Source organism: Ambystoma mexicanum, chromosome 5q, assembly GCF_040938575.1.
Source record: "Ambystoma mexicanum isolate Mex_15411 chromosome 5q, UKY_AmexF1_1, whole genome shotgun sequence".
Lineage (NCBI taxonomy): Eukaryota > Metazoa > Chordata > Amphibia > Caudata > Ambystomatidae > Ambystoma > Ambystoma mexicanum.
In genome coordinates this window covers 378833358-379121715 of record NC_090933.1, presented here as the reverse complement: position 1 = coordinate 379121715, position 288358 = coordinate 378833358, and positions in this window count along the sequence as shown.

Genomic DNA, 288358 nt, shown 5'->3' with positions numbered 1-288358 from the left:
GTGTTCTGGGAGAGTACAGGTTAGTCATTGTGTGTAGGAGAGAGGTACCAGCTGAGTGTAGAGTGGTAGGGAGGGTGTAAAAGGTGAGTAAACGAGATAGCGAGAGAGGGGGAATAGTTAGGGGATTAGAGAGGGTGTGAGACAGTGTAAGTGATGGAGAGTTTGGGGCTGGAGGGTGGTGAGATAGTGAGAGTTGGTAGCATGAATGATAGTGCAGAGGGCAGACCAAAGAAGGAGGAGGAAGGCATGGTGAAGAGGCAGGCGGAGGGAGTGTGATAGGCCCAGAAGGTAAATGAGGAGACAGGGTCATTGAAGGAGAGAGGTGAGAGAATAGGGGGGCATGAAGTGAGTGGGCGGGGGAAGAGAGGAGAGTAGATAGGAGGAGGAAGGAGGGATAGACATGAGAGGAGAAACAGAGGGGTACACAGTGAGAGAAAGGGAGACGATATAGATAACAAAAGGAGGAGAGATGATAGAGACAGAGGGGGAGATAGAGACTTGGTGACAGAGAGAGCTAGAGAGAGGGAGAGAGAGCTTGAGGAGGAGAGACAAGTGGATTCACTCGGGTGAAAGCAATCTGTTGCCGAAGGGGAAGAGGATGGTTAACACATTTCCTGGGGGAGCTGGATGGAGAGAGCCGTGGCCTTTAGGTTTCTCTTCAAGACTAGAAGAGTCCTAGACAGTAGAGGTTACCATGCTTTAGAGTGTGCCAGGGACCATCTGGTGGTTAGGTTGGAGGGAGCTCATGTTGAGGCCGAGAAAGTCTCAGTGAGACACTTAGTTTCGAATGTTCCCGCCGTCCCAAACCTTTCGTTTAAAATTAGAATAAAGCACCTCAGAACAAAACATCACACAACACCTCTGCCATAAGAATGCAGCTGCGTCCCACGACAAAGATTCAGTCGAGCTGGACACATAATGAGTTTCCTGCACTCACATACTCTCTCGACTACCTCTCAGCACCCATCCACATGCCCGCTCGACATGGGTAACAAGGACTTGACCACCCCTACTTACCTTTGCATTGGTTCAAATGCACACACACATTCTAAACTCCTCTAACACATTTCCCTCTAACAAATTTCCCATACCTTGGAATTTGGTCCCGAGGACGTTCACCTATAGTGCTTTGAGGCCATACCAGTGGGAAAAGACGCTGTACAAATGACAAGTTACATTACATTACCTTTAATTTATCATCTTTCTCTCTGGTTTTCTGAAGCCATCTGTGACACTGTACATGTCATCAACTTAATTATAAAGATTTTGAATGACTCTTTGCCTTTCACAACTGCAAACTCCAAAGACGTTGATACTTAAAGAACGGAATGTGTTAGCATGTGCTTTGTAGTCCAACAATTATCTATTCTCTCTCTCAATCCAGCTAGTTCCTACTTAGCCTGGGCTCTCCAAGTATTACATTGATTCAAGTCTTTCTGTGTGAGCACATTAATTAGTAGGTCCAACATCCATCATATTCTTATCTTATTTCTCACTCACTGAATCCCGGATGTTGCCTGGACATTTTCCCAGCATTTTAATGATTTAACATGTTCTTAGCAAATTAATGGAACATTGGCCCCAACATGCTGCATTTTTACCCTCTTTGCAATCTTATCCTCTGACTTGCAGTGAGTGTGCACAGCGTTAACACATACCAACTACATCTCCCTGCATGCTTCAGTCTCACTATGATTCAGTTTCACTTGTCTGGACTAGTATTTCAGGGTTTGATAAGGGCCAACAGCTCTCAACGAACATTAGCATTTGTCTTTCACACCATTATTTCTATTCTCATCTCAGGATTTACATTTTCTTCATAAAGGATCTCCTTTCACCCACTACTTTTTTCTTTGCTGGATACGTATCGTTCATCCTTGGCTGTTAGTTGTGCTTCTTCTGCTCACAGATCCCACCTCACTTCTTTCTCATGCTGCCATGTTTTGTTTCCCGACCAGTGGGTTCTGTGGTCTTTTCTGTGTACTTCTCTGTCTTGACTCAGCATCTTCCTCTCTTCCCTGTGAGAGTTTCTGCGTCAGTGTCTCATGTAAGATATTCAGCCCTGTCTGCGGACTCTACCTGCCATCAGGGTCAGTAGCACTGCTCTGACTTTGGTTCTCTTGTATGGCGGCACACTCGCCTTTGACCTACTCTTTCTGTGTCATTCCAGTGCAATATGGCTGCCGTCTGCCTGAAAGACTAATCCTGATGTGTGCCTGTTCCACTCATCTGTGCTGCCATGCTTTGGTATTCTGGTTTAGAGATCCAGCTCTGCTGGATGTTCCCAGTTTTGCATGCCAAATACAACCACTGCAGTACCTCGCCTCCTCAGGACCTACCTCATCACAGTAACACTCGCATTCTACGTCCACCTGTTCCACCCCTTCACTCCGTAGCTCACCCCTTGCGAATGGTGGTGGCTCTGCAGACTTAATCACCTAGGGTTTGACATCAGCAATAGACTTGATATGTATCGACCATAACTTTGTGGGTGAGGGCAGTTGGTCATGTAGCTTAGGAACATGTACTGCTTAGGAGGCTGAAGTACTGCAGTGCTAATCAGAGCATTTGCTGGAAAAGGCCATTCGACTAAGAACTATCCTTGACCCCTCAGACTTTTGTTTTCAGCAGAATTACTATATTTCATACAACACTAAAACATATCTAACTCTTACAGGATAAAGACAATGTAACTGATGTCAGGCAACTCTAATTTATAAATCTTTATGCGCACTAATCGCATATGAGATCAAGGCACTCACCCGAGGAGACTTGCTGCACTGCTGCTGATCTTATCATCATGAGAGCTCTGTAAACAAATGGTAATTTAAGGAACTATAGCGACTTAGCCTGGTTATGGTCAATTTTCTAAACACGTTTCTTTAACTGAGTGACCAGTTTTCTGAGCATTCCAATGAAATCCATATCCCAGCTTTGGACTCTTTAGATACCCCAAAATCTTACCCAACAGATTATTGCTTGTGTGATACGAAAGGCCGCTGGGTCACAACCAATCATACATCAAATAAAATTAAATTGTCTTAAATCTCAGAATAAGCTTTCATAGCAATAGCTCAAAATACATATATGGGTTATAGGTCAAAGGTTCGAATCCAAAGGGCCGAAATGCAATAGGGTCGAATCAAAAGGACCGAAAACCAAATGGTTGAATTTTTTTTTTTGGGCCCTCCCCTCCAACTCTGGTTTTTGGTGTAAAAAACCCTTTTTTAGTTGAAGGCGTATAACCAGTTTCATTAATTTGAATCAACACAAAAATGGTGTATAGTCTCTATCCCTTTCTTTTAACTGATTTTCTACTTTAAAAAAATGAGTTAATAATTGAGTTGAAATATTCCATTATATGCATTACATATTAGTACACCCAGCTACTCGAATCTGGACGGTTTCACGTTTAGTTTGCATACTGGATATATTTCAAATACACTGGACACTGTTTCAATATCACCCAGACAGGTGGCAGAATCTTTCACGATTGCAGCAATAGGATCGGCCTATACAAAGACCACATCTCTCGGGAAGCAGTCTTTGAAAATTGTATCCTTGCTTCAGGCTTCCTACATTTATGGCCCCAAACTGATGGTAATAATCAGAGGAGTCAGTGTGCATCCCTGTTTTGGGCCTCATTCTACTTCCAATTATGCAGAGATTGACCTAGCCACTGGCTCTAATCCTAAAGTATAAAGTCTTGAGTATGTCAGAAACATGCACATGAACCCTTTGCACAAAAATAGTAGCCAGGAAACTGTCAGAAAACAAGGTCAAATGCCTTTTCTACACCCACATCTATTACTACTAGTCTCTCACAAATGCTGTCTATGGTGCTATAACCTAGCAAATGTGTTTTGTAGTATCTCTCCCAAAGAGCACATTTTAAATGAGACACCATATGTGCACTCGAAGGCGGACCTGGGTAAGATGTTTTTATTTCACCAGTAGCACGTTTCAACTCCACTTAAGTCATTATCTCTCAGAAGATTGCTTTGAAAAACAGGGTCAGTCACTTTGAGGGCAACGTTTGATGGTAAGTCTTGACTAAAGCTAGCTCAAAGAGTTTCCATGAGGAGGTCTTTTGGGCACAGGGGGCAGGAACTGGGTGGGAATGGCCTAGGGATTAACATGGCCAAGGGCAGTCAGTGGGTGGTGTGAAGGCATCATGAAGTAGACACAGACAACTGAATAGAGTTTTGGGATACAAACTTTTATTAAACTAAAAAGGAGGGTTGGAAAAAGGCCTAACTTGCCCTATGCTAAATCAAGATTTCCCTACCTAAATAAAACTAGGGATAGTCTGTGTCAGGAAGTCAAAAGCACATGTCTGTGTCCAAAACCTATACTTGCCCTCACATCTAATTATATACTATGTTTATAGATGTCAGCATCAAAGCTCAGAGCTTCTACCAGATCTTGGTTGGAAAAGGGGTTTCCCTTCCCCAAGGTTAAAACAGTTCACTTTACAAAAGAGGGGTTCCCTTCCCCAAGCTTTTAGGTCTTCCAATGTTCCAAAATAACACAATTCCATGGGATATTCAATATTCATAAATAACACAATTCCTTGGGATATTTCCCAGCTCTTGGGGTTCGGTTACCTTTCACAAATGTATAAAGTTCAATTCCTCAATTTCAGTTCATTCTGGTTTTTCTTTATTCAATCACAACAATCACAATGTGGCTTTTCCTTGGATGGGTGTATTCGGTCTAGGCGTAGATTTCGGACCACACTCTCCACCCATTACGGGTCAAGCAAACGACACACCTTACTTGGATCTGTTTCATAGGTATCTTGATACAGTTTCAGCTTCCTAATGATGCTTGATGTAATATCCTTTCAAGTGCCCTTAAAGCATTATTTTCACTTGTTTGGTATTCATTCACTTGTTTAGTAGCTTTCACTTTCAAGAACAACACAGGCTTCCCAGTACACTCTCCTGCTAGGAAGCTCAGTTACTGTTATTGTTTTTTTTCACAATCCATCATAAGCATACCAGTGCACTCGTCTGCTAGGAAACTTATTCTCTGTTACAAGTTTCTTGATCAAAGTTTATGGCACCCTTTGTACAGGTTTCTCTTGCATACAGGCTTTGTTACTTTTATAATTCTTTTGCACAATTGTTCTTTAATTTTTGCAACGCTTGCTTAATTAACTCTGGACAATGCTTACTTATTTGACTCTTGGAATTGCTTGCTTTAATGGCTTCTCATTGTGTTAATTACTTTTTTTATATTGGTTTCCTTATATTTAATTCAGATATTCAAAATTAAATGTCTTTTGCATTAAACCGCCTATCCACTATGTCCGGGGCCTGATATTCACTCAGGCAGACTTACCGGCCTTCTCACGGTCTGTCTTCCACATTCTGCGTCTTTCCGGAGAACTGTCTCTGCTCGAGCTCTGCTTGCGTTGGCTCCTTCATGCATACAGCGTCTTCCATAGCTTCCTCACTTCCCTGCTGCTTACTTCAGAGCTCTGGTAAACTGCAATCAGTGGCCCTTCACCTGTGAGCATTCAGGAGTCTCTCCAACACTCATGCTGTGCCGCACTGCTTCCTCAGCTCCGCCTCAGACTGCCAATGAGCCTCTCTTGCTCGCTGCACCGGATCACATTCTCTATACCTCTGAGCATCTTGGGAAGGTGCCTTCTCGCTGCCATGATTTCTGCCCTGGAACTCTTCTTCGCACTCTTCTCTGTGATTCTTTCTATGACTCTCCTCAAGCCTCTCAGCCGAGACTGTTTTAATCTTCCTGGCTCCATGATAATTAGTTCAACAACTAGACCACTCATGTTTCTTCTTCCAGCCTGTCTTCTAGGTTAATGGTGGCCTCCTCCTAAGTGGTGTTCATGTCAGTAAGAGTCCAAAAAGAGGCATGTATGGCTCTGATGTGTCTCTTCCTCGTCCAAGTGCCTAGCTGGTGTTTACTGGGGGATGATTTATGTAAATGTTCGGGATGGGACTTGCAATAACCTGCAAAGGCCTGGGGGATATTGGATTAATTAGATATGGAAAATATGGGATACTGTGTCTCACCCAAGGGTGCCTCATCCCCACTCCCCAAGTCTCCTCAACCCAGGTGATCCTCCCTCGCATATGCACCCCGAGGGTCAGGATCCAATAGCGGCGTCTTTCCCTAAGAACGTGGGAGGAGGATATATTGGGGGAAGAAGTGAGGATGCCCTCACATTCAATCCTGAAAGTGGGCAAATAACTAAACAACACCGGCAAGCTGTGTGTCCCTCCTCATCTGCCATTTCTTCCTAGTTGAAGTGTAATGCAATAGTGTTGGCTTGCAGGTGGTGCTACAGTGCCAACTAATTTCCCAAACTAAAAAAAAAGAAAAAGAGACTGGTAACCCAACCCTCCGCTCAAACAAATATCAAAAAGCAGATTGGTAAACAAAGGTGGGGAATGATGGCCAACTGCTGCGGACACGGCAGGGATAAACTCCAGGACTCTTTATGCAAACAAAGTTACTTCAGATGGAAATATAAATGACGAAACTGAAATAGTTATCCTCTTTGCTCTTGGGTACTGTGGATGAATCCCTCAAAGCACTGAGGTGTCTTTCTGCTTCTACAATTGAAGCAATACTTAGTGTGGGTGCACCCATAAATAATATGCACAATGCAGGATTAAAATATGCATGAGTTCATAAATTCAAAAACCTAATGATAGCTCGAAGGAATATTACTTCTATCGGGTGACAAGCTATTGAAGGCCACATAGATTGTAATAACATTGAGATTGTCGACAAAATGTGTCATTATTTCAGATGGAAAGTACATGCTTCACTCATTACATTTTCCTCCTAACATTAGAAGTTAGGAGGCAAAAGATTGAACAAAAGGAAAGAGAAATAACCCACTTCTCCCCACAGGCGGCTGTACATTTACAGTTTCCCTAAGGAGACTATGAGTGTCGTGAATGCAGACACTTTTATGAAAACGGACTTTGTTGTCTGGACCCAATTTGCCGATTGATCCATTTCCGCTTAATGTACATGGCCATTTTATATTAGGTAAATGCTCTGAGCACAGCCGATCCATGTACAAATGCCTTCAAAAAGCTCAATATAATGGAAGAATTCATCAAAATTCATAAGCGATCAAAGGCCGCTGTGAAATGAGGCTGGATATATATGGTAACCGTGGGCTCATAATAGTTCTTCCATGTGATCTTCTTTAGGGACTCGTGATAGGAGGCTATTTGTAATAAATACCTATCATGCATATTCTTTGCATTCTCAACAGTAATGGAGCTAGTATCTGTGCCACAGTTGCTCCGTCCTACACTGACTCCCTTAAATGATTGCCAATACATGCAATACAATAACAATCTTACTATGGCCCTCATTACGACCCAGGCGTTGGACCATGGTGCTAATAGCACCATGGTCCATGCCGGTAACTTACAGACGCCGCCATGGCGGAATGGGGAATAACCGCCCCATTCCGAGGTTGGCGGGCGGTAATTCCCCATGCCGCCATGGTCCTTCCCCATTCCCATTTTTGCCCCATAGGGCTCAATGGGAATGGGGAAGGCGCTAAGTACTAAGGACCAAGGTCCCTTTGCGGGTTGATTTTTTAACGCCTGTTAAAAGCAGGTGTTAAAGTGCCACCCGCAAAGGGACCTCATAATCAGGCGTTAAGGGTTTAACCACCGCCGCCACCTTTTACGGTGCAGTTAACCTCTTAACGCCTGGGTTGTAATGAGGGCCTATGTCTTTTGCTGCAACCAATGGGAAGAATGTGTTCGATAGAAGTTGAACGTTAAACTGATTGTCATTAGACAGAGTTGTAGTGTCTGGGGTTGTGCACCACTGTGCAGTGTGAGGGTTGAAACCATTGCTGCAAATTGCACGGCACTTTCATGGATCTATGGGACAGAGGAACTACAGATACAGTCGAATTACAATGAAGCAATGGTGCCAGAGAGTCAAAATCAGTTGCTGGATGGGCGCTAAGGAGCTGGATGAACAAGTACATCAAGGTCTGCTAGTGAGCAGAAAAACCCACTGGCAACATGGTGAGTGGATTTGACCTAAAGTGCAAAGCACTGACGTGTGGTGGGGAATCAGCCGACCTGTTTCATTGGATGGTGCATTGTGGATGGGACTGAAGGAGATAACAGCAAGGAGCATCAAGAAATACTGTAGGGCTCGTGTAGGAGAGAGTGGGTAGAAAGGGCACAGTAAACAAAATGTCCTCTAGGCTCCAGATACTTGCTGAGAGAATGAGTAGTATTAAGAGGAAAGCCAGGCTAAACATGATTACGGGTGACATGAAGAATTCTGTGGCTGGTTTTAGAAAACAAACTGAGATCCAACGATGGTCATACAGAAAAAAATGTGATTTTAAAGTTACCATCAGGGGGATACCATGGTCACATATGTTGCCAAGCTAGGCACCTTATCCCAACACAGCTTGAGTACAGGTGCATTAGAAAGGGACTAAATTTCATTAAGCCCCATATGATGTATGATATGATATGGTATTTGTAACGCGCCTATACACAAGTGTTTCAAGGCGCATAGCAACAGAAACCATAACACAAAGTTGGAGAAAAAGGTAGATGATAAACCACCAAGGTTGATAAAAGATAAAGCTTGTTCAGTCTATATTTTCTCAAACAAATCCTGCAATTGGGAGTGGAATTATGTAAAAGACTTTACCCTCTTGTATATATAACGTCTTTCACCAAATAGTGGACTTCTAGCAGGTAGCAGAACAGTCTCAGTTGGGGACTATGTTTAAGGTGGTCCCATAAGCACTGCAACGCTAGTAAAAGTCCTCCGGCAAGCTGTGCGTATTGGTAAGCGGAGCAGTCTGGGCAGTCTGGGATGCTTCTGGGCTGTTTATGGCTGTCTTTGGCTCTGGCGGTTACATGTGTTCATAAACCTGGGAATCACAATTTACATAGCAATGGGTACTGGGCATTAACCGGTGGCGGCTGGTGAGTTTGAAAGCTGGTGGGGCGTAAATTTCCCAGGGCGAATATAGTAGCGAGCACGCACAGCGTGCGAGCCCACCCGCCCAAAAGGGGGGGACAATGGCCTACAAAATGTGCAATTTACTGTCCAAAAAACTCACCGAAATATGAAAAAAGCATTCGGTTTTACATATTAATGGTGTTACACTATTCTTACATGTGCAAGTGTGGTGGTGTATTTTACAGCAGCTTGTATTGAGAATAGCTGGTACTATGGTGTATGCATAACGAAATTCATTATATATTCAGTAATGATGGAAACATATGTTTGTCATGCTGTTACTGGCATTCACATGCGTTCATCCTCTTAATAAGGTGGGATTTTAGGCATTTTCTGAAAGGGGGAAACTAAGCTAAAATATTACTTTAGATTTTAATCACTTAATGCGACATTTGTCCTACCTCTAATGGCTGTCTGCCTTGCTGAGTTGCCATTGCTCCCCCCCTTTTCTTTTCTGAACGCTCGTCCTCCTGCTGCCTCTGCAGTCCGCTAAACCCCCTGCTGACCCATCACCCTGGTCCCCAGCCGTCTAGCATCCCTCTTTTTCCTCACTCCCCACTTAGCACAACACACTCAGAGGCAGAGCCATTTACTGTGGCTGCAATTGCCAACCCTTGATCCGTTATCGTTACACTAGACCACAAGTCCTGCCAAATCCACCCAAGCATATAAACCATAACATCATCCCCTCCATCTTACTTCATCGTAACACAGCCAACCCTTGGTATTCCGAACACTTCCCATAACGTCTCCCATCTTGGCACTGAGCAAATCCACAAGCAGTCATCTGCACCTTCCTCGCTGTCGCTCCACCCCAGCGCACGCCCTAGATTTTATTTGTATTTATTTTTTTATTTATTTTTCATGTTTTTAGTTATTTCTGAGAGTGTGTATGTCCAAACCCCCTGCCCCCCCCGGACCCATGCTACACCACTTGCTCAGAGACTAGCAGAGCCCCACCATCCTACAACTGCCCCCAGTTTGTTTCAGCAAAGTGACTAAAAGACAGACCAAGAAGTTCAGAAGTTTAAGGTGGAGGCAATGGCAGAAATACAAAGTGACATGCATGGCAGGGGCAAATGGGGTAACCTCTGCTTCATTGGTATTACAGAGGATGTCAAAGTGAGCACCTGCCTGGATTCCCTCCTGCTGCGCTGGCCATTCATTCACTTTTTCCTAGAACACTGGCTCTTCTGATCCTACTCCTCTGACAGTAGTAGTCTCTCAAGGTTCGGTCCTCAGCCTACTACTCTTCACGCTCTACTCCTCCTCCCTCCACAAACATACACTCTCCTTCAGTTTCTCCTACTAACTCTTTGAGGGCATTAAGCCAATCCTCTTCTCATTCTTCACTGCTTCTTCACTGCCACCATCAACCTCTCCCACTGGGTTGCATGGTGCCTCTCCACCATCCGTTACTGGATGGCCTTTCACTTTCTAATGCTCAGTTCCTTAAAAAGCAAAGCGATCTCTTTCCAGCTCCTAAGACCTCTGTCCTTTCCTCCTCCCCTATTTATTTACCGCTGATCACTTTACATATTCCCACAAAGCATGCAAACCTGGGGTGCACTCCTATAGAGCTTTAAATCTCCAGCACTTAATCACCTGCACCACACAGCCATTGCTGCCCGGCTCCCTCGACTTCCTGCTAGCCTTGTCCTGGTAGCCTATGATCAGTCTCGGGAAGATCGATCCCGTGTGTCCCGGCCCGGGACATACACAACTTTGGGGCCATGTGTGACACAAGGCCCCAAGTTGCCTACATGGTTCCTACAGTCAGCACTGAAAGACGTGTAGGCCCTGGCCTGCATGTCTTTCAGTGCTGACTGTAGGGGCCGTGTTACTGTAACATGGCCCCTACAGTCAGCACTGAAAGAGGTAGGATGTGATCCAGGACAATACTAGATAACTGATACCCTGTAGATTGACATTGTTTGTAGTAACATATGGTAGACGGTATTGAATACTGCTGATAAACCGAGCTGCATCAGCGCTCCAACTCCAACCCATCAGCAATCTTACAATGATCCTCGATCACATTAGTCAAAAAACTGCTTCAATACACATACAACGGTGCAAAACAGCTTTGTTCGCATGAATCTTTCCCTTAAGTTCAGCGTTCTGTTGCATCTGTGCGGCTACTGTATGCTCGAGCAATTTAGCTTGATACGGAAATCGTAAAATGGTCTACAAATTCACTGAAACATAAGGCACCAGAAAGGTTTTGTTCACTAATGGCACCACAATTGCACGTTTTAAACAATCAGGAACAATGCCTGCCTTTAGGTATATATTAATAAACTGACGCAGATTTGTACTGATCACTGCATTTTGGCAGGGCATGGGTCCTCAGAGGATCTGAAAGAGAGGCTCTCATTAATCAGTTCTTCCACTTGTCGGGCAGTCAATGTACATTCAGTTAAATACTCTAAAATATGGCTTGTCTTTCAACTAGAGAATTCAACATTAAGCGATTCACGTCACGTGCCCCCATATATATTCACTAGGCCCTGGCCTGCACGTCTTTCAGTGCTGACTGTAGGGGCCACCGTGTTACTGTAACATGGCCCCTACAGTCAGCACTGAAAGACGTGTAGGCCCTGGCCTGCACGCCTTTCAGTGCTGACTGTAGGGGACGCCGTGTTACTGTAACACGGCCCCTACAGTCAGCACTGAAAGACGTGTAGGCCCTGGCCTGCACATCTTTCAGTGCTGACTGTAGGGGCCGTGTTACACACACGCGGCCGCCCAAAACAGTGGGTAGGGTAAGGGTTGGTACTAAGTTAACTTACCGCAGCAGGCAAGGCAGGGCCCAGGCTGTGTCTCTGATCGGACAGCTCTATCGTCTGAGCAGGGGTCGGGTCTGGTCCGGTCATCTTGTGGCACTCGCTCGTCGGCCAGAGAAAGAGAAGTGTGAAGGTGGCGCAGGCACACGTACACACCCTGCGCCACCTTCATAGATACAGTAATGTCATTGGCTGTTTGCCAGCCAATGCAAGGGTTGTCATTGGCTGGAAAACAGCTAATGACATTACTGTAGCTAGGGGAGGGAAGGATTCTTCACTGCGCTGTTTGCGCACATTTTATGCTGGCGGGGCCACCCCTCAAGCGCCCCGCCAGCCTACTAATGAAAGGGCCTTACATAGAGTGCGTGGAGCTACGAGCTCCACACACTCTACTATTGGAAAAATGAGTGTAAAACGGGACGCGCCCCGCTGTGGCAGCCGGCCCGACGCCCATAGGAGTCATGGGCGTCGGGCCGGCTGCCACAGTATTGTTGCCACAGCGCCCCCGCGCTGTTGGGAAATGCAGAAGATTCAGAAGAGATTCTTCTGAATCTTGCTGATTTTTTCCTGCTTTTTTCTTCTTGTCTACTTTTTGGGGGGGCGGCGCCCTGCCGCCCTATAATAGCAGCCGCCACTGGCATTAACTTTGGCGCTTGGTGGAATTGGCTCCCTCTGTGACCCTTCTATGAGTCCATTACTTTGGTGTGGGCTTTCACTGTGGTCCTCAATACCCCTCAATATCCACTCAGATTCCTCTGACCTTCCAAAGTTACAGTGAGTTCTACGTTGATTGCTCGATGATTGCACACTGATGCAGGGGTAACATTGTTCTCCTTTTGCAAGCTCCACATTTCTCTTCTGATCGCGTCTCGATTTGCAACCTGCCATTTTTGGCTTTTAATGTGGAGAAGCAGCTCCTGATTTAATTTAACACAAGGCACCTTTGGCTTGACTTGCATACAATTTGGATTAAGTTAGTAATAATGGCCGCATTAAGGTGGCATTGTGAACTAACATTGTGAAACATTTGTTTTAAGGCTTCTGAGTGAGAGAGAGAGTGACAAGTTAGAGGGTGAAGGAGGAGACAGATTAAAGCACCCCATCAAGCTGACAGGAGTGTCTCCCACCTATCAGAGCTCTATTTTGGGCACGTTGAATAGTTTACAGTCTAGCTTATTGGCAATTCCATTTATTGGGTATATTAGTGACACCAGACTTGCAAGGGAACTCGTTCCCTTGTTCTATGTCATACCCTATGTCCTTTTCGTGTAACTATATAATTGTTAAAAGCAAGTTATTGCACACAGTTGCCTTTGGCTTTCTTAAATGGATGGCATTTGTTTCCACATTTCCCCCGGTTTAGTGTTTATTGATGCTTTTGTTGATGTCTTTCTTAGACCTCACTGAATCCTACTTAATTCATTTTTTTTTCAGGACCATGAACATAACGACGACGACAGAAAGATATCTAGCCAGCTTGCAAAATTAAGGTGGGGACCATAAAAAACCTCCAGATTGCAATTCAATCAAATTATTTCTTGAAAAGGTGGTATTAGCAGTTGAGGATAAAATGTTCAAAGAGGAGAACTGCTTGCGTCATGATCTCTCAACACTGAGGAATGGGCACCCATTCAGCCATATAATCCCATGCCTGAAGCAAGAATGCTGAATTAGTAAAAGTCAACAAGAAGATTAATCATTTGGCTAAATACAGGAACTTAACTCTCAGAGGAAAAAAATATCAAACATATCAGGAATTCATCAATGATCGATTTGATTGATCGCCCCCCCTGCTAAAGACGCCAACACCATTATCAGTAGTCCGATACATTGGCCAGAACATCCCTGAAGCAAGGGAACCAAGTGTGGGAAGAAGCTTTTACATGTGCTCTGTTTTGCACTGAAACCTATTAAATTTGTGGTGCATAAAGAATTAGTTAAACTAATTTTAAAGCTAAAAATCAACAAAATATATTTGTAAACAGGGGGACTTAAGTTTTTTGAAAAAATGTAAGCCCTAAAGATTGAACACCTCCAAAAGTCCACCTGCAATGAGCAAGACCAATACCAGGGAGTCCACGCATTTATATCTAGACAGTGAGCACATTTTGAAAGAAATTGTATCCACATCTAATCAAAGTTTATATTTATCAAAGCCTCTGGTTACACCCAACATGATTGGCATACAGTCTTACAAACGTTTTATGACAAGATATCTATCTATATGAAGATTAGGACAGAGAATGTATAACCTTTAGTAATGTTTATGAGACTTTTTGTCCTCTAAAATAACAACCATAACTTCAATATAAAACAAGTGAGTAGGCACGTAGGTAAACATTGTAATAGCTGATAACATTGCTACAGAAATCACTCCTATTAATCTATCTATCTAACTATATATTTGTGGTTTATATAGCCCCACTCACCTGAAGGCCTCAGAGCCCTGACAAGACAGACAAGACACTGATACAAGCATGGGTCGATGCTGTTGAGCCTAGATCGTCTTAGGCTTTACCTTTATCAAAGAGACAGGGCATTAGCCTCTTTTTAAAGAGGGATAACAATGGTACTGCCCCCAGCCAGATGGGCAGTGTATTCCACATCACAGGGGCCCAGACGCTGATACCTCCAAACCTTTTTAGATTGAACCGTGGGCAAGCCAGGATTCCATTTTGATTAGATCACAAGATTCATCTTATGGGAGCCTTCTGAACACTTGAACAGATATACAAAGGGGCATTGCCAGACAGGCCTTTGTATACAATGGAGTTCACCTTATGCTGTACTCTTTGCTCCACCGGGAGCCAATGTAGCTTCCGGCGAGCCTCTGACACATATACTTGCTTCTCGAGCCCACATACTGCACACACCGCTCCTTTCTGCGCAGGTTGTAGTTTCTTTATGTTGGCCTGTGACATGACGACCAGCAAACTGTTGCAGTAGTCGAGCTTTGTGTTTACTTTGACAGAGGCTACTACAGCCCTATTCTACTGCGACAGGCAAGGTCTTATCTGCTACAGCAGTTTGTTCACGGATGAACATGATGTTTTCAAATGTGCTAGATCTTTGTTTGATGTTAGTTGTGAGTCTAGATAGACTCCCAGCATTGGATGTGCTGGGAAACAGGAATGATATTACCTGCAATTCGAAATTGACTGTATTTTGGATCCATTTACTTTAACCTTGGACCAGTTCCAATAATCAGCTTCTCGTTATTTAGATCTAATAAGCTTTACGATATCCATGAATGAATTGCTGAGAAGATTTGGTTGCCTCTTTCCACATCTGTGGAATAAACCCCTGAGAGTTCAATAGGAATTTGTCTATCGTCTGCATAGTTGGTGAACTGCACACCAGGACTATCCAGTAGGTGACATAGGGACCTGATGTTAAAATTGAACAACAGGGGGGAGAGACATGATCCCTGTGGCACACCGCATGTCAAGAGTGTAGGAGTGGATTGATTGTCATTTTTAATTACTCTTGCTTGTCTTGGCCTGAGGAAGGATTTAAATCACTTTGTGGCAGTATCTGAGCATTTCCCTATTGTGACCAGACAGTCGACCAGCAGTTCATGATCCACCAGTTAAAATGGAACTGATAGGTCAAGCAGGAGAAGCAGTACAGTTTGACCGTTGTCAACAACGTTTACAATGTTTTATTTTAGGTACAGCAGCACCATTTCCATCCTATGTTTGGAAGGAAACCCTGACTGGACAAGACCCAGTATTTTGTGTTGCTAAACATATTCACAGTACTAAAGATAAGCAATTTTGCCAAGGGTTATCAGCAACAATGGCACATAGGTTATTGGTCAGAAATTGGAGACTACAGTTCGATCCAGATTATACTTTTTTTTTAAATGAGGAGAAATCCAAGCTTCCAACAGGCATGTAGGAACCTGGGCTTCAGAGAAGGATATGTAATAATGTATTGCACCCACTGTATCAGTGGTAGGAGGCAGTCTTTGAACATTGAGGCGGGAAAGATGTCACCTTTACAGGAGGCTGGTGTTAAGGCTTGCACAATGTTTTGAACCTTTAGCTCTGATAATTCCTTTTAAAAAAAGGATGGTATGGACTCAGATGATTCTTCTATGGCAGACAGTGGTTGGAGTTCAGTAGCTTGCTCCCCAGGAAGTGAGACACGTTTGGCAATAGCATTTTGGTGCCAGGTCACTTTCCGAGAGAACTACATTTGGATGTTTTGACACCGGTCAATATTCAGAATGAAACTGGCTTTTGTGGTTTTTCCCTCCAATTCATGCAGGCTGGAGAAAAGCTCACATGAGCTAGATTTAGCAGTGGTAATTTGGTAATTAAAGGTTATTTGCTTGGCTGTTAGTATAGCCACTTAATATTTTTGGATGACTGTTTTATATGCTGTAAGTGTGGAGGCACAGGAATTCTTTCTCCAGCTCTGTTCGGCTGTGTGTTTGTCTTGCCTCAGATCAATTATCTCAGTATTGAACCAGTAGTTATGATTTGATTCCTTTATAGGCTAGATAGTACGAAGAGGGGCCATGGTATCAAAGGCACTATTATTGATTGTTCTAAATTGTTTAGTGAGGTTTAGGAGATGAGTTACTCTTCCCCCAGTGGAGTAAAACCAATGTCATCCTTTTCAAAGCCAATTTCCTATCCTGAGAATGGCTTCATACTCACTGAGACTGATGACCAAGGTGGGAATAAGACATTCTCACAGACAGCATCACTTGATGTTCCTTTGCTGACTAACGTGCCAACACCGGGCTGACACACAGATTTGGAATGCCACCCGAAGCTGACCCATTAGTACGTGCCCTGATCAATGTAGCAGCTAATCCTCAGAAGGAAGATGCACAAGTGTGTATCTGAACATCTACTAATTGGATTACCTTTAATAACAATGTTTGTTCTGTCAATCCTCCTGCTATGTTAGTGGTGAGGCAGGTCTTCTGGATAGGCCCTTTTCAAAAGCAGTGTGGTTGTAGTGATGTTGCCTTGACTTTTAGATCAACTGTCACTGCTGGACATATGAGTTGCTATGCAATGAATACTCAAGGTGTGTGTAGACTCACTACAATTAAAGTCTGGGCATTAGGGATGTTTTATTTAAAAAGGACAACTGAGTGTTCAGTACTTTCATCAACATGAGCAAGTCCAGTAAATATCTTAGTTTAAACTATGTATTACAGAAACATAATGTACATATCATACAACATATAATAAAGATCACTTTTCCTTAGAAACAAGTATATATCAAAGGGGAGGTCCTGTAAAACACCATCGTCTATTATTGATGGAGTAAAGAATCCCTTAAAGTATTTTACACACTGAATACCCTGTGTCTATCAATTTTGAAGGATACCTTTCTGTTCTATCACCCTGACTATTTGCACACACCATAAAGTACATTAAAATATTAACACAGTATTCTGTCCCACCACACTAGCTCCAATGCATTACTTCTTATGGTCCTTTCTCAGAGAAAGCATATCATTATACATAACACCAGTACATGTCAAATCTCTTGCAAATTATGTATTGTTCTATTTTGACACAATTCCACCTTGTAGTAGATGGGTCCTTCAGGGAGACACATGAAAAATGAATATTTTAGCATTGATGTCTATGCGACAGCATTTTCAATAGGTGCTAGTTGCATGCAAGCTGATACCTCTTACTTGCCAATAATAGTCCTGTAAGCAATCATTTGGAAAAGGCAATTAACAAACATTGATATGTAATTTAAGTACCTGGTAATTTGATTTTAATAAAAACAAATTTTTCTTTTAAAAGATCCAATAATTTGAGACAATCACTGGTACACATCTACCATTCGATGAAGAAGACAATCAGTACACTTTGAGGGCTACCACCAATCAAGGGACATTTCAAATGTGGGAATTGTTCAGCATTGCATTTGCATTTGAAAACCATCTGAAAAGCATTGGCCTAAATGGCATGAACTGGAATTTTGAAACAAAACTACAATTGGAGGAGTAAGAACGTCATCTACGATATACAAAATATATAGGAAATATTAGAGAAATCAGACAAAGGGCCTCATTACGACCCAGGCGCTAATGGGTTAACCGTGCCGTAAAAGGCTGTGGCGCCGTTAACCTATTAGCGCCTAATTACGAGGTCCCTCTGCGGGACCCGACCTTAACAGCTGGTGTAGACCTGCCGTTAGAGTAGGGACCCGCAAAGGGACCTTGGTGCTAATTACGGTGCCGCAATTTGCGGCACCGTATTTAGCGCCTTCCCCATTCCCATTGAGCCCTATGGGGCAAAAATGGGAATGGGGAAGGGCCATGGAGGAAGGGGGAATTACCGCCCTGCCAACCTTGGAATGGGGTGGTAATTCCCCCTTTCTCCATGGCGGAGTCGGTAACTTACCGGCATGGACCATGGTGCTAATGGCACCATGGTCTTCCGCCAGGGTCGTAATGAGGCGCAAAGTGTGTGTGAGCACAAGTCATGCATACATAATCAAGTTTTGTATAACCCCCTAGATTAACACTTTATAGCAATTAACCATGATGCAAACGAACTATCATGGTTTGTTTACAAATTGTCAACCCATGGGGCGGTGACATAGACCATATCCTTAGAAACATAGAACAAAGATGGATTAGGCAATTAAATACAGTGGAGTCAGCCCTAGTTCTAAATAAATTATGTGAGGAGTACAGATTTTTACAATATTTTGAAATATATCTGGCGTATCATTGAGATGGGAAGTTTCCTGTGTGTATGATTGAGGTAGAATCCATCCAAGATGGCACTCTCAAAAAATCAAGTCATGCCATGAGAAGTTAATGTTCTAGTGTTGCATGTTTTTCATTTAGTAAGCAGCCTGTTGTGCACACATTAGAGTTCGACGGCACTGCTTCGTTGTTGTCGATATTCTGATGCATTCTTATGTGAGAAACGACATTGTGATGTCTATTTTGACAGCATAGAAATGCTTTTGAACACGAATGGGCCGTCATGAGAGATTCATGGTTTGTTATATAATAGGTGAGAATTACGGATTAATACAGAAGAAAGTTGTTTAAACGGTCAATTAAACTGAATTTGTTTATTTTATATTTTGTAAGAGGAACTCATCTGGGAGAAGCTCTACATGATGTTATTTAACCAAAGCTTGCAAATGTATTTAATGCAAATAGGTTAGTACTTGTATTCGATTTTGGCTTGGGATGGTTACACATTATGGAGTTTGGATGTACGCAAACTCGCACACATCCGCAAAGAGGGAAGACATTTATTGTACACATTTCAAGTATGCTGAACTGATGAAGGCTATTTTATCAAAAAGGGAAATATTTCGGTGTACCCCTAAAAGGTCAAAATGCACAGTGTCAACGACTATCTTTGTAGAGATCTGATGATATTAGATCATTAAGAAGAGACATTAACCCTCATCGTGGAGCACTTACCTATCTGATGTTAGCAGAGACAAAATAAGTGTTATTCAATTCTACATTTACTATCTGTCTTTAAAACTTTTTAAAGATTTCGTAGGGCGTCCTTCTGTTGATACAGACTTGTTGATGAATGGCATTCAATTACTAACTCTCAGATATACAATTTTACAAGCACTTACTAATTTTTCGGATCATTTTTAAGTGGGAAATAATAGATTACATATAATATTAGTGTAATTTAATGTACTGTTTTTATAAACATTAATTTTGTTATTTTTTTTAGGTTTGATCTGCTACCATCCTCGGTGACATTACATAGTACAGAGTGATACATGTAATATGAAATGTGTACTAATGCCCTACCGCTTTTATCATGTTCTCAGTTTATCTTTTCCATGGCAAACATGTGTAGGCAAAACCAAAATCCCAAAAGCATTTAGTGGTTTTGCAAAAAATATAGATGGACAAGGACTTATTCAGACCTTTCCCACTGACCCATCTCTATTGCTGGACAGGTTCGTATCTAAAGACATGTCACTGTGACCTTTGACAATCACATGCTGCATCATCTCTGGGTGATCACTGTGAAGTTCTCCCTTTTACCATTAAAAAGGCATATTTTCCAGATGAAATTGAATACAAAATATAAAACGAGAGCTGTTCAAGAATTCCATTGCAGATCTTTGGACTCTGAATAAAGCAGCTACCTAATTTGGAGCTGTTTTTCTTTTCCATCGGTGGACATTGATGATTATTTTCCATAAATGTTTGGGCATTGCAGCCAGGAACAGTCCCCATGAGGGCAGGGCATTCTGTAGGAGGGCACACCGTGAGCAGGTAGGGTAGAGTTAAAGTACTTTGGGCAGGCCCAGATTCCATGTTACAGGTTTAGTGTTTGCAGGGCATGAATGAAGCTCATTCACCGCAGGTAAGGTCATTGTGCCCAGGTAACAGTCAGAGTAAAACATGATGCAAGCTATGCTCTTCAGGTACTGCAACAGTTTCAATGAAGATCCGTTATGAAAAACTAGAACTGTTCTGATACAGTGGAACAGTTCCTGTTGGATGTGTGCAGTGAGTGTTCAAGTGCATAAAATAAGCTAGGCTGAGATTGATAAGGGCCCTTTAGCCCTCCTTCTGCAGTCTGGGTCTTCTTTCCAGCTTAACCTGCTACCTTTCCCAGATTTCTCCTTTAACCGACTGCCCAGACTTAGATGGACATTTTGGTTAAGTGGCTTAAACCAACAAATCCCGAATTAGACCCAGTCCCGGGATGGCTGCTCCTACAGTATCCAGCCCTATATGTCTCGTGTATCTCATTTGATCAATCCATTTTTTCTACCTTCATTAGTGCCTTGTATTCTCAATTATCTCACCATTACTGAAGAACCCATGCTTAGAACCTTCTATCCATACCAATTATTTACGCATCACCATGTTATCCATCATTGCTAAAATCATGGAAAAAGTGATGGTGGTTCATCTTCATTTTTTTTTAACGAATTTCACCTTCTTCCCCCTATACAATCTGGCTTCTGAAGAGGTCAGAGGACAGAAACAGACTTGGTGGGTTTTTGGGATGATGTGTCCTGGTGTGGCAGAGGCAAAGCAATATTGTTTGTTATGCTTGATCTGTCCGCTATATTTGATATTGTCGACCACAGCGCTTACTTGATAAATTGGGAGCTGGGGTCCTCACCACTCCCAATACTTTGGAATGGTGCCAGTCCTTTCTTTCAGGTAAATCTCAGGTAGTCCACTTGGAGGCTTTTTCTACTTCTAAAACGTGCATCTCATGTAGGTCCCTCACGGTTTCCTTTAATTCGAAGAACATTTTAATTTATATTTGACTCTGCTGTTTAACATAATGAGCATCTTTCAGGTCCCTATGCAATCTTTTGCCAGTGATTCCCACGTTAACTTGGAAGGGTCTGGGGTTGAGAACGAGTTTATCTCGCTGTTGTCCTGCCTTGACATTATTGAATCTTTCACTACATGCCAACCTTTGCTATTTAATATTGGCAAGACAGAAAATATTCTTTTGGTACTTAAGGCAGGAAATGCTTGCAGGAAATATCAACTCCCACCCTTTCTGGCCATCGGTTGCCCTTATGAACCATTGTAAAAAATATGGCCTTTAGGTAAATTCCTACATGACCCTGGAACCCCAAATGATTGATGTCATCAGCACTTGCTTCTTCAAACTGAGGGTGTTGACTAAAAGTATTGCTGTGTACGCTGCTTAACATCTAGCCCTAGTCATTGGCATTGCAGATAATGCCCACTTTGACTTTGCTAATTCTCTTTAGGCATGTACTTCATTGACAGACTTCAGCATAATCAGGATGTAGCCATTTCACTGGTCTGTAGCATTCGGAAAACTGTCCATATCTCAGAAGCCAGATGTTCTCGCCATTGGTTAAAGTTGAAGGACAGAAGTCAATTTAATTTAAACTGCCCAGCTTTCAAATGTCTGCACAACCTATTCCCTGTTAATGTAAACAACAAATTGCAACAGTACTTGCCTAACAGATGCTTCAGAAGTTCTTCTCAGCTGTTGGCTGCACTCCCACGTTTCAAATTGTCCCCCGGAGCTGGCTGGAGAATTTCTGTTCTGGATGCTTCTGCCTGGAATGTCCTGTATTGAGCTACAAAATCTCAGCTTTTTGGCCATTTTTATAAGCCGCTTTAAAATGCCTATTTTCGAGGAGCAGTAGAGTGACCGGCAGCTTGAGGTCCACAATCAATCAATCACTCAATCAATGTACAATATTCATAAGCCAGGGGGACAAGATGTTCAAATGTGTTCAGAAGAAAGGACTCAGAGTTTAAGCAGATTAGTTTGCAAGTCAGATACAGCGAGACCTTATACTGTTGTAATCTCTTTAAAGTGAGGTACAGTCTCCCTGTCTTTTTCCAAACAATGGATGTCATTGAATTCGAGTATTCAGTACTTTCCTGTGAGCCTTTGTTTGCACATTAACTCTCTGATCATATCATAACAACTCTTCTCAGTCCCCTGCTTACCGTTTGAAAATGACGTTTCATATACAGTGGGCCTCATTAGGAGGCTGGCGGTAGTCGTGCCTGTAATAGAGGCACGACTGTCGCCTGTATTTTATTTTTTTCTGCGCCCAGGAATGGGCAATAACCGGTCATTACAGCATTGCCGGACCCGGTATTTGCCCATTCCTGGGCGCCAGAAAATATTCTTCCCCATTCCCATTGAGCCCCATAGGGCTCAATGGGAATGGGGAAGCCGGAATGGGAATGGGGGTGCCGGATGCACCGGCACCGTTATAAACGGTGCCGGTGCATCCGACATGCTGTGCTCACGGGTGCCGCTCTGCCCACCAGATCAGACCTGGCAGGCAGAAAGGCACCTGCGAGCACAACTCGTAGTTTGCTGGTCCGGGAACTACGTTACCGGCAAGCTTACCGGTACCGTAGTTTCCGGACCGGCAAACATATAATGAGGCCCAGTGCCTCTTACATCAGAAATGTATAGTAGACACATTGTGCCATTGTTGTGAGTGTGTGCAGTATGTAGTGTAGTAGTCATTTATATTGCACATTTTCCCATTTGTATGGCATCACCATTTCTATGGCATCAAAGGACTTTGTGGTAGGAGCGTCCTCAGGGCAGACGTCTAGGTATTGGGAAAGTTTTCAGAATAGGCTTAAGATGCGTGTGTGCATTTGTCCAAGATTAGGATTAAGAAGGGCTGGCTAGGCTCCAGTAAGCAACCCGAGAGGTCAGGTATGCCAATGGGTGCGGAGGGAGGTCACGACAGAGCGCTAGTGCAAGAGAATCGATAAGCCCCTGGACCAAAATTTAGCGTAGGTTCACAGGTGTTGAGGCAAGTCTGGAGTTTCAGTGTAAAATGGTTATGTGACCAGCTAGACCAAATTTACCATAGTCGTAGGTGCACTCTAAAGTGTGTGGATGGGTAGCCATGCCTGCAGCAAATGTCCACCGAAGTGATGTGTTTCTACATACCTCGAGCTTAGATGGAGCTTATCTTTGACATCGCTGTGTCATCTGATCTTCTCTGGGGAAGAAAAGTCAGCTATCTTCGTAGAGTACTCTAGGCTCTATGGACAGGCTACCCTCAAGTAAATCAAGTGCAATAGACTGGCTGTCCTAGAACATCTTTTCGGTGGGACAGAGAGGCTACCATAGAAACTAGGATAATTGGATTCTCTAAGCATAATATACTGGTTACCTTTATAGTCTTACTACGTAGCTTCAAGTTCTACAAACTCTAACCAAAGGAGTCTACAAAGTGCAATATCAAGGATAGCTGCATATAGCCACTGTGTGTTACAATGGCTAACCTAACCATTTATAAGTGCAGTGGAGCTTTACCAACCTATATCTTTGAGCATCACGGGCAGGCTAAGCATTATAAGACGTAAATGCTCTAAGCGTAAAACATGTGTAGACCTGCATGTGCCTTTGTCTAGTTGCAAAGCCAGGCTACCCGCATATCTAGGTATGGCGTACAAACATAAAGCTAAGAATAACTCCTAAACCCTTAGAAATAAAGATAAAATGACAACTGCTAGTGAGCAGTTAATACTGTGGACCAAGTTGAGCTTCTTGACCTAATTTCTGGCGATATTATTACTGCTAAGTCTGTGCCAGAAGTCAGGAAAATTACTGCTTATTTTCTGGCAGGCAACAAGTCCAATGAACCAGTTTTGGTGGAAAGTGCGGGAGAGGGAGCAGGAATTCAAAATATTACACAAGGTATGGAGATAGACAACAACTAGCTCTTAAACCTGTGTTATTCTTTACAATTTGAAATTGCTGCACATGTTACACTTACTACACATGCCAACCACAATCCTTGCCCTGCCATTGATACTGTCCTAGCAGGCTAATATGTCCCTGTACTTATTTGTGAACCTGACCGTGAGACTAGAGCGAGATTAAGTACTACTCCTAATTCGTAGGTGGACTCATCAGAGATTGAGGAGTCAATTAAGAGTGGTGAGTGCTCACTTAAACTCTCAACCGCTGTGTCTATCATACAGTTTGCAATGAAAATATTATTGAAACCGATTGGTAAAATAAATGAGGAAATCGGCTCACATTGTGCTACTCTTCAGTGGATCTAATAACAGCTTTTGACGTAACTTGGCCAAGAGCATGCCATGACTTGCCCAGAACGTAGAGGAGAGATTGATGGTGCTCCCACTGTTATAAGAATAGAACTTAAAGAGGTGGAAACTGGCACCAGAACCACGATTTGTGAACTGATTGAGAGATCTGACAGCACCCGTGCATCTGAAATCTTCCATAGCAGGAAGAAGAGACGTCATTAAAAGTCTGGAACATACAAATCTCTAAAAATCCCTCTGTGGGAAATATAATTATTGTGAGCACCGAGACAAATAAAGATGAACCTGTAAACTCTTCAAGCAGGGAGAAGAAGAGGAATGCTGAGAAATCTGGCACACTAAATAGCTGGCTACTAAAAAATCAAAAAGAGGGGAAAAATGATGATAGGGTTGTTGTTGATGACTCCAAATCTAATGATAAAGATTTTGAAACCAGTTGTGACTCTGTGCAGGGCAGATGCTCGACTCCGGATCAAATCATAATGCAGCAAACGAAAGTCAGACAGGCTACGGATACAATCGGTAACCCAGACAGTAACTTTGACAAATCATGGATAAGCACGGACCCAACATTTCCGGTAATACAAAGTTTGTATTCTGATCATAGGGACTAGCTGAATAATCATTCTGTTTTACTCAATCTATCACAAAAGATTTTACCATTGAGGTTGCTTGGTCCAAATGATCTGGTTTTTGTGGAGATAATCGAAGGAACCAGCATGAACACTACAAAAATGCATTGTAGATCGGAGGACATAGCTCATCTGATACAAATGCCATTTCCTTATTTTCTCAAACTAGGTTCTGATTTGAGTAGTGACCGAATGGCTACTAACAAACTGAAACCAGGTGCTAGGGCTGACAACACCAAGAAGTCAGTGATGAATAACCAGGGCAACCTGAAGGTAATAGCCAGTGCAATCGATGATAGACAAGGATGGAATTAGACAGATTCCTCACAACGATATCATAGAGTAATGATTGAATTGATTTAATGTCATGGAACACCTATGGATTCTGACACTCGCTGGATCCTACTGGCTCCCCTGACTTTTTGAGAACATATACTGTTTTTATGCTGCATTAGAGCTGGCTGGTATCTGACTTAATAGTGGAGGAATACGTTGACAGAGAGGGGGACAGTGGGCTGCCCATTCAGGGGTCTGATCAAAGGGGTAAAACATGGTCTGGCTGCTTGCCGTGTTAATATGCCTGGCCACGAGAAACATGTTCTAGCTGTGGAAATATGACCTAGACTACAGGGACATCAAAACAGTTTATTACTGAATGTTTATGATCCACCAGATGGTCATTTTACATATGGAATCTTCAGTAGGTTTGCTGAAGTGATTATGAACTGATATATATCCGATCAATGTATACAGTATAGATACAAGTGTACTAGAAGCAAATGAGTAGGTTAGTACTAAGAGCAGCCACCAGCAGACCAGAGTAAATGATCTGTCAGGGGCTGGTCTAATTTCCTGACAGTTTTGGACTTCTTTATGTTGAATGGCTGCACCGTATGTGTACTTTCTGGGGGATTCACCTGGCATTGTGGCCAAAAAAGATTACTTTTGATTACACCTACTGCTCATGTGATTTGATTGCACGTGTTAGAAAGCTAGTGATAGAGCACAATCACCATAGTGACCATTAAGTCTTAGTTCTGCATACCTTGATGGGTAGTATACGTGACGTCTCCATATCTAATTCTGGGGGAATTGTTAATCACAGTGGTAACTTAATTAGCCGCAATGCACATAATTTAGAGCATCTATGGATGGTGAATTGAATGTAGAACATGCATAATGACATACTATGATGGCCGACGATATGGAAGATTGGTTTGCAAGGGTAACTAAAATCTTTGCACTAGTAAAATCTTCATGCACCTTTAAGTTTGGCCAGGTAGATCAAAAAAAGCCCTTTGATAAGGAAATACGAACGAGAAAACGTAGTCTGAGACAGGACATCAGGGCAATTTGCAGAGATTTTGGATGTTCTTTTGAATGTTTGCTAAGGATTAAACAAGCCAAAAATAAATACTCTTATTCTTATTGGTTAAAAAGATACAGATATTCTATATAAAATGTGTATTGGCAGAACATGATACTGGTGCTTGCAAGTTGTAAAACTAAAAGCCTGCGTGAAGTGTTGGGTGCTCGTAGAGGTAATCATATATATCATTTAATCAACCGGATTTAAGCAGGTACATGGGTGACCCATATAACGAAAACCTTTTATGTGGAACAAGAAATGGCAATTAAAAGTAGACGTATGCGGCAGAGGCCTTTTGAGTTGGCATTTGACAAAGAAGCAGTTGAAGTGCTAATAAAAAGGCTCAAACGCTCAAGAGCTCAGGCCTGCTCGTCTTGCTGAACTAAAGCACGAACCCGGAGTAATGGTCTTATATTTTGGGGATCCATTTGAAAAGATCTGCCATTCAGGGTTGACTCATTTCTCTTGGAGGTGTTCAAATGTTATCCCGGTCTTTAAGAAAGGATGCAGGAATACGCCTTCACACTATCACCCCCTATCGATGCCGGATGTGTCCAGCAAGATATTTGTGACCCTTTTAGTGGGTACATATCCAGCATTTGTTGGACACTTTCCAGACAGTATTTAGAAGTGGTTCGGCCACGACACACAATATGCTGATGCTCAATACAGTGATCCATGGAACATCTAGGAAAGGAGCTTGCATGCTTTATATGTCGACAAAGAATATCTTCATTTGACACAGAGAATCGCGCTAAGCTGTTGCAGAACTTGAAGAACTTGGGCATTATAGCTGGAGGTGAACCCTCCAACTTTCCACCCAACTCATAGTTCGGTAGATTGGTAAAGCAGTGGTATACGGTAATACGGCTGCATTTAACCTGCACTGCCCAACTCGTAATGATGCTCTTATTATTTTATTTTATGAAAGACTAAAAGCATGCCACAATGACACTTTTTCCGCACCACACAAGGTGCTTTATCACATAAAGTGCACTAGTGCAGTAAACAACGTTAAGTGGACCAAACCTGTTTAAAAAATGTAGTCATTCATTACTATCAAGCTTTTAGTAAACATCCACTGTTACTAAGGTGTGTCTCCCAGCAGACATCTTTGAGGGTCTTTTCATAGAGGGAAGCACTATGTTCACTTGTTGTATTACGACTGTTATGGTATTAAAATGCTATTGCTTTTTGTTAAAGATAAAGGAATCATTTCTGAATTAAGTCCATTATATATCACTGATAGAAAAGTGCTTGCACGATGCTTCTAGTCTTCCTTGACGGTGGGTGAGAATCAAGACGAAATAAGTAGACATTTTATAAAAAATGTAAACTCTGCAATTCATATCTCCCCTATCTTTACACAAGTGTGAATTTGATACTCATCAACCACCATGTGTAATCACAATAATTAGCATAAAGTGCATAAAAATGGTATAATGCTATATCAATATTTCACAAAGTCTTTTTATCACAAGCATATACAAAATTGAAAAATCTAGTCTTATAAGTAGCACAATCATGTTTGACACACTACAAACTTCATCAGTCTACCAAAAATCATGGGTTAATTTGTCAGCATAGTTCGATACTGCTAGTGCACATTTTCAAAGAGAAACGTCAATCCTCATTGCAACGCATGTGACTTTGTTAACTTATTAAGAAATGGCAATAAAATACTTTAATAAAAAAAATGAAAAGGTAGATACAGAGAAAAAACTACAAAAGTAGAGAACAATGCAACATATGTCTAACACCAACTAGCCTTACGAATCAGAATAGAATCCCTTTCATATGCATACATCAAAATATTATTCCATATGGGAGGATGTGCAGGGGAATATTCCATTGCTAGATTGTTAATGATTGCATATAGATTGCAAGGGAGTAGAAGTCATTAGGTGCCCAGAAAAGTATATAGCTACTGTGGTATCAAAATCTCAAGATACAATTTATTTATTTCTGTCTTAGTTTGAGCTCTCGATTACCTCCTCTTGGTGAACTCACAACACTGTAAATACCAAAACACCTACAACTAGATGAACTGCAAACATATGCCTCTTGAACGTTTTTCTCTATTGGGTGATACAAATCTGCATTTTCTATGGCTTGTATATGATATAATATGATCGTTTATTTATATAGCCCTGATACACAATGTGTTTCAAAGCGCTTCAAGGCAAGGGAGGGAACAAGGGAAAATACAATGACATTCTTACAGGCCATGAACAGCAAGGATGTGAAATTAACTATCGTACTCGGCCTGACAACATTTCAAGAGCTAAGACATAGATAAGGAAGGGAGGGGGAGAGTGGGAAGTAAATGGAAACAGACAGGCGACTACTGTACTAGGCCTGACAACATTTCTGGTAGAGCTGGAGAAAAACAAAAGGTGAGGGAGAGGGGCGCAGAAAGGGAGGGGAAGAACAAAACAAGCGACTATTGTACTAGGCCTGATGACATTTCAGATAGTGCTGGGGTAGGGAACAAGTAAGGATAGTGGGGAGGAGGCAGACAAGGTTGCTATCATACTATGTCCAGGGACAATTCTGATAGAGTAAGTGCATAGAAGAAAGTAAGGGGAGGAGGGGAGACGATAGTAAAAGGGAGAAGGGGAGAGGAGTAGAGAACAGAGAGTAGGCAGTCAAAAAGAGCAGAGGAGCAAGAGGGGAGAGCAAATACAATTGCAGAAGTCAGTATTAACACAATGTTGCAAGTCAGGATACATATGTTGGAGAATGTGGATCGTGAGCTTACATCTGGTACTGCCCACCTACCACTTCTTACATTCTCATGATAGAAAATGCATCACAAAGTCTGTATCACAGGAGATGTTAATGGAATACCCTAAAATGGGATGAAGATAAGTACTGTAATTGTAAGCATATTTACTAGCCTTACATTTATTGCACTTAACAAATCCTTCGTTGAGATTTCTAAGCCACATATTTGCCATCCCTTGTGAATTCATTGCTTCGTATATTTGAAAAAAGCTAGAAACTACACTATCCTTCATGGATGAGGATTTTCTATAGGTGATACTAGGTCTATTGTGGAGTAGGGGTGCCATATTTTTGGCAGCTGTTAAAACATGCCAATGGTTTTGAATAATCATTTGGCATTATATGTTAAAACTTACTCCGCATCTGGTCCTTCATGTTCAATTGGCGGATATGTCTCTTAGTGGTCAAGAGGTTCACACGATTAAATGATCATCCTTTTATGTATGCTTGATCAATCACGTTTTTGGAGTATCCATGTTTTCTAAATTTACCAGCTGCTATTCTGCTTGTTTTAATGAATGTTTCAATTTTAGAGCAATTTCTATGGATACAAATAAACTTCCCAAATGGGATACTCCATTTTAAGTTGATGGGGTGGCTGCTATTAGTAGTACAGAATTAGAGTTGGTGGCTTTTCTATGCAATTCTGCAAACATTCTCCGGTGTGATTCTACTGTCAAGAAACACAATGTTGTCCCTACTGTGTGACTCTCTGAACTGAAAATTCAAAGCATTTTTAATGTATGATATGCACAAACGTCTTCCAATTCTCGTCATCACCATTCCATATGATGAACACGTCATCAATAAATCTAAGCCATAAAACCACTTTATCAGTGTAATAGTTAGTCTCACTCAACCAGGCAATCTTTTCCCCCCACCAACCCATGGTTAGATTAGCATATTGAGGGGCAACGTTGGTTCCCATGGCTGTTCCTCTGATTTGTTTATAACAGATCCCATCAAACAAAACACGCATTGTTGGTTAGACAGAAAGTGATCATTTTTGTGTGTGTGAGGTAATTCAATGACCTCATGCTCAGAACATATCTGCCAGCTTCTAGGTGATTCTGATTTTGTATTGAGGTATACAGATAAACACGTCCATGATAGCTAGTATAAACCATTCCACCCATTGGATATTATCAATTTCTTAGGGGAAATCTTTGGTATCTTGTAAATAAGAAGAAAATACTGTAACAAAGGGCAACGATTCTTCATCTATATGCTTTGCCATATTTTCCAAAAAATAGCAATTTAAGGTCGCTATAGGGTGACTAGGAAGTTTACATGGATTCTTATGGATCTTGGGGTGAAAGTAGATGGGTGGCTTAACAGAAGATTCAAGGAGTAGAAATTTTACATCCTCTTAATCAAGGAGCCAAATGATGAGCCATTTAGTCAGCAATTCTTGTAGTTTGGATGCCATGCAGTCAGAGGAGTCACCAAATAGAATAGAATAACTACTAGTGTCTTTAAGTTGACATCTGGCTTCATTACGGTAGTCCCATGCAATCAGAACTACACAATTGGAACCCTTATCCATGGGTTTGATCACTATCTCAGAAATTTGTTTCATATCTTGTCAAACTTGCCAGTATTTAGATAAATTGTTCATAGTTTTCTGGGCATTCTTTGACCTGGGTTTCTTGATGTCTAGCATGACAAGACCCTGCAATGCTTCTAAGCAACCCCCGGTTTGTATAACAGGATTGAATCTTGACTTACATTTGAGTTTGCTCTTCAGCATCCAACTGGGGATAATATCCAAATCAGATATATCTAAGTCATGTCATCGGCTCTCAATGTCTCAGATGATCTCAGGAGACAATGATGCCATGTCAGCCAAAGTAGGAAGATGATAACTAGATTTGTTTTCCCTTTCTGAGAGGAAGTGTAAGAGTGTTCTTCTTAGGGTTCATCGGAAAAAACCTCACTAATTTAATTGTACACAGATAGTTGTCAAAGTCAATGTGAGTTTGTACTTCATCATATTTTTGTGTCAGACAAAATCTCACGCCCTGCTGTAAAATCTTTACTTTTAGATCTGTAAATTGATTATCAGATCAATTCACCACCTGCATGGGATTTGTTTCTGTTATTTCCTCCCATAGCATGTCCGTCTGTCCTGTTGGGGAGTTTCCAGTGTTTGACCATCTTTTTTGGCCACGTTTGCCTCTTCTGGTTTTGTTCCTGTATTGCTTGGATTGCCTCTTCAGCCTCTTCCTCTACTTTTTTTTTTTGTTGGCTATTCCATCTTGACAAACAGTCTCATTTCTTGTACAAAAATCTGTTTTATGTGAATTGGCCAAGTTTTTTTGTCTAATTCTATTTCATCAAATTTCGTTTTTTCTATTTTTAAATTTGGCCGCAGATATATGCTAGGGAGACCCCCACAGCCCCGACCTCCCCCTTTCTTTATTATCATGATTACCAGACCCCCACATATATTTGTGGCCAGATTTGTCTAAAGTTTTTGCTGCAATGTTTTCTCCCTATCCCAAAATGAAGATTCATTGTAGGATCCTCTGTCTCAATGTTTGAAATGTGGGATTTAAAGGTGGAAGCAGCATTACTATTACTAGGGCCACTCTCTTCATGATCAAATCTCTAAGTATTATGTGTACACATAATACTATGTATGTACGAATGTACTAAGGTCACAATAACATATTGTGTTGAAGGTTTTCTTCCCACAAAGATGAACAGGTTCATTGGCCTGTTAAAAACAACTTTTTACTTTTTAAAATAATGTATAGTGGGACAGGGCTTGCTTTGGCCATTCAACATCCTCCATTCTTGAACATGTGTCAAAGTGGTTTCATACGGTTGTGGTTTGAAACCAATATTTAAGACAATCTTCCAGTTTTGATGGTTGCATGTCACTCACCATGAGCTCTCTTTCAGCCTCCTCTTCCTGAATAAAATGGGCTTTCAGAATTTTACATCTTGCATGTTTGGATACATTGACCTACAATTTTCTAGTGAACTTTTTTCTTATCACAACCTATGGGACTCAGTTTCCAGTTGTTTCCAATTTGTGGATGTATTTCTGGCCATTACATGGTTAGTCCAAGCCTTGAAAACAAGATGGGTGGTATATGAAGCCATTCTCTTTGCTGCATATCTCAAACGGTATCTATCACCTTGCTTTATCCCCATATTTTTTTTTTTATTATTTGTATTTGATTAGTAAAACCTTTACAAAAACATATGAAATACAAGTATATAAAAAAGTGCATCTACACAAAATTATCCACATATACAATATACAAATAAAACATTACATCATTTTCTTTAAAACATCACAATAAAAAACAGCATTATAGAATTTTAACATTCATGATTCATCGTATTCTGAATTCCTCATAATTATTCATAAATTGCAAGATCTTTTTCTATAAACCGCAAGAGGTGACGTAGTGCAAAAATTAATGGGTTATGGGGCCCGTTCATGAGTCTATCCCATAAAAATACAGAGCAGCCTACATACTCAGGGTTAACAAATTTCATGAGAAATGTGGCGCGGGGTAATTTGAACTGAGGACATTCAAGCACCAAGTGTTTTAAGGTTTCATATGACTTGTTGAATGCATGGTCTGTGGCATGCCAGCCCAATATCTACACCGTTCTTTGGTTCGGAATTGATTCAGTTTAAAGCGGATGTAATATGCTCTTGAAGACATACAGGGAAAAATAGATATGTATTGACAACATGGCAGTCTCGTGTGCGTGAACTTAGTATATTCCGTGAAAGTAGTATACTATTTCAGTTGTTCAAGTATGTGAATCCAGTCCTGTTCAAACCATTTTTTTTAACAAAAGCGGGTCCGAAACCAAGATCATATTCGTTTACAGATAAGCTGTTCAATACTACTTGCATTCGTTTTTGATACACATTGAGAGAATCAACTGTTTTTGCTTCAATCAGCCCTTGCAGATCTTTGTATAAACAATTGCTGGAAGGGTTCAAAATTCTTGCATAATCACTTAGTGAACGCCATAGCACCCTGCATGAGAGTAATATGAGTCCGTACTCATGCCAGATTATGCAATTAGGTATCGATAGTGCTAAGTGCATAACTTGTTTGAGTAAGCACCCCTAAAGGGAGTCAAGATATATACTTAAATCGAACAGGCATAAATCAAGAATATAAATGAAGACTGCCTGGACTTTCATTATTAAAAAGTTGCGTAATGGGATTAATGAGTAGCAACAGTATTTTAAGAAGATTCATTTCAATTGACTCGCTAAAGGGTGTGCTTTCTGGTTCAGCCTTTCTTTCCACAGAGTGACAGACGAGTTACTACTCAAGTGATACCCTAGATAGCATATCTCAGATAGTTGCTACAACACAAGCTCACCGATTTTCCATTTTAATGTTTTCAATGTCCTTCCTGCATGAAAAACCAAAATACTTGTTTTACCTAAATTCTGAGTTAGATTCAAATCATAGGCGAAATTCTTTTTATATACATGAAGTTTAGCTTGCAACCCTGCTGGTGTGGCGTCCATGATGATTAAGTCATCGGCAAATGCAAGCCAGTGCAATCTAAGATTGCCTATTCTTATCGGGTATATTACCATCTCACTCCATAACTTCTCCAGATCACATAAGTATAAGTTAAAGAGAGTCGCTGCAAGGTTACAGCCTTGTTTCAGTCTGATAGATGTTTTAATGGACTCAGTGGTTGCTCCCTCACTAGTGATTCTGACCTTATGTGCGGTATATGAGTATAGCCTCATTATCCAAAAAAACTGGTCCAGATGGTATGCCCGCATGTAACAATTTACGCCAAAGCAGTTCTCTCACCACAGAATCGAACGCAGAAGACATGTCTTTACCTGCAATATATACAGGGTATGCTCCTTTCTTTTTGGTGTTAGCAAGTATATGCGACATCAAGGTTGTGTTCAATGTAGTCCCCATGTCCTTCCTAAATCCAATCTGTGCTTTGGAGTGGATAATAAATGTGTCAAGGTCATGTAGGACTAAGCTCGAAAATATCTTAGCACTAGTGTCGATTAAGGATATCGGTCGATAATTCTGAGGTAATTTTGATTTCCTTTTTTGTATATTGGAATAATTATATATGTTCCCCATTGTTCAGGGCTATTCCCTACCCTCAGTATAACAGATAATTTGATCTTAAGAATGGAAGCCCATACGGGGGGATCTGCTTTGTATACACATGGAGGTATCCCATCTGGACCTGGGGCTTTGGAGTGGGAATGTTTTTTTATTGCCCAAATAATATCATGCTCGGTTCAGCTAAAACCGTCCCATTTCAAAGTTGATTCCAAAAGAATTTCAATACCCACAAAGTGCAGAGGATGCAAATATTTCTCAGATTTATATTTGACCCATGTCTGTGCGGGTATGGTGTTTGCCTTAATTACTGACTGTGGTGAATGGGGGTTCCGTATTATAGACCAGATAGCCTTCGAGTCATGTTTACATAGTTTTCTGATAATTTCACAGTTGAGATTATTTTGTTTGGTGATCCACAGGAAAGTTAATTTGTTCTGATATATTTGCAGCATACTTTTTTTAGATACAAGTACTGCTGCAGATCACTTGTTAATTTTTTAATATTTCGGAGTTCTTTATTTTTTTTGCATTTTAGGATATGAATTTCAGCATCATATTGCAGAGATGGTGACATAAATTTAACTGCAGGTTTCTCCCATATAGATTGTATAGCATGTGCAACAATGTCACTTATATTTTTTCCGTTTAGGTAAAAGAAGGAGTGGAAGTTAAGTATATCTGATAACTTATCGGATTCACTCCGCATTTTATCTGATATTTTCTGACATAAAATGGGGTTCCACCTGATTGAGATGTTAGGACAATCACTTTCAGTTAATGGGAGTATATTGGTTACATTATGATAGACGTGGGAATTTCTATATGAAAATGGATTGGAGCATGATCACTGGATGTAATCGAGTGAATCACTACTGGTTTCACTAAATGCGTCAATGTATTGGAGATAGCAAAGAAGTCGATCATCATGACCGAATTACCTCGACTCCACATGTGATTCTGAGTTATTTCTGAAACGTTTACAAATGATATCTCCTAGCTATCAAAATATGAAATCCACTTGCAGACACCTTCTAATAGATTGGTCATAATTTGTTTTACTCTTACTAGGTAGGCACATCGAATTAAAATCCCCGCAATAATGATTCTACACGTTGGCCTTAGAATAACAATACTCATAGGTCTAAATCATCAAACATGTCCTCCAATTATATTTTTAATGGGTTCCAATATAATGTTAACACAATTATAGGGTCTTCTAATTTTTCATAGATCTCTATTTCAACTGCTAGCACGTTTGGTGATGAATACATAATCCCAGATTTGCATTTAATTCTATTACTAATCGCAATTGCAAGTCTGGCCATCGGGCGGCCATTTTACCCTTGATTGCGTGGCTGCAATATGTATTGAAGCCTTCAAGCAGGATTCCATGTATACTCATGGTTTCTTGCAATAAAATGATATCTAAGTTAAATTTGTTAACAGAAGAAACCACCCAGCAATGGAGCGACATATGGCCATAAGAGTTCCATGAAACCATATCAAGGCCAGGTTTCCTTACTTGCTAAATCCAATTATTGACATTTTTAAAGTTAGAAATTGAATGTAGCAATGGTTCCACCCAGGCCAAATCATGCTTGCCTGCTGCCATTGCAAGCAACTGTGATGTACATTTTTGCTCTACCGATGTTCCATCTAGTGCTCCATGTGAGGCAGGCTCCTCCATCCTCATAGCAGGCTTTTGCAAAAAACTCATCAGCTACCACTTCTCAGTTGAATGTGTATAAGCAAAAGCCCATCTCCTTTAAGTCAGATCTAAATCCTCAGATATATTTGGGACATTCGCACTCGACACATAACATAACATTCAATAATTATTCAAACGTGCAAGGGAGATCATATCGAAGTCCCCGCTCGCAAGGATATGTGGTGAAGGAATTCATGCGATTACATCCATAAAGTATCTGAGATTGATCCGTTCGCCACATAAGTCGTCAGGGTTACCCTCTAATCCAATGATGTTATACTCTTGAGTTGTTCCCCCTGTTTCCTTACTTTTAGCTTCAGACTGCGCCTTATGCGTCTAGTTTGAAAGATGTAGAAGGGATGTTGGAAAACCAAAGTTGGCAGTTACATCTTCGATTCTTCTCTTAGCTCTCGATGACGATCCCTGCTCAAGGAGTACTGGGGCATATTCACTTGGTTTCACCATGACATCAGAGGAGACGGTAGAGTGAGGATGTGAATCCGTTGCCACCCCATCATACAATTTGCACAGTTTCTCCCCAATTAAGTTCAATTCTTTTGCAAGTGTTTGTGGTGATAGTAGACCACACTCAACCGCTGAATTCAAAGAATGTATTATATTTGTGTAACTAGGAGGATTCGTCAAAGATCTACTTACGTGATTTTTGGGAGTAGGCCCATGTGGAGCTCTACTTAAATTAGCATCCCATAAAGATTGATCAATAGAGGATGCAATGGATGTACTTGGATGCTTAGCCACCATACCTCTGTTATTCACAGGGACTGTTGAAGCCCTTTTCTCCCTTGGGATGGAATCAGTTCATTCCACACAGGGAAGAGCTCTGGATTTTCCTGGGCCACTAATAATAACATAGTCATTTTTAGTGAGTGGATGTGTCCTTTTAGATGATCCGTGTGCAAGGCTACAGACTTCAGCGTAAGAAGCGCTTGCACTTGCACTCAGATTTTCAGAGGCAACGTGCACCCTAGAATCATTACAAAGCGCATCCTCATTGGTGGATGTCAAGTTCTCTCCCGCATTAATCTGTTTTGTGTTATACTTGACTCTTGTACTAGGGAAATAGTTTGTCATATTCCTCTGTAGTTTTTGACTCTCGTTAGTGGGGATTGGAGCCGTTCAGCTTGACCTCCTGGATGCAGAACCTTACCCTTAGTGGCTACAGTACTCCCTCCATTAGGAGGTGGAGTGTGTTTAACACGTTTTCCTTTATTTGCAACATTAAAGGAGACTTTCCTGTCTTTTTGGGAAGATTGATTAGGTAGAAGGAGGACACGACTCTCCTCTGATAATTGCTCAACATCAATTACATCATCATCCTGCAGAGGTGAGTCGGACTTCTTCCCCTCAAGGTCAGTGTTTTCCTCTTTTAGCACGGGGATGGGTTTGGTGGGGTTCTTTCCTGAATTAGTATTTTCTTCCTACATTTTGCTGTGCGTTTAATTGCTCTAAGGTGAGTTTTTTAGGCGCCGCAATAGAAATGTAGATTTCTCTTTTCAAGTCAGATCACTGGCGTCTTCTTGTTCAGACTGTTCAATGATTTTAACAAGAACAGAACGAATAACAAGGGTTGCTTCCTCCTGAGCTGTACAAATAGGTGAACAAGTTAGTTGTTGTGCTATTAAATTAAGCTTGATTTCCCTAATATCCTTTTTAATAAGATCAATATCCTTCAACAAACTTTCAGGGGTAAAATCGAATAGTTGATCTAATGATTGTGTTATCTCCACTTTCTCAGATTGTATCTCATTAGCTGGTGTTAAATTGTGATATTGTGTCTGCTTGTCAGCTAAAGTTGTTCTTTCATTTGGGTTTCTTAAATGATTGCCCATACAAGAATGGGGACAGTGTGGTGGATGATTAAAGTCTCTTGTCATAATGAAACCTTCAAGATGATTAAGTTTTTGCAATATGTCATTAGATGCCACTTTTAACTCCCGTATTTCCAAGTGCGTAAATTCATGTCCTTTATCTAATAAATCAAGGATCCTGATAATAACGTGAAATGTGTAAGGGCTCGATGGATTAGAAGGTTGGAGTGGATCAATAGACAAGGCCTCTTGCTGCCCTTCGTATTCAAAGTTATTATTTAAAGCGTTCATCCTTAAGAAATCCCCATCCAGAGTTTTTGCAGTGATCCACCCTTCACTGTGAGTGTTATTTAAATATGTTGAGGATTTCAGGTCAAATACCTTGGGTGGAAATTCCAATGTCTGCAGAGTCTGAGCAGATCGTTGCAAAGTAGATTGGTCAAAATGAAATTTACGATTGACCAAGAGAGTCAGTACTCTAATAGAATCACTGATGCGCTTGTTCAATTAAAAAATTGCTATCGGCCCGACACCAGATGTTTCATTCGCAGTACCACTTCCCGAAGTAGGTGAGGTCATTGAGTTAGGAACATCGGTGGATGCAGCGTCCGTCACGCAAGATTTACCATAAGCCCCAACCTTTTCGGAAGAACACTCTTCTAAGTTCAGGAAGTTTGCTGTTGAAATACATTTCGGAATATTAATGTTATTCAGTTTAGTTTTTTTACCATTGTGAAAGCGATCCTCCTGTATCGTACTAAGCGAAGCACAGTTACCAGGAGGTGTACATTCAATTGTATTATGTTGAGTATTCTCGTGTTTACTTTAGAATGTAATTGGCCCTCTGTGGGCTCCGAATACACAGTAATACCTGAGCATATAAAAGCATCAACATTCAATATGTCAGACGTCGGCAGCTCCATTAGGCCACCGCTACGTAAGCCGGAAGCCATTAGTGCCGTGAACGGGATAATGATGGGTGATTGCAAATTTTTTTAAAAAAATAAATAAAAATAAAAATATAAAAAGGTCGCATATTCTGACAATAAAGATCACTACAAGTACCAATAATTTAAGGAAGAGCTCACCACTCACCTATCACCCGAAAAGCCCAACAGCCTGGTCACTTGCAATGTCACTTACGATGCACGCTCGATGCGCATACACACCGTATTTGAGGCTTGTTTGCAGGTTGGGTTGGGGGAGTGTCAGTGGAAGTAGCCAGAGGAGTGGCAACAGCGCAATCTCGTGTGAGCTGCAACAACAGAAAGTTGAAACAGGAAGTGATTTTACTTAATCTTCCTTGATGGAGAAGAGTAACAATATCACAAACAATCACAAACATAAATGTGCCCGAGCACAGTCCAGGTTAATTACTTTTTTAAATGGGACACAAGCTTCATCCACGTTGCGGGAAGCACGGTTTCTTCTTGGCGACTCAGCAGTGTCGCATATCCAGAAGTAGGTAGGCAAAACGTAGATTGCAGGAAGGCAGAGGCAAACGGCACAGCCGCCCAACAGCCTGGTGACTTGCAATGTGACTTATGATGAGCACGCGATGCGCGTACACACCGTATTTGAGGCTTGTTTCCGGGTTGGGTTGGGGGTGTGTCAGTGGGAGTAGCCAGAGGAGTGGCAACCGCACAATCTCGTGAAAGTTTTTGAAATGGGGCACAAGCTTTATACACGTTGCGGGAAGCACAGCTTCTTCTTGGCGACTCAGCAGTGTCGCGTGTCCAGAAGTAGGTAGGCAAAAGGTAGAATGCAGGAAGGCAAAGGCAAACGGCACGGCAGCCCAACAGCCTTGTCACTTGCAATGTCACTTACGATGCCCCATTATTGAATGAAAGCCACAATCAAAAGTTAATAAGACTCTAGATGCACAGGAGAGAAATTGACGCAGGTTCTTCCAGAACTTGTGTTCAAAGAGACTAAACCCGTGCACTTCTTCATCTCTCCTGCTGTCTTATGCCCTCTTTGCAAAGTGGAAATGAAAATGCACAGTGAAATTAATACATCAACAACATGATATATAAATAGAGATGCCTCATCTCCAAAAAGTGTTTGCTCTTGATCTTTATGTATAAAGTAGTTTGTCAATCTCAGAGGTAGAAGCATTGCTTAGCACTTAAAATGTAGAAGCTGATTCTGCTGGCAGGGAAACAAAAGCTTGTATTAAATGCAGGGAACGCTGACATTTCGAAAATGTTTTCTTTCGAAACATGTTTTATATTTGTGATCAGTATTATAGGTGACCAATTTATTTTAGGCTTTGAATTAGCAGTCAATATTGACTTTGATATGTTTTTTCAGACCTTTTCGTGGGGGGTGGTAAATAGATCACTCTCTTCCACAAAGGTATCAGCAAACAACATTTACAACTTCATAAATAATGCTACTGTGATTAACCAAACCAAATAGAAAGGAATGTGATGATGTAGAGCATCAAAGGTTACTTATTCAAAGCCAATCGACAAGTTAGAGCACGCAAACAAAGAATACTACAATTCCTTTCAGTTAGAATGTACAAACACTAGAAAGCCTCTCTTCACTTCTTATCTGCAGGTCTCAACCTGAAGCAATTTCAAGACTCCTCTCAATTGCCTGCCCGTCTCCTGCTTCGGGTCCTGGCTTGTCCTTGGTCCTCAGGTATTCTCATGAGGGCTGTCTTCAGACATCGTTAGAGTAGGACCTAATGTTGACCTGGGCACCAATGTAAAAGTGGTCCACAGTCACAAATGATAATGTGTTCCTTTTGGGGCACACTGTTTTAGTAGTATCCAAGAGGGAGTTTATGGTAAAAACGTGTTGAAAATGTACTATTTTAAACAATATTTGTTCAGTAACAATGGTAAAAACTGCTGGTTGCACAGTGAAGTAACTCATCAAAGTGCTCCACCTTAGCAAAACTACTGGCCCACTTTCACCGAAAAAGTGCCCAACTTTAGCATATGAGGCCTGCATATTGCCATTTCCCTATTTCCCTATGGGCCAGTTCGAGCCTATCTTCAAACAGTGTTAAGTCTGGAGGAGCATCCAAGGAAGTATCAGGGAGAGCCAAGGAAATGGGGCCAGGCTCACAATCCTCGGTGACCCACAAAGGGTTCTTTACATTTATTTGGAGAGTCAGAGACTTCCCTCTTAGGTTCCCCTCTATCCTGTATTTAGTCTCCCCAACACTTCACCACAGTCTCATCCTACCTCCCAAAGTAAAACTAACCCCTTCAGTTCAGGGTATTTCCCCTAGCTCCATATTCCTCTGTTGCCCTTCCTGTGATATCTGTCTCCCTGTTCTTCTTTTTCTTTTCCAATCCCTGTTGAGGTTACTCAACCTCTGATCTTCTCCTAACCTCTCCTTATCTACTGCTATCACCTAGTGGGGAAAGTATGGATTGTGTTAAGATTATCTTATCAGAACCTCCGGATTAGTGGAGGGTCTCTTATCAATTGATTTCCAGACATTGCCACCCAATAGATCAATTGAAAGCAGGGCCTAAATCCTCGAATATATCTAGTATAGTGAATTCCACGAAGAGAGATGTGTACAGAAAGATGGTTTAGCTGAGAGGAATCTGATTTATTTTGATTGAAATAGTCACAAGTCTCTCTTGTTCATTGTTGCATGTGGGTGCAGATGATAATAGTGATCAGTTGGTATTGGCCAATGGAGAAGCATTGTTAGTTGCCCAGAGTCTGATGAGCGAGAGTGACGGTAGTGAAGAGGATATGAGTAGTGAAGTAGGGTTAGAAGTAATGCAGTATAAATATTTGGCCAATCACGGCACCAGGGAAGGGATTCTGCTGGATGATATTGATGTTGGAAGGAGGGCCAGGCAGGAGAAAAGGGAGGTCTGTGCTGATTTGAATTGGGCAGTTGCTTTGAATGCTAATATAAGCGATGGTTGTAATGGTGTTAGTTCGATCACCAAAGAAAATAAGTGGGAGATTCTTTCATTAAATATTGCTGGTGTGGGGCCCAGATTGGTTTGCCTTCCTCTCGCTGTTTGACATTAGCTTACTTCAGAAAACTGAGCGCGATTAATTCCATCGTTACCAGGTTATTAGATATTGTTTACCCCTCTTACTCCTGCTGTTAGGGGCTGGGCTAAGGATGGAGTGGTGGCATGGATTAAATTGGATATTGGATATTGCTGTGGATTTTATTTTCCATTTTGGGACTTCTTGAAATATTCAGGTTTTAAAATGTAAATCTAACCAGGGCCGTTGCTATCACTAGGCAAGGTTAGGCGCTTGCATATATGTGCAAAATGTTAGAGCAGCAAAATGCTGCTTTAACCTCCACACACTATGTTTAATTGTATACTGTCTTGCCTTGCCTGTGATAGCACCAGCCCTGTCCCTGTACACTGTCTGCAGGCTAGCGCAGCAGCAGCAGAGACCAGGCAGCAATGTGAAGGTTGGGGTCAGGTCAGGTCAGCCCTGGGTCACAAGTGGCATCCTGGGCATGGGAGCGCTGAGCGCCTGGCATCTGCGCTTTATGAAGGGAGCACTGCCGCACGTGCCCCCTCCTTGACCAACCGTCATGATATTGTCAGTGAATGCTGTGCAGTGCAGCCTCAGCGCTCACCCTGAGCCTGTTAATACGTTCTCTTATCATTATTATTTAATTGGTTCAAGTCCAAATCCCGAGACTTGGTGGCCTGCGCACCCTGCACTAGTTGCAGGCCTCCTGATGCATCCTTTTGCTGTGCGGACGGTGCACCAGCTGCCAGGCCAGTTGCCCCCCCATTCCTGGCACTGACGGCTGGTGCACCGTCCGCACAGCAAAAGGATGCATCAGGCGGCCTGCAACTAGTTCCAGTGAGATTGGACCGAGCCCTTAGCTGAGAGAGTAACCGACTCAGCTCTTCCGACATAGGTGAGTTGCCATGCCGCAGCCGACACCCTGGGGCATGCCCCCCAACTCTGTCTCTTATCTTAATTATTTGTTATGCCCGGTGAGTGAACAGGAATGGGGGGCACTGGATCCCCTGAATCAGGAAGGATGGTGTCTATCTGAGAGCTCCTTCTCATCTTCTTCAGAACAATTGGTCACATCTCAAGGTAAAAAGCACTTAATCACGATATGCCATCTTTCATCCGATCATCCTAGTGTTTTATTAGTTTATAGAGGGTCCCCAACCAGCCTGCTACCCAAAGCATGTTACACCGACGATTCATGGTATGTACTGGAACATGGTGTTGATGGGTGTAAAGTAATGTGCTCAGGATCACGCAGTGTGGGTGAGTGATGTAGCCGAGATTATAAGTCAGGACTCCTCATTCCTCGACCAAAAGTCCTCTGTGAATTTGAACAACGCAACACAGAGCACTAGAACTGTTCCCCCCCTACTTTGCACAAATAATAGCAGTGGACCTAGGGTGAATTTTCAAATGTATGGGGGGCTCGTTTGTGTTATATGTGTGCTTATGCCTTTCAAGAGATAACTGAGAATGCTGGAATACCTTTATGCAATGCATGACTAAGAAAAAGACAAAAGTCGTTACTTTTTGGGGGAGAGTGTGTGAATAAATGAAATGTTTTCAAAGTTACTCATGCTGATAATAATTTTGCAGCGTTGTAAATAAATGATGCTTGTTACTTTTGACCACCTCAACGGGTTTGTGCAATTGCAAGTGAAAACGATACATGGCTGCATTGCTCAACTATCGGGTTCCATGTCTTAAAATTGTGGCAAAAATGGCCGTGAATACAAAATATTGCGGCAAAAATGCTGTGGTTTTGCTGCCATAATCATGTAAAAGATGCGGGTGACACCCTCGAAACCCCTGGACCCATTGTACCATTTAAGGGGAGTGGAGGACACCCCCACAACCCCTGCTCCCCTTAAATGGTATAATGGGGTACACCTTTACTGGGTCAAACCACAGCATTTTTGCTGCGATTATTTTTACCGCAACATTTTTGCTGCAATTATATTACCTGATACCCTACTAGTGTGTGGCTGGCTGGCAGTGGCCACAACCTTCAGCTTCTCTAGTGTTTTCTTGACACGCTCCAATGAGGAGAGTATTTTCGGAGATTACTATGCCCTTTCATAATAGTTGTTTCAAAAAATAATTATTCTGTGTTTATACGGCTTTGGCACAAAACCAAGTCTGCATTTAAAAAACAAAAGGACAGCAATTGCAACAGCGATGAACATATTTTTACCACTTGGAAATGTTACTGAGAAAGTTTGCTTGGTGGCTTCACTGCCATAAAGCATGGGTAGAGAGTAAAAACACACGGTGGCACCTGTGGAACATGAAGAATTGGGTTGGGGTGGTAGGAGCATAGGGAGCTGGAGCAGGGCAAGACTGTGCTGCTGTGCTGTAGGAACTAGATGGACTTCTTGATCTTTTTTTTACTTTTCGGAGGTGGCCTGGGTGTGCCCTAAAGTGGACAGGCATATTGTCTGTGTCTGCTATGCTATGTTTCTGCATTATGGTTGTGTGGGGGGTGGTCTGTTGGTTAGGGTCTTTGCTTCAAGCTTGATTTTGTGCAGTGAACAGCATCAGTTCACGAATGTCAGCCCTGTACTTTGTGGCTGTTCTGGTCGTCCCATTTGGTGCAGTGTATTCAGTGGTGCAGTGAAGTGTGTTGTCGGTTGTGGTGGGAAACTGCACTAGAAAGGTGCAATGCAAATATAAAGGAACACATACCACAGTGTGTTTTAGAAAATATCACAGTGTGAATAGCACTGCAGGGTGCAAATGTCAATGTGCTTTAAAGAGGAGCACGTATTGCTGAAAGTCCTCCACTTCCCACAACTAATGCGGACCGTTGGTTGAGAACGGTTAGGATCTGAAGTGGAATGGGGGGCACCTATCTTACAGTTTGCCTAAGGTGGAAAAATTCCTTCCACCAGCCCTGAATCTAACTTGGGGGTATATAGGTATATTTTTAATGGTTATAACAAATCAACGGGAAACAATGCCTGTACATACATTGGAGATGCTTCATAGTTTGTACAAACAAATTGAGGGTTATTACGACTTGTTACAAGTGTCTACTCTGTGTATTATCATAGGGGGGATTTTAATGCTAGAGTGGGGTTAGGTATGGTGGAAGATTGATCTACATGGACATGAGGTGGCAGCATGGAATATTTCAAGGGTGTCAAGCAACTCTGAGTTCCAAAATAAGCAAAGGGTCCCCTTAAGATGTGTTTCAAACATAAGTTATGTTGTATCAGTGGCAGAACTCTAGCTGATAATCCAGCTAAGGGCATCTTCTGCAGAACCCCAATAGCATGCATTGACAATTTTTTCAGTTGGTTCTGTGACTGGTGGAGAGTGATCAATATGGGGCTGGTCGATCGTGCTCCACTCTCTCTACTTGTAAGACTGATGCAGGTGTTAGCTAGGAAGCGGCATTCTGGTGAGCAGAATATTGGGTCTGCTCTATCGAAGAAGAATTTAGTAGTCCTCTGACAATTAGGTTTTTCTTTCTAAATTCATCGTGAGAAAAGCTTATGATCAGTTGATGTGCCAATCAGATAGTACTGAGGAAAAGTTTATTGTAGAAGCTTTTAATTAATTGAATGCCACCATTAACAATGTTCAAACTTCTGGATCTAGCAATAAGGGAAGGCCCTTGTCTAGGGGATGATATTCCAAGGATTATAGAATTGCTAAAAAGGAATTAATAGTGGCTTATAGAAATTGACATTATGTCAGAGTTTCTCTTTCTGCGGCACGTGTGAAGTATAAAAGAGTCATTATCCAAGCGAGACATGCTTAGGAGAAGGAGAGATGGTTGGAATTATAGGGTAATTTCAATGACTCCAACCATTTTTGGTTTATGATAACCACGGTCTTAAGGATCATTCCTCAGATCAATCAAGTATAGGGAATAATAATATTTCTACTGATGAATGGTTGAGACATTTTTAGTAAGATATATGGTCAAACAGGGGCAACCTGGGAAGGCTTTTGTTGTGATTTACCTAGCCTGGAGACATTTGGTGTGGAATTCTCATTACCAAAGGTCATTGAGGTGAATAATCAACTGGGTACTCTCAAATTCACAAGACCTGCTGGATCTGTAAAAAACTAATGTGACACTCTGTACCCCATATCTGAAATATGATCAGGGCTATTCTGGTGTCACACAAATTACCTGATACATGGAATCTAAGCTCTATTATTCCCCTATATAAGAAAGGATCCAGAGATATGCCTAGTTGTTATCACCCTGCATCTCTAAGGGATGTTTATATGAAGATCTTGGGCAAATTAATCCATACCCAATTACTTGACTGGGTAAAAGAAGCCAATATTCTCTGAGCCACCCAGTTGGGTTTTTCGACCTGGTGTGGGGACAGACCAGCAATGTCTCAATCTATTTCTCCAGATTGATGAATACTATATGGTTAAACAAGGGAACATATGTTTGTAATTCATGTACCTCTCTACAGTGTTTGAAAGGTGGACAGATTGTTATTATGGGTTCACATGTTGAAGGTAGGTATTGACCCTGATCTTCGTAGTATTTTTAGCCAATTATACACTCGTACCAATGACTTTGTTGGATGATGCTGCCAGGGTGAATGCACAAACAATTTTCCCATTAAGCAAGGGGTAAGACAAGGTTGTGTGATATCTCCTTCACATTTGAATGTGTACTTAAATGGCTTAGATGTAGCCCTGCTGGAAGCCATTGTGGATGTGCCTCATTTTAAACAATGTATTCCATGGTTAGCATGTGCTGATGATGTGGTCCGTATAGGGAAAACAGAAGTTGGTTTGCAAACATTGCTGTGGACTTTGTAGAGTTTATGACTGCTAAGGATATTATCATCAACAAGAGTAAATCACAGGTTATGGTATATAGGAGAAAGAATTGAATTGAAAAAAAGCTCCATCCTTCATCGTGAAGTCCGAAGCTCTGAAATTCGTAATACATTGTGTCTATTTAGGTATTACATTTGCAGATAATAATATATGGCACTCTCAAATAGATTCTGTGGCAGGTGGGAAGAAACAATCTAATTCAGATATCGTATGGATTTTTAAAGTCTACTGTGGTCAGGCAGCTTCCCCAGCCATCAAAGTATATGACGCCAAATCTCTGAGAATTGGCCGATATGGGGCTGGAGTTTGGGTATCAGTAATCCTAACCCTCTTTCAGTAATAGAAAGTACATTTTTATAATGTCTTCTAGGAGTCGCCCTAACTACTGCAGAAGAACTGATATATTGGGAAATTAATATGACTCCTATTCAATATTGCAGTATTATCCTGCACACTTATTTATTTATTCATTTATTCATTTATATTGCGCCGGTAACTTGCAAATCTCGGGGCGCAGATACAAGGAAACGGAAGACAAAACGTAAATATGACGGGACAATTCTATGTGAAGGGACTAGGTATCAGAGGTACCTAGGAGCGTAGAATCAGTTAAAGAGGTAGGTTTTCACTAGTTTATGAAAACCCAGGTAATTTGGTTCTGTCCTTATGTTAGAAGGTAAATTATTCCAGATATTTGCGGTGATGACTGGAAAGGATTTACTCAAACCCAGCTAGTGTTTGTGTGGAACTGCTGCAATCTTATTTCGATCCATTGATCTTAGAATGCGGCTGTGAGCATAAGTGTGAATTTTGGATTTCAGGTAGCCACGGGCTTTCTCATGGATGCATCTATGAGCTATTGTGAGAGCCTTAAAGTGGGTTTGATTTTCCACTTTGAGCAAGTGTAGCTCCTTTCTAGAATTACTGATGGGGTCGGATTTTGATTTGCATTTGATAATCCTGACCGCGTTGTTTTGAATGTTCTCAGAGAGGTATGGTCTAATTGATTTGAGAAGTCTTAAATAGTAATTACATGTTTTCTTTTTTAATGTAATGTGTCTGAGCTTCGGCTCCTAGGGATGCTTCCATCATCATACCTAGGGTTTTCATCTTCTCAAGTACTTTGATGTTTGTATCTTCAATCTCAAAATGGGTGTAGTCTGGAGGTAGAGAATTTCTGGCTTGAGTGGATCCAAAGACCATCAGCTCAGTTTTCTTGCCATTCAGGCACATCCAATTGGACTCCATCCATTGCTCAATGGTATTGTATATTCTAAGTAAATTGTCGTTGTTTTTTTTGTGGTCCCCGCAAAGTTCTACCACTAGCTGCATATCGTCCACGTAGTTAGTGAAAAATACCTGTACATGGTCTAGTACGCTGCATAGAAATCTGATGTAAAGATTACATTGTAGTGGTGACATGCTGGCTCCCTGAGGAATCCTGCAAAATATCTCTCTTTCCATGGAGAATTTGTCTGCCCAGTGGACTCGAGAAGTCCTGTTCTTTAAGAAGAGCATTTTCCAAGTCTTTGCTGCTGGTGAGCAGTTAGCCGTTTTACCTAGTGCTTATTCAAGCAGATTGTAATCTAACAGATCAAATGCCGCACTTAGATCCAACAGGATAAGGAGGCCTGCCTTTCCCTTGTCCATGATGCTAAGCATCTTTGTCTGGAGATCCAGCATGGCTGATTCGGTGCTGTGTGCTGGTCTGAACCCTGACTGTTGTGGATGTAGTGAGTCTGAGGCATCAGTATGTGCCTGTAATTGTGCTGTAGCTATCTTGTCCATGATCTTCAATAGAAAGTTGCAGTTCGTGATTGGTCTAAGGTTGCTTGGGTCTCTAGGATCTAGACCTGTTTTTTTTATCACGGGGGTTACAGTGACCTTTTCTATTGCTTGTGAGACTAATTGGTCCCTAAAGGAGGTGTTAACAATTTTATTGTTCAATTTATGGTTCAAGATTTGGGCCAGCGATAGAACACAATTGAATAAATAAATTCTAATTGATATGTTATTATTTATTTATTTATTTATTACTATTTGTATTCAGTTCTAAATCAACAACAAAATGCTCAGTTATTGAAAATGTCATAACATGTCACACTTTACAATATCTATTTCAATTTCGATTCCAATTAAAATTTCAATGGATCAATTATTGTCTGAACATTCCACTACTAGAATTCCTAAAACTAATAAAACCCTGATCAAGCTCTTATAACAATCTTTCCAGTATAATGAAAGTCTAATTGCCCCCACTTTAAATCTATTTCACATTACAGATTCCACATTTCATCACCACAATTTCAGCAACTCCTTTCACTACTTTGCACAAAAATCTTAAAAGTGTGGAAAATCCTATGTTAAAACTCCTGCAAATAAAATAATAAAAACCATATCAAATCCATGTAAAAACCCTATCAAAACCATATTACAATCCCCCACTTTGTTCGGTATTCGACCTTCCCATATAACTGTACTTCTTTCTTTCGCTTATCAGTTTTAAAACTTTATTTGTTTTCCCACCCAATGCCATACCTAATAAAGTGCAATGTGCAAAGTCTCCAGTTCCAAATTTAGACAATAGGTCCAGAAAGTCTCTGACTTGATTGTGTCATAATTATGTACAGATGTGTCAAAAGTGCTCTATATACCGGTCCCAAAATCCAGTATTCAATGAGCATGTGTTTCGCTGATTCTGGATGGTTGTGAAGTTGACACAGTCGACAGAATCTCTTATTCCACGGTATACCCAGCCTCGTCCCTTGAAGTGTAAGTAAAGAGAGTTGGTTCGTCTGCAGTCTTAACATAAAATGTGTTACTTCAGAGCAAATACCACTGAGCTTTCAGATATCAATTAGATACCCATGCCACTGCATTATAGTTATATAGGTTTGATAAATCCAAATGATTTTCATTCAAGTTCCAGTTATTTGCCTTCTTATGCATTGAATCTTTAATTGCCACAACATTAGTACAAAATAGGTGCCAGGGGGCACAGTTTATGGAACTGATAAAGGCCAAGTTTAGTTCTTAAAAAATGTTCCATTGAAAAGACTCTTCAGACCCATAATTACAACCCACTTCCTTCAAAACTGGGCACTGTGGTGCCGTTCTGGACTTAATATACAAATCCCCCTCTTCTTAATCAACTGTGCACTCAAGGATACTATCCCCAGATTCCGACGCAGAAATTCCATTGGGTTTGACTGGGGTAAACTAAAGGCATTTTGCCAAAAAGAAACTCCAACTGATTCAACCATCCGACATCTCATTGTCATTGTATCCAATCCATATAATACCATTAGACAGAACAACATGACAAAGCGCATTATTTTTCATGGATAAACTGCGTCAAGAGTTCTTAGAGGCTCTTGGATTAAATCACTTTTTCTCCAATTCAATGGTGATCAATGAAGGAGCTGTTTCACTATATAAGCAGGCTGTGAAAAATGCTAAAGTGTGCTGTTTTTTACTTTCAGAAGAGAGCAAGTCTCCTCTAAGATCTTATCTGCACCATGTGTTACATGCATCATATGGTTCTAATTATCTGTGATTTGTATCTAATAGCCTTGCCAGAAAATGAATTATCCTTGTGTTTTTCCATCAGTTACCATTATTTATTTTTTTTAAAAAACCTTTATTTAATTCTGGCTCAGCATTTGGCAAATAAGAAAATAAAAACATACGTGTTATCTCACACATTCAAAAGAGATGCATTCTTATCGACTAGCTCGAAGACTATAGAGTTTTGTCGTGTCGCACACAGTTCAACATGTATTGTGTCTGACTAATTCCCCTCCTCATCTGAGCTGACCATCGGGACGTGAAGGTATGTTCGGAGTGGGGCCCATATGTCCTTGGGTCTAGATCTGGCTTGCATGCCTTGCACATACATCTCCTCCGTTTCCTGCATGAGGACCAAGCTTCTGAGCCATGCCTAGACCGTGGGAGGCGATCTAGACTTCAGGAGTTTTGGCCACTGCACTGCTACAGCAAACAGTCTGCGGACCTTAACTGATGTCTTTTTGATGTCTCCTAGCAAGTATTTTAGCGGGATTGCTGCGATTTGGATATCCAAGATGTCGCTCAACTACTCAGCCACCTCTTCCCAAAACTGCCGGATCGGTGGACAAAAACAGTAAATGTGTATCGCGTTTGCCTCTATTGTTCCACATTTAGGACAGGGTGCCTGTTTGGAGGGGTCAAATTTAGGCATCTTCTTCAGAGTAATATGCAGCTGGTTTAGGATTTTGAACTGAATGAGACGGAAATTGGCACTCAGGGAAATGTTTTTCGTGTATCTACAGTAATGTGTCCATTGCTGCTCACTAATTTCCAAACTGAGATCTCTCTCCCATTTGGATCGCATCTCGCCTGTACCTTCTTGTATATTTGGGAGACACTACTCTTGATTCCATCCGATGTTAGTATGTCTGCTAGTAACTGTTTTTTTTTTAAATTTATTTTTATTTTCAAGAAAACCAAACAAAATAACACACATTACAACTGTTTAGGACGTACATAATCAGCATCAAACCATCACATTATACAGAATAATTCTCCGTCCTCCCCTCTCCCTCCTCACAAACTAGAGCCAGCTCACTCATGTCATCTATGGGAGCATTATCAGGTATCGCAGTGCTTGTGCGCTCATCAGAGTCCTCTGATTCGCTATTGTCTTGGTGAGGGTTTGCCATAGAGGTCACCAATTGCTGCCAGGCCAACAAGGGCCCTACTTCCTCCTCTCCCCCCCTAGTAACCGCTTCAAACCAAACTACGGATTCCGCCTCCACCCATCTGAGGAGGTCCATCCACTATAGCTCCACCTTGGGTCTGTGGGCCGCCTTCCAACCCATTGCGATCCTGCGCTTGGCCAGGATGTAGGCTGAGTCCTTCATTTTGCTTATGTGCTTTAAATCCCGTGGCCTGGGAAAAATCCTGAGCATGCATGGCCAAGCTGATCCCACGTCCAGCTCCACTCCCCCACCAGCCAATTTAGTTTTAATCTTGTCCCAAAATCTGTGCACCTCCGGGCAAGTCCAGAACATGTGTGGCAGCCCCGCTTCCACCTCCCCACACCTGGGGCATTTCTGCGTAGCTGAGCCTCCAAACCTTGCAATTTTCCTGGGAGTCAAATAAACCCTGTGGGTGACATACAATTGGAGTTGTTGGAGTCTCGAATTCCAGGATACCATTTTATGGTACCTTTGAGCTCTGTGCCATTGCCCATCTGTCATGGGTCCTCCTACTTCCTCCTCCCAGTCCTGCCTCAATTGAAGCAGCTCCTTCATTACCTTTGCTCTTAGAAGCTCGTATATTCTAGATATCTCGTGCCCGCCCTCTGAAACATCATACATCATTTCCAGGGAGGCATCAGGGTCATCCGCTAGCACTGTCTCCGGCCATCTCTTCCTTACCCGTTTCATGAGCCTAGCGTAGGTTATATACTGACCTCTATGAACCCCTGTCTCTTCTTGCAACCTCTGAAATTCCAATGCCTCTCCTTCCTGCCATATGTCCCCAAGGGTGGCCAGGCCCACCGGTTCCCAATATCTACTGACCGCTTCGAACAGTTGTGAGTCGTTCCAGCATAGTGCCACTAGCGGGGCCTGCTGAGAGAACGGCTCTATGTCACCCATCATTCTCCACATTCTGCGCCAAACCTCCCAGCCCAGCCTCAACAGCCGCCCTCTTCCCACCGTTTGTTCTTTTGTTACCACACCACTTCATTCAAAAAGTATGGGGCCGAGTCTTCCCGCAGAAGCCTGGCTTCCGCTGAGTTTCGGTCGACAGCCACCTGGCCACATACAGCAGCTGCCCCGCCAGATAGTAAAGCTCAAAGTTTGGCAGGCCTATGCCCCCCATGTCACATGGGTTCTGGAGTTTCCACAGGACCACTCTGTTCCTGGAGTTACCCCATAGGAAGCCCCTGCACACGGTATGAAGTCTCACAAATAGGCTCCTGGGAATCAAAAACGGGACATCAAAGAAGTGCAGGATTCTGGGCAGGACCACCATCTTAAGCAAGGCCGCTCTCCCCATCATGGTCAGGGGCAATCTGGACCAAAACACCATGCTGTTCTTGACCCCCTCTATTGCTTTCTCTGTATTATGTTGGTGCTCCGCCCCGATCCTGTGGTAAATATATACTCCCAAATACCTAAATGTCTCAGTCTGCCATGGTATCGGCAGGCTAGGCAGCCTCTGTAATGGGACATTCCTGTATCTACCCAAGGGGAACAGACTAGACTTCCTAGGGTTCACCGATATGCCCGAGAGGGTGGCATATCGGTCCATCACCTCGAGCAAATACTGCAAGTTCTCCTCCGGATAGCGCAGATAAAGGAGCATGTCATCTGCGTACAGCGATACCAGGTGTCTACCACTTACTGTACTAATCCCCAACTCCCAGTATTGTTGCCTCAGACATATTGCCAGCGGCTCTAATGCCAGAATGTATAGCATGGGCGACCAGGGGCATCCCTGTCTGGTCCCCCTGCTGAGTTGCCAAGTATCTGAGATTATGGATCCTGTTTTAACTCTCGCCACCGGGGTGCTGTATAACAACTGAACCCACCTGATATACCCACGTCCTATTCCGTATCCCCTCAGGGCTGCTTTCAACCACGGCCATCGCACCGAGTCAAAGGCTTTGACCGCGTCTAGCGACACGATGGCCAGCTCACCCGTATCTTCCTCAGTGTGGTCAATGATGTGGTGTAGCCTCCTATGGTTATCTGTGATGTTCCTGCCGGGGACATATCCCGTCTGGTCTGGGTGTATCAGCTTACCGATCACCCTCTTCAGCCTATTGGCCAGCACTGCCGTAAGTATTTTGCTGTCCTGATTCAGCATGGACAAGGGTCTGTAAGACCCACACTCCGCGGCCGGCTTGCCTGGTTTTAGGAGTGGGATGATCATCGCCTCGCGAAGGGACAATGGCAGTTCCCCCTGCTCATAGGCCTCGTTGAACATAGCAAGCAGTGGCTGAAGCAGCTCCTGTTTGTATGTCTTGTAAAACTCGCTAGGCAACCCGTCCGTCCCGGGTGCCTTACACGTGGGCAAATGTTGGATCACCACCTCCAGCTCTTCCGAGGTGATAGGGGCGTCCAATTCTGCGCGTTCTAGGTCATCCAGGGTGGGCAGCTCTATGTCCTCTAACGTGTCCAGTATGTCTTGGCTCCTATCCTCCCCTGCGTCCTCATATAAGTGTCTGTAAAACTTGAGGAACTCCTCGTTCACCCCCTCCTGGGTATTACAGATGCGACCTTCCTCATCCCTTATCTCACTGATCACTATGCGGGGGGTCTCACTCTTATACAGCCAGTCCAGAAATCTGCCCAGTTTATCGCACCCTGCATGTAGCCTCGCCATGTATTTCTTGTAATTTAGTCTACATAGCCTATCCCAGAGTCCACTGCAGGTTAACTGTAGGTCTTTTATCTTATCGCTATTCTTCCGGGCGGTATCCTCATGTCGCGTGAGGCCCTCCAGCTCCCTTTCCGTTTCCTGAAGTTCCCTTTCAATGCCCCCCTGGAGCTCTTCAGATTTCGAAATGGCTACTCCACGCACCACCACCTTGAATGCCTCCCATACTGTTCAAACTGAGCGCACACTGCCATGTTTATATCAAAATATTCCTCAATGTACTTCCTCAAATCTTCTCGGAACCCCTCATCTTGTAATGCCTCAGTCCTAAGTCTCCATGTTGGGATCCGCACTCTGGGGGGTTGGTGTCGGCACTCTACCACCAACGGCGAGTGGTCAGTTAGTACCCAGGCCTTGTATTCCGCTCCCACCATTTCTCCCGCTATCTCAGCCACTACGAGCACATAATCTAGCTTCGTGTGCAGGTCATGTGGTGCTGCATAGTGCGAGTATTGCCTATCCATTGGATGCAACCTTCTCCACACGTCTTCTAGGCCTAGATCTTTTAACAATGTCCCCAGTGCTTTGGTCGCCAGCGCCGGCTTCCCCGCTTTGTCGACTGACCTATCCATTTTGGGATTCAGGGTGCATTAAAGTCCCCTCCCCACACCACCGCACCCCCAACCAGGGGGCTAATTTTGCTGTAAAGGGATCTAAAATAAGCCGCTGTATCATGGTTGGGGCGTACAGATTTATGATATGCACTTCCCTGTTCTTCAGGAGTCCTGTCACCGCCACCATTCTGCCCTCTGAGTCTACCGTTGAGCTAAGCACCTGGAGCGGCACGTGCAGCGCCACCCAAGTGATAACCCCTCTAGCGTACTCAGAATACGTAGCCCCCACAACATGTCCCCTCCATTTTCGCCTGACAACCTCCAACTTCTCCCTTGTGAGATAACAGTGACCTAACTAAGTATATTACTATTGGGTACAAGGGATGCCTCCCAGGAGCTCCCATTCGTCTATTTTAGGATTGGTGCGTCCAGCGGGTCCAGCCAGTTGATACTATAACACACACCCCACAAGCTTAATACAACTCTATAATCAAGTCCCAATGTCTTGGCCATGTCACCCTAGGTGCCACAGCTGTCCGCTACTTATCTCCTGCAGCTCCCATCTGGACATCCGGTTCTTGAGGTCGCCCCTGCATGTCCAGCTAGTCCATTGCCTCGGTCGGCGTCTCGAAAAAAAGGGATCTGTTCTTATAAAACACTTTCAACTTGGCTGGGTAGAGCAACATGTAGCGATGGCCTGCGTCCTTCAGCCTCCTTTTCACCGATCCGAAGTTCATCCTACTACACTGTACAAGCAGTGTATAGTCCGGGTAAGCCGTGATTTTTGCGGAACCCTTTTCAATCGTTCCTCCCATCTGGAAAAATTCGAGGATCTTCTCCCGATCCCGATAGTTCAGGATCTTTGCGATCAGCGGCCGCAGGGGGGCTCCAGGGGGCGGTCTCCTTGTCAAGGCCCTGTGCGCCCTTTCAACCGCGAACCCCTGGATCAGCACCCCACCTGTTATCTCCTGTAAAAGCATGGATTCCACGTATTCTGTGGGGTTTGACCCTTCCATACCTTCCCGGCAGGCCCACTATACGGATGTTTTTGCGTCTGGCGCGCCCTTCTGCTTGCTCAGCTCTGTCCTCCAGATTGCCCACCCGTTGCACGAGGGCATGAAGCTCCTTTCCATGTGCGGCGCACGCCTCCGTGTTCGGGGCCATCTCCTTCTCCAAGGCCCCAGTGCGCTCCGCAATCGTCGCACGTCCTGTCTCAGCAGGTTCACCTCCTCCTGGACCGCTCCGATCTTGAGGTCCAGGCCCTCCTGCAGCTCTTTCATTGCCTGGCCCAACTTAGTCTCCCAGGCCACCTTTAAGTCTGCAATCGCTGCCAGCACCTCCTGGATCGTGCCCGGTGTTTCCGCCGCTGCCATGGGGGTCTCCGTGCTCTTGCCCCCTCCGCTTCTGGGGGCGACCTAGCGTAGGTCTCCATCGTGGACTGTCGGATACTGCGACTAACCACTTTAGAGGACATCCTGCTATGTTAGCTGGGCGAGGGCCTGCCGTGCCTCCCTCCACACAAAGGTCCGGACCACTCTGAGCAGGCCAAGCATGTACTTGTAGGTACTTGTCTCTTCCCTCGCGCCCAAAGTGGGCCGTCTCCTCCCATGTGCTCGTACCCTCCTGGTGTCATGGCCCGGTCTCTGTCGTGTACCTTACGTGGCCAGTGCTCAAGTGCGCTCACCTATTCGCCGCACTCCCTTTGTTCCCCCTCTTCTGCGATCACAAGGCCATCCGGCCCACAATGCCCAGGCCCAGAGGGGCCGCTCTAAGTGCAGGGGATCAGCAATTGTCTCGCATCGGCCCCAACCACTGGCCTGCGCCGATGTTTCATCTAACACTATGGGATTTCTCCCATCATCCCGTGTATACAGAGTTGTCCGCTGCGCTGTGGAAAACTGCAGCCACCACCGCCCGCTCGTTCGCGTCGGCCCCAGGATCCGTGGCCACCTAATTGGTGCGCTGCCACAATGAATCCTCCTGGGTTCCGCCGGCGTTCGATCCGATTACGCCGCGGGACCAGCGTCGGTTATCAATGCTCGATGAGTCTCAGCAGTGCACAGTCCGTAGGTTGCACCAGCTCTGGGTGCGTGTGCCCACAGATGTGTGCCGCCTCAGTGAAGCAACAGCGCATTCCGGTCAAGTGCCGCGGTCTGCTTCTAATCGCTGGTCTTGGAGTTCGATGCGGGGGCTTTACAGGACCTACATCTCGTGACCCCTGTTATGCTCTTTGTCTCTGCCACCATCTTGTTCAACTCACCGATCCGGGGCCCACGGCCCGCAGACGAGTATAACTCAGTGTCCTCACCCTCCACTTGCATCAAAGTTTCAGCGAGTGTAGCCATCATCTTCACACGCATGGACATAATTTTTTCAGTGCCGGCCGGTTCCCGTGCACGCACTTCTCCTCCAGGATCATTGTAGGATCAGCGGAGCTCCACGAGAGCACGTCCCTTTACATGGCCGTCCAAGCCACGCCCCCCCCATGTCTACTAGTAACTTATGTACCTGAGGCTCTTCTGGTAATGATGGCCAGATCGCTCTGCAGGCTGCCTTTAGGCGATGGTACTGTAGTGTTGGCATCAAGCCTGTGCCTAATCTGTCCTGTAGCTCGCCTATAGTTATGAAGCGTCCCTTGGGAAAAAGGTCACCCAGCCTGGCACCGCGTTGTGGATCCCAGCTGTTCTCCAGGGTATGATCCAGGGTTGGTTCGAGGTCTGGGTAGGCCCACAGTGGAGCATGTGGCCAGTAGAGTGTGTTGCATTGTACTCTCTTCAGGATCTGCATCCACGCTCGGACTGTGGACGTCACTGGATCTGCCCCCATTCTATCTTTTTTGACCTTGGTGAACAGCATCCCTTTCAGGTCACTCGGGGCCAATGCAAATTCGTCAGCATGTATATGTGCGTACTGCTCTGTGTCTCGGGACCAGTATCTGGCAAACTGGGCTTGGGCTGCATAATAGTACAAGTATTCCAGCGCGGCCAGGCCATCTGTATCGTAGTGTTCGCACATCTTGGCCCAGGTGATCCTGGGTGTTTTTCCTCCCCACACGAAATGTGTGCTGCGTCTTTGTAGAGCCTCAAAAAACCTGCGACCCGGCCAGATGGGGATGCCTCTGAAGAGATATAACAATTTGGGGGCAATTACCATTTTTAGTACGGATATTGGGCCATACATGGATAGTGGTAATTTCGTCCTGAGTTTGAGCTTAGCTTCGAGTTGTGCTAGGAATAGGGCATAGTTGTTGGAATACAGCGTGTTGTTGTCCGTTGCCATAATAATCCCCAGGTACCTTGCAGTAGTGGGTGAACATCGAAACTGGGCAGTTTAATCTAACTGCGAGGCTGCGTTGGGTAGGGGTATAATTTCATAAACGCTGTGATGTCCTGCATTATTGGGGAGAGATGTATGTCCGGGTCTCTGATGTACAACATGGTGTCATCAACATAGAGTGAGATGAATTGGGGGTCTGCCCATGATGCGTATTCACCTCCATGCGTGTTTAGTCCATAGGAATGCTGCCATTCCTTCTATGGTAAGCGCTAATATCAACAGGGAGAGTGGGCACCCCTGCCTTGTGCCTCTGTGTAGTTCAAAGCTATCAGAGATGGTCGCATTCATCCTAACTCTGGCTGTGGGGCTACTATACAGCATCTGTATGCTTCTGAAAAATCCCAGGCCGAATCCCATCTTTTGGAGGATGGCATACATGAACCGCCAGGAGATGGAATCAAACGTCTTTTCAGCGTCCAGCATTACAGCGATAGTTTTCTTCGCAGGGTCGATTTGGGATGAGATTACAAAAAATCTGCGGAGGTTGAGGGCTGTGGAGCGGGATGGTATAAAGCCGGATTGATCTGGGTGGATCAGTTTATTCATGTATGGATTCAGCTTATTGGCGATGGCTGTCGCTATAATTTTCGCACCTACATTGATGAGAGAAAGCGGCCTGTATGCGGAGGGGTCATGAGGCGGTTTGTGTGGCTTCAGTAGGACAGTTATTATGGCCTCATGTAGAGATGGTGGCAGGGTTCCTTTCTCTGGGGATTCCTCCCATACCTGCAAGAGTCGCGGGGCCAGCTCAGTGACAAATGTTTTATATAGGTCTGTAGTGATGCCGTCTGTTCCCGGTGCTTTGCCCCTCTTTAAGTCTTTAATTGCTTGAATAATGTCCTCTACCGTCAGCGGGGTATCAAGTATCATCCTGTCTTCGCCTGTGAGCCTTGGGAGCATGTATGAATCCAAATGCTGCTGCAGCTCTTCGGGTGTCCCCTGGTCCTTATATTTATATAACCCGGAGTAATATCGCAGGAACACTTCATTCATCCCTGTCTGAGTCGTTTGAGTTGTTCCCTGTGCATCTATAAAACTTCCTGGTCTGCCAGCATGTTGAATGTCTCAGTGGCTTCTTGTAGGTGGGCAAGGGCAGCCCGATCAGGCAATCTGGCATATGCCTCCTCCATCCCTTTTATATAGGCTTCAATCCAATTTAGCTTCGATCGAATCTCTTGTAGTGCACCATGTATCTTGGCAATCAGGTGCCCCCTCATCCACACCTTGAAAGTTTCCCAAATGGTGGTAAACGACGAAACAGAGCCTTCATTGCATTCAAAGAAGTTGGTTAGCTCTAGGCGGAGCGACTCCACCAGCGCCTCATCACTGAGTTGCGGTGGCATCCTCCATATTCGAGGGTTGCGAGGTATGGAGCCTAGTAGGATGTCCAGTATGGCCGGGGAATGATCTGAAAGGGTGCTTGGCAATATGGTACACTCACTAGTCTCCTGTAAACATTCCGTGGAGCATAAGCAGTTATCTATCCGGGAGCTCGACCCATGGACGTATGAATGAAAAATGAATTCCTTCCGGCCTGGGTGTAGTTCCCTCCACACGTCTGCAAGCGGTATTAGTCGCATGGCATGTTTAATGGTTGAAGCTGCCTTCGTCTCTCTTCTACCACTTGTGGTGGTTCTGTCCATCTCGGGGTCTAGGATGGTGTTGAAGTCCCTGCCCCAAATCACTCTCACCCCCTCTGCGGGTAGTATCATCAAGAGTAGTTGATGGTAAAACTCTGGGGTATCGACGTTGGGGCCATATGTGTTGAGAAGTATTATTTCTTGTCCTTGTAACGTGACCCCAAATTATTATGTATCTGCCTTCTGGCTCACATTTGATGTTGGTGATAGTGAAGCCTATTCTCCGGTGTATAATAATCACCACCCCTCTAGATTGTGAGGAATAGTCAGTGGTTATTACTTGTTGTCCCCAATTGCGGCTTAGGGATGTTGCTATCCTTTCCGTTGCATGGGTCTCTTGCGGAAGCAGGATGTCGATATGGTGTCTCATAGCATACGCTATGACTTTTCTGGCATTAATTGGATTAGACAGACCGCGTATGTTCCAGGATAACAACCTTGTACTGGTCATCCTATCTTGCATTGCCATCCTTCTCACTCTGTGAAATGTGTGCACCGTCCACGACATTCGAATGTGAGTTTCTTAGGACTCGCCTTGCCAGTTTTTATATTTAACAGAACATCGTCTAACTTGTCCCCCCAACATGGAGGTGCTTCCCCGTCCCTCCCCTTCCCCCACCCTCACCAAACCCCCAATCGGGCAGTGTATCCCACAATACTGCAACCATGGGGGCGGCGTGTGTCGTCGCCGGGACCGGCGCCGCAGCCTGTAGGAGTGTCATCTCTCCCTCTGTGTGACTTCTAATTGCATGATGTGTGTGAAAAGTACTCCAGGGAGTTGGTTCTGCAACTTGTCGGAAGGTGTTCAGCTGTTTTTGGCTGTGTTGGGGGCTTTCGTTTCCACATATTTTAAGGCTTCTTCTGGCATCTCGAAAAAGTAGGATTTGCCCGCAAGTTGGATGGGAAGTTTAGCCGGATACATCATTGCATAGGTTATTCCCTTTTCTCTCAATGCCTTCTTCACACCATCAAAGGTGCGTCTGGCTGATTGTACTGCGGTCGAGAAGTCAGGGTATAAATGCACCGGTTTAGAATCGTAAATCAACGGGGCTTTTTCCCGCGCCAATTTTAGGATCTGGTCCCGGTCTCTGTAGTTTAGCAGGTGTGCTATAATGGTTCTGGGTGGGGCTCCCGGTTTCGGGAGAGGGGACTGTATCCTGTGGGCCCTTTCTAGCAGGAATTGACTTGAGAACTGGCTTTCCAGGAACAGTGTGCGGAGTAGCTCCTCCAGAAAGTGTTCCAAAGGCATGTTGAGTCTCGTTTCAGCTATCCCGACCACACGTATATTATTACGGCGTGACCGTGATTCTAGGTCTTCGCATTTTTCCCGCAGGGCCTTGATGTCTTTGTGGATGCTTGCTATGTCTTGGTTGTGTGAAGCAGTCACATCCTCTAGGGTACTGACTCTCCCTTCTGCCTCCGAGACTCTGGCGTTAACCTGTCGTATATCCGACCGTATTGAGGCTATATTCTCCCCAATATCATCCAGTTTGTTGTTGATCACTGCAAATCCCTTCTCCATTGCAGCCCTGTAGGAGGCCATGCTTAGTTCGGGTGATTCGTCGGAGGGTTCTCCTGGGGTGAAGACTGAGTTGGTTCCGGCAAAAGGGTAGACGTGAAGGTATCCATTGGGCCTCTTTTTTTGTTTTTGGATCCTCTGCCCATCCTGGGGGTTCTCTGTATGAGTTGTTCGTAGTGTCTTTGGAGCCAGTAAATGTTGCGCTGTCTGCCCACTGTCTCGGTGCTGGCCCAGTCAACCGTAGCTGCCTGATATGTGTACTACACCTTAGTATCAGTTCTGGGCAAAGGGTCACTGGTTTCTGTCCATATTGAAGCTTCTAATGCCCATACAATCTCCCACTTACAGTGCTTCTGTGCAGTGCTTCTGTGCAACAAGGTGGACAGCAGGTATGTGGCCCTCAACTCGGGAGCGGGTTGTGGGAGTACGGTGTATCCGATTCAATATCTCCTAAATGCCTGGTGTGACAGCAATAGTGTCCCCCTTACACTCAGCAGCAGCCCGGGGCTCAGATCTATTGTTGTCCATGTAATGGCCTAGCAGGGCAAGCTATAATCTATTGTTGTGGCAGCAGCTTGCTCGGAAGCGGATCGCGTGTCTCCGGGAACACGCCTCAGCCCGTATCCTCTAGGAGAGGTCTGTGCTTCGCACCGAAGGTCTGCGATCCGACCAGCCGAGCTAGCTGTAGGTATGTGTCCTGGTGACTGACAGATTTCTCAGGGGTTATTTCCCCACAGAGCCCCACGCTGGCGCGTACCTGTTGAGGGGGGTCGGCGTGTCCTGTTATAAGCCTATAACTGTATGGCCGCTCGTCGCACGGCCTTCTGAAAAGCCCCGAAGCGCTAGCATTGCCGGGGAGCGAGCTTGTACGGGCGCCCTCTCCGTCTCACGCGCCATGTCTGTCCAGCACCCGCTTCAACCTGGTTAGAGGCCCGTCCACCTCAGGAATGGATTTGGTTCTGCACTGCCAACCTCCGTGCCGGTGTCCCGCTCCGAACCACACCAGGGAAGTCGATCTGTTTGTTCCGGATGGTGCTGCCTCCCCGTATTACGGCCCCGATGATGCATGGAGCTGCACAGGCCCCACACGCTTCTATGCCGGCTGCCATCCGTGCCGAGTCGATTTTCAGCAGTATGGGGCCGTATCGACCTCCGCAGATCGGACAGATTATTCCCTCAGTACTCCGCACTGTGGAACCGGAGAGAACATCACACTTTGGGGAGATTAGCTGCAGGATTACACTTGAAGGATTTTGTAGGTTGCGGAGCTTGCTGACGAGGCAGCCATTTCCTACGGCGTGCCACAGCGCCTTGTTACCATTATTTCATTAAACTCAAAGGCTTAATAAGGATCAGTCCTCTGTTTGTAGTTGTGATAATGTGTCTATTGAGTCGAATATGCACCTAATATTGTTTTGTTCATGGTATGTTTCACATTAATTCTGTTACTTAAATCTTGTAATTTTAGATGATGTGGTGAAGAATATTTCTGTTTTCTTCAAGGGCAGAATGTCAGCAATTGTGAGGCATTGGGCTGTTTCTTGACACATGCTATGCACATTGAAATTCCTTCTACCACATCCTCCTGATCTCCATCAACAACCATCCCGCAATCTTAATTCCTTCTTCCACTTCTGGCTGATCTCCACCAACCTCCTTTAACATTCCTCCACCCACCTGCTCCTGATGTTGAACAACCTCCTCCTCAATTACTTCTTGTGCCTCCTTTCCCCCTCTTCTCTACAACCTTGTTTCCAAACATCCCTTTTTTCCACTCTCTTCCTACTTTCCGGTCTTCTCTCTCCTTCCAATCTTTTTCTTCTCACCAACTGTCACAAAATCCTCACCAGCAGCTCCTTCTCCAAATACCTGCCCTGTTGTAATTAGAGTCTCGGTTTAAACAGATCTGTCACCCCCCTCCAAGGGCATGAATCTCTTTGATGGTGAATTAAGTGGAACTGGAATTTGCTGTGGTCAGTAAGTTCACCTATGCTCACTGATGGGTTGGAGAGGCAGACTGAGTCTTTAAGTGACTGGTCCACCATGTTGGAATCATATACAGTATTGCCAGGGCCTGCGTGGGTATGCAGGAACTGAGGTGTGCTGCTTGCCTGATGCTGGTATTTACAAATGCTGGTAAGCATGGGGGATATTCTTTAATTTCTTCCATTTCCACTATGCTTGCTTCACTTGAAAATTCACTCTGCAGACTTTGCAGGAGATGTCTCTGAATTCCAGAGTCTGCACAATCCCAGAAGCAATGTTGTGCAAGAAAAATAACTCCTGATTTCACAAAGTACTCAACATTTCCCTGCGACCTCTTGGGCCCCATTCCTTAATGTACCACTGTCCATATGATGGTGTTTCATAAACGGGAAGGGATATTACTACTAGGGTCACTGGCCTGCTGAAAAGGGATGGGTAGTTGAACATGTTTGATATATTGCTTTTGACAAAACTCTGTATGTTACAAAATGGTAGAAATTAGGAAAATGATGATAATACAATGATTTAATAATATAAATTTACCCTAAAGAGAGAGAAAGGAGGTGTAGTGTAAGAAAGGATTGAACGACAGAACATTACAGACATTGCTTTTGTTATTTTTCCTGGGACTGGCCCTTAGCCTGTGGAGGGTAGGAAGTGGTGATGACCAGGAGATTCTCCTCCCGACCTCATCATCCGCTGCTTCGGGAAGGTGATTGGCCACCTTAGCCACCACACTAGAAGTGCCCATAACTAGGCACAGACATTTACCACAGTGGGTAAGAATCACATTATTTTATAGTACGTTTCCAGCAATCCTCACCTTCTTCCTGTTATGTAAGGATCACAAACCCACAGGATGCCCACTAGGACCGCTCATTTGTTCTTAAGTAGGGTCATTCACATTGAACTCAGCAGGTTACCATCAAACATTTTGATATGTAGGATGGCCTCAATAGTTTAGCAGATATTTTATGGGGAAACAAATCTTAGCTTGGATGAAACTTCCTTAAATTATTATATTGAACACTCCAAAGGTTTGACTGTCTTTTTGAGTTTGCCCAAATGCCACTTCGAGTGATTAATTTCATTTTTACACATTAAGACTTCTTGTTTATGTAATTGTTTTATTACCGGGTTAGAGGGGTGGCAATGGGGAAGTCATTCTCCCTATGCATTTTAACCTCTTTATGAGGGTATTTGGGGCAGCATATTGCTTGAAATATTCTCAAAATCAATAGAGTAATAGCATCATAATGTAATTGCACATTATTGATTTTTGTTTTGTAATTCTGAAGAGAACGGAAAACAAGCTGCATGGGTTTTGAATTGCCTGATTTACAATGACAGAACTTTGACAACAATTCAGTAAGGAATTGTCAGGGGCTTGACCCTGTCAGGGGGACAGAGACCACTCCCATTCTGTGTTGAAAGCCTACCTGGAAAAATGGCAGAGCCAGTCCTACCCCATGTGGTGAGGGAATTGTGGGGCACCCATTCTCTATACCCATCTTGAACATGAATAATGGTACCACTTTCAATCGCCCAATGCCATGCAGCCTCCTTTCTAGACTCAGTTTTTTATGTTTCCTTTCAGCGCTACATGGACCACAATACATTCTAGGTGGAGAGAGAGAACGAGAGAGAAAGAGAGAGAGAGAGAGAGAGAGAGAGAGAGGGAGGAAAAGGAGAGGAGGTCAACAGCGATCGCAGGAGGCAAGAAGATAGGTTGGGAGGACCAAGATTGGAGAGAGATTAGAAGCTGGAGATGGGGAGACAAGGGATCAGGGAGAGGAGTGGGAGAGAGCGAGTGCACAGGAGAGTAACTGAGAAACGAAAAAAAAACAGCCCCATTCCTTTTGTGAAAACCATAGTTGGAATAGGATAAGAGTATGATACCCCCTTGGAAGCCCTAGTGGGAGTTTGGTAGAAAAGGCCTTGGTTTTTCGGCACTCCCACGGCTGGGAGAGTAGCCAAATTGTAGGGGTTGATGATCTTTAGTGTATCATTTACTCTTGGCTGGAGGCTAAGGGGCCAACTTTCACACTCCATGGCCATGCCTCTTAGGGTTTTGGAGTAACCATCTCCATCATGGCCACCACCCATTACCATTCCAAAATGTCCACAGGTGTTTAACACAGCGTTCAGTCATGTATAAATGGCAGAACCCTAGCTGATAATCCAGCTAAGGGCATCTTCTGCAGAACTCCAAAAGCATCCGTTGACTATTTTTTCAGTTGGTTCTGTGACTGTTGGAGAGTGATCAATATGGGGCTGCAGGGGTGTTGCTAGGTCTGGAAAAGGTCAGGGGCTAAGCTAATGTCGGGACTGGTGGGACGCAGGGCTAACTAGCTTTTTGGTTATAGCCCCTGAACTTCTATCGGGGGCTACAACCAAAAGACCCATGGCTATAGCTCCCTCAGCACCCCCCCCTAGCAACACCTATGTGGTGCTTGTCGATCGTGCTCCACTATCTCTGCTTTTAAGACTGATGCAGGTGTTAGCTTGAAAGCGGCATTCTAGTGAGCAGATAATCAGGTCTGCTCTATGAAAGAAGTATTTAGTGGTCCTCTGACAATGAGGTTTTTCTTTCTAAATTCATTGTGAAAAAAGCTTATGGTCACCTATTGTGCAATCAGATAGTACTGAAGAAAAGGTTATTGTAGAAGCTTTTAATAATATTAAATGCCATGATTAACAATGTTCAAACCTCTGGATCTAGCAATGGCGGGGGCCCTTGTCTAGGGGATGGTATTCCAAGGATTATAGAATTGCTAAGAAGTAATTAATAGTGTTTTACAGAAATAGTCATTGCATCAGAGTTTCTCTTTTTGCAGCACGTGGGAAGTATAAAAGAGTCATTATCCAAACGAGACGGAGAAGGACAGATGGTGGGAGTTATAGGGTAATTCCAATGACTCCAACCATTTTTGGTGTATGATAACCAAGGGCTTAATGATGATTCCTCATGTCAATCATGTAGAGGGAATAATAATATTTCTACTGATAAATGGTTGAGACATTTTAGTAAGATATATGGTCAAACAGGGGCAACATAGGAAGACATTTGTTGTGATTTACTTAGCCTGGAGACATTTGGTGTGGAATTCTCATTACCAAAGGTCATTGAGGTGAATAATCAACTGGGTACTCTCAAATTCACAAGACCTGCTGGATCTGTAAAAAACTAATGTGACACTCTGTACCCCATATCTGAAATATGATCAGGGCTATTCTGGTGTCACACAAATTACCTGATACGTGTAATCTAAGCTCTATTATTCCCCAATTTAAGAAAGGATCCAGAGATATGCCTAGTTTTTATCAACCTGTATCTCTAAGGGATGTTTATATGAAGATCTTGGGGAAATGAATCCATTAAAACAAACTTGACTGGGTGGAAGAAGCCAATATTCACCCAGCCAGCAAGTTGAGTTGTTAGACCTGGTGTGAGGACAGACAAGCAAAGTCTCAACCTATCTCTCCGGATTGATAAATAATATAGGGTTAAAAAAGGGGACATATTTTTGTCATTCATGTAACTACAGTGTTTGAAAGGTGGACAGATTGTTATTATGGGTTCACATGTTGAAGGTAGGTATTGACCCTAATCTTTGTAGTATTTTTCGCCAATTATACTCTCGTACAAATGACTTTGTTGGATGTGGCTGCCATGATGAATGCACAATCAATGTTCCCATTAAGCAAGGGGTAAGGCAAGGTTGTGTGATATTTCCTTTACATTTTAATTTGTACTTAAATGTCTTGGACGTAGCCCTGCTAATTTTGGATGTACCTCATTTTTAACAATGTATTTCATGTTTACCATGTGCTGATGATGTAGAGTTTATGACTGCTAAGAATATGATCATCAACAAGAGTAAATCACAGTTTATGGTATATAGGAGAAAGAATTGAAAAAAAGCTCCATCCTTCATCGTGAAGTCAGAAGCTCTGAAATCCGTAAAACATTTTGGCTATTCAGGTATTAAATTTGCAGATAATAATATGTGGCCCACTCAAATAGATTCTGTTGCAGGTAGGAAGAAACAATGTAATTCAGATAAAGTACAGATTTTTAAAGCCTACTGTGATATGATATGATAGGTTATTTATAACATGCTTAAAACCCAGAGGTTTCTAAACGCGGACCTGGGGATTGATTCAGTGGTGCTCCGTGTCGTTTTGCATCCAAGGCGAGCATGTTGCCCCTCAGCTATCCTCCTGACAGTGGTCAGTTTCCCTAGCAATCAAAGTATATGATGCCAATTCTCTAGGTATTGGTCGATATGGGGCATCAGTAATCTTGACAATTTTCAGGAACAGAAAATACATTTTTAAAATGTCTTCTAGGATTCGCCCTGTCTACTGCAGAAGAACAGATATATTGGGAAATGAATATGACTCCTATTTAGAGATATTGCAGTATTATCCTGCACACGTATGGTTCAAGATTAGGGCCAGCGATAGAACCCTATTGAATAAGCAAATTCTAATTGATATGCTATTATTTTTTATTTATTTATTATTATTTGTATTCAGTTCTAAATCAACTTTAACAAAATGCTCAGTTATTAAACATTTCATAAAATGTCACACTGTACAATATCTATTTCAATTTCAATTCCAATTAATATTTCAATGAATCGATTATTGTATTAACATTCGACTACTAGACTACCTAAAACTAGTAAAACCCTGATAAAGCTCTTACAACAATCCTTCCAGTAAAATGAAAGTCAAATTTCCCCCACTTTAAATCTATTTCACATCACAGATTCCATATTTCATCACCACAATTTCAGCAACTCCTTTCCACTACTTTGCACTACAATCTTAAAAGTGTGGAAAAGCCTATGTTAAAACTCATGCAAATAAAATAATAAATACCATATCAAAAACATATTACAACCCCCCACTTTGTTTGGTATTCAACCTTCCCATATAACTATACTTCTTTCTCTTGCTTATCAGTGTTAAAACTTTAATTGTTTTTCCACCCACTGCCCTACCCAATACAGTGCAATGTGCAAAGTCTCCAGTTCCAAATTGAGACAGTAGGTCCAGAAATTCTCTCACTTGATCGTGGCATAATTATGTACAAATGTGTCAAAAGTGCTCTATAAACCGGTCCCAAAATCCGGTATTCAATGAGCACGTGTTTCGCTGATTCCGGATGGTTGCGAAGTTGAGACAGTCGACAGAATCTCTTATTTCACGGCATAACTAGCCTCGTCCCTTGAAGTCTAAGTAAAGAGTGTTGGTTTGTCTGCAGTCTTAACATAAAATGTGTTACTTCAGAATTCGGGCACTGCAGCAAATACCACTGAGTTTTCAGATATCGATGAGATACCCATGCCACTGCATTATAGTTATGTAGGTTTGATAAATCCAAATGATTTTCATTCAAGTTCCAGTTATTTGCCTTCGTATGCATTGAATATTTAATTGCCACAACAGTAGTACGAAATAGATGCCGGGGGCACAAGAGAGAGAAAGGAGGTGTAGTGTAAGAAAGGATTGAAGGACAGAACATTACAGACATTGCTTTTGTTATTTTTCCTGTGACTGTCCTCTAGCCTGTGGAGGGTAGGAAGTGGTGATGGCCAGGAGATCCTCCCCCACACCTCCTCCCGACCTCATCATCCGCTGCTTCGGGAAGGTGATTGGCCACCTTAGCCACCACAATCAGGCACAGACATTTACTGCAGTGGGTAAGAATGACATTATTTTATAGTACATTCCCATCAATCCTCACCCTCTTCCTGTTACACAAGGCTCACAAATCCACAGGATGCCCACTAGGGCCGCTCATTTGTTCTTAAGTAGGGTCCTTCACATTACAAACCCCACGTTTTCTGGAACACGCTTTAGCACTTGAACTCAGCAGGTTACCATCAAACACTTATGATATGCAGGATGGCCTCAAATAAACAAATGGGGAAACAAATCTTAGCCTAGAAGAAACTTCCTTAAATGCTTATATTGAACACTCCAAAGGTTTTACTGCAGTAAGAATTTTAAAAAGTCCTGCAGACTTTTTGATCGAGCCCACATGCCACTTCGATAGATTGATTTTATTTGTACAAATTACCACTTTATGTTTATGTAATTGTTTTATAACCAGGTTAGCGGGTAGCAACGGGGAAGACATTCTCCCCTAAACATCTTAACCTCTTTATGCTGGTATTTGGGGCAGCATATTCCTTGGAATATTTTCAAAATCATTGGAGTAATAGCATCATAATGTATTTGCACATTATTGATTTTTGTTTTGTAATCCTGAAAAGAACAGAAAACAAGCTGCATAGGTTTTGAATTGACTGATTTACAATGACATAACTTTAACAACATTCATGAGCAATTTCAGTAAGGAATTGTCAGGGGCTTTACCCTGTCATGGGGTGACAGGGTCCGCTCCCATCGTGGGCTTGACAGCCTACCAGGGCAAATGGCAGAGCCAGTCCTACCCCGGTTGTGTGGTGAAGGAATTGTGGGCCACCCGTTCTCTGTACCCATCATGAACATGAATAATGGTGCCACTTTCAATCACCCAATGCCATGCAGCCTCCTTTCTGGCCTGAGTTTTTTATGTTTCCTTTCAGAGCTACCTGGACCACAATACATTGCTAGAGAGAGAGAGAGGGGTATTGGGGTAAGGAGATGAGGTAAAAAGAATTCGCAGGAGGCAAAAAGATAGGTTGGGAGGAGGGAAACCTGGCTTGGAACCCCTCTCATGTGGCCAGAAAAAGGAAAACGCTTTCTGATCCCGACCCTGGGGGCGATGTTAGCCGGCAGGTTCACATAGGAAAGGCAACAGGTCAGGAGGAATGGGAGACCCCCTTAGGTAACTTTCCCCAGAGACCCCAATCTCCTAATTTATTTTGATTTATTTCATAATATGCATACAGCCAAAGGCTTTGCATATACAACATCAAAAGACTTCATACATACATAAAAACATTTCAATTAACATAATATTTCATTTAGAAATTAATCTATGGTAGGCTAAAACAAATAAGCCCATACTTCATAATAACTCTAATATATTAGCACAATTCCTATGAAATGTTCCCATAAAATATATAAAATTCAGGTAATTTCCTTCCATAACAATTTGCCACAACACTGAGACATCAGTACAATCATATGATATTATATGGCATTTATAACGCGCATATACACAAGTGTTTCAAGGCGAGACAAGACAAGGGAGGGGGGACAGAGGGAAGACAGAGACAACGATCTTACTAGGCCAGGTGACATTGAGATTGTGCAAGTGCAGGGGAAGGGGGAAGGGGAGCAGTGGGGGGGAGTGTGAGGGGGCAGTGCAGTACATGGGATCGACAGTAAAAATAAATAGAATAAATAAAAGCAATAAGTAAAAAGTGCAACCAGCTGGCGGCAAGTGCATGGGTAAGTGCAGACATCAGGTGTCAAGTGCTGCTAGGGGACTGTAAGGATACAGAAAACAGCCCCCAACTGAGGGGATTGCCAGGGAGGCAGTGCAGGTATGCAACTGGTCGGGGAGGGGACAAGGGCCCGAGATCAAAGGGTAGCCAGGTGACCAGTGCAGTTTCGGTTTTAGCCAGGAGTTTTGCAGGAGATAGGAGGAGGGAAAGCAGAAGCAAAGAGGAAGCTTTTGAGGACCTTCCGGAATGGGAGATGGTTCTCCTCAAGTTTCAGGGAGGCAGGGAGGCTGTTCCAGAGGGAGGCCCCAGCCGAAGACAGAGATCTACCACCAACTCGTTGCTTGGAGAAGCGACTGACCCTGAGGAGGTTGGAGGCGGATGAGCGAAAAGCTCGAGAAGGAAAATATTTAGGAAGAGAGAGTTGAAAGTACTGAGGCCCCAGAAGGCCTTGTGGACAATGCAGAGGGTTTTGAAGTTAATCCTAACAGCCACTGGGAGCCAGTGCAGAGATTTCAGTCCTGGAGAGATACGATCCCTGGGCTTCAGGCCAAGGACAAGTCTTGCAGTCCTTTTCTGGATGAGTTGCAGAGGGTGGAGAGTAAAAGATTTAGAATGAGGCTGTTGCAGTAGTCCAGCCTAGAGAGAACCAGATCTTTGGAGACAATGAGCTTTTGGGGGAAGGAGAGGAAAGGAAGAATACCTCTGAGAAGGTGCCGCTGGTAGTGTGACTTCTTAGAGACGTCAGAGATGTGAGGAGAGAATGAAAGTGTGGAGTTGAAGATGACCCTGAGGTTTTTAGCCTCACAGGTGGGAGCAGGAAGAAGGCCAAGGGAGGCCCGGCCAGAGAGTGACAGGAAAAGAGGGAGCATGTGTGCCGATGAGGGGAATCTCAGTCTTACTGGACTTCAGGCAGAGATCAGTGGTGGCACACTACTCCTGGATAGCGCACAGACAGTCAAAGATGAGAAAAGGAGAAGAGGTGGAGGAAGGGAGCCTGAAAATGAGCTGAGTGCAGAGGTGTTGCTAGGGGGGGGGCTTTGGGGACTATAGCCCCTGGTCTTTTGGTTGTATCCCCGGATAGAATCTCAGGAGCTACAACCAAAAGGGTTGCTAGTCCCCAGTCCTGACAGTTCCACATCAGCGTAGCCCCGGGTCTTTTCCAGACCTAGCAACACCCCTGGCTGAGTGTCATCCACATAGCATTAAAAGTTGGGGCAGAGAGCGGCAATGCGGTGGGGCAGAAGTGCCAGGTATTGGTTGAACAGCCAGGGAGAGAGGTTTGACCCCTGTGGAACACCACAGGTAGAGATAGAGCTAGAGAAGAGGAAGGGCCCAAGTTGGACCTGGGAGGGTCGATCAGAGAGGAAAGAGGTCAGTTATCAGGGCCTGATCAGTGATACCCAGGTTATCACTGAGACAGTTGAGCAGGATGGCATGGTTGACAATGTCAAAGGCAGAAGAGAGATCAAGTAAGATGAGGACACAGGGGTTATTGGAATCACAGTTGGAGAGCTGGTCTTCACGGATGTTCAGGAGAGCATTTCCCATGCTTTTGGCAGCTCTGAAGCCAGACTGATGGTTATGGAGGCAACCAACAGATTCAGTGTGAATATTAAGCTGGGAGATGGCCAGCTTTTCCAGGAGTTTGCCCAGGAAAGGAGTGATGGAGACTGGGTGGTTGTTAGAGGGGCAGGTGGGGTAAGATGAGGGTTTCTTAAGAAGAGGGTGCACAAGCAGTGATTCAGGGGGGAAGGGAAGATTCCAGTGGTGAAGGAGTGGTTGCAGAAGTCAGCCAAAGCAGGCAATCCACTTGGTTCTTATAAGATTCCAAGAAACTGGCTCTGATCACAATAAGACTCTTGCATTTAGTCAGGATATGCTCAAGCGATTCGATGAGATCAGCGCGTGGAATACCTCTTTTCATGCCCTCAATTTCTAGCACTACACAATGGTTGAATTTAAGTAATAGGTTCTGTCGTATAGTACCTCTCTCCGGAAAGGCTTCAATGTATTGGAGGCTTCTGTGATTAATGAACGCACCGGTGGTATTGCAGGGATGGCTATCACCGATGTCATAATGAGGCCCAATGTCATCGACTCAACACTGAAAAGTAGGATTTAAAGGCAGAAGGCAACCATAGCCAATAACCGGCGTCCTTGCTCATAACATCAGATGTTACGGAGGAAAGTGTGCCTACTTTTGTGTTACCATCAGGGAGGTGGCAACCACACTGCGGCTTTGTATTCCTATGTACTTGAGACATACTTGGATCAATGTTTCATACAACTTTCTGTGTGGTTTGTACTGTCAAGATTTCAGTCACATTAGTCCCAAAAGTCCCAGCATTGCCTTTTTCATTTACATAGGCTTCCTTACTCGGTCTAACTCTTTCTGGTGAAATATTCACAATAGAGCATATGCAACTGAGGCGATACATTTCTGTCTCGTATTTCAAGATATACTCGAGAATTGCTTCTCAATTAAACCAACTATTAGAAATGCTCATTGGGAAATTATCTATTTGGTCCACTATTTTAATGTCAGCACTAAATATTACTCTCAAGATAGCTACAGAGTGGAAAATATTTAAGATAGCAGCCCTGTTTAGTGGACAATGATACTCGTTCGTAGAGAGAGGTTTAATTTGGAGAGCTTTCACAGAGTCACCCTGCCGATTAGTAGGTCCATCCTTCGATGGGCCAGGGCGAGAAGAGATCCACAAATCTGTACGTTTTGTTTGGCCCGGATGGACAGTTCCTGCATTGGGAATTATCATTGGCGCAGGGATAGATTTTTGGGGCTGTCCTGGACCACTGCCAAAGGATATCGCTGCACTCGATGTCAGTCCTATGGGAGGTATTGATGACGGGGGTACTATTAGTAGCTCAGGCCCGTCTCCAGCCTCCAGATCAATTGTCTTCTTTAGTTGGCCTTTGGACTTTGTCCTAGCACCACAGCCATCAGACATTAGAGGTTGGATGTTATTTCCAGGCACAAGTGCTGCATCTATACTATATGGATTTTGTGTATTTTTGCACGTTTTGCATACATAAATGCATGAGAAACGACTTTGCTTTTAGTTTTTTAGGGCCACCTTTTGGATGTACCGGTGCTTTTAATAAAATGATGTTTATGATATCAGAGTCAGAAACCATATTATTGACGTTTATGCCCTTGTGAGCAAAATGTGTGCTAGTTACACTCCCCACTAGATCAGTATTGCAACCTTGGTCTCCTAGTGTTTATTGATTCCACTTAAGAATTGTATGTATGAGGACAGTTTGACTATCGAGTTTCTTTTCAAGTTTTTCACAAGTAGAAACTAGAGACATTCAAACGCTAAAAACATCTCTTTTGATGTCATACTTGAGGTGCTGTCCTCAACTGGACCTGACACAGACAAGCCATTATTGGCTAAAGCTTTTTCATTATCACCGATATCACCAGTATCAACCATATCACTTGTATTTCCATCAAGATTTAAACAGGAATTAATTGGTTTATCACTGACCATTCTTGTCAAAATGTCTGTGGATCTATAGACAAAATGCCTGATGTTGAGGAGATCTTGCATAAATCACCTAAATATTCCACCACATCCATTTCAATGGACAAGTCCATGTTTACACACAGGTCAATTGAGCTAGTTGTAACATCATCTATTGTTTTGTGCATCATTGCTTTTATCAAACCTTGATCAGCCAACATTTCATTATGTTTACTTTCACCCACAGAGACTGACATAGTGATGTCGACTGTACCTTCGGTTATTCTATCAGAGTCAATTTCATGTGACCCACACTTTTCAACATATTTCAACTTATTCTTAGATTCTAACTCGCATAATGGCAATCTAGAATCAGGTGTTAGTTCAATCAGATCTAAATCAGGGTGGACATTGAATTCAGCTTGAACAGCTGTTTCAGTTGAAGCAATCAGCTCGCTTAAACATTTTGCGCCAACACATCCCACAGACAGGTTCAACTCTGTGACTATTTCTTGTATGGCTATCGCTTCATCTATTTTACTTAGTACATGTTTTTTTTGGGGGGGAGTGGTTATTTTTTTATTATTTGTCATTGATGTGGCTCCAGTGATTACTTTAGGTGTGCACCGGAGGCGACAAGGCCGCACAGGTTTATGTGACTCCTTCCCACCCCATATGGCAATTATTGATTTATGCCTCCATTATCGTCAGTTACAGGCTCCGCATCAGCAGAGTGATCCCCATCCTGCCGTAACATATTTAAATCAAAAACCTCTCGGTTCACAACACCTATAGCGCTGTAGCAGGGTACAAGGTGCAAACGTCACCTAAACTACGCAGTCTGCGTGGTTCACCCACACTGCCGGCCGCTTCCTGCAAAGGTGGATCTAAAGAGGCAGGCCATTTGATTCAGACACTCGATCATGCAGCCACTCCAAAAGAATTGATTTCGGCTTGGGACCTTTGCAATAGTTAACAGTGGCGTGCTTTAGATTATACAAGTATGGAAATGCTTGTTTATGCAACGACAAGAACACGGCCGCAAACACAAACAAATACCTTAATGACCATGAAGTGCCTGAGGACGGTGGTACAAGTAGAGCAGGGAGAGGTTCCTCATACAAAGAGGGGGGCTGTTTCCGTGGCAAAAGGGCGAGGCAGCTATATCTCTATGAATAGCACTGCGGCCACTTCCTGCATAAAAGGCTCTAAGGAGGCAGGCGATTGGATTCAGACACTGGATCACGCGTCCACTCAAAATGATTGACAAATACCTTAATGGCCACCAAGTGCCAGAGACCGGCGGTACAAGTAGAGCAGGGAAAGGTTCCACGTAGAAGGAGAAGGGCTGTTTCCATGGCGTTAGTGCAGGGCAAAGATTGCAGGAGCCACTGCCACTACCAACCTGCCACTGCAAACTGCACTTCTACGCACTTCATAAAAGCGTGTGCGCAAATGTGTGCCCATCGCCACTATTAAGGTGTATGTTCCGGTAGTGAGGGTCAGGGGGCAGGGCTTAGTCACAAGTGTGCGATTCTTCAATAAAACAACCTGTGGAATTAAGAAAAAACAGAATAAGAACCTAAAAGCTAAAAGAAACGCCCACACAAGCCTTTCCTGGTAGTTTTTCAGAGTTCAATTGTGCAATTGTAGAAGTTGATATTGAACGGACCTGAGGCGTTTCAAACATGTTGAGCGCAGACTCCTCTGCAAATCCTGCAAACTGCACTCCTACGCACTTCCCAAATGCGCATACGCAAATGCACGCACACCTCCCCTTTTAAGGTGAATGTTCCGGTAGTGGGGGTCCGGTGGTGGTGCTTAGCCACAAGTGTGCAATTCTTCAATAAAACAACCATGCAACTATGTCCCAATGTGCACCATTCCTCTACAACGGCAGAGTAGGCAGGGTAGGGCCTGAGAGGTAAGACCCACCCAAAATCTGTAAATGCCCACTCAGCAGCGCTGTGTGGGTATTTACAGATATTTTTGTCAGTGCAGTGGGCCCAACTGCATTAGCATCAGGCCCCATTTGCTACACAATCCTGGCTGCGCCTTTGTACAACGGCACTGTTGTTGTGGCCCCTCTCCACATTAACAATGTTTTTCTCAGTGCTGAATGTCCGTGCACAAAGATTGCTTGTGTTTCTCACAGAGTCCCCATTCCCGTTTCCTTACACCGCCTTCACATACACCGCCATACAATCTCCTAATAGCTTATTGTAAAAGAGAAGCTGTTGAAATTAATGATTTTTGTGTTAGTGACTTCACATCCCGGAAATTCCCAGAATACTGGGATGAAGAAGAAGGCTGCAGGGGCACAAGGTTGCAGAATGCAGCCCATTATGGTTAATGACCCACACCTGAGGATGGCTGAGAGGCAAAAAAGGCCCCCTGAATTAAAGGCCAATAGACCAAGGTGGAAGAAGACGAGGGAGGTGAGGCAGAAGCAGCAGGAGAGCAGTAGTAGTAGTAGTTGTGGAGGAGTTTTGGAATCCCCACGAAGCAGCAGAGGAAGAAATCGTGGAAGAGCTTGGACACCAGGGCAGGAGTAGCAAGAGAAATTGATGCCGGTCCTGAGTGGGTTGTATGGGCTCAAGATTTCATTTGCAGAGTTCGCGCAGCAGAAAGCATACCTTTCTGTGACTTTCCCCATGGTGAAGCGTTTGGTGGTGGCAGGCGAGCACGGGATCGCTGGGGTAACCATGAGGGCCCTGCAAGTAGCAGACGCGAGATGCAGGAAGCCGCGTAGGAGAGGTTGCTGGATCGTGCAGGAGAACTGAAGCTGACGAGCTGGGAGCAGTGAGGTATATGGACGTGCATGTCAAATGCGGTGAGTTCACTATCATAGTGTGACCCCAGAGCGCTCTGTGATTACCCAGTGCTCGAATCCAGAGTCGCTTTTGAATACTGAACTGATGTAAGAAAAGTTACTGTTTATGATGCATACCAAACTGATATAAAACAAGGCAGAGGGCATAAAGATACTTTAAATAACTCCCCCGAAGGAGTTGATTGTGATATAGTGTTTAATTATAACATCCAATCACAAGAAGGTGCAGTATGTCGAAAAGGGAACACAAAACATGATTGCCAAAGCCGAAAGGGGTGCATATTAAGGCAATTCAGAAACAACCAGGGTTGCCTTAGCCAAAAGAAAATTACTGAGCCTAACAGTGCATGTGAAGAATATTTCTGAGGTGTAGAGAATGACTTAAACCCACATTGCCAAAGCCAACGAAGTGTGAAGAAGGGTAAGAGTTATTATTAGCATTTGGTTAATAATACAAAGGTGGATCAACATTGACAGGAGTGCTGGCCTTCTGATCAAAGAGGTATAGGAGGAAGGAAGCATTGCCTGGCTTGCGTGTGGCAAACAGTCAGGTGTAATAAATAGCACCAATGTGATTCTTGTATCCCCTGAATAAATCATAAATCTAATTATGTGAAGCAGAAGACATTGTTAAACACCTTCGATGTTGACCCTTACCACAGAAGTACTTAGAGGTAGTAGTTGGACATAGCAAGGGAGTATACCAGGTCCTAGAGCTTGATGCCAATTGGCTCTGTTTCAGCAGGAGAGTATACCCACACAGAGAACTGCAGTAGTTTATCTTGGCTGGCAGGAAAGCATATCAGACAAAGAGCATTTATAACCATTTGTTCTGTTCTGGCAGGAATATATTGGAGCAAAGTGTTGTAGAAGTGGTAAACCTGACATGAGAGTAAACCAGGATGAAACTCAAAGAACTGTGGTGGGGTAAAGCTTATGAATAAGTAGTACCAAATAATCCTCACAAAGACATCTATTTTCAAGCTAATGAAGTTCTGAAATGTTCATTGTTGATGACAAGAAGCTGTCTCAAGACCTTGACTACAAGTGGAAACAGGAAAGCTTTGTTACACAATTGTGAACCATCCTTGGAATCCAAGTTGGAACTTTGTGTTGTCAAGCTGGACTAGAAAAAGAACTGAAGTGGAACATGTTGTTATGATACAGGAATTCTTTATCCTTTTTGAACATTCAAAGAGAAGCCCACTTGAATCTGGGGGAGGGTCATGAACCCAGGTTATCAGAAGAATCAGCTATTGTGGTGTGACTTATACTGATATATTTGTTGTTGTTAAACCACCATATATTTCCGTAATGATTTATTTTGTATATATGTGTAAGGGACAGAAACCTTTTTGTTACCGTGTTTTCCTTTAGTTTTTTTTTTTAGGCAGAGCAATCCTCGTCAGGGTAGTGAGGCGTTGATCCAACCTTTTGAGTTAGAAAAATTGCCTCTTTAGAAAAACCTTCACAAAGTTGTCCACCTCACATTTATGACCCCTCACAATTGGGAAAGTACTCACATAACAGCAGATAATTAAGCATCACAATTATTAATTGATGCTCAGTTTTCTACAATACTGTGCCATACTGAGTGGCCTGTGCTAGATGGCATCAGGAAAAATCAAACATATTGGCCCTCATTACGACCCTGGCGGAAATCGAAAAACGATGGCGGAAATGCAATACCGCCATCGAATACCGCTCGGTGCGATTATGACCCGTCACCGTAAAGTACGATGCCATCAGCGACACCATAGTGAACGTCAACGCAAACTGCACCAAGTACGCGCACGCGCGCCATGCCAAACCATAATTACCACCATGGCGCAACGGTACGCGAATGCTGACCCTAGCGGACATTCACTTAACGCCATCAAGCATGGCGGAAAGTACCATTCCGCCATGGTGAGAATTACGGCATCGTGAACCAACCGTAAATGGCCCTACTGAGTGCCTGTACACCACTCCCTGCCCACATTGCACAACACCTCGTAGGTGCAATGAAGTTACACAATGCAACCAGTGAAATGTACAAGTCACCCATGCATGCCAACGAACAAATGAATGTAGGGGCTCCAAGTGCCTTGTGAGTGGCCATTCATATTTGGCATGGCACCATTGCCGTACTGATGCAGCACAGGCACGTGAAGGTTCAAGTACAGCAATATGAACTGAAACATGAGACAAAACAACAACAGGCCCCCATCGCTTGACACCAGTGTAAGGCAACATTCAAAGCAGTATCCTGAGGGAGACTGCACCAGCCCTGTACCCTTGCCAGTAAACAAACCAACCATCAGCATAAGCATGTACCACACAAGTTGGCAGAGTGACTGAGCAGCCAGGCTCATCTCAAGAGGGGCCAATGGGAGCTGCAGGGCACAGATGGCACGAATACAGAAGCTATTCCAATGGACATGACCTCAGTCTCCCTCCAAGAAACGCACGCAAACACAGGCACCTGTGACCAGCCATTTTCTGATAATCACATCATTCCACCAATCCACCTGGCTGACCGGCATCTGTTACACAAAAGCTAATCCCCCGCCCCTGAGCATGACATCATTAAAACAGTCATAATGGCAGGCCCCATCCCTGACCTTACTGGGCTTCGTAGGCAAACGCGGCCAGTACAGTACCACGCAACTATACTCAGAAGCCGGAACCCAATGCAGATCTCCTCACAATACACCGCTCCACAAATAGGAATATGCTACATTACTTGCAAAGAATAACGCTACACGGTTTAAATCATAATCAAATTTTAATGCACATCAAATTCACCAAGCCCATACAGCTATTAGGTCATAAACTCCAAAATATTTTTCATTACTGTGGGCTGCATCCGCAATAAATGACCAGCTTCTTCTTGTGTGACGCCCTGTTCCTTCATGGTACACAGGGGCTACATTCACGTTCAAAAAGGCAACATGGAAGCGCCGAGAACCGCAGGGCCGTCCCATTAGGTAGGCACTAGTCCAGCTGAAAGGCTGATATGTAGCTCCTAGCCACTAGTACTGCGTAAGGGCATGTGGCCCATTGGCGATCGTCCCATAAGATCGTAATGGTGCTCCACTGATTAACTCGAAGCAGCAGGTGTCGGGAGTAAAAGCCATCTGCAGGAGTGGCATACAGATGGCAGCGGCAAAAGGGGAGGAGATACCTGTCACCCAAATGAAATGAAAAAGAATAGCATGGGCATCAGAACTTCATTTGTATTACTCACTTCAATGATCACACTAAATCCACAGCCATATGCATGCTAGCCCACTCAAAAGGATTATTTCCACCCAAAAATCACTTGCGAATCATAACTATATAAATCGAGGTGAAAACACTATTACAAACGAGTGTTTGTGTGCATGCGTCTGTTAAGACAGAATCCATTAGATGGGATTCGTAACGTGCATAGACACAAGTGTTTGAAGGCGCGTCGAGACAGGGAGGGTTCAACAAGGGCAGATAGACGATGGTCCCACTATGGCAGCTCTGCATCACATAGCGCAGGGGAAGGGGATAGATCCCGAAAAGCCATGTACATGGCAAACTCTCAATTAAATCATCTGTCCATGCATCCATACATCATTCCCTCATCCCGGTATGAAAACGCCTGATTATTTACTCACATCACATTTGAAACTTCCATTGAGTCTGTGCGTAATGCAGTCTGCAAAATCCACTGTGCTCCAGCCCGGAATTCTAGTGTTGTGAAGTAACATGTATTTGGGAACGTCCTGCCTTATCGTCCACTACGCTATTGCGCATCCCATACTATTCATATCAATCATTGCATTCTCGCCATGGCCCCTGTCCCAAGGACATTAAACAATAGAACGTTATATTTGCAGTCAGACCTGTGGGCGTCTCCTCGCCGCTAGCTGGAAACCGAAAGCGCTGTCCTTCGAATTCCTCATTTGCAACATCACGTCGATAAGGCATCTGTGACCGCTTGAAATCACAAATTCATCCATGTAGTGCGGCAGTGTGTGAAAATGGCAACTGGCTTCACTCACAAATGGGACGCCCCGCCCGTCGGTGAACCTCGGTACAGTGCTGCATGAGGGTCCAGCGTTAATCGAGTACTACATTCCACTGACCCTTCACAAATTTGTTCGCGACTGCAAAGATAGTATGTGAAACAATGGGACCATAGCAGAATGAACATATAAACCAATATTTCACTGCCATCGGGATTAAATACATGATTGTAATAGCAAGATGCCATGCGTCACATTGCAGCGTTGTGTGCGGGACGTGCTCGCCCAAAGGGGATTGCAGCTGGCACAGGTGGAATGAATCACCACAGGTGGAGGCTATACAGCCTGAAAACACATAAATTGCACACCCAACCCCCTCCCACAACCACACCCACTACAAAATGCTACCGGCAGGACTAGCGATGTTGGCCCTGGGGGACCTGATAGCACTGCAAGTACTACAACTTCAAGAAGAAGACGAACACCAACTACTACAACAACCGGCCGCACAGAGGAGACGCAGGAGGAGGAGGAGGGCAAGGCAGGGCCAGCAAGGCCCACCAGCACAGCCACTACCACCACGCAGGCAGCCCGCAATCCCACGCCTCCGAGCTCATCCGTTCAACCTCACTGCTGAGCAGATCCACACCCTCTACCGTTTGGACCGGGACACCATAACCGCCATTGTGGACATGACACACGCTGACCTTGTCAGCATGATAGATAGCCCAACCGCCATCCCACCCCTACTGAAGGTGGTGTCTGTACTCCACTATCTGGCCACAGGCACCTACCAGCACACAGTCGGACAGTTGCATGGCATTTCACAGCCACTGTTGTCACGGACACTATCGCAAGTGCTCGATGCCCTCCTGAAGCACGCAGACGACTACATCTCTTTACCACGCTCGGAGCAGGAGATTACAAACACAAAAGTTGGATTCCATGCACTGGCCGGCATACCGGGTTGCATTGGTGCCATCGACTGCACCCATGTGGAATTGGTTGTCCCACATGCCATGGAGGCCCAGTACCGCAACCGGAAACAATATCATTCTCTTAATGTACAGATGGTGTGTGACTCCAACAGGATCTTTACACATTGTTGTGCCCGATTTCCTGGATCAACCCATGATTCTATGGTCTTGAGGAACTCTACAATACCACGCTACATGGAGCGACAGGCAGCGAACAGATCCTGGCTACTCGGTGAGTCTCATTTCATGCATGATAATGTGGGGTATGTGATGCGGCAATGACCTGGCAGGAAGGGGGGGGGGATGCGTACGTAGCAATGTCATTCCACAAACATCCTTTATTGTCCACATACAGGTGATGCCGGGTATCCACTGAAGAGATGGCTCCTTACACCACTCCGGAACCCACAGAACCAGCATGAGGAGGACTACAACCATGCCCACTCACGTACCCGTGTAGTCATTGAACAGGCATTCGGCCTACTGAAGGGTCGTTTCCGCTGCCTCAGCAGGTCTGGCAGGGCACTCCTGTACCGCCATGAGAAGGTTGCAAAGATGGTCATGGCATGTGTCATGCTACACAACATGTGCGTACATAGAAATGTGCCCATGCCCCCTGACGCAGAACTGCAAGCACCTGAAGATGGTCATGATGAGGGTGGGGATGTGGCAGCACCTCAAGGAGTCCGCGAGGCACAGGAGGCCCGTGAAATTCGTCAGAATATCATAGATTCATGCTTCTAGCACTCACGCCTGGTGGCTGATACATGGACACGGGACTTGTGGCACTGTGTGTGTCTGGAACATGCACAATGTGGACTGTACGCCAATAATGGCCTCGTACACAAAGATCAATGTCCACACATCTCATTGGGTGATTATGTAATGTTTATAGCATATGTGAAATTATGTTACACACCCCATCGACCCGCTACCCAAGAAAGCCCAACACCCCCCCTCCACCCTCCTACCTCCCCCCCGAACACCAGTGTCCAAAGATGCTCATTGTCAGTGGGCAGACGCTATTGCAAGCCCCCTCTCCGGGTATCAGGGGCACCCCTGCCTGTGGAGCGCAGGTTCCTCCCAGATCTACGTTGGGGGCTGCCCTGGACGGAACTTGCAACGGATGATGTCTCTGCCTGCTCACGTCCATGCATGTCCCTAAGGGTTTGTGAGAGCTCAGTGAGCACACGGCGCACAGCGGCAAGTTCACCACATACGTCTTTGGACGTCGCATGCAGTTCCCCCCTCAGGCTCTCGGTGCTTCTCTCCATTTGTACCCTTAGTGTCTCTGTACTTCTCTCCATTTGTACCCTTAGTGTCTCTGTACTTCTCTCCATTTGTGCCCTAAGTGTCTCAGTAGATGTTTCTATGACTGCCTTAGAACCCCCACATTCATCAGCATGCTCCTTGAGGAGCGTGGCCAGTTGCTGCTGTTGCACGATCACCTGGTCGAGGGACTGTTGCCTCTGCTGGGCCATGGCCATTTGCGGTGGTGTCACAGAGGGGCTGATCACCTCATGTTGCCTTGCCACAGGGCTTGTGGGGGATGGCCAGTCGTCGTCTTGTGGGTGCCCCTGCGTGGTATCCTCATGGTGTACGGGATGAAACAAACAGGGGGATTGAGACAGGTCATGGATGGGTCCTACATCGACAGCACCGTTTTCTGTGTCGGAGCATGCTGCCATTAATGCAGTGTCACCTATGGTGCTGCTGCCACCAGAAGCAGTGCCTTCTGTGGCATCCATTGGGGGGACCTGTGGTGCTGCTGTTGTGGGCATGCTGGCTGCTGGGGTGCCTGTTGAAGTCCCCTCCTGTGTGCTGCCACTTGATTTGTGCTGCTGCCGTGTCTTGATCCGTGCAGCTGAGGTGGAGGGTCTTTGGCCGTTGGTCTTGGCCCTCTTTGCAGGTGTGCTGGTAGGGGTGTCCTGGAGCTCGTCGTTTGAATCGGACCCTGTGGTGGAGTAAAGGAGGGCGAGCGTTATTTATGGGTCTGTGGAAATTGGAATGGCAATGTATCACATGCATTGGGGTGGTACCTGAGGGTGATTTGGGTCAGGGCCTTGGAGGTGGTTTCATTTTTGTGTGGATTGAGGATGCAGTTGTTTTGCAGCCTGCAGTTAGGGTGTGCATGCTGCACGTGTAGAGGGTGTTTTTAGGATTTTTAATTATTTATGTATTTAATGTGAGTTTTAAAGTGCGCTATCAGGCCAATGTATGTGGACGTTCTCCTGGACATGTGTTTCTGTTGCACTATGTGGACACATGGTACTTCACATGATTGGACATTGTGGATTTAGCATTGTTTTATTTGGCCCACCTACCTGATTCTTCGGATGTCTGCACTCCTTTCTCCATCCCTCCGACTCCCTCTATACTCTCCATTCCAATGGTGGAGGCACAGATTTCTTCCCAGGGGGTCAACTTGATGGGTGATTCCGATCCTCCCCCAGTAGCTGTGGCAATGTTACGATTGGCAGATAGTATGCTCCGTACGCGTATCCGCAAGTCGTCCCATCGCTTTCTGCATTGCTGTGGGTTGCGGGGTGCGGTCCCCACCGCACTTACCCGCTGTGCCACCAGGGCCCATATGGCCTTCTTGTTCGCAAGTGCCGTCCTGGTCATTTGCGTCGAGAAGACGACGGCAGCATTCTCCTGGAGGGTCTCTGTGAGCACGGTGAGTTCCTCATGGGAGAAGTGGACCTGCCGCTTGCGGTCGCACGCTTTTTTAGCAACTTTTCCCATTTTGATTGTTTTAACTAGGGTGGCTAACGGGTTGGGATGTGTCTCAGGGTCGGATTTTTAATGGTTGTGTTGGGATTCTGATTTTATAGGTGTACGGCGTGCTGTTTCCCGTTCCGGCCCCATGTTTTTACTTCCGTTTCCGTATATTTACGGTCACCGTATTTTGCGATTACCGCTCATTACGGTGACCGCTATGATGGGTGGCGGAATTGCACCTAGGGCGCCGTACGATGGCGGTTTGGGGCGTTTTGGGGACATTTCCGCCATGGCGGACTTTGCACTTCCGCCATGGCGTAATGCTCGTGCCCGATGGGTCGGAATTAGCCGCACTTTCCTCCATCGTGCAATGGCGGAAACGCTATTTACGCTATGGCGGTCAGGTCAGTTACTTTCCGCCAGGGTCGTAATGAGGGCCATTGTGTTTTCTGAATAATACCATTTTCCTTTCACTTTGTTTTACTCTGCTTTTAGTACTTTTAGCAAATTGTGTGAGATTTTTGATTCACATCTTCAAGAAGATGATGAAAGAACTGTTTTGCAGTTTGGAATAACTGATTTCCTTATTACATGAGATTGAGATCACATACTGAACCTATGCATTCATACTGGCCAACTCTCCTTATTTGAAGGCAGACTCCTAAAGTTTCCAAATGTTATTTGATAGTTTTTTTGTGTACTTTTTCTTCCTAAAATAACAGTATGTGTGCAGTACTTTGCAGAACATTTTTTCTTTTATACCTGTATAGAGAGTCCCAACACACTCTTTTGGTCTTGGCACCACGGGATCAGGATAAGAAGGCTGAAGCACATCAAGACACTCAAGCTGGTTTTCAAGAGACATCAGTTTATTCTTCAGCGGACCAGGGCACAGGATACAGCATACTGAAGAACAATCTGCAACTCCCACCTTCCTTGGTCTCTCAGCCCCTTATATACAATCTCAGAAAGTGATGTAATGCAATGATCAATGTACAACCCCTTTTCCTGTCTGTGATTAGTTGGTCTACCTGCCACTCAGAACTAGTTTGAACATGTCTCACCTGACTCATTCTACACCAGTGGACTCTTCATGAACTTCTATGAAAAAAGTTATCCACTGACCTCATCACAACTACCAGAAATCCACCATTTTAGAAATTGCCTGACGATGCCTGGCTTATCACAAAATGGTGGATCAACCTATTCTTAATTAGAACTTGGTACTTGCTCTGATTTGAATCTCGATTTTTAGTAACTTATGATAAGCATGTGCTAGCTAACATACTTTCTATTGCCCAAGACATTATGACCCCAAACAATATACATCACCCTAAAAATGTGTTTTCTTGCCCTTTTAAGCCCTATAATTCTGATTTTTGCACACTCTGGACTGATGATCATCCCGATAAGCTATCTATATCTGGTTTGAGGGGGGTGGGGTCTATCTCCTACGTATTCAGTTTGAGGGGGACAGGGGGCTCATCCCTGTACATACCGTTACAACATTTTCGATGAGAGAATGAAAATAATAAGTTAACTGTATCTGGCTCTTGCAGAAACAGGATATCAAATCATGGGAAATGGTACATCGCATGAAATCCATGATTACACATGTCCATGGGGATAATGGGCGGCTAAAGCACAAAGGATTCTTTACTTTTTCCTCAATGTTTATAAGCAATTTTGATATGAAATACAGAATTGGTGTGTTTGTATATGTCCTACGCCCTCACTTATGACATATGGGGTAAACAAAGAGCAGTTGGTGCTGTGTGCACAATATTGACTAGAGACAGCAGAGGACTTTAATGACATGCTGTTGATAAACAAAACATTCATCCTGCTTGTTAGTGTCAGCAGAATGGCCTTTCAGAGAAGATGAGACTTGTCTAGTAAGCTATAACCAAAACATCTAGCGAAAGTAAATGTCTGGGGATTGACATCTCTGTGTATGAACTAGGACCGATTATTATATCAGGTGGTGTAATGGGCATTGATTTCCTGAAGAAGACCATTGTCTGTGAGGTGCTGGAATTTCATGTGAACAAACATTATGCGCAGGACACCTGGACATTCTGGACACACATGGACAATGGCCTAAAACATTCCTCACATGGTGTCATCATGGACAGTGAGGGGCTATGTTGCTCAGGACTCTGTCATAGTGACCAGACATACATCTGAGCAAAATAGCTTGTGTCGATCATATGTTTAGTATGTTCATATGCATATTTGGCTGTTGGATGGCAACAACAAATTCTGGCCAGATGTACTTTAAAAATACATTTGCTGAAAGACAGTGGCCCTGTAAGAAAGGTGCTGCCTTTTGTCATTAACTAAATTGAGGCTGTGACTAAGATCTAAGCCTGGATTACTGTACTCTACCTTCCCACTGCTATCCCTTTGACCTAGGCGTGAATACTACAGCAACGAATTTGAACTGCAAAGATTGCATTCTCCTTGCATGTCTTGCCAGATAAATAAGATATAATAAACACAACATCTTGAGTCTTCAGTCAGTGCTTAATCAGTCACCAAACAGTACATCCATTGGCCATTAAACACCCCCACCTCCACCCTCTGGAAAGAAACCCTCTTCCCTCTTTGATTGTGCAAAGTAGGCCGCCTGATGTCTTTGAACAGCAGCATCTCACGGATATTTTACAGCTAAATAATGACAGTATATGTATATTGAAAAACCATAGTAGGCAATAAAAAATAGTGATATTTCTGAAAATCACTTTAAAATATCCAGGTTACTCCTTAGGATCTCCATTCTCATGGGGGAAGTGATACAAGAACAGTGGCCAGACACACTTCATCCAGATTTGTTCCACTCACAAGGACGACCCTTCTCAACAAGTCCATTTATATGGCACAATTTTCCAAATAAAAGTAATTACATTCATTATGTAGTATGTTTGTGTGGAATGCACTGGGGTTCATATTCACGGGGGGGGCATAATGTAAGAAATATGCGTATAAAGCCTTGCCAAGTATTTTACACCTGTTGGTTACATCACATCCCGCTGTCATTCATCAGTATGTGGGAGAGGAGGGGCAGAATGCAACTTGCATTTCAGCTGCCTTCTTTCCTCTCTGCCATACACATGCTCCAGCATTTATGTCGGCATGGATTTTCATGCCGGTGCAAATGCTGACGATCCCTAAGGGGTCCGCCTGCTTTATGCACCAGCATAAAACAGGGGGACCATATAGGGATACATTGTACACTCTGCCTGCCATGCTCGGCAGGCAGCATGTACAATTACAATTAAATGCTGCTCGACATGCTTACATGTCAGATAGAGTTTATATGTAATTGTGAGCACTGCTTACAATGCACGCATAGTATGTAATGTTCACAATGAAAATAAAATGCATGTCGGGCAGTGTTTCATTGTAATTGTGAGCACTGCTTGACATTAAATATGGCAAATGGAGCTCACAATTAAAAGTAAATGCTGCCTGCCATGCCAGGCAGTGTTTACTCACCTTGCACAGCGGAGTTCAAAAGTGCAGGGCAAAAGGCAGCATACACACATGTACACCGATTTTTGTCCTGCACTTTTGCACTCCACTGTGCAAATGACTAAATTTGGCAGTGGGGCGCCGCCTATGTGAAGGTCAAAACTGTAGCTGCTCTCCACCGCTAAATTATTAATTTGATTCAAATGAGCTCCATTATGCTCACAGTCATATGCAAAAATACCTGGTAGGATGAAAAACTGTGGCCTTGGTGTGTATTATGATACCTTTGCACATGGGAGATTTGCAAATGTGCAATGGGATTAGCACCAGCGCCAATACACTGCAAGTGTTTTTGGACAGGCCCTAATGTGATGTGTATGCTCATTTGGAAAGGTACTGTAATACCACCCAGGGTACCTCTGCTGTGACTGGACCATTGTACATTCATGGAGGGTAATTCATAGATTCAAGCACAGAAGTGGTACATGCGGCTGGCGCACAGAAGGAGCATGCGCCAGCTTGCGCCAGCCGTGTGCGCCAAAACCCATTTTGATGCACCGCGTATTCATGGATTTAAACATCCCTGACCAGCCGTGGTGCAGCATGGCACAGCAACCCTGCAGCAGCACCAGTTACACCCCGAACCCCACCCCGTGTGCCAAAAACATCTGCATAAATCCCCTATATGGCGCAGAGGCCAGTGTACCAGCATACAGCCCCCCCACAATGAAATCGCGCTAAAAACGCCGCTCAGCCCTCACGCGACAACCCAATTGCGTGTAAAACTCTCTGCGCACCACTCGGAATACGTGTACCCCGCTGTGCCAGGCCTATCATGTGTAAACTACCCACGCACCCCTTGGAATACGCATACCCCGCTCGCGCCTGGCCAATCGCGTGTAAAACTCCCCGCAAACCCCTCGGAATACAAGTACCACACTCACGCCAGCCAAATCACGTGGAAAACTACCCACGCACCATTCGGAATACGTGTACCCCGTTCGCGCCTGGCCAATTGCATGTAAAACTCCCCGCGCACCCCTCGGAATATGTGTACCCCGCTTGCGCCAGGCAAATAGCGTGTAAAACTCTGTGCGCACCGCTCGGAATACACGTACCCCGCTCGCGCCTGGAAAATAGCATGGGAAAAGTCCCCCCTGTGGTGTGTGCTGGCTGTGGGGCATGGCCAGGGGTTGTAGGGGTGTCCCCTGTGGTGTGGGCTGTCTGTAGGGCACATCCAGGGGTGATGGGCTGCCTGCATGGGGTGGGTGGATGGGCTGCCTGCGGGGCATGTGCAGGGGTGATGGGCTGCCTGCGAGGCATGGGGAGGGTTGATGGGCTGCCTGCGGGGCATGTCAAGGGGTGATGGGCTGCCTGTGGGGCATAGGGAGGGGTGCAGGGTGGACCCCTGTGGTGTGGTCTGGCTGCAGTGGATGCATGTGGCTCCTCACCACACTGCTGCGTGAATGTGGGGGTACGCGAGTGAGAATTACACGCGATTCCGCTGGTGCGAGCGGGGTACATGTATTCCGGGGTATGCGAGTGAGAATAACACTCGATTTCACTGGCGCGAGCGGTGTACGTGTATTCTGGGGTACGCAAGTGAGAAGAACACGCGATTTTGCTGGCGTGAACGGGGTACGTGTATTGCGGGGTACGTGAGTGACAATAACACGCGATTTCACTGGTGCGACCGGGGTACTTGTATTCTGGGGTACACAAGTGAGAATAACACGCGAATGCACATGCTCCGCAGGAAGCCCGCATGGCACCATGCACTTGTTAGCCCCAACTCATGTCCCCCCCACCAGTGATGGGCACCTGCCAGCAGGCCCCGACACATGTCCTTCCACCCCACCCCCATTGGAGGCAACCTGCCAGCAGGCCCCGACACATGTCCCTCCACCCCACCCCTATTGATGGCAACCTGCCAGCAGGCCACGACACATTGCCCTCCACCCCACCCCCATTGATGGCAACTTGCCAGCAGGCCCCGACTCATGTCCCCACCACCAGTGACGGGGACCTGCCAGCAGGCCCCGACTCATGTCCCCCCCACCAGTGACGGGCACCTGCCAGCAGGCTCCGACTCATGACCGCCCCACCAGTGATGGGCACCTGCCAGCAGGCCCTGACACATGTCCCTCCACCCCACCCCCATTGACGGAAACCTGCCAGCAGGCCCTGACACATGTCCCTCCTTTCCACCCACATTGACGGCAACCTGCCAGCAGGCCCTGACTCATGTCCCCCCCACCAGTGATGGGCACCTGCCGGGAGGCCCCGACACATGTCCCTTCACCCCACCCCCATTGACGGCAACCTGTCAGTAGGCCCTGACACATGTCCCTCCATCCCACCCCCATTGACGGCAACCTGCCAGCAGGCCCCGACACATGTCCCTTCACCCCACCCCCGTTGATGGCAACCTGTCAGCAGGCCCCGACTCATGTCCCCCCCACCAGTGATGGGCACCTGCCTGCAGGCCCCGACACATGTCCCTCCACCCCACCCCCATTGATGGCACCCTGCCAGGAGGCCCCAACTCATGTCCCCCACCAGTAATGGGCACCTGCCAGCAGGCCCCGGCACATGTCCCTCCACCCTACCCCCATTCACGGCAACCTGCCAGAAGGCCTCGACTCATGTCCCCCCCACCAGTGATGGGCACCTGCCAGCAGGCCCTTACACCTGTTCCTCCACCCCACCCCCATTCACAGCAACCTGCCAGCAGGCCTGACACATGTCCCTCCACCCCACCCCCATTGACGGCAACCTGCCAGCAGGCCCAGACACATGTCCCTCCACCCCACCACCATTGACAGCAACCTGCCAGCAGGCCCCGACTCATGTCCCCCCAAACACCACATCATAACTATACAGACCCATGGCCCTAATGCCAACCCAAATCCCACCATCTAGCCCCCCACTTCAAACACCCAACGATCCACCGCACCCACTCCCTAGTAAATTACACATGCCATGAGAGTCTGAAAAGAACCAGCATGCCCATCAACAAATGTCCTACAGAGCCACACAGTGGCAACTCATGACTTAGCCAATGCTCATGGAGACATGCACAATAATCATAGTAGACCACACCAATAATGAAGAATAATGAAATGTATTAAAAAGAAAACCAAATGACAAAATGAAAACCACACATGCAAATGAAGAAATAATGATTGTAATATGAAAAAGAAAGTTAAATCCAAGGAAAACATTAAAATACAAAACATGAACAAATAAATGTGGGCCATGCCCAAAGTCCATAGAAAAAAAGTCCTAAGTTGAAAAGCATAAAAAAACATTACTCCATGTGAACATCAAAAAAGAAAGTATGTACATTGCCGGAAATATTGAAAACAAAAGTCTGAAGGGTCCATTATCCCAAAACAAAAGGAAACCTACCAAAAACCCTATCCAAAATACAACTGTATACAAAAAGTGGAGCAAAGTCTGTTCACTCCAAATCATTATAAAAACCAAATGAAACCTAAACCTAAATAACTATAAACAACGGCGGCGGGCTAGTCCGACGGGTCACTTATTGATGTCCCGGGCCAGGGCATCATTGAACTCCATGTCGATCCGGAGGCGGGCTTGTTCCCTGGCCTCGAGGTCTTGCAGGGATGCAGCCATGACCTCCTCCAACTCCCTGCAAGTTGCCTCGAGGCACGCAGCCCACCTCAAAGCCCGATGCCTGGAGTTCTCCACCCTGACCACTGTGAGCCATGCCCTCCCTGCCTGCCGCCACTCCGCATCTATTTTCTGGCCCAACCGCTGCCACATGGAAGACACTCCCAATCCTGGGTCCTCCTGCCCGCCAGCCGATGCCTGCCTCCGGGATGTTGATGGCCCGAACCATGATGCTCCCACACTCAGCCTGCTGCTGCCTCCAATGCCACTGCCTCTGGTACCACAACGGCCTCCAGGCTGATGGAATCCTCTGGTGCTGCCCTGCACGTGCCTTGCTTGATGATTCCTGCACGTCCTCCATCTGCTGGGGTCCAGTGGGTGGGCTGTCCACCCCTGCTGGAGCTCTGACTTCCAACTGTGGCAGGGATGCATCCTCCACTAGCCTGCCCGCTGGCTCAGGGGCAGCTCCATAGGGGGCACAGGTGACACTTGGGCGGGAAAATGGCATGGAGAGCGATTGATGCATAGGGGGTTCAGTTGAGGAGGGGGGTGCAGGAAGATCCAGCTCACAGAGTAACCAAGTGCCGACGACCTGTCCTAGTAGTGCTAAGCAGACAAACAGGTATTTGAAATGACGTGCATTGTCCTCATGAGAACCCTGCACGTCATCCTGAATACCATGCTAGGACAGGCTCAATCCGGTCACGGATTGGCACGTACGCAAGGAGAGGAAGGCCAGTTGTTGTATGCGCATCCCTCCCTGAAAACGGGTCTGGACGAAGGCATCCCTGCTGGTGCCAGATGATGCAGACACAGGATTGGGGACATGATTACACACAGACACCTCCACGGCGGCCTGTGCTGCCTCCTGTTCCTGCCCCAGGACTGCATCACTAGCACCAGTGGAATCCCCCTTCCAGGCCCCGTGCGTGGGGTTTCCACGGCCTCCTCCTCAACCAAACCCCCCACCAACCTGTATGACTCCATGCCATGATCCTCCATAGGCTCCTGTGGGAGCTCAGCTGCCCCTTCTGCTGCTGAGGAGTCCACCTCCAACCTCCGCCTCTTGGACCTTCCCTTGGCAGCTGCGACCATGGACGCAGCACCAGACTCCTCACTCCCGGAAGATATCAGTACCTGGGAGGGGAGCTGGGCCGTGTCTCTCCAGCTGGCGGGATCCCTGCCGCTGTGCTCCACAGCACCATCTCTGCCCTCTTCACCAGTCGACGCTGCAGACAGGGAGAGATACAACACAGGCATCAGGGCACTGTACAATGGTCTGATAAACACATGACAGTTGAACATGAGTGGCAGTGTCAAACTTCACAGATGGCATCACACTCCCCAACATTCATATCATTTGAACCTACACACATGCACAAATAAACTGGTATCGTGCAACAGGCATCAGCATCCATACACACGTAACTACATGAACAACCAAAGGTTGGCATTACATCACAAGCAACATGGGGAGTGCCGATCACATGCACACACACCACCAGACAGACATGCATCTGTTTCACCTCCAACACCTATCACAGTGCAATCATCAGCAACTAAGTCACATCTGCCAATCAGGTACCCACATGTCAGGGTCACATGCATCCATGGCGTATCACAGTCACACACATGTCAAACACCCAAACGCACATGTACGCCGTGCACGTACATGAAGGTGGAACCAGCATCCATGTGTCACACCCCAACCATAACATAGTACTTACATAGAAATGCTAACATGTTTGCATCTCCACATGCAGCTGTGCGTCATGCTTTGGAACACATATACCATTGATGTGCATCACACATGACTGTACTCACATGCAGCATGGTCAAGTCCCTGCACATACACATCCATACATGGGCCATTTCAGACATATGTCCAAGCTGCACACTCCTGGCACACCTCAACATGCACTGCGTCCAATGAGTATGCATGGACACTTAACGGTTGACACCAGACGGGTCTGCCTCTCGAGGTGCTGGATGTGAAGTGCTGGGTGAATGCGTTCCAGGACCCTTATCTGGTTGGTGGTAAGGCAGACCGGCACAGCACTGCATCCGCTGCGCCCAAGAGGCGTTGGACTTTCCTGAGGGTCCTGGACCTGAAATCCTCCCAGCGCTTATGGACGTGTTGCAGGTTGTGGGTTGCTACCCCCTCCACATTGATGGCATCCACGATGTCCATCCAGATCCTCTTCTGGCCATCCTTGTCGGCATGTGGTCGCCTGAAGAGGGCATTATAATGCACCAGGACTTGCCCCACCAGGATGCCAACTTCTCCTTCAGTGAAGCTGGCAGCCCTCTGCCTCTCTCCTTGGGGGTTGCCACTGGTCCCAGATGGAGTTTGGCCCGACATGGCAACCCCCGAGGCAGGTGTGGGTGGGCAACTGGTGCTGGGCTGTGGAGCGATGGAACTGCAGTCGGGAGGCTTCTGTTCCAGCAGGGGGTGTCATAGCAACTGGACCCCTGCAGATGGCTGATGTGCAGGCAGCAAATAGCAGGGCACGTGGCCAGCAGGCAGTAGCAGCAGATGGCTCGTCGGAGGCGGCTCAGGGCTCGGGGGGGCAGACAAATAGCCTTCTGGGCAGGAGTGTGATCTTCCGTGTGTTGTCGCGTGGCCAGCTTGATGCAGAGTGATTTGGCACATGAAAAAACAGCATGTCATTGTGTAATTCGAAGAAACGGCCTTAGGGCGTAAGTGCGTAAGTGACGTGATGCACGCAGGCATTTCCCTCGGTACAGGTGCACAGTAAATCTGCATGTGCAAAAACAGCACATCTGCATGTGAATGCGTGTAATTCGAGGAAAGGGCCTAAGCGCGTAAGTGACGTGACACACGCAGTGTTTCCCTCGGCATGGGTTAAAGGTGAGCGCGGCCAAGCAGTTCGCTGTATGTGCTTTTCATGGAGACTGACGCGTGTATTGCAACTTCTTGTTGTTTCACGTGCCATCACTTCACAACGGATCGAGGACGTACCTCTTCTTTTGGCGGGGGTCTTGCCTACGCATGTTTTTCTTTCCCACGCTAGTTAGACGATGAGTCGCGCATGCTATTTTTCCCACTACGGTTCCCCTGTGTATCGCTTACCCATTTTCAAGGTTATGGTAGCCTGTGTGTCCCACGCGTATATGTTTTCTGTGTCCCTGGGTGCCACTGCGTACTGCGGGAGGTTAATTCCTCACACGTGGGCTACTGGGGTTGAGTGCACGGTGTTACTGCATTTTTGGGGTGCCTGAGCATTGCGTGACCCGTCATTTTCTCACCGGGGTCACATACAGCCTTGCAGGTGCACAGGGGTGATGTTTACATCTAGTACCCCACCTCCTTCACCCCAATTGCCCAGAACAATTGTCGTGTACACCTCCCATTGACACTACTACATCTGTGCCATGGTTGGGAGGCCACGAAAGGTGAGGAGCACCTCATTTGGGCATCCTCCATGTGGTGGGTGTGGCTAGGGACGTGGCCAGGGTGACCAGGGAGTAAGGGAAGTCCAGGGTGCCATGGATGGCTGCAGAGGGGGAAGAGGCAGAGTTGTGCCACTTCAGCAGGATGTTCTGCCACGTGTTGGTGCAGTCATGTCACCACCCCATGCGGCTCTGAGAGATGCAGCTCTTGCATCTGACACTGGTGCCCATGTGGCCCGGCAGTCAGTTTCATCTACTACCACTGGCCCAACGGTAGTGGTAGCTGCAGGTGCAGCGGTTGCGACCACCACCCAGGCTCAGGATCGGCCAGCGCATGTTGCGTTGGCATCTGAGGATTCCCAGGCAGATTTCCAGGTGGTCAGGAGGCACAAGCAAAGTGCACGCAGGTCTGCTCTGACCGAGGCACATGTCCATGGGGCAGTGTTGTCATCTGCTGCCCCGAGCAGCGGGTGTTGACAACTGCATGGGCAGATGCAGCCAACACAACCCGGGCTGTGATTCTGCCAGCCAGGACAGTCTCAGTCAAAGACCTTGGCACGGCTGCTGTTGCTGCGCTGGGTCCAGTCAAGAGCACCCAGCAGCCACTGACACAAGTCAGGGCCTCCGTCCTAGATCCACCTGCCACTCCCTTGGTCCAGTCCACCAGCACCACTGCCCCTACTGATCAGGGCGGCATTTGCTAGTCAGGGTCCGGACCACCACCCAAGAGGAGGAAGGTTGCTCCTGCACAAGAGTCTGGGACCCCAGACACGGCTCTGGCCTCCAGCACGTCGAGGAAGAAGCCTTTCAGCAAGCAGGAACTGGACTTCCTTGTGGGCTGCATGTCGGAACACGAACATGATATGCTAGTGGGCCCAAATTGTCACACTATGGCTGCCCAGCATTGGGACCACTGGAAGCATGTTGTGGAGGGTGTTAGTGCATTCGGACATGAGGTGCGCACAGCTCAGGAGTGCAAAAAGCATTGGGTTGACCTCCAACGATGTGCTAAGCTAAAGTGTGCCTCCAATTATGCCACGACTCGGGTGACTGGCAGTGGGCCAGCACCTGAGGAGGAAGAACTCACTCCGCATGAGGTGATCGCTGCAGAGTTCATCCCGGCACAATTGGTTGAAGGAGTGGGAGATATGCTGGATTTTGATGGCCTGTCCGGTGAGTGTTGTTGCATGTTTGTCCAGCCCATGTGTGGTTTGCTTGTGTGATGTATTGTACTTGACTGCCACTACATGCTATGTATACATGGTTCTCATGTGCGAGTCATACAATGCTTCACTAATGCGTGCCTGCTTGCTGCATGCTGGACATGTAGAGCAGACGGGGGCTGTCCTCAACACCATACATGCACCCTATTCACATGCTAGTCACCCAGCTGCCCCTCCAGTCCATGTTCCAGCTCACTGACCCTTCTGTATGTAGCCTGGGGTGTCTTTCCACTCAGCACTCAAACTATGTCATCGCATGACTGATGTGCATGTGTGTTCAGCCTGCATGCAGGTACTCCAAGCGGGCATACTCCCTTGCCCCTCCACCCCCTGCACCTCAATTTCACCATGGCACTGGTGGGTAACATGTTGGACTACTGCAATGGCCTGTTCCACGCTCCTGTGTACATGCACACTTCCCCCTGCCAACCTGTCAGATACATACTGTGGGGTACATCCTGCGAGGATAGCTTAACTGCAACGTGCGCGCCTTGGAAGCAAGACGACACAAAGCAACACAGGTTCGATCCCCGGGTCCGCGCTTAGAAACCTCTGGGTGTTTAAGTGCGTTATAAATACGCAACTAAGACAACAACAAAAACTATTACGCAACCAAAAAAAAAGAACAATTCCTGTAACAGCGCCTCAATGTCCGCGGGCTGTGTGAGCGCTTTAAAAATGCAAAATAAAATAAAAAATCCTTTGTCCTTGAGGCAGGGTGTCTCACTCGGACTGTACAGATGGCAGATGCTCCCCGGGGATATGAGTGCCCATTCATGCTCCATGTACATTCCATGCATGCCCCTATGTGTCCTTGGCAGAATGATCATTGTAGTATGTGTCCAGGATGACATAAATATCATGGCATTTGCTCATCCATTCCATGCTCACTCTGGCTCAGTTCTGCATCACGCACATGTTTAGGGTGTCATAGTCTGTGTGGGGCACAGGCCTCCCCCTGTTGCAGGCCCCCTGACTCTGTTCAACTGGTGTAGTGCCTTCTGCACAAATGGGTGTACTACTGATGGTTCATAATGGGTCCTGCTTACTGTCCCATTCTCATCTGCTGTGGTGTCAGTTGACTCAGATGATGCAATTGACACTACTCAACACTGTCTGCCAATACAAAGTTCTCTGGTCAACCATTCATTGCCATGCAATGCCTCCCTGCATTTGTAACCATGCAACCCATTGCATGCACATTGCACATGATGGCTGAACTTGCCCTTACACTTGCCCTTACACTGCCTTCATGTTTATTGATTGACATGATAATTTACTTGTTGATGTAGATGGTCGGTAACATACACATGTTCTGCACTACACCCACCCACTTCTGAGCCATGTTACAGCGTTCTACATGCCTACTCTCTGCTGTAATCTCAAAGTGACCTGGCATGTATGTTCAGATTGTCATCCCGTCACTGTCATGAAAGGCACGAACACAGGTGCATCCAGTGACACATTTACTCAGTACTGGATCACCCTAGAGGGTGTTTAGCAAAGTTGATTGGTCAATCTGCGGCCTATACTAACTGGTATAGCGTTGTAGCTGCTAGCTTTGCTGTATAGGGTGCTGTTCATATTCACCATACGGGTGTATATGAACACGGGTGTATTTGAACACTTTCACATGTACATATGCAAGAAGCTTCAACGTTGTGTAGTGCAACATTGCAGCTACTCACTTATGTGTGTTTGAAAGTGTTTATTTACACGTGTTCTCTGTAGCACTTTTGTTGAATGACTAATATGTTGTTAATTAACGTAGATGCTGCTGAGATTTCAGCATTGCGCCCATTATGTTCAACTGGTACAATCCTGAAGGTGCACTGTTGTGCAGTATGTGTACGACCCAGGCCCACTTATCTAATCTGGTAGTGCCTGGCTGTGATGATTTGACACACTCAATAATGTTTTTGTTCACAATCAATGCACAATGTGCTGAATCAGGGCCTGAGGGGTGTTCTGGAGGCGTCATGGACCGGCAGCTCGGACTGTACTGGGCATTATGGTCCCTCATGCCTGTGTGCAGGCCCTCACTTTGCTTGGGACATTCACTATGTCAACATGGCCCATGACTGCAAATTGATGAAGCTATATTGGTGATGATGATTTATTGATACATGTGTACATGCATATTACGTGTGTCATGGTATGTTTGGATTCACTTGCAGCTGTGGCCATTTGGCTGTTCAAACATGCTTATGGTATGTGCCATCTCTTTGTTGCCATCTGTCATTTCTGTCTGTGAAATGTGCCTGACAGAGGTGGTGTGTGATGGAGGTGGTTTACCACATTCAGTACATGTGTAGGCTTCACTATTTACACACATCCATTTCTGCTTTTAGGATGCATTTGCATATCAATGCCACTGGATTCATGCCAGAATTTCAGTTGTGTGTGACATGTCTGCTTCATGTGTTGGCTGTTGAAGTGATATCTATGTGTGTGTGTGGGTTATGTGCCTCTGACATGTGTACTCATGTTTTTTTTTTCACATTACAGATGATGACGCAATGGAGCCAGAGGTTGGTGATGTCATTCCAGACACGGGTTGCTATTACATCAGCAACCCGGCACAAGTGGGGGTTGTGGGGTGGTAGATCACGAAAACCCACTTGTGCTCCAGACCATCGTGTCCAGGGCTGGCAATCAGTCTAGCTCTGATGATCACTCTGAGCGCAATGTTGAGTTGGATGCGCGTCATGTCCATTTATCGACGGTGAGTGATCCTGATGTGGACGATCTTCTGTCCGCGACACCTGCACTGAGTGTCTCTGCGTCAAGCACTTGCTGCTCACGCAGAGGCACACATGGAGGCCCTGAGGGATGATCAACAATCCCTCAGATCTACTCTGGGTGTGCTCAACATGTGCCAGAGGCAGTGGTCAGAGGAGAGGTTGGAGCAGCTTGAGAATACCATCTCGGCTGAGCTACGTGCATGCTGGGAAGTGCTCGAGGTGTCATGTGAGGCCATGCAGGCAGAACCCTGTGCTACACATGCTACCTTGCAAGAGGAAGCACGCGTATCACGTGAGGTGCTGCATGCTGACCTACATGACATCGCCACATAGGACCGGGCTTACCAGACCCACAGGCTTGCTGCCGTTGAGGGGCAATCTGCACATAGGCGTGGTCAGGGAACTGTGCCACGTCCACCTTCTGATTTCCATCCAGAGGGTGACCAGGATGACGACTTATCTCCCACACAGGTCGGGCCGTGCAGGCGTTGAGCCCATGGAGGTTTTTTTTATCTCAACATCATCGCATGTGGGTGTTGAGGTGCACCCTGTACCTCCCCCCTCCTGGGTGTCCCCCTCGGGTCGTATTTGGCCATTTATATATTTTTTTTAAATAATATTGTTTGTTTATTGTGCATTCATGTGATGGTGTGGTGCTTTGTGGCTTTTGAAAGCATCCACTGTCTGTTCCAGCTGGGCCCATTCAAGCTTGTCTCGTGTATGTGTTTGTGGCTTGGGGTCCAGACACATATGCCACTCCTGCTTTTCCTTTCCATGGGCTTGCAAGGATGGTTCAGTGTGACAGCAATTTGCACAAGGGCATTGGACTTTCGTCATACCTGTGGCCAGTCTGCTGCTGTACTACCTGTGTTTACGCCCTTACAGGGGATTATGATGTTTTCTCCACGGCATGTCTGCAATCAATTTTGGTGAGTAAGTTTTTGAACTGTCCATTTATTAAAGTTGATTGTGATGTTGTTCCATTTCTTGCCTGTATACGTGCTTGATGCACTTCATGCTGTGGACGGTAGCATGCACCCTTTGGCTGTCAAAGTCATACTGATGGTGGGAGGGGGCCGGGTGGTGACAATGTCAAGTTGGTACATGTTATGTTCAGCCCCTGGGGATTGTGGCAAAGGAGGAAGCATTAGGAATGTGACCCAAGAAGCACAACCAGTCCTCACCTGAGATGTCCGCCTAAACTACTTCTCCGCTCTGTTCCGTTTGGACAGCACGTTGTGTCTGTCTTCCGTCTTGGCATTCACAGCTGCGTGACGGCACAGTTTTCCTACTGGACTACAGCTCTTTTACTCGTTTTACACACTCTGGTGCCTTTAGTCCCTATTTTTCTTCCTGCTACTCTCCTTGTTGCATATCTGTCCGCCCGTCTCTCGGGCAGTTATTTCCACTTACTTGTACGCTGCCTCAGTTTGCCTCAGTACACTTCTGTACCACAGCATCTCTCTCACTCGCTCCTCCTGTCTTTCATCTATTACATCCATACCTTTATGTTGACTTTGGCCTTTTACCGATGCTATTCAAATGTTCTGGCTCTTAACTTGCTGTGAGCTGTTTCCGGCTATCTCGTATTCACGGTGCCTTTCCAGACTTGCACTGTCTCTGCCTTTCTTCCTTCATGCTATCAAGGATTGATTGGGTTTCAGCCCAACCATCCAGTTGTGCAAACCTCCTTGGTTATTTTCTACTCAAGTTTCAGCTCTACCCATCAGTTGTGGCATCCTCATTGATTATCGTGTACTCAAATTCCTACCCATCCTGTTGAACCATTGTACAACTGTGCAACCTTGGAAGCTATTCTGTCATTCAGCTTGGACATGTACTTTGCCATATGCTACAACTTCAAGTCATCTACTGGAGACTCTTCCAGGGTTTTTTGGTGTCTAGAGGCTTTTTCCCTGGTTTGGGGGTTTGGCGCCTTGGAGTTATCTGAGATTTGGTATTTTTACCGGTCAAGGTGGCCTCTGAGGGGGCTAGACCCTATTTACACGAAAGGAAGAACAAAGAAACCAAGGGGAAGGGGGATCCTGAAGCCAGGTAGACTAGAAGGAAGAAGCCAACGGACCCCAGAGACAGTTCTTCTGAAGGTCAAGGTGATGAAGAAATGAAGGAGGGGCTTTTGTTGTTGGACAGTATGCTTGGGCTACGGTGATTGGGCACTCTCTGACATTGTCAATGTGGGGTACTATGTACATGATGTGTTCTGCTGGTCAATGGCTATTCCTGTGTTGGGTTTACTTTTCAGGTGTCAGGGGATTGGTGTGGTTTGACACACTGGGATGTCCACATGGGAAATGCTCTCATGTGATTTGTACAGGACACTGTGGGTCACTTCATTTGACATGCATGTATTGAGTCAATGCACCACCACACATACAACCACCCATCCATGCCCACACGTGCACCGCACCCAGATTTCCTTTTCTGCCATGCTGTGTCCCTGCAGTGCATGATCACTTCCCATTTTGAGATTGTGTACCTGCATCACTGGGTCCTTTTTTATATGATGCTCAAGGTGTATTCCCAACACAATGGCCACTCGCTGTGCTGTGTGCTGAGCACTGTGTTGCAGGGGACACACACAGCACACGGTTTTAGGATTTGCGGATTTAGATTGGCCAATGTGCATGCCAACAGGTATTCTGTCTTTTGCTGGTGGTCACGCTGGTGTCATGCATTTGTGTATGACTTTGTATGTGTGGGAGGTTGTTGGTTACTCATTTCATCTGATTCCATGTCAAGTGTGATTGTCTCAGGCCTCTTTCCATTTATCATGTGGGACTTTGTATCTAATTTGTCATGTGTTGTGCTTTTGGTTTGATCTTTTGCTGTTGCATGCCATGTCATGGTGTGGCCGACGAGGGTGATGGGGGTTGGAAGGGTTTGGGTGACATACCAGTGATTTTCATGGTCTGTTTTGCAGGAGGATGGTGTGATATGCACCTTGCATGTGTTCCTTTTGGTCACACCGGATTGGTTTTGTTTAAGTAGCTAGAGATACACACAATGTAGCACTTCTGTGGAGACATTCTCAGGGTGGTAAGGTTGTGACAGTTGACTGTCTATTTGTCATCATCAATTGTCACCTGGTATGTGCCAGGCCTGTGTGCATTCCGCAGGGGTGGGAGTTTAGGTGAAAAATGTGGCCACAAGCTGGGTTTGGGCTGCCTCGCCACATGCCCTTTCCCCTCCCATGAGCAGCACCTGTGCCTCTGGTTGGGTATGTGGGGCACCAACATGTCCACTGGTACGCACCGCCGTGTTGCAACATTGTGCAGGACACATGCTGCCACAATGATCCTGAACACTACTGGGGGTGCATATAGTAGCTGACTGCCAGAGCGGTCAAGGGAGCGGAAGCGTGACAAGAGCACTCCGAATGTGTGCTCCACTATGACCCTGGTTGCAATATGGGCTGCATTGTATCTTACCTGGTGTGGTGTGGTGGGGTTCCATATTGGCATCATCATGTGGGTGCTCAGAGGGTAGGCACTGTCCCCTGGGGACGTGATGATGGTTGTCATTAGTTGGGTTTGTGTATTTGTCTGTGTGTGACATACATGCGTGTGCACAGACATTTGTACTCACCAATGAGCCATGTGTCGCCATGCTTCCCAGCTTCTAGGTCCCGGCTCAGGGCGGACATTCTGTATATGAACCTGTCATGGGTAGACCCAGGATAGTTTGCATAGACAGAGGTGATGATTCCACTATGGTGCAATATGGCTCCAAGCACTTTGGGGAAGTGTGCCGCCCTGTAAAACTCCTGGACCGCTGCAGGTGTTCTGGGCATGTATATGTGCCTGCGGACTGAGGGGCGCGCAGTCATGATTGCAAACACCTGGTGTGCGCAGCGTGACTTCCTGGCCTGTGAGACACCCCCAACTATGGCAGTTGTCCGCTGAAATGACCCAGTGGACAAAAAATGCAGGACATTGAGCACCTTTTCCAAGGGGCTCAGTGCTTGGGAGCACAGGGTGGGTGATGTGAGGTCATCCTCCCACTCAGTGACCAGGTCGAGGATGATAAGAGGTGGAAACCTACACCTGCCATAGACTTTGTGATCAGGCATCCCAAAAAGGCTGGTCCTGGGCAAATAAATGTGGGGCCTGGCTATTCTCCTCTTCCTGCGGTGTCCCACAATCACTGCTGCGAGAAATGGGCCATTCATCGTAGCTGTATATACGTGTTTGTTGTTTGCATGCACTTTTATACTGTGCGGGGACGCTTCTGCCTTCCTTCGTGTGGCAGACGTGTTCACGCCTGTGCCTGTCTTTTGGTGTGCACGGGTTTCCCCTATTCCATTCCATGAATACGTATTGTTCGCGAGCGTGCGGGCGTTCTGTGTATTTCCCAGCAGTACTTCCCCAGTTACGATCTCATTTTCACATGTTGTTCCCCATCCGCATGTTCTGCCCCCTTTTTGGTGTGTGCGCTACACGTTGTGCGCTTTCGCTGTGCGCATCGCGCATGGCTTTCGGGATGTCGCAGTGACATGTAAGGTAGGCGCGGATTTCACGCAGCTCCCAGGAAAAACACACACACAGACTTCCATGAATCGCTTGCGTGCGATTCGCACGCACGCGCTGGATTTTTCACGCTTGCGCCACCGAATTCGGCGCACAATTGTTCCATGAATCGGACCCGTGGTCTGGTTCCCATTGGTATCACTCCAGCTATTTAAAAAATAATCGAATACAACATTAGGTGCTCGAATTCCTGATGCATGTCTGATGGACAAACAAATGTCACAGAGGGACGGGTGCAGGGCAACCACAAACACGCGCTTTTGGTGGGAGAGAGATTCGTTCTGTCGGGGGTTTCAGTTAGCCCGTCCATGACCTCTGACCTCCACGTGTAGAGTAGATGGAGTCACGTTATCGCTAATGAGCCAGCAAAAGACCACCCTCGGACCTGCAGCAGCCACGGGCTGACCGCTCACAGCTTCCTAGTTGCATGGGACTCTCTTTCAGCAGTAATATCGTTCTTGAAATGTATGGATGTAATATATTTCGGATGGCATGTGGAATATATATTGCCAGTGTCTAGTCATGTTTTTGTTTTTTATGATAATCCTGGAAGAACATGTGCGTCCCGTGTCACAAAATAAGGGCACATTTGAAATCCGTAATCTCGGCGCACATCACGCACGCCCTGTGAGAGGAGCATCCTGCGTTCTTCTGCATGCGCGCTAAGTGGCCCAGATTGCCTCCCACTAGACCTCACATTATCCAAAGTGTTTTGGGAATATAGAGTGGGTCATACATTTCAAAGCGCAAACATTTGTTAATCCCTAGAAACTTTAAATGTGTTTGAATCCATGAATTATTAAAAAAAAGGTTTCAACAGAACTGAAAATATTGTTGTTGTGGATGATGGGAAGTATTCGCACATTATGTCCTAATTGATCAAATACCATTCTTCTGAGATGGGTAGCTGTGTCCACACACGTATAAAGCGTGCCCTTTGGGACACAGAGGAACCGCAGCTCTGTCTGAGCGCAGGAGTTGGACCAAGCATGATGTTCGCATCTGCTCAATGTTGCACCTGAAAGCTCATGAATGGGTCTGCAGATGCCATGATGAAACATGCCTATGTGAAACGTGCATTTGGTTATTTTATCTACATGTGTGTCCAGTGCCGACCCTAGGCTCGTAAAGTGCAAGAGGTGGGAGGGGAACAGGAGCTGCAACATGTTTTCAGGAGAGGACTGGAAGATAAGGATAGGCAAGCGAGGTGGAGAGGCTGGATTAGGTGGAGTAAAACAAGTATCTTTTGAGGCCGATGGAGTGTTCAGTTGGGATGTCAAGAGGTAGGGCACTCCATGTTCTGGGTACCCACTGGGTAAATGCTTGTTTTTGTGTGCATGTACGTTTGCCGAAGGGAATTTGTCTAAGACGCTGGCTAGCTTGTCTGGCATTTTGTGGGTAATGCGTTTCAGTGTGTGATGAAGTTAAGATGGGGGTTTGAGGTGGTTGCTTTTAAAAACAATTCAGAGTCATTTAAAGGCCGTTCTCTGTGGTACAGGAAGCCAGTGGAGCTGGGCAAGAGGTGGGGCGATTTGGGAGTGTTTGGGTAGGTGGAGAATGAGTCTCGCTGTTATGTTATGTATGGCTTGCCGGGGGGCAAGGGTGCTGTTGGGCAATCTGGTGATGAGAGTGTTACCATAGTCCAGCTTTGACAGAACCAGTGCTTGGAGTGCTGTGCAGAAGTCATCAGGGCGAAGATGTGGTGGAGTTGTAGGTGCAGTTCCAGACTGCATGCTTTGGTGACGGCAGCTTTGTGGTGTGTGAAGAAAAGGTGGGGTTTGAAGGTGAAGCCAAGGGATTTTTACAGGTGTGTAGAGGGATATGTCTAGGTTGTCCATGGCAGGTTCGTTGATTCAGGAGACAAGGTTGGGTTTGTGTCTGATGGGCAGATTAGGAGTTATTCTGTTTTTCAAGGGTTGAGTTTGAGCAAGTGAGTTGCCATTCAGGTGGTGGAGAGACTGCATTTGAGGGTGTGAAGGTGTGAGGGGGATGCAATTTGGGTGTATATGTGTGTGTCTTCTGCATATTGGTGGAAATTGACCTTCTGTTTCCTAAGGGTCTGTCTATGCGATTATACATATAGGCTGAAGCAGAGTGGAGATAAAAGGAATCCTTGCTGGGATCACATAGTTGACTGGGGTGGGGTTGGATTGATAAGGGGCATGGAGACAATGTGCATTCTGTCATTGAGGAAGGAGGTGAACCAGTTGAGGATGGTGCTGCAGAGTTTCAGCCTGTGCTATAGGATGTTCAGAAGAATAATGTGTTTTATGGTGGTGAAGGCAGCAGAGAGGTTGAGGAGTACAAGTAGGGTTGTATGCACTCAGAGATGTTGTGGAGGTCAATAAATATGTGAAGTGTGGACGTCTCAGTACAGTATACCGTTCTTTTGCCACGGGAGTTTTCGTCGCGGGACTTTTCATGGCGGGTTTTTTATAGAAAGAAAATCATCGTTTTTTTTTGGGGGGGGGTTTATTAATTAAACAAATATTTGTGAGTGAAAGGGAATAATTAAAAAAAAAATCAAAAAAGCAGGGGGTTTTGGGGGGTAACCCCCCTAAAAAACAAAAAAAAATGGTGAGTTTTTTCGATAAAAAAACGGCGATGAAAAGTCCTGCAACGAAAAATCCAGCGGCAAAATAACGTAGAACCCTCAGTACTGTGGTATGGTTGAAAGTCTCATTGAAAGGGGTTGAGGAGGTTGTTCATGGTGATGTGTTGTTGAAGTAGCATTGTGAGGAAGCATTCCATTATTCAGTTGAGGTATGGCAGGATAGTAATTGGCTAGTAGTGTTCAGGGAGTGTGGAGGTGAGGGATTGTTTTTCAAGGAGGGGGTGATTTGTACAGTTTGGAGTTTGGAGAGGATAGTGTTATGTGAGAGAAAGAGGTTAATACTGTTGAGGAAGTATGGATCAAGGGTGGGAATGAAGTTGGATGTGGGTTGAGGTGGTCCTGCGTCCTCTATGAAGTGTGCAGGCTTTGTCTTTGCTGTGAGAGTGATGAGTGTATCTCTGTTGATGTGATGATACATGTCCTATGTGTTAGGGAGTAGTGGGAAGGTGGGAGTGTAGAGTCAGAGGGGAGGGCTTGTCAGATGTTGTTTATTTAGAATTGAAATAGTCCATGAGGGAGCTTTATACTGAAGATGAGTGCATTGTGGAAGGTGTGGATGGTGGTTTGTGGAGTGACTTGACGATGTTGAAATGTTCTCTGTAGGATTGCTGGTGGATAGGAGTTCTTGGAGGTATGGACTGGCTTTGGCATTGTACATGGCTGCTATGTATTTTTTGGGCCAGTGTTTGAATTCTGGTGGTGGGGCATGTGTTCTTTGGCCAGACTCTTTGTAGACATCTGGCTTCCTTCTCGATGGAGACGAGTGAATAGTTGAACCATGGTCTATGATGGTCGGTGATCAGAGTTTTTTTCTGTTGTGAGGGGGGCTATTTTGTTGAGCGCTTCGGTGATGATAGCGTTTTAATTGTTGAGGAGATTGCAGGGAAGTGCTTGAGTGGTTTAGGGTTAACTGGTGTTAAGGCTGTGTCTGCAATGTGTTTGATTGGTCTGTTTATGTGTGGCAGGTGGAAATGTTGTGTGGCTGAGTTAGCGTAAAGTGGATCTCTAAGTGGCAGACCATGACACCTAGGTTTGATTTTCTAACTAGGTGGAGGTTTTGCTTGAAGTCAGAAGGTCAAGAGTGTTCCCAGCTATGGGAGTGTGGTAGGGGATGAGTTGGCTGATGTCATAGGGGGTGAGTAGAATGAGGATACCTGTGAGTATGTATTTGTTGTCTGGATGTGAACTACCAGGTTGAAATTCCCACTGTAGATATTGGTGCAGGCGGAGCTGTGGTTAATGTGAAGCAGTTGATATTCAATTTTCAGAAAATAGTAGGTGAATGTAAAATATATATTAGCAATAAGTGACAAGGTGTAGCTCAGAGCAGCTGTTGTCTAAGTACATTTAGTAGAGCCACCACTGCCTTAATCTAGCTTGCTGATTGGAAAGGAGTCAGGAAGCTGCACAGGGGAGTAGAGGCATGAGCCGCACAGTGGCCATACATACTGTGATCATATGGCCATGGTGCAGCTCATTCCCCTCCCTCTCACTCTCTGCAGCCTCATGTGGCTACTACATGGCTCGCCATTTCTTATTGCAGTGCCAACTTGACCGTAGGTTCTCTGTTTTATTCTTAGGTCAGCTATAAAGCACATGTATCTCTTGATTGGTCTCTGTAATTTACCCTCCTACTGTTGACCACAGGCTCCAGCAGCTCTGGACTGGCGTGCTGCAGTCTGCTTCTGAATTCTGTTGGCAGCATGTCAGATAATATCTTTTATTTAGGACTCCGCCGTCTGCATTTATCTCCACCTCTTGGCAGAACAGGTTATGCCTGAGGTGGTGGTAGAACACATATTTGTGCCAGTATGGAGAGACAGCAGCACCCTCGTCTTTGACGTTGGAGCTGGGTGACTAATACATACCATCAAAACTGACGTGTGCTTCCTATAACAAATCAGCAGAGTTGTACGTGTGTTTGTCCCCCAAAACAATACAGCTAATAAAAGAGCTGAGGTGCCCAAATAGCCACCCATTTAATCTCTATTCATCAAGCAGAACCAGGTGAATTAGAATGTTTCTTTGCATTTATCTTCAAATAAGTTGTCAAACACAGAGTGGTTAGGTGAGGATCCTGATTGTGATTCTGCTTGTATGAGGCCGCCATGGATTTCTATTGGTTGCTCACATGAAGAGCTGAGCTTTAGCAGGTCTTCACTTCGCTGAAGACTTTCGTGCAGCCAATATTCCAAATTAGGCCACCTTCTTAAAGGTTCTGCTATTTCTGTGCTCTTCTTTAATTAAAGAGTATATCAAAAGAAAAACTAAAAGACAATAGTTGAAAGATATCTCGCCAACACGTGACGACATACAGGAGTGTTCATGTACTAAAACAAGGAAGCTTCTTCCAAGTGATATTATAGATAATGATAACTCTGCACACAGGTCGGTTAGCATTTCATATAACTTTAACCAGGACACAGAAACTATGGTTTAGGGCGCTGCAAACGATGTGTGTGATCTACGAGTCTCATTGGCAGATATGGAATGTACCAAGAATGCAGTTCTAGAATATATGAAATAAATCGGTTGTTCCATGTCAAATGCAGCAAGTGAGCTCAGGGGCAGGTTGGGAAAGAAAAACAAGACACTGAAGCATAGGACAAAGACTAGTGAGAGTGAGAAGAATGTAGAGGTGGATGACGCGAAAGAAGGGGAGGGGTTGAGGTCAATCTTTCGAAAGGGAAAATGGCTTCTAGGATTTACTGGAATCCCTACAGGCAGTGAGAAATCAAAAACAGAGCAAACACATAATAATGATAAGAACAATGCTAAGCAGAGAAAAGATAATACAATAGATGGCTGCCTGACAGCTTGGGTCAAAGGGCAAGGGATCTGGAGCTTGTGGTGTTTGTGTTATTTCAATATTTGATCACCGATATTCCACAATAGGACTGGACTCTGAACCGCTCTTTACTTATCACCACAGTGATAGAGTACTGTGATATACCGAGTTATTGTGAGGTGACGCTGCTGATATAGAGCAGACTTAAATAAAGTTAAAGAATAAAAAGTAAGATATATGGCATATGATTGATATTAAAGTGTCAGGTTCCTTCAATATCTATAATGCAAAGCATCGATTTGAGCGGATTGAGCAGCAGAAGCTTAGGGAGAAGTGCAACAAAGGTGGTATGATGAACATATGATGTGATAATGAGGCATCAGTTAGGACCAGTTCAAACGTGGGAGTAGAAGGAGCTTTATTGAGGTAGTTTGTCTGGCAAAATATGGTGTTGTGGCCATTATAAAGATGATATTAGATCTAACCTGTCTGTCATATCCTAGAATTGGAAGTTTTGCAGTGTGTGACATAGTTCTCTGCCTTTACCTGTGGATGTCTGGGGTGATGGGGGTGGGGAACCACTAGTTGTGTGATGCTGGGCCTGGAGGAGGTACTTGTGGGAATCCCCTGACCTACCCCATATTGCCCCGGTCCTAAAGCAGAGGAATGTCACAGGCGTTAAACTCCTCATTTCCTAGTCCCTTTAAGAAGTCTTCATATGCTAAAAGTAACCTGCTGCCCTGGTGACTTCTGTGAGTTATGAGTCCTCTGCGTGGCCGACGAAACCAAAACAAGAAATACAATAGTACAACTTAATGATGCAGTTTGCAAGATTCTTGTGAAAGTCCAGCACAACTGATCTCATTTAGTTATGAGGTACATGTGGGTGGCCCACTCAACACTATACTATATCCACATGAAGCATCCAAAATGGTGGGAGAGCCTAAAGAAGGCTTGATCCTCATTGCCATGAACCATTAACAGATTGCATGCAAGTGATTCGGATCCCTGATCCCCAGCCCACACATCTATCGACACACTCATTGCCACTCATTACCACTCACAGGTAAAATCACTCCTACATAGGACAGTCCTGAGGGCATGGCCAGGTCTCAGTAAATTCTGCTGCCTTTTGAGGAGTGGGTTGAGTGTGTGAAGAGGTGGTAAGAAAGAGCAGGTGATGGATGTAGATGGTGAGAGCCAGAAGAAGAGAGTCTGAGGAAGAAGGAACAAAGGAGTAATATTAAAGTGGAAAGAGGCATGGGAAAGGAGGTTGAAGGAGCCAATAAGGATGAGGTTCCAGATGTAGAAGGAATTTGGATAATATTGAGGAGTTGATAGAAAGTGTGTGTAAAGATTGGAGGAGGTATTCTGCAAAGGTGGCAGAGGTCCCCAGGAAAATAAATAAATTAGATCTAAGGAGGTGGTGGGCAGTACAGAAAAGGGCAGAGTAATTTGCAGTCAGGAGGAAGAAAAACGGCCACGGCAAGGATGATCATTGGAGCTACGAGCACAAGGCAGCACCTCATGGGGGTGCAGGAAAATAGAGCAAGGAAGAGGACAGGAAAAGGCAAGTAGTTCTCTTGGAAAAAGACTGGTGTAACCTCTTGAGGAGGCCCGGTGGATGTACCTATGGGGGACAAAACCTGGGTTGTAGAACAGGAAGGTGGCAGAGAAGGAGAAAATGAGGCAGTATGCCAAATGAGGTTGTCAGCCTCCTGGTGGGTTCTCTGTTTGTAACTTCACCAGGTCCTATTAATTCTCAGCCTCCATCGTTTTGTCAGTCTAGAATACCGGCGTGTGTGGACCTGAGAACCAGGAATCAGTGGGTCTTACCAGAGGTGGTGATTTAAATAAAGGACCCGAAACCATTCAAGAAGGAGGCTAGGAAGAATTGTAAGGACAGTCAAAACCCCAAGAATGGGAATCACTGCAAACAAATCTTCTACCCGGTAGAAGGCGTGCAATTCGATTTACAAGTCAAGACTGAGACTGTTCATGATAAGTTAGAGCTGTTCTGTTATTGAAGGTTGTGTTATATTCAGGGGCGCACTGAATAGTGTATTGAATATTCAGCCAAATACCAAATAGTTTGGCAAGTATTCAGCTATAGATAAATAGGAGGATGACTAGTTGTTGTATTTAATAAACCATGTTCCAAAACCTGAAAAACACACTTTTCATACAGAAATTAAAACACTAACTTAAATGTGTTTTCATATTGTATTCACTTCTGTTCATTTTAATTAAAATATCATCCTTGTTTAAAGCATACAAGTTAGAAAAGAACAAAAATAATAACGACTTTGTCCCAGGAGGATAGCTCAGCGGCAACATGCTCGTCTTGGAAGCAAGACGACATGAAGCAACACAGGTTCGATCCCTGGGTCTGCGCTTAGAAACCACTGTGCGTTATAAATACACAAGTAAGAAAAAAATAAACAATTACGCAACTAAAAAACAATCAATTCCTGTAACAGCGCCTCCATGCCCGCATGCTGTGTGAGCGCTTTAAAAATGCAAAATAAATAAAATAAATACGTAAGGACGAAACGTACAGAATGATGTTGCACATGCAAAACCAGTCCCAAATCCACCAATTGAAAGGTACTGTAAGAAAGGTAGGTAAGACATTAAAAAAAACAAGCCACAATGAACATTCCAACAAACATGCAAATGTATAATATGGGGGTAAGTGTCATGATTCGCGCCTTTCGCTCTCTTTCCCGCCAGTTAGGGACATGCTTTCCGTCTTCTGAACACTAGCGTAACAGGGGCCCCTGCAGCCCCCGCGGTGCGGGGGGGCCCGCGGTGTGGGGGGCCCCACCAGCACATGGCTGGGAGGGGGCCGCAGTAAAAAAAAAAAAAAATTCTTTTGAAATTCACTCTGCATTCATAAAGAACATTTCTGTAACAGAAATAATTTCTTTATGAAGGCAGAGTGACTACAAAAAGAAACTTTCTTTTTGAAGTCTGAGGGCCCCCGTAACCCATGACATGGTAGACCCTAGGCTGGAGGCCTCCATGTCATGGGTTGGGGGGGGGTGGGGAGCCCTATGCCTTCAAAAAGAAATTGTTTGTTTTTGAAGCCACTCAGCCATCATAAAGAAATTATTTTGATTATGGTTCGGTCCTTAACTGAAATAATTTCTTAATGAAGTTATAGTGACTTAAAAAAGAAACAATGCGGCTCATTCTGACCATGGTGCTGGTAAGCTTACAGGCACTGTTGTTTCCGGACCGGCATATTACAGGTCTGCCTTGTGGGGCTGCCGTGCCCGACAGGTCTGACCCTGCCAGGCACAGCAGCCACGGTAGGCAGACCTGTCACGGAAGCACCGGCACCGTTAACAATGGTGCAGGTGCTTCTGTGTCCCCATTCCCGTGGAGTCTGGGGTTTAACGAAATAACCGGCACCTGATTTCCCAGCCGCCGGACTTGAAATAGCACGGTGGCACCGGGAAGTCAGGCCATAGTAATTTTTTATGGGTCTGGCGGCAACCCGCCGGTAGCACCGGCACGGTTACCGCTGGACCCGTAATGAGCCCCAATTTCTTTTTTAAGTAATAGGGCCCCCCGTCAACTCCATGAGGTGTGCGTGTATGAGTCTATGGTGAAAGGGTGTACACTCAAATGTATAGCCGTCTGCCTGTGTGTGTATGGTGAAAGGGTGCACACTTAAATGTATGGGTGGCTGTGGGGGTGTGCCTGCATGGTGAAAGGGTGCACACATAAATGTATAGGTGGCTACCTGTGTGAGTGTATGGTGAAAGGGTGCACACTTAAATGTGTGGATGACTGGGTGTGTATAAGGTGAATGGGGTGTGTGCTTGTGTACAGGGGCACAAGAAAACCTTCATTTTGGGGGGGCTAACCCTTCAAATGTTGGGAGAGGCGCTATCTTCACATGCGGTGGGCAGGGGGAAACTTATTTGTGTGGGCGCATCCAAATTATTTACGCATTTTAATGAGACTATTCTAGTGCAGATTCAATGTTACAAGCAGTTAACTCTCTCCTATAAGTCTCCTGTTCCCTCTCTACCCTTCCAATCACTCCCCTGGCATGCAAGTACTAAACCCACATCACGATTTCAATCGCCTAAACAATGTGGAATTTGAATGCAGGTACTAACAGTGAAATGCTTTACGTTGGTAATTGCTGGGTTCTTGTTAACAGCAAAAAACAGGTTTAAAATCTGTGTCCTGTTCGGTCTGGCAACTGCTCTAAATGTTAGCCAAGTTGAGTCAATATAGCCCAAAATGTCAGGGGGGGTAGTGCTGAAGCCCAGTCAACTCAATGGTGTTGCGCTACTACTTGTGTTTAATGCTTTGCTTACTCCTAGCCCTATTCTTCCTCGTCCCAGTACTTATATACGAGGCAGTACGTGTGTTTGAGGCACTCTGCCTCATACAAAAGTACTGGGAAGAGGTAGAGGTACATGGAGGTAATGCCTGATTTAGCTACCTGTAATCTTCATTACTCCTAGTCCCACTGTTCCTCATCCCAGTACTTACCTATGAGGCAAGGAGCCTCATACGAAAGCTCTGGGACAAGGAAGAGGGACGCAGAGGTAATTCTGGGCCAAGGAGCTGATTGTGGAGGTTGGGGTGGTGGGTGTGAGGGAGAGTGGATGTGTGGGTGGGCAGGATTGTGTGATAAATCATAATGGTTGTCCATGTCCAGGCTAAGCAGGCATGATATGTGGTATTAGTGGCTAGAGAGGCATTTTGATTTAGCCAGTCTAGTCATTCCTCAGTTTGGTATGACTTTCTTTTAACTGGACATTTCTGATAAAGTAGTCCTGCTAACTTTAATTACCTGGCTAGATTGGCATTTGGGTGCTGCCAGTCTAGCCATTTCTTACTGCGGCATTGTATATTTTTCTGGGCATCTGTGATAAAATGATATGATGTGATTCAAGTCATTTATAATGCGCCTGTACACAAGTGTACACAAGGGAGGGATGATAGAGGGAGGACAAGACAAACGATCTCACTAGGCCTTGTGTCATTGTGAGAACGAGAAGTGCAAGGGAAAAGGGAGCAGGGAAGTGCAAGTGAGAGGGGAGGGGAAAACAGGGCAGCAATGCTCTCAGTAAGTGCAGCCAGGGCAGAGCAGCTATTGGTTGTGCAAGGAGAACAATGGACTGCAGGGTTACAGTTACAGCCCCTAAGTGCATGGTAGGCCCGGAGGCATTGCAAGGGTGACCAATCAAGAAAGAGCCTGGACTCAGAGAGACTCTGAGGGTAGCCAAGCAGCCAGTCAGTACAGCAGACAGGTAGGTCAGGTAGGTCAGCAGGGGGGGAGAGAGAGCGAAAGCAGCAGAGAAGAGGAAAGCTTTTAGCTGCTTCCGAAACTTCAGGTTGTCCGCCTCAAGTTTGAGAGGGGCAGGGAGGCCATTCCAGTTGGAGGCACCAGCAGAGGAGAGAGGTCTACCCCCACTCTCTGCCTGGAGAAATGTCTAAGCCTTAGAGAGTTGGAGGTAGCTGAGTGAAGGGTTAGAGAAAGAAGGTATTTTGGAAGAGAGCATTGGATTTAGTGTTGGCACTGGCCCCAGAAAGCCTTGTGGGCAATGCAAAGGTTCTTGAACTTGATCCTTGCAGCCAGTGGAGAAATTTCAGGGCTGGAGAAATACAATCCCAGGGCTTGAGCCCAAGGCTAAGTCTTGCAGTCCTGTTCTGGATTATTTGCAGATGACGGAGACTAGAGGAAGACAGATTGAGAAAGTGGCTGTTGCAGTAGTCCAGCTTAGAGACAGTGAGCTTCTGGTGGAGAGTGAGAAAGGGAAGAGTCCCTTTGAGGAGGAGCAGCTGGTAGTGGGACTTCTTGGTGATGTCCGAGATGTTAGGAGAGAAAGAGAGTGTGGCTTTGAAGATGACACCAAGGTTTTTTGCCTCGCAGGAAGGCAAAGGAAGAGGGCCCAAGGTGGTCTGCTATAGTGAGAGAGGAAACACAGTGGCAAGGGTCCCAATGAGAAGGATCTCTGTCTTACTGGCATTAAGGCAGAGATTGTTGGAGGTGCACCAATCCTGAATCGTGGATAGACAGTCAGGAATGAGCAAGAGAGGAGAGGAGGATGAGGGGAGCCTGAAGGAAAGCTGAGTCATCCGCACAACATTGAAAGTTAGAGGATAAGGTAGAGATCAGGGAGGCCAAAGTGGCCAAGTAGAGGTTGAAAAACCAGCGTGAGAGGATAGAGCCCTGGGGAATGCCACAGGTAGAGAGAGGTGGCGGAGAGAATGGGACCACGATCGACCTGGGAGCGGAGTGGCGGTCCAAGTGGAAGTAGGTCAGTCACTCTAGGGTCTGATCTGTGATGCCCAGGTTCTCACAGAGTCGATTGATCAGGATGGGGATGTTGACCCTGTCAAAAGCAGAGGAAAGATGAAGGATGAGAATAGAAGGAATGCTGGAATCAAGGTTAGAGAGCAGCACAGGTGTTAAGGAGAGCAGTTTCCATGCCTCTGGCAGCTCTGAAGCCAGACTGATGGTCATGGAGACAACCAACAGATTCAGTGTGGAGAGTAAGCTGGGAGATGGCAAGCTTTTCCAAGAGTTTGCTCAGGAAAGGTGGAGATTGAGCGATAGTTTTCCAGCAGGTAGGATCAGCAGACTGCTTCTTGAGGAGTGGGTGCACAAGGGAGTGCTCAAAGGGAGAGGGGAACATTGCAGTGGCAAAAGAGTGATTACAGAAATCGGCCAAGGCTGGAGCGAGGGTGTCAATATGGGCTTTGATGGTTCTGGAGGAGCAGCGGAGCACCTGTTTGGACGACACTTTCATAGATCGGACTTGTCTAGAAACCTCATCAGGTGTTGTCAGAGAGAAAGAGGAAAAAGGAGGAGGAGAGAAGAGATGGCCAAAATGGGCCGAGAGAGGAAGAGGACATAGAGGACAGGGTGTCCTGAGATTTAGCAGAGAAATGAGAGGCCAGAGCTGTACAGAGGGCATGTGAGGGAACAGAAGAGGTATAGACCACAACAGGATTGACCAGTTCCTTGCAGATTTTAAAGAGTTTGGCCGTGTTGTTCGAGGCCATGGAGACACATGCTTTATTGTGTGCTCTCTTCTTGATGAGTGTTATTGCTTTGACTGGCATTTTGCTGAAAACAGTCTAGGTATGTCTAAATGTGGCCTGGCATTCTGTACTATAATGTTATTACGTGTTTACACTGGTCTACATTGTGCAGCCAGTTGGAAGCATTAATGTTCCTGTGCACTGTTGGTGACTTGCATGTATTGGATTGTGTTACCCTACAAAACAATTGCAAACACTTTGGCTTTATAGCCAATTTATCTCAGAAAGTGTGCTGTATATTGTATTAAAACACATATTTATATCTTTTTCCTAGTGCAGTGTGCGGCATACCCCTTCAGCAGCACGTTCATGCGTATTGTGCAAGCGTGACAGTCTAGGCCGGCCCAGAGTGTGGCGCAACCCGTGATTTGTTGCCGAGTTGGGGGGCCCCCTCAGCATGGCTCGCAGGGGGGCCCCCACATTTTGTGTTACGCCACTGCTTCTGAACCCTGCAACACATTACTTGAGAGCTTTAAAATCATTTGCTACTGGATCCTCTACAGGTTTTTGGTATCCTGAATGCTATTTTTCCCTGAAGACTAGGTGGCAGATTCTCCAAACCTTTTGGGGCGCTATCACACCTCATCACTTCTGCCAGAGAAACTAGCAGCCGAATCCTCCAAGGACATGTGAATGAGCAATTGCCAGATTCCTGCATAGTTAAAAGCACATTCCAGATTCACTAACATGATGCATTTATAACTGCACAGAAATGAGGGTCTTCCCCCGCGCCCGTTGGGAACATGCACAGGGGTATGCGCAAATCACAGGGTCAGTTCAGACGCTGTCATACATTTTACATTAAGTGCGACAGCCGTGTTTTAAACTGCAGCGGTGGCACTTGCATTTCCATCCCTCAAACAGATATGTAAATGCTTTCATTTTTCTGAGCATTGCTCAGCGACATGTACTTCCAGAAACCACATGTCTGCGGGGTGACAGGCATACATTAGTGTTGCTCCCGAAACTAAAGTAGGCAATGGGGCTGCACAGCGCATCTTTGCGCTACTGTCCAGCACCTCCCGAAATGCACAGGTCACCGTTGCGAATAAGTTGACCTGCGCATTTCTAAAAATAGTGCAAATGAAACAAGGACATTCTCTGCACTCCTTTAATGTGCACTACTTTGGGAATCTATAGATGCAGATTCTCCAGAATGCCTTGCTCATTGTTGCAGTGTTGCTGTTTGTGGCATGCACCGGGTTCCATGTTCTATACTCATCCTTGTTCCTAGTTCCCTGCTCGTGAATTCTTGGATTTCAATTTTTGCTGGCTTATTATTATTTTTGGCTTCCTGGATTCCTTTCTAGCTTTCCTCTGCTTTTTGATTCAGCACATACCAGTATGTTCTGTTCCTGAACAGCACAGTTTGTCTGTGTTCTATAGTGCATAACTCTTGCTGTGTTCAGCATTGTAAACTTGATCCTTGAGAACCCCCACACCTCCTCTTTGATACATTCCCCGTTTGGGGAGAGGGGAGGTTTTGGCTTGTAAATGTGTTTTCCCTGCTAGTGTTCATTGACTCTCTCTTGTAATCTCTTCATGGTTTTTCCTTGCACATCTGCATTGGTTCCCTATTGATTGCTCAGAGTGATGGGCTGTTTCATTCCTGCATCTGTGTGAATGCCTTTGTTTTCTTCTCTATCATATTAGCACTATCAACTTGTCCCTTGTCAAAAGTTGCATGCATTAACGTATCCTCCCTTTGCTATTGTAGCCTTTCCGTGTTCTTGTTTGATTGGCAGGATCTGTTGGCATTGGTGGCATCCTAAGTGGCGTGTCTTGCCCTTGTGAAATGTGACCTAACATATTTTGTCATTGCTTGTTCTATAGATATTGACTTAGCACTAACAGTACCTGTAGCATTAATTGTGGGTGAGGAGCTTGCTGTTTTTCCTTGAAATCATAATGCGCTTCTAAGTACTTAACACACTTCCTCTTTCATATACATGTATTTGCATCTACTTGCACAACTCGGGTGTAAGTGTACATGAATCTTAGGTTCCTGTATGCAGGTTGTTTGATACGTGCTTACCCACTGTGTGATCTTTTGCAAATTTCCCTTGCAAATCCTCTGCATTTTGTCTCCCAAAGATAGTAAGTTACGGGGAGCTCAGCAACTTTGTGATTGTTATTATTATGTTACAAAATCAAATACAAAATAGGTGTTCGTTCACAAGGCGTTTCGAAGATGTGCTAGTTCTTCCGCAGATACAATGTCTGAACCCATCCTCTGCAGTTTGCTACATGGAGAGACTATTCCCAGAGACGTTTTTAGGAGTGCAAAAGGGGCACTTGCCCAGGGCCCCCACCTTGGAGGGGGACCCACAAGGCTAGCTGATCTGAAGAAGATTCCATTGTTCACCAGTCTTAAATAGCACATATCAGGATATTTTATGCGGTGCTGCTGAGGCTCCCACCCCATTTCCTTTCTGTTTTGGGAAGTGCATTCTGCCTTGATCAATTCACCGTGTATTACTTTCTGTGTTCACTGTGGTGTACATAGTTTGTGTGTTGCTTATGGCACAACTCTGTAGCGCTCTTTCCTTCCTGTGGGAATTATGCTGATCATGTGAAATAGGCAATGGTGAAATGCATATTGATAAATTGAGTGCCGCAATGGATCATAGGTTAGCTCAGTGTATGAAGCACCCATTGCAGAGATATGTGTTCAAATGCAAAATTAGAATATCACATCCCAGCAAGGCTGAGCCTTTCCTATGTCTGAAGTTTATAAACCTGCCGGCATGTGTACTTGGTTTTGCAGAACTACACATGCTATTATCAGCAATGTACCTGTACCAGATAGGGGTTGCTATAAAAACAGACATATCATCTGTATGGTGAAGGTCTAGAAATTGGTTCATTCAGATCGGGTGTTGTAAAACCTAGGTAATCGCCTCCAACGATAGCATAAACTGTTAGTCCAAGAGGTGAATAAGCATCCAAATTCAAGACTATGGAACAACAGCGTTCATGTTTGTATCCTGGATTTGCCAGCAGCCGATACAGTGATCCTGGACAAATCAGCTAATATATCTTACATTACTGTGATGTCTTCTGTGAGGTTTGCCTTCTTGCATGTTGCTGATATTGTTTAGCCCATTAATTGATCTTTCTTCTTATGTAGGCCATTTGGGTGGAAGGGTTGGTAGACAGAAGATAGCTGACCATATGTTGCAGGCCTCAGGCAAGCATATTTTGTTGTCTGCTTCTTTGACAGAAAAAACGGTTTGTTTTTTGGTAAAAGTCAAAGGTTTTTATGCACGTTTCTAAATGAAAATTTCACAAGCCATTGTTTTGGACATATTTAAAGCTTTAAAATACAAAAGACAAACCCAGATGGCGCAGCCCCATTGAAAAGTGCTCTGTGAATCAGGCCCTAAATGTGTTAAATCACATCACGTGGTGTGCTGGTTCTTATATACCCGCCTTGATGATGGAGAGAATGAAGCTGGAATCATTCCCATTTTGCATAACACCCTTCTATAATGTTTTGTTTGAAAATGGTCATGTTTGGTAATGGTATTTGTGTACTTTCCAAGTCCGTTTTTTTAATAAAATGAGATTGTTTTAGTTCATGTTATGAACTGAAAAAGAAAGTGTTCAAATGCAGAACTTCCAGAGTTGCCACAAATCCCAGCTTTACCCCTTTACCCCTTAACCAATGTGTGATGCTGGGCATCTCATTTAATCTTATATTGCCTAACCTCTCAATATTGCCAGTCCCTAAACCGTTCATAATTGTCAGCCTTTCGTGTGATTTCCTTCCAATGGTATGATCTTCATAAAAGCCTTATTCATGGTTTCACTGCCTATAGGGTTGCTTTGACTTTAATAGTGAGCATATTTATATTGCACAACACAGGCATTTGTTCCTTTGATATCTAATGGCAACACTATTAGAAAACCATATCCCACTTCTAATCTCAGTCTGTCTGGATAAAGACACCTTCCTGGTAGCTTCTAATCTGCCTCCACTATCCATGCTACGGTATGTGTAGCGTTCTCCTTCCTTCCAATTGGTGGTCTCTATCCATGCATGAGCACTTTTGCATTCTGTGAGGCAGCTAATGTGAGTTCTCTGTCTATTATGGGTTACATGTACCTTTTACATACGGTCCTGCATTAATACTACATCTACCTTCCTGGATGTTATTGATAAAAAGTATCCCGTATGTACTAGAACAGTAACCCCTTTGCAGAATGCTAATATTCGTCTTCAAATGCTACTTGTTTATTATTCTGATTAGAGCAAGAATGAAGAGGCCAAGGGGACTTAAAGGGAGTAAACGTGCTTATTATGCTGCAAGGCAACATATCAACCTATAGGATGTGAGCGCGATGGGTGGGGGGGCGCAAGCCATATTCATGATCCCTTAATTCCTTTGGTTTGGTGGAGCGGGGCCCCAAAGATGTCCGTGCCCAGGGCCCCAAAAGTGCTTAAAATGGTCCTGTGTACGATTAGTAATTTAGTAATTCAGTCTCTGGTGCTCCTTTCCCCCAGGGCTTTCCTGTTCCTGGTGCAGAAGAAGGCGACCATTCTGTTATGCCGAAACGTCCAGGGAAGGCAGGTTTCGAAGCAACACCTAGCGTTCAGCGATGTCGACCGTGAATGGGTCCCTTGACTGATTATAAACAAATGAGCTGAAATATGATTTACCTTTCTAGAAGCTATCTTTTCCTAGAAGCTAGGGCTTAACCCTATGAATCAATGGCCTTTAATACCATGTATGCCCCTAGAAGTTATCATGCCCTAAAATCTAGGTCTCGAAATGACTTATAAATATAGGCACATACTTAGCAATTACATGGCGTGTTTTGCAAATTAATATTGAAAGTGTTTGTGTTATATATGGTTCTGTTTCACATATTGTGTACGTTGTGAACACCCAGGTATTTGCTGCATTATAGTATTTGTATATGTTTTGTTTTTATTGAATATATATTTATATATCTCCAAAAATATGGTAGCCCACAATCAAAAGGGCTCAGAAATCTCCTCAGAAAATGTGACAGCATAAAGAATATTGAACATTATTTTTTGTAAAAAAAAGTAAATAAGTTTTGTTAGTGACTAACAAGCCCGTCTCTGTCACTAAATTTGTGCCGTTTTGAAAAACTGCTTGAAGATAATAGACATTAAGGACCTGATTCATAGAAGCGTTTTATAGTGGCGCAATCCCATAGGAACATTTTCTGTGAATCCGTGTTCATGTGTCATGCATACAGAAGAGGGTAATGCACATGGAATTGCATATCAAAGTGGTATGTTAGGGCATCTTTATTAGTATCTTCACCCCAGGTCCTAACATTAGAGGTTCCCTCTCATTAATCACGTCCTTCGTGAATTGGGATGTTCCTTTTTTTGGTGCAAATGATAAGATGCACTTGTAAATCTCATCACTTAAACTAAAAAAAGTTTTAAAGGTCTGTCCCCATGACATTATTCTGAGCCTATGTTAGGATTTATTGATGCTAAGACTTAAGCATTTGTAAGAGCCCATTAGTTATATAGCACTTTCAGCCAAAGCACTTTACAGAAAACATTCTTATATAAAATGATTTTACCCAACAACCAAAGTAAACGTTCATTTGTCAAATGCAGAAGGATAAGTAGGCCTTGCTAGGATTCAAACCTATGACCGGCAGAACACACAGTTCCCAGCAGTGTGCACTTAACCCTCTGAGCTATTTTACCAGCTAGCTCTCCTTAAAAGTGCATACCACAGCATTTGGTAATGCATTGGTTCTGGGGGTTACATTTCTTATTAACTTAACATGTATTATTACAGTGCTTAGAAGCAGGAGCGATATGTCATTGGCCACTAGTAAACCTCATAATAGTAGTGCTATATTTTGCTATAATAAGGACTGGAGGGAAACAGGGGAATGTGGTGGGTAGATACCTTAAGACATTTTTCTTTTTAACTGCACAGTTGATTAAACAGCATACTGTGACGCAATTCGATAGCTTCGCAAGTTAATGCTGAACTCTGACAGTTGCCAGTCTGCGCTTTCCAAGTTCATATTTCAGCAGGGCTGATTCCACCCTTGAACCTTCAATGGTTGATCAGTTAAGTACTACTACATTTTATAGTAATAACACCTATTTTTTGTTGTTGTTGCAGTGCTTAGAAACAGGAGGAGTTAGGATAATAACGACTTTACCTTGAAACAGGAAAATGTAGGCCTCAGAATCATGAACACGTGGAATATTTTTGCACAAAATGATAGGTCTCAGAAACATAAAACACTGACATTGATTAATTAGGTAGCTCTGGGTCTGGGACATCCAGACTGCCTGGCCTGTATAGACAAAGATGGATCTTCAGCTGCAGCTTTGCCAATAAAGCACATTAGATGAACTCAGACCACCAGACATGGTGGTTTCCGAAATTGAGAGGGTGTTCATCTGTTTCTGGTGCTGAAGTCCTGTTAAAAGCCAGTACTGGCAAAGCCAAAAGTTTTTGTTTGTGTCTAGGTACTTGCGAGACACTGACATCATACCCGAGGTAGTCACGCCATTTTCCAGCTCTTGCCATCTTATAGTCAGGTGGTACAATTACAGGGCCTGCAAATGCCTGTGCAATGCGTTCACAAAAGACACAACTATTGACTTTGTCAATACTTGTTTCAGGTAGTCAGGCTATAATAAACTGCAACCCTTATGCGTTTTTGTTATAAAATAGCATGCTTTTCACTTACCCTGTTGTGAAGTCTGTTGCTTTTTTGCATTGTTGCTATCAAGCTCAACCCTTGCCCGGTGCAGAGCATCAGACCATCCCAGAGATGGCTCCATGACAGAAACTGTCTCGTTTCTCTCTCTCTGAGATTTCACGATAAAGCACTACATCGGCCAGTGACATTTTCATCATTTTGAATTTCTCTATACAGCTCTGTGTTCTGTTTTCATTGCTATAAAGCACCTTCATGCTTTGCTCTTTTTGCATTTTTAAATTATTATAAATAGCTATTTTGTGGGGAGGTGGGTGCTGTGGCCACTTCCAATCTCTTCCAATAAGCATTTCCTTGGGCACCAGTCAGCTTTTGTGCACAGGCCAGGGCTTAAAAAGTAGAGTTTGGACAGAAGCGGCACTTGTTTTTAGAGGGGACAATGACTGTACCCTTGTGTGTGCAATCTTTGGTAAGGGACGTGTTCTACTTTAATGTGAGCATGCACAGCCAAACCTCCCAGCATGGTCTTGCACTGGAGCTTCATTTTCATCTTTTTTAAAGCTTTTGGCTTTGCTTAAGCTGAGTATTTTCATCTACACCTTTCATTAGCAGCCATGGACTGGAACAGGCATGACAGTGATTGACAAGTGTGAGAAACCTGATGGTGTCTCCCTGACTAGTCCCTGGGGGTCTGTTATCCATGTGGCCAGGACACGGCCATCGCTGTTGGATCCAGTTCCTGGAGGTGGACCAATACGGGAGGATCTCCTGGAGGGGGGTCCTTGGGGAGTGGAAGTGGGTGAGACGCAGCGACGGGTGAGACGCAGTATACCCCTTATCATAACACCGTTTCCCCATCCTACCACGTAGGACACTCAGACACTCTACCCCCCTTTTCTGTCACAAACACGTTCTTACACCACGAAAGACAACGGACTAACACCAGAGCCGTTTACATGACATGGCCCAACACAAGGGTCAGGCAAAGTCAGGTAATTGACCAGAACCACACACACCTGACAGCCCTTTCCCTTCCCCACAGGGATAAAAGGTGGAGCACGAGAGCACACTATGAGCAATGTAAACAGCACAACGAGACAGCTATCCCAGGGCGGCAGTTCAAGAGGAGGAGAAAAGCGTGAGAATGGAAGGGGAGACAAGGAGAGAAGCAACCTTGCCCTTTTCGACCCAGACCAACGAACCCTCTCTGAAAGGAATCATAAGACCACAAACAATAGCCAGTGTGCGTAGCAGCTGATGTCAACGGTACAGACAGCCCTCCTACGCTGATAATCTAGGCAGGGAGAGAAGTTTGCTATCATGGTACCCTCCTTGACTTCAAAGACTAGAAAAGCCAAGCAGGTCATCAAAGCTGGTGAGTCGAAGGGAGGACCGATAAGAAACCAAACTGTGTTGAACGAAAGTTGTGAATGGCAGATTGAGGAGCAAACCAATAGACTCTGGTTGATTCCCCTATTATTGAAACTACTGATACCAGAAGGCCCTAGGAGAGCCGCAAGGAAAAGTTCAAAGTGGTCATACAGGGGTCTACCAAAACCCGCTGTACTGTCAAAAGTCTTTGACTGGCACGTAATTGAAAAACTAAGGGAGATGAATCCCGCAAAGTGTGAAATGAGAAGGAACTGTGTGGTTGACAAGAGTGAATCCGATGGAGGGATGCCTGCAGAATGGGGCGAAGCATTATGCCCCAATGAACATTGTGTTGACAAGAGTGAACCCAACGGAGGGATGTCCACAGTGGATTGTTTAAAAAGGCATTATATGATATTTATAACTCGCTTAATAGCCAGAGGTTTCTAAGCATGGACCCGAGGATTGCACCTGTGTTGCGCCGTGTCATCTTGCTTTCAAGGTGAGCACGTTGCCCCTGAGCTATCCTCCCGAGAACCATGAATATAAAAAGTGAAATATTGTGAAGAAAAGCTGTAGTGAATCCAACAGAGGGAGGCTGCTATTCGTCTATTCCACCTCTGCTTTAGTTTCCTAAGAGCAGAGTCCAGGTCACCTCCATATAGGCAGGGATTTTGCAACAAGAGGTTTTTCCAGAACCCCATTTCTCACTTTCCTTGTGCTCTTCCCCACATAGAGTAAATCACATGGACACTTGATACCATAGATCACATTTTTACATTTACAATTCATGTACTTCTTCGAAATCGCTTAAGGCTATTTAATTTCACCATTTTCAAATGTTGGGTCAGTGGACAACATTAACAGTTTTGTTGTCTAAAATGGCCAATCAGGGGGAGTAAACTCTATTGCAGTATCTCTCTTATTTGCATAGCATGGATGGACCAAAGTCTTTTTTTCAGTTTTCAATCCATTTGAAGGCAAACTTGGGCTTCTGAATAATTACGTCAGGTGCTTGAATTAGATGCCAATTCTTATTTATTGCCTTTTCCGAATGATTATTTAAAGGACTGTATGCAATCATGCATACTGGCTAATAACTTACTGGTTTATCGTGTTTTTGTAGACAATATACTATCCCAATTTAAATTACTGTCTCTCTTTTTCGCCTGTTTGATGGCACTCTTTTGGTAACCTCTAGCTTTTTGTCTATCACACAGCTCTGATGCATGCCCATCAAAATCAATGTTCTTGGTACAATTACGGTAATTGGTAAAAACTGTAAAGGTGGCATATTAGATGGCTTTGATATTTTTTGGGAAATAAGATCAAAACGTTGGTGAATTTCTAACTAAATAAATATATATATATATATGTTGAAACAAGGTCAGAACCTAACACCCATCTTTTGATGACACTGGCCATGGCTGCCCGGGACCAGCTATGAGGTTAAAGTGGCATTTGGGTCTGGCAAGAGGCATAGCACAATGTCTACTCCTGGTTGCATTTTGGGGCCTGCAACACAGCTGAAGCCCATTCTTCAAGAATTAAGCCAACTGGCAATTTTACCAGGCCATGGACTGTGGCCCAAGGTCCATTCTGGGGGTATGTAGACACTTAAGCAGGTTGCACGCCAGATCAAATTGCTATTGTTGGTGGCTTAGTGGGGAATGGGGCCCAGCCAAACCTCATAACCCAGGCATTTCAACCATACCTCAATCTCTTGCATGCTCTGCTCAAAGTGACACACATCAAAGTGCACCCCAAAAAATATGTTTGTTAATGTAACTAATATAATGGTGTAGTTCTTTAGTACATGGTGCAATGTTAGTCCACTTTTAAAATCCAATTATATCCAAATGTTGACACCCATTATAGTACTAACTGAAAATATTATGATGAGATGATAGTTTCATTAGCTTTCAAAGTCTCCGACACTTCTTCATAAGATGGTGGTCACAAGATACATGAGCAGTAAAGTAAATCACACACAAAGCTGGAAATTACTTTTAAATAGAAAGGGAAAAAAGAAAAGACAAGGAATTATCCCACTTTGAACTCCATTGGCTGCAGGACAATGTATGCAAGGGATTCAGTTGTGCATGGCCCTTTTAGAGTATGCTCGTCATTTTTGCATAGACTTGCGTAATTACCTGGCATTTAAGGGGTTAATCTAAAGGGTCATATAATAAGAAAGAAACAGACACATACTCAATGCTGAGAAGCAGTTCTCATCTCTCAGAAATTACATTTCAAGTAGAAAGTAATGTGTAATGTGTCCAAAAACTTAGGCGTGACAAGTCTAGTAAGCGAAACCCAGCATGAAAAGAACAGTGAAGTATTTGTGAAGAAATTACAAAATAAAAGATTCAAAGGTGTGCAGTTTGATAAAGAAAGGATATTCCTCTTCACACCTACTTTTCAAACAACAATGTATATTAGTATCTCCGTGGCAGCCACAGCCAAATAATTGGGTGCATTGATTGAAATGCTCAACCAGACTAAGAAAGAAGTCTGCATGAGTGTGTTGGGACTAAAACATTGTCAGAGGTTAGTACATGTTTTTGCAGCCTTTGTGTCGTGGTTCGGTCGAACAATGTTAAACTGCATTCAAATGAACAGACACACTGGCAGGAGCTGAATACAAAGAAACTATTTGGCCCGAGCCCAATAGCTTTTTTTCATCCAAAATCTGAATACATACTCCAAGCTGAAGTTTGGTACACCCCTACGCACAGCTACCAAATACATTGTGAGTCATGTCCTGTTATTCCATGATGGTGCATGTAAAAATGCTGCTGAGGTTAAGATGCAAGGAAGGAATCACTCTGCACTCTGCATCACAGAACAACAGATTTTTGTTGTATTGTTAAACACTCTGTAATCTGTAATGATTTACATGAATGTCTTTTTATTGTGCACCATATTTCAGGTTGGTCGTGTGTGATGTCATGAGGATTGAAACTTGGTGCTGGTGGGGAAGGTTGAGTGTGAAAAGGTTCCATTGGGGACCGTTAGAGTGGGGCATACGATGGGGGCAGGTGGATGTCATCAAGCTTAGTCTTAAAAAGTAACTTAAATATCAATTTGCACTAAGATCGAATAAAGTTGCTTTAAACATAAAGGTGCTTTAAACATAAGTGACTATAGACTATTACATGTGTGCGGCAGACGTCCTTACATTGGCAACAAGGATGACTTTCATTCAGCTACAGCTACGCGAATAATAAAAAAAAAAATGGAGAGTGCCGATCGGGGACTCAGCAGGCAGCAGCAACCAGGAACGAATGGAAGAGGTGCGGCTCCAGAAAAGGGGTTGCTGTCGGCCGCAGAGCTGAGACTTCACAGGGCAGGCACACAGGAGTATTGAGGACAGAGACATCCACCACTCCTCCCCCACCTTTGGTGCCTCAGGTGAGAGCGGACTGAGCGAATGGGACTTATTATTAAATATAAGTCGTTGTGCAGGGCCGGCTGTGAAGAATGAACGTTACAACCAGCTGTACAAAGCGCTTAGAGGGTGGCGTGTTTAAACCGCTGGGGGACAGCCTCACACCAACTGATGTGCTGGGAAAGCATTTCTGAGTGTTCTCCTGTCAGTACGCATAGCGCGTATGTGATGATTGGCCTTGGGATGTTCCAGGCGATGTGATATAGCCACCGAGCTATACATGGACTAAGGTGTCCTTACAACTACACAAGGGGTGCACAGGAAGCCATACGTGGACTAAAGTGTCCATACAACTACACAAGAGGTGTACAGGAAGCAGATTTGGCGATTGGAGCACAGAGCTCTGTCTTGCTTGATGATCGCAGTGAAAATGATGATGTCACAGGGCGTGGTGATGCCATTGGGGCGTTCGGAGGACGCCAAGCAGGTCCCTTTTACAGCAAAGGGAAGATCGCAGTGCTGGGTAAACAGAAAGGCAATGTGGGATTAAGTGGGTTTCCTACAGACGCGGATCGTGTTGGTGCTGCGACACAGGCAGTTGAGCTAGCAGGATTGGAAGGCGCGGCAGCGAGAGTGAATCAACGTACGAGTCTGGAAGATTTCAAATATGGAAAAAGGATTAAGTTGGCTGGCGATGAACGGGAAGTTTTCAAAGTTTGTCTGGAGGAAGTGCAGTTTAAACAAGTTTCTGCGCAGCAAGGAGCATCTGAGAATCAGCCAGCTGATGTGTTGAAAAAGTTTTCACGATTACCGGTGAGAGAAGTTGGGAGTGTTCAAGGCCCCATGAGAGGTGCCCCTTTTGGCTTACTGCACAAAAACCTAGACTCATTTAAAAGTGGAAAAGGTCGCTTTAATGTGACAGGCCAAAGCTTACACTGAAACGCTTAACTGGCTCCATGGCCTAACAAACTAAAGAAATATTTTAACAACCAATTAAATAAATTAAACATTTTCATTTTCCCCCAACAATTAAATAATGAAATAACCCAATTCCTCCCTAATGATCCCTTGGATCCTACCGTCTCCTTGCCCCTTTTCCAGGCGTCCCGCTTTCTCCCAGGGGCCATGCCCCTCCAGGCTCAATACCTGTTCCCCGGGGTGACCTGCTTGTGCAAACAGCGCCACCCCATCCTTTCCCGTGTCATTCCCCCATTGTGCTTCCCTCCCCCCACATCAAAAGGGGCCATGCCCCCGGCACCAGAAAAACCCTCCCCCGAGGAGTTCTTTCTGGCCCACCCCCTCAAACTTTTCTACCTCAAACTATTTACCCAGTCTCCCAGCCCCGAACCTACGAAGAGCCACACCCGTATCCCTTACCAGATCATTTTCCCCAGCAAGACTAATCCCCCCCATCTGGAGGGCCATAGCTTTCACCCTAGACAACATAGGAAACCACTAATCACATCACAGCCCCCCAAACCCGGACATCTTACCACAACATCTTTATCGTTGCACCCCAGTTGCCTGCCAACAACCCTTTTCCCAACTTCTTTCCCCACCCACTTAACCCTAGAATGTCCCAAAAAACCAGATTTTTGACATCTGACCGGACCTCCTAGCAGCATCTGAAAAATAAATTACAAAATCACTTACAAATCACCAACATCCTAATAAATGCAACACTCCTGCTACCTACTGAATAAATTATATAAAGACATTCCGTTTGCCCCGGTCCCTGACATACCCTTTGTATCTCCCTTACTCCCAGCGTCCCAACCTTTTCACCTACTCCTCTTAATAGCCCAGCCTGCTACTTCCAGATGCTGCACCCCTCCTAAATGAATGAGTTCCCAACCTCCTAACCTTTCCCACACCCCTAGTAACACCTCCTCAGTACCCTATCCTTTCTGGCCATCTCCTTAACCCTCTCCGGAAACACCTCAGGTCTTCTCCTACCGTCCCCCTATATTTCGCCCCTTTCACCTAACCTTTAAACAATACACCTAAACCCACTTAGACCCACTTTTTCCTCTAAACTATTACCCCCCTGCTCCCCCTTGCCCCCCCACCTTCCATCATCTTATTAATATTGGCCCTGCGTTGCCCCCTCCTGCACCGGGGGCCCACGTGCACCCCCGTCCATGCAGGCCCTTTACTTTATTGCTCATCTCGCCACTGCACCAGGGGCCAAAACTGCACCCCCGTCCATGCAGTCCCTTCCTTATAACTAATTTTCAAGATCCTTGCATCCATTACCACCTGTTTCCCACCTGCACCAGGGGCCCTAGTGCACCCCCGTCCATGCAGGCCCCTTTTCTGCCTTACTCCTCTCCACCGCTGCACCAGGGACCAAACATGTGCCCCCGTCCATGCAGTCCATTCCACATAAATTCCTCTTCCAGCACCTTCGTTGCTCCACTTCTTTCCCCCAGCTCCACCAGGGGCCCTAGTGCACCCCCGTTCATGCAGACCCAGCTCCTCACTTCCCCTTGCTGCACCAGAGGCGCTCCCGCACCTCTGTGCACCTCCGTCCATTCAGCCTGAAGCTTACTCATGAAGCTTGTCGTGCGGCAAGAGTGAGGGCTTCGCCACCGTCGTCCAGGCCCCCCAAACGACGGCCACCACCCCTTAACAATTTCCACAGTTACATCCCCCCTGCGGCCCTCCCCTACTTACGCTTCTTCCTCCTCACCCTTCTCCTACCCCCTTTAAGTCGCCCCCAAAAACCTTACATCAAACCTTGTGCCCCCCCTCCTTTTACGTTAAACTGAGCCCGACCTACCAGCACACCCCAATTTACCTGGCATGCGGTCCTTCCCCCCACTTCCTTGCCCCGCTCCTTGCCCTGACCCACTGTCCCCTGCCTGAAAACAATCTGTAACCGGATGCCGACCCGCACACCTGCTGCACTCGTGTTTAAATTTGCACATCCACCTCGTGCAGCCTTCTTTATTGAACGCCCAACATGCTGTCGAGGGCTGTCCTCCGCCCCCTCATGGGCGGGGCGACCAAGAAAGGGCCGGTAAGGCACAGGCAGTCCACTTGCTGTGTGCAATGTCGGGGCAGGCCTCGTTGGAGCCATCCATTGCAGCCAAAGATCCATGTTTATCTCCCCCCAGACCGCCTGACTGTCCTCCGCCATTCTCGCTCTGAATTCCTCATCATAGCGTACCCAGGCAAAACCCCCAAAACTTGTGAAAGCCTTCCTAATTACGTCCATATATTTAAGCAGGGCCATGCAACGCTCCGGGAATTTTTCACAGTACACACTGGCATAAATGATAAACGCCGACGTCCAATTCTCAATAGTCACCGGGACCCTTGGGCGTGAAGCCAGTTCCCTCTCTTCCTCCTTAGACCCCTCCTTCGCTCTCACCTCCCTATGTAGCAATTTGAAAACATCCACAAATTCCCCTGCCTGGATCATCTCCCTGGTCGCCGCCATCAAGTGTGCCCCCAATGGTTTTGTTATCCCCATGTATGGCAATTTCTTCTCCTTTCTTTTTACTTCCACCTCTTTATCTTTACCAGCCTGTACCTCGAGCACCAATGGCTCTACCATTTTGTCTGTTTGGACCTCCACTGAGCAAATGTTCTTCTCAACCCCCTCGGCTCCAATGGCCTGCACACCAACCTCCTTCATCACACCTTGAAAACCAGTCCGTTCATCCCCTAACCACCTATTTGTAACCCCTCTCTGCCATGCAGATGACCATTCCCTTTCCCGCTCACCTCTTTCCACGCCTGCCACCTGCGGCCTGGCATCCACACCGGTGCTCCTCCTCTCCATTCTTAGAGGGCTCCTGCTGCGGGGACAAAACATGTCAGCACAATCACCCAGCCAATAATTCCCTTGACCCCTTTCACCCCGACCACCCTGCACTTCCCTTTCCCTATCCCACCTTGAACTTCTTCTCTCCTCAACCCTTTCCCTTTCCGCCCTGTAATCTTCAAATTATCATTGCCCCCCCTATTCCTCCCAACCAACTTCATCACCCCTTAAATACCATTGAGGATGCAAGCTCATGCCCGAGATGATTTGCTGATCTTCTTGCGAGCCCGGGGCGTCCGCCCTGACACTCCCTTGACGTCTTCTCGGCGGGGTTGTGGGAACCCCTGCCTGGTCCTCTTCTCTTGGGCGAGGCGTTCCGACCTCCACCCTGAAATCCTCATTGCTAGGGGCTGTGCTGCGCCCTCTAGGCTCTCCTTGCGTTGACCGAGGAGGGGCCGTACCGAAACCCTCACCCTCCACCTGGACAGCGGGGGCTGCGCAGCGCCCTCCGCCCCCACTCCTCCTACCCGGGGGGGGGCGTTCCGCGCCCCACCCTACCCTCCTCAATTGACGGGGACCTCTCCCTCCTTCTCCCACCTGCGCTCTTCTGCAGGTATTTACCCCCTCTTCCCCTCTGCCCTGACACCCCCGTCTGCGCCCCACCCCTGCCCCCACTGATGTTCCCTCGGGCCCCACCTTCTCGAGCATTCCCCTCTTCCCTAGAGCTATCATACCCTTCCTCCCTCCCTGGCTGCCCCCCCCGACATCCTTAAACCCCCATCCGCCCTCTTGTCTATCTCCCTCCTCATCTTCCTACCCCTGGATTCCCAAACCTCCCCTCTCCCTGCCGTAGGGGTGCAAGCCACCACCGCCGCCAGCGCACCGTCTGCCGCCGCTCTACGCTGCGGCCTGCCCCCACTACTCTCCTCTTCTCCCGTAACTTCCCCTACCGCCCCTTCCAATTGGGCTTTAGTTGCCCTGCTAATGATTTCCAGGGCCTTCTTCAAGGCCCCAGCATCCATCAGCCCCTTCTTGCTTGCTCCCCAGCCTGTCATTGTGCACAATAGTCCGCGTGTGCCCAAAAGTATGCCCCTTAAAATCAAACTATGTACTCTAAGCCCCCGAGCCGGGACCTACTCGTGGACTAGCACCCTTGGCCCTGAGCAACCCTGACAAGAAAATAAAAAGCCCCCAGAACCAAAACACACCTTGGGTGATAACCTGTAAAATAACCTCACTAATATTGATAATTAATAAAAGAAAAACTAAATCCAAAAATATCCCTACCTAATTACCTTTTATTACTGGTATTATTACTATTATTATTGTTTTTTTTTTCTTTTTTTTTTGTTTTTTTTTTAAACCCTATTAAACTATTTTATCCTTGACCACAACCCCTCCCTACTACCTAGTAAAAAACCCTGAAGAGGGAGCCCCAAGAAAACAAGCACAAATTAGTGCTTACTAACGGCAGCGCACACTGCCACCTGGCGGTGCCCAAGCAGCACCGCACCTCTCCCTCACACGAGGGACACGGTCCCTTTAACGGCGCTGCCCTGCCCCCTTCCTAACGAGCGCTGCTAACGCGCCCACAAGCGCCGAGACAAACGCTCGCAATCCGTGGGAAAATCCCACTGAGGATCCGCGGAACAGCCGCTGCCGCTATGCTCCTTAACCTGCCCCTAAAACCCCCACGCACAGCCGGCCCGCGAATGGAGGAAGGATTCCTCCCCAAATCCCCGCCGCAACACCACGGAGCCCTCACGCCCCCCACTCACGGAGTACCCCCGGCGCGCACCCGGAAGCACGGAGACCCACAGTAAGACGCGAGGGGTGTCTTATCTATGGCACCCCTCCTACAAAAACTCCTAATTTTTTTTTTTTATTTTTTTTTTAAAGTTAAACAAAACCTAACCGCCCTCCCCTGCTACAACTCCCCTACCTCACCTGCTCTAACTCGCACCTAGGCCCCAGGCACTACAGGGAAGGCTCGGGAGCAGGCAACAGGACTTGACAATCATCAAGTCCTAACCGTCGCCTGCCTCCCGAACCTTCCCTGAGCCCTTAAATACCCCCCGGGAGGCGCTCTGCCCCCACGGCCACTCGCTGGCCGTGTGCAGCGCCAAAAACTCCCCAGCTGTTGGGATTATCAGGACAGGGGAGTGGCACTCTGTGACTGTTGTTTGAGTGCGTTCCACAAGTTCAAAGCTCATTGGGAGGAAACCTGGAGGCATTGTAGGTCGTGTGGGGAGCTGATAGGAGAAACTGTGGACACCTCTATTATTGTGCTAAAGGAGCTAGATCCATATTTTTGAGATTTTTAAAGGATCCTTCCTGTTATGATAGAGAATATTAATGTAGTTCTATTAAGGTGTCATGTGAGGCCTTTGGTATGGTCGGTTCTGAGTGGAATGAGTAATGGGGTAGCTGATTGAGTGGGGTGAATGGAAGTATGCTGTGGCCTTTGTTTAGGTTGGGTATTCTAAGTGGATTTAGACAGTCTATGAATACCTATAATACACTACAAATACATGAGTTATATTTACTGTGGAAGGGGTTGTAATTACCGTAATGGTAAAATGTCTTGTTGTTACCGCTCTACAGGTCGTCAAGCAATTCAAAGACATTCTTGTGCGGAATAATGTATGTAAAATACAATTTTCCATTTCAGGTCGTTGGGTAACTCAGAGACTTTGTATAATACATTTTTCCATTTCAGGTCGACGGGTAATTCGTAGAATTTGAAGCTGTGTTACATCTTAAATTAATGTGCTTAATTTAATGGAAATGGCATGTTCGACCCGATGGTGTGTGTGATGTGAAGAGTGTCACAGGGTTTGGTGTGTGGACACTTGAAGGAATGTTATATGTGGTGAATGTTTAGGTTGAAATGTGTTCTGGGAAATTTGGACATTTTTGGTGTGTCAACTAGAGTTTTATGGCTAGTTATTGAGCGGTTGAAACCTTTGATGTATGTAGTAGAGAGTTGGCTACTCTGGTATTATGCCAGGTGGGAGTAGTTAAGTTATTGTAGTTACCGGTTTAGGTGTTTTGGGGAATTGGGAACTCCGGAGTTACTGGTTTAGGTGTTTTGGGGAGATGGGAACTCCGGCCTTGGGCCTATGGAAATTGTTGGAATTTTTTTAAAAAAGATTAAGAAGTCCAGGTTTTTAGAGGTTTCAACTTCCTGGAGACATTAGGGTGAGTTTTCTATGCACATGGTGACTGTTTACAGCAGAGAGACAAACCGCGTCCATTTCTTTGTGTTCTTAGGGATCTCTTTAACCCCAATGGTGTTAGGTGTAGATTTGGGTGGGAGAGAGTGTGTTATATCTTGCATTGTCTACTGTGGAGAGAACAATGTGATGTGGTGGTTGTTATGAATCTATTTAAGGGTGTGATGGAAGCAGTGACGTTGGTTTTGTTTGAAGACAGAGGATCTTGAGCTGGTCTCTATGTTTGGATTTACTGCAGGGCCCCGCAGTTAGTTAGTGGTTTGGTTTTGGGAGTGCATCTATGTAGTGCTTTGGATTAGAGAAGCTTGAGGTTATTAACTTTAGTTTGTTTTGATTAGGAGGGTTCTGTTTCTCTTTGCTTTTTAAGGGAGGGAGATATGTAATGATTTACATTAAAGGAATGGTGCGGTCAGAATTATTATTGCCCCTATGGTTCAGCCATGTGTTTTTAACCTTACATTGATCGATCGTACAAACATTTCCTAGGCACCTTACCAGAGTTTTCGTCTTTTTTACACAAGCGAAATCAGGCCGCAGGGCGCGGCCATCTTGTGATAATCTTATCAGTTGACGCATCGACCCTGTGTGGACTGCCTTTGCGGCACTAAATCATATCCCCCGCCCCTGAGCCTGACATCACTAGACGCGTACCGCCCATTTCACAACGCCAAAGCATGTCTTGTGTCAACATTCTCTGCGCTTCAGCTAAAGACGTGTCGCCATGGAAATGGCAGGACGCCTCTTTCATCAATAAGTATAAGCAGACCGTTTCACAACACACAACATCAGATTTTCTATTCCATTCCTCTCACTGTATTTCTATGAGTATTCTGTGACCGGCTTCTGTGCTCTGGTCAGCTACCTTCGTGGCTTGTAGCCCGTGCAAACAGATACCAGTACCAACGATATACATTATTTTCATTTGTTTACAACACAATGGTAACAATAATGCCCTACCAGTACGAGCCTGAGTATTCAGAGCCGGAATTACTTGAAAGAGAAAGATGCAGAAACGATGGGGCTTCGGACGACAGTTGGGAGGACGATTCAACAGATCAAGAGCCTGAGCATAGTCACATGGGCGGCGTCTCCACCTGGTGTACCTGCAATCGGTGCATGCTAATGCCAACTGAGGTGGAGAACTACTGCTGCAGAGAAAACTCTGGATGCTTTTCCTACATATCGCAAGGCGAGCCACGGCCGCAATGCATTACCGAGCTGCCAGGCTTCATGGCAGCCTGCCTCACATGGTCCGTGTTGAGGATTTTGATGGTGCTTATGCACGAACTTCGTGCAACAGTTCGCCCTCGTAATCCAGGTAATGAGTAAGTATACTCTGGTTGTGATGTCAGTTAGGTCACTACTATTTCATGGTTGTCTCCTATATTGTCGTAACTTCAATATATCATTGTCATACCAATTTAGTCTTGCAATTCTCTAGTAATAGTCGTATTAAAGTCGTTCAATATTGTGCAGTGTCTAGGTAGCATTTGTCCTGGCAAAAATGCCATTGGATACAAGAATTGTCATTGACAACTAAGGTTTTATCTTGGTCATTTAAAAACAGTTTGTATCTTTCTCTTTCACAGGTGGTACAGGCTGGTGGCCTATCGTTCTTTTACATGGTGTCATCATGGGAGGCTTGGACACTGCGTTCGATGAGTAATACCCGTCTGTGTCGTTGGTGCCATTAGAGAAACTTTCCCCAGTGTCAGCGGCCAGTACATGGGATTTTCCCTCACTGTGCTGCAACCGGACCTTTACAATGTGTAGTAGTTTTGTGCCATCAAAATAAGAAACAAAATAAAACACAACATATTTTTTTATCAATGGTTGTTTCAGTTTTTCAGTGAATCACGTGTGTCTCCATTCAACAGTGTTCTGGTGCCTTGTCTGCACGCGCCAGTCCCATCCGCCCCACCTCCATTATCAAAGGCAGTTGGCACCAGTAGATGTGTGCTGCCAAGGGGTGCTGTCAGGGGTGCGAACGGCCAAGGTGCCAAACACCATGTACACTTCAAAGGTATCTTACACGCAGGGGTCATTGTTCACATGCCCTCCTCAGACCCCGTGTCTCCAGGCAGGCTCCCCTTGAAGCAGGCCGCGCCCCTGCAATCCACATAATACCACGACATATACACGTCATTCATTCACATGCACATCCCTTTTTGTAATTCTTTATAAACCACTTGATATTTATCATGAGAACATATTTGAGCACTGCAAGTCAACTCGTGAAAGTGCTACCTGAGAACCCCGGTGACCGATGCTAATCTGCTCATCGTCGTGCTATCTGTGAACTTCTGTGACCGCTGCGAGTCAACTCGTCACTGTGCTACCTGTTAACATCGCCCTGTTCTCCTGCCACTAACTACTCTGCTTGCTGAATCTTACTGTTTGTTGGTCAAGGTAAGGGCATGTATCCTAATCATATCTCCTCCATCTGTAAATTTCTATCTATTTTGAACTAACATACTCAGTAGTGTTATGTTCATTAGTCTCATTGCTATTGACTTGAGTTTCATTTGTTATGTTATCGATATATCAATTTTCATCAGTGTCAATTGGCATCGAATTCCATCCTTCGCGGACCGTGTCTATAATATAAGCATGTTTCCTTTTGATGCACAATAGTACATTCAAGGGCTGAGTAACATGTTCTGATTTTCGTCACATCAATGAATTGTTTATGAAAGTTATCCTATAATACAGCCGCTCACGCAGCACTGGTTTTGCTGTGGTGACCAAAACAAAGCTTGCATTGAAGAATGTATGGTATAATTCCTTCTTTCTCACATTTTTATGCAAAGTAATTTAGAATAATGTTGACCTTTTTTTGCAGAATTTACAACAATGCTGCATGTTCGATTTTCGGTTGCCCTTCTAAGACCCATGATAAATCTGAAGGCACTACAATGCATGTATTCCCAAAGATTGTAGATCGAATTAGAGAATGAGTCAGATATTGCGGATATGCACCGGCAAAGCTTAAAAGTAGAGTCAAAAAAGTCTTGGAGGACAAGAGGGTTGATCGATACCGCATTTGCAGCCTGCACTTTACCCCAAATATGTACGACACATCCTTGTACACAAAGAAGAATCAACTGAGAACGACTCGAAAATTGCTCCCAAACGCTATTCCCACTCTATTCGTTCACATGCCGCCACAGGTGAGTCACGCTTCCGGATTTAGCTTTAGGCCTTGCGGTAGTGTGCAGGTAACCAAATGGATTGATTGGTATTTTAGGTGTAAATGTCACTTATAATACTTTCAATATTTATATGATTGTATAGCTTTTTAAATAATGACCATTTTGCTAAACATCAGTCCTTGGTTTTAGAACCCTCATAGAAAATTGATTTATGGGCACAGATAACTATACTATATTATGCATTTAAATAAGCATAATTGTCTCATATTCAGTCTCCTTACATGGCAATTTTTAATATTAGCATTTCTAAATCAAATAATACTATCCCTTTACAACTCCATGACTATGCACCGATATGAAGCACCAAGATTCAACATCCATGTCTTGTCTGGAGTCATCAACCACTTCAAGCGAGTATCAGGTAATCTTACTTAGCTATTCTGTTCCAGACTTGTTTTGTGCATGGAATTTGAGATAATGTGATCGTATTTATGTATCGTGTCATTACTTTACACAATGTTTCATTCGTGGTTTGCTAGTGATATGTACCTGTGTCCGCGTCCCAATGTGTGTGTTCAATTTCCAATATTTTCATCATTATCAATGCAAATACTGTGTTTCAGGGAGATGCTATCATCCCTTGTAGTTGATCCAGAGCCAGAGGTATGCGTACTGATAGTCCGATCAAATGAGATAATCTGATCATATTTACATATCGTGTAATTCTTTTCCACAATGTTTCATTCGTGGTTTGCTATTGATATGTACCTTTGTCCGCGTCCCAATATGTGTGTTCAATTTCCAATATTTTCATCCATACTAATGCAAGTACTGTGTTTCAGGGAGTTGCTGGAGCGTCCTCTACAATTACATCATCCCTTGTAGTCGATCCAGAGCCAGAGGTATGCGTACTGATAGTACCCTCTAATGAAAGAAAGTCGGTCTAATTCTATTTGTAATACAAATGACTTATTTTCAATGGATACTCTTTTCTAGGGATGTATACAAGATCCGTATATTGAATTGGAGGCACGTGGATCCGACTCTGTGCACCAGCTTGCTGTTGGTGATGTTAAGAGTAAAGAAGGTTTCTACGAAAACAAAGAAAGATAAGGTTGTTTGTAAACAGTTTGTATTTTTAACAATTGTTTTGTGCTGAGGCCTTCATAATATGCTTTTTTTTAATGTAAATTGTCCGATACTGTATGTTGGATTTACATTGAACATCCTTTTTCCAATCTGTCCTATAGTTGCCCAATGTTGAACGGACTATGCAGGCACAGACAGCGACACAAATGAGAGATGCTGCTTGCCAAACTGTTTTCACCATGGAGAACTATTAATTAAGCAGCAGCGTGTTCAGACTCAAGATGCCTTTGTCCAATGGCCAGAAAATTAATTTAATGTGACCGGCGAATCCAGCAAAGTGTTTTTGGGCCATTGCTACAATACGACTGCTGCACCAGATGAAGATGAAACTGAATGTATTGAAGATACTTTTTAATTAGTCGCAGAGCACTTGACACAATCGACACCCGCCAGAAAAGTGCCACCCAAAAATCAGTCGACATTGATGTTTTCTCCTATTCGTGGTCAAGTAACAGATGTTGAAATGACAGAGACTGAAGCATCAACACAATTGACCAACAAACTAGACAAAGATCTCAACTATAGTATGTCCAGTTTGGCTGATATGTCCACAACAGTTCAGTCCGAAACAACATGAATGCAGGATGACAGTCTAATAAAGGAGGCCAAATACATAGTATTTGGCAGCTGCTTGATGGACATTATAAAGATGCTGAAATGTGTGCATTCAGTGAGAGGGCAAGTATGTGGGAAGCCATTGGTGAATGTGACTCATCTAACACAAGGCAGTAACCTCAAAATACATGGCACCTGTGAAATGTTACATAAAACATTTTCATGGTCCGCTCAACCGATGCGGGGAAAATGCCAGCTGGCAGTCTACTGTGTGCAGCAGCTTTACTTTTCAGTGGCTCTAGTTTCAGGAAGTTATCCAGTTTCTGTCAGTTTGTGGGACTCAATTTCATTTCTAAAACGCAGTACTACACATATCAACGTGATTATCTATTCCGTGCCATTAGTGAAGCTTGGAAAATTGAACAATTGTCTATTCAACGTACATTCTCAAACGGTTCAGGCTAGTCGGCGATGGACAGTGTGACAGCCCCAGATTTTCTGCTAAGTACTGCACATACCACTTTCAGGACATGGAAAGTAAAAAAATTGTGAGTTTGGCAGTCGTGCCAGTGTCCGAATGTAAATCCTTAGTGGCCATGGAGAAACTTGGTTTTATAAAATCACTGGAAGATCTGCAATCGAGGGGAATGCAAATCGACATCATAGCCACAGACAGCCACATTTCAATAGCCAAGACAATGAGAGAGCAGTTTACAAATATTAAACATCAACTTGATGTATGGCATGTTGCCAAATCAATCAATAAAAACATTTTGGCTGCAGGGAAAAAAAGGGTTTGGAAAGTATTTCACAATGGTCCCAGTCTTTCAGCAACCATCTTTGGTGGAGCTCCAAAACATGTGATGGGTCTGTGGAAATTCTACTGGAAAAATGGCGGTCACTAATGCACCACTGTTCCAATGTTCACCACTGGACAGAAAACCAACATTTCCACCAATGTGAACATGACCCTTTGTCCCCGGAGCAGGCACGGAAGAAGAAGTGGTTGATTCCATCGTCACCTCCACACAAAGCCCTTGAGAAGATTGTGTTTGATAAAGCTCTATCAAGAGATCTGAAGGGACTCACAGAATTCTGTCACACAGGAGATTTGGAGGTGTTCGACAATATCTGCCTGAAGTACAGGCCAAAGAGATTGCATTTCGGCATTGGAGGGATGAAATATAGGACATTACTAGCAGTATTAGTGCATAACGAAAATGTGGGCCGTGAACAATCTAGGACTGCAGGAAACTTAGGGATGCTTCGCTACACTATGGCCTTTACGAAAAGAAGCTGACAATGTGTGGTCAAACCAGTATATGAGGAAATGGAATTCGATTTTGTTAAATATCTCATTATTAATGTCGTAGAGATGCATACTCATAGAATTGCACGCGATTTTGTTCAGAGCACACATACATTGCCATTAAACATTGCCAACGTGCCATGTCCACCCAAAGCAGAGCTCATTGAACAGTTCAAATCCCAGTACAAATGATTACCATCTGTTTTTATTTTTGCCAAAAATGTTTTTATGAAGTGTTCAAATAAAGTATGCAATTTCTCTTTTCAAATCCATCCTCTTTGTCCTTTTTTGTTTTAAAATAGTACAATTTTTACAAATACCAAACAATGTAACACTGTGCTTTCACATTTCACAGTTTCGTCAAGCTACTGTGGGACCTTCATTTATTGTTTGTTGTTTGTTTATTTATTTGGTAATGCGCTCCAAGCCCGTGGGCATCTGGGCGCAACAATACAAGAAGACTCGAAACTTAGTTACAGTGCCTGACACAGGCTATTACAGAAAGAACAGTGGTCGCTTACAATAGGTGGTACAAGGTGATACAATACATATAGAATAACAAGGGTTAAGCGCATAAGAATAACATCTTAACAGGTTATAACGTTTCCGCTAGATTGAGGATTGTTGCATGTCGTTGTTGTGCAGCCATTTGGAGTGTAGGATCTGAATCTTGTGTAAGGTAAAGGGCGTCTAAGGTCAGATGGGAGTGTGTTCCATGATTGTGCAGCTCTAACTGGGAAGCTCGCTCTGCCCGCCGTGGTAAGTTTGAATCTAGGGACTTCCAGTAGGAAGGTGTTGGCAGATCTCGTCAGTCGGTTAGAGGGTCTCCAATTGATTCTTTTCGCTAGGTAGGGGGGTGCTTGATTGTTGAGGCATTTAGAAGTGAGGGAAATCGTTTTAAGGAGGATTCTGTCCTTTATCTTTAGCCAGTGGGCTTCTGTCCGGTGTTTGGAGATATGCTCTCTGCGTGGGATGTTCAGAGCTGCTCTAAGAGCGTTATTTTGTAATCTCTGGAGTTTGTCAGTGACCGACTTATTTGCACCTGAGTATAAGGCGTTGCAATAGTCCAGTCTGGACATGACAAGGGCATTGGCCAGGGTGAGGCAGCTGGCACTGGACAGGAAGGGTCTGGCGGCACGGATGAGTTTACACATGTAAGTGGTTGAGGAGGCGAGGGAGTTCACTTGCTTTTTGAGGGTGAGAGCTGAGTCGAGGTAAAAACCTAAAGTTTTGACCTCGCACATAACCTTAATAGTATTGTTATCGATGTTAAATGAGGCATAGTCCGGGGTGAGTTTGGATAGTTTGTGGTCTGAGCCGAGGAGCAGGATTTCAGTTTTACCGTCGTTCAGGCAGAGGCCATGAGTGGCCATCCATGCCTGAATGAGGATGTAAATTTTATTCACCAGAGCCAAGTCCGCTTCATAGTTGCCCCAAAGGGGTATGAGGATCTGGGTGTCATCTGCGTAATTAGTGTAGGTGACGCCCAGTCTGTCCAACTTGTCGAACAATGGCTTGGTGAAGATGTTGTACATAGTGGGTGAGACACAGGAGCCCTGTGGGACTCCACATGTGATTTGGATGGGATCGGCACAAGTGGAAGAGGAGAACACTCTCATGGTCCGGTTGGCTAGAAAGGATTGGACCCATGCTATAGCTTCTCCTGTGAAATTGGCAGCCAGCTTGAGGTGGTTGCATAAGACTGCATGATCCACCAGATCAAAAGCTGCTGACAAGTCCAGTAAAAGTAGCAGCGCTGTTTTCCCATTATCCTTAAATTCCTCCATTTTAGTTTTGAGATCTATCAGGGCTGTTTCCGTGCCATGGAGAGGGCGGAAGCCCGATTGGCGCGAGCCTAGTAGATGATTAGCTTCTAGGTACTCTTGAATTTGGAGATAGGCTACTCTGTCGATAATTTTTAGTAGGAAGGGTACCGTGGTGATAGGCCTATAGTTAGTCGGGATAGATGGATCGAGGGTTTGTTTTTTGAGAAGGGGGAGGACCCAGGATTATTTTAAGGTGGCTGGCACTGTGTTGGATTTGAAGGATGAGTTGATAAGCTTCGAGATGAAAGGGGCTAAATCTCTGGCAGCGTCCTTTATTATTTGAGCTGGGCAGCTGTCGCCCTTACAGTTGGAGGGCTTAAGTGAGAGGATAGCCTTTTCAGTGTCGATGATGGAGATGGGTTTAACGCTAAAAGGGGGATAGTAATAGGTTCAGTTATTAGAGGCACTTGTTGATCAGTAGGAAAGAGGGTGTCTTTTTTATTCATTATTTTAAGTTGGAGGGTGGAGATTTTGTTCGATAGGGCATTCTGTATATTAGTGCACCATATTTTGTCCTTTGGGACCGTGTCAGTTGGTTGGATAGGGGATTCCATTTCCCAGAGGATGGCAAAAAGTTCCTTGGTATTCGATTTGGCATTGGTAATTCTGTCATTGAATACGTTTTTTTTGGTGTTGATAATTTCTGACTTGTAATGTTTGGTAACTTGGGTTAGCTTAGCTTTGTTGTCGTTGGTGGGCGAATTACGCCAGATAGTTTGGAGTTTTCGTTTCTGCTTTCTAAGGTCCTTGAGCTGGGGGGTGAACCAGGCATTGAGGTCTTGCTTAGCTTTGCGTAGTTTTGCAGGTGCAATGGTGTCTAGTGCGTGAGACATAGCTTTATTAAAGGTGTCTACTAGTATGTCTGGGTCAGTGTTGTCCTTCATATCGTTAATAGTAGGCAGGAGGAGGGGGATGAGTTTTTCTGTAGTAATGTCTTTTTTACTTCTGGTAGGGAGTGGTGGTATAATTTTGATAGTTTTAGGGTTGGGGAGGTCAAGTGTGGCAGTGAAATTTATTAGAAAGTGGTCAGTCCATAGTTGAGGGGTGATGGCAGTGATGACTATGTTGCAGTTGAGTTCTGATACCCAGTCAAGGGTTCTGCCTTTAGCATGTGTGGGGGAGAGAAAGTTTTGGGTAAGGCCTTGGTCATTTAGGATAGCTGTTATAGAGAGGGCATTATTGTTGTCTGGCTCATTAAAGCCGATGTTAAAGTCGCCCAGCAGCAGCGTTTGCGAATGATTTTGGGTATTGTTCGCTATGAGGGGGGTAAGGTAAGGCGTAACAGTGTGTAAGAATCTTTGGGTTTCAGCAGTTGCCTTACCATACAGTTCCCCAAGCTGCTGAATAACTGCTCGTCACACAAAAGGGATGAGACCTAGGCTACATAAGATACTATGCACTCAAGAAGTACTGACTGTGAAAACATGCCATGTGGTAGGAGGCCATGAGATAAGCAGAGGTGGAGCTATTGCTAGACACACTTTGACTACATTTTTGTGTTTTCTCGACTCCAATTTTGGAGTGGGGCACATTCTGTCATTGCCAAGTTTCCCTTACCCTTCAGCAAACGCCACGAACAGCGAGCAGTGACACCCCCCATATGTTTCCTCCAGGGCCCGTACTTCACAATTCCAGTTCTCATGGATGCGTTGACACGAGATGTTGCAAACTAAGAATGTATGTTCATTGTGTGTGAAGGTCACCAGCTTTGAATTTTTGCTTGCGAGCTGAGGAAGCCCACGCGTCACACACACAGTATAAGGTTCTTTTATTTTTTTACCTTGAGAGACAGGGACCATTCCGAAAGGGTTGAATTGAAGGAGGGGTGTAATAACATAACATATGATAAGGTTGTCCATTCCAAAACTGGACTTTGTTACATGTAAGGCAGTTTATGAAAAATCGTTGACACGAACAGAGTCTGTGTTACGGTCTGCATTATGCCAAGAGAATGGAAATGCCGAATATAATGTAAGTTTCACTTTAGACAATTTTATAACAGAACTAGTCCAAATATCAATAGCTGACCGTTATTGCTGGTTTACATTGTACTTGTTTGTTCTGTGTGGCATATTGCAATGAAACGCAAGTACAACTTTTGTGTGCTGGTCTTTCTACCAGGCACATGGGCAGTCCAGCATCGACACGCATGTAGACCACCACTTGTTTCCCCCTGGTTCAATGCTAATAAATCAATACATTGTGCACCTCGAATTGTTGCCTCAGCTTACACATTACGTTTAGAGCTGAACATACTCCATTGCACTATCCTCGGAAGCAAATAGCGGAGTACTTCGCACGTTGTGTTCTCTCTGTTCACATTGTGTCACGTCTGTGCTAATAAGTAAAATGATTAATTGTAATAAAGATCGGCTAATGAGACACATTTCCATTTTTATGTTTTGCAAACAGGTACATCCTGCCATTCTGCGATTGTCATCTATTCCAGACCCCAACAGATGGTTTCTTCAACCGCCAGCTGCAGCTACATGTCAATCACTGGATTTATTTGACTCTTTTTTGGGAGGATTGCCAACGGCCGATATGCCCTTACGCTGTACCAGTGATTAGGAGCAACCTAACAACCTTTACGATGGTCTAGTGCCAAGTTGATGCACAAGCCTTGCAATTCACAGTGCGACCAAAGTGCTTCTTTTACCCAAAACGAACACCCTGTGTCCCCAAAAGGAACAGCACATGACTCACAATAAACATTTGCGGATCGAGAGCAAAGAAAAAAAGTTCCATTTTGATTGAATATGTCAAGCGCCGAATGTTCTCAAAGCATTTAATGTGAAATAAATATACTTTACCAATTGTACAGTCTTGCTGTTTCCTTTTGAAGTACAGTATCATATTCCAAATTGTGACGCGCTGTGTTGTGAGATGATGTGTGTTGTTTTCCATGTTCTGCGTCAAGTCGGGTAGGTGACGACTGGGCGCGTTTGGCTAGGCTGCCCAGTAACGTCACTGAGAAAGGCAGAGAATATCAATGATTTGGTGATGTCAGGCTCAGGGGCGGGGGATAGGGTTTATTGCCGCAAAGGCAGTCCACCCAGGGCAATGCGGTAACTGATAAGATTATCACAAGATGGCCACGCCCTGCTGCCTGATTTCAATTATGTACAAAAGACGAAAACTCTGGAAAGGTGCATAGGAAATGTTTGTATGATCGATCAACGTATAGTTAAAAACACATGGCCGAACCATAGGGACAATAATATTTCTGTCTGACCGCACCATTCCTTTAATGTCTTTTCATTGTGCAACATGTTTCCGGTTGGTCGTATGTGATGTCATGAGGATTGGAACTTGGTGGTGGTGTGGAAAGTTGGGTGTGAAAAGGTTCCATTGGGGACCGTTAGAGTGAGGCTGACGATGGGGGCTGGTGGATGTCATCAAGCTTAGTCTTAAATTGTAAATTAAATATCAACTTGCACTAAGATCTAATAAAGGTGCTTTAAACATAAGAGACTATAGACTATAAGATGCGTGTGGCAGACGTATTTACATAATGCAGCAGTTAAGTGTCAAACATCCTCAATCTTATAAGCAGCATGCCAAGAAACTCTTAAAAGCAACATTCAACAATTGTCTCCCCAAGGTACACAGTTGCAATTGCCAACACTGTAACATATTTCCGCATGACAACCTCCTAGTGTAGTGAAGTGAAGCTGATTAACACAAAGGGTGTTAGGAAGAGAAATGAATATCTCTATAGCCGAACCAAAAAATGTGGTTTTTAACAGAATAATGTGTGTCAACAAGCTGTCACAGATGGCACAGAAATCACTGTATTGTTTTCTTTGTGGGGCCTAAGACCAAACCTCTCTCATCTTATGTTGACCTGCCTCGCTAACCCAGGCATCCATAACTCCCAGTTAGGGTTCAATATTTTTAAATTACTTTTGTCAAGTCTTTCACTCAGATGTGACACTTCAATACAATACTCCTATTTATACAATCCCACATCACAATCCAGGGCAAAGGAGAGACAGTGAGGCAGTCAGAAATCGAAATATATTTAAATGAAATGGAGGCAGCTTATATCAAGTCAGTCTCCAGCTTTACAATATATCTGTATCCAAAATAATCATCAATAGAAACAAAATTGCACCTGCCTATATGAATCTTGCTTTTACAAGTAGACAAAGGCATTCACTTTCATTCATAACAATCTTCCTATAAATATGATGGAATCCATGAGACACTAGGCATTCTAAACATTTTTACTCTGCATCAGCTTCTCTAGACTACATAAGGTAACTCATGACTTGTCAAAATGATGCAAATATATGCATTGTCTCATTTTAATCTTATCAAACTTCTTTTCAGAATACTCATTTTTCTCTGGTAACAAAACAAGAATGGTACCATAGAAAACGTACATGAATTTACATTCAGAATATATATATGCTCCATCTCCCCATGGAGGTGTGAGATAGTGAATTAATTAGTTATGTAGATGTCACTTGACATATATAGGCAATGACTGGCTAGCAAAGACCATGCACCTGCAAAAGGTGACTTATTTTCATAGGCTCATGTAAGCTTGAATTCACTGGTAATGTTCTCAGGAATCTATTTGTTCTGTTGTGAACCCATGTGTAAACCTTTTTTTCCTGAATATCTGGGTGCACTTCTTTATATGAATGTGGATGCGATTTTATTAAACATGGATTTGTTATTCCATTTATCAATGTGTGTGTGTGTGTGGCTTTCCTTGAACATGAATGTGTTCCTTTCAATCCAGATGCATGAACAGTTTTAAAAGGGCCTGCATTTCATGGTTTCTTTCTCTTTAGACTTCTGGGCTGGAGATGTACTTTTCTCCAGTAACATACACTTATTTGAAAACCATCCTCCCTCCCACATTACACCTGACTATGCCTATGCATTGACAGACAGGGGAATACAGAGAATTGCACTTTTCACAATACTTCCTGAATAGAATTACTTCTTTCAGCATGCATTTCCTTATGCAAACATCCAGTCTATACTATGGTACTCACTGGTGGGAGTAACTGCATGATATCATCCCAGGTGATAGTAGTCATTGCACTATGACCCACTGTGACTCTACACCGGTTCAAACTATTACTTATATGAGACAGCCAGGGGGTGCGGACTGGAATGGCCATGTGAAGCAGTAGCTCCGCCGCACACCGTTGCGCCAGAGCTTGCTGTACTCCCCCAGTGCAGATCCAGCCTAAGCACAATGCCTATGCCCCCCCCGGGGTCCAGGAAGGGGGCACTGGTGCATACTCGCCGTCCAGAGTGAGGCCCGAGAGGAAGAGTGTCGAGGAGGCATCTGCAGATCCGATGAGTGGCGGGAGTCAGATCCTGCAGTTGGGCCATGAAGGACATTGGCGCCCCCCCCAATGAGTAAGGAGAGCGAGCACAGGCAGTGGATGGCCAGAGCCTTTAGCCAATGGGGGCTGGCCCTTCAGTGTTGTCCCACTCTGCTTTGCTGCCTTCCGACGTGCAGTCGGTGGGGGACCCCTGAAGTAGTGGAGAAGGTCGGAGAAGTAATTCGACACCAGACCTTGCAGTCTGGCCCTCGCTGCCTCAAAAGTGTGGAAGGGGGGTGGCCCCAAGAGCAGCAGACCTGGAGAGCCACCAGGTGAGTGGCAGGGTGTGGAGCAGAGACACTCCCACAGCTCTGTTCGGTGTGAATGGAAGTATGAGGTGTTGTCTCCTGCCCTCCCCACTGATTGTACAATGGTTGGGAGCCCTGCAAGGGCTGGATGTGGGCCAAGGACTGGGGAGGTCAAGTGTGTAGCGGGCCGGGCCCAGAGCGGTGAAACCTTTCCCTACAAATAAGACTTGGAGCATCAGGGAGGCGCTGGACTTTGGTCCCGGGCCTGGCTACATACTGGCCCTGTCGGACAGGAAGGAGCCGCCCTCCCCATAACTGAAAGGGAGGCCCAGAGATACCTGGGCCCAGCCAGACTGAGGTGTGGGGGCCTGAGGTGCCAGTGCAGCGCTGGACTGCAAGGAGGCGGCGAGGAGCTGAAGGTGTGAGCTACCCTGGACCCAGGAACTAACCAACAGTAATAGAAAGAACCGGCAGGACGCGGACCCTGGCAGTGATACCCAGGATAGCTGGCCTTAACTGTGCAACTTCCGCATGGAGGGGGGAGAGGGGCACTAAAGAGATATATGCTTGCATTAGATGGAAGGTGTGGCCACATGGGGCCCATTAGTGGTCTTCTGGAGCCCTGAATCCTTCGGATCATCACCTCAAGTCAACAACCCTACCCATACGAAAGGTAGAATATTAGACTGGGTCGCTGACTCTAACTGTACTACAGTTATCTCATCTATCTCGGCATTATCATGGTCTGACCACTCATTAGTGTCCTTTGACCTCCTAACCTCCCAACCATCCTCTACAGTCGTCCCCATGGCACTCTCATGCCCTACAAGAAACAAAAAGAATATGACAATGGAAAATGTCATACCCGCTATTCTTCCAACTTTAAACGCCTTGCCTGACAATTCAGACCCCGGCACATTAGTTCATGAGTATAACAAAATCATGACTGATACTTTGGACAAAATTGCCCCACTCAAAATGCGCACAAGCAAACCTAAAGCCCATCTAAATAAATGGTTTACGCCGGAACTCAAGGCTTTACGTCTCACCAAGAGAAAATATGAATCCAACTGGAAAATATGTGCAACTGCTGAGAACAAGGCCAACCTAATATCTATCTCCCGTCAATACAAAAATGCAGTTTGTCTGGCTAAGAGAAATTCATATAACGATCGTATCGCTAACTCTAAATCAAGTGTGAAGGAACTCTTTTCCATCCTAAAGGAACTTGAGTCACCTATTGCCATACCAGACACTTGCACTAAAGATCAGACCTGGTGTTCTGACATCCAATATGCTCTAACTAATAAAATTACTACCCTCCAAAATAAAATTCAACTGAAAAAAGACTTGCTTAAACTACCTACCCTGTCACCACCTAAGGCTACCCTCATGCCTCAACCTACCAAATTTTCCTTCACCAAAACATCCACACTTGAGATTGAAAAAATCATCCTCACCCTCAAACCATCTAATTGCAAAGGTGACATCTGCCCAGCACAGCTAATAAAAGACGCTGCCAGAGACTTATCACCATTTATCTCCAAACTTGTCAATGCATCCTTCTCCACAGGCATCATCCCAGCTAACCTAAAACAATCCTGGGTGCTCCCGTTGCTTAAAAAGCAAACTTTAGATCCTCTCATCCCTACCAATTACCGCCCAATCACCACAGTTCCGTTTCTGCTGAAGATCCTGGACAAAGTGGCCTACATACAGATTCAAAACTACCTCGAACTGCACAAACTACTAGGATCGAGACAATCTGGCTTCCGCCCATTACACGGGACGGAAACAGCCCTGATTGACTTAAAGGCCCAAATAGACGAACTGAGAGATCAGGGTAAGACAGCCCTCCTCCTCCTACTAGATCTCTCAGCTGCGTTCGATCTTGTGGACCACAAAGTCCTCTGTAAACACCTGGACGTTGCCGCTCACTTCTCCACCCAAGCTATCAGCTGGATAGAATCCTTTCTGAGTGAGAGAACTATGAGAGTCTTTTCCCCATCGGCAGCAGCTGACCCTATACCCATTACTTGTGGAGTCCCTCAGGGATCCTGCGTCTCTCTGACCCTTTACAATATATTCACCAAACCTCTGTTCGATGATTTGGACAATCTCGGTATCACCTACACTAACTATGCGGATGATACACAGATTCTCTTCCCACTTTCTGGGGATCATAGCGAGGATGGGGAGTTGGTGAATAGAGTGTATCTCATCATTCAGGCATGGATGGCTACTCACGGTCTTTGCCTGAATGATGATAAGACAGAGTTGATCATTCTGGGCACACAAGCCAATATTAACAAATTGGGCCCGGATTACTCAGCCTTCAGCATAGACGGAAATGTCATCAAAGTCTCGAGGGAAGTAAAAACACTTGGTTTTTATCTCGACTCTACCCTGTCCTTCACCAAACAGGTAAACTCCCTAGCCTCCACCACTGCTTACACCTGTAAATTGATTAGAGCAGGCAAGCCCTTCCTGTCCAATACCAGCTGCCTAATCTTGGCTAGAGCCTTAATTCTTTCCCGACTTGACTACTGTAATGCCCTATACAGTAGTGCTAATAAAGCCAATACCCAAAGACTTCAAACTCTACAAAATAATGCTCTTAGAGCTGCATTAGGAATAAAAAAGAGGGAGCATATCTCCTCGACTAGGCGGCAACATAAATGGCTCTCCACTGAGAACAAAATCCAGCTAAAAATGATCTCACTAACCCATAAGGCCTTAAATAATGCTGCTCCTAGCTACCTGATGGACAAAATAAAAAGAAAAACCTCTAATAGACCCATGAGACTCGCCAACTCCAATTGTTTGGCAGTACCCAGATTCAGACTTGCCAAAATTGGTGGCGTCAGCTTCCCTGTGAAAGCTGCTAACCTGTGGAACGCCCTGCCACCTAACCTAAGAGCTGACCAACCCTTCCCTCACTTCAGAAGGAACCTTATCAAACACATTATCGCCAACAACGACTTGACACCTGAACACTCACAAGTGTAGTCCTACCTAATGCACCCTGACGTGACATTAACCCTTATGTTTATTACTGCTAATCCTGTATATTGTTAACTGTACATTCATGTAAATACGGCAATTGTTTATTTGTACATTCTAGTAATTTGTGTAATATTGTGTAATACTGTAAATTCATTTATACAACATTGTAACATTGTAAGCTTCGCATATACTTGTTGCTGCGCCCGGTAACCTAAGGGTCTGGTGCGCAATATAAATAAATAAACAAACAAACAAACAAACAAACCTCTGGCCACACTGGAGGAGTACCAGGGACCACTTGGGCATAGAGGTACGGCGCAGATGGGGGTCTTCTTGTTGATTCAGAGTTTCCACAGAAGTCCAGTGGATGGCCAGGGGTGAATTCAGCTAACCCAGAACAAGATGGCTGCAGGAGGAAGTACACAGGCACCAGCTCTAACTAGAGACTACCTAAAGGACATATTGCAAGTGATCAATGCAATCTGGACTGACATTTAGGCCTCAATTTGCGACCTCAAGGGTAGCATGGACAAGCTGGAAGATAAAATGGAGGGGATGGAGAACAATCATTTTCAGGTAGACCTCCTGGACATGAAATATGATGCACGCGTGATGGACTTGGAGGTGAGAGAGGAAGAAACCCTCTTGAAGTTGGACGACTTGGAAAATAAGGAGCGTCAGAACAATTTATGCATCCTTCGTGTCAGAGAACAGAAAGGAGAATCAGCTGCGAGGGGTGAAGGAAGGTGCAAAGACTGAACAATCAGCTTTTTGCCCTGGAAGGCAGGAAGGAGGTACAGCTGGAACGTGCCACCAGAGGTGGCGGTGGAGGAGGTAAAGGTCAATAGTGGTCCGCTTCCTAAGGTACAGAGAGAAAATGTAGGTCTTGGATATGGCAAAGCATCTGGGGAGCTTCCATGAGGAGGACACAATCAGGTTGTTCCAGGATCTGTTGGCACTCACCTTGGCCTGCCGAAGAGCCTGACACCCTCTCACACAGTGGTTGACTGAAAGGGGCATTATATACCTCTGGTCCTTTCCATTTGCTTTGCCATTCGAGAAAGGGGAGGCAGACTATCAGGTAACCAGCATTCAGGATGCACAACAGGTTCTCCAAGTCCTCAAAGGAGAAGATTCGAACGAAGGTCTAGAAGGGTTGTTGGTCTCACCGGCAGAACAGCGTGGACCAGAGGGTCCATAGTGCCTAAAGAAGATGCCAGGTGGCAGAAAGTTTAAAAAGCTCAACACTCCTCCTCAGAAGAAGTCCGGAGACTCTTGATGAGGCGAGGGGGAGAACATGGTTATGTCAGGCTAGAGGGCTAAGTCATGTGAGTGATGTGAGAATGGGGGGAGCTGAGTAGGAATGGTGGTTATGGGTATAGCATTGACGGGACTGAGAATCACTGTGGTGGTGCAACATTGTTTTTGTGAGCGAAATGCAAGAGGAGATTGAAGAGTTCTTTCATCTAAATTATACGGGGGAGGTGGAGCTGGGCATGACATGGGACGCGGCTAAGGCGACATGGAGGGGCCTCATTATTCAAGACGGCGCAGCAAAAAAGAGAATCAGGACCCTACAGATGAAAGACTTAGGGGTGAGATTTGTAAGCTGGAGACATCGGAGGTAAAAGGGGCAAGAGAGAAGAAGGAGGACATGGCACTAGCGAGGGAGAAGCTTCATGAGCTTAGAGACTTGGAGATAGTGAAGGTGATTGCTGGCCTGCAATTTCTGAAACAAAGGCATTATGAGAAGGGGGAAAAGGCCGAACCCCTACTAGCGGCCAGGCTCCGGGGTCAATGGGCTGAGAGGCGGGTATTCTGGGTCCGATACTCAGATGGGCAGCTATGTTTCCTTGCTGGGGAGGTGGCACAGGAATTTAACGAGAACACGGAAATGGAAATGCACATTACCCAGTGTTAAGGGCAATTGCTGGGCTTAAACTGGGGAAGGCTCCTGGAGATGATGGGTATACAGTTGACCTTTGTGGGATCTCTCGCTCAACACTGGGTGAAACTGTTTAATCACATTCTGACCACAGGGAGGCCCCCCTTTCTTCAGGAGGGCACTAATAATGATCATACCAAAAGCGGGCAGAGACCCAGTATGTTATAAGTCCTACCATCCCATCTCCCTACTTAATGTTGACGCGAAAATCTTGACCAGAGTGCTAGCTACGAGAATGGAGGGCATCATGCCAAAATTAGTCCAATCAGAACAGGTGGGGTACATCCAGGTTAGGCAGGGGTCCAACACCATGTGTAAGACACTGGATTTGATGGAGGCTTCAGCGAGGAGGCAAAGGAGCTCGGTGTTGGTGGCGCTTGATGTGGAGAAGGCTTTTGATCGGGTGGACTGGCGCTTTCTAGACAGAGTCTTACAGAAATGTGGGTTTGCGGACAGGATCTTGAGAGGGATAAGGGCGCTCTATGTTACCCGGTGGCATGGGTGACCGTGAATGGGCAGCTTTCGAGGCCTTTTGAATTGCAGAGTGGGACGATGGAGAGGTGCTGGCTGAGCAGTTAAGGTTCGCCCCACAGGTGGAGGGCATTAGGGTGAGTAATAGGGAGTTTAAATTGGGACTCTATGCGGATGATGTGCTGTTGCACCTAGTGAACCCTACCAGCTCTGCCCCTGCTGTCCTGGCAATAAATGAGGAGTGTGTGCGGTTTTCGGGCTGCAGGGTTAACAAAGAAAAGTCAGTGATCGTTCTTTTCGCTGCAGAGGACCTCAGGATTGTTGAGGCACTCGGGCCGATCGGATTGTAGATAAAGCTCAACAGCATCAGATATTTGTGAATACCATTGTCAAACCATGGGAGGACTTGGGTAGAGCTAACTCTCCCCCCCTCTTTGACAAATTATTTGCTGAGATGGCAACATGGGGTAAGGGCCAGCTGTCATGGATGGGGAGGCATTAATGCTATGAAAATGAACCTTCTCCCAAGAGTATTATATATATTCCAGATGTTGCTGGTCCGGGCCCCGGAGGCACACCTCAGAGAAGGTAAGTCACGGATCCTAAGGTTCCTTTGGCAGAATCAGAAGCCCAGGGTGGGATATGAGACGTTAATATTGCCAAAGGCTCGCGGAGGCATGGGGCTCCCAGACCTGATCTTATATTGCAGGGTGGCACAACTTAGGGCAATGGTCCCACATCTGAGGGAGGATCCCGGGAGACAGTGGATTTATCTGGAGAATTAACATATGCTCCGAGCAATGGTGGGGGAATGGCTCTGTGTTCCTAAGGGGAGGCTTCCGAGGAGAATCCGAGAACACCCATTTTTAGGTTTCCACAGGGAGGTGTTGGGCATGGGAGGAAGAACAGATGGGATCACCACATGGCCCTCTCTGATGAGCCATATCTGGGCTCCCTCTGTACGAGACGCTATACCAGAGGTTGCGAGGTACCAGGCATGGATTGAGGGTGGGCTCACTCGGGTGGGTCAATTGTGGAATACAGTGAAATTCATTGGTATTCAATAATTGGAAGAGGCCCTGGACATGGTAAATTATCAGTCCTCTACCTTAGATTAAAGGGTATTTTCACAGCTTAAAAGTGGAAGGAGTTGATTCAGAGAGATGTGACACTAGTAAAAAGGGTTTTGGATGAGCACACAGAAATGAAAGATCTCATCTCACTTCTCTATGGGGCTCTGTTAGAATCAAAGGAGTGTGCAGTTCAGGGACTTCGCCAGAGGTGGGAAAGGGACCTGGGTAGGGAGTTGGACAAAAACCTCTGGCAACAGATGTGGCGGAGACCTATTAAGATGTTGATATCTTGCCAATATAAGCTCCATGGCTTGAACGTATTGCACCGTTGGCAGTACGATCCGACACGTCTTTCTAGGATGTTTCCTACAGTGAACCCCCAGTGTTGGCACGGCTGAGGTAATGTGGTTGACTATTGGCACATGTGGTGGGGATGTCCCAGAGTGCAGGCGTACTGGATAGAGGTCCTGGGATGGATCAAGGATGCAGTGGGGGGAGTACTCGCTTGACCCAATGTTGGTGCTTTTTAGTCTTGAGAGACGGGAGGACCGATGGTATGTCCTTTCTCCACTGGTGCATTTTCTCCTCCTGGTGGCTCAGGCGTACCGTGACAGGCATTAGAAGAGGGCGACCCACCCTTGCCTGAAAGATTGGACTGGCACAGCAAGGGAAATATACTTGATGGAAATGGTCACTCCAGCAATCCATGGGGGGGTGCTACTATAGAACTAGAGTGGCAACAGTTTTGTAATTCCTTCAGGTGAGGTGATATAGGGCAGCCGACACACATATCATGACCTGGCCCGGGTAGACGATAAACAATAGACATACAACTTGAAGAACGATAAGCTGGGGCTTGTGCTCTTGAAACCACTCGGACATTGATTTAATTGGTTGCGATTTTAAAACCCTGATGCAATGAGAACTGTTCTCTCAGGGGCGAGGGGGAACATGGAGGGGGTGATGGGGTTTTAAGGGTAAGTAACAGCATCAGAATTGTTGGTGGAGGATTCGTTCCTCAGGTTGAACTATGTTATTAAATGTTTGACTGTGTTTAAAAAATGTATAAAATTCAATTTACAAAAAAAAAAACTACTACTTATAGTTCAAGTAATGCTTAACTTTAAAAAGGAAACCACAGTTGCAAGTGGCAGCCACCATTATTTCAGATTCGAATTTCATTTTTCACTGCAAAGTGGACTGGGTCTTAAAGAGACCGCATTTCATGTTGTGTTTGTTATATATTGATATTGATATTGATATTTTATTTCTATCGTGCTCATACACAAGTGTTTCAGAGCACGACAAGGCAAGGGAAGGGGAACAGGGGAGAACAAAAACAACGATTTTACTAGGCCCAGTGGCATTGAGAATGCGCAAGTGCAGGTTAGAGGGGGAGGGGGAGAAGTGCATGGAAGGGGGAACAAAAGGAGAGTGCGGAGCGAGGAGAAAAAATAATAATAAATTAATAAATAAAAAGGCAACAAACAATGGGAGTGCAGCCAGCAAGTGGCAAGTGCTGGGTTTATGGCAGCAGGCCAGGTAGGTTTGAAAGTGCAGGAAGAAAAGGGGAGGGCTGTATGGGGACATATACAGACCCCAGTGCAAGGGGTGGCCCAGAGGCAGTGCGTGAGGGTGGCAAGATGAGCAGGTACCTGGGCCCGGAGGACAGAGGGTGGCCAGGTGCATGGTGCTGAGGGAGAGTAGAATCAGCAGGGCAGAGGCGGGGAGAAGGCAGAAGCAAAGAGGAAGGTCTTGAGGTGCTTCCGGAACCGGAGATGGTTGTCCTCAAGTTTTAGAGTGGCCGGGAGGCTGTTCCAGAGGGAGGCCCCAGCCGAAAACAAAGATCTACCCCCAGCTCATTTCTTTGAGAAACGACTGACCCTGAGGGATTTAGAGGTAGAGTAGCGGAGTGCTCAAGATGGAAGGTATTTCCAGGGGGATAGTGGAAGGTATGTTGGACCCAGGCCCCAGAAAGCCTTGTGGACAATAAAGAGGGTTTTGAATTTAATCCTTGCATCCACTGGGGCCTACTGGAGAGATTTCAGAGCTGGAGAGATACGATCGCAGGGCTTGAGGCCAAGGACAAGTCTTGCAGTCCTGTTCTGGATAAGTTGCAAAGGGCGGAGAGTAGGGGCAGGTAGATTAAGAAAGAGGCTGTTGCAATAGTCCAACTTAGAGAGAACTAGAGCTTGGGAGACAGTGAGCTTCTGAGGGAATGATAGTAAAGGAAGAATACCTCTGAGGTGGTGCAGTCGGAAGTTTGACTTTTTTGATACATCAGCAATGTGGGCGGAGAAGGAGAGTGTGGAATCAAATATGACACCAAGGTTCTTGGCCTCGCAGGTGGGGATAGGAGGAGGGCCAAGGGAGGCCGGCCAAAGAGTGAGGGAAAATGAAGGTGATGGTGTGCCAATGAGGAGGATCTCCATCTTGCTGGCATTCAGACAAAGATCAGGAACACCGATCATTGGGATACACACACCTGTGTCCCCGTTTTCGAAATGCACCTCCCTGCATTCTTAGTCCTGATACCTTTCCAGAGATATAACTTCTGATTTCGGCGAACCAGCAAGGGACTCAGGCAGTCAGGCATCATTTCTACAGCATACCCTTAATTCAGGTGGCCTATTTGGATCAATTAACAAGTACAGACTGGTGTTCGCTCTTAGGGAAGTCCTTATTTCTGCCTAGGTCAATGGTCAGGTCTTTCCTCTGGGTAGAATCAGTCCTTTTTTCCTCCAATCTCCAGTTTCTTCCCCTTTTCAATATTTCCCACCCAATTTTCCATAATCCGTCCTCACCTCTGTCCTATGGGTATCCCTTCCAATCCTACCAGTGGCTTGTCAGAGGTGCAGTTTTACAGCCACCTGACTAGAAAAGATGGGTGGAAAGAGCTTAATCATTCTTGAGGAAATACTAATTTCATTTTCATATGCTAATTTCAGACTCATCTGTGCTACCTTGATAAAAACTTGCATTTTTTATTTCTGAGTGAATATTTTAAGATGTAGAATTATTACATTCTGATCATTTTTGATGATTTTACAGGTTTTTAGCATTTTTGTACAATTATTAATTCAGCAACATAGAATTAGATTCTGATAGAGCCTACTGTTCTCTACAAACTGTCCAAATATGGTGTCAGTTATATTTTTTATTGCAACACACCACTTAATTTTGTTTATACACATTTTAAATATATAATGTCAGTTACCCCGTTACCTCTCATGGCTAATGCAGTATTATGAGTTCATCTGAAGTACAGTATGTGACAGAACCTCTTTGAAACCTGTCTTGAATACAGTGGAGAAGCATTTCTGGGTGGCCTTAAATCCATCTGACCTGACCATAACATGTAATCATTTTCGGACCAGCTCCAAATAAACTGGAGGATTTCAACTCTTCAGCATACTCTGCAAATGAGAAATTTCCATTGCATTCTATTTTGGTTGTATTCTTTCATTTCTGCCCCACTGGGTTTAATTTATTCATCTGTCATTGCAGACTTTTCTTTATTACTGGATATGGCTCATTAAAACAATAATGTTATGTTATGTTACTGTTAATTTTTAAGCACACGGCCACCAGAGGTATCTTGGTGCTGGAGAGATAGACAGGCATCCATAGCAGGAGCTACTAGTAGAGCAAGGCATAGAGTTTGCTAGAAAAGAAGGGTTTTAACAGCTTTCCTGAAAGCCAGATGATTTGAGAGTTGTTTTATAGAAAGGGGAAGTTATTTCCATAGTCTAGAACCGGCTATGGAAAAAGCCCTTTCACCGATTCTCATACGATAGAAGGGAGGTACGGTAAGCAGGTTGGCGGAGAGAGAGCGTAGTTGTCGACTGGGAGCATAGTGTAAGATTTTAGTTTGCAAGAACCCTGCACCCTGTTCATGTACGGCACAGGGAACTATGCAAAGTGCCTTGAAACTAATGCAATGGTTGACAGGGAGCCAGTGCAATGAACGCAGCACCAGTGATATGTGTGCTCTGTACGAGCTTCCAGTTGCCTCCCGGGCCACCATATTCTGCAGATGCTGAATGAGGCCCTTAGGCTGGGCCAAATACAGTGAGTAACAGTAGTCCAGCCACGATAATATCAGGGCTGCTACCACTGGAGGGCGAAGAGAAGTGGGCATCAGGGTGAGGACTCTCTATAGAACTTTCAGCTGAAAGTGTCCTGCCTGGCAGACCGCAGCGACTTGATATGCCATTATCAGGGAAGCCGAGAGAATAACACCCAGGTTCTTCACCTTACTTACAGGGGAGGGGAGGACACCGAGGGAGGTAGGCCAGAAAGAGGAAATCCAGAGTGAGGGATCAGGGGGACACTCTAACACCAACATCTCCGTCTTGTCTCTGTTCAATTTGAGCCAATTGAGGTTCATCCATGCTCCCATGGCAGACAGGCATCCCCGCAGGCACAACGGCATCTCATCCCAATCGAGATCTAGCCAGATCAGGATCTGAGTGTTGTCGGCGTACGAGTAACACCTGATGCAGTGGGAACGAATGAGACACAGAAATGCCCAAATATAGATGTTACATAAGATCGGAGACAAAGACGACCCCTGCGGAACTCCACATATAAAATGACAAGGGCAGATAGAAAAAGTGGCATGGAGAGTGTCTGGGTCCGATCTGCCAGGAACGATGCAAACCAGGCTAGTACCTGGCCATATATACCTATCTGGGCTAGCCGAGACAACAGGATGGGGTAGTCGACAGTGTCAAATGCTGCTGATAGGTCTAGCAAAATCAGAGCACCCACCTCACCTGAGTCCAGCCGCCTGGCCATGTCATCCTGGACAGAGACCAGTACACTCTCCGTGCCTCTGCCAGGTCTAAGGCCAGACTGTGCAGGGTCCAGGAGGATTGAGGAATCAAGAAATGAAGATAGGAGGGGTGATACCAAAGATTCGAGGAGTTTTGTATGAAAGGGAAGAAGAGAAATCGGGTGAAAGTTAGCCAATACAGTGGAGTCGAGTGATGGCTTCTTTAGTAGGGGGAAAACTCTGGCCCCTTTAAGTTTGGCTGGGACTAGCCTCGACTGACATGAGTTGTTCACTGCCGCAGTGCACAGTGACAGGAGATCAGGAACGAATTTCTTCATGATATCCACCGTGATGGCATCGGAAGGAGAGCATGCTTTGATCTTTTGAATCGCCAGAAGAATGTCTCCTCTGAAAACATAGGGAAAGAGGACCATTCTTTAGTACCTGCTAAAAGGATGGGAGGCACGTGGCTAACTGTATCATTTGGTGAGGTGATAGTTGAGGTCTCGATATTCCACCTAATATTACCAATTTTAGTTATAAAAAATGTAGATAGGCTATTGCATAGTTCTTGCATGGGTATAACCTTAGCAGTAAGTGTGTCGAATGAGGAGAGAGATTTGACAATAGAAAAAAGGGCTTTGGGTTGACATAGGGACTCACCAATTTTCTGGGAGAAGTATTGAGTTTTCGCATCTTTAATATTGGCATGATAGGTAATAAGACATGACTTAAAGGCTTCTTTGAGAGAGGGCTTGTATTATTGATGCCACTTCCATTCAGCCTGTCTGACTTTCAGCTCATCAGCTTTGAGTTGATCGGAAAACCAAGGCTCTGAGGGTAGTCTGTGTGGTTGAATGAATCTCAGTGGGGCTATCTTATCTGCAGCCTCACAGACAGCCTGTGATAACACTGAGAGAAAGGTGAGTGGAGCGGTACAGTTGGTAGTTACCAGTGAGGTGAGGCCATGAAGATCGCCATCAATCGATAGAAGAGTGAGTAAAGATTCACTAGCAAAGAACAAATCCAGTGTATTACCAAATGTATATGTAGGGTCCTGTACTAATTGATGCAAATCATAGGCCATTAGACTGTCAAAGAAGGAGCTGAGAGCCGGGGACCTCAGTAAATTAAATTTTAAATTAAGGTCTCAAAGTACTACCAGGTGGGTATATCGCATTTGCAGATCTGCCATAAGATCTAGTAGAGGTTCCCCCGTGTTCCCAAGGGGACCAGGGGGGCAATATATGAGAAGAAAGTGGCAGAACCGGTTAGGTGAAATGGTGCACTTAAAAATGAGCTCTTCCGTGTTTAAACTGTGTGGGCAGCTCAATTGAGTAATGTTGAGTTCTGGTAAATAGATGACCGCAATCCCACTTCCACGTTGAGGGGGAGGATGGTCAACATGGATCAGGCAATAATCAGGCGGGATAGCCTGGATCAGAGCAGGGGCAGAGCTGGGTAAAAGCCAGGTTTCAGTCAGGCATAGTAGCGTCGGGCGGCAGTCAGTTAACAGATGGTAGATATCATCCGTATGTGCCGGCAATGAGCGTGTATTTAGTAAAAGCATAGAAGGAGGAGAGGGGGTAACATCATCTACTGGCAGTTGTCTGGATGCAGCAGGTTTAAAAGTAGGAAGCATATCATTTCATCCCTGTGGAAATCTAGTGTAATGGGGGCGAGTGACACCAGCTGTAACTTACTGTAATGACAGAGCTCTGACATCCCATCCTCAGCACAGACGAGCATTCCCCACGGCACATTAATGCCGGTGTGGGAACGCGAAGGTAGCAGGGACCGCCTTCCGCATAAGTAAAAAGAGGACTCTACTTCTTAGGCTAATCAGAAGAATTTGCTGTTTAAGAAAATATAAACAAAGCACTCAGCCGTGGTGTGGCAGATGCGAGCAAGTAGAAATAGGATTATGTTTTAAAAGCAGCACAATAAAAATAGTAGTCATCTGCAGAGTGGCTTTATAGTGGATATCCCGTATGGAGCAGCCTCACCTCTCAATACTCAATTGCATTGTCAGTCCTGTTCTCAATTTTTCAAACAATATAGTTTGAAATGAATTATTCACATGACAGAATAAAGGAGCACATTGCATATTGGTTAAATTACATGCTTGTTACACTGGCTTTTGCATTGGGGACACGTGTAGAAATTATGGTTCATTCTTTGAAATAAAAGCAGTCACTTTAAATATTACACTTTTTTCTGCTTACCTCTGCACTATGCCTTGTATATTCCTACTATTGGCCCTCATTACGAGTTTGGCGGCAGCCATGCCGCTATTGGCGGCATGGCTGCCGCCGAAATCGCGTCCGGGTCTCGGTCCTCAGAATGAGGAATAACCGGGCCATTCCGAGTTCGGAAGGCCTGGTAATTCCTCCCTCCAAGGACCCGGACCAGGTCCTTCCCCATTCCCATTTCAGCACCCATAGGGCTGAATGGGAATGGGAGAGGGACGAAACAACGGGCCATTACGAGTTGGCCCGTTGTTTGCTCCCTCTTCCCCTCGCGGGACCCGGTAAGCACGCCTGGTTTGACCGGGCGTTGCTTCCTGGGTCCCGCAAGGGGACATTGTAATGAGGCGGTATGGGGTAAACGGCACCGGCACCTTTTACGGCACCGTTTGCCCCATACTGCCAGGGTCGTAATGAGGCCCATTGTATTCTGTGCTCAAAATGTATTATATCATGTGCTTGATATTTTGGACTCAGGAGTTCACACATGACTGAAAGAAAATGTGTAATAGCAATCTTCTTTGGACATGATAATGAGCAATTGTGCAGTCTAACAAGTCTCCTTTTAATTGTGCCAGCAGTCAGGAAGCAGTAACCACCAGTACATGCCAGAGTCAATGCATGTCATTTCTCTTGCTCTTACCAGGAAGGCCTCTCTCATTTTATTTATTTTAGGCTTATTTTGTTATATCTCTCAAAAATGAAAATTCCTGGTTAAACGCATAATTGCCAAAATGTCATCATGTTAATAAGGCAATGACAGAATCAATGTGTTGGTACTGTGATGTATTGAATTCCAGATAAATGTAATTTCTAGTTTTTTCTTCAGCTTCTTATGAACCAGTCTTTAGCTATTTTTGTGGATGTCGGAAACCTATAATTTGCATATGCACCCTAGTTTAACCTTGCACTTGCTGTTAAACTTGTCTCATTAGTACTATTGAATCTTTACCCATAATGTCTAAGGTCGAGCTTCTGCTTATGATGTTTCTCTAAACTCCCACAGACACTTCCTAAGTTTCTCTAATCTAAGCAAAGATTAGTGCACTGATAAGAATTTGGAAACACCTTGCACTTACTGTGTTGGGATCAGACTAGGTCAATGTCACCCACTTTTCTCTGGTCTCTGACTCTTAATACAATGGCTTCTCTGACTTTCTCCACCCACCACTCTTCACACTTTCCTATGTTTAATTCCTTCTACTTCTCACCTCCACCCTTTGATGTTACTTGTCATCCTGCTCCACTTTGTTGTTCCTCCTCTTCCCACTACTCTTACCTCTCTTCCTACTGTTCCACTTTACAACTCCTCCCTCCAACTGCTACTCTACTATTGTCACTTTACTACACCCTCCAACCTCTACTGTCCTTCTCCCAACTTACCACTACCAACTTACCACTACTCGCCTCCTCCCACTCTACTACTCTTGCGCTCAACACACCACCACTACTCTCATCCTAATACTCTATTACCCATCCCTCCAACTACCTAAACACCCTGCTTTCACTCAGTACCATTCACTTTACAACCACTCCTTACTCTAACTCCACAAAGCACTTGCCACTCAAGAATGCACACTCAAATTGCAGAACAACTGTCAATCCTAAGCCAATACCTCATCTGATCCACAAGTCGTCTCACAAGCTGCCACTCTCTCCTTCCTTCTGCAGGTCTCTTGGTCATCCTCCACCTTCAACTTTGAACCCACTTTGTAAAAAGGGTAAGTAGGGTTTCTAAATGAAACGCAAGGCTTAGATGTTGCGCGGCCAAGCGTTAAATGTTTATGCAGTTTCTAACCTTGTGCTGTCTTTATTTCTTGCAGGGACGGCATGGCGTCGTAAGATGGAGAGCGGCTATTTGTATTGCTCTTTGCGGCTGCGAGATGGAAGAATCGCGAGGATGCCTGATGAGAAAAAGACGTCTGCGTGAATGAAGACTCCGACAGGTGAGGAAGAGGCGCCCAGTAGAAGATGCATTCGAGGAGAGACGTAATGTGCGCGCTGAAGATACTGGTGTGAAGCTCGTAGTGCTTCAAGTGGTGGTATGGCTGGATCCAGGTAAGGTGCGGGTTGAAGATGTACAGCTGGAATCAGGTAGGTGCACACCAAAGATGTGAAGCTGGAATCAGAAGATGCAGAGCTGAAGACAGGTAAGAGCTTCAGACGGCAGTAAGCGTTACGCTGCATACAACAGATTAACACGAAGCCTCAACATGCAGGTGGGGCCGGCTTAAATAGTCTGGTCCTAGCCACTCCCCTTTAGCTACGCCTTGTGGCCCCACCTCACTACTCCCATGGATGATTGCACGTGCCTTCCAATGCTTTCTAATGACCAAGCCTGGCCTGGATGCATGTGCCTTGGACCCCAAGTGGGCAGAGCACACTTTCTTATGAGCCTGGCACCAAAGGCGCCAGGACAGGATCAATTTGGACCCTTTGGAAGGAGGAAATAAGGGCCCTTGGTTAGTGGCCATGACATCACTTCCCCTTAAGGCCCCTCTCACAGGTGTTCTTCACCCTGGCCCCGGTTTGTTGGGATTGTCTCGATGGAATTATTGACTAATCGTGGAGCATGGACAAACTCGACGGCTTCCCAGGTGCGGTCTTGGGGTCCATAACCTTGCCAATCGATCAAGTAGTATAGTTTTGATTGTACTACCTTGGAGTCCAAAATGTTCTTAACTTCATATTCTGGTTCCCCCTCTATGATCTCTGGCTCAGGTGGTGTTTAAATCCGAGTATCAGGTTTCATTGGTTTTAGTAGGGAAACATGGAACACCGGATGGATCCGCATGCTGACTGGTAATTCCAATTTCAGCTGGATTAATGATGGCCTTGATGGGGTAGGGTCCGAGATATCTTGGACGAAAGGCCTGCAGTCCCTTCAATGGAATGTTTTTGGATGCCAACCAAACTTTATCCCCGACTTGATACTGTGGGGCTTCCTGTGTCTGTCCGCAAACCTTTTTTATTGTTCCTTGGATTGGTTTACATTTTCGGTAGCTTTTTTAAGCGACTGGGTGATGGTGTTATGTAAGTAAGTGATTGCAGGCATTTGTAATTCGTCCAGTGGATCAAAGGAGGATGTCCTAGGATGTCGACCATTCATTGTGTAGAATGGTGTCTGTTGGTGCTGGTATGAATAGAGTTATTGTAAGCGAATTCAGTTAGCCAGATAATGTTTTTCTTTTTCCAGGATCCTTCAGTCTGCTGCAACATACATCTCAGGTATTGCTTGAGAGTCTGTTTGGTCCTTTCCGTTGGACCATCTGTTTGGGGATGGTGACTTGTGGACAACCGTAGGTCGGTTGGGCGATCTTACAACATCTCTTCCAGAAGGCTGAGACGAATTGCGTTCCTCGGTCCGAAAACCAATACAGATGGAAAACCGTGTAACCTGACCATCTGTTCCAAGAATACCATGGCCAGAGTAGCAGCAGTGGGAAGTCGTTTTAGAGGAATAAAATGTGCCATTTTTGAAAATAGATCCACTACGACCAGGATTGTGTGAAACCCTTCACAGGGTGCTAGATCAGTAATGAAGTCCATAGAGGGTCTGACGCCTGGTCTGACCAGGTGTTAAGGACGGGACACGCTAAGGGACTTCAGAGCTAATAACAGTACCGCAAATTGCGGTACCGTTATTAGCTACTTCCCCATTCCCATTGAGCCCTATGGGGGCTCAAATGGGAATGGGGAATGGTTCTCAGAATGGGGACTTACCGGGTCCTCCAAGGTTGGAATGACCCGGTAAGTACCCATTCTGAGAACCCCGACCGGAATGCGGTAAGGGAGTAGCCATGGTGCTTATAGCACCATGGCTACCTCCTACCGCGTAATGAGGCCCATAGTCTTCCTTGAAAATAGGGTAAGTTGTCTTTGATGGAGTACTGATCTCCTTTACTCAACCATTCCTGTTGGGCTGATTGATCCATTTGAGATTTGTAGATCAACCTTCAAGTCTTCCCAGCAGGCGGTTGTAGCAATCTGAGTCTGAATCCGTACTTCAGGAATAATGGCTACTGGTTCTGATGGGGAGAAGGCGTCTTTGTCCTCTCCCATGGGAGATAAGGCGTCTGCTTTACCGTTTCGTACACCTGGTCTGTAAGTTATGATGAAATCATATTCAGCAAAGAAGAGGGCCCAGCGAAGCTGACGCGAAGATTGAGCCTTAGCAGTTTTCAAATATTGTAGATTCCTGTGGTCTGTGATAACAGTGACTGTGTGTCTTGCCCGTAAGAGATAGTGGGCCTCATTCCGAGTAGGGCGGTAAGGGTTAACGGTCACCGGTAATGATACGAGTGCCGTTAAACCCTTACCGCCCTACTACGAGTTCCCTTTGCGGGTCCTTCCTTAATGCCTGCTTTCAGCAGGCGTTAGGGACGGGACCTGCAAAGGGACTCCGGGGTCAATAACGGTACCGTAATTTACGGTACCATTATTGCCGCCTTTCCCCTTTCCATTGAGCCCTATGGGGGCTCAAATGGGAATGGGGAATGGCCCTGGTGAATGGGGAATTACTGATCCCTCCCACCTCGGAATGGACCGGTAATTACTCCATTCACCAGGCCGGAGTTTGGACGAGTTCGGAGGCAGCCATGCCGCAAATAGCGGCATGGTTATCTCTGAACTCAGAATGAAGCCCAGTGATTCCAGGCCTTTAGGGCCCCTTTAATTGCTAACAATTCCTTGTCGGTGATTGGTTAGTTCTTTTGTGGTGCTGAGAATTTGTGGGACCAAAATGCTATGGGTTGTAACTGCCCCATCTCTAGGTCCCTTTGTGATAGTACCGCCCCCATAGCTACACTGGAGGCATCTATTTCCACCACATAAGGCAGGTCAGGTCGAGGATGTCTAAGAACAGGCACTGAAGTGAATGCTCGTTTCAATTCTTGGAAGGCGTTCTCTGCCTCGGAGGACCAGAAGAATATTTTGTTCTTTTTAAGGAGAGAAGTGATGGGGTGGACAATCTGTGAAAAGTTTTGGATAAATCGTCTATAAAAATTAGCAAACCTGAGCACACTTTGCACTCCTTTGGTATTTGTTGGAGATGGCCATTGAAGAATGGCATCCACCTTACGTGTGTCCATATGAATCCCTCGTGGGGTAAGCATGAAGCCCAAAAATTTGACTTCTGTGACATGGAAGTTTTCTAAGACTGCCCTTACATGGCCAACATGCTCTTCCTTAGATTTAGAGTAAATTGGGATATTGTCAATGTAAACGAGGACGCAGATGTCCAACAGTTTGTGAAGCACATCGTTCATGAAGAACTGGAACGCCGCTGGTGCATTGCATAACCCAAGGGCATCACCTGATACTCAAAAAGCCCATACTTTGTTTGGAAGGCTGTTTTCCACTTGTCACCCTTTTTAACTCTGACGAGGTGATAGGCTCCTTGTAGATCCAGTTTGGTGTAGATTCGAGCATTCTTCACCTGATCGAATAATTCGGTAATGAGTGTCAGAGGGTATCTGTTCTTCACAGTGATCTGGATTAATGCCCTATAATCTATGCACAATCTAAGGTCCCCCTCCTTCTTGGGTACGAAGAAAGAGCCGAGGAGGCAGGAGACTTAGACGGGCGGATAAATCCATTAGCTAGGTACTGATCTAGGTAAGTCCGTAGATGCTGGTTTTCCTGCTCTGTTAAAGAGTAGATTCGGCTGCAGGGAATCTGTGCTCCAGCAATCAGGTTGATCTGGCAGTCGTAAGGCCTGTGCGGAGGCAGGGTATTTGCTTGTTCTTTTTGGAACACGTCCTGGTAGTCCAGATACTCAGGGGGGTAAGGTAGCAGAGAGCCCCAGGATGGGTTTAACTTTGAATTTCGGACTCTATACACTCTTTTGGTAGCAGCTCTTGGCGCATTCTTGAGGAAAGGTCAGCACTCGGGTTTGCCAGTCAATCCTGGGGTTGTGAGTTTCTAGCCAAGGCTAGAGAGATAAGAATTTGTTGTCTAGGTCTTGTCCTTGGGTGTGCCTAGCAAACAACATTTTAAATTCCTGTTGAAATGCACCTAAATTGTGAATTACTGGATCATCTTGGTTAACTAATGGTATGGACCAATCTGCTGCGCTGCCTCCCAAATATGAAAGTACAAAGGCAACTCTGGCCCTGTCGTTAGGGAAGGCCCCAGGGCGGCACGTGAAATGGAGATGACACTGGTTCATGAATATAGCATATTTGTTGGGATTGCCGGTAAAACATTCCGGCGGGGCTAAAGGCACAGCCCCAGGGCGGACCACTTGGACTGGTGATGTTAGCTGCGGAGAAGGGGTTGGTGCGACCGCGGGTAAAGGAACTTGCCCTGCATGAGTTTGAAGCCTCAGTCTTGCCAGATCATCAGTTCGTTCCCGAGCGACAAAAAGATCCCTTCTTAATGCATTAGTTTGTTTGTTTGTTTGTTTATTCATTTGTTAAGCGCACCAGACTCGTAAGTAAAAGGGCGCAGCAGTATGGAAATGCAAAGCTTACAAAGTTACGACATGAGCACAGGATGCAATATTTACATGCTTACAAGATATACACAAAGTACAAAAAGCGAATAAACATGCCTTAAATAATTACAGAGATAAACACTAAACACTGTACAGAAATATATATTACAGGAGTAAGGCCCTTCATGTATCACATAGGGCCTCATTACCCGGTAGGCGGTGAGCCATGGCGCTATTAGCGCTATTAGCGCCATGGCTCATGCCGGTAAAATACCGGCACCACCTTGGCGGAAAGGGGATTTACCGCCCCATTCCAATGTTGGAGGGGGCGGTAAATCCCCTTTCCGCCATTGCCCTTCCCCATTCCCATTTCTGCCTCATAGGGCTCTATGGGAATGGGGAAGGCGCTAATTACGGCACCGCAATTTTGCGGTGCCGTAATTAGCTCCGAGGTCCCTTAGCGGGTTGGATTTTAACGCCTGAAAAAAGCAGGCGTTAAATCCCCCAACCCGCAAAGGGACCTCGTAGTAAGGCGGTAGGGATTTACCGGTACCGGTATTTTACCGGTACCGGTAAATCCCTACCACCATCCGTGTAATGAGGACCATAGTCTTACAAATAGACTAGATAGCGCACAGGAAGACTAGAAAGCACATTGTCTTTGAAGGTGGCGCGGTAATACACTGTTAGTGCAAGGTCTCTTCAGAGAAGGCCGGTTCACAGCAGGTGCAGGGAGCTAGGGGTCAGTGTCGATGATGTATTTTATAAAAAAAATTCTGAAATGTAGGTAAGGTTGGTCAACTGTCAGATCTTGAGGCAGTGAGTTCCAGAATTTAGCGGCCTTTACAGTAAAGCTGTTACCACCGATGGTAGTAAGCTTGTATTTAGGTATGGTCAGACAATTAGCTTTCCCAGATCTGGTAGGTCTGAGAGAGGTTCTTCTCTGGAGTTTATCAATAAGGTAGCTGGGGGCTGCGTTATTGAGGGCTTTGTAGGTCAAGGAGAGCGTTTTTAATTGTATTTTATTGGATGTAGATAACCATTTATGCTGGCGTCTCACAGAGGAGATGTGGGTTTTTTAATTGATGCCTAGGGCTGCTCTTAGGGCATTGTTCTGTAATGTTTGGAGCTTTTGGGTAGTGGATTTATTAGCGCCACTGTATAGGGCATTACAGTAGTCAATTCTAGAGAGTATTAGGGCTCTGGCCTGGATCAAGCAACTATTGTCGGAGAGGAAAGGCTTACCAGCTCTGAGTAGCTTACAAGTGTAAGCAATAGAGGAGGTAAGGGATTTAATCTGTTTATCAAAGGATAATGTGGAATCCAAGTAGAATCCAAGGGTTTGTACATCCTTCGAGACTTTAATGGTGTTCCCATCAATATTAAAAGAGGAAAATTCTTGGCATAGTTTTTTGATGTTAGCCTGTGAACCCAGAATTATTAGCTCAGTCTTATCATCGTTCAAGCACAGGCCATGAGTAGCCATCCATGCTTGGATGATAAGGTAAACTTTGTTCACTAATCCAGTGTCTGTAATGTAATCCCCAGAAAGCGGGAGGAGAATCGGAGTATCATCTGCGTAATTAGTGTAGATGACACCCAGATGGTCCAGATCGTCAAACAGTGGCTTAGTGAAGATATTGTAAAGGGTTGGCGAGACACAGGAGCCTTGAGGGACACCACATAGGATAGGTGTTGGGTCAGCGGCTGCCGACGGGGAGAAAACTCTCATGGTTCTCTCACTCAGGAAGGACTCAATCCATTTGATGGCTCCAGAGGAGAAATGGGCCGCAGAATCAAGGTGACGACATAGGACCTTATGATTGACCAGATCAAATGCGGCAGAGAGATCAAGTAGGAGCAAGAGTACTGTCCTCCCTTTGTCTGTCTGCTCGTCTATTTGGGACTTTGGGTTAATCAAGGCTGTCTCTGTACCATGCAGTAGCCGGAAACCAGATTGTCTATTACCTAGGGGTTTATGCAGTTCAAGGTGTTTTTGAATTTGGATATAAGCAGCTTTATCAGTATTTTGAGTAGAAATGGGACCGTAGTGATAGGCCGGTAATTAGTAGGGATAAGAGGATCTAATGACTGTTTCTTGAGGAGGAGGAGCACCCATGATTGTTTAAGGTTGGCAGGGATAGTGCCTGTAGCAAATGAGGCATTTATCAGTTTTGTAAAGAATGGTGATAGTTCTCTTGCAGCATCTTTTATTAATTGTGCTGGGCAGATATCGCCTTTGCAGTTTGAAGGCTTCAATGACAGGATAATTCTTTCTACCTCCAAGGTGGACATTTTGGAGAAATGGAAAGTCGTATTATGCGCCGGTAGTGGGACATTAGGCAGACAGGTGTTAGGTGAGTACTGTAAGTTCAGCGCTTCCTTTTTTTGTTGAATTTTATTTTGGAGTGTGTTCATTTTATTGGCTAGGGCATACTGGATATCTGTACACCAGGATTTGTCCTTGGTGCAGACATCAGGTACATCAATTGGGGACTCTAGTTCCTTGAGTATGGAAAAGAGTTCTTTCATGCTGGATTTAGACTTGGCAATGCGCTCATCGTAGGAATTACGTTTTGCCTGACAAATTTCCTTTTTATAATGTGAGGAAAGTGAGGTTAATTTGGCTTTGTTCTCGCTAGAGGTGAATAGTTTCCAATTGGTTTCACTTTTATTCTTTAAGATACGGAGGTCTTTAAGTTGAGGTGTGAACAGGGGAGTTGCTAGGTCTGGAAAGGACTCGGGGCTAAGCTGTTGTCATAACTGTTGGGACTGGGGGCTAGCTAGTCTTTTGGCTGTAGCTCCTGAGATTCTATCCGGGGCTACAACCAAAAGATCGGGGGCTATAGCCCCCTTAGCCCCCCCCTAGCAACGCCCCTGGGTGTGAACCATTTGTTTAAGTGGGCGACTGGTTTACTAGGTCTGAGTTTGACAGGAGCTATTTTTTTCCAATGTGGTAAGCATAATATTATTGAATTGCTGAACAAGGATACTTGGATCAAGATTTTCTGGCAGTGCATTGAGGATGGGCAAGATGGAAGGGATAACTTTCTCTGCAGTGATGCTTGTTTTACTTCTAATAAGGCAAGGTGGCGCTAATGGCTGAGCCATTGCAGTGGGTCTTATAGTAGATAGGTGGAATGATACTAGAAAGTGGTCTGTCCACGATAACGGCAGGATGGAGGAGATGGTAGCAGAGCAGTGAAAGTCTACTATCCAGTCCAGTATTCTTCCTTTTAGGTGGGTAGGTTCGTTGACTTTTTGGGAGAGGCCTAGTGCATTAATAGTGTTAACTATGTCTGTTGCATTTTTATCCGTTAGGTCGTTAAACCCTAAATTAAAGTCTCCTAATAGGATTAGTTGCGAGGTAGGTTTAAGGTTGTTCGAGATTATGTTATGCAGATCTTCCTCGAAGAAACCAAGAGGGCCAGGCAGTCTATGGGCCTCATTACGACCCGGGCGGTTAGAGATTACTGGTACCGGTAAGGGCACTGGTGCCGGTAATCCCTTACCGCCCAATTACGAGGTCCCTTTGCGGGTCCCTACCATAACGGCTGGTTTTACCAGGTTTTACCAGCCGATAAGGAAGGGACCCGCAAAGGGACCTTGGAGGTAATTACGGTACCACAATTTGGGGTGCCGTAATTACCGCCTTCCCCATTCCCATTGAGCCCTATGGGGGCAAGAATGGGAATGGGGAAAGGCCAATGGCGAATGGGGAATTACTGCCCGCCAACCTTGGAATGGGGCGGTAATTCCGCCATTCACCATGGCAGAATCCGGCGTCAAACATGGCGCTAATAGCGCCATGGTTAACGCCTGGGTCGTAATGAGGCCCTATATATTAGGTGAATTGTAAGTGATTGTGAGTTGTTCATCTGCAATTTGGCAGTAAGAACTTTGCATGATTGAGACAGATGGGTGCGTGCTAGTCTAAGTCCCAGGGTAGTTTTAGAAATAATGGCAATACCGCCACCTCGGGCGTTGTCTCTGTCTTGTCTGACTATAGTATAGCCATCAGGGATAGCCAGCATAAGTGAGGGTCCTGCTGCATCATGGATCCATGTTTCCGTAATTGCGAGGAAGTCCAAATTGCCTTCAGAGATTAGGTCAGCAATATCGGTAGCATAGGCAACAAGCGATCTTGCATTGAGCAGTGCTCCTTTGAGGGGGGGAGTCTCAGATACTTTTTTGACTGGGATGGGTTTGTCAGAATTATTATTGCCGGACTAAGGTTTATAGTCATTAAGCTGATGGGTATTCAGATTCAAAATAGCCGTAGGAGGAGACAACTTTAGGTGATTAGGTCTCAGGCTAGGCTTACTGTTGGTTTTAGGATTAGTGGCCGGCAATGATCTTCTCAAAGGTTCGTATAATTTAGTTCATCTGGCACGAAGTCTGTCATTTCTATTGAACGTGGCACATGGTAGAGAGGCGTAGGATACTGTCTCTAAGGCTCTGTCATGTATGAATAAGTATGTGGGCACAGTATTTGTAGGAGCTTGCAAGCAAGGGTCTAGGAGAGGTACTAGCGACTGGGCGATGTGTTCATGGCATCTAGGGTTCGCATGCATGATAACAGCCATAATGCAGAGCAGTATTATTTGGTTTAAAATCCTACCAATTCCAAAATCAAGAAAGGTATAGCACATATGTGACTCAATTACAGCTAACTGACACAAATTGGTAAGTGCGACTAGAGAATGACTGGCATGAATCGGTCAACAGCATTAATTAGGCAAAGCATGAAGCAGACTGATGTTAGGGCAGTGACAGGCGATATGGAAATTAGCAATATCAAAATTATCAGTACTAGCAAAACAGGGATGGACATGTTGTGGTCCCAGCAAAAACACAAGACAGATTAACGTGGCTGAAGAGAGGTGTTACACAATAACTGATTCATCATGAAACTACATGGTTACACGTCTGCAATGATATCACTGGCTATATATCTTTGTGAAGAGGTAAACATGTGATATGGCCAAGTCAAAGTAGGGCAGATAAAAGCACGTTAGCAATCAATGAGGACCTATGCATAGTAGACACACAATGCAAATAGTAAAGCTCAAGCACGGATTACATTAGGTGGCAAAATTTATAAAGCGTCATATCTGGAAGTCGCAAGCGAGTGGAAACAAATCAGATAGCAGGGTGCACTAATGAAGAGGTCACGGTGTTGTGGAAATAGACCCACGAGTGCCCCAAGCAAAGGTCGCAGGAAGGCATATGTTCCGAGGTACTCACGTGTGATACTGGTATAACTGGCAAGTAGATAGAATAGTGCCAGCATACAGTGTTAGGTACGGTAAGGGTGAGTGAGCATGGATGGCGGGCAGTGAGAAAGCATCTCCAATGGAGAGGAGACTTACCAGACAGTGGGCGCAGAAGGTGCACAATGTTCGGTGAAAAGGGTCTGGCCACAGTCACTAGAGTCACTGGACAGGGAAAGGACAGGATTTGTCCTTGTTCGCGATCCTTGGGAAGTGGGACGGCTCGCGCCTCACGGCTCCGACAGGGCTAATAAATGGCACTGCCCATCCAATCCGGATGCAGCAGTCGGCGTCGTCGTCACGGGGTGTACCTGGTGAGGTGTAGGCAGCTTACTTTAGTCTCTTGTCTGGAGGCATGCACTTCAGCCCGCAGTTCCCCCAACAATTGGGCCAACTGGTCAGTCTCAGAGGTTTCCATAACACCCAGGCAGAGATTTGGGGAGGCTTCACGTTCTGTTACGCTCACCCAGTTTCTGCGGGGACATTGGGGCACGGTTGGAGCCCTCCCTGGATTTGTCTTCCCTGGATCTTGCTTTACCCCAGCTATGGCGATTTGGTCTGGTCAGGTTGCTGGCAATGCCCTTGGGGAAAGGTAAGAGGCAGTGAGAATGCTGCGACTGAACTGTGAGCCCCCTCGAACCCCTCGTGCCTGAATGAGATGCGCAAGCGTTTTCCCATAGGCTCTCACCTGTTATTTTACAAAGATGAGCTCTCCGTCCTGCTTCTCCTCAGCAGGGGCGCTATAGACAGACACAGTTGCTTCACTGGTCCGTATGTATAATGGCCCAGACTGGCTGCAACCAATCCTCGTTGGAGGTAAGTGTTGATAACAATGATTATTGTCCGCATGCTTCTGTAAAGTCTTTCCCAATTTTATTGTCCGTATGCTTCTTTAAAGTCTTTCCCAATGATTATTGTCTGTATTCTTAATAATGTCTTTCTTTTCCACAATAGGTGTTGAAGATGGCTCTGCTGAGTCGCGTTGCTGACAGTGGACCCACGCGGTGTCCGAAAGCGATGGAACGGACCCCCACTAGAAGGTAAGTAGGGTTTCTAAATGAAACGCAAGGCTTCGATGTTGCGCGGCCAAGCGTTAAACGTTCATGCGGTTTCTAACCTTGTGCTGTCTTTATTTCTTGCAGGGACGGCCTGGTGTCGGAAGATGGAGAGCGGCTATCCGAGAAGCTGTTCGTGGCGGCGAGATTGTAAAACCGCAAGGATGCCTGATGAGCAGAAGACTTCTGCATGAATGAAGACTCCGACAGGTGAGGAAGAGGCGCCCAGCAGAAGATGGATTCGAGGAGACAGGTAAGGTGCGCGCTGAAGATACTGGTGTGAAGCTCGTAGTGCTTCAAGCAGTGTTATGGCTGGATCCAGGTAAGATGCGCGTTGAATTTGTACAGCTGGAATCAGGTAGGTGCGTGCTGAAGATGTGAAGCTGGAATCAGAAGATACAGAGCTGAAGACAGGTAAGAGCTTCAGACGGCAGTAAGCGTTATGCTGCATACAGCAGATTAACGCAAAGCCTCAACATGGGGGTGGGGCCGGCTTAAATAGTCTGGTGCTAGCCACTCCCCTTTAGCTCCGCCTTGTGGCCCCACCTCACCACTTCCGTGGATGATTGCACATGCCTTCCAATGCATTCTAATGGTCACGCCCGGCCTGGATACACGTGCCCTGGACCGCAAGTGTGCAGAGCACACTTTCTTATGAGCCTGGTGCCAAAGGCGCCAGGACAGGGTCCTTTTGGACCCTTTGGAAGGAGGAAATAAGGGCCCTTGGTTAGTGGCCATGACATCATTTAGATCATGATAAGCATAAAAGAAAATCATGTTGAAGGAAAGATGCCATCTAGTTTAGAATTTTACAAGGCATCACAATTTCTACCTTCTTTTTAAACCTGTACATGTTCAAAATATTGTGGCATTAATCACAAATAGAGGCCCACTCACAGCCCACACATTGCATGAAAATGAAACATATATTACCTTTCAGTCGTAGTTATTCGCTCCGAAACGCGATTATAGTTCAAATGGAGGCACCAAATGAACAGTTTTGAAACACCTTTAGCTGCATCCCAAAAAACCTTAACACATTTAAAACATACAGGAAACAGAGAAAGAAACAGGAAGGACCTAATCAATCTACCTATTCATGCACGTGGTGTAGACAAGTAGCACAAAACATTGCCCATGGTGAAGCAATGGTTTACCTGGTATATGCGCGGGTATTGTATTTGCGCTGCATGACCAAACAATGGCACGCTAAAGGGGAAAAGGGAGACTCGAGTCATACGAGGCCGATTAGAAGGACCAGGTTGGGTCTCTCAAGTCTTGTGACTGAGTTACTAACATGACCAGCATGTATTGTGTCACCAGAGTCCTTAACCTAAGGGCTGAACATCCTGCACGGAATAAAATCACCATGTTGGAAAGGCTGGCAGCCCTGAGGAAAACATAAGAAATCACTTGAATACAATGGAAGAACAAAGCCATTTTCAAACTGCTTATCTATAAAGACACTTACCTAAAGAAAACCCCCATCCTATAAAGGGTGCATTAATGGCAAAGCATATGGCTGTGGCCAAAGAAAATTCATAGAGAACGATGTCTGCTTCCTACATTCTATATTGTCTATGGCAAGGAGGGTAGTCCTTCATTTATGCCAGACGTGTGTGTTCAGGTGATGAATCCACCACGCTTCATTCAATAAATGGGCGCACTGTAGGGTGGGAACATTCCTCACACTGTCAATAATCCACCAGTGTAGGTCTGCCGTAATGCTGAAAATCAATTTAATATGATACTAAAGGGGCTGCACTGTTCTTAGAGGAGATTTGGACCAATGATCAGCAATCCTTATGTGGGCTGCTCTGGAGGTTTGGCCCACATATCGTAGCTCACAAGGACATTGAATAGAATTAACCACATTCATGGTCTTGAAGTTTGACAAAAAATTAAGATGCCACTGTTTGTTGCTTATCTTGAACAATTGGGTGTTCTTGGTAAATTGACATGCCTTGCGACTACTGCATAGAAAATGTACTTTCTGTGGTCGTAAGTCCCAATTGGGCTAGAAGATCTGTCCTGTTTCAGCAGTGAATAGACCAATTGCTGTCATCCTCCAAAGGGTCCTGTAGCATGGCATACATCTTCCAAAAGGGCATGCCTTACATCTCCTCAATCACTGAATCATGCATACCAAAACACATACTTTCAAATAGACATATATATGCATATACATTCACAGCCAGATGGTTGTTTGGAAGGCCACCTCATAGCAGAAGGGTATGTTAAACTCTTGCACTAGAAGAAGAAACAAGTGTTTTCACTTTTTGAACAGTTGTGGGGATAAGTGAAGGCATGACGATCAGTGGTATATGTTGTTGGTTGTCATGACCCACGTTTGGACTATTATGCTGCAACACTTGGTGCTGTCGGCTTAGGAAATCCAAGAGGGCGGAAAAGGCCACATTTGCACCAGAATCCTGGAGAACCGCGCAGTCTTTGCGCACAACAAAATGGTCGCCTGACCTGCCACCCACCAGTGTGAGCGTGAGGGGCCAGGAGTGCCATGAGTGAAATGTGTGCCAAAGGAAAAACAGCAGTGCCGGTGGCTAAAAAAAGTGCTTTGAAATCACCTTTGTTTCTCTGAAAGGCAAGCTAAAAATGCCTATTTTAAACATTGCAAGATATTCAAAAATCTCAATGAACACCAGCAGACATTTGGCAGAAGGTAGACTTGTGTGCAATTTGACAAGGGGAGGATCCTCTGATCATAAACCTACCTCATCGCTCTGACTCACAAATAAGTTCCCCCAAACAAGGGAGAGAGGAGAACTGGGCCAATGATAAGTTGAGAAGGTTGGGCTTGTAGAATATGCCGACCCGCCCACTTTCTAAACACATAAAAGGAGACTGTGCAGGCCAGACAGGCACATTCAATTTCCATTTCCTTGCGGTGCACGCTGACAGATGACTTCACATCCAGAGATTCCAGACTTTAAATCCATCAATCTCCAGAGACCAGAGATCCAGAGAGACCAGAGATCCAGAGAGACCAGAACTGTGCAGTGCTGAGAGCTGACCCAGATCACTGTGCGCAGAACCAGTACCAGTACCAAGTGGCGAGAGAACCGCAGCCAATCCTGACCCGATCCGTGATGAAGTTGCATTCCTGTCCATAATATAGTGTGAGTACTCGGCCAGAACTGTGCTAAACCAATCTCTTAGTTTAAAATAATCTAATTCAAACTATTTTAACCTATCTAGAACTACATCATAGAATTGGGTGTCCTCTCTTGAACCGTTTGTGATAGAAGCGAGATTTATTTTTCATTTTAAAGCTAAGATTCTGGGCTTTCCAATGAACCGTGAACCTGAAATTATACTTTTTCCGTAATCGCGCTCGACTCATTCGGAAAAAGTGCCGCAATTTGCGATTTGGATCAAATTTCTTCACGTGTCAAAATAGCAGCTCCTTGCTTTCCTTTGCTGAAATTCGTTTGCAACCTGATAATCATTCATAGAGCATTGATAAAGTGATCCTGAACTAATTTAAAGTACCTATCACTCAGCCTGAACCTCTAGAGGGAATTAAAATCATTTTTAGCATATTTTTCCCTTCTTTGCATACCACCTTTAAAGTACTTTGCCTGTGTTTAAAATCATCCCTGTTTCTCTAAGCTTGCTAGGGGGGAACTGAATTCGTATTGTACTGTGATTGTATTCCTGAAGACGGTGTGTGTTACTTCCACCTCCTTACATTGCATAGAGGGGGAGTGAATTGTCTGAGAAAAAGTGATCATATTATCTTTTGCTGAAATCATATCAAGTTTATTTCTGTACTGCCTTGTATTCATCTTTGCACCTCCTTGAAACCATAAAGCATTCTCTGATACCTTATTCCCCTGTTCCTAGTCATAAGTCACCAGAACTGTGCTATTGTAGGATTACCTATTGCTGATTACTGCTCATATTCACAAGTATGATATCAATTATCAATTCATTTATAAAAAGTGTGATATATATATATTGTTTAATTTTTCAAATAAACCTTTTAAATTGCAAAACAAAGCTACTTCTTGGCTCAGTGAGGTCAGGGGGATTCCAAGAGAGGGACGTTATACAAGGGTTCATCATCCAGATTATAACTTGCCATACAATTATATAAATAAGGGCTTCCCTTGGGCATCCCAGACAAGGCACTGACTTAGTGGGATTGCTTGATTGGAGTCATTTAACAATGTGAGAGGTCAGAAATGTGAGGCGGACAACCTTGTGAAGGTTTTTCAAAAGATGCCATTTTATTAACTCAAAAGGTTGGTTAAATGCCTCACTATCCCTACCCCGATGAGGATTTTCCTGCCTAAAATAAACTAAAGGAAACACTCTAACACAAGTTAACTGTCCCTCACTGTTATTATACAGTAACTGAACAGGGTAAAGCATGGTAGTTCAAAGGCAACAAAACTATATCAGTTAAGTTTACAATATGATAACAGACTCTGCTTACAATCTGGGTCAATTTCCCTCCACCAGATTCAAACAGGATTTTGTTCTACAGTTCCAAAAGAAATAAGGAATTCCTGTTTGTAACAAATGTTCCAACATTATTCATTGTGACTCCAACTTGACAACACAAAGTTCCAACACTTTGGAATTGTTCAACAAAGGTTTGTACTCTTCCATTTGTAATAATAGGATTTAAAAATAATGGTCTTCGCATCAACCAACTTTATGACATCAGTATTAACATAAGACATAAATTGTCTTTGTCAGGATGGTTCTGCAACGACATATTCATTCTGAAGATATGGAACACTTCTGCTGCATTTTTTACAGTTTGTGCATCTTGAAGGTTTGTCAGGATAAAGTATCGACACCACTTCACAGCACTTCATAAACTTCTACCTGATTTTCTTCCATGACAGGCCTACTAGTTAAAGGTTTACTGTTCAGGTATTCTCCCCTGCTCCACTATATTTTTCAAACAACAAGTGCCTCTGTGCTTAAAATCAGTTTACAACAACTTCTTAGTGCTTGCTTCTTATTTTTCAACATCAAGCATACAGCAATTCTTCAGGGAAGGCAAGACTCACATTGGGGCTCTTTAGTACACTTTTGTGATTTCCAAAAACTCTGTAAGTTATGCTGCTCTCCTTCAGCCTTTACCAGAACAGCAGCCTTCTTGCCACATTTGTTTACCCACTTGTTTATTAACCAAAGCCTGACAATGATATGGTTTTATTCTGCTTCTTCCTTGGCTTTGTCAATTTGGCTTTATATCAGCTTTTGTTAAGGGCTTCTTAAAACATGGCAATACACATTACAACCTTTGGGACTTTCAGTTGCCCCCTTCTGTCCTTACCATTGTTTGTTGGTTTTAAATTTCCTTTCCTTAACTGTCTTTTGTCTTGGATAATGGTTGTTTGCATTGAGGTCTAGAAATGTTGCCACTGTCACAACCTTTACCCCAGACCGCCACTGGCAAGTCCACTTGCCAGGTAAGGTCAGGGTTCTGGGCTCCATTAAGGCATTGGAGGCCTTGCATCCACTCCCAAGACTATCTTGGAGTAAGTCCTGGCGCCTCTGGAGCCAGGCTCATATTCATTGTGGAGAACATGTTTGAAGGAGGACTACTTTTCATTGGGCCTGCAGTTAACATGGAGGTATTTGCATAGCTTGGTCCCTAAGAACTAAGCTATGAGGTATAGTCCTTTGGGTGTGGTTGCCTGGGACTACTTCACCTGGACTACTTTGCTGGGAGGCTATTTAAACCACACCCAAGCAACAGAGCACGCTTTGCGTTACTTTGCAGACTGCAACGTAACGCTCACTGTGTCCTGTGATACCCACGAGCCTCAGAGAAATGAGCCTGCAGAGGAGACAAAAGGAACATCATTAATAGAATCTTACCTGCAATCTCCATCCTGTCATCCACTCTCCAGTGAACAGCTTCTTCTGGGCACCGCATACCTAACGGAACGAAGCGACCTGAAAAGGAAAAGGAGAAAGACAACATTAGAACAGGCATACTCCGGCATTGCTTAAGCCACGAACATCACAAGGAGCTTACCTGACTTGTCACCTCCCAGCCGGCATCGTTCCAGAGTTCCACACCCACTGGAGAAGGACAGCGCAACCTGTAAGGAAGAGAGGAGACACAGGTTAGCAGAGGCAAAACAAAGCAGCATAGTGCATAGCGCATTACTTACTGCATTGCAGCGCATATCTCCCGCCATCATTTGCCGGCGGTGCTCAACCCAACCAGCACGCCACGCTGAATCTCCCGCAAACCTAGGGAGAAAGAAAGGACAATTATTAATTACAAAAGAAAGGCAGGCAAGAACAAACAGCGCTATACAAAAACTGCTGCAATAAGACCTACCTTAAAGACACTTGAACGGGCAAGCACCAGTGAAGTAACTCGGTCACCCACTGAAGACTACGCACCCCTGCTAAGAAAGCAGGACGGAGAGCACACCTAATACCACAACAAGGTGAGGAGAGGGCCTGAGGGCTGAAGACAAAGAGGTGGTGGGAGGATACTTTACCTGAGTCGGCCAGTCTTGAACCCAGCCCTCCTGTGTTTTCAGGCTAGACTTCCTCCGAAGACTAGGGGTGTCACGGTATTAGTTTTATGGCAGTACGATAACCTTCTTGCCAAATGATGGCATATCATGGTTATCGTGGTATAGCAGGTGGAGTTAACTTATCTTAAGAAATATTTTCTTAAAAGGTTATAAATTGTCAGATTTAGCATCACAAACAAAACCAGGCCCCCAGGGTCGGAATTGGGCTTTTCAACATACTTTCCACTGAAATGCCACCCCTTGCTTCCACCAAACAACACAACCACATGTGTGGAGAGGAGGAGGGGGTGGGGGAAGCCCTGCTGTGACTGGCAAAGCAAACTTAATAGCTTTTCTTAAGTGGTCATTTAGGCTATTAGCTCCCCAACTGGCTACTGGTGAAGATGAACATTTTGCGATCTTGATAATCTGCATGCCACAGATCAATGGAGGATGATGGTAGTATGCGCTTGTGCGCATACACACACACGCACACGCACTCTCTTTCTCTTTACATTATAGCCTTTAGTTTACTTGCGGGTAAAAAGGTGTTCCGTAATCACATACATGTTAACCTTTGGTATGGCAGCAGGGAATACCCGCAGAGATGAGGGAATTTTCCGGTGTGACTTATTATATGTAAATTCAATGATAGAACCAGGGAAATCCCCATGGTCATATGTTTCAAAAACATTATCCATTATAAATATATAAACCCCAAAGCTGCCAACCCAAAATAAATCCTTTTACTTCTTGGCACTGTATTTATTCTTCCTATTGCTAACATATTGATTTTGTGTCAGGCACGTGTGGTTTACGGAATGGCATTAAAAACTGCTCCAACTGAAACTACTTGTACCAAAAAAATGAACTTTTATTTTTACATTGTGAAGTTCTTTAACTTACCATTAAGTCAATGCTTTTTAGTTAACTTACGAATACGCAGGCACGATTTTCCAGCTGTAGCAAGGTAGCATTTTGAAACTTGTCCCTGCACATATTTTGCTGATCCTCCAGGAATCTAAGGCAGCTGCAGAATTGGTCTTTCCTGGCGCTCACTCGTTGATCGCCTTGAATGAAAGAGTGATTAGTGGAAGTGTTATAATGCACATTTTGAGCAATGAGCTTGCTTCTCAGTAACAGGTCATCGCTTTGAAAATTGGCCTCGACTTGCATTTATTTGGAACCACATGGCATGGGCATCATGACCCCTTGCAGCATCAAAAAGTTTGTTTTGACAACTCTTTATCCAATTAAAGGGAGAAAGGTCACTCATGTGCGGTCTGAAAGCCGCCCATGTCATTGTGTTTCTTTTGTCAAAATGTCATAGCCAACACACACACCAAAAGGTTGTATACTGATCTAATCACTATAACGTGTTTACCATCTGCCTGGTTTATCATGAAGGTTTGATGTCAGAGTCACCATTGACCATGTAATCCTAAAGGGACAGCATTCAGTGGGCGCTGTTGGTTTCTTTCTTGATTCTTGCAATACATGTTCATTTACCTTCTCAAAGATAGTGGCAAAAAAAACTTTGAAAATGGCAAAATTAAAATACATATCAGCACAAATATGGCCTAGACCACCACCTCACCACAGCCCCATCATTATCGTTTTCCCCAGGTGTGAGTGCATTAGGACCCTTGTGATACGAGTTCAGAGGGAGGAATGCTTTCATGGGTGGTGTACCAAATTGAGAATAGACCTAAGAACTATTTCACCCCCGTTGCTCTGGATACTTCAGATTGAATGTAGAATGTAGAATCCGTACTGCCTGCTGGAGTCCAGTTCCATATGCAGAAGGCAGGTAGGTGAAGGATCAGGCCAAGCAACAACTCTGGTACCAATGTAAAAATCTACACAGAGGGCAGTGGGGGTGGGGCAGTTTATTTACTAGCAGAAAGCAGTGTTCACACAGTCTACAGCAGGGTCGGACTGGGGCATAAAATTGTCTCGGGCACCAACAAAAGTGGTCCAGAGTTGCAAATGGGAATTCATTCCTTTTGGAACACTGTTTGAATAGTACCCAAGGGTGAGATTTTTGATAAAATATGATGACAATTGTACATTTAAAAGAATATTTATTCAGCAACAGTGGTTAAATCTATGAGCCGCATAGTGAAGTCACTCATCAAACTCGCTCACTTTGGCCAAAAAAGTGGCCCACTTTGACCCAAAAAACGGGCCCACACAAGCATTTCACTTTTTTTGGTTCAGCCATGGGCGTATTGCCCTAAAGGCCAGTCCCTGCCTGGTCTACAGAGCTAAAGTTGTTTGTGGACATGCATCAGAAGGGCATCCAGCTCATCCCCCCTTTGAATTCTGTGATGTGTAGTTCCCCATCTTTCAAATTGGTGGGAAAACTAAAAATCCCAGAATTCGAAGCTAAAACAGAACTGGATGGCTATCTGATCCATGACCATGAGAAACTTAAGTTGCTTGAATCTAAATCTTGGGGAGAGTAATTCGATATGCATGACTTCACTGGCCGTCAGTTATTTTTTACAATTTGCACAGCCAGAACAAGATCTGTTCCAATGTGTGTTTGTTCAGTGCAGTAGGACCTTAATTTACTGACCTAATGGCACATGATGCCGGGCCAGGCTGAATCGATACATTTCAGCTCCTGCTGGCTGAGTAGTTGCTAAGCAAAATGCTCCTGGCGTCACTGTTTTGCAAGTCACTGAACGTTTTATTACATTTGTTTACATACAATCAAAAGGAAAACTAAAATGCTCACTTTCAGTTCAGGCCCTCAGCTCACCCTTGTGATGTCCCTGTGGTCTTGCTAATTGGAAATTGAAAATCGGGACAGTCACCATAGAATATCTGACTTGTAGCGCGGAGCAGCATGACTGTGTGAAAACGTTTAAAATCTGTATGCTGCCTTTCAAAGAAATAATGCCTGAAACAAAATAATTTTGTTCTAGTTTTCCCATGAAATCCAGGTCTGGTGGAGTCTATGAACTGGAGTCTCCGGTATGCTTCTAGAGCCATCAGTCAGCTCAATGTTACCAGCTTTTCATGGGGAACACAAAGGTTCAGACACTGGGCAGCTTTCAACACAATTTGCGCAAAGTCGGCTTATCTTTGACCCGACTCTACTGATCACAGAGAAAGATCGATCACAGCAGCAAAGCTGCATTTACTAATGTGGCCTCACTTTCCCTATGCTCTTGTCTGCCAAACAAGGCCTCCTTGGCAGACAGCATATCCAAGACCAAGACTGCAGCCTTTCCAAATCAGATTGAAAAGCACACTTAACGGTATAAATGGTATATCGGTATAAACAACGTGACGGTTATTATTGTTCAATTAAGTTGTTCACGGTATCTTTAAGGGTATACCGTTCCTCGGTTACATTCCTACCCAAGACACCATCCGGGAATCGGGGAGAAGCATCCGGCAACCAAACAGGGCTGAGTGGCATCCCTGTGGATACCAGGTGAGTGTAACAGCCACAGCTTGTTGCTTGGTTTTAAATAAACTTGCATTCTTAAAGTCACAGTCATTTGGTTTTATATTATAATGCCTTTTCTGTTTTCTGCCAGTTCGGTATTCAAAAGTGCCTTCTGTCTTAGATTCACTCATGCGCGATTGCTTTCCAATATGAAAATACCTTCATCGAGCATGTGAGCGGTCACAGAACACTCCAGTGTTACAATCACTTGTTCAACTCATTGGGTAAGACTTTTATGTCTGTTTCCATCGCTGCTCACTTTGATTCAGCAGATTTTCTCTATCTGGCAATTTGCTGGTTTCAGCCTACAGCTGCCCGCACCACTTGCACACAGAGCTTCCTTTGCTCTGGGGGCTCTCTGGTGCTCGTCGGCCACCGAAGATAGGGAAAGGAAAGCTTTCCAAACTTTTGCTTCCCACTGCACAGCCTCTACAAAACATGTCCTCAAGGGGCAAGCTTCCTTCTCTCATGCTTCCTGCTAAGCAACCTCTGCAATTAAGGCTTCTGGAGGCAAAGACCCTCTCAGGAACTGCTACTGCTCGCTGCTCGACAGTGGTCCCAGCATCTACTTCCTCCTCCAGTATCTGCTTCTGCTGCAACATGGAGAGTTCACAACTCCTACATCTATGACTGCTGCTCTGCTACTTCTTCTCACTAATGGCCTGCACCTGAGGGGGCCTTTTAAGCCTCCCATGCTCCCTCAGGTGTGGGTCATTCCCATTAAAAATCTGCACTTTGCAGTTTTGCTCGTCTTCAGCCCTTTTCGTTGTCCAGTACTTCAGGAATTATGGGACTTGAAGTCCTTAATGCAAAAATCTATTTTTCCTATTTCTTCTATTTTGCAATAAGCCATTATAAGTTTGGGGTCTCAGGGGAATCCGAACACAGGGGTTTTTCATTCCTCCTGACCTGCCAATAGTCTGCTTTAATGTAATGTTAGAGTTAATTTCTTATTAACCAGATCAATGTGAATGTTCTATTAGATTTTGGGAACTGATGGTGTTTCCATTACAGACTAGGGTGCTAAACAGAATCTTACCTCTGATATATTTTGCCATAGATAGGATTTGTTTCACTCTCAAGATGGCGCACGGAATGGGACTAAAGTATTTCACAATACAAAATGACAATATGCAAACACACAAACTATGCGTGAGAAGTCGAGCAATGTTTTTAAAAGACAAAGGTTGTGCAACTAATGGTGTCTTTGAATCAGAGAATGAATGTCACAGCATTAGTCTATCACACTGACTTTCGAAATTGATAGCTATTTGTTAATATTGGTACTTGACAATATGTCACTCTAACAGAATTTACCAACTAGTGACACACTTTCCATGATTTTATTTACTAGATCTACTGAGCTGCCATACTGGTTTTCTCACCTATATGGATGTACACATTAATATATTATGTAAGTGCTTGTCTGGTTTCTCCAATTGATAATTTGGAGCTCTGATACTGATATTATTTATTTATTTTTCTTTTAGAAACCAATGTTTTTACACACTGAACTATTCTTAACATTTAAGTCTACCAGATATTAAGTGACTTCGCCCTTTACTAATTGCATTTTATGATAGTATAAACACTGCATCACTGCATCTTTGGAAAATAGGTTGGGCTCTTAAAATTAGTTTCCCTTAAAATATGCGTTGACATTAGACACTATAGAATAGAGCAATCTATTACCACATACATTTTTAGATAACTTGAGAAGAGAGGTACCTATTCTCCTGATGAAGGAAATTCCCCGAAATGGGTTGAACTAGAAATATCGCAGGACATCTCACATGAATTAACTCCTTTACCTGTTAAATATTTATTTGTATTTTTCTACACCCAAGATTTTTTTTTATGAACTGCCCATATGTACACAGTACTTTCCTATAATTTATTTGAGGACTTTTCATAAAGGTTTATTGTTAAACTTGATGAGAATATCTTATGTTAAGGAGATTTATATGGCACAGCACTGCCATTTTTAGGGCTTCCAGGCACTCAGACGGATCTGAAAAGCATAGAGTGGTAGGGGAGGGTTAGATAGTGAGAGGAGGAAGAGAGCACTAGAGTGCTTTGTTGTGCTGCTGGTAGTTTCAGTTCAGAAAAAACTGTCACTGGCCCTCATTATGAGTGTGCCAGTCTGGGAAAAATTCCAGCATTTTAACCAGACTGGCACACTCTGAGTTTGCGAGTAGGGGCAATGAACAAATGGCAGGCCTGACCTGCTGAGAGTTCAGGCCTCTACCGGCAAAGAATTGACCCTATCATCGGCACTGGTACTACTGGTGCCGGTGGTAGGGACAAATCCATTCCATTGAGTCCTATGGGACTCCATGAATTGGGAGCTTACAGCTATTGCCGGCACCCGTAATAACCTGGTAACTCCAGGATTTTAGGTGCCGGTACTGGTAAGGCGAGTCTTTCGGTAACCTACCGGTAGTACAGGCGGGTTAGTAGCAACCCGGAATGAGGGCCACTGTGTATTGGGTTTGCTACTAGATTGCATGGGTTTGTCTTGTATGTGAGTCTGCTTTGGATTGTTTTGCATGTCTGTTGCGTGTGTTATGATTGAGTGGGATGTCAGAGGAAGGGTGTAGTTTGCTTTGTGATTTCAATTTGGTGCTTTGGTAGAGGAATATGTGTGTTTTATTTGGTGGTTGAGTGCTGTGTTTGTAGGAGAATTGAGAGTTTTAGTAGGGTTAATCATGAGAAAGGTCCTTGTGCCCTTGTATATTACATTGTTTTGTTTAGGGTGAAATCCCTCAAAGAGTGGTTAGCGATATTTCGTTTTTTTGTTGTTGTTGGGCCGCCCAGCCCAGATGAGTCAGCTATGGTGGCCCCATTGTGTGTGGTCTCTCTCATTACATTGAGGTTGGGTTTTTCTCTTAGTTAGTACTTAGTGTTTAGAATGGCAAGTTAAAAAGCCACGTTTTTATCAGATTCCTAAAGGTTAGGTGTGTTAGGGAGAATTCTCAAGAATGTGCTGATTTCCCTTACCTTTTGAGACCCCCAGCAATTTTGCTGGATTTCTAGGATTTGATTGTTTACCTGGAAAGAGTGTGAGCCTTTTTTCCCACCATGTATTTTGATGTGTGTTTTACTTTTGTGTTCTTTGGTTATGTAGTTTTAAGACAACTCCATAGGCATCATCTTTCTCTGTGTGTAACACAGCACCTTTAGTGCAGTGGCACAGGAATGTCTTTCAGACTCCCCAAGGTTTAAAAACCTTCTCTGGGACTGACTACTGTCTCCCATAGCATGTAAAGTTAATTTGACTTTACTAGTCTCCTTAAATTTACAGACCCAGCACACACTATCTTCCTATAGAGTGCTGGAAGGGTTGCCTGACTTTCCCTGAGTGAAAACAGTCATGTAACAGTCAAATGTTACCCTTTCCTACTTTAAATGGCTGGTGGCAGTGGGTTAGATCAAACTACCATGATTTTTCCCGACTGCGAACAACGGTAGCTAAAAAATAGGGTCAGCCATGTTTTTCAATATGGCGCCCCAGACCTATCTGTAAAAACAGACTCCGGTCGACTTTTTTAACCAATGCTTTTAAGAAAGGTCCTTCTTGTGTTTGTCTGTGCGCACCAAACCAGGTTTGGTTCCTTTGTTCGTTGGCCTTTGGCGGCCTTCAGTGCTGAAACCCTCCTCTGGCGCCTGAGTGTCTGGGGTGGATAGGATGTGAGGGAGGTGCCCAAAACTCCATGTGCTTAGTCTCCTAGGAGACCTGAATGCACTCTGGAATGATTGGCCGGCTGGCTGTCTGGCAAGGACAGCCACCCTGCTGTGTGAGTGACAGCCAGGCTAGAATGAATGGGGGCAAACTGTTTAAAAGCAGGTCCCTGGGACTTGGGAAGCAGAGTCGACCACTGGAATGAAAGAACCGAAGACGAGCTGAAGGAAGAGGATGGCTCCAACTCCTGGATGACCAGAGAAGCCCTGTGTCATGATGCCTACCCCCGGGCATCCAGACCAAGTCCATCAACCCCGGAAGCAGGTATCATGTTACCTGGAGCAAACCCAGCAACCCCTGTTAGGGGCTATCTGGGTATAGTCCTGGCGCCTATGGCGCCAGGCTCATATGGGACATCAGTCCTGGCGCCATAGGCGCCAGGCTCATATGTTAAAACTTACCTGATGCAGACCATGCTGCAAGGGATCCAGGCCCATGTGAGGCTTGAAGGGACTATTTTATCTTAGGAACTATTTTGTTACCTGGCTGTGGTTGTGGAGGAATACTTACCTGGGACTACTTTGAAGGCGATTTAAACCACGCCCGAAGAGCAGCACATGCTTCGCGTTATTCTGCATCCAGCAGCATAACGCTCACCGTGTCTGCAGTCAGCATCCAGCATCCTGCCACGCCCGCCTCGAGTCCAGAGCGCCTAGAAAGAAGGGAAAGAAGAAGAAAGGTTAGAACAAGAACTTTACTGGATTTCTTACCTGATTTCGGATTCAGGGCATCTCCGAACCAGAAACAGAATTCATTTTAAACGCATCGCATCGCCAACAGCAGCGCCGCGCCATACTCACCGTTCCTCGCAGCATCTCTACGATCCGGTGCTGTCTCCATCACCAGGTTGCCGCATTGCAGCACCTAAGGGGGACAAGAAAACAACAATGTGAGCCAAAGGAACAAACAAGGACAATCTCCTGCCACCATATGTTTACCTGATTTTACCGCAGGAGGTATTATCCACCAGCACGCCAAATCTTCCTACCTGCACCTGCAAGAAAAGAGAAAGCAGCGAGTTAAACCTTGGCATCATTTACCGGACAGTGTTACAAAACACAGACTCTTACCTGAACACTTTCAGCTGCCACAAGACGATCATCTTTTGGGTCTAAGCTGCAAAAGAAACAAGGAATTGGACAAGAGTGATTATTCTGACATTTTGAACTCTTTAGAACTATATACTTACGGCCTTTCGCCCGGCGGTTTGGAGCCAAGATTTGTCCAGAACTCTTCCAATACCCTCAAGCCAGTGAAGTAACTGGCCATCAACGCGCCCCTGCATTCTTCGCACGATGGAGAGCTCATCATACAAAACTATAAGGTGAGCTTTGTGAAAGGGAATGTCAGAAGTGATAAGTGGGGACGCAATGAGGTGTTACTACTCAAATCCACAGGTGGCTAATTCCCTTTCCCTGTCTTTAGGAGACTACTTCTACGGGTCAAGCAGACGAAGCTAGGTGGGCCAGTCCAGTCAGTCATCTCTGCACTACGCATCACGTTGGTGGAGATCGTGGCTGTCCAGTTCCGTTCGACACCCCTCTGGGAGCCAGGTGAGCGTAACAGAACGCGAAGCCTTCCTACTAATTCTCACCCGGGTGTCATGGAGACCTCAGAAACTGACCAACTGGCCCAATTATTAGGGGAACTTAGGGCTGAAGTACATGCCGCTCGCCAAGAAACGAATACACTCAGGAGAGAGTTGATTGTTTTGAAGGAACTCACTGATGACCTCGCTAGACAATGGGCCTCATTACGACTCAGGCGGTAAGGGGTTTACGGCGGCGTAAACAGCGCCGACCCTTACCGCCTGATTCCGAGGTCCCTTAGCGCCATGGAGGTTTTAACACCGCAGGTGTTAAAATCCATGGCGCTAAGGGACCTTGATGTTAATTACGCCACCGTAATTTACGGTGGCGTAATTAACGCCTTCCCCACTCCCATTATGCCCTATGGGGCAAAAATGGGAATGGGGAAGGGTAAATGGGGATTGGGGACTTACCGCCCCGCCAACCTCGGAATGGGGCGGTAAGTCCGCCAACCACCATGGCGTAAACATAGTTTACGCCATGGTGGTAAAGGTACGACCCAGGCGGTAACTTACCGCCTGGGTCGTAATGAGGCCCAATTACTTCAAAACCAAGTGGGGCAAACACCCCTACCGCGACTCGGGGGGATTCCAAACCCTGTTTCACCAAGCAACCCTGTGCAAGTGATTTTACCAGGCAATATCCCTTTAGCCCCGCCAGAACGCTTTGCGGGGGACCCGAAAAGATTCGCCGTGTTCATGAACCAATGCCGTTTGCACTTTTTATGCAGACCTGGAGCCTTTCCAACCGATCAAGCCAAAGTAGCCTTCGTATTATTCTATCTCAGCGGCAGTGCAGCGGATTGGTAAATACCACTAGTCAATCAGGATGACCCTATTCTTCGGGATTTTCAGGGTTTCCAAATGAGCATGGAAAGACTATTTGCCCGGCAGTCTCAAGGACAGGCCCTGGATAACAAACTTTTGTCCCTACGACAGGGTAACCAAGACCTAACCTACATAGCAACCTTTAATAGGTTGGTGGTGGAAACTGGATGGCCCGAGGAAAAACGGGTTACGTTCTTTCATCTGGGACTTCGAGGAGAACTCAAAGATGTTTTGGCTCAAGTTGTGAACCCACCTCAAGACTGTGCTGAATATGTAGATTTACTGGTCCAGTTAGATCACAGACTTCAGAATCGAAAGGCTGATCGAGCCAAGTTCGAGAACCGGGTGGTGGTTAAACCCAACGCTACACCCAAAGGAACAGATGCCTCAGAACCCATGCAAATCGGAGGAGTTAAAGGACCCTTGACACAGAAGGAAAGAGAAAAGTGGTGGCAAAGGCAATTATGTCTATACTGTGGAACTTCGGGACATTTTCTACAGGATTGCCCTGTAAAACCACCCAAGAAGGTGGTAGGAGCTGCTGATAAAAGCCATATGGAGCCTGACTCGGGAAACAACCACGCCCGACAAGCGTAGAGGTCAGCTTGCCGAGCTTAAAGAAGGATACTCAGACCTCGCATTTCATCATACCAATGGTCCTTATAGATCCAAGGCAGCCATCACGTTTGCACGCAGTTAGGGCATACATTGATAGCGGGGCCATAGGAAACTATGTGGACCACAAATTGGCTTCTAGGATGAATCTACCTCTCTGCAGAAAGACCACTTCGGATGTCATCACCACAGTCGATGAAACTGAAATTGCCTCTGGGCATGTAACTCATTCCACCGCAGAGATGACATTATTGGGTCAGGATGGGCATCGAGAGACTATTGTGTTTGATTTAATCAAAGCCCCGCAGTTCCAAACAATACTGGGGATACCTTGGTTGGAAACACATAATCCTTGTATTGATTTGCGAAAGAAGAGAATAACCTTCCCGGATTGTGCACATACTTGTTACCCAATAAAAACCTTGAACAAGGACCTGGCCACAGTCACTACTCCAGTTGTGCAGTTACCGCACGAATATCAATAATTCCAGGATGTTTTCCTAAAAGAACAGGCAAACACCTTACCACCTCACAGATCATACGATTGTCAAATTGATCTCATACCTGGTGCACAACCTCCATGTAGTAGGATCTATGCACTTACGGAACCCGAGAACCTTCACCTACGACAATACTTGGACCAATACCTTGCCAATGGCTTCATTTGTCCATCCAAGTCCCCTGCATCTTCAGCTTTGTTCTTCGTGCCAAAAAAGGAAGGTGACCTCAGAACGTGCATAGACTACCGTGCCTTAAATCAGATCACGGTTAAGAACCGATACCCATTGCCTTTGATCCCAGAATTACTAGACCAAGTAAAGGACCCTTGCATCTACACTAAATTAGATCTCTGAGGGGCATACCATCTGGTACGTGTTAAGAAAGGCGACAAATGGAAGACTGCTTTTCCCACTAAGTACGGGTTATTCGAATACCAGGTGATGCCCTTCGGGTTGTGCAATGCACCAGCATCCTTCCAGTATTTTATGAACGATATCCTTCGTGAACTCATTGACGTCTGCGTTGTCGTATACACAGACGATATTCTAGTGTACTCCTCTTCAGAATCCAACCATGTGAAGCACGTTTGTGCAGTTCTTGAGAAACTACGCCAGCACAAGTTATATGCAAAATTGGAAAAATGCGTTTTCCATACTACAGAAGTTGAATTTCTTGGATTTATCCTGACTCCAAAAGGAGTTTGAATGGACTCTCGAAAGGTGGACGCAATTCTCAAATGGTCATCACCCAGTTCAGTTAAAGGAGCACAAAGCATGCTCGGATTTGCTAATTTCTATCGCAGATTCATTCCGGATTTCTCACACGTTGTACACCCTATCACAGCACTCTTGCAAAAAAACAAATGCTTCTTGTGGACTGAAGAAGCTGAGAATGCCAAGAACTGAAAGTGAAATTCACGTCTGCACCTGTATTAAAGCATCCGCATCCTGAACTCCCATACATAGTTGAAACCGACGCATCCAGTTTAGCCATGGGAGCTGTCCTGTCCCAGAAGGATCCTGAAACCGGTCAACTTCACCCAGTTGCATTTTGGTCCAGAAAGTTCTCGGCACCCGAGTTAAACTATGCAGTTACTGATAAGGAACTATTAGCTATCAAATCCGCCTTCAAGGCTTGGCGGCATTGTCTTCTCGGTGCCAGGCATACCATTACTGTAATCATCGATCACCGGAACTTGCAGTATTTAAAGACAGCCAAAGCCCAATCATCACGCCAACTTCGATGGGCATTGTTCTTTGCCGAGTTCGATTTCGTGATCACTTATCGACCAGGCTGTAAAAATGGCAAGGCAGATGCCTTATCCCGAATAGGAATGGAAGAAGCATATGCGAACCCGGAGCCGGTGCCTATAATTTCAGAACATAGAATTCTTGGCATAACTACTTTACAAACCCTAGGAGATATTCAGGTAAAGATCCAACAACTTTTCGATCCAACAGCCCTGCAGGACTGGGTAAAGAAAGGCTCAGACTACTCTGTCATCAATGACCTACCTTATTATCAAGGGCGTCTATTTCTACCACATAAGGAACTACAAGTACTAGTCATCTCCAATTATCATGACACCTTGATGGAAGGGCACCCAGGTATCGCAAAAACTGAAACTAAAATTAAGAGACAATTCTGGTGGCCCACCTGGCGAAAAGACGTAAAGTCATTTGTAATGTCCTGTGGCATTTGCGCCCAAAACAAAAGTCAGAAGAAAAAAACGGCTGGCCTTTTACAACCCTTGGATATTCCACCTACACCATGGCACACCTTATCGTTAGACTTTATTACAGGCCTACCTCCATGTAATGGATTTAACACCATTCTCGTTATTGTGGATCTTTTTTCCAAAATGGCCCACTTTATTCCTTTAAAGGGATTACCTTCTCCTTCAATTCTGGCCAAGGAATTTCTCGAAAACATTGTTCGAATACACGGATTTCCCTGCGTATTGGTCTCTGACCGAGGTAGTGAATTCATTTCACATTTTTGGAAGAAATGTTGTCAATTGGCGCAAATCGACGTGAGGTTATCGACCAGTCACCATCCCCAGACCGATGGTCAAACGGAGAGGACCAACCAGACTCTTGAACAGTACCTGCGTTGTTTGTTACACCAGACTGAAATTAATTGGAAGGACATTCTATGGATTTCCGAATATGCATACAATAACTCTATACATTCTGGAACTGGACAAAGCCCCTTTTATACCATATACGGGCACCACCCTCGAACCTCAGAACTTGACTCGCCTCAACACTTAGAAATGCCCGCAGTGAACAATCTGCACGCTACTATTACACAAGCCTTTAAGGAAGCAACTGAACATTTGAAACATGTGAAACAAAAGTACAAGAAAAATGCTGATCAGCATCGAAGTGATTCTCCACAATACCAAATTAGGGATCAAGTTTGGTTGGCCAAAAAACACATACCTCTAAAGGGAAAGCGGACCTTTAACCCTAGATATTTGGGACATTACCTTATTAAGGCGATTATCAACCCGGTGGCCGTCAAATTGGAATTACCTGCTAGTATGCGAATGCATCCCGTCTTCCATGTGTCACTTCTGAAGCCAGTACAACCTGGGACAAGACTAACCAAGCCACCTGACCTCGTCCTTATAGATGGGGAACCCGAATTTGAAGTGAAAAGTATCCTGGACTCCAAAATGGTTAAGTCAAGACTTTTTCATTTAATCGACTGGAAAGGTTACGGACCACAAGAACGGTCATGGGAACCTAGTGACCATGTTCATGCACCTAGGTTGGTGAGAAGATTCCACTGGAATTTCCCAGACAAACCAAGGCCAAGGGGAGGAACGACTTTAGGTGGGGCCTTGGGGGGGAGTGCTGTCATGATGCCTACCCCCGGGCATCCAGACCAAGTCCATCAACCCCGGAAGCAGGCATCATGTTACTTGGAGCAAACCCAGCAACTCCTGTTAGGGGCTATCTGGGTTCAGTCCTGGCGCCTATGGTGCCAGGCTCATATGGGACATCAGTCCTGGCACCATAGGCGCCAGGCTCATATGTTAAAACTTACCTGGTGCAGACCATGCTGCAAGGGATCCAAGCATCCAAGCCCATGTGAGGCTTGAAGGGACTATTTTATTTTAGGAACTATTTTGTTACTCGGCTGTGGTTGTGGAGGAATACTTACCTGGGACTACTTTGAAGGCTATTTAAACCACGCCCGAAGAGCAGCACATGCTTCGCGTTATTCTGCATCCAGCAGCGTAACGCTCACCGTGTCTGCAGTCAGCATCCAGCATCCTGCCACGCCCACCTCGAGTCCAGAGTGCCTAGAAAGAAGGGAAAGAAAGGTTAGAACAAGAACTTTACTGGATTTCTTACCTGATTTCGGATTCAGCGCATCTTCGAACCAGAAACAGACTTCATTCTAAACGCATCGCATTGCCAGCAGCAGCGCCGCGCCATACTCACCGTTCCTCGCAGCATCTCTACGATCTGGTGCTGTCTCCATCACCAAGTTGCCGCATTTCAGCACCTAAGGGGGACAAGAAAACAACAAGGTGAGCCAAGGGAACAAACAAGGACAATCTGACACAATCTCACTGACACAGGTAAGTGCAATTAACTTTCTTTATTGGCGAGACCCCACAGCCTCTAGCTGCGGCTCCCCTCGCTCAACGGCCACTGTGGAATGTTGATTGCTGAACGTGCATCAACATTCCACCAGTGTGCCTATGCACGAGCCCGTGCATATTACAACATGTCCTCTTCCCTTGGATAAAAATGTTGGCACCAAAATTTTGTTTTTTTTTTCAACAATGGAAAACGAAACAAACATCACATGACATGTCATAACTTCAACTTACTTTAACAGCTGTATCCATACAAGTAGCATGGGTAATATTAAATGTACCTCACTCTTAACAAACATAATCCCTAAATCTTATGGGACGTCCACAGCTCCTACCTGCACGATCCCTTTGTTGAACTGCATCAGGTTGCTGAGCCATAGCAGTCTGAAATTCCACATTGACCTGTGGATCAATAGGACCTAGGATTGGTACCCCCTCTTGCTGTTCACCCCCGATGGGTTGTGAACCCACAGGATTATAATCCAGCGCTGTTTCCTGTGATTCCTCCTCACATTCCACACCATCCCTGTCCACACGTCTGCATCCATCCACCACCACTCGCCTCTTACTCCAAACAGAGCCATCCTCCAAGTGCACATGCCCTTTTCCAACTTTAACAACCTTCCTTAAGGGCATAAAAGTGCTGTATCCTTTATGCACTAACCTAGGATTCTTTATGTACACCTGATCCCCAGGCTTTACATTCAACTCCTTCCTACTCATTTGTGAGGACCCCAAAGTCTGTTGGCGCTCTAAAATGCTACGATGAATTGCTCGCAAATCCATATCGCATGGACCACCACCCCCCATAGCCAGGGTTCTCAACATTGTACCTGCCTTCCTGCCCCTCATTAGTTCAAATGGAGATCTTCCCGTAAGCATGGCACGAGTTCTCCGATATGCAGCCAGGTATTGTGTCACAACTTCTTGCCAGTTCAAACCATTGGCCAAAGCCAATTGTATGGCTGACTTAATCGTGCCATTGGCCCTTTCAACCAGACCATTTGCCGAAGGATTGTACAGAGCTGTCCTATAGTGAGAAATGGCATGCTTTTCCAAGAATTCTCTCATGGCTCTAGAAGTGAACTGCACACCATTATCCGTAACTAAACTTGCCGGTAAACCCTCACGGTCAAATATTTTCCTGAGAAAATCAATTACGGTATTGGTCGTAACATCTGAACACGCCGCCACCTCAATCCACCTGGACGTATAATCCACCAACACCAACATATATCTGGACTCAGGCTCTAAACAGTCAAACGGACCCATAATGTCCAAAGCCAATTTCGACCATACCTGCTCTGGAACCTCAACAGGATGCACCGGTTGTGGATGCAGTACCTCGCTCTTATCACTGACAGAACACGCTTGACACTCTTTCACCACCTGTTCCACATCCTTGTCCATTGACGGCCACCAATACTCCTCTCTCAATCTCCTTTTGGTCAAAGATCGGCCCAAATGACCTTCATGTGCCAATTCCACCATTCTTCCCCTCAAACTTATCGGGGGTATCAATCTACTACCCCTAGACACACCCCAGGGACCTTCTGTTAATTCCTGGAGAACCTGGACATAACCTTTCCCTTCCGGCCTTTCCTTCACAGTGTGCCACCCCTTCACCAGACCTTCCCTAATCCACTTTAACTCAATGTCATCCTCACACTCCTGATCCCACACCGACTTCTCCACAGCAGAAGTGACCAAAGCAACCTGACACTCCTGCAAATCATCCTCCTTAACTACTCCCCCCTCACTGTCCTCCTCTACAACTGGCAAACGGGACAAACAATCTGCAACAACATTAAACTTCCCCGGAAAATACTGCAAGGAAAAATTGTAATCTTGTAACTGTACTGACCACCTCGCAATCCTCGGGGACACTGCCATGACTCCCTTGGAAGAAAATACCTGTACCAACGGTTTATGGTCCGTTCTGACTACATAGGGTATGCCCCACACAAATGTCCTGAAATGTTTTGAAGCCCACAGCACTGCCAAAGTCTCTTTCTCTATTACAGAGTACCTGGTTCCCACATCTCTCAAGGTCCTCGAAGCAAAGGCCACCGGGACCCATTCACCATTAATGCATTGCTCTAGCACTGCCCCTAGGCCCACCTCACTTGCATCCACCGTCAACGCAGTTCTATTTTTTTGGGTCAAATGATTTCAGACATGGAGCCTTCTCCACCTCCCTCTTAACCAACTCAAATTCTGCCGCACACTCCGCAGACCATACAAATCCTACACACTTCCTCATAAGAGCTCTCATGGCCACTGTTTTTTCCGTGTAATTTGAAACAAATTTAACATAATACTCTGCAAGACCCAGAAAACCCCTTAGCTGATCCTTATTAACCGGAGCTGGCGTATCCCTCAACACTTGTACCAACTCCCTTTTTGGACTTACACCTCGTGAACTCAAAGTGTGTCCAAAATATGTGACCTCCTCCACCCCCACTTGACACTTTGTTAGTTTTACAGTCAGACCTCTCTCTTTAAGAATCTGCATGACCTTCCTTACCCTTGCATCATGTTGCTCCCTGCTGCTGCCCCAAACCAAAATGTCATCTTGAAAGTAGCTGACACCCACCACCCATTCAAACAACTGATGCATCAGCCTCTGAAATACTGCCGAAGCCGAAGCCAAACCAAAAGGCATGCGACAAAATCTGAACGCCCCAAACGGAGTCACAAATGAAGTAAGGGGTCTAGATTCAACATGCAGGTCAATTTGGTGATACGCCGTTGACAAATCAAAAGTTGAAAAATATTTAGCTTCACCCAACGTCAACAGCAACTCATTAATATTTGGCAAAGGATGCCAATCCACCCATATGCTAGCATTTAATTCCCAGAGATCCACACACATTCTGATGCTGCCGTCACTCTTCTTCACTAAAACCACAGGAAACAAATACTCCAAAGCCTCAATGGGTTCTATTATTCCTGCCGACTGCAACTTAGACAATTCCGCCTTTAATGCCTCCCTCACTGAAACTGGCACCCCATCACCTTATGAACTCTAGGAACTGCACCCTTCTTCAACACAATGCGATGCGTAAAGCCCCTAAGCTTACCCAGGATGTCAGAAAATACCTCAGGAAACTCACTCATAAGCATTGTAGGGGTAACTCTTACGTCCTTCTCTTCCATTCCCTCCATGACACTGAGAACTGGTTCTTTTTCACCTGGATGAATTTGTATTTTTAGTGCAGCCTGCTCATCCCAACCCAACACACTTGTCCCTTTTTGAGCCACATACAATTTACCTAAGGTTTGCCTTCCTTTGAATGAAAAATTTGACCAATCATAACCAAGTAGGTCAATGGAACTTTGCCCATATGCATACGGTCTGATGTCTGGAGCCAACAAAGTAGAGATCGGTTTACCCAAAACCTCTTGATACACTTCCGGGGACACCAGGGTATAAGGTGACCCAGAATCCACCAGCATATCCACAGGGTGCTGGTCCACCAATACTGACACCCATGGACCCTTCCGCCCACCCCCCTCCACATGTAATATGACACTCTGTTTGGAGCCCCCACCTGATGCTCCTTCCAGCCCCATATTAAACTCTTCTGTAGTTACATTTGCGACCACCTGCCCTTTACACATTTGTGCAAAATGGCCCATCCTTTTACATTTCCTGCACTCTACATTGCTAGCCGGACAGGATTTCGAATCCACTGTGTGACTTGACCAACCACAATTTTTGCACACCTCTTTACCTTTAGGTGCTCTATTCCCTTGTGCAACCCCTTTGTCCACACCCTTCTTGCTCCTTGACACCACCGCATGCACCGTCTCCCTATTTCCATCCCTTTCAGTAACAATCTGTACACTCGCCTTGGAGGCTTCAATTGCTCTAGCAATCTCCAAAACCTTATCAAGTGACGGATCGCTCTCAATCCACAATCTCTCTCTAATTTTTTGATTTGACGTTTTCATCATAATCTGATCCCTTATATGTTCCTCACCGTTACCCGGGAACCCACATGTAGCCATGAGCGCACGTAAGGCAGTAACATATGAATCTATATTTTCCGCAGAACCTTGTGCCCTAGAGAAAAACTTATACCGCTCTAAAACCACATTAACTCTTTTTCCAAAACGTACTTGCAGTTTCTTCAAAGCCGTCTCATAGGCACTTACAACCATTTCCCCTTCACCTCCCCCTTGAACCATTACATTCTCTCCAGGCAGGTGACGAAAAACTCTTAAGCCCTCAGTACCAATACAATTAAGCAAAGCAGCCTCCTTTTCATCATTGTTGAACTTTGCCCCACCCGCAGCCCGCAAATATACCTTAAAGGCATCTACCCACTGCTCCCAAGGCGCAACCGGCTCTCCTGGGTTAGGCAGAAATGCTGGTGGAGGCCTAGCAGCTGTATGCAACATGGCCGAATTTACTGCCCAAGACCTTGTGCCCACCAAAATAACCTACACAAAACTGTGCTTTTAAGTTCCCCCTATAATCAGAGAAATGTCCTCTCTGTCACTTTGAGTCAGTGGTCACAACACCAACCAAAGTGACCGCACCCGGATATCTTCCCCTGTAGCCTTGTGAGCGTGCATCCCCACGCATATGCAGTACAGCCAGGTCCTAGCACAGGGTGAGTCACAACCAATGATGTATTTATTTTTTTTTCCAGCACTGGGTAAGTCACAACACCAACCAAAGTGACCGCACACGGATATCTTCCCCTGTAGCCTTGTGAGCATGCACCCCCACGCATATGCAGTACAGCCAGGTCCTGGTACAGGGTGAGTCACAACCAATGATGTACCCAACGATATGCACACTCCCGGCCCCAGCCAAGCTGCCTTAACTTGTCTGGGCCCAATGGAGTAGGGTGTCCCAACCTTACCAGCCACACCCTTCCAGATCCACCTTAAATCTGAACTGTGGCTCTTCAACTTGCCACGTAGCTGACGGTGTTCTCCTCCTGTCTTCTCTCATCCACCAGCCACCACAGTCAGCTGTTAAGAAAGCACACTGTGCACTGCCACCGCAGCCCCTCCTGCTTCCCTGGAGCGACCGCAGGCAGCGCTGAGCGGCGCAGGCATCACCGCAGCCCCTCCTCGTTAGCTGAGAAGACTCAGACCACGCTAAACTGCATAGCGTAAACACGCTGTCGGGGCGGAGCCAACTGCCGGAAGGACTGCTGATGCCCGTAATCACAGCCCGTCCTGGATCCTCAATCACGGGCAGCCCAACGCAGGGACGCCACCGGGGGCGGGGCCAGCTGCCGGCGGACAGCAAATGCAGGTGCGCTCCGCGCACAGGCCTCCGATCCACCCGCAGCGGGGCCCCGACTGAACCCCGCACACTCAGACTCTGGGGGAACACAGAAAGCTGCCCACGGCAAACCGGCGGCACAGTTCCTCGTCCTCTGCTCCTCCACGGGGCAAACGCCCGCTCAGCCTATATTAGATCAGGCCTGCAGCGACAGCCCCAACGAATCCAGGCAACCGGCGGCAAACCGGCAGCACCCCGACTGGGCACCCGAACAGCTCCTCGACCTCCGCTCCTCCACAGGGCAGCCGCCCGCCCGGCCCTGCACCGGATCAGGCCTGCAGCAGCAGCTCCAAGAGATCCAGCGCCGGTCGGCCCCCGTCCGCGCCGACTGTGCCCTAGACGATGGGGAGCCAAACAGCCGATCCGCACACACGTGGGACAGGGTCTCGTCACAATCCTGGTCCTCGTCGCCAATGACACAATCACACCGACACAGGTAAGTGCAATTAACTTTCTTTATTGGCGAGACCCCACAGCCTCTAGCTGCGGCTCCCCTCGCTCAACGGCCACTGTGGAATGTTGATTGCTGAACGTGCATCAACATTCCACCAGTGTGCCTATGCACGAGCCCGTGCATATTACAACACAATCTCTTGCCACCATATGCTTACCTGATTTTACCGCAGGAGGTATTATCCACCAGCACACCAAATCTTCCTACGCTGCACCTGCAAGAAAAGAGAAAGCAGCGAGTTAAACCTTGGCATCATTTACCACACAGTGTTACAAAACACAGACTCTTACCTGAACGCTTTCAGCTACCATAAGACAATCATCTTTTGGGTCTAAGCTGCAAAAGAAACAAGGAATTGGACGAGAGTGATTATTCGGACATTTTGAACTCTTTAGAACTATATACTTACGGCCTTTCGCCCAGAGGTTTGGAGCCAAGATTTGTCCAGAACTCTTCCAATACCCTCAAGCCAGTGAAGTAACTGGCCATCAACGCGCCCCTGCATTCTTCGCAGGATGGAGAGCTCATCATACAAAACTATAAGGTGAGCTTTGTGAAAGGGAATGTCACAAGTGATAAGTGGGGACGCAGTGAGGTGTAACTACTCAAATACTCAAATCCACAGGTGGCTAATTTCCTTTCCCCGTCTTTAGGAGACTACTTCTACGGGTTAAGCAGACGAAGCTAGGTGGGCGAGTCCAGTCAGTCATCTCTGCACTACGCATCACGTTGGTGGAGACCGCGGCTGTCCAGTTCCGCTCGACACCCCTGTGGGAGCCAGGTGAGCGTAACACCCTGCTGCAGGTCTGAATTGCCTGAAACTCCATTGACAGAGAAGCTCTTCAAGGTTAACTTCTTCCCTTGAGTTTGGTGGGAACAACCAACTCACAAGCCACCTGGACACCGTCCCCATCTGGTCGAATTTTCTCACGGGTAAAGTCCTAAAGAAAGAAGTGGGGGGACTCATTAGCATGGCCAACGGGAAGTGACATCGCCAGAAGTGACATCGCCGGAAGTGCCATCTCCTGAAGTGACATCCGTTGTGATGTGCCCTTGTTACAGGCTACTACACACATCTGGCCCAGTAGACTGCATTTCCTGTGGTGCATCCAAGCCAGAGAAAACATAGTCGACACAGACTCTGTTTTGTTTCACCCAAGCCAAAAAAAGGCATTATGCAGGAATTGGAACTATGGTATTTATTACAGTTCAGCAGACAAAAACACTCACCCAGGAGAAAAAAAATGCCTATTTTATTATTGTTTTATTTTGTATTTTTATTTAAGTTCTATTGCGCTTCATCGCCCAAGCGCTGTACAGAGTAAACAATGGTACAATTTACATGAACAGATAAACAGAAAACCAAAGGTCAACAAGGAGATATGCTTTTAAACAGGACTTGAAAAGAAGAAATAGAAGGAAGAGCAAGAGAAGTGGGGCAAGAACGACAAATGTACAAAACAGCCATCAGAAAAAGATTCAGAACAAAGTGAACAAGCTGGAGAATAACAATAAACTACAGAAGACATGGGGCACTTAAAAACAATACAAAGAAAATTAAGAAAATACATGATTTTCAAAGGAAATCCAATGCAAGGAGTGGAGAGCAGAAGTGATTGAGTGTCGAGGAGCAAGAGTACAAAGAACTTGATTAGAAGAATGATAAACAAAGCGAAAAGGAGCAAGATGAGATGCAGGAAGACAAAAAAGAAGAGAAGAACAGTAGAACAGACCAGTAAATGCTGAAGAGGAGATGAGAAACTTAGCACAAGGAAAGGTAAGAAAGCAATGAGCTTTTATAATAATTAAGAGCTGATAGTGACAGGAACAAGAAATGGAGGATACGAGTAGAGAAAGACTGAAGAATCTAAAATAACATCAAGATTACAAGCTGAATTATTAACTATCAACATCCTGTTTTATTGAATGTACACAAAATCAGAAATGGAGGATATGAGTAGAGAAAGACTGAAGAATCAAAAATAACATCAAGATTACGAGCTGAATTATTAACTATTAACAACCTGTTTTATTGAATGTACACAAAATCAATGTTTAACAGTCTTCAAATGCACTAATTTCTCCTCATCAGGGGAGTGGGGGGTCCTGGGAGTCCCTCTGCCAGACATTAGTCCTGGTTACGAGAGACTTACCCAGAGTCTTTAGCTCACTATCTTTCACAGAGAAGAAATATCCCAAACATATCAGTCTTTGTCCTGCCCTGGGGCAGTCCAGCACCAAAATGCTAGGCAATTCTCCTCTGAACAAGAGTACCAACAGCATCCCCAGACACGTGTTTCGGTCTGGTTGGACCTCATCAGTAGGGAGGAGCTGTGCCTCTCTAAGAGTAGTGAGCAAGGGGTCAACTTCTGGATTCCCGTAGTAACTTATGGTGAGACCAAAAGTTACTTTAATATGCAACTTAATGTCAGAATGTACCAAAGTATTAACTGAAAAGGATACAATACTCAAAAGGATACAGGAGGTAGGGTCTTCCGGATCCCTGTTCACACGATTTGATAGTTGTGAAGTCAATTGAAGACCTTCCAAATGATACAACCCTCTGGCTGATAGAACAGGCAGAGCGATGGATCACTGGAAAGGGCGTGGGTAAGGTATAGAAAGCCAGCCTAGGACAAATTAAAGTATCATGAATAACTGCTCCAACCTGAGTATGATGAATTAGATAATGACAGGAATGTTCACACTGACCTTTAGTTTAGGGTAGAATAATCCAGAAGTCTCTTGATGGATTTTGAATGAAAAACAAACGACAAGGAAGGGAAAATTAGTAAGGGAGACTTATCCCGAACGGAACGAGGCTCACGCTAGATACGGGTTGAATTCACCACAGGATAGCGTCCAAAAGTTCAGTTCAATGTCACCTTCCAATAATCCTTGAAAAGCTTCCTTCCCACTATAGGGATCAATCCTTCTGTTAATTCCACAGATGCAGGAGTTAGAAATAGCGCTCTTTTTAAGGAAAAACAAAGTACACGCGGTTATAAACAGCCGCGAAGAAAATAACGTTTGAAGACAACGTGCGCGTGTGGATTTTACACGTGGGCAGGATTCGCGCAGACTGGGCCAGCCGCGTGTGAAGACAACGTGCACGTGTGGATTTACAAGCAGGCAGGATACACGCAGCCTTGGCCAGCCGCACTTGAAGACAGAAAGCGCGTGTGGATTTTACACGCGGGCAGGATTTACGCAGCCTTGGCCAGCCGCGCTTGAAGACAGAGAGCGCGTGTGGATTTTACACGCGGGCAGGAGTCACGCAGCCTTGGCCAGCCGCACTTGAAGACAGAAAGCGCGTGTGGAATTACACGCGGGCAGGATTTACGCAGTCCGGGCCAGCCGCGTATGAAGACAGAGTGTACGTGTGGATGTACACGCGGGCAGGACTCCCGCAGCCTTGGCCAGCCGCACTTGAAGACAGAAAGCGCGTGTGGATTTTACACGCGGGCAGGATTTACGCAGCCTTGGCCAGCCGCGCTTGAAGACAGAGAGCGCGTGTGAATTATCACGCGAAGAAATAGCTCCAGGAATCAGCGTGTGGCGGAACACACGCTATTGAAGGCCCAAAAGTAGCTGTAGGAATATGCCAGGATGCAGATCAGAGGTTCAGCTACACAACGCCAATAGATGCAATCAGAAGCAGCGAGTGAAGTTTCTACGCTGCTTAAATACGTAATACCGTAGTTCACGTGACGAAGCAAAAGTCACGTGAAGTTAGCGACGTGAAAAGTGCAAACGTCGTTTTCCCGGTAACGTATCGAATAACCTCCATTTGGAGTAGAACGGTCTAGCTGTTCTACGAGCGTAGCGTCCAGCATGCATGACACTTAACAAGCGGGGGATCCTGGGAGTCCCTCTGCCAGACATTTGTCCTGGTTACGAGAGACTTCAACAAAACTCCCACACATCTGCATACCTTTTGTTATAGTGGGCTGCAGGATCTACTTTGCGTGACTGGTTATCATCTGCATTGCGATGTGAAGACAGCCACCTGTTCACATATGGCAGAGGATTCCAAAGTGGCAGAGGAGGGCCCATGAGGTTTATAAACATTAACGAGGAGAGGCGGCTAATGCTAAGAGTATTCATTACAGGTGGCATGATCAGGTTTGTTGTACTGATACCCTTTTCACAGTCACTAGATGTTACTGGCATGGTGTTTACTGCCCTCATGATGGGTTGCAGCTGTTTGGGAACTTCACCCCCACCGTTGTCAATGTAGTCCCGGAAACCTTCACCAAAAGATTTGTAATTCAGCGAAAATCACTGGCACAGGATTTCCAGCTTATGTTCGCCCTCAAGCCACGGACTGTCAATGTTGCTGGGCCACTTCTGAGAATTAAGAACATCTATCCCTTCTATTCTCATACATTATATGAAGTCCCAGCTCCTTCCATATCTCACATCTCTCATTAATCTTTATTTTTCTTCTTATATCTTTCCTTCCTCCATTAAATGTGCCAATATTGTCCCTATATTGAAAACTCTCTCCCTTGATCCCTCTCTCCCATCTAACTTCTGGCCATTGCCCTTCTGCTTCCTTTTCTGTCCAACTTTTGGAACATATTGTCTATTCCCTAGTCTCCTCATTCTACATCTTCATTCACTTCTTCCACCGCTTCCGTCAGATGTTCGTCCTGCTCATTCATCCTACACTGCTCTTCTACATGCATCTGATTCACTTCTTTCCATATGTTACAATAAACTATCCCCTATGCTAATTCTTCTTAATCTCTCTGCAGCCTTTGATACCATCGACCACCCCACTCTTCTCACCACTCTATCCACTCTTGCTCTTTCTGGCCCTATTGTAACTTGGTTCTACATGTATCTGTTCTGACTCATTGTCATGGGCTGGCTGTCTCTCCTCCCCCCACACACTCTGGTATGGTGTCCCTCGGGGCACCATTTTTGGATTTTTATTTATATCCCTCTCTACTATCCCTCTTTCCTTGCTGATCTTCTCTTTGAATCTCTCGAGTGACTTCTACCCCGATGATTCCGACATCTTTTTCTCATTCTCTTACCATTATGATGCCCTTCATTCTCAAGTCTCTGCTTTTCTTTCTGCTCTTCAATGCTGGATGCCCTCCCACTTTCTAAAATGGAACCCTTCTAAGAGAGAGATCCTTTTCTTTCCCCTTTCCTTCCCTTCCTCTTTGCTTTCCTTTTCTACCTCTACTCATAATCACAATGTTCTCTTTGATTCTCATCTCTTTTTTTCCTCTCATCTTTCACTCACCACACTCAATGTCGTGCTCTTCTCATCAACCTTTGTCATGCTTGTCCTTTTGTTTCTTTTCAAGCTGCTAACCTTTTGTTTTCTGCCCTCATTTCTTCCCAGATCCGCTGCGGTTCAGACCTCCTAAGTGTCTAACTGCATCACATAATATCCCTCTTCCTTCTATCTATAATTCTGCTATTCGTCTTCTCTTTTGTCTTCCTCCCAGCGTTTGTATTTCTGCTTGGCTGTTATCTGCTTCTATTCTCTCTTTGAATCTTCACACTTTTTCCATTTTTTGTCTATTGTTTATTAATGTTGTCATGGTCTTGCTCCTTCAAATCATTCCTCTTTAGTCTCTTTCTACTTCCCTGATCGTCTCCTTCACTCCCAGTCTACTTTTAGCCTAGTTATTCCCAAACCCCACAGTGCTGCTTCCCATTCTTGCTCCTCTTCATTGGAAATCACTTCCACTTAGTATCTGCTCTTCTTCTACTTATCATATCTTTTGTACCCACCTAAAGTCCCATTTTATCTAGCTTTTCTCTGATGCCTAATGCCTGACTGATCAGTTGTTTTCCTTTTACTGACTTATTGTTTTACCGTTGTTCTATTTTATGTTTAGTGCCTTGGTGAAAGCGCCATAGTAATCACAATAAAGACAAATAAAATAAAGAGCTCAGCAGCAAAGCTGTTCCTCAGACTCACTAAGAGAAAACACATCACACCAGTACTGAGAACACTACACTGGCTACCAGTCAAAAAAAAAGATTTACTTTAAAACTCTTTGCATAATGCACAGAGCAATCCATGCCCAAGGAGCAGAATTCTTGCAAGAAGAAATCTCCATTTACAGACGAAAACGAACCCTGATATCCATCAATGACAAATGCTTTGAACAAAAGCAATATTCAAAATTAAAATATTGTGGATCAGCCTTATCATGCATCTCAGCAAAAACTCTTCAACTCACTCCCCAAGGAACTACAAACAGCATAAGAAAACCTTGTTAGGCAGAATCATGTGCAGTACCCTTTGGGAACACTACACACAATTAAGAATACAAGTGCAAGTACAATTTCACCTTTGGTACAAGCCTGTACTACACAGTAACGTGGTAGCGATGGCTGAGCAGCCAGACTTATCTCAAGAGTAAAGTGAGCAGTAGAACAAGTTACACAAAGGGCCAACAATCACAGTGATCCAAACAAACCCTTACTCAAGGTTTCTTGGTAAAAGGATATGCATTTATTTACACATACAGTTTGAAAACATGACACTAGCAAGAGCAGCTCAATACCACACACTAATAAAACACAAATACCCAATCGGTAAGTAAATGAACAAGTTTAGCTTCCCTGAAGTGGGAGCAAAATGGCACTTCAGATACTTTAAAAAGGGGTACAAAGACAAGGTTATAAGAATAGGCAGCATAAATACTTCCATATGCAGGGCAAAGGGTTTCAGTAAACTACAACCAGCAATTCAGTTCATAGGCCTGGGCCAAAGTCAATGGGCCTCATTACGACTCAGGCGGTAAGGGGTTTACGGCAGCGTAAACAGCGCCGACCGTTACCGCCTGATTCCGAGGTCCCTTAGCGCCATGGCGGATTTAACACCTGCTTTTAGCAGGTGTTAAAATCCATGGCGCTAAGGGACCATGTTGTTAATTACGCCACCGTAATTTACGGTGGCGTAATTAACGCCTTCCCCACTCCCATTATGCCCTATGGGGCAAAAATGGGAATGGGGAAGGGTAAATGGGGATTGGGGACTTACCGCCCCGCCGGCCTCGGAATGGGGCGGTAAGTCCGCCAACCACCATGGCGTAAACGTAGTTTACGCCATGGTGGTAAAGGTACGACCCAGGCGGTAACTTACCGCCTGGGTCGTAATGAGGCCCAATGGTTCAGAGTCTTTGTATAGGATAGCACAGTTCTGGTAGTAAACGGTTAAGTCTTTGCCGAGGAGTTTAGAAGAATTTGGCTAGGCGAAAAGTTGGACGAATATTTAGGGAAGGATAAGCCTTCGAACTTGAGAAAGTTTCCACGATCTTTCGCAATGCCCAAAAAGATTTCCGGCCGCGTTTGCACAGTACCTTGAAAGTGAAGAAGAGCTGTAGCTGAGGCAGTTGTTCCTGGCAATTAAAGCAGATCTTGCTGTTCCTGAGCTTCAGTCGTGGGGACAAGAAGGAGGACGTCGGGAGGTTCCTTCACTGCCCTGGGATGAGGCCAAAAGCTATAGCAAGACGTTGGTTTAAGGTGTGAGTGCCTTAAAGTCCACAAGCTGATTTCCTTCCCTCTGGCTATCAGGTTTTCAACAGCACTCTGTAGAAAATTCAGGGCTCAAGTGGACAGCGTCCTCCCACTATTTTCAGAGGGTGGACGCCGTCTCCCCTGGGTATTTTAGAGGCCTGGCCATGTGCATAATAATATAACTTACATTTCATTTTTTAAATCAGCCATCCCTGGGACTCGAACTGCAGTCTTCACCATTGCACCAATTATGCAGTGCTCAAGAACAAGCAGGCAAACACAGTGTTAAAAGCAGACAGGCCAGACCTGGATCTGCATAACAGAAATACTTTAATTTCATTGGCTGTTTACCAGCCAATGACATTTGTCAGTCACTGAGTGTGGGTGGGTGCAGTGGCTCACAAGGGCCAGAAAGGAGACAAGTGGACCTGTGCGTGCGTGTGGCCTTCCTTGCCTGCTGCCTGGTAAGCAAACACCCCTTTCCTTAGTTTCTTTCATACTTCATGTTTTGTTTGACCAACGTGTGTGTTTTTTAACTGTTTTGTCCCCCCTGCATTGAGGGGACCGAGAGTCAGGTGGGCTACGCTTCTAGGCCCCGGTCTCCCAGGGAGAGGCGGGGGCCTAGGAGCTTCAAGTCAAACTTAAAAGCTTCAGGCTATGGTTGCCAGTGCGGGCTCAATTATATTAACTTAAAAGCATCAGGCTACGGTCGCCAGTCCGTAGCCTGAATCTTTTAAGTTGAACTTGAAGCTCCTAGGCCCCGGCCTCTCCCTGGATGCAAGACCCGAGCTGCACTGAACATAACGTGAGGAGACAGAGGTGGGGGAAACATGAGGAGGAGGTAGAGAAGGATGTTGTGCAGTTATAATGTTGAAAACATAATGTCGACTTACAAAAATGTCAAAAAAGAATGTCGAATTTTTTTTTTCTAATGCTTTCTTTTCTGATTTACATGTATTTTTTGGGGTCCGCAAGTAAAAAAAAAAGGTTAAAACAGAAAAAGAAAAGGAGGGTTTAGGGGGGAACCGCCCCATTTCGAACAAAAAACAAAGAAAAAAAGACATTCAAATTTTTTTTGTTGACATTTTGACTTTCGACATTATGTATTTCGATATTATCACTATAAACCGAGAAGGATGGGGATTGGTGGGGTCAGGAAAGGTTTACAACAGGGGGGGTGGAAGGGAGTGTTCAGACCCACTTTACACTGGCATACGTAGTGCTCCTATAGGTCATTCAATTAAGTTTTGTTGTTCTTATACTTTTATTTTAAAAAGAAACTGTTCCGAAATGGTTTCGTTTTAAAATAAAAGTGTAGGAAGAAGTGAAACTTTCACTTTCAGTGCACTGCACTGAGCGTTCCCCTAAACAGTAGGAGCATGTGTTTTGGGGTTTATATTCTGCGTGTGAGGGGGGGGGGGCAATGAGGTTTGTGAGGAGCGGTGTAGGCCAGTAGGGAACACAGTTTTACTACTTATTTTCGTACACTTTGACCACTGACTGACTTCCTATAATTAAAGGTGCTGCACGTCTGTGCAATAGGATTTTCTGGCCCTGGTAAGGACTTTTTCGTATTTATTACCCACAGTGGAAGAGCAGTGGCTTGATTTATGGGAGTCCAGTCCTTTTTTGTATGGAAAGTCTCTCCTGGGGTTACCTGGCCAACTGCATTTATCCGAGGAAAGAAAGCGCTGTGACAGGATGAGAGCAGTGTAGGCCTGTACCCTTGCAGGGAAAGGGTTGCCTAAATACACCACTGCACGTGAGAGGGGAGCACTGAGCATGCAACTGCAAAACAACGGGGGATACCACCACAGGAAAGTAGCGAGAATGGGCTTTGCCACTGCAGGCGAGAGGGGTGCACAAAAATGACGGGGGGGGGGGCAGGGAGGTGGCCTTATGGAATGCTAGACATGATGACATGTCACTGCAAGAATGAGGTACAGCTCTCATCCCATCACGCATTTGTTGGGGGTTGCCTGATGTTGAAATGCCTGTTCAACTTCAACTTTGTATTACATACATTGCACAAGGTAAACTTGGTGCATAGTCTCATTGTGAATATGCTGCTAACTGTAGAAACCTGGTATTTTAAATATCACTGTTTTTTAAAAAAATACCACCGAATTGTGATTTTCAATTGCATCGGATATTTTTGGCACAGTGGTTGAAAAGTGCTGCATGGAGAAATATGGATTATGTACTTCATGCAGCTCAATCTATGTACCACGTATAGTAAATAGCACGCGTTACCCCAATTCACTATAAAATGGCATATACCAATTCATAATAAGGGGGCATTATAAAAATAGGAACGTTTCCAAATATATTTCTTATCAAACACCTCTGCTTGCCGGGTGTCATTTATTAGTAAACAGCAAAGCATCAGAGCAGCAGCACCAGCCTCTCCTAAGCAACGCAAACCCCACGTGCCCAAACCCCAAGCAGCACCTCCGGTTTCACAACTTCACTCTCCCTCTTAACTCACCCCCACTGTTCCTTTCAGAACCAACCGCTAAAAGGTTGCCAAAATGGCAGCAGTCACCCCATAAACTGCCCATGTTGAATGCATCACCGCTATGTCCATATTGAGTCCTTTGCTGGCAAATAAAGAAGGTACATTGAGGGGCAGGGATTCCAAGGGGGCTCCAGCTATGAGTGATGGCTAGAGGAGGATTGGAGACATCACTGCCAGAGAGGGGAAATGATAGCATGAGAAATGCCAGTTCAAGAGAGGGGTGATAGCATTGAAGGAGAGAGGGTGACGTGGGAAGGACCACTGCAGGGCAGTGAATGAGAATATATTTCATCAGGGGAGCGGGGTACATGGCAGATAACCCTGTATTAGTGATTTCAGTTTAACTGATTCATTAGTAAAGCGCCTTTATATAAGGAAACACCCTGGAGAACCTGAGTCTAGGCGCAGATCTATTATAAGCATCAAACAGAGAAGAAGATACAGCATATGAAACGACGAGCACAAATTATAAGAGACAGGTTTGAATTTGTTCTGAAATACTTCCAAAGAACTCGCTACGCAAATTTCCATAGGCAGTTGATTCCACGGTTTGGAACTTGCCACAGAAAAACATCTGGATTGGACAAACTACATCTATTTTCTGATCTAAGGCTTGTAGTTGACTTGTCCCATGTTAAGAGGGAATACATGTAAGATGTAGCCAACTCATGCTTGCATTTGAAAACGAAGCATAATATCTTAAGGATAATCTGTTGATGCACTGGAAGTCAATGGAGTTCTTGACGATAGGGGGAGATGGAACAGAACTTGGGAAGGTGAAAAATAAGACAGACTGCTCAATTTTGCACCAGCTCATCTGTTAATCCTGCATACAGCACATTGTCATTTGTTTATTTATTGTATTTATTCAATTGTTTGTTTAAAACATGCTTAATACCCGAGTAATCGTGGATCCGGGATTTGAAAGTCTGCTGCTCTTTGCCCATTACCCCTGTGCTATCCTCTGTTCACAATCCAGGTAGCAGTTTATAACCCAACCTCTGAGACGTACTCAGGGGTGACTGGCCCATTGCGAACTCGGGAGAATTCCCGGTAGGCCTCTGCACCCTGGGCCTCGTTTGTGTGGTATTTCTAAATTTTACCATAGGAAAAGGGTTGGGAATGCTGAAAATATGTAATATGGGGCACTTTAAAATTATTTCCAGGGCCTCTTTTGGTTCCCAGCCCAGTTCACCCCTGGCTATGGCCTGCCATCAATTGTCTCACGCCCTTCCATGGACTCCATTTTGGCAGAGGAAATCAACGTCTCCAAGCAAAGGCCACTGAGGCATGGGTCAGGGCTCACAGAGCTAAGTGAATTGGAAACATTGAATTCAATTAACGCGCAAGTAAATGAAATGGGAGGACGATAATGAAATTGCAGTGATGTTATATATTCAATGGTTCGCGCCAAGGGTGATAGAATCATGTTCAGTCTGGGGTTGCTGGTGTCTAGGGTCATCTCACAAAACTCATAGGGTTTGTAAGCAACCGTTACTTCTGAGCACGGAGGTGTACAATAGCAAAACACTTCATGGATTTGCTGCAGGAAAAATGCATCTGTCATGCTTACCTTCCACAGATCTTGCAAGGACTGTGCTTCAGCTTCTACATTTCACTAAAGTACTAAATGTGTGCCAAGGCCCCGCGACATTAGAACATTGGCCCCCCTCAACCTTTAAAATGATATTGACTTCTATTTGGAGGGTGCAGCTAATGTTTCAGACTTGTAAATAGGGTGGGCATGGTACAGAACGCCGTGCAGCCAGAACAGGGGACGGGCATTGTACAGAAGCCCACTCCCTAGATCGTAAGTTTTTAAAAGGCCACTTAATTGCAAGGCAAAAGAGCTCAACTTGAGGCTCTGCTATATATTCCAAGGGTGCCCTAACCAAGAAAATTGTACAGAATTCACCCAAACTAGCCTCCTATCCCCCTTAAACAATTCAACCTTTCCTCCATGACTTCTCACCCCCTACCGCCCTCCCCAAAGTCCCCTTTAAGGTCTTGCTGACCAATAGGATCTCCTGTGGGGCAGAAAAGGTTCCTGTTCAGAAAGCATGAAACTATGAGGCCAATTCACAAAATGGCCTCCTGGACATACCCTGCCTACTTGCAGTTTTTTTTAATGCAGCATGTGTACTGTGTGCTTTTGTTCCTTGAGATTCTGGCACATACATTGCTGGGACTCGTGCTCCACGCCTGTGAATCAAGAAAGAGGTGAACAGTGTGACCGTACTGGCCCGTAGGTAAGCAGAGTCTGGGGTGTGTATGACAAGGCCCCCACTGCCTAGGGGTGAGGCTAAACATGTGGGCTGCGAAACCAGGGGAGTGAGCAGAGTAAAGTTTGGGTCTCACCACCACTGTGATGGGAGGGGTTGCAGCTTCCACCCTACCTGTACTGCCCACCTATACCATTGGGGTGCTTCCACTAAAGCAGCAGGAGACTGCCCCCTGGGGGCACAGCCGCACTTGTTGATATGCTGCGGACAGACTGAGGCACTCCGCCCGCATCCTCTATACAGCGTGTGTGATTATGCCTTTGCATTCCTTCATTCATACAGACCTTTATGTGGACGCAAAACCCTCATTTTAATTGTCTATTTAAACAGCGGGGTACAACATTAATTTATTGTCTGTAATCACTCCTTTCCTGGGCAAACTCCTGGAAAAGCTGGCCATCTCCTAGCTTAATCATCACACTGAATCTGTTGCTTGTCTCCATGACCAGTCTGACTTCAGAGCAGCCAGAAGCACGGAAACTGCTCTCCTGAACATCCGTGAACACGTGCTCTCTAATCTTGATTCTAATCCCCCCTCTGTCCTCATCTTACTCAGTCTCTCTTCTGGTTTTGACACGGTCAACCATGCCATCCTGCTCAATCGCCTCCGTGATAACCTGGGTATCACGGATCAGGCCCTGGCCTCGCTGACCTCGTTCCTCTCTGATTGACCCTCCCAGGTCCGACTTGGGTCCTTCCTTTTCTCTATCTCACTCTCTACCTGTGGTTTTCCTCAGGGGTCTAACCTCTATGCAGGGCTGTTCAACCAATATGTGGCACCTCTCGCCCACCGCATTGCTGCTCTCTGCCCCAACTTTCAGTGCTATGCGGATGACACTCAGCTTGTTTTCAGGCTGCCCTCTGCCACCTCTTCCTCTTCTCGGACTGTCTGTCTGCTATCCAGGAGTGGTGTGCTGCCAACGATCTCTGTCTTACTGCCAGTAAAATGGAGATTCTCCCCATCAGCACACCTGCACCCTCCTTTCCTGTCCCTTTGGTAGGCCTCCCTTGGCCCTCTTCCTGCTCCCACCTGTGAGGCTAAGAACTTCTTCGACTCCACCTTCTCCTTTTCTCCACACATCTCTGATGTCTCTAAGGAGTCAAACTATCAACTGCACCTCCTCAGAGGTATTCTTCCTTTCCTTTCCTTCCCCCAGAAGCTCAATGTCTCTAGAGCTCTGGTTCTCTCTGGGCTGGACTACTGCAACATCCTCTTTCTACATCTGCCTGCTTCTACTCTCCGACCCCTGCAACTCATCCAAAACAGGACTGTGAGACTTGTCCTTGGCCTCAAGCCCAGGGATCGTATCTCTCCAGCACTGAAATCTCGTCATTGGTTCCCAGTGGCTGCAAGGATTACGTTCAAGACCCTCTGCATTGTCCACAAGGCCTTCTGGGGCCTGTGTCCTCAATAACTCCAACGGTCTCTTCGTAAATACCTTCCTACTCGAGCTCTTCGCTCCTCCACCTCCAACATCCTCGGGTGAGTCGCTTTTCCAAGCAACGAGTTGGTGGTAGATCTTTCTTTGGCTGGGGCCTCCCTCTTGAACAGCCTCCCTGCCTCACTGAAACTTGAGGAGAACCATCTCTGGTTCCCAAAGCACCTCAAGACCTTCCTCTTTGCTTCTGCCATCTCCCTTCCTCTCCCCTGGTGATGTCCTGTCTGATACTGCACTTGTCATCTGGCTACCCTCTGATTTCGGGTCCAGGTCCCTGCCCTCCCATAATCTAAAATATGATTGTTTTTGTGATGCATCTTAACAGGGTATTTGGTCAGTAACTAAATCAAATGGAGGCCCACGCACATATACCCGAAGACCTAGATGCCCCTGCCATGGACCATCTTCCTCCGCAGCATGAGAGGGCCTGGTTGCGAGCCCAGCCAGGAGATGACAAAGGTCAACAGAGAGTCCCATCAAGCATTGGCCCCACCAACACTTTGCCTCCCTTCCCCAGCGTGGAGGCGTCATCAGCAATAGTCAGTCGCAGAGGTAAAAACCATGGCACAAATTGGCCAATAACTATTGATAGAAGTAGCTACATACAGATAAATATTGCACTGACCTGTATAATTTTACAAAATCTTGGCCAGTCAAGCAATTCCTCTGTTTGTCTTTAACTTGCTAAAGTACTATTGTCTGCAATTTGTTGACGGGCAAATCAATAAAGGCATTGTTTCATAACCACGCTACAAAATCAACTTCCTAGATATTTTCATAGAAATTATTTTTCTGTTAATTTTATTTCTGTTCATGACTGAGACTCCATACTGGAGCACCAAATGCTAGTCCATGAAACTAAAACCAAGCTTATTTGATGTCTTTCCGAATTTGTGTAGTACAGTGCAAACGCAAATCCAGTATTATGGATTTCTTTGCAAAAACAACCAAGACACCAAGCTCCAGCTCAGACAGTCTTCATGAGCCTAGTGCGTCCCAACAAAATGGTGCAGTGCCAAATTCAGGGAGGAGCATGTCCCGTGAAATCCATGTCCCAGCTTTTCCTTAAACAGAAGCTGTATTGGTCACACATTGTGAGGTTGCTGTTCTACAAAAAAGGCACTCTCTTGTCCGAGTGTTGGGACCTGAATCAGTGGGCACAATTCAAGGAGAAGTATCTATGGCTAAGTGTAGAAAATGGTCTGTTTGGGTGCACAATATGCAGTGAAGTTAAACTACTTGGAGTGTCGGTGTCCCGAGGTGTTAGCATTTTCAAGGAATGGGTCTCTGGGAATATAGCTCCATGTGGCACAACAAAGGCTAGCAAGCTGACTTCGTTACGCAAGAAAATGCATATGCACAGAGTATCTGAAGCGCACATGAAGGCATGTACAATCCAAGCTCAGTCTAAGAAAGAAGTGCTGCGGTCTGCCATTGTTGAGCAACAAAAACATTGTATTGCATCAACCCTGAAGGTGTTTCGCACTTTTTATTTCTGTGCCAAAAATAATCGTCCCTTTTTAGACTTTCCAGATCTGATTGGGTTGCAGGTTGCTAATGAAGCCGACATGGGGTCTATTATACATAGCCAATACACTGCAGCACAAATAGCTGATTGCATTGCTTCTAAAATGTGTAGGAAGCTTCGTCAATTATTCTGGAATGGGCTCCAAAAATGTCCATTTTCATTGATGAATCCACAACTGTTTCATCTCATTCCGTTTCAATTGTTTATATTCGTTTTTCGATTGTATTCGTTCTTCAATTGGTGGTAAAGAGCCTATCACCTTTTTCCTTGTTTTGCTAGAATTGGCTGGAGGAGATGCACACTCTATTGAAGCCTCACTCTTAAATTCTTTGTCCAAACATGTGTTTTGCCATGAGTTCCTTGCAGAAAATTTGAAAGGGGTATGCAGTGATGGGGCAAGTGTTATGGTAGGACGAAACTCTGGTGTGCTTGAGAGGTTAGCTGAAAAATATCCGTGCATTGTGAAATGGCACTGTTTGTGCCACCGCATTGAGTTGAGTGTGTCTGACACTGTTCATACTGTCCCTGGTCTGAAACATCTGACATCATTTTTTGAAAAACTGTATGCAGTCTACAAGCAATCGCCCAAAAATCAATGTGAACTTTCAGAATGTGCAAAGGATTTGGAAGCTCAAATTCTTAGGATTGGCAAAATCTGTTCTATTAGGTGGATTGCTTCGAGCCAGAGGGCTATTTGAGCAGTGTGGGAGTCATACCTGGCACTTCATAATCATTTACTGAGGGCAAGCGCATGTACTTCACATCGTGCTACATTCATTGGGCTCAATGAAATCATAACACCTGAGGATTTTCTTCTTAATTTAGCTGGTATTGCAGATGCAGTAAGTGAAGTTGGAGTTCTTTCTGATGCTTTGCAGAGGGGTGATGTGACTCTTCCGAGCGCCTATCAGCTCATCAACCGAACTGTGCGGGCCATTGAAAGATACAATAATGTGCCTGGTAAACAAAGTAACTGATTCCATTGCAAAAGGGTCCTTTAAAGTGGTGACTATCAATTAGGAGGAGTCAAGAGGACAGGTGAGAATAAATCTTCCTCAGTTTTACCAGAATTTGGCAGATAATTTACGTTCACGATTATATGCCATGACTGCAAGTAATAGGTCAACCAATAGTCCTTGGGCTGATGAATTTGATGCACTTGTTGATGCACCAGTAGGGAAAGCAGTAGGATGGGCACACAAATGAAAGTGTGAGGTATCACGGTCAGTGACAAGAGAAATGGTCGAAAGAAGAGGAGGGGGAGGGAAAAGGGGAAGGGAGGATGGGACCGGAGAGGGTTGGGTAGAGGGTTGGGTAGAGTATGAGAATGCAGAAGGAAGAGTGGAAACTTTGGTGCTAAAGTAGTCTGCAAAGTATTCATTGTAGTTTTTTTGGTAAGGGAGTCTGGCATTCCCTAATAGATGCTGTTAGTGTAGTCTGTTCTAGACATGAGAGCGGAGATGATGGCAAATGTTCTGTTTGGAAAGGTGAGGAAGGGTATATCAGTTTGATTGTGTGTATATGGAAGAAGCCTTTCTTGACTACTGCATTGACTTGTGGTTCTAATGTTAGGTTATTGTCCATTAGTATTCTGAGATGTTTAACTACTTTCAAATAATCTGGCTGGTTTCCCATTTTGTTAGACCATATAATGTGATCCAATGAGTAGTTGTGCTTTGTGTTTTGTCTGCATTGAGTTTAAGGCTGTTGTGGTAATGCATCCATTTATTTGTGTGAGCAAGTTAGTACGGGTTACGTGTATTTCTATGGTGGAATTGATTTGATAGATGATTTGTGTGTCATCTGCGTAGTTTTATCAAGTGTGTTCATGTCTTTTGATGGGTTTAATGAGTGAGGTCATGTAGATGCTGACGAGTAGTAGTGAGAGGGATGAACCTTGAGGAACCCAACAGGTTGGTGAGTGTAGTGCTGAGCTAAAAAGAGTTAGCCAGGTTGTTTCCATTCTTTCTATTAGGACAAACTGTATCCATTGCAAAGCCATGTTGCTGATCCTTATTTCGTTGAGTCTTTTGATGAGAATGTTGTGGTGGACTGCTGAAAGGTCTAGTAGTATTAGTGCTGAGATGATTTTGGAGGCAGTGCTAGTGTTCAGATTGATAGTAGTGCTGATTCTGTTCCTCCCTTGGGTCTGAAACTGACTTTTACCTAGTCTATTATCTTGTTTGCTTGTATAAATAGGTTTCTAGGAGTTTTTCCGGGTCAGTACTTGGTAACGTCTTCTGGGTTTCGCAAAGAAGATTTTGTGGAGTGGTTTAATGTGTGCCACTTTGAAAACTTAACAGTACGGCTGCTTTTGACAGTGACTGGTTCAAGAAGTTCCAGAAACATTCTGCAGGCATCTCTTGGGAGAAGATGATCTTGTCGATGTCTGGAGGGCAAGGGTCTACTGGTGATACAGCTTTGTTGCCTATTGCTTCCCTGCGCTAGTGAATTATCTGTTGACATTGGTGTGAAGTTGTGTAGTTTGGTGATTGTTTCTGGAGTTGGCGGGTTGTTTCAATTGAAGTTTGTGTTCTTAGGCATACTGTAGGTGACTTGCTGTATGTTTATGATTTTGTTTTTGCAGTGATTTGTAAGGTCATAACACAATTTCTGGGAGGAATTGGGTGTGTTGTTGCAGGCTTTCAGGTTTCTTAGTTCATTGATGATGCTCAACATCTCTTTCTGCATGTTGGTTGATTTTGGGATGAGCTCGGTCTAGTATAGATTTTCTTTTGCTTTTAGGGTTTCAGTTTTGTATAGTCATATCTGTTTCTGGTATGTGAGTTTGTCTTATTGATCATAGTTTTATCTCTACATTTGCTCCAGTTTCCTCTTTGTTTTCTTCAGGGATCTGCGGTAGGGTGGGAACCATCTGGCCATTATTTTCTTTTGTAAAGGGGTGACAAACTTTTTTGGTGCCATAGTATATATGGCTAAAGTGATACATTTTTCGATGGTCTCAGTGCTTTCTTCTGTGTGGAGTCTGTCCAAGGCGGTACTTGGTGGTTTTGTGGATTCTAGTCTGGCGTTGAGATCCAAAGTGTTTACAGGTTTGCAGTTTCTTTTCTGAGTTGGTGAGTTGTTTGATAGGGTGTTTGTATTTGGGCCTCATTACGACCCAGGCGGTAAGTTACCGCCTGGGTCGTACCTTTACCACCATGGCGTAAACTACGTTTACGCCATGGTGGTCGGCGGACTTACCGCCCCATTCCGAGGTTGGCGGGGCGGTAAGTCCCCAATCCCCACTTACCCTTCCCCATTCCCATTTTTGCCCCATAGGGCATAATGGGAGTGGGGAAGGCGTTAATTACGCCACCGTAAATTACGGTGGCGTAATTAACAACAAGGTCCCTTAGCGCCATGGATTTTAACACCTGCTAAAAGCAGGTGTTAAATCCGCCATGGCGCTAAGGGACCTCGGAATCAGGCGGTAAGGGTCGGCGCTGTTTACGCCGCCGTAAACCCCTTACCGCCTGGGTCCTAATGAGGCCCTTTGTGTTTAAGGTTGTATCACAAAAATTATACGGTGGCCACTCTAGATAATGTGAATTGGGGCTGCAGTTGTAACAAGGGTACGTTTGCATAGAATTGCATCTAGGGTGTACCAAACTGAGTGTGTCGCTCGCTTCACAAATTGGTATAAATGCATGTTTGATAGTTGTGATGTTAGTGATTTGGCTGAGTCTGTGTTTCCTTTTTCATACCATATATTGAAGTCTCCTAATATGATCAGGTCATCACATATTTTATGGTGATGGTTATAGTGTCTACAAATTCATCTGTGAACGGTGGATTGCATGTGAGTGGTCTGTAGATGAGCAGGAATTAATGATTGATTTGGTGGTCTGTGGATAGATGTATGAGGAGCGATACAAAGGTTGGATATTTAATGACTGTGTTGTTGTGATCTTTCGGTGGTCTTTGTATGCAACAGTGAAACCTCCTCCTTTATGTCCTTGTCTGTTGGCTTGTTTCAGTTCGAAGTTGTTGGGTTGAGAGTTGTGCGAAACTACCTTAAACTCTTCTGATAACTAGGTTTTGGTGAACAATAGGATGTCCATTTCACCTGGCTAAGCAGATCGTATATCTCTAGGCTGTGTTTTGACATAGATATGGTTGCAGAAAATCTTTTTGATTTCTGAGGATTGTTTGTCCTTTGAGGTTGGTGTTGGTAAATTGATAAGTGATTTGTTCTTCTTTCATTTTGATTCTGAATTGGGTTTTGGTGTGTGTATTACGTGGCAAACCTTTGGTGTTTCCATTTCTTCATTGAGTAGATCGAACAGGTTGCATTGTGGGATGATGTGGTCCTCAGTGTTGTCTATGGATATGTACTGATAAATTTTGTTCTCTCTTGAGTTTTTAGTGATGAACAGTGTTTTGTGGTCACTTAGTTATATTGTATTTATTCGATCCATCTCATATCCTTCCAAAGTGTTTCCATAAACCCTCCCTGTGTAGTTGAAAGTTAATGGATGGCTGGTTGTGAGGTGGATGGTAAGTAGACAAATATACAGATTTTGGTTGTGTTTCCATTAAATAGCTCTCTTTCAAGAAGTGGTTTCATGCAGAGCTTCTTTGTGTTTGTTGGTTCCTTGAGGTGGTTTGTTGTAATGATGGGTCTTCCTCACCGCTGTATGTTCTTTTTTGGGACCTTCTTGTGTCACTCTTTCCTACAAAGGGGCATTTTGTGGAGGTTTGTATTTATGGGTTGTGGGTTTTCGGGTTGGTTGTCGGTTTCTTGTGTTTGATTTCAGCATGTTTTAATTAGGTTAAGGATCCAGATCTTTTCTAGTTGGTTTTCTGGTTCTGAAGAGACCCAATGGCATGTAGTTCAGTTGCCGAGGTTATGAGTGACAAACTTCTTCCTCGGTTGATTGCCCATATTGGCTCACACCTCTAAATATGACCAATCCTAATCCAAGTATGTTACTTTAGTGCATATTACACTGCTGTGCACATGTTGCTAATTTATTTTAATTTAATGATTGAAGGGTGGATATCAATTTAAAATTCAATTGTCCATATATTTTTTGTTTCCAAAATTAAGTATGTATTTTCCCTGAAGTGGGTACTACACTGTACCTATGGACGTCTCCCGCAGGACGTTCTTGTTCACTCTGGCAATTTAGGCTGTGAGTCACTATTAGTGAAAGCACTGATACATTTTTTGAATACTTGTTCTATAAACATGTGCGTACATGTTTGAGTACAGTCCTCCTTTTTTCATTATATAAAGGCTGGTACTCTGTACTTGTCAAGATGAGAGACCCGGTCCCAATTCTTGGCCTTTTAAGCCAGCATGCATCTAAGCAGTACCCCTTTGCCTCAAGCCATGCCTCCTATGGTCACCAGTGTTTCTGTGCTTTCTCTAGGGACACATAATTAGAGCAAGAAAGCAACCAGCAGCCTCAGAATGAGAACCATTATCCAGCACCCCCTCTGGTCCCCTTGTTATGTTCCCTTGTACCCCCCTCCCTTCTCGCACACAGGTGTTGCCTGTTTTGCTTGATTCTTCTACCCTGCTACTCCCTAACCTCCTGGAGCCTACTTCTGCAGGAGTCTGTCCTGATACATTCTGGTTTCACCATCACCGTCTTGTGGCCAATGCTGGATTTGACTTTTATTGACTTCATTGATTCACGGTGCGTCACCCTTTCTCATGGCGACCCTAAATTATGCTGTTCCCATCTTCATCTTGTATCCTGGCTTGCAACATTATGTGTTACTACTGACTTCTACAATTGTATTTGCTCTCCCCTCTTGCTTCTCCACTCTTTTTGATTGCTTACTTGCTTACTCTCTGTTCTCTTCTCCTCTCCCTTTCTCCCTTTTCCTATCTCCTCTCCTTACTTTCGTCTGTACACTTAATCTATCAGAATTGTCCTTGGTCCTAGTATGATAGCAACCTCATCTGCCTTCTCCCCTCTTCCCCTTACTTGCCCCCCCCGCCCCTCCAGCACTATCTGAAATGTCATCAGGCCTTGTACGATAGACATTGTTTTGTTCCTCCCCTCCCTTTCTGCACCCCTCTCCCTCACCTTTTGTTTTTCTCCGGCTCTACCAGAAATGTCGTCAGGCCTAGTACGGTAGTTGCCTGTCTGTTTCTTTTTCCTTCCCACTCTCCCCCTCCTTTCCTTATCTATGTCATAGCTCTTGCACTATCTGAAATGTCGTCAGGCCGAGTGCAATAGTTAATTTCACATCCTTACTGTTCATGGCCTGTAAGAATGTCATTGTATTTTCCCTTGTTCCCTCCCTTGCTGTGAAGTGCTTTGAAACACATTGTGTATAGGTGCTATATAAATAGACTATCATATCATATCATATCATATCATATCATAAGCAGCACTCACATCTAACCATCAATGAGCCACCTCTCAGTGTTCAGTGTTCATTGAGGAGCCAGAAAACAGCTCACAGTGAAAGAAGCTGCGATGCCCATATACAGCAGACAAAAGGACTGCTCAGTGTTTCTGAGGAACAATTGCAAGCACCCACAGCAGCCCACATGCTTCTGAGACTGCCAGGGAATAAGGAAGCCCTCCCTAAATTACAGATGGCCTACTCTTAAAATACTGGACTGTCCCTCAGGAAAAACAAAAAGGTCCCAATGTGTAGGCAGAAAACTGGCCCTAGAACTCATTGATGGGCCGCCTATCTAAAAGGGACAGTCAAAGATATTTGTTTATTTATTGCATGTGTTATACGCCCAAACCCGGGGGTATCACAGTGTAGGTTACAGAAGGCCTGAATCTCTGGTTACAGTGAGAAAATAGTTACATGTCATACAGATATGTTAGGGTTGCATCTACAAAGCACAGCGCAGGTTCAAACATAATTCTCTGGTTACAGTGAGGAATATGGTTACAATTAGTACAGATTTGTTACTGGTGCAAGTATAAACCACAAATACAATTACAGGACAGGTAGGTCGGGGAAGTAAGTGGGGATAGATCATGCATAACCAGGGGTTGTGTAGCTAGTCAGGCAAGACTGCCTGCCACTGATTTGTTATTTGTAAAAAAGCCAGGTTTTTAATGTCTTCTTGAACCACTGGTGGGATGGCTCATTTCCGTTATGTGAGGGGGGGGTACTTCAGATTTTAGGTGCCATTACTGAAAAACTGCTCCCCCCTGCCCTGGTGAATTCGAAATGTGGAACAAAGAGTTGGGTGCTATTGTTGGATCTCAATGTTCTTGTGGCCTTGTTATGGGTAATGGCATTATTAAGGTAGGTGGGAGCTGTCCTGGTGAGGCAGTTGTGGGTAATACAGAGTGTTTTAAAGATAATTCTGGCTTTAACGGGAAGCCAGCGAGCTTCCCCCCTGGTCTTGGAGATGTGGTCAGATTTTTTTAAGCCAAGGGCTGCTCACAGCTTTTTATTTTGCAATATTTGGAGTTTGGCCAGATTTGAATTTGAGGAACCTAGCAGTAGTACGTTGCAGTAGTCTAATTTAGACAAAATGAGAGCACAGGGAAGTGTGATACAATGAAAAATGGCAAATAAAGCATGCTCCACAAAAAGCGCCATAGAACAGCCCATTACAATACTTATAGATTTCTCAATGGTGAATGCGGCATCTGTCAATGACTGTTTGCATGGAAAGTGTCCTTTCATAACTGGATCTAGAATCCCACTGTAATACTCTAGGGCTTTGTGCCCTAATGTAGTCCTCTTTGTAAACACGGTTGTCATGATTGTCCCATTCATGTGCAAAAATAAGAAAAACTCCTCAGCATAATTGGGGATTCCCAAAACAGGAGCTGTGCTAATTGCTTTCTTCAACTCCTCAAATCCTTCCTCCATTTACTCAGTTCATCCTATTGTAACACCATTCACCTGTGCTTTCTTTAAAGCTTGCATAAGGGATCTCGTGTACGAACTATATTCAAACACCCAGGCTCTAACACAATTGCATAGACCCAAAAATGGTTGCATCTGTTTCACTGTGTGCGGTTTTATGGTTGTCATAATTGCCTCAGCCCTCATTGCCCTATGTATAACACCTCTTCTTCACATTACTGTAGCTTCTCTTTGTCTACCTTGTATGCGTTTTCTGCTAGAATAGTCCTCAACTGAATCGAGTCCTGACTGCACTCATCTTCTGTAGTGCTACAAAATAAAATGTCATCCATGTACTGTATTACGGCACTTTTCAAATCATTATTGCCTAAGTCAATCTGTACGACTCTGTTAATGACTGTTGGAGACTCACAGTACCCTTGGGGCAAATGAGTGTGTTTTGGACGAGTCAGGCGGAACGTAGATGAAGTCAAGTCTTGTGAGTCCTTGTTCATTGGGATTCAGAAAAATTAATTTTCAAATCAATTGCCATGAATTATCATGCTTCCACTGGGCTACTGCATACTATCATCGCCGGGTTAGGAACTACGGGAAACTCTGCCTCTATGATCTGGTTAATCCATCTCATGTCCTGTATGAATCTCCACCACCTTCCCTTTGATTCTTTCACAGGATACACCATGGTATTACAAGATGATTCTGATGGCACCAGAATACCTTGTTTCATCAGTGCTGAGAAAGTCTTAAATATACCCTCATCGGTCTCTCAAGACATGGGGTACTGTTTTGCTCACTGTAAAATTGCCCCTGGTTTCAGCTTTCTTTTTACCTCTCCTATTCTCTTCAATAGTCCTATGTCATAAAGGCCTGTAGTCCATAGGACACTTGGTACCTTCTCTAAGTCTTCGTCAAAAAATGCCAGACGCTTCTGCATTATTGCCATTTGCTGTGGGATTTCCCTCTTCTCTATTCTTATTTAGCATGTGATGCTCATAAAGAACACTACTTCATCATCTGTTGGATCATCTCTAAACATATCATCTTCAGTAATGTCAGTCAACCTGCACCCTTCTTCGAGAACTATTACTGTTCTCCATGGCCTACCCTCATCATCTGTTCCTTTAAGCATCGTCATTTCCCTTTGTACTCTGGCTGTTTCTAATTCTAGAGGGATAGTCTGTCCCCCCTCTTCGTCAATAGGTATCTATGGTCTCACCAACAATTTGTCAGGTATCCTCCTTATTTTTCCCACTATGCCAGGTAGCCATGTCAATAGAATGCTCATCCCATAAAGAAACACCTCTGGCTCTACTGGTACACCTCGCAGAGCCACTTGCCCTGTAAATGCCAGTATAAATGTAACCACATTCATGTAGTGTATTCCAGGAGTGGAAAACACTATCCCTTTGTCAGTAAAAGAAATCTTCATGTTAAGTTTTGTCATCAAATCACTTCCCATGTTAACCAGTGTCTGTTATGAATACAATAATGGAACAGACATGTCACACTCTCCTATTGAGACTGGTAATTCATCACTAAAAAGGAACTTGACTCGTGGCTCCAGAGAACCCTTGAGAATTCATGGCAATTCCCGACATTGGATATCTTCCCTCTCGTATACATGAATGAGTAGCCCCAGTGTCTACTGAAAAAGAAAAAGATTTGCCTCCTATCGTCACAACAACCCTTGGATCCTCTTGGGGGTCTGGTGTCACTGATATTACTAAACACATCAAGTCACCCTGTGAGCTGTCCTATTGTGGGTATATGTATACCCATGTACCTGTGAAAGGATTCATTCCCACTACAGTGGCACCTCCTATTCTGGGTGTCAGTAATTGTCCTGTGTTTGCATACTAGTGTGTCTGCATGGGGGCATGCTGTGACTGCCCTTGCAGTGGATTCATTTGCACTTGCTGTCATTGCTGTGTCTGTTGCATTCGCAGCCCTTGTGTCTGATGTACTGTCTGATCTTGGGAACACCCTTCCCTAGTTTGTGTTCTATATGGTAGAGGATAAACTGCCCCCCGTTGAGAATTGCCCATTCTGTGCATTCCTTTGGCTTACACATATGCGTTCAATGTGTCCTGTCATCTCACAAGTCCAACATACAGGGAGAGGCCGCCTGACTAGTGCCCCTTGGTTGAATCCTTCTTGCGCGTACTGATTCTCATTCTGTGCGTTCTGAAACCCACATTGATTGCTTTGGAATCCACCCCTTCCTCTTTAGTTTATGCCTCTGCCTCATGAAATGAACCCATTCCTTCCTTGGTCCATCGGGCACTGATTATTTGCCTGTGATGTACTAGGGTCGTGCCGCATTGGAACCACGTGCGCATCCCTAGAGACCATTCACCTGTATTCCCAGCCCTTCTGCGCTTGCCAAATCTGCCCCTTCTTTGGTATACTTTGACAATTTCTTCTGAACTAATTTAGCTTCCTCAATTTTCCTTGCCTCATCTTTCTTCTTGTTTCTCTCTTTCAATAGCCGATAGTGATGCACATTGTCAACTGTATTTCAGCCCATGGCTTCACTTCCATCCCCACTTGCTTTTTCATTTGACTCTGTACTTGTTCGGGCAACCCCTAATATAAAATGTGGTAAAATAATGCCACTGTTTTTTCCCATGCCTCCCTTGTTTCAAGAGTACAATGCTCTTGAATGTCCTGAATATAAATAATAGGGTCTTCATCTTCCTTCATCTTACATGTCATAATTGCACCCATATCTGATGTGTCAGGATACTGCACCCTGAGAGCACTCCAGCATCTGCTCTGCAATTAAGTGCCAGTGTTATGCTCACCTGGTCTCTGCGGAGCCGTTGGGACACGGTTGCAGCCCACCTGGGGATTAGTTCACCTTTATCTGGCTTCTCCCTCTGTGCTTATAGAGTTACTGCAGCAATTGGTAGTGCTGCTCAGCACTGCTCCTGTGAGAACATAAGGGGACGTGAGTATGCCAGTCTGTGATCCAGGTCCCCTTCCAGACCCTTCCACCCAGGATTTGGTTCCCATAGGTTGCGCTGCCCCTAGAAGGCTCACCTGATTATCTTGATTGATGAGCTCTCTGTCCTGCTACTTCTGGCAGGGGCGCTTGCCTGACTGAGACTGACTTCCTTCACTGGTCCCTGCGTGTGGTAGTCCAGTCCAGCTGCGATTAATCCACTTCTCTCCAGGTGAGTGTTTTAATTTGTCTTTGTCTTTCCTTGCCTGGTGGCTTTCGTTTTGTTCGTATAGTTTGTTTTGCTTTCAGCCTGCTTTTGCTGTGTTTGTTTCGTTCATTCCGGTATTGTTGTCCGCTCCTTCTTTAATGTCTTTCTTTTGCTCTCTCCCCATGTAGATGGAATTGCGGGCCCAGCAGCAGTTGCGGAGCTGATGATGGCAGCCAGAGCGAACAAGGAATGAAGCCACAATGGTCCGGTAGCAGGTGAGTGGTCTCTAGGGATGCGCACGTGGTTCCAATGCGGCACGACCCTAGGCTGCTGGGTGATAGCTGTCTAAACGTGTCTTTTGTCTTCTTCACAGGACACGTCTCCGTGGATGAGGAGCGTTGCATCGGGATGAAGATCGCTGGGTTTCTGAAGGTGAGTACGCAGATGAGATGATGAATGCCAGATTTCAGGAGGTGAGTATGCAGGATAAACGCTGCGTTCCAAAAGGGTAAGTAAACTGGTCCAAGGACATGACCTGGTATTCGAAAAGACCATATTTTGTGCGAAAGGCAGTCTTCTACTCGTCCCCTTTTTTCACACTTGCCAGATGATATGACCCTCGTAAGTCAAGCTTTGTATAAATATTAGCTTTTTTAACTTGATCCAGCAGTTCAGGGATAAGCAGCAATGGATACAATTTTTTTTAACGTGATCTGGTTAAGTGCCCTATAGTCAATGCAAGTTCTTAAGTCTCCCTCCTTTTTGGGCACAAAAAAGAGGGGCGCGGATGCAGGGGACTTGGACGGGCAGATGAAGCCTTTCGCCAGATACTGGTCTAGGAGTGTTCTTAAATGCTGGTTTTCCTGTTCTGTTAAGGCATAGATCTGGCTGCAGGGAATTTGGGCCCCGGGTATGAGATCAATTTGGCAGTTGTACGGCCTGTGCGGAGGCAGTATATTTGCTTGCTCCTTTTGAAAAACATCTTGGTAATCCAGGTATTCAGATGGTAACGAACCTGTGAGGCCCAGCATGGTTGTTCTCTTCGCTCCTGGGTCAGTGAAACCTTTTAATGGGAATCCTTTGTTGTAACAGGTGTCGACACAGTCTTTTGGAAAGGTCAGAACTCTATTACGCCAGTCGACCTTAGGGTTGTGGGTCTCCAGCCTGGGCAGTCCCACTATCATCTGGAACTGAGATGTGCCAATGAGATCAAAGGTGATGTCCTCTCGGTGACCGTGCTTATACAGAAGCGTAACCTTCTTCGTGTAGTGCGTCACTGGGCCGGATGATAGCTGAGATCCATCGACTGCTGTAATGTTTTCCGATATTTGCTTCTGTCTGTGAGGAAGGCCTATCCGGGTAGCCAGATCTTGGTCAATGTAATTCCCCACAGCTCCACTGTCAATGTATGCCTCCAAGGCATGTATTTTTGATGGTTGTTTGTGGTTTACCAGGAGCAAAGGGATGACTCGGTGTGAGGTCTGTGTTGGTTCCTTTTTACCGCTCGACAAGTGGACCCCTACGCTTGCCGGGCTTTGGAGTTTCCTGAGTCCTGTTCTTCTTCTTCACTTTTGCCAGTTTCTCCAATCGTTTTCCTGGGTGGTTTTACCGGGCATTCTTGGAGAAAATGCCTGCCTTACCACAGTATAAAAAAAGTTGTTGCTGTCTCCTTTTATCCCTTTCTGCCTTGGTGAGCGGGCTCCGCAAGCCCCCGATTTGCATAGGTTCAGACTGATCGTGTGACTTGGTTTGGTTCTCCCGGGATCGTACGTAGACCGATAGCCCTTCTGCTTTTCCTTGATCCATTTTCCGATTCTGTAACCTGTGATCGAGCTGCACTGTCAGGTCGATGTATTCTGCAAAACCATCTGGGGGATTTACTACTTGGGCTAAAACGTCCTTAAGTTCTCCTCACAACCCTCGATAAAAGAGCATAGTTCTCTTCTCCTCTGGCCAGTTTGCCTGGTCTATACGGCGATTGAAGGAGGTGATGTAGGTTAGTAAGTCTTGATTACCTTGCCGGAGTGACAACAGTTCGTTGTCCAAAGCCTGTCCTTGAGTATGCCGTGCAAACAGTTTCTCCATTTCACCCTGATTACCTTGCCGGAGTGACAACAGTTCATTGTCCAAAGCCTGTCCTTGAGTATGCCGTGCAAACAGTTTCTCCATTTCACCCTGAAAACCCCTAAAGTCCTGAAGTAAAGGATCATCTTGGTTGACCAAAGGTATTGACCAGTGCGCTTCACTACCTCCCAAATATGAAAGCACAAATGCCACTCTAGATTGTTCATTGGGGAATGCCCAGGTCTGCACAGGAAATGTAGGTGGCATTGGTTCGTAAAAAGGGCATACTTGTTTGTGTCACCTGTGAAATGTTTGAGCGGGGCTAGAGGAACTGCCCCTGGAAGAACCGCCTGTACTGGTGTTGACTGTGCAGGTGTAGCAGAGGGGGTTAACCCTGGTAGTGGGACCTGGCCAGCCTGTGCCTGAAGCATTTGTCTTGCTAGTTCATCAGTACGTTCACGATTCACAATGAGATCCCTCCTTAGGGCATTGGGTTCCTCTCTTGAGGTGTGAACTTCAGCCCGTAACTCTCCCAGTAATTGGGCCAACTGGTCCATCTCTAAAGTTTCCATTACGTCCAGGCAGAGATTTGTAGAGGCTTTGCGTTCTGTTACGCTCACCTGGTGTCTGCGGAGGCGTTGGGACATGGTTGCACCCGTCCCGGGGATTAGTTTGCCCTTATCTGGCTTCTCCTTCTGCGCTTATAGAGTTACTGCAGCAATTGGTAGTGCTGCTCAGGACTGCTACTGTGAGAACATAAGGGGACATGAGTATGCAAGTCTGTGATCCAGGTCCCCTTCCAGACGCTTCCACCCAGGATGTGGTTCCCATAGGTTGCACTGCCCCTAGAAGGCTCACCTGATCATCTTGATTGATGAGCTCTCCGTCCTGCTACTTTTGGCAGGGGTGCTTTTCTGACTGAGACCGAGTTACTTCACTGTTCCCTGCATGTGGTAGTCCAGTCCAGCTGCGACTAATCCACTTCTCTCCAGGTGAGTGTTTTTTTGTGTTTTTCTCTATCCTCGCCTGGTGGCTTTCGTTTTGTTTGTATAGTTCGTTTTGCTTTCAGCCTGCTTTTGCTGTGTTTGTTCCATTTGTTCCGGTATTGTTGTCTGCTCCTTCTTTAATGTCTTTCTTCTGCTCTCTCCCCGTTTAGATGGAATTGCGGGCCCAGCAGCAGTTGCAGAGCTGATGATGGCAGCCGGAGCGAACAACGAATGAAGCCATGATGGTCCGGTAGGAGGTGAGTGGTCTCTATCGATGCACGCGTGGTTCCAATGTGGCACGAACCTAGGCTGCTGAGTGATAGCTGCCTAACCTTGTCTTTTGTCTTCTTCACAGGGCCCGACTCCGTTGATGAGGAGCGCAGCGTCAGGATCAAGATCGTTGGGTTTCTGAAGGTGAGTACACAGATGAGATGTTGAATGCCGGATTTCAGGAGGTGAGTATGCAGGATAAATGCTGGGTTCCAAAAGGGTAAGTAAGTTGGTCCAAGCGGTGGTGAGCATCAGGTTGCATGAGAATGCAAAGTAACGCGAAGTGCTGGCTTTGGGGATGGAGAAGCTTATATAGCTGTGCCCCTGGGGCACGCCCACTAGTCCTGTTCTGCTTGCCACATCCTGCCACTCCTAGAGGTTGCACGTGCAGCCTGGGCCTGGAGAGCCACACCCCAACAGTATGCTCATGGAAAGTGTTTCCTGAAGAAAAGCTTGTGGAAAAGTTCTTGTGAATTAATTACACTTGCACAAAAATAAAGTGTTCTTGCTACATCGTTATATGAGCCTGGCACCAAAGGCGCCAGGACTGAGTCCAGCCGGGCCCCCTGTGTGTATGTGCCCTGTGACCCATTACCCCCATCACCTGATGGTGTGGTGCCTGTGTGTTGGGCCAGTGCTCATGACAGCCACACTATTATGCAAGTCTATGCACAAAGGATGAGCATACTCATCCTTGACACTTATGGGGTTAAACAGCACTTCATTTTGCACTGTGTTCTGTGCTATCACACTTGAATAGCCTGCTCTCCTCCATATGTCATCAGCTCTTTCCTCAAGAATGGCTGCCTAGAGACTATAAGGGGGTAATTCATAGAATTCAGCGCACAAGTGGCGCACGCGGCTGGCGCACAGTGTGCGCGTGCGAATCCCTGCGCCAGCCGCGTGCGCAAAAATCAATTTCTGCGCACAGCGTATTCATGGATTCCAGCCACCAAAACCAGCCGTGGCGTACAGTGCCGCAGCGACCCTGCAGCAGCGCCAGTTACGCCCCCAAGAACGCCTCTCGCGCAGGGAAAAGCCATCAATATACCCAATCCAGCGCAAAGGGCTGCGCTAACCCTGTACCAGCACAGCAAGCAGGCTACGTGTATCACTGGGGTGTGCGGGAAGTTCCTCATGCGATTGGCCCCGTGAGAGCAGGGTACGCGTATTTCAGGGGTGCGCGGGAAGTTCCACACGCGATTTCATCATGGTACGTGTATTTCAGGGGTGCGCGGGAATTCCCACACGCGATTGGGCCCGTGCGAGCAGGGTACGCGTATCTCAGGGGTGCGCGGGAAGTTCCACACGCGATTTCATCATGATACGTGTATTTCAGGGGTGCGCGGGAATTTACACACACGATTGGGCCCGTGCGAGCAGGGTACGCGTATCTCAGGGGTGCGCGGGAAGTTCCACACGCGATTCCATCAGGGTACGTGTATTTCGGGGTGCGCGTGAAGTTCCACACGCGATTCCATCAGGGTACGTGTATTTCGGGGTGCGCGTGAAGTTCCACACGCGATATCAGCAGGGTACGTGTATTTCAGGGTGCAGGGGAAGTTATACACGCAATTCCAGCAGGGTACGTGTATTTCAGGGGTGCGCGGGAATTTCCACACGCGATTGGGCCCGTGCGAGCAGGGTACGCGTATCTCAGGGGTGCGCGGGAAGTTCCACACGCGATTCCATCAGGGTACGTGTATTTCGGGGTGCGCGTGAAGTTCCACACGCGATTCCATCAGGGTTCGTGTATTTCGGGGTGTGCGTGAAGTTCCACACGCGATATCAGCAGGGTACGTGTATTTCAGGGTGCAGGGGAAGTTACACAAGCGATTCCAGCAGGGTACGTGTATTTCAGGGGTGCGCGGGAATTTCCACACGCGATTGGGCCCGTGTGAGCAGGGTACGCGTATCTCAGGGGTGCGCGGGAAGTTCCACACACGATTCCATCAGGGTACGTGTATTTCGGGGTGCGTGTGAAGTTCCACACGCGATATCAGCAGGGTACGTGTATTTCAGGGTGCAGGGGAAGTTACACACGCAAAATCAGCAGGGTACGTGTATTCCAGGGGTGCGCGGGAAGTTCCACACGCGATTTCATCATGGTACGTGTATTCCAGGGGTGCGCGGGAATTTCCACACGCGATTGGGCCCGTGCGAGCAGGGTACGCGTATCTCAGGGGTGCGTGGGAAGTTCCACGCACGATTCCATCAGGGTACGTGTATTTCGGGGTGCGCGTGAAGTTCCACACGCGATATCAGCAGGGTACGTGTATTTCAGGGTGCAGGGGAAGTTACACACGCGATTTCTGCAGGGTACGTGTATTTCAGGGGTGCGCGTGAAGTTCCACACGCGATATCAGCAGGGTACGTGTATTTCAGGGTGCAGGGGAAGTTCCACACGCGATTCCAGCAGGGTACGTGTATTTCAGGGGTGCGCGGGAATTTCCACACGCGATTGGGCCCGTGCGAGCAGTGTACGCGTATCTCAGGGGTGCGCGGGAAGTTCCACACGCGATTCCATCAGGGTACGTGTATTTCAGGGGTGCGCGTGAAGTTACACATGCGATATCAGCAGGGTACTTGTATTTCAGGGTGCAGGGGAAGTTACACACGTGACTTCCGCAGGGTACGTGTTTTTCATGGGTGCGTGTGAAGTTCCACATGCGATATCAGCAGGGTACATGTATTTCAGGGTGCAGGGGAAGTTACACACGCGAAATCAGCAGGGTACGTGTATTCCAGGGGTGCGCGGGAAGTTCCACACGCGATTCCATCAGGGTACGTGTATTTCGGGGTGCGGGGGAAGTTCGACACGTGATTCCATCAGGGTACGTGTGGGCCCTCCCAGGTGTTCCCTCTACACCCTCCACGGCACCTGCAGGTGGCTCACACCACAGGGGCCTACCCTGCACATGTCCTGCAGGCACCCCATCCACCATGGCCATGCCCCCCAGCCAACCCACATGTCAACTTGCACTACTGCCCACCAACGCATGTCCCCCTGCACCCCCAGCCACCAGGGGCACCCTCCACAGGCCCCCACCCATGTCTCCCACCACCCCCACCCCCCAGCCACCAGGGGCAGCCTCCACCAGGCCCCCACCCATGTCTCCCAGCACCCTCTACCCCCCAGCACTGTGGGGCACCTGCCAGCAGGCCCCCACCCATGTGAAACTCATGTACCCCTGCACCCCCACCCCCCAGCACTGTGGGGCACCTTCCAGCAGGCCCCCACCCATGTCCAACTCATGTTCCCCACCACCCCCACCCCCCAGCACTGTGGGGCACCTGCCAGCAGGCCCCCACCCATGTCCAACTCATGTTCCCCACCACCCCCACCCCCAGCACTGTGGGGCACCTGCCAGCAGGCCCCACCCATGTCTCCCACCACCCCCACCCCCCAGCAGTGCAGGGGCAGCCTCCACCAGGCCCCCACCCATGTCTCCCACCACCCCCATCCCCCACTCCCCAGGGCCAGCCTCCACCAGGCCCCCACCCATGTCTCCCACCACCCCCACCCCCCCAGTCACCAGGGGCAGCCTCCACCAGGCCCCCACCCATGTCTCCCACCACCCCCACCCCCCAGCAGTGCAGGGGCACCCACCACCAGGCCCCCACCCATGTCTCCCAGCACCCCCACCCCCCAGCCACCAGAGGCACCAACCACCAGGCCCCCACCCATGTCTCCCACCACCCCCCCAGTCACCAGGGGCAGCCTCCACCAGGCCCCCACCCATGTCTCCCACCACCCCACCCCCCAGCCACCAGGGGCAGCCTCCACCAGGCCCCCACCCATGTCTCCCAGCACCCACACCCCCCAGCAGTGCAGGGGCACCCACCACCAGGCCCCCACCCATGTCTCCCAGCACCCCCACCCCCCAGCCACCAGGGGCACCAACCACCAGGCCCCCACCCATGTCCAACTCATGTTCCCCACCACCCCCACCCCCCAGCACTGTGGGGCACCTGCCAGCAGGCCCCCACCCATGTCCAACTCATGTTCCCCACCACCCCCACCCCCCAGCACTGTGGGGCACCTGCCAGCAGGCCCCCACCCATGTCCAACTCATGTTCCCCACCACCCCCACCCCCCAGCACTGTGGGGCACCTGCCAGCAGGCCCCCACCCATGTCCAACTCATGTTCCCCACCACCCCCACCCCCCAGCACTGTGGGGCACCTGCCAGCAGGCCCCCACTCATGTCCAACTCATGTACCCCTGCACCCCCACCCCCCAGCACTGTGGGGCACCCTGCACCAGGCCCCCACTCATGTCCCCTATCACCCCCACCCCCAGCAGTGCAGGGGCAGCCCCCACCAGGCCCCCACTCATGTCTCCCACCACCCCCACCCCCCAGCAGTGTGGGGCAGCCCCCACCAGGCCCCCACTCATGTCTCTGTCACGTCACAGGGGCGCTTGCGCTTGAGGGGCCTTCTGTCCAATGAAAATGCGTATGCGTGCAGACGCGCTTACGCGCTAAGGGCCTTTCCTCGAATTACACGCTGACGTGCAGATTGTTCACGTGCCAAATCACTCCGTATCAAGCTGGCCACGCGTAAGCACACGGAAGACCACGCTCCTGCCCAGAAGGCCGAACTACTGCCCCCCAGAGCCCTGAGCACGCTCCCACCTGCCATCTACTGCTGCCTGACTGCCTTCTGCCCACGTGCACTGCCATTTGCTGCCTGCACATCAGCCAGGGGTGCTGTTGCTGTGACCACCCCTGCTGGAACCGAAGACTCCCGACTGGGATTCCATCGCTCCACAGCCCACCCCCAGGACCCAGTTGCCCACCCACTCCTGCCTCTGGGGTTGTCATGTCGGGGCAAACACCATCTGTGACCACTGACAACCCCCGGCCAGAGAGGCAGAGGGGCACCAGCTTCAGTGCCACCGAAGTTGGCGTCCTTGTGGAGCAAGTCCTGGGGCAGTATGATGCCCTCTTCGGAAGTTCCCGCGCCGACAAGGAAGGACGGACTCGGATCTGGACTGACATCGTGACTGCCATCAACGCGGAGGGGGTGGCAGTCCGCGACTTACAACATGTCAGGAAGCGCTGGGAGGACTTCAGGTCCAGGACCCTGAACAAGGCCCGGCGCCTCTTGAAGGCAGCGGATGCCAAGGGGGGCCGGGGCCACTTGTCGGAAGAACAGATGAGGGTCCTGGAACGCATATCCCCAGCGCTCCACGTCCAGGTCCTAGAGAAGCAGACCCGTCTGGAGTCGAGCGGTGAGTGTACATGCATCCTGATTGTGAGCAGTGCGTGTGGTGATTATTCAGTAGTGTGCAGGTTGCACATCTGTTTGTATGGGGTCGAGTATGGGTGGGGGTGTACAGGGCCGTGGGGCTGACACATGCGAGGGCTGTAATGTGTGAGACATGGATGGTGCTTGTGTGTGTAGGCTTGCATGCCAAATGCAGTTGTGTGGGCACACATGTTTGGATTAATGTGTATGTAAGTAGACATGTCCGTGATGTCACGCATGTATGTTGTTTTCGGCTGCATGTATCAGCACTGTGTACATGTGCATGTGTATGTATTTGACAAGGGTGCAACAGTGATGCAACATGGATGCATGTGACAGCGGTATGTGGAAGCCTGATTGGCAGATGTGACATGGATGCCCGTCTGAACAGTGCGACACTTGGCAGAGGTGTACACATGCATGCAAGTGTGGTGGTGTGTGTACATGTGTGGTGCACTTCCTGTGTTGCATGTGATGTCTGGCTCACCTTTGGCTGCTCATGCTGTTGTATGTGTATGGATGGTGGTGGCAGTTGCGATATGGCTGTGGTATGGCGCATGTGTGCGAGTTGTAATGACATGTGTGTTGGGGATTGTGATGACATGTCTGAGGTTTGCCAATGCCACTCATGTGCAACTGTCATGTGTGTATGTGTCCATTGTACAGTGCCCTGATGCCTGTGTTTTGTTTCTCCCTGTCTGCAGCGTCAACTGATGAAGAGGGCGGAGAAGGTGCTGTGGAGCACAGCGGCGGGGATCCCACCACCAGCCGGAGATGCAAGGCCCGGCTCCCCTCCCGTGTTGTCATCTCGTCGGGGAGTGAGGAGTCCGGTGCAGCGTCTCAGGCCGCAGCTGCCGGGGGGAGGTCCAAGAGGCGGAGGTTGGAGTTGGACTCCTCGGCAGCAGAAGGGGCAGCTGGGACCCCACAGGGCCCAACAGGGGAAGATGGCACGGAGTCATCCAGGTTGGTGGGGGGTTTGGTGGAGGAGGAGGCCGTGCAAGCACCAGAGACGGGGTCTGGAGGTGGGGATCCCACTGGTGCTAGTGGTGCAGTGCAGGACCAGGGACAGGAGGCAGCACAGGCCGCCGCGGAGGTGCCTCTGTGCAATCCTGTCCCCGATCCTGTACCTGCATCATCTTGCACCAGCAGGGATGCCTACGTCCAGACCCGTTTTCAGGCAGGGGATGAGCTCACGTCAACTGGCCTTCCTCTGCCTTCGGACGTGGCTATCCAGGTCCGGGTTGAGCCTGTCCTGGCTGGTGTGGCGTTGCGTCAACGGGCCATGCGAGGTGACCTGCAGTCTTTTCATGGAGAGACTGCACGTCATCTCGAATGGCTCGTCGACCACGTCAGCCTGCTGGGACAGGTCACCCAGGCCGGATTCCTCCGTCTGATGGGGCTTGCTCCGACCCCCTCCTCAACTGGACCCCCTACGCACCAGTCGTCCTCTGTGCCATCTTCCCACCCATCAGTCACCTGGGTGCCCTGTGGAGCTGCCTCTGACGGTGCGGCCAGGCTGGTGGAGGAGGCATCCCTGCCACAGTCGGGAGTCGGACGTCCAGCAGGGGTGGCCACATCAACAACTGCACCCCAGCCTGCGGAGGATGTGCAGGCAGCAGGAGGCAGTGCACGGGCAGAGGCACAGCAGCAGCAGCAACGTGGTGGGAGCCATGAAGGCTCGGGGCCTTCAACATCGGAGGGGCAGGCATCGGCCGGAGGGCAGGTTGACCCAGGACGGGGTGTGTCTTCTGTGTGGCAGCGGTTGGGCCAGCAGATAGGTGCGGAGCGGCGGCGGGCGGAAGAGGCGCGGCTCACAATGGTCAGGGCGGAGAACTCCATGCGGAGGGCCCTGAGGCGGGCCGAGTGCCTCGAGGCAATCCGCAGGGGGTTGGAGGAGGAGACGGCGTCGTCCCTGCGGACCCTCGGGGCCATGGAACAGGACTGCCTCCGGGACATCGAACAGGAGTTTGATGATGCCCTGGCCCGGAACACCACGGAGTGAGCCGCTGGACTTGCCCGCTGCCTTTGTATATAGTTCTTTAGTTTTAGGTTTCCTTTGTTTGTTCTTATGATTTGGAGTCGACGGACACTGCTCCACTTTTTGTATATAGTTGCATTTTAGTTAGGGTTTTTTGTAGGTTTCCTTTGTTCAGTTGGGCTCATGGACCCTTGGATGTTTTGTACATAGTTCTTCATTGGATTGATTTTATTTTTAATTTGACTTTGGACAACATTTTTTTGGATTAGGATTTGGTGTTTTTATTTTTTTAGACGGACATGCAGCTTATCTTTTTTTCATTGCCATTGTAGTTTGTTTCATTTCATTTGCATTCTTTTTTTTAATACAATTTTGTTTTCATACTTCACTGTGTGGTATCATCTCATTGGTTTCATGCATGTCATGTTGGGTGTTTTCCCATTCAATTGCAACCATTGTGTGTGACGGACATGGGTTCATTTGCTTTATGAACATTGGGGGTGTAACATGTAATTTCAATTTCCATGTGGGTGAATGGGTTACTTGGTAGGGCTTTTTGGCTGTGGAGGCTGACCATAACGCACATGATTGGGGATTGTGAGGACCTGGTGGAGGCTGCCCATTTGGCTGGTGGGTGGGGGTGGTGGGAGACATGAGTGGGGGCCTGGTGGGGGCTGCCCCACACTGCTGGGGGGGGGTGGGGGTGGTGGGAGACATGAGTGGGAGCCTGGTGGGGGCTGCCCCTGGTGACTGGGGGGTGGGGGTGGTGGGAGACATGGGTGGGGGCCTGGTGGAGGGTGACCCTGGTGACTGGGGGTGCAGGGGGACATGCGTTGGTGGGCAGTAGTGCAAGTTGACATGTGGGTTGGCTGGGGGTCATGGCCATGGTGGATGGTGTGCCTGCAGGACATGTGCAGGGTAGGCCCCTGTGGTGTGAGCCACCTGCAGGGGCCGTGGAGGGTGTAGAGGGGACACCTGGGAGGACCCACACATGCAATTCACGTGTGCTGCTCCCGGCGCACCCCTGTAATACACGTACCCTGATGAGATCGCGTGTGGAACTTCCCGCGCACCCCTGGAATACACGTACCCCGCTCAATCGCGTGTGTCACTTCCCGCGCACCCCTGTAATACACGTACCCTGATGGAATTGCCTGTGGAACTTTCCGCGCACCCCTGGAATACACGTACCCTGATGGAATTGCGTGTGTCACTTCCCGCGCAACCCGAAATACACGTACCCTGATGAGATCGCGTGTGTGACTTCCCGCGCACCCCCGAAATACATGTACCCCACTCAATCGCGTGTGTAACTTCCCGCGCACCCCCGAAATACACGTACCCCGCTCAATCGCGTATCTAACTTCCCGCGCACCCCGGAATACACGTACCCCGCTCAATCGCGTATCTGACTTCCCGCGCACCCCCGAAATACACATACCCCGCTCTATCACGTGTGTAACTTCCCACGCACCCCCGAAATACACGTACCTCGCTCAATCGCGTGTGTAACTTCCCGCACGCCCCCGAATTACACGTAGCCCGCTCCCCCAGGCCCGATCGCGTGGAAAAGTTCACGCGAACCCCTGAAATACACATAGCCCGCTCCCCCAGGCCCGATCGCTTGTAAATGTTCACGCGAACCCCTGAAATACACGTAGCCCGCTCCCCCAGGCCTGATCGCGTGAAAAAGTTCACGCGAACCCCTGAGATACACGTAGCCCGCTCCCCCAGGCCCGATCGCGTGTAAATGTTCACGCAAACCCCTGAAAGACACGTAGCCCGCTCCCCCAGGCCCGATCGCGTGAAAGAGTTCACGCGAACCCCTGAGATACACGTAGGCCGCTCCCCCAGGCCCGATCGCGTGAGAAAGTTCACGCGAACCCCTGAAATACCCATAGCCCGCTCCCCCAGGCCTGATCGCGTGAAAAAGTTCACGCGAACCCCTGAGATACACGTAACCCGCTCCCCCAGGCTCGATCGCGTGAGAATGTTCATGCGAACCCCTGAAATACACGTAGCCCGCTCCCCCAGGCCCGATCGCGTGTGATAGTTCAAGCGAACCCCTGAAATACACGTAGCCCGCTCCCCCAGGCCCGATCGCGTGAGAAAGTTCACGCGCACCCCCGGAATACACGTACCCCACTCAATCACGTGTGTGACTTCCCGCGCAACCCCGAAATACACGTGCCCCGCTCGCACAGGCACTATTGCTGTATGTTGCCACTTTTGTAATGCGCACGGACGCTGCCGCCTGCCTTTGTGTGGCGGACGTGTTTGGGCTTGTGCGTGTCTTTCGCTGTGCGTGGCTTTGCCCTATTCGATTCCATGAATACGTGTGGTTCGGGTGCGTGTGGGCGTTCCGTCTGCTTCCCTGCAGTACATCCCCAGTTACGCCCTTGTTTTCGCGAGTTGTTCCCCATTCCGCGCGTTACGCCCCGTGTTCCGCCCACTTTCTAGTGTATGCGCAGAGGTTGTGCGCTTTCACTGTGCGCGTCGCGCACATCTTTCGGGATGTTGCAGTGACGTGTGCGCCATGCACGGGTTTGGCGCACATCCCGAGGAAGACACGCGCAGGGACTTCCATGAATCGCGTGCGCCTGTTTTTTTCCGCTTGCGCCTGCTTGCGCCTGCTTGCACTTGCTTGCGCGTAGATTTTCGGCGCACGTTTGTTCCATGAATCGGCCCCTTAATGTCTTCCATGGCCAACGTATTTCCTCCTGTCATTTTTTCCAATTCATAAATCTATTTTACTGCACCCGACGTCAAACTCTGGAGTTTACATTTTAAATTATCCTTATACATCTGTGGCCATGGAATATGCTGCGGTCTTGCTCCCCATCTTTCCAATAAGGGAAACTGTGTGAAGCCTAACCTGCAATCGGCTCCCATCGTCTGCATATCCATGGCAGGGACAATGGTCTCTGACCCTATCCTCGCTGATAGCAACCTTAACCTGCTCACATATGGCAGTGATTCTCCTTTCTCACTATACAATTGTCCTCTGGGACGTTCTGGGTACGCTAAGGGATCCAGCGTTCTTTCCTTAGGCTGCTCTAGATCAAACTATCTTACTACATTGTCCGTCTGCAGGCTTCACTCAGGGGTACATGCGCCTCCTCCCTCTTCCCCACGGAAGGATCCTCTCTCCTCGTCTGACATATCTAGTCCCCAATTAGTCTGACTCTCACCCCCTTCACCCTTATCTAAGTTCAGTCTTCTTAAGGATAAGGCTCTGTGTTCGAGGCTGAATGGATTTTCTTCTTTGTCTCACAATTGAAATACTAGGGATGGGCCTTCCTTCCCTCGGTTTCCCGATTTGTTACTTTCCTTTAATTCTTGATAGGCCTAATTGATCTTCTCCCCAATACATCCTATATCAAAGTTCTCTTCATCTCTTACTACTCTAGATGCCCCTAACGTTGCTCCCTTTAACTGAAGGAACTCTTCCATTTGGTCCCATCGTATTGCTGGACTCGGCTCCATTAGCTCCTTTTGAATGAGGTTAATATCAAGCTCCCGGTGTCTCCTCTAAGGTTCTAATGATTCATGTAATTCACTTTGCTTTCTTGTGTCCCTTCTAATTCTCTCTTCCTCTTGCCTTCGTTCTTCTCTCTTTTCTGCTGCCCTCCTTTCTTCCTCTTCTCTTCATCTCTGTATTCTTTTGTCCCTTAATTTCTGAACTTCCTCTTCTTCTCTCTTCTGTTCTCATCTGTCCCTATCTTCTATTGCTCTTTGCCTGTTGTCATACTTGCTTTGCTCCCCTGTCCATTCTTACTTTTTCTCTTGCTCCTCCTTATACATCTGTTCTCTTATGCTCGTCTTCCTACAATCTTTTTTCTCGTTTCCCTGTCTTTTCTATCCTGTTCGTCCTGATCTTCTCTTTGCCTTATTTCCGCAATGCTTTTCCCATCTAGCTTGAGTAATATCTGTCCTCTTATCCATTTGTTCTGCACAAGCGTTACCTCGTCAGCTTTATCTTTCTCTCCTTTCCATGTCTTAGTTTCTCATTCCATTTCTGTCGATACATTCGATCACTCACTTTTCTTCTCTTCCATGTTTTGTATGATCATAAAGAGCTCCTCTTTTCTCTTACTCTCCTCTGGGCTATGGTCACTGCTATAAGCATTCGGTTTGTATATCAGATTACTATACCGTGTCGCCGCTTTCAGTTCCTTTAAAGGATACAACCTTATTTCTTTGTCTTTTACTTCAGATTAGGTAAGGGGAGCTGGGGGCTCAAAACTTTCTTCCTTATGCTGGCTAAGCATCCACTCCTCAGGTGGCGGATCTTCCCTCTCTTGCTGGTACATCTTAAAAAAGTCTAAAATAGCTAGCCTTTTTTCTAATTCCCTGGGTACGCAGCGTGCAAGTATGTGGTCAATACTGCTTTTGACAATGATCCCTGTTGCGGCCATGGCATGAACATCTTATCTGCTGCGCCTTTCACCCATTCTGCACTATACTGTTTGTGCTTGGACATGTGCTTTGGCAGTGTTTTACATAAATGCACCAGAGGAGTGTCTCCCATTGTAACGAATCTCAATTGACTGTCAATTCTTACCAGATACCTTTACCAAAAACAACAAATATGAGCCTGCTCCAACAATCGCTGCTCAAACCTCTTTTTTATCTATGGATTGATACCAGCCACTTCCATAGATAGATAATATAATTTCTTGACTTTTATCTCATTTCTTTCACAACATATATCACCTTTAGACACCTTTCCTTCACACAAATACACAGACAGATTAGTCAACTTTGCACATAAAAACCTTGGTGGTCACCCTTTTTCCTCTTCGCCTCTAATCAAAACTATAATCACAGAGTTCAGCTTGTCTCCTTATATGAACCTGTTTATATGAGGGACCCCCGTTGGGATGTGAGATGACCTCTTCTGGACCCCTTGTTCAGGTTTCTCAAGTGCTTTATCTCTCTCTATCTTTACACAATCCTGTTACCCCCGTTACTCCTGTTACTTTTAAAATGACCACAACCCTGTTCCCTTAGTTTGCCATTCCCCTCAGTCTACTCACCATTCGGTCTTTTGACTCAAGGCCTTTGGTATCGTCTCCTCCTCCAACTAACCACATTCGCCTTCAGTCCGCAAAGCGCTTGTGGAAACCAGGTAGGTATTTCGTCAAAGAGGGATGCTGCCCACCATCTCAATTCATCTTGCAAGATTTCTATTCAGCCGCTCTCCAGAGGAAACCCTGCGATCTTCCGGCTAGATGGAGGAGGATGTCCGATCATCGGAAATACTGGAGCTAACAGGTCGATGGGTCTGAAACCATCCTTAGCACTGCTACCAAGTGAACATATGGCTCTTAAATAGTAGGTGGGCTGCTGAGTAACTCTTACACCAAACAATCAAACCAACTCAGGCAAAATCGTTATACTGTTTTAATATCAATTATCTAAAACAGGGAGTTACAACGGACATCACCGGACGTCGCACACCATAATCTCACTCGAAGAATTTCATAAAAAATTCAACAGAGAAGCACTATTAGAATACAGAAACAGGAACAAAACCAATGCTGAGATTGTGTTTGTGAGCACCTTCAATACTTGGTATAATGATGTCACCAAGATAGTCAGAAAACATTTGAACATATTGGAAGGAGGAGACTGTCCGTTGTCCAAACCATTGTGCACATTCAGGAGAAGTACCAATATTAAAGAACTTCTCATGAAAAATGATATTTCATTGAGAACCAATGTGCAGACAAGTATCACAGAACAATGGGGGATACCCACCTTAACAGGCCATTCACCTTGTGGTAAATGCGTTAATTGCAAATATACCAGTCGCTCAAAGGAAGTTGATCTTGGACTAGAAAGACCATGGAGGCAGACAGGGTTTACTAATTGCAACTCTACAAACATTGTGTATGCCATATGGTGCCCTTGTTCAAAAATGTTTATCGGCATGACAGAACGGAAGGTGAAACAGCGGATTTGTGAGCATTGCAGCTGTATTAAAAATAGAGTTTTTGACAGCCCCTCTTGTCACCCATTTTTTGGCAATGGAACACTCGAGTGATATGCTTAAATGGACCATCCTATGGCAGCAGGCGAAATCCCACAATAGGGAAGCAGATGCAAGAAAAGTATTCTTTAGAGAACAGTGGTTAATCTTTTTAACCAAAGCATCAGAGGTCAGCATGAACAAACGCATCACTTGGAGCAACTTTTAAAATGAACTTAACTCCCTTTACAAACTAGGGGAACAATTCCTGAACCGTGTTGAGTTTTCCAACCACGTGGTTTGACATGACCTTATATATCTTATGGAATATGTTTTTTCAGATATATGTGGCCCGGGTGTAATTACTACCCTCGAAAGAGATGCAGATTTCTAGCTTTACACCTGGAGGGTTGTGCTTTAAACGTGGGACTCTGGAATAGTGCCTTATTTTACAAACTGGCTTCTGGAAACTACATTAGAGACATTATCTGATGTTGAATTATCTTGACCATTGTAATAGCGACTAGAATAACAAGGTGACACATATTTGAACCCACAAAGATATCTACTAGTTGAATTGGTGTCATATACCTGAGACTTGGTGCAGCAGTTTCCATTAGTGTATCTTGCAGACACAGACCCTTGTTGCTCACTAATTTGCAGCAGCAGACCAGTTGCAGTGTACGTGTGATGTCACAACGTCGCTCAAATTACATGACCGATTGTATCGAGTATATTGTGGACAACAAGCGACCCAAGAACACGGCGTGGCCGGTCTTGGATACGCGGCGACACTACAGAGGTTTTTCAAGTGAAGTCGGAACGAAAGCCCCATTTACAGTAAGCAATGTCAACGTTATTTCGGCGTATACGTGTGTTGGCTAGGCAGTGGACACTTGGCAGCGTAATTTTGAGAACTTATACCCTACATTTTATTTTTGTAGGCACGCATACCGCTCCTGGACACTTGCAACAACAATGAATACCGGAGAGGAACAATGTTAGTTACATATCACTTTGTAACCAACGCGAATTAACTCACGTTACTCATTTCAACACGTCACTTTTTCTTGCGGATGGTAATTATCTTGGAACAACCCCCCCCCCCTTTGTTTTGTGGACTTGACGGCAATTGACACAGGGTAACGTGTAAGAGGTTAAATAACATATGACAGTCATAAACTGTAATATGCCAACATCAACATATGGAAAATAGGTCATCATAGAAATCTGTTGTTTAGATTCTCAGTGATTTTTGTGTTAGACTAGTGGTGTTCAGAATAGCAGTTAGAACGTGTAACCATTGAGAGGTGCACAGTGGTAGTAGATTGGTGATTCTGATTTGTTCTTCTCTCTTTTTTAGAATTTGAGGTCTACTGAGGAGACCCCCAAACTGAATACATGTTAAAAGGAACTGAATTTCACCTTTTAACATGGTAAGCCTTTGTGGGTATATTAATTTACTCCATAGGTGGGAGGCAACCAATTACATGATGTTGATGCTAATTGCTACCCCTCTCTCTTTTTTCTTCTTTCTTTTCATCCACCTTCCCCCTTTAGGTTTTGGACTTTGTGTCTCTTCACTCCATTTGAAGTGGAGGATACAACCAGTGTTTTTGGAATATACACAAGACATAGGAAGCCATTAGAAACATTGAGTCTAGCCCAAATAATTCAAAGTTGGTTCCCCTGAGGAAGTCTACAGAAAACAATTCTAATTTGGATTTCATGGACGAAACATGTTGGGTCTTACACATTGGAAAGTAAACAGTGTGTCCAATTGTTATTAGATTGAGTTCTTGGTCCCCTATAGGCAGAATAAGGGTGACATTATTTAGTGGATTTTTCCAGCTAGACATCCTTAAAAAAGAGGAGCAGTCTGGCTCTGCCAAACCAACACTCAACTTTATTTGCACTTTATTAGCAATTTTGCACACTATTATTGTACTGTAAAGGTTTGTTGTGGGAAACACATCACTATTGTTTTTTAGTTTTGTATAGGAAGTAGGGGTGTACTGAACTTCGGCTTCGAGTAAGTATTCGGCCGAATTTCGGCTAAAAAAAAGCTATTCGGCTCCGGCCGAAAAGTTTCTTGATATTCAGCTCTTGCCGAATACTTTGACATTCTCATTTGAATACAATACAACATAAACTCAGAAAGGCAAATATAGACTTCAGTTTGCTAAACTGAATAGAATTAGACCAGAAAAATTGCTATCACACAGCTGAAAAATATCTTATATTGTAATCTGCTATTTAGGGCATGTTTTGTCCCAGATTCTTAGACAAAAAAGGTGCTCATCTTTTATACTTAGCTTGCAACAATACAGGAACATTTTTTCTTTTGGGAAATGTTTATATGCAATGTGCACTTTTAACAGTTGGAAAAAAACAAACTGAAATAAATGTGCATAGATACTTTCAGTTCCTGTCATTTCACTTCCCATTAATTACGTCATAGTCCTCCCTTTTCTTTTTTTAAGGACTTGAGTCCTGAGTTTAACATTATCTGATATTTTATCAGGAATTATAAGTGGCATATGTATGTGTATTGGCGAGAAGGAGTGACTAAGATAAGTGAAATGTGAGCAGCATTTGTTTGGGTGGGGTGAATAGTTGTGAGATGAAGTTCACGCATTTCAGTTTTCCTCTTGACTTGTGTCCTGCATGAGCTGACATGAACCATTTTATACATGTCTATGTGAGCTGCAAAGACGTTTCAAAACTTGACCGCCTCAACTTTGCAACTGAATAGAGAATGCAATGCATCTGATTCACAAAGGCAATCCTATTGCTTTTGTAAAGCCTCCTACTTTAACTATTACTGAATATGCAAACTATCTTCTGTACATTTTGTCCCTTCATTTTGTTTAAATCTGCTTTATTTCTGGCTTTTATACTTTAAATAAAGATGCTTCATTAATTACAATGAAGAGAAATAAAAGTATAGAATGCATTTAAAATGGTACTTTATTTGTTTTTTTAATAAGTGTGTTTATTGAAGTTTGGAACATGATTTATTAAATAAAGCAACTATTCGGCTTCATATTTGGCTTCGGCCGAATAGTTGAAAAACTATTCGGCATTCGGCCGAATTCTAAATATGCTATTCGGTACAGCCCTAATAGGAAGGGTGTTTTTATGAATCATTTTATATATGATTTTACACTTCAGGTAGTTTTAGGATGATTTTTAGAATGTCTATTGTATAAACTGTGTTTAATTGTGCTTTTTGTATATGTCGTTTGTTGTCTATGCTTTTGATTTGTGTATACTTTGACATTAAATGTGTTTTGAAGAATTAATAAAGTAAATGTTCAAAAAAACAGAATTTTAGACTCAGGACCTATTTGGTACACGGACTGAGTCGATTAATTAGTGGATGAAAGGAAAAGGATAGACACTCTGGTTCCTTAGTAGTTGATTGTCCTTTGGCAGTATTAGGTCTGAATCCGAGTGTCTTTAAATTAGCCCACCCTGTTTCTTTTGGTTTGATCTGCTTCTATAATTGGTTGGCACGCTTGTGCCCTTCTAGAGCATTTGGCTCACTAGCAGCACGTAAACTGGTACCCAGGTGTCAGTGGGTGGACTTTGACTGTGTCTCCCCACGCAATTAGCCCAACATCTCTCTTTGTCCATGCCTTCTGCCAAGGAGATTGCCTTTGAACTTGGCCTTGCAATGTATTCCCGCTCCTGGGAATATATGGGAGTATGAGCATGCACTATCTTAAGTATAGGTATGCATGCCCACCTTCTATTTCCATTCATAGCCAACATGACAGGAGACCACAATTCGGCTTGTATTAAATGAATAAAATGTGGCACTCATCAGTTCTTTCTTTGCACCTTAACAAGGGTTGACTCAGCCTCTCACGTTCACTGTTCTTCAAGGATGGATAACTAGTTCTTGGCTGCTCCAGTCTTTGACACCAGCCCAGACAGCCTTTCTCAGTCCTTCCTCGATTCCAGCGGCTTTCCTGCTGCAACACAACTTTCAGCCATCTTCTCCATGGATTTAAGATTACTAAAATTGTGACACCGACGTCTAGATTCTATATGATGGTGGTACTGCCTGCAGTCTATGCACTACATATGGCCAGCTTCTAAGATTACTTAGTCTACTTGCGTTGCTGCATCTGTACAATTATAAAACAGCTTGCATTTTCTGCAGTGCTCTTAACACATGCAATCTTCACTTTGAATATGAAAGTTTACCTGATTCTTTACTTCATCATCATATTCCTTTGGGGATCTCTTCCAAGAGATTGCCATCTCTACGAGGATACATCAGATATGGTTTTCTGAGTGGATACCTTTTCTTGAAAGTTCTCAGCGGAATAGTCATAACCACTGGTGTTGTGCATGTCATGATTTCAGGCTTCCAGCATATAGGCAGGAGGGGGGCAGGACTTCCTGCAGAGGAATTCGGCTGCTCCTCTAGACTGTCACTCTCTTTCTCCCCTCTCTCTCTATGTCGGTCTCTCTCTCTCTGTGGGCTGCCGCTTTCTCTAAACTGTCTTGCTTTCTCTCTGTACAGCTATATTTCGGTAATCCAGACCCAGGTTGGTAGTGTGAAGAAAGCTTTTGTAATGGCTGCCTTATTTTTGTCCGGACGATAATGTGTGGGGCAACCATTTGTTTTTTCCGCCAATTGCATGCCGTTGAAGCCTTGGCTTATGTTATTTTCTCTGTGACAGAAGGCCATCTTTGAGGGCACACTGGCCTGAGCTTTTGGGAATTTTATTTATAAAAAGATGTGGGCAGTTAGGTCTCTGAAGGTGAGGTTGGCTAATTAGTCCCCCCTTTCATAAACATCCATGCTGAAAGCATAGTGCAAGCATTTAACTCTGCCAGGTCTGTCCAGTGACACCTGTCAACAGCTGGCTTTTGGTTTGACATCATGGCACTATAAAGTGAGATGTGCTTTCCTGCAACAGACTTATGGAGCAAAACTCTTTAACAATCCAGTATCTGCCTTAGAGGCGATGATGGATACCTGCAAGAAAAGAAAAGCATTTTCCCTTAACCTCTGCCAAGAAACTTTAGGGTGGCCTGCTGGCTTGACAAGGCCTACTGCAGGTGAGACTACTGGTGACCAAGACCCTGCTCACTTCCTGTGACAGAACCCTGCAATTGCTCTCTATAATCCTTCCTGGCTGCTAAGTGCAGACAAAAAGGACTTATTGCCACTCTGAAGACCCTGGAGAGGTTTATCCAGCACGCAGAATTCAAGAAACATCTCTGGACCCTGTTTACCAGCTTAGGCCCATTTCTGAGCTAGCTCAACCAATTCAAGATCCTTTTCGGAGCTGCTGTTAATATTCACCACTTTTTGATCCACTGTCGAGCGGCGGCATCGGCCCATTGCATGCCTGTGCTCTAGCTGTTTTGTAGCTGATTGTCACTGAACAGCTGCATTGCATTCTTGAACCCCTCTAAACCAAATTGACCAATTCAAGATGTTGACTCGACCCATCTCCTGCCTGATTTCTTCCTCTGATTCAAGCCAATCACAACCTCAGGACTGAAATACATAACTGGAATTTCTCGATCTGACACCATTGTCTCAATGTCTGCCGTCCACTGGAAACCACCAACTCAAAACATCCAGATGCTAACTCAACCCATTCAAAGCACCTAGAAGCCTGGATTGAAGCTGTTGATCTCCACCAACAAGAATGTAAAGGTGTTTGAAGTTGTACCCTCTCACTGGCTTGCATTAAAGGGCCCCAGGGACTAATAAGAACCCACTCTCTACCTCTTTAAACACATATTCAGTGAATTTGACATTCCTGCTCAAATCATCATCTATGGGTCCCTGCCTTCAAACCCAAAGTGCCTCTTTATTCTAAAGTCTGCATGCTCTGCATTACAGAGGTGGGACATTATTGTTTCTGATTAATGTGTTTGAATTATTAGTTTAATTAAAGTAGCCTATGTTTATAGAACTTTGGTTGGGAATTCTTTTATTTTGGTACCCCAATATTATTCTTTTTTGGATTGCTTCTGTGCTAGCTCACATCCCTCCTGAAGTGTATAGCCTACCCTGTTGGTCAATTCCTTTTTCACCTTTAGGATTGGGGTCACCCCTGTTTTGATAATAGTGTGGGGCTGAGTAGAAGTCTTTTCCATTAATCATAATTGTACTCCTGTAGATAATTAGTCAGTCACATGCCCTTTATCTAGTTTGAAAATAAATTGGCCTTCACCTCCTTTCTGCCCGTACCTCCCATCCACCCTCTCGCCACAGCCATTACAACATGAAGGGGCCCTGGCCCTTTCTTTCTCTCTTCTCTTTTTATTAACCGGTATATAAGCCCCTCCCTCTTCACCCCCATTATGTTTTTATTATGCTATTTACCCGAACAGACTGCTGCAGGGCTGTGGTCTGTGGTGGACAGAATCCGTACCCGGGTGTGGCACTGTTACTGGCAACGGTAAGTGTGGGTTTGAGGAGCAGGAACCTGCAGGAAGGCAATTCTTTTGTGGGCCAGCGGGTCCCAATGGTCTGTGGCTGCAGAATGTGGAGCCCCGCTGCAGCCCGCCTGCAGCTACTTATCTTGTGGGTGCCGTGCTGGTGTAGGCCATCCAACAATGCCCTCGCCCTCTAATAGGTATTGCACTGTTACAGATCCAGGGAAGGTGAAAGAGACCGTGGCCTAAATGGTAGCTGGCGGGTACAGGGGAGCACATGCATGGCACTCAGGGTTGCCTTTCTAGTTGCCATGACAACCCAGTACAGAAAGAAGCCAGCCTGTGTCTGGGTATATGATATCGATAATAATTATAATGATTTGATATTTATATAGCACTTTCGCGTAAGTGCTGAACATAGAACATATTTACATATATTTATCATTCATTCCAAACCGAAGTTGGTACTCATTTATCGGCCTCGGAAGGATGAAAGGCTGAGTTGGCCTTGCCAGGATTCAAACCTGCAGATCACACATAGATTGTAGCAGCGAGCCCTCAACTCATTGAACTATTTTACCGGCCACAAACCACATGCATACTGGCACGTCAATCAGTATGTAGGGCATGTAGTGTTCTCGCAAGAGAAAACAAATTGTGCTTGCATCCTCGTCACAAAGGAAAAGGCCTCACAGGCTCAAACACTCCAGGAGATGTGTGTCCAAGAAGGAAGCCGTGCCTTTGGTTCAGAAATCAGTGGTGGAGGTCATTCAGACGGCACTGTGTGGCATAACCAAGTCAACCTGCCACCACAGTTATTCACATCTTAGCACCACGAGAGGGAGCTCCTTGTGTAGATGGCCAAGAGGAGGACCTACTCCCGGTTATTGGAACCAAGGAGGCAGCAGCCATATTTTCTGATCAATACATAAAGAGAGAAGACCTAAAGCTTATATTGGGCCACATAAGGTCTATCCTGGAATTTCCAGGCCCAGCAGTGCCCATGGAAAAGAAGTGGGTCAAACAATTTAAAAGAGTTCCCAGCAAAGTGTTCCCCTTTATGAGAACATTGAACAGCTATTAATGAAAGAATGTAAGGATACACAAAATGTCTCCTTTTCACAATATCTGTATAACTTGTACCTTTGGAGGGGGTTGGTGACACATAATCTTGAAATGTGAAGGTGGACCCTCAGTTGGGGGAACTTATCGGCCAAAATATTTTTTCTCATGAAGAACTACTTCCTGCGGAACCTGTAAATAAGATGTAGAGAATGCCCTAAAGCGTACCTATTCGGCAATAGAGCTGCATCCAACTGGGCCTATGCAGGACAGTCCCTGATGGTGGACTTTTAGAATCTCCAATCGACCTACCAAGAAAGCAAATACATCTCAGAGGCCATGGAAATTATAGATAAGTAGGCCCAATATCTATCAGATATTAATTATGATAGTCTAAAAGCTACAGCAGCAGAAAGCTTCAGACACAAGCTATGCCTAAGAAGCTGGAATGCAGAACCTGCCAAGAAACATCTTCCCCTCCTGGGTCTTATCTATTTGGACTGGTGATGTATATCTTTCTCAAAATATCGTTTAATGAGCGAAAACACAAAATCTCCTATTATGAACTCCCAAGATAAATGGCCGAGGGTCTTCTAGATGCAGAACATCTGTGCCAGCTCCTGCCTTTGGTCCAGCTTTTTGGGGATGAGGAAGATGTTTTTCATGTAGCGGACACCCTTATACCAGCTGAACTCATTAGCTGGCTCCAACACCCCTGCTCAACCATGAGCCTGACTATCACCAGTAGTTTTCTCTGGTGCATGGCTGGAACTTCCTGTTTCGGTCAGCCTGTCAGAATGTGACTGACTAATTGGTAAATGTATTTTATTTTATTGTTTAAAGCACAAAACTAGCCCAGAGCAGCAGAGTTCTGAACAGAATGTGGGTAGCTGGTATTTGGGCTAGCATCTTTTAACAGTAGCGCAGTACTGTGAGCTCTGTGCATTGGTATGTGCCTCCATTGGAATTAGTCCTTGGTCATGTGTTGTCGAAAGAGCCATGTTTTGAGAGATTTGCAAAATTGGAGAATTGTGGGGGCATCTAGAGCTAATACTGGAATTCACTTCCAGAGGGTGGGTGCATGACAAGAGAAGGATTGTTGTTGGGTCCTCGTTGCGGACGAGTTGTGATTCAAGTGGGTGAGTCGGTTTGCTGTGCAAGGAGCGTGTGTCAAAAGATATATGAAGCTTTGCTGCCAGGTACTCTGGTGTGCTACTTGTGACTACTTAATAGATCACGTGGTTCACTGCCAGCTCTGTCACAAGTTCTGACACTCTCCTCTCTGAGGACTACACGATCCTCTCCAAGCCCAGGCCTAACCGGTCCAGGGGCGGATTGGCCCTAACCTTCCCTGAGTGGGTCTCTGCTACTATCATAGCCACTCAGGCCTACTCCACTTTCAAATGCCTTGTCTGCAGCCTTGGTGTCTCTCCTGACCTCTCTCTGACTCTGGCCACCATCTACAGGCCCCCTGGCCAGGTCTCCCTCTTACTCTCTGAGTGGGATGACCTCAAATCTTCTCTCCTGGCTTCTGCAGCCAAGCTTCTCCTCCTCTGAGACTTCAATATTCACCTTGACATCCCTGATGCAGCCTCTGGACCTTTATGCAACCTTTGTGACTCTCTTTCCCTCTCCATTCTTCCCTGTGGTTTGACGCTCTCAGCCGTAAACACCTTGGATGCTCTCCTCTCTACAGACATCCCCATCTCCAGCCCTCTCATTACTCCTCTCTCCTGTCCTCTCACCTGGAACTCCTGGGTCCCCCGGTCTAAGCGCCCACCCGCACTGCCAGTCTCCTTATCTGTCATTTGACCCATGAAGAGAGTGTCAGTTGCTGATTTTGCCTCCACCTCCACTACCCCTCCTACTCCTGCCATTGACTCTCACTCTGACACAGTCCTTACTTACCTTCAACAATCCATCTCCAACACTTTAGTCTGGACATCCTTGCCCCTGTCATGAGGATCTGCATGAAACTTGCCTTCAAGTGCAACTCCTGGTATGACTCTAACCTGGCTTTTCTGCAACGCAAGTGCAAAGCAGCTGAGCGGAAGTGGCAGGCTTCAAGCACATCATTTGACAAACTAGCCTGATGCTTGCTCCAGAGGCAATACAGAAATTCCATCTGCTCAAAGAAGAGGGCCTACATCCAAGCCCACATCTCTGGGGCCTCTAAAAACATGGCTGAACTTTTCAAAATTCTCCAAGGAACTCAGCAATCCCTCTGAACTCTCCATTTATCCTTTTATCTTCCCTGGCCCTCTGCACTTCTGTGGCCTCTCACCTCACTACAAAATCTCAGGACATCTTGTCCTCTCTCTCCTCCACATCCCACCCTTCTCCCTCACCCACTCTCAGCCCTCCCTTGGCCGCCCTGCCGGCTTCTGGTCTACACTCCTCTTTCTCTCCCATGTCACCTGATGAGGTTGTTAGACAAGTGTGCTCTATGAAAGTCTCATCCAAACAGGTGCTCCCCTGTTCCTCCAGAACTATCAAGGACATCATTGTCTCCCTTGCTCCAGCCTTGGCTAATTTCTGCAATCACTGCTTTGCCACTGAATCTTTCCCACTACTCCTCAAGCACTCCTTTGTGCACTTACTCCTCAAACATCTTTCTGCCGACCTTTCCTGTATGGCTAACTACTGCCCTATCTCCATTACGCCCTTCCTGGGCAAACTCCTAGAGAAGTTGGCCATCTCCCAGCTTATTCACCACACTGAATCTGATGGTTGTCTCCATGACCACCAGTATGGCTTCAGAGCTGCTAGAGGCACAGAAGCTGCACTACTGAACACCCATGAAGACTTGCTCTCTAATCTCGATTCCACCTATACTTCTGTTCTCCTTCTTCTTGACCTCTCCTCTGCCTTTGATACAGTTAATCATGCCAGCCTTATAAATCGGCTCCATGATACTCTTGGCATAGGTGTAGATAGGGTAGGGCCTGAGTGGGCAAGGCCCACCCAAAATCTGTAAATGCCCAATCGGCAGCGCTGTGTGTGCATTTACAGATGTTAATGTCACTGCGGTGAGCCCAACTACATTAGTTTCAGGCCCCACTTGTTAGACAATCCTGGCTACGCCTCTGACCCTTGGCATCACAAACCTGGCCCTGGACTGGCTGACCTCCTTCATTTCTGAATGACCATCCCAGGTTCAACTGATCCCCTTTCTCTCCTCCATCTCACTGTCTACCTGTTGTGTCCTTCAGAGTTCTATTCTCTCACCTTGGCCTTTCAACCTCTACATTGCCCCCCCAAGCCCATTTGATCTCTGCCTTCTCTGCTAACTTCCAGTGTTATGCGGATGACACTCAACTCTCCTTCAATCTTCCCTCCTCTGCCTCCTCCACTTACTCTCTGAAACATTACTGTCTCCCTGCAATTCAGGCGTGGTGCACTGTTGAAGATGTCTGCCTTCATGCCAGTAAGACCAAGATCCTTCTCATTGAGACTCCAGCTCCCTCCTTTCCACCTACGCTCTGGCTGCCATCCATGGGTCCCCCCCCCTTACTTTCCTGTGAGGCAAAAAAACCTTGGTATTATCTTTGACTCCTCTCTCTCCTCTCCTCACATCAAGGATTTAGCCAAGAAGGCTCACTTTCAGCGTCACCTCCTCTTAATCATTCTTCCTTTTCCTCGCCTTCCCCCAGAAACTCAATGTCTCCAGAGCTCTGGTCCTCTCCAGGCTAGACTACTGTAACAGTCTCTTCCTCAACCTACCTAACTGTTCCCTTTGACCACTTCAACTAATCCAGAATAGGACTGCAAGACTTATCCTTGGTCTCAAGACAAGGGACCACATCTCTCCAACCATAAAATCTCTCCACTGGCTCCCGGATGCTGTGTGAATCAAGTACACAACCCTATGCATCATCCACAAGGCTTTCTTGGGTCTGGTACCCCACTACATCGAACTCCCTCTCCACAAATACCTAGCTGCTTGAGCCCTTCGATCTTCTAGCTCCAACTCTCTGGAGATCAGACACTTATCCAAGCAGAAAGTGGGGTGTAGATCACTCTCCTCCGCAGACGCCTCCCTCTGGAATGGCCTACCTGCCCCTCTCAGACTTGAGCCGGATCTCTGTACGTTCCGGAAGCTTCTCAAGGCCCTCCTTTTCTCCTCCTCCTTCCCTCTCCCCTCCCCTGCTAATTGTCCCCCCTCTGCCTCTTGACTGGCTGCCTGCTTACTTCTGATTCTTACAGGGCACCAGGCCCTCCCCTACCAGTCTACTTCTGCAATTGGTCTCCTCTGACCCCCTCACAACCCCCCCACTGCACTTGTTGTTCTGGACTCGCTCCCCCTGCACTAGCCTGGCTGGGGCTCCACTCCCTTAGCCCTTCAAGCCTGTTTCCTTGCAATTAGCACTTGGATCTTTCTGCCCCTGCACTCTCTCCTCCCTGGGCTATGTCCTCCTGGCGATCCTGGGTACTCACTTAACCCTCCAGCACTTCTCCCCCTCCCCTATCTCCTGCACTTCTATTACTGCACTTGCACAATCCGAATATCACAAGGCCTAGTAGGAAAGTTCTGTTTTGTCATCCATGCCCCCCCCGTCTTCTCGCGCCTTGAAACACATTGTGTATAGATGCATTATAAAAACCCAATAAATAAAAACAAATCATACATGCAGTCTTGAACAGTTTCCTGGCCTGGAGAGAATGTCAATGTAGTCTGTGCTCCCGTAATAAGACGTGCTGCAGTGTGGTGGACTGCTTTTAGGCAAGTCAAGTGAGCAGCTGGGGACCCTGTAAGGAGAGCATTTCCCACTTTGAAGTGCGAGAGCACAAGGGCCTGCACTACGGTCCAGAAGTTCTGCGGCAGGATGAAGGGTTTGATTTTTCAAAGGGTAGAGATTCGTAGCCAGGGTATTTGGCTATGCTTTTTTGGAAGGGCAGGCTGTTGTCAATGGTGAAGCCTAAGGATTTTCCTGAGTCTGAGAGTTGTGGATCAGATCTTTTTAGGCGCCTACCATTGAGCCATTGATGGACAAGTTGTTCAAGTTAATGGCAGGCGGACCGATGAGAAGGAATTTAGTCTTTATGAGGGCTAGGTAATCGCAGAGACAAATTATTTCCTGTAGGTTATTTGCTGTCACGTCAGTGGCCTAGCACAAAATTTGGTGGGCCCCCTGCGAGCCATGCTTAGGCGCCCCCCCCCAGCTCCAGAACAAATAATGGGTCATGCCACAATCTGGGCCGGCCTAGATTACCATGCTTGCTCAATATGCACAAACATGTTGCTGCAGGGGTACGCCACACACTGCAGTAGGAGATAGATATATACATGTGTTTTAATACATTATACAGCACACTTCTGAAAAATAATTGCTAAAAAGCCTGAGCGTTTGGAATTGTTTTGTAGGGTAACACCAATCCAAAAATCCAATACAAACAAGTCACCAACAGTGTGCAGGAACATTAATGATCTGATATGACATTTATAACACGCCTGTACACAAGTTTTTCTAATGTTTTAATTCATTTAATGCTTTGCTATTAAAAATGCCATTCTGTCTGGCTGCACAATATAGACCAGTCTAGACACATAATAATATATTGCAGTAAAGCATGCAAGGCCACATTTAGACATACTTAAAGTGGTTGCACCAAAATGCTAGTCGAAGAAATAACACTTATCATGGTTGTTTTATCACAGATGCCCAGAAAAATATACAATACCACAGTTAGAAATGGCTAGACTGGCAGAACCGAAATGCCAGTCTAGTCAGGTAATTATACTTAGAAGGACTGCTTTATCAGAGATGCCCAGTTAAAAAAAAAGTCAAGCCAAACTAAGAAATGACTAGACTGGCTGCACCAAAATACCTCTCTGGCCACTGATACCACATATCATGTCTGCTTAGGCTGGTCATGGATGACCATTATGATTTATCACACAACCCCCACCTCATGGCACCCCCACAAATCCTCTTTCCCTCCCACCCCCAACCCCAAACCCCAAAAACAGCTCCTTTGCCCAGAACTATCTCAAAACCTTGCCTCAAAAGTAAGTACTGGAATGAGGATGAGTGGTACTAGGAGTGATGAAGATTACAGGTAACCAAGCCAGGCATTACCTCCATGTCCCGTTGCCTTATCCCAGTACTTGTGTATGAGGCAAAGTGCCACAAATACAAGTACTATGATGAGGAATATGACTAGGAGTAATAAAGATTACCAAAAAGTAAACATGGCATTATACACAAGCAGTGGTGCAACAACATTGATCTGACTAGGCTTCTGCCCTCTCATCTCACCCCCGAAAGCTTGTGCTATGTTGTTTCCACCTGGCTGACCTACAGAGCCGATGCCGGACAGAACAAGATTCAGATGTTAAACAGCACCTGGGTTTCGCGGTTAAAAAAGGCCCAGCAAATACTAACGTACAGAATTTCACTGTTAGTACTTGCAATCGAATGCATACTTTGTTTGACAATTGAAATCATGAGGTGGGTTTAGTACTTGCATGCAAGGGGAGTGATTGGAAGGGTGGAGAGGGGACAGGAGACCACACATTCTCACAGCAGTCCATAAGTGGGTGCTTTCAGACTTAAAGGAGAGAGTCAACTGCTTGTAACATTGAAGCTGCACTATAATAGTCTCATTAGAATGTGTTAAGAAGTTAGATGCCACCACACAAATAAGTTTGTCCACTCCCCCAATGCCGTGCAGTTAGCACCTCACCCAACATTTGAAAGTTTAGCCCCCTGAAATGTAGGCTTTGTGGCACCCCTGAACACAAGCACACACACCATTCACCATACACACACAGACACACCCAGCCAACCAAACATGTATGTGTGTACCCTTTCACCATACAGGCACACCCAGACAGCCACCCATACATTTAAGTGTGTACCCTTTCACCATACAGGCACACCCAGGCAGTCACCCATACATTTAAGTGTGCACCCTTTCACCATATACTCACACAGGCACACACAGGAATCCACCCATACATCATGCACTGATTCATTAACATTACATTATATAGATATATATGCACACACTTACATGCATGCATGCACACACATTTAAAGAAAATACATTTTCCTACCTTTAATCTGTTGGCCCAGGGAACAAGGCCTTCAGCTCCTTGCAGCAGCCAGGGACGCTTGTTCCCATCATTTGCAGAGGATCTGGAGGCATCAATGTCATGGGGTGGACTCTGACCTCATAAAGAAATTATTCCGTTAAAGGACCGAACCATAACAGGAATAATTTCTATATGAAGGCAGAGTGACTACAAAAATAAACTATTTTTGAAGTCCTAGGACTCCCCCTGCTCCATTACATGGAGACCTCCAGCCTGGAGGCTTCCATGTCATGGGTTCGGGGGAGCCCTTGGACTTCAGAAAGAAATGTTCTATTTGTAGTCACTCTGCCTTCAAAACTTTTTTGACATTGATTTTTATTTATTTCGTTTTCAGCAGTGTCTCACATACAACTGAGTATTGTCCGCCCATCGGTGGATGGCTATATTGGGACCTTTGTAAAGAGTGCCCAAAGGCTCCATGTAAAGGTTAAAAGGGATTGGTGAGAGGATGGAGGCTTGGGGGACTCTGCTGGAGACCTGGAGTCGATTCGAATGCAACAAGTTCATCTGGACAGTCTGGTGTCTGCCTGAGAGGTAGGAGGTAAACAAATTCAGGACAGTGCCAGAGAATCCCATCCTGTCTGCAAGGAAGGAGAGAAGGATCTGGTTGTCGATGGCGTTGAATGCAGCCGAGAGGTCAAAGAGGACGAGGAGGCATGAGATTCTCTTATCCATGATTTGGAGGGCATCATCCACCACCTGGAAGGTGGCTGTCTCGAATCTACACTTGGGCCGAACCCTGACTGATAGTCATTTAGGAGGTGGAGTTGTTTGATTCTGGCAACAAACTGGTGTAGAAACTACTTTTTCAAGATTGTGCTAATAAACAGTAGGTTTGTAATAGGCTGGTAGTTGGGCAGGTCATCTGGATATAGGGTTGACTTTTTCAAAAAAGGTTGTATGAGGAGGCCGGGTCATTCGGGCTCGGCACTGGAATATTTACAGTTCTACAGGCTCTGTGCAGCCTTCCGGGCTGCCTGGCCGGGCTTACCTGACAAACCCCCGGACTTCCCAGAGATTGCATACATTGCCAACTCGGGTGGCGCCCGAGGGGTGGTCTCTTCATTATACAAGTTGTTGCTGCTGGGTTCCCCGGCCCGGCCCTCCAGACCCCATGCCGTGTGGGCGACTGAGCTGGACGTTGAGCTCACTGATCACTTATGGGGGAAAATGTGCTCACATACCGACAGAGTCTCCCTTAACTTCCGCTATCGCACCATACAATACAAACTGTTAAACAGGCTGTATTACACTCCACTCAGGATCTCTAAATTTGCTCGAACCGGCCCGCAATCTTGCCCCCGCTGCAGAGCAGAGGGTGCTGATCACCTACATATATTCTGGGAGTGCCCGAGGCTAGCAGAATACTGGGGTAAGATCCTCGAGCTACTGTCTGAAATCTGTGGTGCTGTTATTGACCCAGATCCGATGGGAGTTCTGTTTGGGGTGTGGCAGGTTGAGGGGGCTAAACATATGGCTAAATTCCTGAATGTGGGCTGTGTGGTGGCCAAGAAGTGTATCCTTCAGATCTGGAAGAATCCCTCCCCCCCACGGTCCAGAAGTGGCTGAACCTGCTCACTTGCTCTCATAATTGTGAGGAGGAATACCTCAACATGGTCCCAATTCACTCTCACCCCAGAAACGTTTGGACTGCTTTCAACAGTTACCTCCATAGCCTGGAGGAGGACTCTTCCGAGAGTGGTAACTCCCGTGCCTCTCACTGATATGCTAATGCCCTCTAGTGCATCTTGTTGTACCATCTCCCATCTGTGTTGAATCATTGTCTCTTCCTGTGACTGTACTAATCTATGCATGTATTGAACCCACGGATTGCTCTGATGTATGTTTTTGCTATATGCCTCTCCCAATAAAAAATAAATAAAAAGAAATAAAAAAAGTTTGTATGAGACCAGTCTTGAGGGTGTCCGAAAATTACCCTTCTGTGAGGGAGGCATTGATGACGCTGAAGAGTGCATGGAGAGCATTTAGAGCCAGGCCTGTCAGTTGGTTAATGATGGAGGCAACGGTTATATCATCAGAGTAAGAAATAGGTTTGAGAGAGGCACTCATTTTTTGGAGGCCCTGGGGAGATAGAAGGGATAATTTGGTCAATAGGGGCAGTGTGTATGCCGAGGTGCAGGGGCTTCTAATGATGTGAGAGGTTGATTCAATGAGTTGCTGGTACCTCGTGGTCAGGTGAGAGTTTGGTACAATGCTTTGCTTCATCAAAGAGGGCTTTGCTCCTCTTGTAGGCTGCCACAATTCTGGTGGGATAGTTAGCAGCTTTGGCCTCAGTAATAGGAATCCTTCAGTTTGTGCTGAGAGATTTGAGGTTGGTGAGGTCTCCTGTATTATGTTTTTTGCGCCACTGTTTCTCTAGGGCTCTGATTGAGAGTTTGTTGGAGGCTAGTTCGCGGTTGTACCCACGGACAGGTAGTTTGGTCTTACAATGGCTGTTTCTTCGTGGGGAATGAGTGTCCACCAGTTTCATAGCAGAGTTGTTGAATATCTACAGGAGGCCCAAGGCATTCCCTGTGGGAATGTCTTCTATCTCATTGACCAGGAAGATTTTGAATGTGCAGTGTTGAGTGAGGGGTACATGGTGTGTTTCCTCAGGTTACAAGATATAATTTGCTAGCTTGCCTCCATATACAGGCATAAAAATTGCCCCAGTGCCTGGAGATGCTATGAAGTAAGCTGCTCTTGCAGAGGGAGTCCAAATATTGCTGCAGAGGAGAGCTATATCCATGGTCCTGAAGGCAAAATAACTTAAGAGATTTTTCTCTTTATTGTTTCTGGTGAGAAAACCAACAGAAAAATGTCATCCAGTACTTGTCCTCAAAGCCCTCAAGAAAGGTATTCGGGTTAGGCATTTCAAAATGCAGGCACCACACCATGTCAGCTTATTGATTCTGCCCCACGACTGGATTATGTCAGTTGATTTGGAGGATGCATATCTCCACATCCCTGTTTGCCAGACCCATCACCAATGTCTTCGTTTCCATGTGGCAAGAGACACCTTCCAGTTCAGGGTGCTTCCCCCTGGACATTCAACTGCCCCACAAGTTTGAATTTTGATCCATTTATAATGCACTCCTGACAAATGTAACTGCCTGTAGGTGCAGATGGAACTACAATGGGAATTTTATACCCCATGAAACCACAATAGTCCCTAGAAAAGCTCTTATTTACACAGATGTGTTTTTAGGGCCTTCCGGAATTGAGAGAGCACCAAGATACTCCAGGGCTCCCAGGGTAAGGAATTCCATAATCTGGGGCGGTAAACGGAAAAATGCCTATCACCCCTGAAAACACATCTAGAGGGAGGAATCCCCAAGAAGAGTTTATCAGCAGATCGCAGGGAACGCAAAGGTGCAAACCAGGTAAGTCTTTCTGCAAGATACCGCAGGATAAGGTTGCAAAGGCTCTTGAATACTAAGCAGAGGATCTGAAAGTCGTTGTGTTCCTTAATAGGGACCCAGTGAAGATCTTGTCTCAAAGTGGAGGTTGCTGCTGATTGGGGAGCTTTAAAAAATTAGCCAAACTGATGCATTCTGAGCCCACTGTAGACAAGCCAATTGTGTGTTAGGAATACCTGCTAATGTGCTGTTGCCATAATCAAGTCGCAAGTTTATTAATGCCCCCGGTACAATTGATTGATTTTGTTGGGGCACAAATGATATAGCTAAACCCAGGAGTCGAAGAGTGTAAAACACTGATTGTACTTTGCAATGACCTGTTGCTCGCATGCCAGGTCAGATTGGAAGCACAACAACAAGGATTGCCATTAAAGGTTGAAGGTAAAGGTTGAACAGAAGTGGCAAAAGTGAGGAGCCCTGCGGGACACCACAGTTCAGTTGTATTGTTTCTGATAGATATCCTGCCAGCTTCATGTTTTGAAAATGGTTAGAATGAAAAGAGCTGAACCATGGCAAACCCATCGCAAAACCTTCTCTGATACTCCACCCATCAACACCAAGCTGGATGACAACATGCCATCTGTCAAATGCCACATGCCACGTTTTCACCAAATCTTTGGTAATCCTATCTAATGGTGATTCTCTATGAGAAGGGAGTGTGAGTTCACCCATATTTGGATGACCGCCTAGTGAAAGCAGGGTCCAAAGCCGTGGATATAGTCAATACCGCTCTGGTGAACGTAACACTGACACAGCATGACTTCCTGATTCACTTAAAGAAATACCATCTGCTCCCATTCCAGGAGCTGATCTTCTTTTGGGTCTATTTTCTGATGGCCATCAACAAAGCATGTGTCCCATTCACAAGAGTACTCTCACTACAAGCTCACCTGCGGGACGTGTTAGGCCGCATCCAGGAATCAGCATGGCTTCAGTCTCAAGGGGACATAGCAGCAACAACATGTGTAGTCCACTGGACCAGGTTACATATGCATATATATTCTGTGAAAAAACTTTGTTAAGGGGATGTTATGGTTAAGTTGCACTACTGAAAACCTATGAAATTCAGGGAAAAAATGTTGTTAAAGGGACTTTATGGTTCCAAGTAAAACCGAAAAACCCCAGAAATTCGCCAGTTATGGTAAGCTAAGCAACCATAACTCGCCCCACTACCTTGCACTGTTAAGACTAACACCCAGGACATCAAAGATGACATTACAAATGTCATTGATGACATCACAAGTGCATTTACCTTTCATGAAAAGTCTGTACAAGGGATTCTTATTGTAATGTTAATAAAAAAGTGTCAAGGATCATTGGAATAAATATCATGAGGTACGTAGTGCATTAAGTAATGCATTAATCCAAATGGCATTGTATTATGACGTTTTTTCCAATATACTGAGGTACACATGTAGTAACATAGGCATAGTGTGCAGCAGACATGATGGAGATGCAATATTAATAATCTTGCCATGTTAAATACTAAAATTATAAATGCTTTCTTATTAGAGTCTTGCATCCTGTGAAGCATTTAATAAGTACCTAATCAAACCCACTTACTACATTATTGTATTTCTGCACACAAAACACAAACACACAACAACACATACAGATAGAGCATATACAGGGAAAGTGAAGTAAACAAAAAAACAGCAGTATTACCCGACAATCTTCATAACCTAACTGATTATCTTCATGCACAGAAATGATTGCTCTGCTTCAAAGCTACTACTTCCCTATGTATAACTATCACATATTGTGACTAGAGCCTAAAGAAAGTAGTGTAAGTGCAACATGTACAAATATGACCATATCCAGGGAAAGTACAGTAATAAATAAACAACAGACCTATAAGACATTGTTGATAACCTTACTAATCATCTTCATACATAGAAAGCATTTCTGTCTTCCAAGTCTGTGTTTTCCCCTTTGTATATGTTTCATATGCTTTGAGTGGACCCTAAGTGAATTACTGTAAGAACATATGTGAAGTATAAGTCTACAAATATAGTACTTTGTACTGTAGTATAGTGAATTTTTAGTTCCTGAATGTTACTGGACTAGATATATCAGTAAAAGAAAAAGAGTGAGCCAGACATGTGATGTCATCAGTGATGTCAACAATGACATTTGTGATGTCATCTTTGATATCCTGGGTGTTAGTCTTAGCAGTGCACGGTGGTGGCGCGAGTTATAGTAGCTTAGCTTACCATAACTGTTGAATTTCAGGGGGTTTTCGGTTTTACTTGGAACCATAACGTCCCTTTAACAAAGTTTTTTCACTGAATATTACATGGCCACGGTAGTGGCCATGTAGTTATGGTTAAGTTGGTGTTTCCAAAGGAAGACCACTTTTTGGGTGGCTTATAACTTCGCTCTCCCTGGACAAATCCTCACCAATCTTTGCAAAAAAAAGTATTTAGGCACTCTGAATTTTTTTGCAAAGTTTGGTGAGGATTCGTCCAGGGGGGGCAAAGTTATAGGGGGGGTCCCAAAACTTTTTTTTTCCCATAGACTGAATGGGAAAAAAATTTTGCTCGCTTCTAATGCCCAAACCGCTGGACGGATTTTCACCAAATTTGGACCAGGAGCAGCGGCTTGGTCCCAAAAGCATGCTTTTGTAAATTTGGTGAAAATCCATCCAGTAGTTTTTTTTAAATGACCAAAAAGTAGGTAAAAAAAAATTAGTGATATCTGTGTTCGGTCCGCGGACACACTTCCCTGTTCGCTCCGCGGACAGTGTCCTGATTGGCCAATCGGTTTGCGTGATGTTCGCGGACATGCAACGTGTTCGCTGATTGGACGGCGTGCAGCGTGAAGCGCGTCAGATTTTCGGTAGCACCCGCCATCTTGGATTCGCGGTCATCCGTGGAGAGCGCGTGAATCTTTGTTCAAAATTTGTATTTAGTAGAGTGTGTTGGTGTGTAGGAGTGTTTGGGGAGGGTGGGAGTGTATGAGATAGGATGAAAGTTGTGTTTTTTTATGTGTTAGACATTCTTTTTGTGTTCGATTTGTCTGCGGACATCACAGGTGTTCTGAAATGTTCTAAATAAACTGAATGGGGGGTGTTCTGAGGACTCAATATGTGTCCGTTTTGTTCGCAAGCAAACTGAAACTGTTCTAAGAACACTTGCAGTGTCCTGAAATGTTCACAAATAAACAAAATGGGGTTGTCCTGAGGACGCTGTCCGTATTGTTCGTTGTCAAGTTGAATATGTTCTAAGAACACTCGTGGTGTCCTGAAATATTCACAAATACACAAAATGGGGGTGTTCTGAAGACGTTGTCGAACACTCGCTGTGTCCTGAAATGTTTGCAAATATGAATGGGGGTTGTGGCTGACAAGTTGAATGTGTTCTAAGAACACTCGCGGTGTCCTGAAATGTTCGCAAATAAACAAAATGGGGGTGTCCTGAGGACGCTGTCAGTATTGTTCTCTGTCAAGTTGAATGTGTTCTAAGAACACTTGCGGTGTCCTGAAATGTTCGCAAATAAACAAAATGGGGGTGTTCTGAAGACGTTTCTAAGAACACTCGCGGTGTCGTGGAATGTTCGTAGGGGGTGTCCTGAGGACACTGTCCGTATTGTTCTCTGTCAAGTTGAATGTGTTCTAAGAACACTCGCGGTGTCCTGAAATGTTCGCAAATAAACAAAATGGGGGTGCTCTGAAGACGTTTCTAAGAACACTCGCGGTGTCGTGGAATGTTCGTAGGGGGTGTCCTGAAGGCGTAGTCCGTATTGTTTGCTGGCAAGTTGAATGTGTTCTAAGAACACTCGCAGTGTCCTGAAATGTTCGCAAATAAACAAAATGGGGGTGTCCTGAGGACGCTGTCCGTATTGTTCTCTGTCAAGTTGAATGTGTTCTAAGAACTCTTGCGTTGTTCTGAAATGTTCGTAGGGGGTGTCCTGAAGATGCTGTTCGTATTGTTCTCTGTCAAGTTGAATGTGTTCTTAGAACACTCATGGTGTCCTGAAATGTTTGCAAATAAACGAAATGGGGGTGTTCTGAGGACACTGTCCGTATTGTTCGCAAATAAACAAGATGGTTGTGTTCTGAAGATGCTTCTAAGAACACTCACGGTGTCCGGGGAATGTTCGTAGGGGGTGTCCTGAGGACGCTGTCCATATTGTTCTCTGTCAAGTTGAATGTGTTCTAAGAACACTCGTGGTGTCCTGAAATGTTTGCAAATAAACAAAATGGGGGTGTTCTGAAGACGTTTCTAAGAACACTCGCAGTGTCCTGGAATGTTCGTAGAGGGTGTCCTGAGGGCGTAGTCCGTATTGTTCGCTGGCAAGTTGAATGTGTTCTAAGAACACTCGCAGTGTCCTGAAATGTTCGCAAATAAACAAAATGCGGGTGTCCTGAGGACGCTGTCCGTATTGTTCTCTGTCAAGTTGAATGTGTTCTAAGAACTCTCGCATTGTTCTGAAATGTTCGTAGGGGGTGTCCTGAAGATGCTGTTCGTATTGTTCTCTTTCAAGTTGAATGTGTTCTTAGAACACTCATGGTGTCCTGAAATGTTCACAAATAAACAAAATTGGGGTGTTCTGAGGACACTGTCCGTATTGTTCGTTGTCAAGTTGTAAGTGTTCTAAGAACTATCGCGTTGTTCTGAAATGTTCGTAGGGGGTGTCCTGAAAACGCTGTCCGTATTGTTCGCTGGCAAGTTGAAAGTGTTCTAAGAACACTCATAATGTCTGCGGACATTAAAAGTTTCCATAGACCATAGTTGAAATGTTTGACTCTATGGAAGTGATATGCTGCGGTGGTTGTTGCCAGGGCATAGAGTCTTAGGTGCATGGCCATTTGGAATTTCACCATTCCAGCACAGTAGTCCAATTGTTGTCTTATTCCATAAACACTATACGTGTTGTCAGGATTGTGTGCTGCATTTCTGTGAAGTACTAACATTTGCAAATACAATGGGTCTGTACTGTGTAAGTAAATGTTGTCAACAATTGGTGGTAATTGAAATAGAATATTCATTGCTAAATTTGCGTAGCAACTTACACCAACTATATTTGAGAATTTAAATGGTCCAGGTAGTTCTGTATCTAACTGCTTTTTTTGGAGTTTGTCTTATTTCTTTAAAGAAGTACCTGGTTTACTTTCTCTAATTGATTCTTTTTTGCTTGTGGTACTTGATGAAGTATTAGTTTCTTTTACTCTCTTTGCAGGATTTGCAGTGACATCCTGTTGCATTTCTGTTTGATTTATTTTTCATTTATAACGTTTTACTTTTTGTGGAACAGATATGTGTTTAGGTGGGGGGTGTATAGTGAGCGAAGTCTATTGTATTCTAAAATACAAGGAATATCAGCGTTTATTTTACTTGCATCAAAGTTGATTAGAAATAGACTGTCAAGTGTACGTAAGCGTGATAGTGCTACATAGCTCATGCCTTCTTTAAAGACTGTGTTACCAATATCTATCATTGCTTTGTCTAGGGTAAGACCGTGTGATTTATGAATCGTGACTGCGTATGCAAGAGTTAGAGAAAATTGTTCTCTGCGTACATACATATCTTTGAAGAAAAGGAATCTAGCTGTTGAGCGTCCTATCCTTTTTACTTCTGAAAGTTTGTCAAAGAGTATATTGACAAACTGAATTTTGTTGTCGCGTGGGTATGTTTGAAAGCCAATGACTATACCCAGTGCTCCATTAACTAGTCCTTGGTCCATGTCAAGGTTACGTTTAATGACAATTTGATATGATGAATTAAATTTGGTTTAGTGAGTTTAACTAAGCTGCCTTCACAGTTTGTCACTCTATATTTACCTTTTTTTTCATCAGGTTTCATATTATTTTTGTATGTGTAGTTTTGGGCTATGTGGTATAGACACATGTTTTCCAAAGTATTACTTCTGTTTGGGTAGTATGTGTCCAATAAATTGTTTTTTAAAATGTCTTGGCTGTTGGGATCATGTTCGGCTATTGTTTCTATATCTTCATATGATTTTAGAACTCTTTTTCTAGATTTAGCTGGACCAAGACTTAGCCATACTATATTTTCTGATTTACCATACAATGCAGTACCAGTTAAACGATCAGCTGCTTCATATGATCCACATTCTCTATGGGTGAGCATTTTTATGCACAAGCTGTATAATTTCTGAGATACTGTTTTATCTGATGATAGGTCATTCCAGAGGTCTTGGAGCTCTGTCTTTTCTGCTTTAGTTAAGTATGCTGTGACATATCGTGCAACTGCAGTAGAATTGTCTGCAATGTACTGCACATCTATGTTTGCATTCCATAAGTGGGCAATGATTGCATTATAATCATTGAAATATTTTTCTTCTTCTTTTCTTTTTATGTAATATGTATTTTCAGGTGACTTACCTTTAACACTATGTCTAACTGAAGACATGAGGTTGTTCACTTGACCTGTATTTGTAACTGGTCTAGGGAAACCAAATCGGCATTTGGTGTAGTATTTCCCTTTGTTTTTGTATTTGTGACAACAATATTTTCCACATTTGTGTCTTTGAAATTGTAAAATGTGTGCATGAAGATCACTATTTGTGGCTTCTGATGGAATTTCTCAAGTGACATATTTTTCAATAAACTGTAAAACAGTGGCATCACTGTCTTGACCAAATTTAGGAGCATCTTTAATCCATAAAAGCATGTGGATATGTGGTGCTCCTCTGGCTTGGTATTCTTTTCTCCAAAAGAAGTGTTGCACTTCTCCAAGGGGAGGAACAGTTTTATTACAAATAAAATGTAGCATAGCAATGAAGCGATGGTGAAAATATCTAGAAACATTAACAGGATCCAAAGAACAAAGTTCTCCAGGTGTTAGTATATCTATGTTTGTTTTGTTTTTATTTGATATGCGTAGGAAATCATGTAAATCTTCCCATGAATATTCTGCACAACTTAATGTAACAAACCAAGTGGGTGGGCCAAGGTTTCTGATCATACAATGTACATCTGCATGATGTTGAAACCAGTACTCTTTAGTACCACGCACATTTGCTAATAGATTTGTAATATTTGATTGTAAAACTTCATCCTTTTGTTGCACTTTTTCTAATAATTGTGTAGCTGTCATATTTTGAAAGTGTGATCCTGATTTTAATATGTGTGCAACTCAGTAACATAAAGTTGCTAGTTCACTTTCAAAGAGTAGGTGGAATATGTATTCCACAATTTGTCTAAATCTGGGATCTTCAGAATACATCCGTAATGAGCAGTATTCTGAAGCTGATATTTGAATAGGTCTATCATCATACCTTCCTCCTTTGCCAGTAGGAAAGAGTCGAGGAAAAGCACGTGCTTCTATACTTTTTTCCCATATGCTGATTGGCGATCCTTTTGTTTGACGCATTTGGTAAGTTTCCAGTACATCTTCTACGGTGTCATTACAGTGCAAAAGATGAATTCTATAATGGTCTAAAGTATTTGATATTGTAGCAGGATCTAGTAGCTCAAATTGACCAGCTTCTTGTGTTTCTTGAATTATTTCAGTTGTATCTTTCAAGTTTTCTTCAATATTAATTTCTTTGTAATATTCATTATTCTCTTTAAGATATTGGAAGGCTTGTCTAACTTTATATAAATCTACCAGCTGTTGCCATATTTTTTTGTCTTTTGTAGGTACTCCATTTACTAAGATAATTAAAGATTGCTGCATTGGACGTTGCACTCCTAGAGTATGCACATTTTCTTTTAGATCTAATGGTAAATAAACTACTTTTCCACGAATGCCTTTTACCAATTCAGAGGCAGGTAATTTTGCTGTTTTTGGTTGAAGGCGTATTATTGCTTGAAATGGGTGTACTGTTTGAATTATGATGCTCTCATATAAATTAAGTTGTTGTAGGGGTTTTGGTACTGGGTATAATTCCAAATTATTTGTGATAGCATGTGAAGGAGTTTGGTTGTTGTCAAGTTTTGTAGTGCAGTAACTGCAAAGTATTAAGGGCTCAGTTATTTCGTATTTGTTTTCTGCTACAAGGTAGAGAGCTAATTCAAACCATTTAGAATCTTCATTGTCTTCTATTTTGTATGATAGGTCTACAGTTTACTTTTATAAAAAGTTCTAAGGCAACATACACATACATGGTTTGGTACTTCAGCTGATGTACTTTTAAATTTTAGTATTTCTTTTTTGTATGTGTTTAGCAAAAGGTTGCCATGTGTAGAATTGTTGCTTAATTGGTTTAAAGCTAATTAATTCTGTAAATGGCTTTCACTTCCGAAATATTTTTTCTGGATATAGTGAATTTCTTCAAGTAGGTCTTTTGCTGCACCATGTAGAAGGATGTTATTTAACTTTGCTAGTGCTAAATCAGGACTTTTAGCATAGTACAGTTTATAGACTAGATTTCTTATGGTTGAATGATGTGTTGATATCCTTTTGATATCATGGAAAGTGGTTTTACAAGTAGGTCCTGTAATGCAGGCCAATGAATGTCCTTGTAGTCCTGTGTACTTGCGCACTGGACAGTTATCCATATTTTGCAGTAATTTAATTTTGATTTTGTCTTTGCTTTTTACATATTTATTGAGGAATTGGCGTAAAGATTTAAAACATTGTTTAGGAATGTTACACATTGACGTGCATGGCCATTTGTACACTAGACGTTCTGATTCAGTTGAATGGAGGGGTAATTCTAAGTTTTCAGGGCATATTTTTGTAAGGAGTACTTCTTGTTCCATTATGGTATTATTCACTTTTTCATAACCTCGACCACTGCTATGTATGGCAATTGTATTTGTTTGCTTTTGTTTGTACGCTTCTTCATTAAAATATGGTTCTGTGCTCGTAGTGTGATTCCATTCACCTACGCAGATACTTAAGAAGTTCTTTCTGTTGACATTTTGCTTATTGAGAAGTCTTTTTTGTAATTTAGTTATTAGTTTTGTTAGTGGTTTCATTTTGTTTAACAGTAAAATAAATAACTTTCTTTTGAGAAGAATTGCACTGTCCATCAACGCTTCTAAGATTAATTTCCTATGATAGGTTTTAAGCATTGAACCTGATTTCTCTCCTGTTTTTATAAGATTTTGAAGGACTTTGTGACGGTACATTTTGGCTAAAATACTTTTCTTGGTATGCTTACTTTGCACCATGTTAAAATTTGAAGAAGTAGTTTTATCTGTAGTGATAGCTGATTTTCTGTTAATTGTTTTTTGGTTTGTTTTACATTTTGATAGAGGAGGCAAAGTTTTTGTACTTGAAACTTCTTGTGTTTCACTAAATGACTGTATTAGCTGTTTTGTATCAACTTTTTTTTACAAATTCTGCTAGAGATGGATGCTTATGTTGGACACTTTTATTTTCATTTGTTCTACTTTTGCATTGCTTCTACAGGCTTGACTTTTGGTATGCATTCTTTAGGGTCTGTTGAAAGAAATAAAGAAGATATGGGTTGGGATGTTCTGGAATGTATGTGTACTGTGTGCATGAGTGTTTGAGTAAGATGATAAAGATGTATGTAATGGTGTGTGATTGTGCATTGGGAACTACAACTAGTAGGGAAAGGTATTCTTGAATTTATGTGTTACTTAACTGGGGTTCAGATGACAAAAAAAAAGTAAGCTAGTGGTGTGGAAAAGTACAAATAGTAAATCTAATGTATACAATTAAAACAGTTGTTTGTTCTATAATATGAAAATTGTAGCAGTTCAGTTGGGTAATTTGTGTGTCCAAAAATAGGAATTTGTGGGCCATTCTGGCTGTAAATCGCTGTTCAAGACATGGAGATTTTTGGACAAAATGGTACACAATCTATATTTTTAGGCACAGAAATAGCTTGTATTAATGTTATAGTATGTTTGAGTAATAATACAAATATTATGGTGATATTCTACTTACTTTTCTTCTTAAATTAACAGGTAACTTCTTAGTTCTTCTTTGTTCTTCGAATTTGGCTGCTTCTTTTCAGGAGTCTGGTCTTCACTGCAATTGTAAAAGCTTCAAATTAGTAACTTTGTTTGTGTATAGCGCTGTTTTTAATTTAGATATTGATTTTTTTAATTGAAATCCTCAGTGCCTTCTTTAAAACCATTAAACTAATTTATTTACATAAGATACATTGCATCAGTTCAGTACATATGATATGTTCTTAATGAACAAATTGTATTGAATGACTAACTGTAGCAAAAAAAATATCTTTACTATGTCTTGTGAAATTTATAATATACCAGTGAATACCACTATTTAAGCTGTTCTAGGTAATAGCGCCTCAATGTCATGTCTAAATTAAAGTAATTAAATAAATAAATAAATAAAAACAAAAAAATATGAAATTGTATAAGTATTTTTTTTAAAGATTGAAACATAGATTGTGCTTGCATGCAATTTTGTTTGAATATATGTAGTCTATATATTTCATTTAAAAATGTTAGTTTAACATGATTTGAGTATGTGTGTATAAAGAAAGTAAATAGTATAAAGGTTTATAAGTGATAGTTGATTTTAGGAAATTGAAAAAAATACAGTAAATTCATTTTACAGATTACACAAGCTAAAAGTCTGTTTGAAAATGTGTTCATCTACTGTACAGAAAATATGCATACCTGAAGTTTGTGTTCATGCATATGGATATGCATGGAGCTGCAAGTAGAAATCTTGGAGACTTGTACATTATTTCTGGTAGATGGTGCTTGCCAATGATATGACACTTGTACTCAGAGAGATTCACAGTACATTTGCAGTGCTGATCTATGATGATGCAGTTAGATGTAGAGGTCTTGAATGTGATGAGGGAATAGCAGAGAGAGTGAAGTGGAAATGGTAGAAGGGCTGTTCATGTTACGATATGTCCGCGGATATGGCGGTAGTTCGCGGACATCGGGAGTTACATCCGGGGATTTTTGGGTTCAGAAGTCATGCAAATGAGAATGAGTACTAAAAGGGATTGGTCAGGAAAGTTTAGTGGGTGTGTTGTGCCAGAAGAGAGTTTCTCATATACTGTTTTTGCTGAGAGAACAACAGATAGCTATGTCTGTGTATTTTAGGAAAAAGATTGTATGGATTTTGGGAGATTCATGGATACATTGGTTGAAGGTGCATGCAGAAAGCTGTGGAGTAGCTGTAGATCTTGGGTTCCCACATGTGGAAGTACACTGGCATGGAGTACGTGGAATGAAGTGGTTGGACTTGCTAAATCTCTGTGCTACTTTGGAGACAGAGCAACATCCAGACATAATTGTAATTCATTGTGGAGGGAACAGTTTAGGACATGTGACTGGAATTTGTTTGCAATTTGCTATGAAAAAAGGACTTGGCTAGGTTATGGACATGTTTCCTAATTCTCAAGTGATATTTTCAAGGATTGCGCAGAGACAAATGTGGCTTCGTTCTTCTTCATTTGGTCCACAAATGGAAAAAGCAAGGCGCAATGTTAATAAAGCTGTTTGTGCCTTTCTAAAAGATTTTGGCATGTCTTCTTTTCACAATGAAAATATTCTGTTTCATAGTACAAAAATTTTCGCAAAGATGGAGTCCATCTTACTTATGGTGGCAATCAGATTTTTCTGAGAAATGTATAAAATGCATTGTGACCTTTTTTGGAATTACAACATCCATTTTGAAGTAGGTGTTAAGCATTTATAATTTTTGACTTACAAACACCTCCCAAAGGATCTTTTCAGAGCCACCACTTCCTCCCAGAGAAAATTGCAATGTTTGTGATGGGGTAGCAACCCAATTTTTTAAATGTTCGCGAACTGTCCGCGGACTTCTAAAAAATACAAAGGGCCCTGCTTCATTTATTTTCACTTCTATTTTTTAACTGTGAAAGGCGGCTCTGAAAAGAGCCTTATTTTTATTTTGATTTTTGATATTTTGTATTTTGTTTTGGTTTTTTATACACGACACACTAGGAGAGGAGGGGAAAGGAAGGTAAAGGGGGGACACCAACCACAGGGATAAGAAAGGGCGAGCTGAGAGAGGAAGATGTAGAGTGGGTTTTATTTGGGTAGTGAGCAGATCTTCTCGTGCTCTGAGACGATAGTCTCAAAAGCACTACGAAGTTGCTCCCCCCTGCAGAGTACTGTGTCACAGTACATACATACAACTGTGACCCTCGAAAGGTAAGGGCCATCAGCATTCTGTATGGCCTGTGAGGCAGCTTGAGGAAGACGCTGTCCCACAGAGGTGGTCCTTGTGGTGACAGGATCAGAAACAGAGGATGAAGTAGAGGAAATCAACCTGCTACGTTCTTCGCAAGGTACAACCCTGCGAATAGCCCCAGAGTGAAATGACCTCAGGTGTCGCTTCATAGTAGTGGTCCCAAAGCTGTACTTACCGTGCTTCCCGCGAGTATCATTTTGCACTCATTACAGGTAACACGGTTCGCACGAGCCTTAGGAACATTCCCATGAATGGTAAATAACCGCCACACCCAAGACTCACGCCTAGTGTGGGTAGTAGGGTTTTCCTCTACCTCATTCTCATCATCCTCTTCTTCCTCCTCCGCATCCTCACTCCTGTTCCCCTCTTCAGGCTCTTGGGGAGGTGGTGGTGGTAGAGGGGTGAGGGTGGTGCTGAAGCAGGTGCAGCACCAGGTGGCAGTTCAGCAGCCAGGGATGCCATCAAAGATGCGATGGAAATCTGCAGTTGGCAGCAAAAATCGCTGTGTTTCGAAGAATAGCCAGAAACACAATGAGAATAAGCTCTAGGGCGTGGTCTTTTAAAGGGGTGCTTGTGCGCGGTCCGTGGACATGCGCGCTGTCCGCGGACAGATCGAACACAAAAAAAAGTTTGAAAAGTTTCAAAAGGTATGTAGAAACTCAGGATTACTATGTGGGACTTGTGCCATGGTGAGATTTTATTGAAAGATATTATGGATTAATTGAAAATGTACTTTTAATTTGTTCGGGGACCCGAACAGTGTCCGCATTCAGAACACGCGATCAGCGTGGGTGCGGTCATATGATCCGTTCGCGAACAAGTCTGCGAAGGAAGCGCATGTCCGCAGGACACCAAATGCACGGAGATTGGCTAGCGCATGCGCGTTGATGTTCTACGGACACTGTTCGGGGCCTGAACTAATTAAAATTGCGTCGCACGTGAAACAAACATTTTCAGGACACTGCGTGTGTTCTTAGAACAGTTTAAACTTGCTAGCGAACAGTCAGGACAGATATAGTGTTCTTCAGGACACGTTCAATTTCGTTTATGTACGAACATTTCAGGACACCAATTGTGTTCTTAGAACATTTTCAACTTGCTAGCGAACAGTACGGACAGGTATAGTGTTCTTTAAGACACCTCCATTTTCGTTTAATTACGAACATTTCAGGACACCAATTGTGTTCTTAGAAGAGTTTAAACTTGATTGCGAACACTACGGACAGATATAGTGTTCTTTAGGACACTTTAATTTTTTTTTGTTTACGAACATTTCAGGACACCGTGTGTGTTCTTAGAATAGTTTCATCTTGCTAGCGAACAGTACGAACAGGTATAGTGGGTGTTAGTCTTAGCAGTGCACGGTGGTGGCGCGAGTTATGGTTGCTTAGCTTACCATAACTGGCGAATTTCAAGGGTTTTTCGGTTTTACTTGGAACCATAACATCCCTTTAACAAAGTTTTTTCACTGAATTTCATAGGTTTTTAGTAGCGCAACTTAACCATAATGTCCCTTTAACAATGTTTTTTCACTGAATATATATATAGGTGAGTTGGAGACACATATGAACCCCTCAAAATTCTATTGTTAATAACTTTTGATTAGAGTAACAGTTTTGGCCGAAATTCGGAAAGTGATCAAAAGTCTGTGGGCCCCCTAGACTGCCAGTTTTCATAAAGATTTTTTAGACAATTGAAAATGTATTAATCAGCAAAAACTATTTATTTTTCTAAAAGTGCAGCCTACTTCCCATTCATTTCCCCAAAGACAAAAAAGGTACATTTTTTGCCAAAGCGCACAGCCCAAATTGCTGGACCGATTTGGACAGGTCCAAAACAACTTGGGCACAAAGCGTTGACTCACACGCCATGCATGGTTTGGGGTTATTCTGTGCTGTGGTTATTTTAAAATTTGACAGAGAAGGGGCTGCCCCTTCTCCAAAAATTATAGTTATATCTCCCATTGTGCATTGCAAGATCATGGTTTTCAGAAATGAAATGACCGCCATCTTGTTTTTCTCTCAATGCAAGAGATATTCCAGGCTATAGCAGAGGCTATGGAAAAATGAAACGCAGTAAAACGTTATTTTCAGGTCAAAAAACATACACATGGCATCAGGGTAGAGGCGGGGGTGGCTAGAAAGCACTGAGTGAAATTTGGCAGTTGGAGGGGGTCCAGGGACCGCGTTTGAAACACAAAGCTTTCTGTAGCAGCGAATAGCCGACATCTGAAATCAAACTGCATCACAGAAGCGGCGTGTGCTCTGGGGTGAAAGGGAGAGGGCAGGGGAGGTGAGCAACTGGCACAGATGAGGGGGGCACTTGGTGATGGCTTGGGGAGAATTTTTTGCAGAGATTTCAAAGGACTAGACACAACCGTGGGTATGTGAAGTTCTGTACCCGCGGTTACATTCTTTTTTAAAGATATCTTTATAACTATAGTGATGTCGGGGTGAAAAATCATCACTGGCCATGGCCAAACTCAATTACCATCCAGGTCTCCCATTCATGCAGTAACCAACTCTGCTTAGCTTCAAATTGAGGAAGGGGCCAGCCTCCTCAGGCCATGTTGCCTGATAAATGAGCCAAATGTACAAGATTACTTAGAGGAATGGGCTGGCACTTTTATTGCTTTGAAGCAAAGCAGGGTCAGCCCCGCTTTAAAGCTATGCAGGGTCAGTCCTGGTTACTGTATGGATGGGTGACCGAATGGGCATCTGAATTATTACCTTTTTAAAAACTGTGCTACTGTCAGTCCTTCAAGGTTTTGCACTCAGAGACATTTTTTTGTCTTTTGCTGAATTGCATTCTGCTATTTGTAGTCTCCCAGTCAATAATAACAAATTTAAAACAGTGGGTTTCCCATCCATGCAGTAACTGGGACGCACACTGCTAAGCTTCAAAATGAGGAACGGGTCAGCCCAGTAAGGCCATGTTGCCTAATATACAGGACCCCCACTTAGAAGAACATTTAGAGAAACATGGCCTAAAGGGGCTGGATCCTTCCTTGCTTTGAAACCAAGCAGGGTTGGTTCCGGTTATTGCATGGATGGGAGTCAGTCCACGGTCCTGAATGCCGTGTGTTTTCTTAGTTTTAAATATGTCATAAAAAAATAAAACAGAAAAAAAGACATTTAAAAATATCACATTTATTTCAACACTGTTATCAGAGAACCCTAGCCTTAAGGCGTTCGAGACACAGCACTTAACCATTATGCTACAATGATGTTATTGTTTGGATTTTCACAAGTTTCATACCTACCCTTTTATCATTGAACATATGAAATTATAGGTTAAGTATGAAATGTATGCCCCTTGAAATAGCAAGCAATTGTGGCTTAGTGGTTAAATGATAAGCCTCGAACTCTGGTAGACCAGAGTTTAAGGCTGTATGTTTTTTTAAAAATGTAACTAATTTAATTTAATTAAATGAAAAGCAATGCTACGCAAGTGGGTGATGGTGAGGTTTGTTGCAGTGCAGTCATGTGATTTTATTTAGCATAAGGGCATTTAGACGTGGCTGCAACGTCAACCACGTCCAAACTTCCCTTATGCCAAAATAATGGCACCGGAATGGCTTTCGCATCGAAAAGAGTGTGCTGAAATGGGCGCTGTGGTGGAATGCCTGTGCCAAATCGGCCTGCGCCAAAATGGTAGCACCGAAAAGGGGTGTACCACTTGGAGAACACTGCTTAACGAAAGTGTGTGCCCCCTGGCAAATCATTTAATCTCACTGCGCATTGCCTAAATTCTCAAAGTTTTTGTAATATCTCATAACACACGGCATCCGTATAATTTTTTTTAAAACATGCTACTGTCAGTCCTTGAAAGTTTTGCACTCAGAGACAATTTTTTGCCTTTTGCTGAATTGCATTCTGGTATTTGTAGTCTTACAGTCAAGATGGGGGGAATAATGCCGCAATTGTACACTTTTGCCTAACATAGTTCTATAAGGATTTCTATTTTTGAGTGACACTATGGTATGTGTACCTTTTGAGGTTAGCTTTATAAAGCACAGTATTGTTGAAAGACGGACATGAAGGTGAGGAGGGGATATGATGAGAGGGCAAGTAAGTCATGAGTATTTGCCCATGATGTGGCAAGAGAGCCTGCAATCCAGGACACTGGTGCATTAATTTTCCCCTGATTGTGGTTGCTTTTCAGGGCAGTCCCTGTTATTGCATGGATGGGCGACCGAATGGGCATCTGAATTATTTACTTTTTTTTAAACCGTACTACCGTCAGTCCTTGAAGGTTTTGCAGTCAGAGACAATTTTCGGCCTTTTTCTATATTGCATTCTGGTATTTGTAGTCTCCCAGTCAATAATAAAAAATAAAAAACATATATTTTTACAGCAACAGTGGGTTTTCCAACCCTGCAGTAACTGGAAGGAACCCTGCTTAGCTTTAAAGAGAGGAAGGCTAAAGCCCACTAAGGCCATGTTTCCTAATATATGAGGCCCCCTTAGAAGAACACTTAGAGAAACATGGCCTAAGGGAGCCGGACCTTCCGGACAGTGCCACAAGACCATACGCTGGCGCGCGGCATGATAACGTGTACGAAAACCTGTCCGCACTTCACGATAAGATCCGTGCTTCGCTGACAGTTTATACCTGCATTATCTACTGATCTCGGAAATTTCAACTTCAAAATTTCCCTTGCGCAGCTCCTACACCTATTCCTACTCATTATCCATTAACAATCTAGTACACAGTAGATACTTTTAGCAAAACTGCTATTTATCTTAAAATGGCATCAGCTAATGGCATCCCTCCTCCTAAAGAGCCACCACCACTGCTGTAATGAAGGAGCATGAAAAACACTGCCCCCTTCCTTAGCGCAAAATTTTCCCCTGTCCACCTGCCTGCGGCATCCTAGAGTAGGAAGGAAAATCCTTTTCCAAAACGGCCACCATGGAAAGGGAAAGCGTGGTTCAATGCTTTCCATGGTAGCCTGCAGAAGGGGAAAAGAGAACCCTATGACCATATGGGCACATTTTTCTTCCCTTTCAAACCTATCCCAATTTCGAATAAATTTACCACAAAGCCAGTCCCAGGTAGACATGGCCACTTTAACTCCATGTGTTGTCCCTCGTGGTCATGGCCAGTAGCCAGATTGTCCGGAACATGACCTTATTCCATGACCCGGACAATCTGGCCACTGCCCATGGCCACAGGCTACACCTCAGTCACCAAAGGTATATCACTATTTTTTGTACCTACATTATGACACTTGTCAAAAAATAAAACATGGGTACATTTGCAAGACCATGCTTTCAGGTCCTTGCCAATGCTGCTTACACAAGTTTGCTGGAAATCCAACCATGTTTTATTTTTTCAAAAATGTCAAATGTATGCACATACAAAAGTCACATAACCTAGCCCGCACTTGAAAAAATCCATTCAGACTTTACGAAAACATTTATATTTAGATCTATAATCTTTTTGCAAACTTTTTTGTAGATTTGTCAAATGACACCACATTTATAAGCCTTTACAATACTTTGGGACCCCCCTCTAATTTTGCTGTCTCTTGACAAAATCCCACCATACTTCGCAAAAACAGTTATATCTAGATCTACTATCAGTTTGCCAACTTAAGTATATCTTCGTCAAATGGCACTTCATTTATAAGCCTTTACTTTTTATTTTATTGTTTTATTTTAATTTTATCGGTTTCTTACAAACCTTTAAAATGATTACAAACAAATACGGACCACAACACATAAGAAAAACGACATTCTTTAGGAATCCCTTAGGAAACCCCTCCCAAATTCTCTTTTTGAACAGACGATTCACTGTCCTCATTACTCATCGACCGACAACGCATTCAGGCGGTTTTCAATTAACATTAGAAAACGAGTCAATGGTAATATCAATTTCATGTCCAATCCTTGAAACATATTGGCCCACCAATCGTCGGCACAACGGGAGGGGTAATTTAGGCCCCAAGGCCCCAGGTGAAATGTCCTTTCCGATCGAAGAGCGGTGCAGAATAGCACAAAGTGTTTAAGGGTTTCCTTATCTTTAGTGCATAGTCTACAGCTTAAGTTTAAAACTTTGTTGGGTTCCCATGACGCCAACCGATCTTTAGTTTTGAATACATTTAAATGTAGCATCATGAACACTCTTCGAGACTGTGAATCTGGAAACAAATTGATGTCGCGTTGTGGAGTGTTGAAAGGCCGTATTTCAAGCGGCGCGTCCTTCATCATTTTAGCTGTAGCTCGCTGTGAGCAAGTTAGCTCCCAATCCGCGTGCCAGATTTTCAGTTTGGCAGCGTTTGGATTATTATGCAACATATCCAGATCCATATCAGGATCTCTTCTCATCTTTTAGACCATAATGACACCATGCTATTGTTTGTTGGCGTCAGATCATAAAAGATGTCAAATTGTGGTATATGTTCGCGCTGGTGAGTTTTCTGAAACAAACTTACCAGAGCCCAGCATACCCTAGCATGTAGCGAAATCAACAAAAGTTCATATCTCACACATGATGTCAAGATTCCTCTTGGTAGAGACAGGACCTTAGACCAAAAATAATGTTCCAGCGATGCCCATGTATCGTAGCTGCAGCCCAAAGCGTTTTCGGGACCATATAATAAAACTGGAATTACTTTTTGCTGGTAAAAAGCTAGCACTGGTTTTAGTGAGAATTTCCCACATTTCTTATGCATGATGACAGCTTGACTTGCCAGTTGCTTGCATTTCCTTTTGTTTTCAGTAATCCATGGACCATCATTGATTGATGAATTTATTAACATGCCGAGGTATTTTACATTCTGGGCTATCTGAATGACCTCCTGACATAGGTGCCATCTCGGTTGACTCGATTTTTTACGTCCTTAACTATTCACATTTTTTTGTGTTTATCGCCAAGTGGTTAGATACGACATATTGAGCAACCGCATTCAACTTCCTCTGAAGGCCGACAGGTGTTAGGTCCATGAGAACCAAATCGTCGGCATATAGCAACCAGCTTAGATGGGACTTAGCTACCATTGGTGGAAAAGAACTTACCGAGTCAATCGCTAACCCTATATCTGTTATGAACAAACTGAATATTGCGGCAGCTAGGGGACAGCCTTGTTTTACCCCTTTATAGGTTTTGATTGGGGCTGTTAAGTTTGCAGTCCGATCCAACCGGATTTTTATGGATGTTTCGGAGTGCAATTCTCGAATTGCTGCTATTAGGTCAGCTGGACATCCCCAACTTTGTAGTTTTAACCACAAGAGAGGCCTATCGATGGTATCGAATGCACATGAGAAGTCAATGAAGGCCAAATATACCTTTGAATTCGATTTTATCGCCTCCATCTTCATCAGGTTCAAAAGTAACAGATTCAACAAGCAGCCTACTTGTTTTACAAATCCAGATTGTCTTTTATCTACATGATTAGAATCGTTTGCCCATGCCACCAATTTTTGCTGCAACATTGTGGCATACATTTTCCCCAGAATATCCAATAATGCCACTGGGCGATAATTTTTAGGGCATGATCTGTCCCCTTTCTTAAATATAGGGACAATGACAGCGGATTTCCAGGACTTAGGGGTCTTATGGCATTTACTTATTCTGTCCAATAAGGCTACGCATATGGATGCCCACAGTTCAGGATGTTGTTTAATCGTGAAATTGGTAAGACCGTCAGGGCCAGGCGCTCAGGAGTTTTTTGCCTTCTTGATTATAGACACAATCTCTTCTCTTGGAAACGTCAGAGCCCACGGTTTCGAAGATGTTTCCAATGGGATACTTCCATGGTCATCTGCTTTGTAGAGGGCTTCAAAATGGGCTATCCAAGCGGCTTCCGAGACCATACAAGATTGCAGTGACATTTGAGGAGCTTGAAAGTTATTAATAAAACTCCAGAAGTCCCTCGAGTTTTTGTTTTTTAGTATGGCTAGCATCTGCTCAGCGTCATTTTGCAATAAAGTATTTTTATACATTTTCAACCAGTTCTTATATTTTTGCTTCACCACCTTTATCTCCAATTTTTGAGTGCCAACATCAAGGGACTTAGCTCTCCTAAGTGCCGCACGCATCCTTCGTTTTTGAATAAGGATCTCGAGATCGAAGTGATGGGCTCTGACCATGTTAGGATTTTTTAAGCCTACCTTTACAGTTTTAAATTTTGTCAATAATTGATCGTATTGTAGATCTGCACTTAGGTGACAGTACTGGGTCATCACGACATTGACTTCACTCTCTTCCAATCTTAAACGAACTCTATTTGATTCGACCTGGAGTTTGTGTGCCCACTTTGGCTTTTGGGCAGGATCAAATATCGCAAATTTCATGAATAACATGTTGTGATCACTATTTGCTTTTTCACAGATCCTCAGCGATTAAATCCTAGGATGCACGGCTTCGGACACGAACATGTAGTCTATAGTAGATGATGAATCCCCACGATGCCATGTGGGAACAGATGGTATGTCATCACAGGTGCTGCCATTCAACATCTGAAAATTACGTAGACCCATTTCGGTTAACCATGCCTGTGCCAATGAGCCTTGATCTGAGTTTGCATCCTTAAGTAGGTCGATGTTGAGGTCATCACAGATTAGTATCTTGGACGAGTCTAATGATTCCACACGAAGATCAATTAGTCCTGTTATCTGGTCAATGAAATCCATTTTTCCTGCCCGTAGATGGTTCCAGTACAAGTTCAATATTACGATCTTGTCTTGCGTATGCTCATGTCCACCAGCTCTTTCAATGGCTGTCTCCTGAATATAGGGAGAATGGTTGACAGAATTTATCATTCGCAAACCGGATGATCTTCTCACCATTGTTAATGACCCTGACATAGGGTGGCCATGCTTAGGTTTTATGGCCAGATTTAATGCAGTTTCGAAGTCCGAGGTTACTGGCAACTCGCTTAACTATGTTTCTTGTAAGCATACAATGTGTAGATCGTCTAGCCAGATTGTATTAAACAGGTGTGTGAACCCTCGTGTGTTCCAGGAAGCAAAACAACAGACCATGGGGGATTCCGGATCCTGGCATTATTGGATATTTTTGGTATTTAAGGCCCCTGCTAACCAATGCCATTCCTGGTTTCCAGATACAGATGGTAGGGATTGATGATTCTCTTTAGAGATTTCCTCAGAAAGTTCCTTTCTTTTAATTGTAATTCTTATTAGAGAGTTTTGGCCGTCTGATTTTACTCTACCATCACTCGTTGAAGTGTGAGTTATCCTTAACGGGCACTGTGGTTGAGTATGTTTCTGATCGCAGATTTGCGTCAACGCTGAGGGCCCTTGTGAGTTCTTCGTCGCCGTGTCTTTTGTGGGAATAGTTGCTATAAGTACACTCGGAGACGCTTCCCTTAAAATTTCCGACGTTCCATTGGAGGATGATCGAGACTCATCAACCTCTTTCAATTTATAAACATCAAATCCCAAAGAAAACAATGCTACGTTCCCTTCCAAGATAGATTTACTAAGTAAATTCGAGGATAAATGGAGCACCACCTTGTCATTCGTGCCTTCTACTGGAAACTCCACAATTTTTATATCATTTGAAGTTATGGCACGTAAGCTTGGTACAAGGTGAAGTAACTTAAGGATCGTTCCTCGGTTCAAAATCAAATTGTCAATTGGTTTTAAGCTCTCAATTACCAACTTATAAGTGAGGCCCTTATTCGGCATTGACTTTGAGACACTCTCCTTTTGGTTTTTTGCACTTCTATCAGCAACCAGCCCTTTTACCTTTCTTTGATTACTTTCCATGGTCTCAGCCTCAGGGCTTCTGTTCGATGGCCTGCGAGGATCGTTTTCATAAGTTGTTTTGTGGATTTGATCTGCAGTAGTCCATGACCTCCCCAGTCTACCATCTTTAAAATTAGCTAAGCATAGTTTTCTCTTCGCATCCATTGTCAAGAACACCGGGCTGACTACCGGCGGAGGCAGTGAGTTATTATTATCACATACTTCAATGATTTCGCAGGATCTTTCATGTGACCTACGTTTTACAACAGGGTTTCTGCAAACGTCCTCACCAATGCATGAATGCGATATCACTGGATTATCCAGGATAATTTTGGCCGTTGGCTGTATGGGTTTCTCCTTACATTGAATAGGCGCCTCACTTTGATGCAATCCTGTATTGTGAGGCAATTCAACGCCTATTGGTAGGTCTTCTTCCAGCTCTACATATTCTGGCTCATCGTAATTTGATAGATCCAGTAGATCTGTCGCATCATCCCCAGATGGCATAGAACTCTTTTTTTGGATCTGGTTGACCGGTATTGAGTGTACACTTTTTCCTTGAGGTTTGACTTGGTTTTTAGGTGGAGCAGGTCCCATAGAAGTCTTGACCAAATCAGTAGAAACTGCCTGGACCATTTTGATGTTCCGCAGGAATTTCCGAGCTCCATTTAAAGCATTATGCCTCTTTGCCTTTTGATTCTTCGATTTCTTACTGATTACAGCAAGGTTAAGTTTCGGTGGAAAAATCGCAGGCTTTCCTGAGATATGGGGTCCTCCTGTAAAAATAGGGAAAACTTTAGAATGGCCCACTATGGAGGGAGTTATTCGAACTTCTGAAGTCGTTTCCGTTTGGAAACAGACTCCTGAAGACAAAGCCACTTGAGGGTCTTGGCAGGTTTTATTGGCCGCACATCTAGCCTGTTCAAATGCTGTATGGAAAGATAGATCAGCCACGTTCGGTACAAAAGAGATGACCGAAGAGCAAGGTCCAGTCTTCATCGAAGGTTCTGAGACCTTATTTCCTGCATCTGAAGGAGCCACAGATTAATTCACAGCCACCATTACAGGCTCCCCTTCCGCCGGAGTGATCTGTGTTGTGATTGAAGTCTGAAGACATTGGAGTTCATGGATGGTCGAGACATTAGCTTGAGGATGTCGTTGATTTGCTGACTTGTTGAGTGTTTGCTCAGCTTGGGGTCTGGACTTAACACTAGTTTGCCTTCCCTCTAAGACAGCACACTCAGAAGACCTTTGCCGAGCTGTGTTATTTGTGTCGTGTTTAAATAGGGCAAGAGCCTCACGGGTAACTTCCGCAAACAGCCTTTTATCAGTTGAGTCACTTTTTCTACTCTCACTTAACAAGTTAAAGGCTGCATCCAGTCTTTTAAAGCTCTCATGTTGCTCTACATATGAGCGATTGCAGGTTTTTTCCAGTTGGATCAATTTGGAATTCATCATTGCCACAACAGTAGTTAGGTCTTTGGTAGCCTCATGTATATTCTCATAAAGTTTCATGAAGGGAGCCAATAAAATCGACGAGGATGCCATTAAAAGAGCTTGCAGTTCAGTCGAAAATGACATAGCCGGTAATTCTGTCATTGTAGTTTTTACTTGGATCTTTGAAGATCTCTCAGCATAGGGCTCCTTGTCGCGGCGAATTTTCGGGAACGGACGATCCATTAATGATGAGTCCATGGAATCATTGTGTGAGGAGTGATCATTGCGATTAGTTTCGTCGATGTCCTCATTTGCTATCCTGTTGACGGTGGCATGTCTTTTCTGGGAGGTCAGATGAATGTCAGATATCTCGTGCCTTGATTCCCCCTTTGACGGGTGATCAAGGGTCTTTAGCAGTTTGTAACAAACGTCTGACCATCTATCACCCGTTGCCCCCAACAACTGACTATTGTTTCATTTTACAGCTGTTTTCATCTTAGTGTCAACAGGATACCTCTGCTCTTTAGCCATCTTGTTTGAACATGCTTTGTTCAAGAGTACTAGGTTCTGTAGCACATTGTTCACAACCCCTAGTGAGTCTCTTCTTACGGTATTTGTCAGGCTCACATCCGACTCAATCCAATTGACAGTCTTTAAGCTATGATCACCACCTTGCCTTCCTGAATTTAGGTTAATTTGTTGGTAACTAAGATCATTAGCATTGGCTTCATGCAAAGACACAGTGACCGAATTAGCCCTCACACACTTTGGAGAGCTCGCAGTGAACGCTACATCTCCCTCCTTTGCAATGTGCACTGAGCCCTCGCAGGTAAGGGTAGAGAGAGAACAGTAATTTAGACATACTGCTGCATTCTGTAATTCAGCTGAGTTTCGATCTTTAAACAGTTCAGCTTTGTTTTCTGCAGGGCAGTCTCCACCAGGGGGAGCCTCATCCTCATCCCTGCAGCCCGATTCCACTTCACAATCAGTGGCGCTCTGGCCGCTCCGATTCGAACTCTTCCTCCCTCCGTGCCCCGCCCCCTCTGAATCAGCATCCCCGGGACCGCTATGCAGGCGAACACCTGCCGCAGCCGACAACGAGTCGAGGGCGCCACCGCAGCAAGGCACAACTTCGCACTCTGCGACACCCGCGGCACCACAGCAAGGCAGCACCGGAGGAACACCCAACTCGCCGCCCACAACTGCTGCACATCGCGCGACTCCACCAACAGCAACACGGTCCCCCCCCTTGGCGCTGCCCAACATACAAGGTCCATCCCGCGCACATGCGGGTTCAGGTAGGACACTTGTAGGTTCAAATACTGTGTCACAGAGAGTGGATGTGTGTGTATCTTCAATCCCTGCAGAGTCAAATTCCTGGACATGATTTACGACTGCATTACAGTCGGCTATCTCAGAAGAGCAAGTACGATAACGACTTACTTTCTGAATGCATAGAGTACGCTGTACAATGGCAGGGTCCTCCGTTAAGCCCGCATTCTGTAATTCAGCTGAGTTTCGATCTTTAAACAGTTCAGCTTTGTTTTCTGCAGGGCAGTCTCCACCAGGGGGAGCCTCATCCTCATCCCTGCAGCCCGATTCCACTACACAATCAGTGGCGCTCTGGCCGCTCCGATTCGAACTCTTCCTCCCTCCGTGCCCCGCCCCCTCTGAATCAGCGTCCCCGGGACCGCTATGCAGGCGAACACCTGCCGCAGCCGACAACGAGTCGAGGGCGCCACCACAGCAAGGCACAACTTCGCACTCTGCGACACCCGCGGCACCACAGCAAGGCAGCACCGGAGCAACACCCAACTCGCCGCCCACAACTGCTGCACATCGCGCGACTCCACCAGCAGCAACACGGTCCCCCCCCTTGGCGCCGCCCAACATACAAGGTCCATCCCGCGCACATGCGGGTTCAGGTAGGACACTTGTAGGTTCAAATACTGTGTCACAGAGAGTGGATGTGTGTGTATCTTCAATCCCTGCAGAGTCAAATTCCTGGACATGATTTACGACTGCATTACAGTCGGCTATCTCAGAAGAGCAAGTACGATAACGACTTACTTTCTGAATGCATAGAGAACGCTGTACAATGGCAGGGTCCTCTGTTAAGCCCGCACCATCTCGACGCTTCTGGGCCCGTGTTCTCAGAACGGGGGACGGGGCCGTCGCCATGGGTCTCCACGCGCCCACTCGCCAAACAGCAAAACAGCACTGCTACCACAGCCCTTTCCACCTCAGGGCTTCACGCTGCAAGGGTCACGGAGGCGGCCTCAAGTAGTCAGCTGGGTGGTCAGCTGACCAGCAGGTTGATGTTAAAGGCACACGCACCTCTACCCACTTCCACGGGCTTCTTAGAATATTGGTTAGAGTCTCTCAGGTCCTTTTCCTTCTCCACTCGCCACAGCAAAACAGCACTGCTACCACAGCCCTTTCCACCTCAGGGCTTCACGCTGCAAGGGTCACGGAGGCGGCCTCAAGTAGTCAGCTGGGTGGTCAGCTGACCAGCAGGTTGATGTTAAAGGCACACGCACCTCTACCCACTTCCACGGGCTTCTCAGAATATTGGTTAGAGTCTCTAAGGTCCTTTTCCTTCTCCACTCGCCACAGCAAAACAGCACTGCTACCACAGCCCTTTCCACCTCAGGGCTTCAGCCTTTACATTATTTTGTGACCCCCCTCTAATTTTGCCCCCTCTTGACCGAATCACACCAAACTTTGCAAACTCATTCGGAATCGGGACAAGAATATTACTGCAAAATTTCATGCATTTTCAGTAAGTGGCGCCAAAGTTAAAAGTCATCCAAGAACTGCTTTTCACCAACCCTATAATGCAGAGGTGTCTGCAAACTTCACAGGACTGTTTGCTGAGTTTTATGGCGAAAAACACCAGTTTTTCTGCTTCTTGCAGCCATATCCCATCCCATCCTCATCACCCCTCACCTCCCTAGAGATTATTTGATAAGTTTGACAAGTGCAATGTTGTGTTTTTTAATATGTTTTTATTGCGATGTCAGCTGACACCAGCCACTGTCCGCGAATCCAAGATGATGGGCGTTTCCAAAAATCTGTCGCACTTCACGCTTTTCACTATCCAATCAGTGGGCGTGTCCGATGTCCGCGGACACCATGTTACCTTCTGAGCCAATCGGAGTCCTGTCCGTGGACCGGACCCAGCAGATATCACTATTTTTATTTTACCTACTTATTGGTTGTTTTAAAAAAAACTACTAGACCTATTTCCACCACATTTACAAAAGCACACTTTCGGGACCAAGCCGCTGCTCCTGCCGCAAATTTGGTGAAAATCCATCCTGCGGTTTGGGCTGTAGGCATGAGCAAAGTGTTTCTCCATTCAGTCTACGGAAAAAAATAATTTTTGGACCCCCCATATAACTTTGCCCCCCCTTGACAAAACATCACCAAACTTTGCAAATAAATCTAGAGTGGGCCATATACTTTTT